The 288,358-nt window shown below is 45.1% G+C and overlaps 1 protein-coding gene across 5 annotated transcripts; it reads left to right on the top strand.

Moving 5' to 3' along the window:
- The first annotated feature begins 89,701 nt into the window (after nucleotides 1-89,701).
- TTC6 (tetratricopeptide repeat domain 6) lies at nucleotides 89,702-286,687 on the top strand. Of its 5 annotated transcripts, none has more exons than XM_073638931.1 (32): nucleotides 89,702-89,842; nucleotides 94,588-95,667; nucleotides 96,978-97,079; nucleotides 103,665-103,853; nucleotides 109,252-109,367; nucleotides 112,879-113,061; nucleotides 118,079-118,259; nucleotides 118,461-118,565; nucleotides 120,852-120,956; nucleotides 121,243-121,311; nucleotides 124,159-124,541; nucleotides 124,646-125,120; nucleotides 127,268-127,397; nucleotides 130,019-130,194; nucleotides 131,592-131,728; nucleotides 134,698-134,867; nucleotides 136,002-136,122; nucleotides 136,320-136,470; nucleotides 136,548-136,630; nucleotides 183,825-183,901; nucleotides 195,791-195,942; nucleotides 196,734-196,853; nucleotides 198,268-198,417; nucleotides 199,401-199,541; nucleotides 205,330-205,443; nucleotides 206,181-206,300; nucleotides 208,763-208,836; nucleotides 210,263-210,473; nucleotides 221,845-221,997; nucleotides 229,621-229,791; nucleotides 276,212-276,437; nucleotides 285,985-286,687. In XM_073638931.1, exons 2-32 carry the CDS (start codon nucleotides 94,603-94,605, stop codon nucleotides 286,122-286,124), a joined length of 5,790 nt encoding a protein of 1,929 aa, XP_073495032.1. In that variant the 5' UTR covers nucleotides 89,702-89,842; nucleotides 94,588-94,602; the 3' UTR covers nucleotides 286,125-286,687. The 5 variants fall into 5 exon arrangements, with proteins under 5 accessions (XP_073495032.1, XP_073495033.1, XP_073495031.1 ...); XM_073638932.1 differs by having other exon boundaries at nucleotides 89,702-89,927; nucleotides 118,100-118,259; XM_073638930.1 differs by having other exon boundaries at nucleotides 89,702-89,927.
- Nucleotides 286,688-288,358: the final 1,671 nt, after the last annotated feature.

Here is a 288,358-nt window from a genome sequence, read left to right as displayed (position 1 = left end):
AATTTGGCTCTTTATCTGCCAGGACAGGCGTACTTCACCTCTTGTCCCTGGCTTGTGGCTCTCCTATTGCCACACGTCCTCTTAGGGTGCAATACAACTGTCCCTCACTGCTCTGGGACACCTCTCAATCCAGAGACGGGTCGTCCAGTTCTCCCTAACCCTGCCCCCAGTTCCAGCTTTTATAAGGGCAGCCTGCTCCCCCTACTGGCCTGAGACAGGAGGTATTGCATGCTAATGTTCCCCTGACCAGAGAACCCCCCCCCCCTTGCTCTCAGACACAGCTTTATTATATTTGTGGCATCCAGGCCAGGGTGACACATATGCCGCAGGTTCTTGTTTCCAGTGCATCCATTAATGAGTTGAAGGTTCACAATCCTGGACATTCCAATACCTTACTACCACCGCCACCATCATGTATAGAAAAGGTCACTCTGTTCCACACAGGAGAGCAAACAAAATGGAGGGGGGCATTAGAATAGAACAGGGTTAAATACTCCAGATAAATGTAGCCAAAAGAAACACAGAATGTAAATAATGGGAAGTAATTGGGGAGGGGGGGCTGGAATGCGAGCAAACCAGTGTCCCCAAGGCTAAAGTAAACTGCAATGCAAAACAATGCAAACAAGCCCCTCAAACAATGCTGACAGTTATCGAACTGCTGGCTCAGAGGTTACAAGATCCTGAGGTTATTTCCCCCCTTCAGCTGTAATATAATTGAAGAACTGTTGACTCTTGACTGCAGGAGAAATCTTTGTGTGAGCATAAAATATCTGCAAAGTCCCAGCGCCTCCTGCTGATCAACATCAATCCAGTATCGTTAGCTATACGGCTCACACAAGTGGTTTTCTTCATGTTACCTTCATATGTGATTTATTTATAGAAACTGTAATGGACGGGATCTATGTGTGAATTTCTTTCTAAAGGACTAAATATAATGTGAAATTAGATTATTTTGCATATTTTTTCTTCCATCAACATCCACTTCAGAACTGGACTCAAAACATGCACAGGATGTGAAGCAGAGTGTAGTGCACAGCTTCACTTACTGTGATGGGCAGCGGCTCTGGTGCATGTGCATACAGTAAGTGATGCCCATTGCATCACTAACAACACACCGGGGACGGTTTATATGCTGCAAATGACATGACAGGTTCTCTTTAAGGGCATTGTACCCAAAAATATCATGCCCTTTTGCTCTTTACCTATATGCTTCTGTAACATGCACAGTCAAGATCTGCTACTCTTTAGCTGCCCCCAGCCATGTAGCATACAGTCAGCCATCATTTAGATGGTACACTTTTACAGTATCCCTGTGCACTCTAGAGTGCACCATATAGTCAGAAAGTTTTGTATGTACAATGAAGCACTCCTAACTCTAGTGCAACACTGAGCATGTGCATGTAATTGTGTTCTGCTTAAAGCAGACATACTGCTCAGCATTGCTGTACTCCCTTGCCCTTCCCAACTAAACAACCACATCTTTCCCATGCTTGGTTATGGACTCTAGACTCCAGAGCAGTGTCAAGTAGAGGGGCAGGCCTCTTAACCCTCAAGGCAAGTCCTTCTTGTACCCTGGAAGGTGGTGATTGTTGCACCTCTTGTCACGAAGATCTGATAAGGAAGCACAAAACACCTAGTCCAGTAGTGATAATCACCTGCTGATAAAACACTGATTTTATTGAAACAGTAACACACAACCTAGTAAGTGACACATCACTTGAGTCAGGACCTTTGCCCTACATCATACTGCTCTCAGATTACATAACAAAAACCTGCTGGTAGATTCCCTTTAAGCAGTCATTTGGGCACTGCTTGTGATCTATTCTCTTCAATAGGAGCTGACCTGTAGTACCCAGCAGGGCTACAAAGCTGTGCACTGTGCAAAGCTGTGGTGCTCCACTACAGTTTATACTACCAGCTATATTACGGGTGCTGGGTGTTGCACCCCCACTGATTTTTAATTTGATGGACAACTTCTTTAAAGCACAACACCTCATAATTCTTTAGCCTAAGCCTTTTATATGGGCACGTAGAAAGTTGAATAAAATGATACCTTGATATCTGCAATCCAATGTTTTGTTCTAGAAAAATCCTTGTCTTATCATATGCAAATGAGATGTTAAGATCTTTGGGCCAAACATACAGTAGCTTGTAAAAGTTTTGTACCCCTGGTCAAAATTGTTATTGTGAGCAGTTAAGCAAGTTGAAGTTGAAATGATCTCTAAAAGGCCTAAAGTTAAAGATGACACATTCCCTTTGTATTTTAGATAAAAAAATAATAATAATAAAATATATATATATATATATATATATATATATATATATATATACACAAACCAGAGAAACCTGACCAGCACCTCCTAGTATGAACTGGTGCCAGCTGCCGTAACTATAAAATATATTAAAAGAATTCAGCAGCACTCCATATGGCCAAGATACGTCTTAACAATGAAAATAATGAAAATATTAGATCTAAACTGTTTTGCTCAGCCACAAGTACTTACAAAAATTGAAGGTTTTTAGCGCATAAATTGGCCAATTCATGTGTGCCCATCAACCACGGCAAGGTAACCCCCCCCTGATGGGTAACTACTCTGCCTGACATGTCACTTTTGGGCTACAAGCCTACAACTAAACGGAGAAACATGTCTTCTTCTGGACTAAAAACACCTGCATTTAAGGGCAAGCAGAGCTGTTTATACAACACCTGCTGGTTAATGGGAGGAGTGTAGAATCAGGCAAGAGGCAGTTACACCCCCTTATAGCTCTGCTTGTCCTTTAAATGTAGGGGTTTTTAACCCAGAAGAAGACAAATTTGTCCGTTTAGTTATAGGCTTGTAGCCCAAAAGTGACATGTTAGGCAGAATAGTTACCCATCAGGGGGAGGTTACCTTGCCGTGGTTGATGGGCACACATGAATTGGCCAATTTATGCGCTAAAAACCTTCATTTTTTGTAAGTACTTGTTGCTGAGCAAAATAGTTTAGATCTAATATTTTCATTATTTTCATTGTTAAGACTAGTATTGAGCGAGCACTAAAATGCTCGGGTGCTCGAAGCTCGGGCCGAGCTCGCCGTGATACTCGGGTGCTCGACCCAAGCAACGAGCCCAATGTTAGTCTATGGGAGACCCGAGCATTTTTGCGGCGGCACCCCCGGCAGTCTGTAGAAAGCCTAAAAAGTGCCCAGAACGATAGTGACAGTGCTCAAAAGACATGGGAACAGCATGGGCATCGCCCCAGGAAGCATTTCTGACCCCCAGGTCACTGCTGTCAACAACATGGTCAGAGGTATTAAGCCACTTTTACGGGCTCACAATAAAACGTTCAAAAACAAAACTGAAACGGTTTCCCTGTGAAATATGTTAAGGAACATCTTTTCCAGGTTAAAGACTTGTTTATAAGGTAAAATAAATAACCAAAAACAAAAATACTCCTCCACACCTTGGGCTATGTTCACAAGTAGCATTTTTTATGCGTTTTTGTACGTCTGTATTGCTTTCAACCGTGACAAATGCATTCACCGGGAAATGTCATTTTAACATTTTACAATCTTATTTGGCCATGTGCTGTGTGACACATGCATACAGTGCTGAAAAGACATGGGAACAGCATGGGGAAGACCCCTGGAAGCATCTCTGACACCCAGGTCACTGCTTAAAAGTGTGCCCATCAGAAGTGATCCTTGCCGCATCAGAAGATGCAGACTTGCAACTATCCCCGTGCAAGTCCTTGTCCCAGGGCAGTGTTCAATTGTACCTCCCCCATTACTTGCAATGCAAGCGCAAGTATGCAGCCTGCCACCCACCCACCCCCAGGCTGCAATACCATACTGCTAGCTTGCACTTGAAATGGGGCCTTTTAGTTTGGAGGAGGCCTAAGCTGGCCACTACCTCATGGCTGCTTTGGCAGCGAGGTATCCATACTCAGTCCCCAGCCGCCCGGTGGCTGGGTGTCCACGCTCGGTCCCCAGCTGCCAGGGGGCGGCCGGGTGTCCATTCTCGGTCCCCAACCGCCCCGTGGCCGGGTGTCCACACACGGTCCCCAGCCGCCCCGCGGCCGGGTGTCCATATACGGTCCCCAGCCGGCCCTATTTCTCCATGGAACATCCCCCCCACACACTTTTCTTAGCCTGGCCTGCTTCAGGGCAGCATTGGACGAGCCCACCAGAGAACCAGACTCCTCCGCTGGGCCCTGGCTTCTCCATCAGGGGAGTTGAGAGTGCCAAGGTGAGGAGCATGATGATGATAGAAGTTAGCATCTGCTTTGTTTTCTTGGAATGCAAGCGTAAGTGTGCAACCTGCCAATCACCCACCCCCAAGGCTGCAATACCATACTGCTAGCTTGCTTGCACTTGAAATTGGGCCTTTTAGGCATGTGGAGGCAGACGCCGGCCACCACGTCATGGCTGCGTCGGCGGCCTGGTATCCATACTCAGTCCCCAGCCGCCCGGCGGCTGGGTGTCCACGCTCGGTAACCAGCCACCAGGGGGCTGCCAGGTGTCCATAAACGGTCCCCAGCCGCCCCTATTTGAAGGACAGCCTAACCACAAACAAGTGTAGAAGAGCAAAGTACAGCCGAAATGAGGAAGTGTATACCCATGTGTGGGTGTGAAGCAGTGCATGGGAATACACCTCCCGAAATAACACAGTGGATTTGACTTTATGTTACTCTGCTGTCATTTGGTGGTGATGAGAAGTCTGGCTCAATTGTCAGCATTGTCAGTTGACAGGCGAGTGCGCTTATCAGTTATAATTCCCCCAGCTGCACTAAAAACACGCTCCGATAACACGCTAGCGGCAGGGCAGGGCAGGACCTCCAAGGCGTACAGAGCGAGTTCATTCCAAGTGTCCAGCTTGGATACCCAATAATTAAAAGGCACAGAGGAATCACGGAGGATGCTGGTACAGTCGGCAAGGTACTCCCTCACCATCTTTTGAAACTTTCCAATCCTTGTGAGAGTACCTCGCGCCTCAGGGCCTGTAAGCTGGGCGGGTCTCAGAAAACTGTCCCAGAATGTTGACAGTGTTCCCCTGCCTCTGCTGGATTGGAGTTGCGTCTCTCTCGCCTGTACGCCTTGGTTGGTCAACGAACTGTGACCTCTGCCGCTAGCGTGTTCAGATGGGAATTTTTTTAAAAGTTCTGCAGCAAGGGCCTTCTGGTACTGCCACATTTTTGTAGACCTCTCCACCTCAGGAATAAGAGAGTGAAAGTTCTCCTTGTAGCGGGGGTCTAAAAGTGTCACCAACCAGTAATGACTGTCACCCAACATTTTGACAACGCGAGGGTCACGGTTAAGGCAGCGTAACATAAAGTCAGCCATGCGTGCCAGACTGGTAACGGGCAAGACTTCCGTGTCCTCACCAAGATGACGACTGACCATGCTCTCCTCCTCCTCCCCCCTGTCCTCAGGCCACCCACGCTGAACCGACTGTATGACAGTTGTACAGGTACTACCGATTACAGCGCATGATGCCAGCTCCTGTTCTTCCTCCTCCTCCTCCTCTCCTCATTGTCCCCCAATGCACGTTGGGATGAGATGAGTCTGGGCTGTGTGTAATCGCCCATTACTGGTTCTTGATCCATCTCATCATACTCTGGCTGCAATGTCTCCTCTTTAATTCTCTGCAGAGAGCGTTGCAAAAGACATACAAGTGGGATGCTGACGCTAATGATGGCGTCATCGCCACTCACCATCTTGGTGAACTCCTCAAAGTTTGTCAGGATGGTACATATGTCAGACATCCAGGTCCACTCCTGAGGTCTTATGTGTGAAGTCTGACCTGAATATCAACGGCCTTGTTGTAGCTGGTACTTCACAACTGCTCTCTTCTGCTCACAAATCCTTTGCAACATGTGGAGGGTAGAGTTCCAACGTGTGGGGACATCACACACCAGTCGGTGTGCCAGAAGCTGCAAACGCTGCTGCAACACAGCAAGGGCGGCGGAAGCTGTAGCCGACTTGCGAAAATGAGCTGACAGGCGGCGTACTTTGACGAGCAGATTTGGCAACTCGGGGTACGATTTAAGAAACCGCTGAACCACGAGGTTAAGCACATGAGCCAGGCATGGTGCGTGTGTGATCTCGCCTCATAGCCGCCACCAGGTTAAGGCCATTGTCACACACGACCATGCCTGGATGTAGGTTCAGCGGTCTCAGCCACAGATCTGCCTGCTCTTTCACAGCTGTCCACAACTCACAAGCAGTGTGAGGTTTATCACCTAAGCTTATGAGTTTCAGCACAGCCTGTTGCCGCTTGGCTGAGGCAGTACTGCAGTGCTTCCAGCTTGTAACTGATGTGGTGATATCTGAGATGGAGGCTGAACATGAGGAGGAGGATGATGCGCAGGAGCTGTATACTGTGGGGGCAACTCTGACTGACATAGGGCCCGCAATCCTCGGTGTGGGGAGGATGTGTTCCGTCCCAAGGTCCGACTGGGTCCCGGCTTCCACTATGTTTACCCAGTGTGCCGTCAGGGAGATGTATCATCCCTGGCCAAAAGCACTTGTCCACGTGCCCATTATCAGGTGGACTCTCCCAGTAACTGCGTTGTTGAGGGCACGGCAGATGTTTTGGGACACGTGCTTGTGTAGTGCGGGGATGGCACACCGGGCAAAATAGTGTTGGCCGGGGACCGAGTACCGAGGGACGGCCACCGCCATAAGGTTGCGGAAGGATTCCGTCTCCACCAGCCTAAAAGGCAGCATTTCCAACGCAAGCAGTTGTGAAATGTGCAAATTTAGGACTGTGGCCTGAGGGGCGTTGGCTGCGAATTTGCGCTTTCGTTCAAAGGTCTGGGATATGGACAATTGAACGCTGCGGTGGGACGTGGACGTGGACGTTGATGCTGTTTCTTGAGAAACTGCCATAACAAGTGAAGACTGAGAGGAGGGGGCATCTTTGCATGCAGTATGGACAGGGGATTGCCTTGCACGCACAACAGGGGTTCTATTACACGCACAACAGCGGAAGAAGCAGTGGTGACACCCGCTGACACTGGTCGTGGACCCTGGGGTTCGCCCCACAAAGTCGGGTGCTTTGCTGCCATGTTCCTGATCATGCTGGTGGTGGTCAGGCTTGTAGTTTTGTCACCCCTGCTGATGCTGGCATGGAAGGTGGTACAAATGGCCTTTTTGGGGTTATCAGCAGAGTCTTTAAAAAAATTCCAGACTCTGGAAGACCTACGGGTTGTACTGGCAACATCCCTCGTGTTTGTGTACGGGGAACTGTTGCCCGCCTTCTGTGTGCTGCCACCACACTGCTTCTTCCTGCCTGTTGGGGTACTCTGCCTCCCTCCCCCTGTGTGCTGCTGGCCTCGCTCTGCGTATCCTCCTGCCACGTTGGGTCAGTTACTAGATCATCCACCACCTCCTCCTCTTCCACTTGCGCACCACGATCCTCCTCCTCACTTCGTGGCAATTGTGTCTCGTCATCGTCCACCTCTTGTGACAAATTGCCAGCGTCGACTTCCTGTGGCCGTGGCTGTTCAAATATTTTGGCATCGCTACATGGGATCTCCTCTTCCACCACTTCAAGCGGAGCAGGCAAGGGGCACAAATATGGAAATGGACCAGTGAACAGCTCTTCAGAGTGTCCAAGTGTGGGATCAGTTGCTGTCTGACGACACTCGGCATGGTGGGAGGAAGGAGCATCAGGGTGAGGAGGAGTATGCGGTCGAGACTCACGGCTACTAAAACTTGACCATGTGGAAGACAGACCGGAGGTGTTGGTGCCGAGGTAACTGGAAGTATTATCTGCTATCCAATTAATAACCTGTTCACACTGATCAGTTCGCAATACTGGTGTTGTAGTGTGCTTCCCTAGTAATTCGGTCAAGAAGTGGGAGCGAGAAAATGTGGCTGTTGGTTGTGGCACATTTTCACCTTGGCCACGGCCCCGTCCTCTACACGCACCATCACCAGAATGTCCAGTTCCACGTCCCTTGCCACGCGCCTTGCCCATTGTAAATTAAGTAAAATAGCTTACACTCGCACTATCAATGGAAAAAGGGTAATAAAAAGGAGATTAGAACCGTGGAAGAGGAAAACCACAGTTCTATTTCTCTGGCTTACACCAGAATCTTTAAACAGATATATTTGTGACTGAACAGACAGGGAGACACTATTATTGTTTTTTTTTTTTAACGTAAAATAGGCCAAAAGCTGGATAATACAGAGATTTGAACAGTGGAACTTCAAAACCACAGTTCTAATTTACTGGCGTACACCAGACTATTTTAAACAGATATATTGGTGTCTGGCCAGTCAGGGAGACACTATTACAGTTTTTTTTTACGGCAAAAAATGCCAAAAACAGGATAATACAGAGATTTGACCCGTGGAACTGCAAAACCACAGTTATATTTTTCTGGCCTACACCAGACTCTTTTAAACAGATATATTGGTGTCTGAACAGTCACAGACACACTAAATTATTATTATTTTTTTTTTTTTTTTGGGGGGGGGGGGATACCAAAAGGTTAATAAGACGCATATTTGTACAGTCTGACTGAGGGAAAAAAAAATACAGGATTTAGATGAAAAAAAAAAAGAATTTTTCCTGGCCCTTGAGACCGGGGAATAAGTCTAGCAATTTGACCAATAGGAGCACACAGGACAGTAATGCAGCGTTTGCTGGTATAACCACTGCGTCTCCTATACAGCCTGCCTGCCTGATATCTGGGATGGATATTAGTCCTGAGAAGGACTGTTTGTTTGATTTGGCAGGCTTTAGAGACCCTGCACTAACTATTTCGGAGTATAAATCTCTTCCTAGCTCAGCAGCGCTATCCCTACACTGGCTGATCCGGAGCGACTGTGTCCAAGCTCCCGCCCGAGTAACCCGGAAATGCTCGGTGCTCGCCGAACATCCCGAGTAGCATGATGCTCGGACAAGTAACGAGCAGTGTCGAGCATACTAGCTCAACACTAGTTAAGACGTATCTTGGCCATATGGGGTGCTGCTGCATTCTTTTGAGATATATATATATATATATATATATATATATATATATATATATATATATATATATATATATATATACTGTATATATATATTCATCTTTTACATTTTAAAAATTACAAAAAGGAAAATGCAAAAGATTGGGCACCCTGCATGGTTAGTACCTAGTAGCACCCCCTTTTGCAAGTATCACAGCTAGTAAACACATTTTGTAACCAGACAAGAGTCTTTCAATTCTTGCTGGAGGGATTTTCTTCCATTCTTCCTTGGAGAATTCTTCCAGTTCTGTGAGATTCCTGGGTCATCTTGCATGCACTGCTATTTTGAGGTCTAGCCATAGATATTCAATGATGTTCAGATAAGGGGACTGTGAGGGCCATTGTAAAACCTTCAGCCTCTGCGTTTTTAGGTTGTGTATTGTGGATTTTGACGTGTTTTTAGGATCATTATCCATTTGTCGAAGCCATACTCTTGAACTTCAGTTTTTTTACAGATGGTGTTATGTTTGCATCGAGAATTTCTTGAAATTTCTTTGAATCCATTCTTCCCTCTACCTGTGAAATGTTACCTGTGCCATTGGCTGCAACACAACCAGAAAGCATGATTGATCCACCCCCATGCTTATTGGTTGGCGAGATGTTCTTTTCCCGAAATTTTGTGCCCTTTTTTCTCCACACATACCATTGATCATTGTGGCCAAAGAGTTCTATTTTAACCTCATCGGTCCACAGGAATTGTTTTCAAAATGCATCAGGCTGGTTTAGATGTTATTTTTCAAACTTCTGAATCTGAATTTTATGGTGAGGACGCAGGAGAGGTTTTCTTGTGATGACTTTTCCATGAAGGCCATATTTTTGCAGGTGCCTCTGAACAGTAGAACAATGTACCAGAACTCCAGAGTCTGCTAAATCTTTCTGAAGGTCATTTGCAGTCAAGCGGAGGTCCTGATTTTACTCTCTAGCAATCCTACAAGCAGCTCTCACTGAAATTTTGCTTGGTCTTCAAGACCTTATCTTGACCTTCACTGTTCCTGTTAACTGCCATTTCTTAATTAAATTTCAAACTGAGGAAAGGGCAACTTGAAAACACTTTGCTATCTTCTTATAGCCTTCTTCTGCTTTGTGGGCCTCCACCATTTTCATTTTCAGAGTGCTAGGTAGCTGCTTAGAAGAACCCATGGCTGCTGTTTTTTGGCACAAGATTAGAGGAGGCTGGGTTTTTATAAAGCTGGGAAATTTGCATCACCTGGCCTTTCCTAATGATGATAGTGAACAAGCCATAACCCTAACAGGATAATTAAAGGGAACCTGTCACCATGTTTGCCGATATGAGATATGGCCACCATCTTTCAGCCCTGATATATAGCATTCTATAGTGCTGTATATAAGCTCCCGATGCGACCTGCAAGAGAAGAAAAACACCTTTTATTATACTCACCTGGGGGCGCAGTTCAGTCCGAGGGGTGTCACTCGTCCTGGTCCGGCGCCTCCCTTCTTCTTTCGATGCCATCCTCCTTCTTGTTTCGTGTGAATGACACGTTCCTACGCACAGACGTACTTCTCTGCCCTGACTAGGGCAGAGCAAAGGCACTTTGACCTTTCCCGGCGTCTGTGCACTGTAGTACTTTGCTCTGCTCCTCAACAGCACACTGTCAGTAATTACATGTCTCACACTGGTAATGCCCCCTTTTATTTAAAATAAGCTCTGCGGCAGATTCTCAGGGAGATCTATGTCTGGTCCATAGATCTTAATAGCTCATTTACATATAGGAAAAATGTGGATTTCTATGGAATAAGACATTGGATCGCAGATATCAGAGTATCATTTTGTTAAACTTTCTAGGATACGCATGTGACTCGCCCCCTGGGCCGTGGGGCACTCGGATCCGGGCAATAGGGGAAAGATGGGAGTAGTAGTGGCAACCCGGTTCCGTGGCTCAGGGTGGTCAGGCCAGTGGTAGTCCGTTATGTGCTGATGATTATGTCCGACTACGCCACCCGTGGATTGCGGTTATTAGGAACCGCCGCTGCATGCAGACCGCTGGGGCTGATGAGGTGTGCAGCTAGGGTATTGTGACTCCCCACGGGAAGAGTGCGGCCCCAGGGCAGTATAATGGATGTTGGGAGTGATGGTAGTGAGAGTCTCAGTGCTGATAGTGCTGGAGGAGCAAGGAGCACGCAGACAACAGGTTGCAGTCCAGGGTCTTTACTAGAACAGGTAAATTGACCCACAAACAGTCCCAGCTAGGAGGGAACCTGGATGTCTGAGAGCAACGGGGAAATTGGCCCTGGTCAGGGTGAGGGTGTAGGCCTACCGTGCTTTCTGTGCTCCTTCTGGCTATCTCCTCGTTATAGGGTTCAGCCCACGTTTCCGAGCTTTCCGTGTATTCTCGCCTGTATGGCCTGCGACGTGGGTTCCTTTCTGCTCCCAGCCTTGTACGACTTTGCTGGTCCCTTCTGTTGTGGCAGGGCCTCCAGGCTTCTTAGGCCAAGGAATATACAGTCCCCTGCGGACTGGTTATCTGCTGGGGGATGTGGAATCCTCCCAGCCTCAGACACCAAAGTCTGGTAAATGAAGTCCGTTATCTGCCAAGACAGGCTCTCTTCGCCACTTGTCTCTGGCTTGTGGCTCTCCTCCTGCCACACTTCTTCTTAGGTGCAATACAACTGTCCCTCTCTGCTCTGGGACCTGAATCCTGAGACAGGTCATCCAGCTCTCCCTAACCCTGCCCCCAGTACCAGCTTTTATAGGGGAAGCCTGCTCCCCCTACTGGCCTGAGACAGGAGGCATTGCATGCTAATGTTCCCCTGACTAGAGAACCTCCCCCTTGCTCTCAGACACAGCTTTAATATACTTGTGGCATCCAGGCCAGGGTGACACATTCCCCCCTAGTAAAATTTAGTACTCCGGGACTAAACAGTAAATAAAGAATAACATGCATAACCATAAAACATTATCAGGAAAGTGACGCACAAATTGAGTTCTTAAGGTCACAGTGTGGCCTGTGACCGGGTGTCCATATCACCAGCACAACGGGGAGCCTTAACCAGGTGGGGGTCTTTCCTACCCCAAGTCCTTTACAGTCTTAGTTCATTCCTGGGTTAGGCTCCGAACGCAGTCCATACAAGGTCCCGGTTATAAAAAGTCCATAACCTTTGAGTCCTTACGGTAGCTGCAAGAAACTGAAACACAGAATTACCAAACAAGCATGTAACTTGGCAAACAATTCAACATTTGGCAACAGGGTCATTTACAATCTTAGAGCGCTCTATATTTTCCAGCGAGCGGGTATCTGTCCCTTTGTGCTCCTGGTTGACCTACGTAGCCCACTGTCTGGTGGTGGACCACTAGCGTTAGGGGTACAGCTACTAGCTGGGTGTACAGGTAGGGCAGGCAGCTGTCTGCGGGTCCTTTGGCTTACCGCAGGCATGGCAGGTTCACTGTCAGCAGAGGGTTGACTCTCCTGGGCTGCTGGTACAGGCTCTTCTGCCTCTGGAACTGCTTGCTCCTCTTCACCTTCCGGCTCTGGTGTTGGTTGTTGCTGTGCCGGTTGCAGGAAATGCAGGACGGGTACCACTATGGCATCATTTATGCGAGTCCAGGACTGAGGGAACTCTCCGAGAACGGTGCTGATCATTTCTTCCTTGTCCTCTGCGGGTTCAAGGTCACTCTGATCCTCTTCTGCACTACGGAGTTGCTCGGGGCATCTTTTGAGGTGGTCTCTGGAGACGGTACTAGTGGTTTCTCCTCCGTCCTTGTTGATCACGCACACCTTCGGGTTGTCGTGATCAGACTGCAGTACTGTGTAGGGTTCCCTTTCCCACTGGTCGTCCAACTTATGTAGCCTTCTTTTTCGCTTTAGGACTTGCTCACCAGGTTCTAGGGGACCAGCAGGGGCGTGTTGGTTGAAGAGTTTTTCTTGCCTCTCTCTCACCTGGGCCAGGCTCTTCTCCACACTCTCCTGTACCTTCTTGTACTGCAGTTGCCTTTCCGTATCCCAGTCCGCATCCGGGGAGGTGTCCTCAGGCGTTAGGACTGCCATCTCCAGGTCTACGGGCAGCTTACCCGGTCTGGCTCGCATCAGGTAAGCCGGGGTGCAGTTGGTAGCATTCACCAGGATATGATTGTATAAGTCTATCAGATCCGGCAGTTTTTCTGGCCACAGGCTCCATTCCTCCAGGGGCAACGTCTTCAGGAGATCAATAACTATATTGTTCATCTTCTCACACATCCCGTTGGTTTGGGGGTGGTAAGGCGTTGTACGAATCTTCTTACAGCCATAGAGGTTGCAGAACTCCTGGAAGATTTCAGCCTCGAACGCTGGACCCTGGTCTGTCAGGACCTGTTCCGGATACCCGTGTGGACGGCAGAAGTATTGCTGGAAGGCTCTGGCCGCTGTTTGGGCTGTCAAGTCCTTTACCGGGACCACCACTAGAAAACGGGAATAGTGGTCCACGATTGTCAGGGCATAGATGTATCCTGACCGGCTGGGAGCCAATTTGACATGGTCCAGAGCTACCAGCTCAAGAGGCTGCGTGGTGACGATGGGCCTCAAGGGTGTCTTCTGGCTGGCACGGTCCTTCCTCCTTAGGTGACAAGGGCCACAGTCTCTGCACCATTTTTCTACAGCTCCTCTCATGCCGACCCAAAAGAACCGTCCTCTTAGCAGGAACTCCAGTCTCTTCCAACCGAAGTGCCCCGCTCTGTCATGGTAAGCCCCCAGGACCATAGCTGCATCTCGCCTTGGGACCACGACTTGCCAGGTCAGCTCGTGCGTCCGGTGGTTGACAATCCTTCTGCACAACTTGCCTTCGTAGAGGAACAGCTTGCTCTTTTCTTTCCATAGCTGCTTGGCTTCCTCTGAGGCATCTGGATCTAAGCAGGCGTCTTCCCGGGTCAGCAGATCTTTCACCAGGCGGATTGCAGGGTCACTATCTTGGGTCTCGGCCCAGCTGTGGTGAGGTAGGGGATTGATCATCACGGTTGTTAGATCCTCCTCCTTCATGCGGTGGGAGTATTGAGTGGCTCCATACCGGTGAAGCGCGGGGAGTTCTACCTCCTCCAGCTCTTCTGGGTCTTCGTCACCTTCAGGTAAGTGAGGCATTCTTGATAGGTCGTCCGCGTTGGCATTGGTTTTGCCTGCCCGGTACTTGATCACGAAGTCATAGTTGGAGAGACGGGCCATCCACCGCTGTTCCAGGGCACCAAGTCTTGCATTGTCTAGGTGTGTTAACGGGTTGTTGTCCGTGTACACCATGAACTTTGCGGAGGCCAGGTAATGCTTGAAGCGTTCCGTCACGGCCCACACCACCGCCAAGAATTCTAGCTTGAAGGAGCTGTAATTCTCCGGGTTCCTCTCGGTGGGTCTCAGCTTCCGGCTGGCGTACGTGATCACCCTTTCTCTGCCCTGTTGGTTTTGGGACAGTACGGCTCCCAGTTCCACATTACTGGCGTCCGTGTGGAGAATAAAAGGCTGGCCATAGTCAGGGTAGGCCAGGATCTCATCCCCCGTGAGGGCCATCTTCAACTGGCGGAAGGACTCCTCTTCCGGTTGATCCCACTTGAAGGGTGGCTTTTGGCTTCTGGACTTAGACTGTCCTATCAGGAGGTCCTGCATAGGAGCTGCCATCTTAGTGAACCCGGGGATGAACCTTCGGTAGTAGCCTACCAACCCGAGGAACTGTCTCACCTCTTTGATGTTCGAGGGGCTTGGCCAGCTCTTGATTGCCGTGACATTGTCAGGGTCGGGGGCCACTCCTTCCGCGCTTACCACGTGCCCTAGGTACTGGACCTTTGGTTTCAGCAGGTGACACTTCGATGGTTTCACCTTCAGGCCATAGCCTGCCAGGGCTTCGAACACCTCGACCAGGTGCTTGAGGTGGTCCTCGTAGGTCTTCGAATAAACGATCACGTCGTCCAGGTAAAGGAGGACCGTCTCGAAGTTTCGGTGCCCTAGACAGCATTCCATCAGCCTCTGGAAGGTCCCTGGTGCGTTGCAGAGCCCGAAAGGCATACAGTTGAATTCGCTCAGTCCCATCGGGGTGGTGAAGGCGGTCTTCTCCTTGTCAGCCTCTGCCACAGGAACCTGCCAGTACCCGCTAGTAAGGTCCAAAGTAGAAAAGAAGTTAGCTGATTTTAGTGCGGCTAAAGACTCCTCTATTCTAGGCAGCGGATATGCGTCTTTGTGGGTGATACATTTGATTTGTCTATAGTCGACGCACATTCTCATGGTGCCGTCTTTCTTTTTCACCAGAACCAAGGGGGCTGCCCAGGGGCTACAGCTGTCTCTAATGACCCCAGCTTCTTTCATTTCTCTTAGCATGCCCTTGGCGTTCTGATAATGTGCAGGGGGTACAGGCCTGTGTCTCTCTTTTATTGGTGGGTGGCTCCCTGTGGGGATGTGGTGTTCTATCCCCTTTACTCTGCCGAAGTCTAGCGGGTGCTTACTAAAGACTCTCTCGTACTCCTGTACCACCCGGTAGACTCCTTGTTATTGGTGCAGGGGAGTGGAGTCAGCACCCACATGGAGTTTCTGGCACCAGTCCTCCTTTTGTTTCTGGGAGCCATTACCCTCCGCCTGAGGAGATGGAGGCAAGTGTTCCACGGCCCTGATAGCTTTGTGTTCGACCACAAACAGCTTGGCGAGTGTAGCGTACCTGGGTAAGTGTACCTCCCTCTCCCCAATGTTGAGGATGCGGACGGGCACCCTCCCATGACGGACATCAACCGCCCCCCGGGCTGTCAAAATGATGGGCCTGCTGTCTGAGTACACGGGTTCTACCATGGCTTGGTAGTCTCTACCTCTCAACCCGATTGCAGTCCGACACCAGATCATCATTTCACTTTTGGGAGGCATGGAAATGGAGAATGGGTCACTCAGTCTTACGCTACCGATCTCACCACCAGACAGTTCTACCTGCTGCCGTCTCATCAGGGCTTTTATCTCCTTGTTGAGGACTCTCTGTTGGCTGGAACTAGCATTCACCGCCACCTGTTGTAGAATTACAATTACCTCTGAAAGACAATTTTCAATTACATTAGTGTCCACAGTTATTTTAGGGTGACTTTCATGACGGTCAATGTCCACAATAATCACTCCCTGTGCCGGCAGTTCAACTTTACCAATTTTAATGGTCATCTCTTTGAACCCCATCTGCGGCACGGGTAAGCCATTACTGCCGATGATGCTCAAGTTACTGTCTGGATACCGTGTGATATCAGCATCAGTCCAATACTGCTTAAAAAGTACATAAGGGATAGTGGTTACTTGTGACCCAGGATCCAGCAAGGTGCTCATGGGGATACCACGGGTAAAACCGGGCGTCCCCCAACGTACTTATTACGCCAATTGTAAGGGCCTGGTGATCTTATGCCTGGGGGTTGGCCCTCTGCCCCAGGTTGGACCCGTTTAAATTACAGTACCTGGAAATGTGTCCGGGCTGGTTGCATCGATGGCAAATGGGCTGTCCATCCTCTGCGTAGCGGTCTGTGGGCCTCCCTCGGAACGACGGGATCCTCCTCTGTCGATGCCACGGGACATCCTCTGGACTTGAAGCCAGCTCGATGGGTCTTGACGGGTCCACTTGCAACGCCTGGACGGTCCTGGTCAACGCCGCGACGCTCCTGGTCAGCTCCTGGACTTGGTGGTGCAGGTCTTTTGACGGGGCTTGGTTCAGGGCCTGTGCATCAGCCCCCACGGGGTCCATAGACGAGGGCACCGCCTCCTGGTGGTAGGTGAGAGCAGGGCGCCGGGGGTTTATAGCGCCACTGGTTGCAGATTCACGGAGCACCCTTATGGCCCTGTCCTTAAATTGGGCAAAGGTCAGGTCGGGGTTCTGAAAGAACATGAGGCGCAGTTGGGCCCTGTGGGCGCTAGACAGCAGACCTTCTATGAATTGTTCTGTTAGCAGCTTATCCGTTTCCTGCACACTGTCAGGGTCAGTTTGTTGAATAGCCCTCAAGGCTTCCTGCAGATTTAGGGCATAGTCTCTGATGCTGTCCTGTGCCCGCTGCTTACATCCATAGAACCTCATTTTAATCTCAGCGGAGGTACGTGTGTCAAAGGTACCCCGCAGCCAGGCCAGAATACCCTTCACAGTCCTTTTCTCCTCAGTGGGCCATGATTTTACCTCCCTTTGGGCTGCGCCAGTTAACTGCCCTGTTAGTATGCTGACCTTCTGTTCCTCTGTCAGGGGGTAGACTTAGAACAAACTGTACAGCCTTTCCTTAAAGTCAGTTAGGGCATGAGGCTCCCCTGAGTACTTGGGCAGCCAGGCCGCTCCAGGGATGTAGGGCAGGGAAAAGGGCATCACCGCTGCTTCAGCTGCGTTGGTGGTAGTGGGCGCCTCTGTGTCATACATCTTCCTCCCCCCTAGTTAAGCGTGGCCTACCTTCCGACGATCCTCTTCTGTAGGCCGCGGCTCCGCTGCTGCTGCTCTGGACGAGGACCTTGCGTCGCGTCCTGATGATGTCAGCGTCGCTCTCTCTCCCTTCCAGGACCTTGCGCAGCGTTGGTGCGTGGGGCGGAGCTTCGGATCTCGCGCGGTTTGGACGTCCACGCCCCTCTTCTTCCCGCGCGGCGTCCTGAAGATGGCGTCCGATGGCGGGAAAGCGGCTGAAGATGGCGGGAACCGATGGAAGATGGCGGGAGACGGCTGGAAATGGTGGGAGATGGCTGGAAATGGCGGGAAACGGCTCCGGATGGCGGGAAACCTCTTTTCAGGTAAGTGCAAAGTCTTTTCTAGGCACGCAATACCCGTTTGTGGCGGGTTGGTTGCAATCCTGCCGACTACGCCAAAGCTGACTCGCCCCCTGGGCCGTGGGGCACTCGGATCCGGGCAATAGGGGAAAGATGGGAGTAGTAGTGGCAACCCGGTTCCGTGGCTCAGGGTGGTCAGGCCAGTGGTAGTCCGTTATGTGCTGATGATTATGTCCGACTACGCCACCCGTGGATTGCGGTTATTAGGAACCGCCGCTGCATGCAGACCGCTGGGGCTGATGAGGTGTGCAGCTATGGTAGTGTGACTCCCCACGGGAAGAGTGCGGCCCCAGGGCAGTATAATGGATGTTGGGAGTGATGGTAGTGAGAGTCCCAGTGCTGATAGTGCTGGAGGAGCAAGGAGCACGCAGACAACAGGTTGCAGTCCAGGGTCTTTACTAGAACAGGTAAATTGACCCACAAACAGTCCCAGCTAGGAGGGGACCTGGATGTCTGAGAGCAACGGGGAAATTGGCCCTGGTCAGGGTGAGGGTGTAGGCCTATCGTGCTTTCTGTGCTCCTTCTGGCTATCTCCTCGTTATAGGGTAACAGCCCACGTTTCCGAGCTTCCGTGCTTTCTCGCCTGTATGGCCTGCGACGTGGGTACCTTTCTGCTCCCAGCCTTGTACGGCTTTGCTGGTCCCTTCTGTTGTGGCAGGGCCTCCAGGCTTCTTAGGCCAAGGAATATACAGTCCCCTGCGGACTGGTTATCTGCTGGGGGATGTGGAATCCTCCCAGCCTCAGACACCAAAGTCTGGTAAATGAAGTCCGTTATCTGCCAAGACAGGCTCTCTTCGCCTCTTGTCTCTGGCTTGTGGCTCTCCTCCTGCCACACTTCCTCTTAGGGTGCAATACAACTGTCCCTCTCTGCTCTGGGACCTGAATCCTGAGACAGGTCGTCCAGCTCTCCCTAACCCTGCCCCCAGTACCAGCTTTTATAGGGGCAGCCTGCTCCCCCTACTGGCCTGAGATAGGAGGCATTGCATGCTAATGTTCCCCTGACTAGAGAACCTCCCCCTTGCTCTCAGACACAGCTTTAATATACTTGTGGCATCCAGGCCAGGGTGACACACATGCCCTTATAGATGGCTTAGGAGCATTGATCCTACTGACGAATTCCCTTTAAGTAACTGCAAAAAGCTAAAATTAAAGAGTGAAACACTGATATTATTTAACTTCTGTCTAAGCACCGTTAGAATGCATCTCCATAAGTAAGATTAGCATGAATTCCGCTTTGCTTATATTTATAATATTTATACAGATAATATTTATACAGATATATGATTTTTTTTATAGTATTTTGTTTGTGACCCTGTGTCTAGTCAATAGCCTAATGACATCCAGAAACAGCATAAATGTTCTTGTATGGCTATACCAGTCTACATCTGCAAAAGTGCACATAGTTACACATGAAAGGCCATTGATTAGTAGCCAGCATGGTAATATTTGCAGTGGCTTACATTGGGCAAGGGGAGCATTCCTTGCAAAGTGTAATTTGGATATGCTTGCAAATACAAAGTCCAGAAGTAAAATTTAAAATTTCAGGGTGAGAATATTCTAATGAAATGATGGATTAAGAAGTAGAATTTATATTGGTATTTATTATTATTATTTTTTTTTAAAGGGCATATAAAGTAACTTTTACCCAAATATGTTAGTAAGGAAATATGTACTGTAAAAGTAGCCAATGCAAATGCAATTGGCCCAAGAAGAAAGTAGTTAGTTTGGGTTTGCCCCAGACTGTTCTGCAATTTGTGGATGGAACTGACACTATGCAGAATTCACATTAGTAAAGGATAAGGGAATCAGACTATTGAGGATACAGTATCCTTCCCCCTTTTATGATATGATACGATGGATCATGTAAATAAATAGACATAGGTACATGGTTTTCAGGGATTTTGTGTACAAAGAAAAGAAATGTAAATCTTTTTCACGGATTTCTAGTTGGATTGTTGCATTTTCTAAGATGTTTTGGGGTGTCCCACAACTGTGACACCCAGCAATCAGCTGTAATCTAAGGGGAATTTAGCAATAAGTGTTTAATTTTCCTGCCGCTCCTCCATAGGAGTGAATAAGGATTGCACTGGTCCCATAGCATCAGTAGAATGTAATTGATAGAAGTGTTGGGTATTCCAGAGAAGGAGATACATTTTGTAGTTGCTCTCTACTTTCACAAATTGATGGAAGGCCCACATGAAAGAGTCATTTTCAATAAATGCCCTAAAATGACCATAAACCAGATGACCCCTTTAACATCTACTGTATATTAACCAAAGATAAATTATTGTGCGCTTTTTATGTCATGCTGTTGCTATAAATGAATCCCAGATCTGACATAACTTCCCCAATGTGCCATGTAAGAAGTGTATTTTCAGGAATGACCAGATGTGAAAAGATTGTAGAGATCAGGTATCTGCCTGAAATTTAGACTCTCATATCTTCAAAATATCCAGAATCTTTCCGAGTTCTTTGGAGGATGTATCAAGGTGGATATAATATCTCACCTGGAGAGGTGAATCCACAAAGCAGTTGAGCAGTTCTTATGCAGCACGGACACATGGTGCTGGTGCTGCAGGGCCATAAAGCTGTAGAACCGTGGTGGCAGAAGTGTAACAATGGCAACTAGAGAATCAGAGTAGATTCAATGATGTGGAACGAATGTGGCAGAGCTCAGTTATAGTGGTGGTTCACTGCAGTAGGGCTAGTAAAGTGATGTAGCATAGTTGACTCAGTGATGAAGAATCAGTATAGAACCAAGTGCATTGTAGTACAACTGGTACAACAATATAGCAGAGTTGAAAAAGTGGTGTAAAAGAGTAGACTAAGCTACTAAGTTCAATGTGGCAGAGCAGCACAGGGATGTAGGAGAGATGAGTTTGTAACAGTGTTCAATGTGGCAGAACAACACAAAGATGCAGCAGTATCAGTACCTGGTACTCTGGGAGAGAGATGTCACAAAAGTGCATTGGGTTGCTGCAGAGGAGCAGGGAGACTAGTCAGCAGAAGATGTAGGATGCAACACCCAGTACTGGATCAAGAAGATGTAACATAGGGTTTATGCATTATATTTGATAGAGTGTCATCAGGGTGCCAACAAGACATGCTATTTAGACAACAGTTCTAGGAAAGCAAACTTAAAGAACAGCTGTTGCTCAAAAAAATGTATTTAAATACCTTGTAAAAATCCCTGAGCTCCCCTTATTCTGCCGCTCTTTTCCATTTTGCTCTGCATTACTCAATTGCAGAGTGTAAGGCAGCGCTAGTCATCATGCCGGGGGACACTCGCTGCACCAGGTCAATTAAAGCACACCAGCCACGTTTTCCAGTATTTCACAATCCAGCAGTTTATTAAACTTCACTACTGCTATTACCGAGTCCAACTCAGTGGCTCGCCGACATACACGTATAATGTCCAGGAGCCTTTCAAGTGGCAGACAGGCCCACTTGGCTGCAGTTACAACCTTCAGCAAAGTCACTTATATCAACATCCATATAATGCAGTGTTTTACCTTTGCCAGGTTGGTTTTAGCTGCTTCAGTCAGATTTATTCTGCCACCACTGTGGCTTTACGGCTTCCCAGATGGGGGTCTCCAGCCCTCGTTCCTTCAAAGGCTACTGGTATGTTTTCTCACCTAACATCCAGCCTCTGCCTTCCAGGACTCTTGCCTTCCAAGCCTCTTGCCCTCCAAGGCCACTGGCATCGCTTACACATAAGGATCCAGCTGCTGCCTTTCAGGCTTCACCAGGCTTCACTAGGCCTCACTAGGCCTCTCCAGGCTAACAGTGTCCCACACGGGAACAGGCCTCACGCCTTACACACCCTGTCTCAAATCTACCAGAGTTTATATATCCTCTAGTGCACACACAGGACCTGTGCTGATGTCACAGTCATGTGATCAGACCTACTGTGTGCACAGGACCTGTGCAATGTCACAGTCATGTGACCAGTCACCTGGGGGAGGTACATGGTCGGCCAAAACACACCCTGGACCATTACAGTAATGCCGCAAGCCGCTGCATTACAAGAGATATTCACATTTATTGCTTTGGAGAGCAGTATGTGACATCTCTGCTTGTAATGTAACTAGGTGTTTCCTAAGAGTCTTTTCTGCAGGCGTGCGCTTTCACCCTTCTCTCCCAGACACTGCCAAGTTTGGCAACCAGGGCGGGGACGAGGGGTAGGCACCTGCCTAGGGCACTACTTCATGCCCACCAGTGGAGGACGGCGCATTTCGGAGAAAAAAACCCCTTAAGGTTGCTGAATACCTGCGGCCGCCCGTCGCCTTCCTCTGGCCGCAGACATTCAGCACAGTGATGGCAGGCACACAGAGGAGCAGTGACAGTCACTGACACCCCTCACCCCTTTCTCTGCCTGCGCCCCAGCCTTTGTTCCTTCCCCACACTCAATTGTATTCACGTCTGTAAGACGCACCTTTGTGCCGTCCAGCGCACACTGCTGCACCAGATGGAAGGGAAGACGGAGCTGCGCTGGACAGGGGGCCTGGATTAGGTGAGTATAAGCTTTTTTTTTATTTTTGTTCTATCATTTTCCTAATGAATGGATGCTATTATACCAAGGGACTGTGGGGACATTCCAAGAGGAGATTGATGTGGGGACATTCCAATAAGGGATGGCTATGGTGACATAAGGGACTGGCTATGGGTACATAAGAGTAGAGATGAGCGTTGTTCTACTCGAACTGTTCGCCAATCTCAAATTCGAGCTGTTTTGGGCGGTGTTCGAGCCGTTCGGCGAACACGAACAATTTGAGAAAAATTCGGCTGTTCGAGGTTATGTTCGATAACTGTTCGTGCACCAAAATCATAACTGGATTTTTTCTCAGTAATGATGAAAATTAATGTTAATACGCAGTTTGAGTGTACAGCGGGGTGGGGGGAGGGGCAGGGGATGGATCTCTGCAGGAACAATGAAGATCTCCATTTTTTTTTTCTCTTTCCCGCATTTACAGTGGGGAGGTGCAATCTGTCAGCCTATCAGCAGCGCACACACGGAGCGAAGTGCTTTTTTTCACACAAGCAAGGGCATGTGTCATTGGCAGTGTATGTCACATGTCCTTGCCCTATAAGACCAAGCCATTTTCCCCGTCGCCACCATTTTCTCACTGCTGCAGCTGCGTGTTAGACGGCACTGCTGTTGCTGTGTGCGCTATACCTTGTTAATTTCAAGCCAATTTTCGCACAAATCTACAGATAGCTTGGGAGTAGGGAATAGTTGTGATTGCAGTCCTTTTAAGGACTAGGTTACAGCATTTCCTACGACTTTTATCAGGCAGGTCTGTGCTCTTAAATAGATAGATTGTGGGAGTAAAGACTAATTGTAATTGGAGTCCTTTTCAGGACTAGGTTACATCAGTTCCTATCAGTTTTTGCCAGGCAGGTCTGTGCCAGTGCTGTGCAAGTTTTTTTCACAGCATTTGGCTGAATCTAGCAAAGCTAATCCTTTTTGGCCTATTGCAGAGTGTGTTAGTCAGTGGAGTAGCCTATCTGTGTTGCAAGATATACCACCTGTGTATAGAATACCAATTTTTTTACTGCACCTAGTGAAGTAAAATCTTTTGGGCATAGCATCATTCTATTAGTCCATCTATACTGACCTCCATCAGGTTGCAAATTGAATATAATTTTTTTCTGCATCTAGCTCTGAAAAAATATTGGGCTTCTAGCTGTGTGTGGGACTTGTTGTATTAGTCCATCTATACTGACCTCCATCAGGTTGCAAACTGCATATATTTTTTTCTTCATCTACCTCTGAAAAAATATTGGGCTTCTAGCTGTGTGTGGGACTTGTTCTATTAATCCATCTATACAGACCTCCATCAGGTTGCAAACTGAATATATTTTTTTCTGCATCTACCTCTGAAAAAATATTGGCCTTCTAGCTGTGTGTGGGACTTGTTGTATTAGTCCATCTATACTGACCTCCATCAGGTTGCAAACTGAATATATTTTTTTCTGCATCTACCTCTGAAAAAATATTGGGCTTCTAGCTGTGTGTGGGACTTGTTGTATTAGTCCATCTATACTGACCTCCATCAGGTAGCAAACTGAATATATTTTTTTCTGCATCTACCTCTGAAAAAATATTGGGCTTCTAGCTGTGTGTGGGACTTGTTGTATTAGTCCATCTATACTGACCTCCATCAGGTTGCAAACTGAATATATTTTTTTCTGCATCTACCTCTGAAAAAATATTGGGCTTCTAGCTGTGTGTGGGACTTGTTGTATTAGTCCATCTATACTGACCTCCATCAGGTTGCAAACTGAATATATTTTTTTCTGCATCTACCTCTGAAAAAATATTGGGCTTCTAGCTGTGTGTGGGACTTGTTCTATTAATCCATCTATACAGACCTCCATCAGGTTGCAAACTGAATATATTTTTTTCTGCATCTAGCTCTGAAAAAATATTTGGCCTTCTAGCAGTGTGTGGGACTTTCTCTATTAGTCCATCTATACTGACCTCCATCAGGTTGCAAATTGAATATAATTTTTTTCTGCATCTAACCCAGCCAATAGTTTTGGCCTAATACCACAGTTTGGCCACTCAGCTCTGCTCGGTTCCCATCCATTGTTTTTTTGTGCAAACAACTCCAGAGTTGTTAATTAGTTAACCACCAAAATGAGTGGAAAAAGGCCTGCTGCTGGTGGAAAGGGGAATAGGCGTGTTGGGAAGGGGAAAAAAGGTTGTGTCCGTGGGGTAGGTGTTAAAGCAACAGTAACATCTGCAGAAGAAAGACCATCTTCCAGCCAAACTAAAATGTCTACTTCTTTTAGCGGACAATGTGATAAGATCCCTTTCTTACGGCCACGCCAATCGCTACAAATTCCAGATGAGGCACAAAAACAGCAGGTGCTTCAACGGATATCAAATGCTCCTTTAAGTGGGCTCTCCTCCACATCAACTTCAACATCACAAATACTCCAGTCCTCAAAGGTGTCACCCCAATCGCACTTGCTTCCTCACAGCTCCCAAATCTCCAGCTGCCCGTCTGAGTATGAGGTAGAACAGATGGTTGAGTCTGCAGAGCTGTTTACTCATACTATAGCCTGGGAATCAGAGGTCGACTCCAGCGCTTCTGTGAATCCAGATGAGGAAATGATCTGCACTGATGCCCAGAATCTTTATGAGTCGGATCCAGGACCAGACGCAGAAGGTTCTGACCATAATGTAGACCCTCATTCCCAAACTGTAACTCCTGTTGGTGGAGACAATGAGGAAGACGATGATAAGACTCAAATACCTGATTGGAGCGACAACTTTAGTTTTTTGTCAGGGCAGGAACAGGTTGGCTCTGAGGACGACGGGTGTGATAACGCACAGGGTGATGATGATGAGGTTGGAGATCCCACTTACTGTCAACCCACAGTCAGCCAAGAGATGAGGTCAGCAGAGGAGGTGGAGGAAGATGCTAGTGACGACGAGGTCAGGTTGCGCCTTCCTGGACAGAGACGTAGTACTGGAAGCACGTCAACAACTGCATCCTCAAACACAACTCTGCCTCTCACCACAAGTCGTGGTGGCTCTTCAGGTCGCATGGGTGCTAAGCCTTGCATAGCCTGGGCATTTTTTCAGATCGATAAAGATGACCCAACTCGTGTTATCTGTAACATTTGTCAGCAAAAGCTAAGTAGAGGCCAAAAAATACATAGTTTGAGTACTTCATGCATGAACCGGCACATGGACATGAAGCATAAGTTGCAGTGGGAAGCTCAGTGTGCTACAATGCGGCCTAGCCGGCCGGGCCAACCACCGTCTGCCATATCTTGTGCATCCGCGGCCTCTTCATCCTCTGTGACTGGGGAGACAGCAGTCACACCTGTTTTGGGGCGCAGACCTGCCACCTCTTTACCCGCAACAGCCAGCGTGATTGGCAGGTCATCATTTTCTTTGGAGGTGGTAACACCAGCTGGTGTTGAGCGCTGTCCGACATCGATAGCACCACCTTTGGATCAAGGCAACCTAACATGTCCGCCTGCATCTTCCTCACAGACCGGCAGTTTGCCGGGGACACCCTTATCAACCCCGTCTAAGCACAATAGCCAGCCCTCGGTCCCTCAGATGTGGACAAGTAAAAGACCATTTCCTCCTAGCCATGAGAAAGCTAAGAGGTTGAATTTCACCATCTGCAAGTTCTTGGCTACAGAAATGCTGCCTTTCCGCCTGGTGGACACAGAGGATTTTCGAGACCTTATGTCCGTCGCAGTGCCCCAGTACCAGATGCCCAGTCGGCACTACTTCTCAAAGAAAGGTGTGCCTGCGCTCCACCAGCATGTCGCACACAACATCACCGCTTCTTTGAGAAACTCTGTGTGTGACAGGGTGCATTTCACCACAGACACTTGGACGAGTAGGCATGGACAGGGGCGTTACATGTCGCTGACTGGGCACTGGGTAACTATGGTGACAGCAGGACAAGGGGCTGCTGTCCAAGTCTTGCCGTCCCCACGAGTTGTGCGTCAATCCTCTTTATGTCAAAGTTCCTCCACTGCTTCTGCCTCCTCAACCTCCTCTCGGTCTTCCACCTGCACCCAAAGCCTGTCTGGTCATGCCACAAGCTTTCTAACTGCGCAGAAGGGATCCTGCACACCTCCTTACTATGCTGGCAGTAGGGCTCAACGTCATCAGGCAGTTTTTACATTGAAATGTCTGGGAAATGTGAGTCACACAGCTGAGGAGTTGTGGTCAGCTCTGGAGAACCAATTTCATGAATGGTTGTCTCCACTGGACCTGAAACCAGGGAAGGCCGTGTGCGACAATGCTGCAAACCTGGGTGCGGCCCTTCGCCGGGGCAATGTCACACACGTGCCTTGTATGGCTCACGTGTGGAACTTGGTTGTCCAGCAATTTTTAGCCCACTATCCCAGACTAGATGGCCTTCTGCAGAGGGCACGGTCGCTGTGTGCTCACTTTCGCCGTTTGCATCCCGCAGCTCAGCGACTTACATCTCTACAGAAGTCGTTGGGCCTGCCACTTCACCGGCTAAAATGCGATGTGCCTACCCGGTGGAATTCAACTCTGCACATGTTGCAGCGACTGTGGCAGCACCGACAAGCCCTGGTGCAATACGTTCTGACGTATAGCCTGGGCCAACGAGATCCAGAGGTGGGGCAAATCACGCTGGAGGAGTGGTCTCAGATCAGGGACCTATGCACCCTTCTGCACAGTTTTGAAATGGCGACGAAGATGTTTAGTGCTGACGATGCCATTATCAGCATGACTATTCCGGTGATTTACATGCTGGAGCACATGTTAAACAGAATTCGGAGTCAGGTGGTGGCACAAGAGGAGGTGGAGGAAGTAGAGGAGGAGGAGTTGTATGCGGAAGGGCTAACATCTGCAAGGTCCAGACGGTCGGCAGCACCAAGGCGGCAGGCATGTGAGGGTGGGGGAGATGGTTTTACCAGGGCGCATGGTAGCAGCCAAACTAGTGAGGAAGGTGCAGGAGCCCAGGAAGAAGTGGAGGACGAACTGATGGAAGACTCATCAGATGAGGGAGACCTTGATCACATTTCTGTTGTGCGAGGTTGGGGGGAGAGGACAGAGGAAGGAAGCATGATTGTTACCTCGCCACCAACACAACAGGGACTTGGTGCTCCTGGATGCGCAACACACATGAGTGCCTTCTTGCTGCACTACCTGCAACATGACCCTCGAATTGTGAGAATTAGAAATAATCCTGACTACTGGGTTGCCACACTGTTAGATCCCCGGTACAAAAGTAAATTTGCAGAAATTATTCCTGCCATAGAAAGGGATGCACGCATGCAGGAGTATCAGCAGAGACTGTTGCAGAATCTTACATGTGCTTTTCCACAAAATACCAGTGGTGCACGTAGTGAATCTCACAGTTCCAACTTGCCAACCGTGGGACCGTCAAGTGTTCAGCACTCAAACCGTAACAGAACCACAGTATCTGCTGGTAACATCAATTTTACGGAATCATTTCACCACTTTTTTAGCCCATCCTTTGCAAGGCCACAGGAGACAAGAAGTCTGACACATAGTCAACGCCTAGAGACGATGGTACAGGAGTATATCCAAGTAAACATTGAAGCCACGACTGTGTCACTGGACCCTTGCTCTTTTTGGGCTTCCAATCTGGATAAATGGCCGGAGCTAGCCACTTACGCCTTGGAGATCTTGTCATGCCCCGCAGCCAGCGTTCTGTCTGAACGTGTGTTCAGCGCTGCTGGTGGTGTGCTGACAGATAAGCGCACGCGGCTCTCCACTGATAATGTAGACAGACTCACGTTCATAAAGATGAACAAATCATGGATCCGAAACGACTTTTCTACCCCTGTGTCATCCTGGGGAGAGTAAAAGCTTGATGATTGGTTAAAATCACCCTACCAACCGTTTTAAGCTTTCAAATTACTAATCATGTTTATCTGTATCTTGGCTGGAAAATAATTTGGGCTTTGTAGCAGTGTGCAGCACTGATTCTATTAGGCCATCTATAATAAGCTCCACCAGATTTAAAATTACTAATCATGTTTATCTGTATCTTGACTGGAAAATAATTTGGGCTTTGTAGCAGTGTGCAGCACTGATCCTATTAGGCCATCTATACTAAAGCTTCACCAGATTTAAAATTAATAATAATTTTTAGCTGCATCTAGCCCGGAAAATAATTTTGGGGCTCCGAGATGCGCAAGACACATAAGTGCCTTCTTGCTGCACTACCTGCAGCATGACCCTCAGATTGTCAGAATTCAAAGTAATCATGACTACTGGGTTGCCACACTCTTAGATCCCCCAAACTTTTCGATCAACCTTTTCATTTTAATAAAGACCAAAAAAATGGTCATTTTTGAAATTATAAGCATTAGCAGGTTGTTAGAAACTGAAATCAAACAGTTTTCAACTCAAAACTTTATTTTAGGTGATGTTACATTTTCACATAGGACCCCTTGTTCGAAACGAGCTTCTGAACTCTCTCGTCCATTGAATTTGTCAGGTTTTGGATGGTTTCTGCTTCAATTGTTTTGCATGAGGACAGAATACCCTCCCAGAGCTGTTGCTTAGATGTGAACTGCCTCCCGCCATCATAGACACTCCTTTTAATGATGCTCCAAAGGTTCTGAATGGGGTAGAGGTCAGGGGAGCATGGGGGTCACACCATAAGTTTGTCCCCTTTTATGCCCATATCAGCCAGAGATGCAGATGTTTTATGTGCAGCATGAGATGGTGCATTATCATGCAGAAAAATGATCTTGCTGTGAAATACACGGTTCTTCTTCTTGAACCATGGCAGGAAGTGCTGTTTGAGAAAATCCACATACATTATGGAGTTCATCTTTAGCGCCTTCAGGGATCCTAAAGGGGCCGACAATAACTCTCCCCATGATTCCAGCCCAAAACATTACTCCACCTCCTCCTTGTTGGCGCTGTAGCCGTGTTTGCGTGGGGTGTCCATCAACCAGCCATCCTCCACTCCATCCATCTGGACCATCGAGCGCTGCACGGCACTCATCCGTGAACAAAACAGTTTTGAAATCAGTCTTCATGTAATGTTTGGCCCACTGGAGCCGTTTCTGCTTGTGTGAAGTGGATAGAGGAGGTCGACAGGATGGCGTATGCACAGCTGCAAACCTCTGAAGGACCCTGCATCTTGTTGTTCGGGGGACGTTGGAGGCACAAGCAGCTTCAAAAACTTGTCTGCTGCTATGACAAGGCTTTTTTGCCGCTGCTCTTTCAACCTGACGTAATTGCCTGTAGGAAAGAGTCCTCAATTTGCCCTTATCAGCACGCACACGTGTGTACTGTGAATCAGCTACATACTTCTTGATTGCCAAGACACTTCATCCTGATCATCGCACAATGTTGATTGTAGTCATGCCTTGACCTAAACACTCCACAATTTGTTGCTTCTCAGCAGCCGACACATCCTTTTTCTTTCCCATTTTGGCAGAAAATGTAGGCTGCTTAATAATGTGAGACAGCCTTCTTAAGTAGTCTTGCCTTTCATTGGACACACCTGCCAAACTAATTAGCACAGGTGTCTGCAATTGCTTACAGTGATATAAAGAGCCCTGACACACATCACCATCAATGAGTTTAACTGACAAACAAACAAATTCTTCCCTTATCACTCCTAAACACTTTTTGCATAATAATTTGGAACACAGTGTACATGTGCTTTTCCACAAAACACCAGTGGTTCACGTAGTGAATCTTACAGTTCTAACTTGCCAACCGTGGTCTATGTATGGAGTTGTTCAATAAAGGGCCCAAAATTAAGATAAGATAGATGGGAGAGGTCTCTATGAATAGGAATTCCTAAGTATTTGATACCCTGTGAGGGCCAGGCAAAGGGAAAGTTGGACTGGATGGAATCCTATATGGATTTGGGGAGGGAGACATCGAGGGCCTCAGACTTCGCTGCATTGATTTTAAAATTTGACCATGTAACAAAGTGATCTATTTCAGCCATAACAGCATGGATGGATATATGTGATTGAGTGATATATACTAGGACATCATCAGCAAATAGAGAGCACTTGTACTCGGTGCCTCCCACCTCAATCCACCTAATATTGGGGTTATGGCGAATTGATGAGAGCAGGTGCTCCGTCACTAGGATGTATAAGAGAGGGGACAGAGAACATCCCTGCCTTGTCAAATTGGTGATTGTGAAAGGTGATGAAAATGTTCTGACGCGCCCCCTGGGCCTTGGGACACCCGGAGCCGGACCCTTTTTGGTGGATGCTGGTGGTTGTAATCTCCGTGGCGGCAACCCGGTTCCGTGGCTCAGGGCGGTCAAACCAGTGGCGGAACTATTTATGTGGTTTTGATGTTTAAATGTCCGACTACGCCACCCGTGGATTGCGGTCAGAGTGAACCGCCGCTCCAGGGCAGACCGCTGAGGCTGGTGTTGTGGGTGCAGCAGAGCGTAGCATAACTCCCCACGGGAGGAGTATAGCCTCAGGGCAGTGTATGCGGAGGATGGGGGTGATGGTGCAGGGCAGCAGCAGTAATGACACGGAGTCAGTGATGCAGCCCAGGGCCTTTACTCACAATACTTATTATCCAGACCACGTCTGCAGGTAACGGCTGCCCACGTCGTACTGTGCTCACCAGGTGAGGGGCTCAGACAACTCCCAGATAACTTTGGAGTGCTTCACAGGACCCCCTTTGTGTGTCCTTTGTCTGGCCTTTCTTACCAACCCTTCTGTCCGGCTGCCTCGGGCCTCCTCTTGGTAAACTTGGCGCCAGTTTCCCTGACCCTATGTGGTGCCTTCCTAGCGGGTGTAGCGAGGGGCTGCGCCACATAAAATGTCACAGCCTCCTGTTTCTAGCTGAGGGTCGTTTCCTGCCTCCACTAGTTTCGGGGACCGGTCTCCCCCTTTGGCCTGACCCCTCCACGCAGGTGGATTCGGGCGTGCGGTGGCGACTCGCCCGTCCGCACCCCTGAGATCCCTTCGTTCCTCGTTCCTGGAGCCTTCTCCGCTCCTCTTCCTTCCTTCTCCCTCTTCCAGGCCTGGGCCTCTGTTACTAGGCCCGCCTCCGGAGCAGAGCTCATGCAGAGCCCCTGCTCCCTGCCACTTCTGCTCAGACTTCTTTGCACTGAACTAAGATGGTGCCCACCTTTTATACTCCCTTCTCAATGCACCCAGGAACTGCTTCCTCCCTGCTCCTGCACTACAGGGTTCCCCTTCCTCAGTGTTCCCTCCCCCCACTCCAGCCAGGGACAGGGACTGTCGTGCCCATCTCAGGGGCATATTGGTCGCCCTGCCCCATGGCAATGTGGTGTAATGCATGCAGGTGTCGGGTCCTGATCCACACTACATCCTTACCTGAGAGTGAGATATCACACCTCTGGGTGAGGTGCAATACCTCTGTAGCAACCGAGCCCTCAGGGTGCTACAGTTCCATTTATCTTCAGCCTAGGTGACGTATTGCGATACAGGGCCGTGATTTTGGCTATAAAAGGGTCCTCTAGACCCCTACCCCAAGCTTTTTAAGAGAATCATATATGGCGTGCCAGGAGACTCTATGGAATGCTTTCTCAGCATCCAACGAGAGTATCTAATTACAAATTTTTAACTGCATCTAGCCCAGGAAATACTTTGTGCCTAGTAGCAGTGTCTGCTAGTCAGCGGATTATCCCGGCTGTTAAGCAAGCTACACCACCTGTAGTTTGGACACTTCATTTTTTCAAAGGAAATGCTTCGGGACCACGGGATACTCAGTGAAGAGCATCAGGAGGCACCCCAAGGCATAGGGGCTCGGACTGGCAGTAGGATGCCTTGCGGTGGACAGCCGAGCTCGATCCTTATAAAAGCTTTTTAACTGCAGCAGCTTTAGTGGACGCTACTGGAGCTGGAATTACGCGGCTGCTGGCATGAGACTTGCCCTCCAATAGATCCTTGTAAATGGATTTAAAGTGTATTTATTCAAATTAGAGAGACAATTTAAATTAAAAAGCTTAGAGCTGCCTCCACCACAGGGGGGCTCGCTCGACCCACCAGCGGACAGGCACCAGTATTGGGAGAGGGGGGCTGGCCGTCAGGGTTCACCGCGGCTCTGGCACAAACCCGGCGACACAGAGGTGGCACAGGCAGGAACGGACTGGCCGTGTCGGCTTCTCACTTTTTGGATTTTAGAAGGGCATGACATGCCTATATCTGTGTCTCCCCCCTCCTTTTACTCCTCCACCTCTTTTCTTTTCGCATGACTATATGTACTTGTCACTTTTCCATGTGTTAGTTGTGTCTTCTGAGCAGTTTGTCAGCTTTTGGACACCTTTGAAGGTGTTTTCTATATGTTTCTATGTGTTTTTGTTTGCCTGCCATTGGTTTTAACGGTGTTCGAAGGTGTTCGACGAACAGTTCGGCGAACACACGGGTGTTCGACGAACCGAACCGAACTCGAACACTACGGGGGTGGCTCAACACTACATAAGAGGGGGTGTTAGGACATCACAAGAGGGGCTGGCTATGGGGACATAAAGGGCTGGCTATGGGGACATTCCAAGAGGGGCTGGCTATGGGGACATAATGGGCTGGCTATGGAGATATAAGAGGGACTGTGGGAACATCACAAGAGGGGCTGGCTATGGAGACTTAAGGGGTTGGGGCTAGTTATGGTGACCTAACAGGCTGGCTATGGGGACATAAGAGGGGCTGGGGGACATCCCAATAGGGGTTGGTTATGGGGACAATAAGGGGCTGGTATGGGGACATAAGAGGGGTTGGTTATGGGGACATAAGGGGCTGGTTATGAGGACATAAGAGGGGCTGTGGGGACTTCACAAGAGGGGCTTGCTCTGGGGACATAAGGGGCTGGTTATGACGACATTAGAAGAAGGGGCTGGCTATGTGGACAAAAGGAGGTGACAATGGGGACATTACAATAGAGGCTGGCTTTGGGGACATAAGGGGCTGGCTATGTGGACATTAGGAGCTGGCTATTGGGACATTACAAGAGGGACTGCTATGAGAAAATAAGGGTCTGGCCATGGGGATATTACAAGAGGGGTTGCCTGTGGGGACATTACAAGAGGAGCTGTGGGGACATAGCAAGAGAGTGACCATAGTGTATTGGGTGCTGTTGGGGACCTTATATTGTGGGCTGTAGTGACCATACTGTATAGGGGGCTGTGTGGGACATTATACTGTATATTGGGTGGATTCGCCTGTCAAGAGGCGAGTTCTGGACCCCCTTGCCCCAAGCCTGAGAGACTACTGCCGACGGTCAAGCCAAGAAGAGCTGAGAGAAGACCGCGACAGGAGAGGTGCGGCAGCAGCAGCAGAGGATCAGCGCAAGTAAGCAGGACCATCACTTCCAACTTTCACCTACAGTACCGGGGACAGTTGGGATTAGGACTTCAGGTTGGGAGGGTGCCGGTTGGTGCGTGGGAGGCTAAAAGTGAACTGATTGACTACATCTGGAAGAGACTTGCGACCTAGTGGGAAGAACCGGTGACCCCCGCTAGGGCCATATACATAGAGAAAGAACTCATGACTGGGTGCATCACATTTCTTTTCAAAGAACTTTACTGTTATTTACTGAAATCATCTCTTATTGTTAAACCCAGTTATTGTTAATTCCATTGTTACTAACCCCTTTGAAATAATTGTTGCATCTATAAAGTGGTTATATCAATCTGACTGCTTCCAGCTCGTGTCTCTGTGCGTTGCATTCTGGCACCTGTGTTACACATGTACCGATAAAGATTTTGGTTTTGTATTTATGCATTGATTATGGTTCTGGTGATGAACACAGCACCAGAACCATCGTCTCTACCTGAATACATCACCAGAGCCGTCAATAGTACATGAATACAGCATCAGAACAACCATCACTACTTGAAGATGTCACCACAACTACCATCAGTGCAGGAATATGAGACCAGAAGCACCATCAGTACATGAATACATCACCAGACACACAATCCATACAGGAATAGGGCACCAGAACCATCATCAGTTTTGTTGCTCACTGCATTTTTTGCATGACGGATATAAAAACCATCATACATATCCCTTTATATTGGGGTTTGTTTAGCTTTCATTGGGGTATCCGCCAAATGCTGCACACCTTGACTGAAACCAAACAGCCTCCATTATAGTTATGTAAAATTAGTTTACATGACTGTCCTTGAGTTTGACATTTAAAATATAGGATGTCAGGGATGAATATTGCTATTTTTGCCTGGTATCTTGTAAATGGTCTGCAATAGATGAATGATTCCGTATCTGACTATGAAAACACATTTCCTGTTGAGCCTCACCTCTAAAGTACAGCACTTTTCTTACTTTTGCTGGTATTTTTTGGTTAAACAAGTAACAATGGAAGTGACCATCAGAGCTTCTTATCTGACCCATCGGAGGGGGGGGGGGTGCGTTAGGGGTCCTGTTACCTAAAGCCCCCATCACTAAGAGAGATCGCTAGCGAGATCGCTGCTGAGTCACAAGTTTTGTGACGCAACAGCGACCTCAGCAGCGATCTCGCTACGTTTGACACTTAGCAGCGACCAGACCCCTGCTGTGAGATCGCTGGTCGTGTCGAAATGGCCTGGACCATTTTTTGATCGTTGAGGTCCTGCTGGGTAGCATGCATCGGTGTGTTTGACACCTTACCAACGACCTCGTTGGCGACTCAGAACTGAGACACATAGACGTGCATTTGTGTTGCATTGTTATACAGGTCGCTACGGGTCGCCGTATCGTTGCTGCGTCGTTGGGAAGATCTGACTGTTTGACATCTTACCAGCGACGCAGCAACGATCCCTGCCAGGTCGCATCGTTGTCAGGATCGCTGTAATGTCGCTAAGTGTGACGGTACCTTTAGTCTCTGTGCCATTCCTTTACATGGGGGCTGAGGGTACATTTGGGGGGAGGGGTGGTGTCATTGGCTTCATCTGCCTAGGGCACCAAAGTACCTTGTCCCGCCCTTGCTGGCAACTTATTTAGCAGTCTCAGAAACTGCAGAGCTGTGTTTGGCAGCGTCTGGAAGGGAGTGGTAAAAGCGCACGCCTCCAAAGAAGACTGAAGAAACGCTCAGTTGCACTACAAGTAGAAATTTCACATACTGCGCTCCAAAAGCAACAAACAAATATCTATCCAATAGGGCAACGTAGCACAAAACAAAAAAGAGCGGCAGAATTAGGGGAGCTTAGGGATTTTTACAAGTTATTTAACTCATTTTTTTTTAGAATGTGACAGGTCCTCTTTATTGACCCAGGTGAAGGAAAACCTCACTATTGGCAGATATTATTGATGTTGATGCTCCAATGTGATTTACTCCATTTAAAGAATGTCAATCTCTCTTTGTGATACACACATTTTCGGCTTCTGTCATTTTGCTAAGTTTTGCATTGAAAAAAAAAAAATTCAATGAAAATTGTTGGCTACTATTATGTTAAATATAAGCCGTCTGTACGAAAAAGGATACATTTCTCACCAGCATTGCAGAGTTTATCCCATAGAGTTGCAAAGTATGCAAAGAGATTCTTAAAAGTATAGAAAAGTAGTCTTTAAATAGTTTAAGAACAAAATACATTAAACCGTAAATTTACTCAGGACAGCTAATTGTATGACCCTAAAGTGCTTACTGTTCTCTGGTTCACCGGAGCAAAAATAAATGGCTAAGCTGGCCTTATTGTAATGTGGGCATAGATTTATTTATGTGCTTGCACTAAGAATCCCCTATTATACTTTTCCGAATACATTGGTGGAGATTACAAGGTTAAAAATCAGAAGAGGCATACATAAAACTTACAATATTTTAGAAAATACTCCTTTTTATTACAAATAAATACATTTTGGTGAAGAAAGCTGCTAGGTCCTACCAGACCCAGATCAGCTGTACCAGTGACTTATGCTATTGTCCTCTGCTATATTGGAGCCCCAGTTAAGAGGCCAAAATAATGAGGTAAAAAAGAGATATTCCCCAGAGATCTTTGATGATTTCTCGAGGAATAAACAATGTAATAAAAATATATGCATAAAAAAACTAATGCAAAAAATAAATAAATTAAAAGTTCCATCACACAATAAAATCTGACAAAATCCGATTTATTTTACATAAAATACACTTTATTACATACACAAAGAAAATCTACACATACTAGGTAATCTTGCATGACGTAGCCTGGAGAATTCATTCAACAGGTGATTTTGTGTGTAACATGAACAGTAAAATATAAAAACATACACACAGTACTTTTTATGTATCCCAAAGCAGTGCTAAAAAATAATACATTTTATTGCGCATAATACAGAGCTATCTTCAGCCACGTCAATGGGAAAAAAAAAAGTTATGACTGCTGAAAAGCAGAAAAGGCAAAAAAAAATTGTCAGGTCAATAAGGCCCTTTCAGGAATGGTCATTGTGGGGTTAAAGGCCACAGATTTTTTAAGTGTTCATTTGTTTCCAAACTGCATAGTTAAGTAACTTTCTAGAATATTGCGGCATGTTGCTTCTGCAGAGTGACTGCATTAAGTCCCATTCAGATGTCCATGCACATCGGTCTGAGATCGGGTCTGGCATCAGGTGGCCCAACCCGAGTGTGACAGCTTCATGTATTTCTATGAAGCAGTCCTGCTCAGGTCGGGTACAGCTGCGGCCAGTGCGTGCATTGCAGTTTGATCTCGGGCTGATTTGCACAGATGTCTGAATGAGCCTTTATTAGGTCACATTCACACGTACAGTATTTGGTCAGTATTTTCCATCAGTATTTGTAAAGCCCCCGTCTCACATAGCGAGATCGCTGCTGAGTCAAGGTTTTGGTGACGCAACAGCAACCTCACCAGCAATGTCGTTATGTGTGACACTTTGCAGCGATCAGGCCCCTGCTGTGAGGTCGCTGATCGCTGCAAAGTGTCCTGGACCATTTTTTGGTCGTTGCCCTCCCGCTGGTCAGCACACATCGCTGTGTGTGACCAGCGGGAGCAGCGATCAGGCTGGTAACCATGATAAACATCGGGTTACTAGGGGCACACGCGCACTTAGTAACCCGCTGTTTATCATGGTTACGAGCCTGCTAAACTGAGCGGTAACCTCTGCTCACCGTAGCAGAGTGGTAACCATGATAAACAACGGGTTACTAGGTGCGCGTGTGCCCCTAGTAACCCGATGTTTACCATGGTTACCAGCCTGCTCCTGCTTCAGCAGGCTGGTAACCAGGAGCAGGACATCGTGGAAAGATTCTTTCCACGATGTCGCTGCTCCCCTGATTGTTGGTGAGCCTGCCTGTTTGACAGCTCACCAGCGACCACATAGCGACGCAGCAACGATCCCTGACAGGTCGTATCGTTGTCAGGATCGTTGCAGTGTCGCTAAGTGTGACGGGGCCTTAAGCCAAAATCAGGACTGGAACAATCAGAGGAAAAGTATAATAGAAACTCATCACCACTTCTGTATTTATCACCCACTCCTGATTATGGCTTGCAAATACTGATGTAAAACACTGAGCAAATACTGAACATGTGAACATGGCCTTTACTCTGCAAAAATGTTGGAAATCTATATGAGCTCCAGCTTTGGGTTCAGACAACTCTCTGCTCTCTCTCCATTCTCTCAGTGTAAGGCCAAGTACAACCACCTTTAATAAAGAACTCATTGATGGGTTCGGCCTCTGCGCAGTACTATTGATTAACGGTGTTCCCTGGGCACTATGAATATTGATAAAGGGGACGCTCTGGGTGATTATTGTTATTATTCATTAATGGGGAAGCTGAGTATTAGTATTATTTATATAATAGTCATTATTAATATTGATTTAGGGGGCACTCTGGCGATCATTATTTATTAAGGGGGCACCCTTGGCATTATATGTTAAGAGGGTATTATTTATTTTTTAAGGGAACACTCAAGAGCCTTTATTATTTAGTAGGGGGCATGGAAAAAACAGTCACAAAATTGGGGTATCGCCATGATGGATAGCTTGCGTAGGTTCGGAATACATGGGGACCATGCTGGAAATTTGAGAAGTGATACGCGTCTGTGTTGCAAATTCTGTAGATGAGTTGTGGATGGAACATGAAATCTTGGTGGTGGTCTGGGTCACATTTAAGAAATGAGAAATGTGAACGACTCCAATCAGAAAGCATGTCACCTATTAGCGGGGCTGCCATCAGGACATTACCATCAGGGGCAGACTGGCCCACCGGAGGATAGGGAAAACCCCCGATGGGCCCTGGGTCCCGATGGCCACACCCCCAAGCCCCACCCCCTATCCCCCCTGGGCCCTGTACAGAGAACAGAGGGCCCCCTGGTTCACTAATCATATCGGCAGCACTGCCGATATGATGTGATGGGCCCTCTGCAGCGGCAAAGCAGGGAGAGCGATCTCCCTGCTCTCCCTGCTGCCGCAGTGCCCCTATGGGCTCCTGTCAGGTATATATTATTGGAGGCAGCAGAATCTATGGGCTCCTGTCAGGTATATATTATTGGAGGCAGCAGAATGTATGGGCTCCTGTCAGGTATATATTATTGGAGGCAGCAGAATGTATGGGCTCCTGTCAGGTATATATTATTGGAGGCAGCAGAATGTATGGGCTCCTGTCAGGTATATATTATTGGAGGCAGCAGAATGTATGGGCTCCTGTCAGGTATATATTATTGGAGGCAGCAGAATGTATGGGCTCCTGTCAGGTATATATTATTGGAGGCAGCAGAATGTATGGGCTCCTGTCAGGTATATATTATTGGAGGCAGCAGAATGTATGGGCTCCTGTCAGGTATATATTATTGGAGGCAGCAGAATGTATGGGCTCCTGTCAGGTATATATTATTGGAGGCAGCAGAATGTATGGGCTCCTGTCAGGTATATATTATTGGAGGCAGCAGAATCTATGGGCTCCTGTCAGGTATATGTTATTGGAGGCAGCAGAATGTATGGGCTCCTGTCAGGTATATATATTATTGGAGGCAGCAGAATGTATGGGCTCCTGTCAGGTATATATTATTGGAGGCAGCAGAATGTATGGGCTCCTGTCAGGTATATATTATTGGAGGCAGCAGAATGTATGGGCTCCTGTCAGGTATATATTATTGGAGGCAGCAGAATGTATGGGCTCCTGTCAGGTATATATTATTGGAGGCAGGAGAATGTATGGGCTCCTGTCAGGTATATATTATTGGAGGCAGCAGAATCTATGGGCTCCTGTCAGGTATATATTATTGGAGGCAGGAGAATGTATGGGCTCCTGTCAGGTATATATTATTGGAGGCAGGAGAATGTATGGGCTCCTGTCAGGTATATATTATTGGAGGCAGCAGAATCTATGGGCTCCTGTCAGGTATATATTATTGGAGGCAGCAGAATCTATGGGCTCCTGTCAGGTATATATTATTGGAGGCAGCAGAATCTATGGGCTCCTGTCAGGTATATATTATTTGATAATCATGCCCATTGCCCAGCTCCCACCATATGTTGATCGCCAGCCAGATAAAACAAGGCAGCTGGGGGCTGGGATTCGCAGCATGGTAAGGCCCAAGCGTTCTTGGCCCCCCACGCTGAAAATCGCAGCCCGCAGCCACCCCTGAAAATGGCTCATTCATCATAGCACCATTTCCAGGTATTTTATCTGGCTCTTCTAGCGGCCCTGATGGTGAGTGGCACCCTGGGTAATAATAGGGTTAGTACCAGGCGAGCTTTGTATTATCAGCTGGTACTAAGCCCGAAATTCATGGTGCCATGCCAAACTAAACATAGCCACCATGAATTTCTAGTAAACAGAAAAAAAAAGACAGAAATTTTCTTTTTATTAAAAATAAAACACATTTAGGGACTCCATCTTTAATAAAGAAAAATCCTCGCTCCGACGTAATCCATGGGTCTTCTGTCTTCAGCTCTGCTACATCTTTGCCATCAGACAAAAATTTCTGCTGACAGCGATGAGCAGGCACAGAATGACGCCGGAGCACTATTACTGTGTAGTGCGGCACTAGGTTTCTTTTTTTATCATTTCATGCAGTGTAGAAATCTTGGGAAAAGTGTGGATTGTGCTCTGGAAGTGATCAGTTATAGCTAACTATGTTATTTTCTGCAGAGATAAGTCCTGCATAGAAGATGTGATATATCGGTCTGCGGCAGATAAAGAACTTCACCTAGAGACATCACTGGTGAGTATGTGTAATACCTATACACACACACTGACACTATATACAGAGCTCCTGTGTGTAATGTCACTGGTGATCACTGTATTACCTATACACACACACTGACACTATATACAGAGCTCCTGTGTGTAATGTCACTGGTGATTACTGTATTACCTATACACACACACTGACACTATATACAGAGCTCCTGTGTGTAATGTCACTGGTGATCACTGTATTACCTATACACACACACTGACACTATATACAGAGCTCCTGTGTGTAATGTCACTGGTGGTCACTGTATTACCTATACACACACACTGACACTATATACAGAGCTCCTGTGTGTAATGTCACTGGTGATCACTGTATTACCTGTACACTGACACTATATACAGAGCTCCTGTGTGTAATGTCACTGGTGAGTATGTGTATTACCTATACACACACATTGACACTATATACAGAGCTCCTATGTGTAATGTCACTGGTGATCACTGTATTACCTATACACACACACTGACACTATATACAGAGCTCCTGTGTGTAATGTCACTGGTGGTCACTGTATTACCTATACACACACACTGACACTATATACAGAGCTCCTGTGTGTAATGTCACTGGTGATCACTGTATTACCTGTACACTGACACTATATACAGAGCTTCTGTGTGTAATGTCACTGGTGAGTATGTGTATTACCTATACACACACATTGACACTATATACAGAGCTCCTGTGTGTAATGTCACTGGTGATCACTGTATTACCTATACACACACACTGACACTATATACAGAGCTCCTGTGTGTAATGTCACTGGTGGTCACTGTATTACCTATAAACACACACTGACACTATACACAGAGCTCCTGTGTGTAATGTCACTGGTGATCACTGTATTACCTGTACACTGACACCATATACAGAGCTCCTGTGTGTAATGTCACTGGTGATCACTGTATTACCTATACACACACACTGACACTGTATACAAAGCTCCTGTGTGTAATGTCACTGGTGATCACTGTATTACCTATACACACACACTGACACTATATACAGAGCTCCTGTGTGTAATGTCACTGGTGGTCACTGTATTACCTATACACACACACTGACACTATATACAGAGCTCCTGTGTGTAATGTCACTGGTGATCACTGTGTTACCTGTACACTGACACTATATACAGAGCTCCTGTGTGTAATGTCACTGGTGAGTATGTGTATTACCTACACACACACACACTGACACTATATACAGAGCTCCTGTGTGTAATGTCACTGGTGATCACTGTATTACCTATACACACACACTGACACTATATACAGAGCTCCTGTGTGTAATGTCACTGGTGGTCACTGTATTACCTATACACACACTGACACTATATACAGAGCTCCTGTGTGTAATGTCACTGGTGATCACTGTATTACCTCTACACTGACACTATACACAGAGCTCCTGTGTATAATGTCACTGATAATCTCTACATTATCTGTACACTGACTCTATATACAGAGCTTTTTTACATTTTCATTATCAGTCACTATCTGGTGCCATTATGTGCCATGGTCATGGTGTGGCGGTATTTGTCCCTTGTATGTGGTATTATTCGGACAGTCACTATGTGGTGGTAATATGTGGTCTTCTCATCGTGTGGCAGTATATACTGTATACCTTGTACTTGGTAGTATTTGATCACTTTGTGGTGGTATGTGTCCTGGTCATGGTGTGGCGGTATTTCTCTCTTCTATATGGTATTATTAGTCTAGGTATAGTGGATTGTTGTCAGTCATTTGTTTTTTTGGATATTAAGAATGGGAACTTTCTTTATTTGCAATACATATTAAATACTTGGATGTTTAACCTCTCCCTGTGTTGTGACTACTACACAGCAGCAGAGATGCACGTCAGCTCAAGACGCAAAAAATAAGCTGTCACACAGCCCCAGATCCAAAAAAATTAGAACACTACGGTGCGCAGAACATGGCGCGAAAAGTGTGATTTTTTTTTTTTCAAACTTGTGAATTTGTTTTCACCACTTAGATATCAGTAAAGGTATACATGTTTGGTATCTACGAACTCGTACTGACCCAAGGCATCACACTGTCATGTCGATTTTACCATGTAGTGAACATGGTGACTAAAAAACCCAATAAACAAACGTGTAATTGCACTTTTGTTGCAATTTTACTGCACTTGGAATTTTTGTTGCCATTTCCCTGTACACTATATGGTAAAATAAATGATTGCATCTGAAAGTACAACTCGTCCTGCAAAACAACTGTCTTTCCTGCTGCTACAGACTTTTATATGACTACAATTTACATTCTGCTGCTTACACAAACATTTTTGCAGTTTACAAGACACTTCTTACACTTGCTTGCACCCAGGTTTCATGTAAAAGAGTGTTCTCAAAGCTGAAAATTGTAAAAAATCGTCTGAGGTCTTCGATTGGACAGGAGCTTTTAGAGTCACTCCTTCTGTTAAACATTGAGCATGACGTTTCAAGGAACTTAGACTATGATGACATTATTAATACGTATGCAATGTCATCTTGTCTTCTGGAAAAAAAAAACTTTTGTAATTTTGCTGCTGAATTACTGTTAGTGTGCGTTTATTTGTTGTTTTGGGCCTTTCACTAACAATTGAATGGTATTGTATTATAGAGGAGAGGAAAACGTGCAATACAAACTTCCAAAATGCTTACAGAATTCTTTAAGTTTTCCCAGTGGGCCAAATTTGGTGCTGCTACAATGATGCTGGCTGCTGGGATGCTAGATAGATGCAGGTTCAATTTGTAGCACTTATACTTTAAGAGAATGTACCTTGAAAGTATTTATTGTTATTGTTCTGTTATTGCACTTTATCACACACTGATGTGAATAAGATAACAGTGTTCCTCTTTTGCCAGGAGTGTTTCTTTAGTTTGTTATTTATTCATTATATTGGTTATTTATTGGTTAATAAAGTTGATTCATTTTGAAAGAGTTTGTGGACTTATGTTATTCCTATATATGGTAACTGCATATTGCTGGTGGGCCCCAAGATTGATTTTTTCTTGGTGGGCCCCAGGTACTCCAGTCCGGCGCTGATTACCACCCTTACTGGTGTATGGGGCCCAGTGAGCAGAAGCAAAGAAGGGGGGCCAGGACTGAGTGAGACACGCTGGCAGAGTGTCTCACCAAGTCCAGGCCCCCCTCTTTTGCTTCTGCTGACTAGGCCCAGGAACAGGGGTGGGTTGGGCAGGTTCAGCATTCAACTGAACGCGTGTCATTCAGTTGAAATACAGGGTGAGCCATTTATATGGATACACCTAAATTAAATGGGAATGGTTGGTGATATCAACTTCCTGTTTGTGGCACATTAGTATATGGGAGGGGGAAAACTTTTCCAGATGGGTGGTGACCATGGCGGCCATTTTGAAGTCGACCATTTTGGATCCAACTTTATTTTTTTCAAAGGGAAGAGGGTCATGTGACACATCAAACTTATTGAGAATTTCATAAGAAAAACAATGGTGTGCTTGGTTTTAATGTAACTTTATTCTTTCATGAGTTATTTACAAGTTTATGACCACTTATAAAATGTGTTCAAAGTGCTTTCAATGCAACCCTCTTCTCCCACTCTTGACACACTGATAGCAACACCGCAGAAGAAATGCTAGCACAGGCTTACAGTATCCGTTGTTTCAGATGCTGCACATCTCGTATCTTCACAGCTTAGACAATTGCCTTCAGATGACCCCAAAGATAAAGTCTAAGGGGGTCAGATCGGGAGACCTTGTGGCCATTCAACTGGCCCATGATGACCAATCCACTTTCCAGGAAACTGTTCATGTAGGAATGCTTGGACCTGACACCCATAATGTGGTGGTGCACCATCTTGTTGGAAAAACTCAGGGAACGTGCCATCTTCAGTGCATAAAGAGGGCAACACAGCAATTTCAGATATCCAGTGGCATTGAGGTTTCCATTGATGAAGAATGGCCCCACTATCTTTGTACCCCATATACCACACCATACCATCAAGATACGAGATGTGCAGCATCTGAAACAACGGATACTGGAAGCCTGTGCTAGCATTTCTTCTGTGGTGTTGCTATCAGTGTGTCAAGAGTGGGAGAAGAGGGTTGCATTGACAATCCAACACAATGGGCAGCACTTTGAACACATTTTATAAGTGGTCATAAACTTGTAAAAAAACTCATGAAAGAATAAAGTTATGTTAAAATGAAGCACACCATTGTTTTTCTTAGTAAAATTCTGAATAAGTCTGATATGTCACATGACCCTCTTTCCATTGAAAAAAATAAAGTTGGATCCAAAATGGCCAACTTCAAAATGGCCACCATGGTCACCACCCATCTAGAAAAGTTTTCCCCCTCCCATATACTAATGTGCCACAAACAGGAAGTTGATATCACCAACCATTTCCATTTAATTTAGGTGTATCCATATAAATGGCCCACCCTGTATATTGGCATCCTGCATGGCAATAGTTAATGGCCGCCAACCAGTAGAGGCCGGCAGCTGATGTCGATACGCACGTCGCCAGCGTATGATGTCACTGCCATGCGCCAGCACCGCATATCAAGGAGGAAGAGGACGCCACTGTACCGCGGCCAGGTAAGAAGAAACTTTTTTTTAAATTTGCTTGCACTGAAAAGCCGCAATATGGGGAACAGATATATGGGGCCAGAAATGAGACACATGGGGGGCAGAAATGAGACACATAGGGGCCAGGAATGAGACACATGGGGGTCAGGAATGAGACACATGGGGGCCAGGATGTGGGACATTATTACAGGAAGGGACCACAATGTGGGACATTATTACTGTAGGGGCTAATTAAGGGATATTATTACTGCTATGATGTATTTTATTTTCAGGATACTATTTTCAAAGGGGGGGAGGGATCCTGTTACTGTGCATGGCGGTACTATGTTTTTTCTTCATCTGGTGTAGTGTAGAAGTTGGGGAAAAATTGGAGAATGTGCTCTGGAAGCAGTGCTCTAGATAACTGTGTGTTATTTTCTGCCGGGACGAGTCCTGGCTGGAAGAAGTGATGGCGGTCCGCGCTAAATGAAGAAGAAAAGCGAAGATGAAGGACTTCAAACTAGAGATGTCACTAGTGGGTCAATATGTTACCTGTACACTGACACTATATACTGTATACTATGTACATAGCTTCTGTGTATAATGGCACTGGTGATCCCAGTATTACCTGTATACTGACACTATACACTCTATACTATGTACAGAGCTCCTGTATATAATGCCACTTATGGTAATAATTAGTATTGTAGTTTTTTTTTTATTAATGATCAGTATTGTAGTATTCAGTCACTATGTGGTGGTAATATGTGGTCTGGTCACGATAGGATAGTACTTCTCCCCTGTATGTGGTATTATTCGGTCACTATGTGGTGGTAATATATGGTACAGCCATGGTGTGATGGTATTTGTTCCTTGTATGTGGTATTATTGGTCATTTAAAAAAAATGTATGTGACACATTCCCTTAAAGAAAAATAAATACAAATATACGTAAAAAGAGTATTGGCTATTTTAAGAAATTATTAATAGGTTAGAGTAGAGTAGGGCCCTGCCAAAAGAGTCTACCTTGTCGTGGTGGCAACTTAAAAAATCTTTTGGAAAAAACAAAAGCAGCTTGCCATGTTATGTGATATGGTGTTGCATGGGAACTGTTAATTTGTGATTGATGAGGACGTGGTGCAGAAGTGGAGTTTTTCCAAGAGTGGGCGGTAGGACTGTGGAAGGTTCGAGGAGTGGAGGCGGAGCTGGGGTGGAGCCTGGGCAAAGTCTCAAGGGGGCCCAACAATTTTGCCTGTTTGGGGCCCTGAAATTCCTGGTGGTAGCCCTGCCTATTAGTTACTATATATAACTGTACTCACTGTAATCACTTGTACAGTCTGAAAAACTGGTATCATTGTATGGTGGTATCGTTGATCTTTGTATAGTTTGCATTATTCAGTAACAGCAAGATAATCTGCTGAGTTTCCCCTATATCCTCTAGGTTCTCCCTATATCCACTAGGATGAGATTGCACCACCGTAGTTTTAAACATTCGCCACCAGGGATGGAGCCCCAGTCAGAAGTGTTCTCTGTCTAACTATGCCTCTGCTCCCAAAGATAGTGTGAACCAAGAGTTTAACACTCTTTGAGTTACACAGAGTTACTCAAAAGGCTTGGACGGAGTTAGAAAAATTGAAAAAGCTGCAGAAGTACAGAAACCGCACAAGGGCAGAAAACATATGAGTGAAGACCATAATGTGCTTCTCCTTTTACTTCCTAAACAAATTTTCTGCTAGAGCTGGCAGCAATAGTGGGGTTGATTATTTGGTAACGCCATCTATCCTATGCCTCTCAGAAGGTACTATACAGTGGTGGCCAAAAGTATTGGCACCCCTGCAATTCTGTCAGATAATACTCAGTTTCTTCCTGAAAATGATTGCAATCACAAATTCTTTCGTATTATTCTCTTCATTTAATTTGCTTGCAAGGAAAAAACACAAAAGAGAATGAAGCAAAAATCAAATCATTGATCATTTCACACAAAACTCCAAAAAAGGGCCGGACAAAAGTATTGGCACCCTCAGCCTAATACTTGGTTGCACAACCTTTAGCCAAAATAACTGCGAACAACCGCTTCCGGTAACCATCAATGAGTTTCTTACAATGCTCTGCTGGAATTGTAGACCATTCTTCTTTGGCAAACTGCTCCAGGTCCCTGATATTTGAAGGGTGCCTTCTCCAAACTGCCATTTTGAGATCTCTCCACAGGTGTTCTATGGGATTCAGGTCTGGACTCATTGCTGGCCACCTTAGAAGTCTCCAGTGCTTTCTCTCAAACCATTTTATAGTGCTTTTGGAAGTGTGTTTTGGGTCATTGTCCTGCTGGAAGACCCATGACCTCTGAGGGAGACCCAGCTTTCTCACACTGGGCCCTACATTATGCTGCAAAATTTGTTGGTAGTCTTCAGACTTCATAATGCCATGCACATGTGACTCGCCCCCTGGGCCGTGGGGCACTCGGATCCGGGCAATTAGGGAAACGATGGGAGTAGTAGTGGCAACCCGGTTCCGTGGCTCAGGGTGGTCAGGCCAGTGGTAGTCCGTTATGTGTTGTTGATTATGTCCGACTACGCCACCCGTGGATTTGCGGTTATTAGGAACCGCCGCTGCATGCAGACCGCTGGGGCTGATGAGGTGTGCAGCTATGGTAGTGTGACTCCCCACGGGAAGAGTGCGGCCCCAGGGCAGTATAATGGATGTTGGGAGTGATGGTAGTGAGAGTCCCGGTGCTGATAGTGCTGGAGGAGCAAGGAGCACACAGACAACAAGTTGCTGTCCAGGGTCTTTACTGAAACAGGCAAACTGACCCATAAACAGTCCCAGCTAGGAGGGGACCTGGATGTCTGAGAGCAACGGGGAAATTGGCCCTGGTCAGGGTGAGGGTGTAGGCCTACCGTGCTTTCTACGCTCCTTCTGGCTATCGCCTCCTGATAGGGTAACAGCCCACGTTTCCGAGCTTCCGTGCTTTCTCGCCTGTATGGCCTGCGACGTGGGTTCCTTTCTGCTCCCATCCTTGTACGGCTTTACTGGTCCCTTCGGTTGTGGCAGGGCCTCCAGGCTTCTTAGGCCAAGGAATGTACAGTCCCTTGCGGACTGGTTTTCTGCTGGGGGATGTGGAATCCTTCCAGCCTCAGACACCAAAGTCTGGTAAAATGAAGTCTTTTCTCTGCCAAGACAGGCTCTCTTCGCCTCTTGTCTCTGGCTGGTGGCTCTCTCCTTCTGCCACACTTCCTCTTAGGTGCAGTGCAACTTTCTGTCCCTGCTCCACTCTGGGACACGTCTCAGAGCTGAGACAGGCAATCCAGTTCTCTCTAACCCTGTCCCCAGTACCAGCTTTTATAGGGGCAGCCTGCTCCCCCTACTGGCCTGAGACAGGAGGCATTGCATGCTAATGTTCCCCCGACCAGAGAACCTCCCCCTTGCTCTCAGACACAGCTTTATTTACACTTGTGGCATCCAGGTAGGGTGACACATTCCCCCCTAGTGAAATTTAGTACTCCGGGACTAAACAGTAAACAAAGACAATATGCACAACAATAAAACATTAATAGACAGACGACGCACAAATTGAGTTCTTAAGGTCACAGTGTGGTCTGTGACCGGGTGTCCATATCACCAAAACAACGGGGAACCTTAACCAGGTGGGGGTCTGTCCTACCCCAAGTCCTTCACAGTCTTAGTTTATTCCTGGGTTAAGCTCCGAACGCAGTCCATACAAGGTCCCGGTTATAAAAAGTCCATAACCTGTGAGTCCTTACGGTAGCTGCAAGAAACTGAAACACTCTATTAATAAACATGCAGGTAACTTTGGCAAACATTTTAACATTTGGCAACAGGGTTATTTACACTTTTAGTACATCCTATATTCTCCAGCGAGCGGGTATCTGTCCCTTTGTGCTCCTGGTTGACCTACGTAGCCCACTGTCTGGTGGTGGACCAACCTGGCTTTCCCCACTAGCGTTAGGGGTACAGCTACCAGCTGGGTGTACAGGTAGGGCAGGCAGCTGTCTGCGGGTCCTTTGGCTTACCGCAGGCATGGCAGGCTCACTGTCAGCAGAGGGTTGACTCTCCTGGGCTGCTGGATCAGGCTCTTCTGCCTCTGGAACCGCTTGCTCCTCTTCACCTTCCGGCTCTGGTGTTGGTTGTTGCTGTGCCGGTTGCAGGAAATGCAGGACGGGTACCACTATAGCATCATTTATGCGAGTCCAGGACTGAGGGAACTCTCCGAGAACGGTGCTGATCATTTCTTCCTTGTCCTCTGCGGGTTCAAGGTCACTCTGATCCTCTTCTGCACTACGGAGTTGCTCGGGGCACCTTTTGAGGTGGTCTCTGGAGACGACACTAGTGGTTTCTCCTCCGTCCTTGGTGATTACGCACACCTTTGGGTTGTCGTGGTCAGACTGCAGTACGGTGTAGGGTTCCCTTTCCCACTGGTCGTCCAACTTATGTAGCCTTCTTTTTCGCTTTAGGACTTGCTCACCAGGTTCTAGGGGACCAGCAGGGGCGTGTTGATTGAAGAGTCTTTCTTGCTTCTCTCTCAACTGGGCCAGGCTCTTCTCCACACTCTCCTGTACCTTCTTGTACTGCAGTTGCCTTTCCGTATCCCAGTCCGCACCCGGGGAGGTGTCCTCAGGTATTAGGACTCCCATCTCCAGGTCTACGGGCAGCTTACCTGGTCTAGCTCGCATCAGGTAAGCCGGGGTGCAGTTTGTAGCGTTCACCGGGATATTGTTGTACATGTCTACCAGGTCCGGCAGTTTTTCTGGCCACAGGCTGCGTTCCTCCAGGGGCAACGTCTTCAGGAGATCAATGACTATATTGTTCATCTTCTCACACATCCCATTGGTTTGGGGGTGGTAAGGCGTTGTCCGAATCTTCTTACAGCCATAGAGGTTGCAGAACTCCTGGAAGATTTCAGCTTCGAACGCTGGACCCTGGTCTGTCAGGACCTGTTCCGGATACCCGTGTGGACGGCAGAAGTATTGCTGGAAGGCACGGGCCGCTGTTTGGGCTGTCAAGTCCTTTACCGGGACCACCACTAGAAAACGGGAATAGTGGTCCACGATTGTCAGGGCATAGATGTATCCGGACCGGCTTGGAGCCAATTTGACGTGGTCCAGAGCTACCAGCTCAAGAGGCTGCGTGGTGACGATGGGCCTCAAGGGTGTCTTCTGGCTGGTGCGGTCCTTCCTCCTCAGGTGACAAGGGCCACAGTCTCTGCACCATTTTTCCACAGCTCCTCTCATGCCTACCCAAAAGAATCTTCCTCTTAGCAGGAACTCCAGTTTCTTCCAACCAAAGTGTCCCGCTCTGTCATGGTAAGCCCCCAGGACCATAGCTGCATCTCGCCTTGGGACCATGACTTGCCAGGTCAGCTCGTGCGTCCGGTGGTTAACAATCCTTCTGCACAACTTGCCTTCGTAGAGGAACAGCTTGCTCTTCTCCTTCCATAGCTGCTTGGCTTCCTCTGGGGCATCTGGATCTAGGCGGGCGTCTTCCCGGGTCAGCAGATCTTTCACCAGGCGGACAGCAGGGTCACTATCTTGGGTTTCGGCCCAGCTGTGGTGAGGTAGGGGATTCATCATTACAGTTGTTAGATCCTCCTCCTTCACGCGGTGAGAGTGTTGAGCGGCTCCATACTGGTGAAATGCGGGGAGTTCTACCTCTTCCAGCTCTTCTGGGTCTTCGTCACCTTCAGGTAAGTGAGGCATTCTTGATAGGGCGTCCGCGTTGGCGTTGGTTTTGCCTGCCTGGTACTTGATCACGAAGTCATAGTTGGAGAGACGGGCCATCCACCGCTGTTCCAGGGCACCCAGTCTTGCATTCTCCAGGTGTGTCAACGGGTTGTTGTCTGTGTACACGGTGAACTTTGCGGAGGCCAGGTAATGCTTGAAGCGTTCTGTCACGGCCCACACCACCGCCAAGAATTCTAGCTTGAAGCAGCTGTAATTCTCCGGGTTCCTCTCAGTGGGCCTCAGCTTCCGACTGGCGTATGCGATCACCCGTTCTCTGCCCTGTTGGTTTTGGGACAGTACGGCTCCCAGTCCCACATTACTGGCATCTGTGTGGAGAATGAAAGGCTGGCCATAATCAGGGTAGGCCAGGATCTCATCCCCAGTGAGGGCCAACTTTAGCTGGCGGAAGGACTCCTCTTCCGGTTTATCCCACTTGAAGGGTGGCTTTTGACTTCTGGACTTAGACTGTCCGATCAGGAGGTCCTGCATAGGAGCTGCCATCTTAGTGAACCCGGGGATGAACCTTCGGTAGTAGCCTACCAACCCGAGAAACTGTCTCACCTCTTTGATGTTCGAGGGGCTTGGCCAGCTCTTGATTGCCGTGACCTTGTCAGGGTCGGGGGCCACTCCTTCCGCACTTACCACGTGCCCTAGGTACTGGACCTTTGGTTTCAGCAGGTGGCACTTCGATGGTTTCACCTTCAGGCCATAGCCTGCCAGGGCTTCGAACACCTCGGCCAGGTGCTTGAGATGGTCCTCGTAGGTCTTCGAATAGACGATCACGTCGTCCAGGTAAAGGAGGACCGTCTCGAAGTTTCGGTGCCCTAGACAGCATTCCATCAGCCGCTGGAAGGTCCCTGGTGCGTTGCAGAGCCCGAAAGGCATGCAGTTGAATTCGCTCAGTCCCATCGGGGTGGTGAAGGCGGTCTTCTCCTTGTCAGCCTCTGCCACAGGAACCTGCCAGTACCCGCTAGTAAGGTCCAAAGTAGAAAAGAAGTTAGCTGATTTTAGTGCGGCTAAAGACTCCTCTATTCTAGGCAGCGGATATGCATCTTTGTGGGTGATACGGTTGATTTGTCTATAGTCCACGCACATTCTCATGGTGCCGTCTTTCTTTTTGACCAGAACCAAAGGGGCTGCCCAGGGGCTACAGCTGTCTCTAATAACCCCAGCTTCTTTCATCTCTCTTAGCATACCCTTGGCGTTCTGATAATGTGCAGGGGGTACAGGTCTGTGCCTCTCTTTTATTGGTGGGTGGCTCCCTGTGGGGATGTGGTGTTCTATCCCTTTTACTCTGCCGAAGTCTAGCGGGTGCTTACTAAAGACTCTCTCGTACTCCTGTACCACCCGGTAGACTCCTTGTTTTTGGTGCAGGGGAGTGGAGTCAGCACCCACGTGGAGTTTCTGGCACCAGTCCTCCTTTTGTTTCTGGGAGCCATTACCCTCCGCCTGTGGAGATGGAGGCAAGGGTTCCACGGCCCTGATAGCTTGGTGTTCGACGACAAACAGTTTGGCGAGTGTAGCGTACCTGGGTAAGTGTACTTCCCTCTCCCCAATGTTGAGGATGCGGACGGGCACCCTCCCATGACGGACATCAACCACCCCCCGGGCTGTCAAAATGGTGGGCCTGCTGTCTGAGTACACGGGTTCTACCATGGCTTGGTAGTCTCTACCTCTCAACCCGATTGCAGTCCGACACCAGATCATCATTTCACTTTTGGGAGGCATGGAAATGGGGAATGGATCACTGAGTCTTACGCTACCGATCTCACCACCAGACAGTTCTACCTGCTGCCGTCTCATCAGGGCTTTTATCTCCTTGTTGAGGACTCTCTGTTGGCTGGAACTAGCATTCACCGCCACCTGTTGTAGAATTACAATTACTTCTGAAAGACAATTTTCAATTATGTTAGTACCCACAGTTATTTTAGGGTGACTTTCATGACGGTCAATGTCCACAATAATCACTCCCTGTGCCGGCAGTTCAACTTTACCAATTTTAATGGTCATCTCCTTGAACCCCATCTGCGGCACGGGTAAGCCATTACTGGCGATGATGCTCAAGTTACTGTCTGGATACCGTGTGATATCAGCATCAGTCCAATACTGCTTAAAAAGTACATAAGGGATAGTGGTTACTTGTGACCCAGTATCCAGCAAGGCGCTCATGGGGATACCGTCCAGCACCACGGGTAAAACCGGGCGCCCCCCAACGTACTTATCACGCCAATTATAAGGGCCTGGTGATCTTATGCCTGGAGGTCGGCCCTCTGCCCCAGGTTGGACCCGTTTAAATTACAGTACCTGGAAATGTGTCCGGGCTGGTTGCATCAACGGCAAATGGGCTGTCCATCCTCTGCGTAGCGGTCTGTGGGCCTCCCTCGGAACGACGGGATCCTCCTCTGTCGACGCCACGGGACATCCTCCGGACTTGAAGCCGGCTCGATGGGTCTTGACGGGTCCACTTGCAACGCCTGGACGGTCCTGGTCAACGCCGCGACGCTCCTGGTCAGCTCCTGGACTTGGTGGTGCAGGTCTTTCGACGGGGCTTGGTTCAGGGCTTGTGCATCAGCCCCCACGGGGTCCATAGAGGAGGGCGTCCCCTCCTGGTGGTAGGTGAGAGCAGGGCGCCGGGGGTTTATAGCGCCACTGGTTGCAGATTCACGGAGCACCCTTATGGCCCTGTCCTTAAATTGGGCAAAGGTCAGGTCGGGGTTCTGAAAGAACATGAGGCGCAGTTGGGCCCTGTGGGCGCTAGACAGCAGACCCTCTATGAATTGTTCTGTTAGCAGTTTATCCGTTTCCTGCACACTGCCAGGGTCAGTTTGTTGAATAGCCCTCAAGGCTTCCTGCAGATTTAGGGCATAGTCTCTGATGCTGTCCTGTGCCCGCTGCCTACATCCATAGAACCTCATTTTAATCTCAGCGGAGGTACGTGTGTCAAAGGTACCCCGCAGCCGGGCCAGAATACCCTTCACAGTCCTTTTCTCCTCAGTGGGCCATGATTTTACCTCCCTTTGGGCAGCGCCAGTTAACTGCCCTGTTAGTATGCTGACCTTCTGTTCCTCTGTCAGGGGGTAAACGTGGAACAAACTGTATAGCCTTTCCTTGAAGTCAGTTAGGGCATGGGGCTCCCCTGAGTATTTGGGCAGCCAGGCCGCTCCAGGGATGTAGGGCAAGGAAAAGGGCATCACCGCTGCTGCAGCTGCGTTGGTGGTAGTGGGGGCCTCTGTGTCCGACATCTTCCTCCCCCCTAGTTAAGCGTGGCCTACCTTCCGACGATCCTCTTCTGTAGGCCGCGGCTCCGCTGCTGCTGCTATGGACGAGGACCTGGCGTCGCGTCCTGATGACGTCAGCGTCGCTCTCTCTCCCTTCCAGGACCTTGCGCAGCGTCGGTGCGTGGGGCGGAGCTTCGGATCTCGCGCGGTTTTGACGTCCACGCCCCTCTTCTTCCCGCGCGGCGTACTGAAGATGGCGTCCGATGACTGGAAACAGCTGCGGATGGCGGGAAGACGGCAGAAGACGGCGGGAAACGGTCCAAGATGGCGTCTGATGGCGGGAATCGACTCCAGATGGCGGGAAACTTCGCCACAGGTAAGTTACAAAAGTCTTTTTCAGGCACGCAGTACCCGGTGGTTGCGGGCACGAAATCCTGCCGACTACGCCAAAGCTGACTCGCCCCCTGGGCCGTGGGTCACTCGGATCCGGGCAATTAGGGAAACGATGGGAGTAGTAGTGGCAACCCGGTTCCGTGGCTCAGGGTGGTCAGGCCAGTGGTAGTCCGTTATGTGTTGTTGATTATGTCCGACTACGCCACCCGTGGATTTGCGGTTATTAGGAACCGCCGCTGCATGCAGACCGCTGGGGCTGATGAGGTGTGCAGCTATGGTAGTGTGACTCCCCACGGGAAGAGTGCGGCCCCAGGGCAGTATAATGGATGTTGGGAGTGATGGTAGTGAGAGTCCCGGTGCTGATAGTGCTGGAGGAGCAAGGAGCACACAGACAACAAGTTGCAGTCCAGGGTCTTTACTGAAACAGGCAAACTGACCCATAAACAGTCCCAGCTAGGAGGGGACCTGGATGTCTGAGAGCAACGGGGAAATTGGCCCTGGTCAGGGTGAGGGTGTAGGCCTACCGTGCTTTCTACGCTCCTTCTGGCTATCTCCTCCTGATAGGGTAACAGCCCACGTTTCCGAGCTTCCGTGCTTTCTCGCCTGTATGGCCTGCGACGTGGGTTCCTTTCTGCTCCCAGCCTTGTACGGCTTTACTGGTCCCTTCGGTTGTGGCAGGGCCTCCAGGCTTCTTAGGCCAAGGAATGTACAGTCCCTTGCGGACTGGTTTTCTGCTGGGGGATGTGGAATCCTTCCAGCCTCAGACACCAAAGTCTGGTAAAATGAAGTCTTTTCTCTGCCAAGACAGGCTCTCTTCGCCTCTTGTCTCTGGCTGGTGGCTCTCTCCTTCTGCCACACTTCCTCTTAGGTGCAGTGCAACTTTCTGTCCCTGCTCCACTCTGGGACACGTCTCAGAGCTGAGACAGGCAATCCAGTTCTCTCTAACCCTGTCCCCAGTACCAGCTTTTATAGGGGCAGCCTGCTCCCCCTACTGGCCTGAGACAGGAGGCATTGCATGCTAATGTTCCCCCGACCAGAGAACCTCCCCGTTGCTCTCAGACACAGCTTTATTTACACTTGTGGCATCCAGGTAGGGTGACACACATGGTCAAGCAGTCCAGTGCCAGAGGCAGCAAAGCAACGCCAAAACATCAGGGAACCTCCGCCATGTTTGACTGTAGGGACCGTGTTCTTTTCTTTGAATGCCTCTTTTTTTTTCCTGTACACTCTATTTTGATGCTTTTTCCCAAAAAGCTCTACTTTTGTCTCATCTGACCAGAGAACATTTTTCCAAAACGTTTTAGGCTTTCTCAGGTAAGTTTTGGCAAACTCCAGCCTGGCTTTTTTATGTCTCGGGGTAAGAAGTGGGGTCTTCCTGGGTATCCTACCATACAGTCCCTTTTCATTCAGACGCCGACGGATAGTACGGGTTGACACTGTTGTACCCTCGGACTGCAGGGCAGCTTGAACTTGTTTGGATGTTAGTCGAGGTTCTTTATCCACCATCCGCAGAATCTTGCGTTGAAATCTCTCGTCAATTTTTCTTTTCCGTCCACATCTAGGGAGGTTAGCCACAGTGCCATAGGCTTTAAACTTCTTGATGACACTGCGCACGGAAGACACAGGAACATTCAGGTCTTTGGAGATGGACTTGTAGCCTTGAGATTGCTCATGCTTCCTCACAATTTGGTTTCTCAGTCCTCAGACAGTTCTTTGGTCTTCTTTCTTTTCTCCATGCTCAATGTGGTACACACAAGGACAAAGGACAGAGGTTGAGTCAACTTTAATCCATGTTAACTGGCTGCAAGTGTGATTTAGTTATTGCCAACACCTGTTAGGTGCCACAGGTAAGTTTCAGGTGCTGTTAATTACACGAATTAGAGAAGCATCACATGATTTTTCAAAGGGTGCCAATACTTTTGTCCACCCCCTTTTTTAGGTTTGGTGTGGAATTATATCCAATTTGACTTTAGGACAATTCTTTTTGTGTTTTTTTTTATTGAAGACAAATTAAATGAAGAGAATAATACCAAAGAATTTGTGATTGCAATCATTTTCAGGAAGAAACGGAGTATTATCTGACAGAATTGCAGGGGTGCCAATACGTTTGGCCAGCACTGTACACTGTGTGCAGAATTATTAGGCAAGTTGTATTTTAGAGGATTATTTTTATTATTGATCAACAACTATGTTCCCAATCAACCCAAAAGACCCATAAATATCCAAGGTTAATATTTTTGGAAGTTGGAGTGTTTTTTTTTTAGATTTGGCTATCTTAGGAGGATATCTGTTTGTGCAGGTAACTATTACTGTCCCGAATTATTAGGCAACTTAATAAAAAACAAATATAATCCCATCTCACTTGTTTATTTTCACCAGGTAAACCAATATCAGTGCACAAAATTTAGAAATAAACATTTCTGACATGCAAAAACAAAAAACAAAAAAATTAGTGATCAATATAGACACCTTTCTTTATGATGACACTCAACAGCCTTCCATCCATAGATTCTGTCAGTTGCTTGATCTGTTTTCAATCAACGTTGCGTGCAGCAGCCACCACAGCCTCCCAGACACTGTTCCGAGAGGTGTACTGTTTTCCCTCCCTGTAGATCTCACATTTTATGATGGAACACAGGTTCTCTATGGGGTTCAGATCAGGCGAACAAGGGGGCCATGTCATTATTTTTTCTTCTTTTAGACCTTTACTGGCCTGCCACGCTGTGGAGTAGTTGGTTGCATGTGATGGAGCATTGTCCTGCATGAAAATCATGTTTTTCTTGAACGATACTGACTTCTTCCTGTACCACTGCTTGAAGAAGTTGTCTTCCAGAAACTGGCAGTAGGTCTGGGAGTTGAGCTTCACTCCATCCTCAACCTGAAAAGGTCCCACAAGTTCACAAGTTCATCTTTGATGATACCAGCCCATACCAGTTCCCCACCTCCACCTTGCTGGCGTCTGAGTCGGAGTGGAGCTCTCTGCCCTTTACAGATCCAGCCTCTGGCCCATCCATCTGGCCCATCAAGAGTCACTCTCATTTCATCAGTCCATAAAACCTTTGAAAAATCAGTCTTAAGATATTTCTTGGCCCATTCGTGACGTTTTATCTTATGTTTCTTGTTCAAAGGTGGTCGTTTTTCAGCCTTCCTTACCTTGGCCATGTCCCTGAGTATCGCACACCTTGTGCTTTTTGATACTCCAGTAACGTTGCAGCTCTGAAATATGGCAAAACTGGTGGCGAATGGCATCTTGGCAGCTTCACGCTTGATTTTCATCAATTCATGGGACAGTTATTTTGCGCCTTTTTTGGCCAACACGCTTCTTGCGACCCTGTTGGTTATTTGCCATGAAACGCTTGATTGTTCGGTGATCACGCTTCAAAAGCTTGGAAATTTCAAGACTGCTGCATCCCTCTGCAAAACATCTCACAATTTTGGACTTTTCAGAGCCCGTCAAATCTCTCTTATGACCCATTTTGCCAAAGGAAAGGAAGTTGCCTAATAATTAGGCACACCTTATATAGGGTGCTGATGTCATTAGTCAACACCCCTCCTCATTACAGAGATGCACATGACCAGATTTACTTAATTGGTAGTTGGCTCTCAAGCCTATGCAGCTTGGAGTAGGACAACATGTATAAAAAGTATCATGTGATCAAAATACTCATTTGCCTAATAATTCTGAACACAGTGTAGAGTTTGCCCATGTGGCTGATATAGGGTCAATGCAGATTTGCTATTTTTGGTTAAAAAGTTTGCAGGATTCTTTCTCCAGAGGAACTACATTAACTAACAATAGTGAACTGATTTAAAGGTAGTGGCAATGGGTTTGGGGGGGGGGGGGGGGCAAACAGATCTTTGTATATCACAGGATGAAGACCCTGCATCATAGTGGGAGGCCCTGGTTCATCTTTCCTGTAGGGCCTCTTCTATTATTTGCACACAACAGACCTCCCAGCCAAGGAAGGTAGCACCACTATAGTAACATCACCTCTAACGACTTAAACGGTCAATACTTTCCTGACTTCCTAGCTACATACCATGAAAAGTTGTGTGAGCTACTCAGGCTTGGACTTGCCCCAAAGGCGTAGCTAGGGTTTTGGTTCAGGGGGGGGCGAAACTTCTGAGTGGGCCCATAACCAGGTAACCCTGATTACAGCTATGGTGGCGCACCCAGATAGTGAATGTAGGAGAACCTCAGCAGATGACTGTGCTATTCCTGAAAATAATCTCTATACAAAGACCAGCACTGATATTACCACCGTATGGTGACCATATATTGATAGATGCCAGTCCTGCAGAACATATAAGAGATCAGTTATATATAGTACCTTACAGCTGACGTTCTTTCTGATTAAATTGTTCACTTTTCCCATCTTTTCCATCTGGCCCAGACCTACATGATGACTTCTCCATCCAGGACTCAGTCTCAGGTCTGCAGAGATCACAACAAAGACTCATTTGACTGCTTACATTTCAGGCACCGACCAAATCTATTCCCAACCTGCACAAACTCCTCATCCTGCTGATAATTCAATACTGAGCTGCTGCTCCCGTGTTCCTATTACTGCACCTGCTGTGTGGTACTATGTGACCTCTAGATGGTAAAACAAACCTCTAGAATATAGTAATGCCGTGTGCAAGTGCCCTAGAAAACATTGCCAACATTTTGCCCCCTAGAAAGTAATAGTGCCCTCTGTGTGCCCCTTTGACAGTCACAATAACCTGAGTTCCCCTATAATCATAAGTGCATATACAGCTCCCCTCTACACATTATCTCCCACACTGTATGATGGCCCCCACACTGTGCAAAGACCCCACATTATGTCCCACTCTGTATGATGGTCCCCACACTGTGCAAAGACCCCACATTATCTCCCACACTGTATGATGGCCCCCACACTGTGGAAAGACCCCACATTATCTCCCACACTGTATGACGCTAACTGTAATCCCCACACTGTACAAATAGCCTAAATATAGTGTAATTCCGCCCCATAGGCAGAGTCTGTAGTATAATGCTCCCCCCCTTCCCATAGGCAGAGTCTGTAGTATAATTATCCCCCCATAGGCAGAGTCTGTAGTATGATTCCCCCCATAGGCAGAGTCTGTAGTATAATGTCCCCCCCCCTCATAGGCAGAGTCTGTAGTATAATGTCCCTCCCCTCATAGGCAGAGTCTGTAATATAATGTCCCCCCCTTAAAGGCAGAGTATGTAGTATAATGCGCCCCCCCCTCATAAGCAGAGTCTGTAGTATAATATCCCCTGTAAGGCAGCGCTAGTCATCATAATGGGGGATACTCGCTGCACCGGGTCAATTAATGCACACCAGCAAGGTCTTTCCGGTATTTCTCAATTCAGCAGTTTATTATTGCACTTCATAAACCGCAGTTCACACATATAAAGTCCACGAGCCTTTCCAGTGGCAGCTATGCCCACTTGGCTCCAGGTAAACTATAACACTTGGCTTCAGCAAACTATAACAATGTCCATATATCACAATGTCCATATAACGTACCGCTTTTACCTTTTGCAGGGTCTTAACGGTTCCAGGTTTAGTTTGCCACCACTTCCGCTTTTAGGCTTTCCAGGTGGGGGTCTCAAGCCCTCGTACCTTCGAAGGCTACTGGTATGTTTTCACTCACATCCAGTCTGCGCCTTTCAGGACGCTTATCCTCCAAAGCCGCTGCCTTCCAAGGCCACTGGCATCTACACAAGATCCAGCCTCGACCTTTCAGACTGCCAGGCTTCACTGTATCACGGTGTCCCACACACACGGGGAACAGGCCTCACGCCAAACACACCGAACACACCTGTCTCCCATCAAGCAGGGTTTATATATCCATCCCGTGCACACACACACACAGACAGGACCTTGCTGATGTCAAAGTCATGTGATCAGACAGACATTCTGTGCTCGCAGGACCTGTGCTATGTCACAGTCATGTGACCAGTCACCTGAGGGGGAAGGTACATGGTCAGGTAAAACACATCCTGGACCATTACCGTAATGCCAGCAAGTCGCTGCATTACATATCCCCCCCTCTCTGTTCAAACTTGTGGGGTTGAACACATAATATACACAATCACTATAACCCCCAGCTCTGTTCAAACTTGTGGGGTTGAACACGTAATATACCCAATGACATTATAACCCCCAGTTCACATAGAGACCATGTACTTTACAATTGTGCTACTCAGCCCCTGGAACATTAGTCAACGACATTAGCCCATACCTTAGGGACCTACCATTTGTCACTGTCACTGACTTAGTCAGGTCACCTTTCCGGGTCGTAACCTTGTCAGAGCTCCCCCGCTCCCAGTGGTCAGTTGTAACCTTGTCAGGTCTCCCCCGCTCCCAGCGGTCAGTCATAACCTTGTCAGGTCTCCCCCGCTCCCAGCAGTCAGTCATACAGCGGTGTGACTCACATGCCCTGGTATCTAGGGTCCGGTTCGACTCCGCACTGTCCCGTCCTCTATGGGGTCGTTTGTATGGGCTGCTCAAACCTGAGTTACTGGAGGTCTCACTACCTCTAAACCCACGCCCACTACTCTCAGGACATCTTGAAAGGTCCCTAACTCCAGCTATAGCTGTTCTGTTATTTAGGGGGCCCTTTCTCTGTCTGGTCTTATAATTTCTAGATGGCTGCCATCTTCTGCTACTCAGATGATGCTGTCTATCCACTCGCAGTCTAGTGAGATTCAACTGTTCTACCTCTCGCAGGTAGGTCACTCGGTACTCCAACAGCATGCGCATATATCCAAGGCTTTCTTCTGTTCCTACAGCGGAGAATGATACCATGCCGTCTTCGTCTGGTATCCAGTCCTGACGATCACGTGGACTGCTTACTTTCACCACACCAGACTTCTTGACCATCATCTGCATGGCTCGACCATTTCTCCCAACGAGCTTCCTCACCCGAACATGAGGCACCCGGATGACCTCTTCACGCATACTGTGAGCTTTCCTCATCAACTCCAGTTGTCTAACGGCTTGTTCCGTCTTCAACCGGAGAAACCGCTTCGTGCGAATACATCGCCAGTGCACGTCACTTAGGATAGCCACCCTCTTCACTGTGACTTCGGTCGTGGACAGGACCACCAGCTGTTTAGCTTCTGAGGCCAAGTACACCTTACAGGCTCCCACGGCCTTCTTAAACTCCTCATGCACGGACTCACTGGTGCATTCTTCCCTCAAATCCTCGGGTACATCTACGAGGCACTTGTACCGAGACGTTTCGGTCTCACCAGTGGTTTCCAGACGATCAACCAGCTCAAGTTTCAGGGACAACAGACCTCCAGCTTCTTCACCCTGTATGCTTCCCCTGAGTTGACTCACAGCTACAAATTCACGAATTTTCGCCTTGACCACTTCCACCTCATATTTATCTGTGGTTAACACTCTCTAAGCTCTCCTCAGGTCCACCTTCTTATGGTATAAGGGAGTGAGTGCAACGTGTTCGCCCTTTTCCTTCTCCAAGAAGGCCTTGTTCACTGAGTGATACTTTGTCAGGCGACTTTTGAGCCTGGAAACTTCTTCCTCTAGCTCTGCCACTCGCCTCTCAGCGGCCCGTCTCTGAAGCTCTTCCTGCTTCCAATGGGTTTGTAGAGACTCCTTGAGCTCCTTGATCTCGGCTCCTGCATCCACCGAATCATCCGAGTTCACATCACTCGAGGAGGTATCTGCTTCATACCTCCCATCACCAGCGCCAGCTCCTGGCCCTGGTCTGTGGCTTCTCCGATAGACTCCATCTGTTTCTGCTCAGCCTCCATCTTGCTGAGCCTTTCCTTAAGGCACGTCTCTGCCCTCTGGAGATTATCACAGAACGTCTGCAGCTCCTTCACCTGAGCTTCCAGACCTAAGGTCTTTCTGCGGAGATCACCATTTTCATTACGGGTGTCCTGCAGAGTGGTCTCAACCACTTGGCGTATGTGCTCTGCATCCACCTTATCATCCTCTAGTTTTCCTTTAACCCTGAGGAGATCCTTATAGTCTCTCTTGAATTGTTGAAGTTCCCTATTGAGTTTTTCACCATATTCCTTCTTGGAGTCACATAGCTCCCGGTTGAACTGTTCGCGCAGTCGTTTTAGGTTTTGGTCACGTCCGGAAACTTCAACCTTCAGCGCCTCTTTTAAGGCAGACAGCTCTCTATCCCTCTGGTGTAGTCCCTCATCCAGCTTTTGCTTCACTTGTATCAGCTCTACGTGTACCAGGGAGAACCTATCTTTCAACTCGCACAGCTCATCTTCAAACTCCGCTTTGTCAAGCTCCAACTGAAAAACCTCCTCTTTATTTTTCTGGAACTTTTCCTTTCAATTGTTGACTTCCTTGCTGTTTTCCTCCAGTTCTCGCTGCAAGTTCCTCACAACCTGGTTTATTTTCTGCCTTTCAGACTCCAGGTTCTGCTGGTCTGAGGACACGATCTCCAGGTTTCCACATAGTTGATGCACATCACTCGGACACTGCTGGCTGATAGGCTCCAGCTCTTGGTCACGACTGGCCGCCTCCTCTTACAGGGCTGTCAGATCCTTCTGACTCGGAACCGTACCGGAGGTTGCTACTGGCAACGTCACCTCCTCTTCTGCCTCGGAAGCAGGATCCACCCTTGAAACAAAGGCACACAGTACTACATTTTCCTTATTTTCACTTTCAGCCAAGTCTACAGGAGCAACCTTTTTGTGGCCCTTGCACCGTCTACGAGATGGGGACTTTCTCACCTCGTCTAGCCCCTCCTGACTGACCTCTCCTTCTACTTTTGTAGTGTCACCGTCAGCTACGGGGTCTGTGTCACTCCCCATGGTGTTGTGGACTAACAGGTCACCTCCCACTTTGACGTCACCCCCTTCTACTGGAGCTACCCCGTTATCAACAGTCACATTGTCATTTTTAGGAGGTACCAACCCACCACCAGTAATTTTTTTTGATTTTCTATCCTCCATGCTGTTTTGAACAACCGCCCCTTTTTTAGACTCCGCCCCCTTTTAAACAACCACACCGGCAGGGGAATTTTTACAAGAAAAATCAACAATAGTCTTAGGACTCAGTTCACAACAGCTCTTACCACCTCCCCGGGCACTCTGGGACAACAAGGGCGCCCCCGGAGAGTTCAAGGAATGGTCCGCTGCCGCCTCTCTGTAACGGGCCAACAGCTCCTGCCCTTCCTGCACCACGACCTCTTGTCGTTTCTCCCATACCTGCTGTTGTTTCTCAAATGCCTGCTGTGAATCCTGTTGTTGTTTCTCCCATACCTGCTGTTGTTTCTCAAATGCCTGCTGCGAGTCCTGTTGTTGTTTCTCCAATGCCTGCTGCTGCGACTCCAACAGGCATTTCAATCGCTCAACAGCTTCAGACTCATCTGCTGCTCCCTTCACAGCCATCATTATCTGCTCCTGCATTTCTTCAGGAAACTCCATTATGCCGAAGAGTGATTGCACATGGTCATCTAACTCCTTCTCCATTCCGTCTGGAGATACTGCACCATTCATGGCCATCACGGTACACACTAGACACTTTACACCGCTCTCCACGAAAATTTTCGCGGCCCCGCCGAGCCACAGCAAAACCGGATTTGAGTGCGACGACAACCTTCGCAACCCCGCCGAGTTGCAGCCAGATGCTTTAAACTTCGTGAGCCCCGCCGAGCCACAGCAAACCAGGTTTGAGTGCGATGACAATCTTAGCAACCCCACCGAGTTGCAGCCAGATGCTTTAATCCACACTCGTCGTCCTGTGCCGTTGCCCCTAGCAACCGGGCAGCAGTGGCCCCTAGCAACCGGGTTGTCGTTGCCACTAGCAACCGAGCTGCAGTTGCCCCTAGCAACCGGGTTGTCGTTGCCGCTAGCAACTGGGCTGCAGTTGCCCCTAGCAACCGGGTTGTCGTTGCCGCTAGCAACCGGGCTGCAGTTGCCCGCATTCTCGAACCATATGTAAGGCAGCGCTAGTCATCATAATGGGGGATACTCGCTGCACCGGGTCAATTAATGCACACCAGCAAGGTCTTTCCGGTATTTCTCAATTCAGCAGTTTATTATTGCACTTCATAAACCGCAGTTCACACATATAAAGTCCACGAGCCTTTCCAGTGGCAGCTATGCCCACTTGGCTCCAGGTAAACTATAACACTTGGCTTCAGCAAACTATAACAATGTCCATATATCACAATGTCCATATAACGTACCGCTTTTACCTTTTGCAGGGTCTTAACGGTTCCAGGTTTAGTTTGCCACCACTTCCGCTTTTAGGCTTTCCAGGTGGGGGTCTCAAGCCCTCGTACCTTCGAAGGCTACTGGTATGTTTTCACTCACATCCAGTCTGCGCCTTTCAGGACGCTTATCCTCCAAAGCCGCTGTCTTCCAAGGCCACTGGCATCTACACAAGATCCAGCCTCGACCTTTCAGGCTGCCAGGCTTCACTGTATCACGGTGTCCCACACACACGGGGAACAGGCCTCACGCCCAACACACCGAACACACCTGTCTCCCATCAAGCAGGGTTTATATATCCATCCCGTGCACACACACACACACACACAGACAGGACCTTGTTGATGTCACAGTCATGTGATCAGACAGGCATTCTGTGCGCGCAGGACCTGTGCTATGTCACAGTTATGTGACCAGTCACCTGAGGGGGAAGGTACATGGTCAGGTAAAACACATCCTGGACCATTACCGTAATGCCAGCAAGTCGCTGCATTGCACCCCCCTCATAGGCAGAGTCTGTAGCATAATGCTCTTCCCCCTCATAGGTAGGGTCTGTAGTATAATGCCCCCCCATCATAGGCAGGGTCTGTAGTATAATACTCTCTCCCCCATAGGCAGAGTCTGTAGTATAATGCCCCCCCATAGGCAGAGTCTGTAGTATAATGCTGCCCCCTTCATAGGCAGGGTTTGTTGTATAATGCCCCCCCTCTCATAGGCAGAGTCTGTAATAAAATGTCTCCCCCCCATAGGCAGAGTCTTAGTCTGTAGTATAATGCCCCCCATAGGTAGAGTATGTAGTATAATGCTCCCCCCTCATAGGCAGAGTCTGTAGTATAATGACCCCCCCTCATAGGCAGAGTATTAAGTATAATGCTCCCCCCCTCATAGGCAGAGTCTGTAGTATAATGTCCTCCCCTCATAGGCAGAGTCTGTAGTATAATGCTCCCCCCATAGGTAGGGTCTGTAGTATAATGCTCTCCCCCCATAGGTAGGGTCTGTAGTATAATGCTCCCCCCTCATAGGCAGGGTCTGTAGTATAATGCTTTCCCCCCATAGGCAGAGCCTGTAGTATAATGCCCTCCCATAGGCAGAGTCTGTAGTATTATTCCCCCCCCTCATAGGCAGGGTTTGTAGTATAATGTCCCCCCCCATAGGCGGAGTCTGTAGTATAATGTCCCCCCCATAGGCAGAGTATGTAGTATAATGTCTCCCCCCCATCAGAGGCAGAGTCTGTAGTATAATGTCCCCCCTCATAGGCAGAGTATGTAGTATAATGTCTCACCCACCTCATAGGCAGAGTCTGTAGTATAATGTCCCCCCCATAGGCAGAGTATGTAGTATAATGTCTCCCCCCATAGGCAGAGTCTGTAGTATAATGTCCCCCCCCATAGGCAGAGTATGTAGTATAATGTCCTCCCCTCATAGGCAGAGTCTGTAGTATAATGCTCCCCCCATAGGTAGGGTCTGTAGTATAATGCTCTCCCCCCATAGGTAGGGTCTGTAGTATAATGCTCCCCCCCTCATAGGCAGGGTCTGTAGTATAATGCTTTCCCCCCATAGGCAGAGCCTGTAGTATAATGCCTCCCCCCACAGGCAGAGTCTGTAGTATTATTCCCCCCCCCTCATAGGCAGGGTTTGTAGTATAATGTCCCCCCCATAGGCGGAGTCTGTAGTATAATGTCCCCCCCATAGGCAGAGCATGTAGTATAATGTCCCCCCCCCTCAGAGGCAGAGTCTGTAGTATAATGTCCCCCCTCATAGGCAGAGTATGTAGTATAATGTCTCACCCACCTCATAGGCAGAGTCTGTAGTATAATGTCCCCCCCATAGGCAGAGTATGTAGTATAATATCTCCCCCCCATAGGCAGAGTCTGTAGTATAATGTCCCCCCCATAGGCAGAGTCTGTAGTATAATGTCCCCCCCATAGGCAGAGTCTGTAGTATAATGTCCCCCCCATAGGCAGAGTATGTAGTATAATGTCTCCCCCCCTCATATGCACAGTCTGTAATATAATGTCTCCCCCCTCTCATAGGCCGAATCTGTAGTATAATGCACCACCCCGCCCCATAAGCAGAGTATGTAGTATAATGTCCCCCCCCCCATGGGCAGGGTCCGTAGTATAATGTCGCCTCCGCCTCGGCAAAAAATGAATAAGCACAATACTCACCTCTCCTCCTCGTTCCCTCGCTGCTCCCAGCCTGCACATCTTCAGCACAGCGGTCCGGGTGCCAAGTGATGACGTCACTGACCTCAGACACAGAGAGCGGACTGATGGGAGAGGGAGCGTCGCGCTCCCTATCTCATCAGTGAACTTGTGGAGATCTGGGCCTGGGGCCAACGCCCCCTCTGTTCCCCCAGTAGCTTCGCTACTGACTGGCCCACATGAGAACAGGAGAATCCTCCGGTGGGCCCCCTCTTATATGAGCAGTACTTGGCACTATATACTTGAATAACTATGTACAGACAAAGGCAGCATCTTATTCATTTAACAATCTACCCAGTTCATCGTTATATAAATTTGTGATTGAGGATAATGTCACATTTGCATGTAGCTTAAAAGTGGGGCCCTGGAGTTGGTTACTGGTGGGCCCCTGGCACCACAGTCCGACACTACTTATAAATCAAAATGGTTCTGTACATGATCTTTAGCACTTGTGTATAAGGTCTTAAATCCTATAGTTTGCCATATGTGTCTTGTGATCCCCATCAAGTTCTAATCTTAAAGTTGTATTTGAGTAGGAAAAAGTTATTCTCTATCTACAAGATAGGTGATAATAACTAATAGATCCTTGGAGGACTCCATTCTCTATGAAACTGCCGGAGATAGCTGAGTATTGATTGCTGTTTACTATGGAAATGCCATAAAAATTATAGAAGTAGTAGCCGACATCGGTGGGGCCCCCAACATTCTAGTGGATATCACCTATTCTGTTGTTCTTACTGGAATAACCCTTTAATTATATAAAATTTACTACTTTTGTACTTCCTATTTTAGAATATAGGATTGTGAAAGAACAAAACAGAATAATTATCATTTTCAGGCATGGTCAAACAATCTTTAAGTGTTCCTTTAGTCATCTATTGACATCATTGACAGATGAAGTAGACCAATAAACATTTTTTTATTTCAGGGCCCTAAAGTTTTCTGAGTAGAAACTTGCTGTGTTCTAAAAATCCCATGTGACCTTACCCTTTGTGAGACTTCAGCCCATATCCTCTCTAATTCTCCCGAAAAGAAACAGATATGAAGATGGAAGAGGTGGAGGGTCTACTTTAGCAATAAGTAAGGGTTGCTATTCTACAAAAGGGTTCATGGCCAGGTCTTCACCAGGTGAGATCAGATAAGACTGAAATGGCTTTTAGTCTCTCTGAACATCTGTTTAATTACTGACAGGAGACACATTTTATTGAGCACATAGATTTACTAGAAACCTGTTCAATGTGTAATAAAGTAACAATCAAGGGAATTTTCATGTTGTTCTCCTTTCGGTCGTTTTATGGGAGATTTGACATAATTGCTGTTTCAAGTGACCTCCTACAATTGAGAATGTGATTGGTATCATTACCATGACATCATTTTGGATAAAATTGAAACTGTATCCGTGCTTCTTGATAAAATTCACAATGCGTGAGTCATTCAACAACCTTTGCTTTCCCGCTTACCATAAAGTCGCCATCACTGTATGTGAAAACATTATATTATTAAAGCTTCCTAGCTTCTGTTAAAAGGCTATTTACTGCATACAGCAAGGTGAGGAGCCTTGATAGCCCTGAAAATGTCCAGCAACCAATGACCCAGTTGTACAATTATCTGGGTGACTTGAGATTCAATCTTCCTGCCTGTAGATATTCTAATTTTGGTTAAAAAGTCAAATCAAATGGACAACCTCCAAAAAAATGAACAATCTAATACATAAATGAGAACAGTCGGCGTTATTACTCAAAAGTTCAACCGGTATGTAGAAGCTTTAGAGTATACGCACATGATGATTTTTTAGGTGGCCAAAAATGTCTGTTTTTCAAGCGGAAGATGCTTCAAGAATCGTTCCTTTTGTCTGGAGTTTTGTAAACCTGAAGCGTCTTTTTTAAGTGTTTTTGGTTGTTCTCCTAGGTTTTTTTTTTCCAACATTTTTGTCTGAAGGAAGGTTTTTTTTTAGCATTTTTCCAGCATTTTTGGGACACTATTTGTACTGACGGTTTAAACTCCATTCAGCAATGAAGAAATTGCTAGTAGTCTTTGAAGCAAAAATGTTGACAACATGCTCAAAAATATGCCCGGGCATCTTTTGAGCCTTCCCATTGATGTGTATTTTCCCATTGACTTGTATTAGAAAGCAAAAAGTGTCATCAGAGTGGAAGCCGCCTGAACAATGGTCAAGTCAGTTCTTTTAAATGCATGGCGTCTTTGGAAACCTGAAGCATTTAATAGATGCTTATGGGCCTGAACATATGAACGACAAGTCGTTTTTACATAGACATGAATATGTTCATTGTTTTGAGCAGTGTGTTAGCGCTTTTTCAGGCAGGATTCAGAACTTTGTCTGCTCCAAACCCACCTGAAAAAAAAAGTGTGAACATATCCTTAACCGCTTCAGGCTTCGAAATACCGTAAAGCGACTAAAAGAAGTTACTGGTTCATCCCTATGGAAGCAGCTGCAAAATCCACATCAAAAACCTCATTGTGAACATCTTTAAGGAGTATTTGAAGCGTTTTTTCATGTGAATTTTGAAGCCGATCCACTTCAAAATCAAAATCAAACTCCATTAGAACATTGCCAAAGTTAAACAAACATCTTAGGGCTAACAGCTCATGTTATACAGACTACTTTTGTAAAAGCTGTGGGCATTGACAAGAGTGTAGCCAGGTGTATTTTTTTTTTATTGGACTTCACTTGAGAAGCGGAATGGCAGAGGCGAGTATGGAGGATATTACTTTGGTCATGGAATGGCAGAACTGAATTTGCAGACAGGCACCTTGGAACAACAGAGCTGAGGATGCGGACAGGTACCTTGGAAAAGCAGAGCTGAGCATGCAGACAAGCACACTGGAACATCAGAGCTGAGTGTTTCGGATTGGCACTTTGGAACAGCAGAGACTGGTATGTTAAAATGCATCTTGGAACAGTATAGCTGATTGGAACAGTACAACTGGATTTGTCAGATGAGTTACTTTTTGGATATATACAGTACATCAGAGCCAAGTGGAACAGTGTTCATCTAGAGACTTGGAATTGGTTGCAGCAGAGTTCAACCAAGCTGAGATTTTCAGGAGGCAAGAAATAGAAAAAGATGGTATTGTTGAGCACTCCTAACTACCTAAATATTCAGGATGCAAATCTCTGCCTGAGCCAGCCAAACAGGTCTATGCGTGTGACATCTCATATTCGCTCTGGGTTACAATGGTAACCCAATGTGCAACACAGCAGAAGGAGATGGAAGAAGCAGTGTCTGACACTGGAGCCAGCACAAGTGAGCAGGACCGCCATCAGGGCATTACTGCCCTTACTGGTGTATGGGGCCCGTTGAGCAGAGGGGCCCGGGCCTGGTCGGGGCCCTGTTCTTCTGCTCACCAGGCCCCCAGCGCAGGATTCTGCCGGTTCAGTTACTGTGAACCTGCGTCCTCGGATGCAGGTTCACTTTAAATCTATTGCCATGCGGTAAGCTTCCCAGACGCCAATAGTTAACAGCTGCCGCCGTCATGCGCCAGTGATCGTGCTTCTGGTGATGAGAGAGCCCGGCGCTGGAGTGCCGCAAGGTAAGAAGAAACTTTTTTTTTCAAAGCCGCACCGTGGGGGCAAGATAGGAAACATGGGGGGGCAGCAGAATGGAGAGACATGGGGGGCCGCAGAATGGAGAGGCATGGGGGGTAGAAGAATGGAGAGACATGGGGGGCAGCAGAATGGAGAGACATGGGGGGGTCGCAGAATGGAGAGACATGGGGGGGGCACAGAATGGAGAGACATTGGGGGGGCAGAAGAATGGAGAGACATGGGGGGCAGCAGAATGGAGAGACATTGGGGGGCAGCAGAATGGAGAGACATTGGGGGGCAGAAGAATGGAGAGACATGGGGGGCAGCAGAATGGAGAGACATGGGGGGCAGCAGAATGGAGAGAAGGGGGCAGCAGAATGGAGACACATGGGGGGCAACAGAATGGAGAGACATGGGGGGCAACAGAATGGAGAGACATTGGGGGGCCACAGAATGGAGAGACATGGGGGGCAAAAGAATGGAGAGACATGGGGGGCAACAGAATGGAGACACATGGGGGGCAACAGAATGGAGAGACATGGGGGGCCACAGAATGGAGAGACATGGGGGGCAGCAGAATGGAGACACGGGGGCAACAGAATGGAGATACATGGGAGGGCAGCAGAATGGAGAGACATTGGAGGGTAGCAGAATGGAGAGACATGGGAGGGCAGCAGAATGGAGAGACATGGGGGGGCCGCAGAGTGAAGAGACATGGGGGGCCGCAGAATGGAGAGACACGGGGGGCCGCAGAATGGAGAGACTTGGGAGGCATCAGAATGGAGAGACATAGGGTTCAGCAGAATGGAGAGACATGGAGCGGCAGCAGAATGGAGAGACATGGAGCGGCAGCAGAATGGAGAGATATGGAGTGACAGAAGAATGGAGAGACATGGAGGGCAGAAGAATGGAGAGACATGGGGGGCAGAAGAATGGAGAGACATGGGGGGCAGAAGAATGGAGAGACATGGGGGGCAGAAGAATGGAGAGACATGGGGGGCAGAATGGAGACATGGGGGCAGAATGGAGACAATGGCGTCAGAATGGAGACAAATGGAGACAATGGGGGGGAAGAATGGAGACAAATGGAGACATTGGGGGCGGAATGGAGACATTGGGGGGAGGATGGAGACATTGGGGGCAGGATGGAGACATTATTACTGTAGGGGCTACTGTTTTAAGTGAAGGGGGGTTCCTGCTACTGTGCAGGGCGACACTGTCACTTTTTTTCCTTCATCTGGTGCACTGTAGAAGTTGGGGAAAATTGAGGAATATGCTCTGTAAGCTGCTCTAGATAACTGTTATTTTATGCAGAGACAAGTCCTGGCTAGAAGAAGTGATGCCGGTCTGTGCTGAATGAAGAGGAAAAGCGAAGATAAAGGACTTCAACTAGAGACATCACCAGTGAGTCAGTGTATTACCCGTACACTGACACTATACACTACATACTATACACAGGGCTCCTCTGTATAATGGCACTTATGGTAATATTAGTATTCTGTTGTTTTTTTTATCAATGTTTTTTATTATAGCATTTGGTCACTATGTGGTGGTAATATGTGGTCTGGTCATGGTGTGATGGTATTTGTCCCTTGTATGTGGTATTATTGGTCATTTTAAAAAATGTATGTGACACATTCTCTTAAATAAAACTATACCTAAAAAGAATATTGGGTGTTATAAGAAATGTTTAATAGGTTAGAGTACAGTAGGGCTCTGCCAGAAGAGTGTACCTTGTTGTGGTGTTGGCTTAAAAAATATTTTGGCCAAAACAAAAGTTGATGGCTATGTATGTGATATAGTGTTAGATGGGGACTGTTAATGTGTGATTGGTGAGGACGCGGTTCAGAAAATAGAGTTTTTCCAAGAGTGGGCGGTGGGACTGTAGAAGGTTCGAGGGGTGGAGGCGGAGCTGGGGTGGAGCCTGGGCAGAGACTCAAGGAGGCCTGAAAATTTTGCAGGTTTGGGGCCCGAAATTCCTGGTGACAGCCCTGCAAGTGAGTAACTGGTACAAGGTATTGACCACTATACTTGGCTATGAAATCAAGCCAAATTAGATGTTAAATAGTGCACCTTGTTTTCTGATTGATTGGTCATAAACATGCATTCACTGGTTAATATGATGGTATGTGATCTATCTGTGTGTTCACCATACAAAAAATATGCAGACAGAAATACAAACTAATATCACTTATATGGATTTTTTGGGCTCCATATAAATTTCTGCAGTCACTCTATGTGACTGCAACTTGCCAAGTCCTAACAGAATGTAACTTGCACACTGTGAGGATTCTGCCCTGTATTCAGCTACAAAGGTAGTCATTGATCACTCAAATGTGAATTGTATACTTGCTGTCACATGCTGAATAGCTTGTCCTACACTTCTCATAATAAAGCATTGAGAAAAGCAGCAAAAGTTGCTAGTTGGCACTTGACTGCAAAGTATGCAGATCGCATTAGAGTGGTTACATGACAACTTCTAATGCTGGCAACAGAGCAGAATCCTGACAGTGTGCAAATTGCATACTGTCAGGTTGTGGCAATCTGCAGTCACAAAGAGTGATTGCCGAAATTTATGTGTTATTCTGGAATTCATTTTAACGAGTAGCCATCAGCACTCCTCAGACTCCTCCTTAGGACTCTGTGTTGTGCTGTTCCTCTGTCATTACTCCCAGAAAGTTATCATTACTTGACAACTTGATATTACCAACTGGGGGCATGTCTATGAAGTGACCGCGGGCAAGGCCGCGCGTTGGTATCTATGATCTGGCCCAGCAAGAACCCCACACACAGACTCTACCTTGATAACCGTATCTTTACTTGTATACATTTTTAACATAGCAGAACACAATAAATGACAACCGTAAATGTTCACAGCAATAACGTGTACTTATAAGCTGACCCTCACTGTCCCTACTCACACGTTACCAGTCCTTTACTCCAGAAGGATGTGTCCCCCGTCGCAGGCCTGTCTGTCTCTGCAGGAAGGCGTCCCAGCCGAAGAAAAAAAAAACAGGAACAACAAATTTCGCTGAAAGGAAGGGATACTTCGGCCTCTCGCCAGAGGTCCCGCTTACAGTCTCTCTGATCCGGATAGAAGCTCTTGTGGATTCCCTTGTGTAGTCCACACTCCAGTAGCGGGGAGTGTAATAGCTGAATCCTTCAGCAGTGCGGAAGCTGGGGAAAGCTCTGAGGAAAAGATGTCAGATAACAGCAGCCACGTTGAGAGTATCCTCTAAGGCACACACGAGGACCTGCACACCGTCCTGGTTCTTTTCACAGACTCTCTCAGACTCTCCGCACGCTTTTTCCTGCTTCTCACTCTGGTCACGTGACTCTCTAGGGCGGGACACAGGAGACTCAGTCTTTTTCTCTTTCATCACACCCTGCGCAGGTGTAACCTCTGGCCACAAGGTGGCTACACCATCCTGCGTTATCATTTCTGTCACAGGCTCTATCTCAATTATCACAGAACAGCCAGAGCCTGCCAGCTCACTACACGCCCCCCCACTCAAAGGTTGGCAGTCCCTGTCAACGACCGGCTCCAGGGCGGCGATGGCTGTGGATGTGACAGGGGGCGGCTGGGAAGAGGGCCACACATATTGGTCTCTGTAGGACTGTCCTGGAGGTACCCCTGCAGTGGTCCTCGTTGTCCGCCTAACGGGTTGGATCCCCTCTCTCCGATCAGTCACCCCACTCTCTTTCCCAGTCAACATGTCAGTAGAGGAGGTAATCGGTTCAAGTGCGTCAGTCGGACGGACAGGGGTAGGCATGCATTCAATCTCTACATCCCCGGGGTCAGTGTCTCCGACAGTATTAGTGATATCCATCTCTCTAGGTATCACAGTAGGGGAGTCAGGCTGGGAACGGCAGGGGCGCAACATATTACGGTGCAAAGTTCGGATGCTGCCGCTGTCTTCGCCCTGCACTCGATAGACGGGGCCACCGGGGTACGGCTGTCCAATTACTCGATAGACTTCGGTCTCCCACTTGGGCCGGAGTTTCCCTTGCGGTTTCTTTATACGGACTAGGACCAGTTGACCTACATTCAGTGAGTCCTCTTGTACCGAAAGTGGGTCAGCGTGCACTTGATCCTGGATTTGTCGGCCTACTAGCCGGTAGACAGTCTCCATTCTCTGGCGGTGTGTTTGTAGCTTGGAAGGATAGGTACCACAGGTATCTTCTTCGGAGCTAGACAGTTGCAACTCATGGATGTCTTTGCCTGGACGGCCAAAGAGAAGGGTGTATGGGGTGTATCCGGTGACGGAATGGACTTGATTATTATAGGCCCACAGCAGTTCTGGGAGGAATCGAGGCCAGTCGGGCTTTTTGTCTTCAGCCAGTGTCCGGATCAGTTGTAAGAGGATCCGGTTAAAGCGTTCACACGCGCCATTCCCTTGTGGATGGTAAGGGGTGGTCCTGGACTTCTTGATTCCATACATCCGTTGGAGTTCTTCAATGACTCGCCGTTCGAAACAAGCCCCCTGATCAGAGTGTAGCCCCTCCGGACACTCGTAGACCCGAACGAATTGCTGACAGATGGCCTGTGCAGCTGATTCGGCAGTCTGATCCCTGGTAGCAACAGCGACGGTGAATTTCGTGAAGTGGTCCACCATCACCAGACAGTACTGGTAGCCACTATTCGCCGTTCCGATCAACAGATAGTCCACCATCAACAGCTCGAGTCGCCTCGACGTCTTAATAGTCTGGACGGGGGCACGCTGGTCCGCGGACTTGTGGAATTCAGAGGTACGGCATTCTTGACAGATGTTTTCAACCAGCTTACGGAGCCCCGGACAAAAAATGAACTGCTGGGTCCACCGGAGGGTCTTGTCTATGCCGAAGTGGCCGTTCCTCCTGTGAGCTTCGCCCACCATCTCATGGGCCAACTGCACCGGGACGACAATCTGCAAACACTCCTCCAGCATATGGGATAAAAGGACCCTGCGATACAGGACTCCATCTTTCACGATCAGCCAATCCCATTGGGCAAGCAGAGCCATGGCTCCGGTCGATAGTCGGGCTCTCACTTCGGAGGGCGGTTTCTCTTGTTTATTCACATACTGTTTCAGTAAGATGTGCTCGGGATCTCGATCTTGAAGCTTGGCCCATTCTTGCTGGGACAGGGGAGATCCCACCATGGCTTTAATCCCTCCTACCGCATACTGGCGGCTATCTTCTATTTGCTTTGCGAGCCGGGCAAAGTCAGGCATCTCATCTTCCTCCAACTCTTCATCCCGGTCCCCCACTGGCGGGGATGATGTCACTCTAGACAGGCTGTCAGCATTCTGATTCTCGTTCCCCGCTCTGTATTTAATTTTGTACTGGAATCTAGAGAGCCTGGCCATCCAGCGCTGTTCCATTGCCCCTAGTTTGGCATTCTCTAGGTGGGCAAGAGGATTGTTGTCCGTCATGACCAGCACCTCCTCTCCTGTCAGATAGCCGGCAAATTTCTCTGTCATAGCCCAAGTCAGAGCCAAGAGTTCCAAGCGGAAGGAGCTGTAGTTGATGGGATTCTTTTCGGCATCACGGAGAGACCTACTGGCATAGGCTATCACGCGTTCTTTATTATCTTGAACTTGAGAGAGGACCGCCCCTAGACCTTGAAGGCTGGCGTCGGTGTGCAACTGAAACAGTAATGTGTAATCTGCATACGCCAGAACAGGGGGTGATGTTAGAGCAGCCTTAAGTGCCTGAAAGGATTTTTCTTGGTCAGGCCCCCAACTGATGCGTCGTCATCTGGGACTGTTCGCTGTCCCTCGGAGAACCTCATGCAGTGGTTCAGCAAGCCGAGCAAAGTCCTTGACAAACCGATGGTAGTAGCCTGCCAGCCCCAGAAAAGCCCGGACTTCTTTGACGGTAGTTGGCTGCGGCCACTCTTGAACGGCTGCTATCTTCTCCGGAGAGGGCTGGACACCTTAGGCCGAGATCCGGTGACCCAAGTAGTCGATTTCCTGCTGGAACAGACGGCACTTGCTGGGCTTCAACTTCAAGCCTTGTCCCCTCAAGCGCTGGAACACTTGGCCAAGCTTGTGAAGATGATCCTCAAAGGTGGCGGAGTATACCACGATGTCGTCAAGGTATATCAGCGTAAACTCAAAGTTGAAGTCTCCCAGACAGCGTTCCATCAGTCTCTGAAAGGTCCCTGGTGCGTTATTCAAGCCGAACGGCATCCGGTCGAACTCATACAGGCCCATGGGAAGGATGAAGGCGGTCTTTTCCCTGTCCTTCTCACTCATTGGAACCTGCCAATATCCTCTGGCCAGGTCTAGGGACGAAAAATATTTGGCCTTCTTCAGGGCGGTCAGTGACTCTTCGATCCGGGGAAGTGGATATGAGTCCCGGATAGTGCAAGCGTTCAGCCTACGGTAGTCTACGCGAAATCTCAGGGAACCATCTTTCTTTTTGACTATCACCACGGGTGCAGCCCACGGGCTCTGACTTTCACGTACCACTCCGGCGTGTAGCATGGATTCTAATAGGCTTTTCACCTCCTGGTATTGTTGAGGTGGTATCTGCCGGTACTTCTCGCGGATAGGGGGGGTATCGCCCGTGGGTATCTCATGCTGGATACTGGTGGTACACCCAAAGTCTGTGTCATGCTTTGCAAAGGAGTCTTGGTGTTCCCGTAGGAGTTCCTCCACTTGAGACACTTCTTGTTTGGCGTATTGAGACGTGTCTAGCTGTACTTTTTCCCGTAGTTTTCGCCCAATGTCTTCATCGTCTACTTGAGCGTTTATCGTTTATGGCTGAGACGGTTACCGTCCAGTTGCCTTCTGTAGACAGGGTGAATTTTAGGGGTCCAATGGGATTCACTTCCGTGGGTAGAGCATATACCCGGGCAAGTTGAGTGCCGGCTTCAAGGGCTAGGCCTACTTCTGCGGTGTTGTTTAGCCTGACAGGGACTCTCCCGTTCCTCACGACGGCCAGAGTGCGAGCAACTAGTGGGTTTAGCTTACCCCCACTTGGGGTCCTCGGCTCGATCAACACTTCAACCCCCTCAAGTTGTCGGTGGGTGTTAAGGGGTAAGGAAATGACTGTCTCTTTTTCAGCGGGCAAAGTAATCCGGGTACGGCGTGGCACCGTAATGGCGGCTAGGGGTAGTTGTTCCTCTGCCATCTGTTGAAGTCCAACGGTCCGGATTACGCGCTGGAACGCCAGACGAGTCGGCTTATGTTTGGTGACTTTCTGCCAGTATTTGGGTCCTTTTCTTGTCAACAGCATAAGATCCAGGTCTTTCAAGACGTTCATTCCAACTATCACTGGGGTCTCGGAGCCGAAACCTTCCTTGACGATGACGATCCCTCGTTTCCCTAAGTCCTGTCCGCAGGCCTTTGTGTCCATCCAAGCAACTCCGGTCACTGGAATGGGTAGATTATTAGCCGCAATAATCTTAATGGCGGTGTCTGGGTCACAAGCAGTTCTTGGTTTGAGGTAATTTTCGTAAAACTGTTCAGAGATCGTGGTCACTTGTGACCCAGTGTCCATCAGTCCCTGTACGGCAATTCCTTCCAGGACAACTTCAAGTGTCGGGCTACTCGAGGCAAGAGCACTCCGCCGTCGGCTCTGTTTTTCCACACCCCTCTCTTTGGCCTCCCCTGCTGCGCGAGCCTCAGCTGCAGGGGTGTCTAGTTTAACGGCGGCCATTGTGGTGAGGCCCGGCGTGGTAGCTCTGCTTGTGGATATGGCTGGGGTTCCATTTGCTGGTCTGATCGAAATTCCCTTCGCTGGGGTGACTGAGGGTTTGTTCGTTGGTGCGACGGAGGTTTTTGCGGAGGGAAGTGTTGAGGACAACGATTTGCCCTATGGCGAGGATCACCGCATGACCAACACTGTCCCACGGGACGGCTAGGCTGTCTTCGCTGGTCTCCCTGTCGGTCTAATGTTAACTGTAATATCTGTTTCTGTAAGTCTGCTACCATCTGTTTCAGGTCTTCCGTGTCACTGTTCGGATTTTTAATGTCAGATATGGATCTGCAAGCAGCACCTGGAATCCCCACATCCATGACGGGTCCCCTTGAACGTTCTATGGCTTCCTGTTTGACTTCAGCAAAAGTAAGAGTCGGCATCATCCGGATCAAGTCCTGTAACGTGCGGTTAAGATACTGGTCTCTCAGTCCTATTACAAATTGGTCTCTCAGTACCAGGTCATGAGGAGCCATACCAGCTAGTTGTTCCCCTTTTCCACAGGCTTGTTCAAGGAGTACCTGAAGGGCGTTCGCATATTGGGGAATATCCTCCCATTCAAGCTGCGTCCGTCTAAAGAACATGTGTCGCAGTGTTCCCTGGTATGTGGTCGGCCCATAGGTGTTCTCCAGCACCCGCACCAAATCATCCACTGTACGCTGGCCCCTGACCGTCTCCAGTCTGACTGTCGTCCATGCCTCCCCCTCTAGCGTCAATACCGCCATTTCTGCCAAGGTCTTAGGGTCAATATTATACATTTCCCCCCGTATCCGGACTTGTTCCGCCCACTCTGGTACAGGGTAGTTTCGTCCGCCAAATTTCCTGACCTGATTCACAATAGACACCGGCGGGGCTTTCTGACTGTACACGTGGCCTGGGTGGGAATCTTGTTGGTCACAGATCCTGCCGACTACGCCAGATGAAGTGACCGCGGGCAAGGCCGCGCGTTGGTATCTATGATCTGGCCCAGCAAGATCCCCACACACAGACTCTACCTTGATAACCGTATCTTTACTTGTATACATTTTTAACACAGCAGAACACAATAAATGACAACCGTAAATGTTCACAGCAATAACGTGTACTTATAAGCTGACCCTCACTGTCCCTACTCACACGTTACCAGTCCTTTACTCCAGAAGGATGTGTCCCCCGTCGCAGGCCTGTCTGTCTCTGCAGGAAGGCGTCCCAGCTGAAGAAAAAAAAAACAGGAACAAATTTCGCTGAAAGGAAGGGATACTTCGGCCTCTCGCCAGAGGTCCCGCTTACAGTCTCTCTGATCCGGATAGAAGCTCTTGTGGATTCCCTTGTGTAGTCCACACTCCAGTAGTGGGGAGTGTAACAGCTGAATCCTTCAGCAGTGCGGAAGCTGGGGAAAGCTCTGAGGAAAAGATGTCAGATAACAGCAGCCACGTTGAGAGTATCCTCTAAGGCACACACGAGGACCTGCACACCGTCCTGGTTCTTTTCACAGACTCTCTCAGACTCTCCGCGCGCTTTTTCCTGCTTCTCACTCTGGTCACGTGACTCTCTAGGGCGGGACACAGGAGACTCAGTCTTTTTCTCTGTCATCACACCCTGCGCAGGTGCAACCTCTGGCCACAAGGTGGCAACACCGTCCTGCGTAATCATTTCTGTCACAGGCTCTATCTCAATTATCACAGAACAGCCAGAGCCTGCCAGCTCACTACATCTATATACTCAGGGGCAGACACAGACTGTAGTGGGCCCCTGTGCAAGAAATTTTTTGCCCCCCTCCCAGCCCTTCATAGGGCAACAAAGTTATGTAAACATAACCCCCCCATGTGCATCTCTCACCCCCCCCCATGTTCAGCTGTGTGACTCACGCTCGCCTTCTGTAAGCCCTACCCTGGGAGATGGGGGACTCGGAGCCGGGTCCTGTGATGTAGATGGGGTGCAGCCGTGGCCTGGACCCGCTCCGTGCCCAGGGCCGTCACACTAAAAAAAGAGATGGTACGGGCTTATCCAGGTTGAGTGGCTGATCTCGACTACGCCACCTGTGGCACCTGGTGAAGGCCACCAGCGCTGCTGCAGTCCGCTGAGGCATGGTGTTATCGCAGCCGTCGTTGTTACTACTCCCCACAGGCGGAGCAGGGCCTCAGGGCAGAGGGACAGGATGGAGGGGGTAGTAGTCTAGGAGGTCTGGTGCTGCGTAGTGCGATGTAGTGCAGAATAAGAGTCCGGAGGCCATAGGGGTTAACTTCCAGGGTTTTTACTCACGATGGAGATGGCAGTAGGAAGGCATCTCCCTGCTCCTCGCGGAGTTCTGCGGTCACCAGAGACGGGGGGGGGGGGGGGGGGTCCGACAACCTCCGAGTAAGTCCAGTGTTCAATCAGGACCCCGCACCAGAGTGTTCCTAGACTTCAGACCGGGTACTTTCCTGTCTGTGTGTGTGTACATAGGCCGGGTCTCCCTCTGAACTTCACTCAGAAAAAGGGTACGGGTGGCAGCTCCGCTCTTTCCGTTATCCGGTGGGATCCTCAGGGCCTACCGGGCTTCCCTGACCAGGACGTGGAGTAGCAAGGTCAGGTATCGGGGGCCGGTACCCCTCTTGCAGCCAGAATCCCTCTGAATATATCAGGTTGGCGAGGACAGGTGACGTATACCGCTCCATCTGCATCTTCCCTGGGATCCATTTGCGGTGGAGCTACACTCCTAAGCTCCGGGCCTTCTTGGTCATGGTCCTTGACCGGGTTGAGACATACATCATCTACAACCTGCCCCTCGACCCAAGGCCAGGGTACGAGGGCTGTGACTCCATCCACTGCAGGTCCACACAGGATCCACGTTCAGGGTGGGAGATCACGATCGAAGAACAGTCAAAGAACCGCGAGCCCAAGATGGCTGTGTATTATATATGAATTATTAAGTGTCACTAAAATGTGAATCCTCCACCCTCACCCTCTAATTGGTTCCCCTATCTCTTGGTTCCCCTCTCTCCCAACTACAGTAGGGGCAGCAGCTGGTGCATAATAGCCCCCTCTGGTGGAAGAAGTGTGGTGTTGGATGTGGAGGTGGGGTCCTGACCATCGCACTGTTCTTACCTCAGAGGAGGAACACTACACTCCATTAGAGAAGTGCAGCATCCCTGTGGCGGGCGAACCCTCAGGGGCGCCACACAGCTCTCATCCCCCCCCGTGCAGCTCTCATCCCCCCCGTGCAACCCTCATCCCCCCATGTGCATCTCATCCCCCCCGTGCAGCTCTCATCCCCCCCATGTGCAGCTCTCATCCCCCCCATGTGCAGCTCTCATCCCCTCCAAGTGCAGCTCTCATCCCCCCATGTGCAGCTCTCATCCCCCCATGTGCAGCTCTCATCCCCCCCGTGCATCTCATCCCCCCCGTGCATCTCACCCCCCGTGCATCTCTTATCCCCCCTATGTGCATCTCATCCCCCTCCCGTGCATCTCTCATCCCCCCATGCATCTCTGATCCCCCCCCCCCACACTCCTAGTTAATTAATTGTATTTAAAAAAAATAAAACTTGTTATACTTACCCCCATGCGATCCCTGCAGAATCCTGGCGCTCGTCCACGTCGCTGCCACCAGGTTCTCCTGACTTCCGGCCATGTGACGGCGCCGGAAGTCAGGAGAATCATGAAGGCGCGCACTGCTACACAGAGGAAAGCATCGCTGAGATGTCCCAGCGCTTAGCGCTCAGCATGGGGCCGGCGGCACAAGGCCGGCTCCAGGTTTTTGTGGGCCCCGGGCGAAAGAGTCTCAGTGGGCCCCTCTAACACATACCACGATTCATGATGCACAGATACCGAAGAGAAATATATATATAGTACAATGCAACGATTTCACTTCTTACATTACATGAGTGATATCTATTGTAAATTCCACAATAGCTCAGAAACCAGCGAATCGCTCCACACAGTATAATGGCCCCCATAAAATGCTCCCTACAGGAGACTGGCCCACCTAAAATGCTCCATACAGAATACTGGCCCCCATAAAATGCTCCATACAGGATACTGGACCCCATATAACGCTCCATACAGGATACTGGCCCTCATATAATGCTCCATACAGAATACTGGCTCCCATATAACGCTCCATACAGGATACTGGCCCCCATATAGTGCTCCATACAGAATACTGGCCCCCATATAATGCTCCATACAGAATACTGGCCCCCATATAATGCTCCATACAGAATACTGGCCCCCATATAACGCTCCATACGGAATACTACTGGCCCCCATATAACACTCCATACAGGATACTGGCCCCCATATAACGCTCCATACGGAATACTGGCCCCCATATAACGCTCCATACAGGATACTGGCCCCCATATAACGCTCCATACAGAATAATGGCCCCCATATAACGCTCCATGCAGGATACTGGCCCCCATATAACGCTCCATGCAGGATATTGGCCCCCATATAACGCTCCATACAGAATACTGGCCCCCATAAAACGCTCCATGCAGGCTGTTCCCCACACATAATGCCCCACGCAGGCTGTTCCCCCCACATATTGCCCCATGCAGGCTGTTCCCCCCCATATAGGATGTCACCCCCCCTTATAATGCCCCATGCAGGATGATACCCCCCACCCTTCCTTATAATGCCCCATGCAGGATGTCACACCCCCCCTCCCTTATAATGCCCCATGCAGGATGTCACCCCCCCCTCCCTTATAATGCCCCGTGCAGGATATGTCACCCCCCCCCTTATAATGCCCCATGCAGGATATGTCACACACCGCCCCTCCCTTATAATGCCCCATGCAGGATGTCACTCTCCCCCCTTATAATGCCCCATGCAGGATGTCACCCCCCCCTTATAATGCCCCATGCAGGATGTCACACACCCCCACCTCACCCCCCTCTCTTATACTGCCACAGGCCTCCATAAAATAAAATAAAAAATCAAATACTCACCTCACGTCTCACCTGCTGCTGCTCTGGACTCCAGCTTCGCCGGCCTCATCCCGCTCTGCGCTGTGACTGCTCAGGAGAGAGCGCTGTGTAAAGACGTCACCGCGCCCTCTGACCTGAGACGTCACAGTGCAGCAGCCGCGGAGGATGCAGGAGCTGCTGCGGAGGCACGTGGAGAGGTAAGTATTGTGTCGGGTGCCGGGGCCCTGAGCAAGCGGGGGGGAGGGGGGGAGCAGGCGCTGACACCTCTCTCCTCCGCTCACGGGTCCCATAGCTTGCTGGGTGCCCGACGGTGAGGGCCCCCACCTGCTCAGGGCCCCAACATTTACCAGGGTGCGCCGGGTGCTGACGCCGGTGGCCCCATAAGGAGACGCACAAGAGGGGGGCCCAACCGGCCGGGCCCCATATTGGAGTCAGGACTGTCATGCCCTGATGGCGGCCCTGCTGGAGGCTGGAGGGGCCCCCTCTCCCTCGGGGCCCCCGTTCAATGAACGGGCTGCACGGGCGGTAGGTCCGCCCCTGTATATACTATCTGAATCTGATGAGTGATGCCAATGTCAGACTGTGTAGAGACAATGCTTGATCTTGGTAATAGTAACGCCCAGATGTCAATTTATTGATACGTTTTTAGAAGGAATAACAGAGGATGGCCATATAAATCGGACTGACTTTGGAACGCAGTGCACGTACTTACCGGCGGCTCTCCCCACCCAAGTGTGGTAGCTTCATATATCTCTTTGCCGCTGTCATGCTCAGGTGGGGAGATCCTCCGGCCAGTCTGTGCACTGGATTCTGATATCAGTCCGATTTGCACGGCTGTCTGACTGCACCCTTAAAAGAAGAGATGATCCAGAATTGTTATTTCATGAATTTGCTAGTCACATCTGGTTTCTAGTGCCTGAGAAGTTCCTAAACTCCCATAAGGCAAAAGAAAACACCAGTAATATTAAAGGGCTTTCCAGTTTTTGTAAAGTGGATCTCAAGCGATTCTGGTCATATAAAATAGCAAAACCAGCTAATATACCCCTTCATAGGCGGATTATAATGAGGGCAATCTGGGCTACCGCCCGGGGCCCCGAACCTCCAGGGGGCCCTTCGCTCCAGGGTGTCTATGGCCAGATTGCCCTCATTATATGTGCGGCAGACAGTGGCGGGGGGGCCCCCGGACCGCTCCCCCAGCAGCGGCGCACGGCCTCTGCTTCTTCTTCGGCCAGGCCAGCACTGCAGCAGTTAACTTCCCTGTGCTGGCCCGGCCGTGTCACTGCTAGGAGACACGGCCCTGTGCGTGGCCGTGTCTCCTAGCTGTGACGTCACGCAGTGCGCGCCCGGCCTGCAGTGCTGCACAGGAAAAGAGCAGGAGGACTGGAGCCGAGCCGGGGGATGGTGAGTGTGTGTGTGTCTGTGTGTGTGTGTATGTATGTGTGTGTGTGTGTGTGTGCAGGCAGATATCATTGTGTGATGTCTGTTTATATGTATTTTTGTGTTTCAAATGTGTTTATGCGTGTATGTATATGTCTGTATATGTTTGTGTGTGTGCGTGACTGCGTGCGGCTTCCTGCTGAGTATAGATGGCGCCGTGCGGCCTCCTGCTGTCTCTGGGGGGGCGCCGTGCGGCCTCCCGCTGTATATAGATGGCGCCGTGCGGCCCCCTGTGGTGTATAGATGGCGTCATGCAGCCTCCCGCTGTGTATAGACGGCATTGTGCGGCCCCCTGCTGTGTATAGATGGCATCGTGCGGCCTCCCGCTGTGTATAGATGGCGCCGTGCGGCCCCCTGCGGTGTATAGATGGCGCTGTGCGGCCTCCCGCTGTGTATAGATGGCATCGTGCGGCCTCCTGCTGTGTATAGATGGCATAGTGCGGCCTCCTGCTGTGTATAGATGGCACCGTGCGGCCCCCTGCTGTGTATAGATGGCGCCGTGCGGCCTCCTGCTGTGTATAGATGGCGGATTGTACATGCGGATTGTACATGCGGATTGTACATGCGTTTTTCCTGCCAGGGACTTGCGGATGTGAAGCGTTCTTCACATGCATTTCCGCATGCGGGTTGACAAGCGCTTTCCAAGCGATTTTAGCATCAATTGGAAAGTGCTTGACAACTTGGTCACACTATATAAATCCATGCAACCGGTATGGATTTATATAGTGTGACCTTAAAAGAATGGTAAAAAATAAATATATAATTACCTTCTGATGGCCTGCCGATGTCAGCGGTCGCGTGACCCGTCACATGACTAAATGACGTCATGGCAGGACCTTTTCAGACCATCGCGAGCTGCAGGCAAGCCAGGATGCATCGGATAAAGACACCGGGGGCCATCAGAAGGTAAGTATAATATTTATTTTTTATTTTATTCTTTTTTTACAGGTTCTATGGTACCCGGGTCCGGAGGAGAGTCTCCTCTTCTCCAAACCCGGGTACCATCCGCACATTGAAACGCATGGATTCTGCATGTACAGATGCAGTGATGCGGATTCCATGCGTTCCAATGCAAGTCAATGGCGGCGAAAGAGTCGCGCTTCCGCAAAATAAATGCTAGTGCTGCAGATTTTTCCGCAATGATAATCCGCAGCGGAAATTTCCGCAGCATGTGCACAGCAGAATTGCCGCTGCGGAAACGCTTAAAAACCGCATAGTGGGCACACAGCCTAAAAAAAATTATTATAATTAATATTGTGCCAAATTAATTTCACGTGAACTATCACATGATCTATCACAGGGGATCATGAGACATGTCACGTGATACATCGCGTGTGTGTGCGCGTGTGTGCGCGTGCGTGTGTGTGTGTGCGCGCGCGCCCGGGGCACTTGCTACTCTTAATCCACCCCTGTACCCCTTCCCCTGCTCCAGCACCAGCTCCCCGCCGCTGCTCCTGTTTCTATGTTTTGGCTGCAGAAGCTGCTGCCCTCAGTGATTGGCTGCAGTGGTGATGTCACCTGTCAACATGATGTCACCGCTGTAGCCAAATCACAAAGACCGGAGCTGATGTTAGAGTGGGGGAGGGTGAGTATGATCATTCTTTGTTATTTTACATTGCTTGAATTGTTTGGGGTTTATATTTTTTGAAAAGTGGAAAACCCCTTTAATAGCACAGGGTAGTCGTGACCCTGATATAGATTTTGCATTAGAGCCCAGGAGCTTGAAATTATCCCTCTGCTACTCTTTTTTTTACAAATGACACGAATATTAACTTCTTTCATTAAGCAAAGGATACATTGTAGCTTCTCCAAAATAAGATATTGATTTAAGTCTGATGATGCCAGCAGCCTGTAGATTTCTGAAAAAATGACAGACTTTTACTTTCTCGGACCTCTCCTTATACTATAAATGGTGCTTCAAGGAGAGGCTCAGTCTGTTTATAATTTTAAATCTTGCTACCCAATTTTAAAAGCCCGGCTTGGCTGAAGTAGTTCTGTTTATTTGCAGCCAGGTGGAAACACTAAACCTGATCCTGTCATTTCATAATGTTTCCCTGTGCCTACTGCCTATAAGAATACAATGATCCTATTCAATATCTACAGAGCCAGAAATTATAAAAATAATATTTCTCATAAGTCTGCAAATTCCTCTTCTACGTAGTGACTCTAATCATCATACAAGTCACACAGGTGGAGAGATCTTCCTAACTCAAACGTCTTATTTTTGTCTGCATCTGTAATACAGGACTTTCTTTAGAGGATTCCTCCAGATGCTCTGATGAAAGCAGAGCCAAATAAAATCTTGAAAACTGAATCTGAACGTCCCCTGAAGAAATAGTCTACTACCGGAACATATTTTTGACTGCGCTTGATTATAGGTTAGTTCTAATGAATTGGGGCCATTAACCATTACTGAACCCGATATCACTTAGAGCCGTCCCAGGGGCCCCACTGAATTCAGTAACAGATTGAAGATTGATTATGCTCAGTTAGCAATGCTCAATCTAAAATTTCTAAAAATATTTTGAACATTTTAAAGATGTTGTCCACAGGATAGATGAAAACTTGTTGACCAGTGGAGGTCCGAGCACTTGAGCCCACACTAATTGGCTGAACATTTTTCCCTTATAAGTCCATATTCATCAGTTTTTTTGTCCAGAAAGAAATTGACGTTTTTACATCCGTGTTTGTTTTCCGTATGTCGGTTTTTCAAATTCATATTGCATCCATATGTCTATGTTTTAATGTTCATGTGCCATTCGTATGTCTGTTTTATAAATGCGTATGGCATACAATTTAACATTAATAATTGAATAAATAATTGAATAAATAATTAAATAAATAAATGGCCCCCCGTCACATAATTCAAGCGGCAACCCGTCCTACTCATGTACCAGGACTGGCTGCAGTTTGAAGAAACACAGCTCCTGAGACCAGTGTCTCATTGACAAAGGAGCTGTGTCGTAAGCACACATATATCCATGAGCCGAGGAGAAGGGCTGGGACAGGAGATGAAATACATTTTCTCGGCTGACTGAGCACAAAAGATTTTTTTCTCCAGCCTTGTGATGTCAGCCGTGAAGAAGATTTATTTCTCCTCCTGTAAAAGCCCTTCTCCGGCAGCTCACTGGTATGTGTGCTTTACTATACAGCCTGTATACAGATACAGGAGCTGTATAGTAAAGATCTATACCGGTGAGCTGCCGGAGAAGGGCTTTTACAGGAGGAGAAATAAATCTTCTCCACGGCTGACATCACAAGGAGGACTAAGGCTGGAGATCTATACAGATCTCGGCTGAGACACTAAGTAAAAAAAAAAAAGGTCTTTTTTTTGTCCTTGACCTGTTTTTCACCTTTAGACCACGTTTACACGTTCAGTATTTGGTCAGTATTTTACATCAGTATTTGTAAGCCAAAACTAGGAGTGGGTGAAAAATACAGAAGTGGTGACGTGTTTCTATTATACTTTTCCTCTCATTGCTCCACTTCTGATTTTGGCTTACAAATACTGATGGAAAATACTGACCGAATACTTTAAAAAAATGTGCGAATTGAAAGAAGAATTAGGCTTAAATGCAAAAAAACACCAAAAGCAAGTGTAAATGCAGTAATGAATTGAGGCCAAGAAACATTTTTTATTTTCTGCAAAATTCATGAACTATGTGCGCTGTTTTGAAGAATTTGGTGGAAAACATTTCAACACGTCACAAGGTTAAAAAAAAGGAAAAAGAAAAGAGATTTGAAAAACAAAAACGCATATGATGAATCAGGCCCTTATTGGCTTCAGGAGAAATGATTTTGGTACATGTTCTTCTGACATGCGCCTGCTGGGAAGTTTTTTTGCAACAATGGCGGGTGTCTGTGTGAACACAAGGTGGTCTATTTGTTTTTCATCAGCTATGGATCCTGGTGTTAGGCCACATTCACACGCTCAGTATTTGGCTTTGGTCAGTATTTTTCATGGCTTATAAATACTGATGTTAAATACTGACCAAATACTGAACATGTGAACATGGCCTTACACCACTTTTTCACCAAACCATGTATTCTACTGTTTTGCTGGACAGAAAGGTTGGACATTAAAAGGCAAAATACGTCAGTCTCCACTATCACAATACGCCATGTTGGACCCTCACACACAACACTGCTCAGTCAGAGAGACGCCCGCCTGGCAGGAATGATATTATAGGCCTCAGCCATTTCTTACACTGCTGAGGTAAAATGAAAGCTGACGGTTGCTATGGGCAACACACAGTGTCACTGTGATGGATGAGGCCTGAAAGCGACCACACAAGGGGCGCAGGGCTGCTCTAGATGGCTCCCCCTTGTACTAAACATTATATGTACCCTAAAGTAGTGCCATTATAATAATAAAACCCTTCCCCCCAAAAATAAGTCCTCATGAGGTCACAGTAACAGAAAAATAAAATGGTTCTGGCTTTAGAAATGCGGTAATGGTTGCCACCAGGGGCATCTCGTATCGATAGTGTGATGGCTGCTGTTAGTAGCTCTCACTTTTGGGCTATGTTCACACAGAGGTTTTTTATGGCTTAAATAGGACCCGTCACCAGGTCAAAAGTGGCCACTTTTTGCTCGTATTTTATTCCTGCTCCAATGAGTATTGTTTTTTTTTCATTTTATTGTTCTTTTTGTTTATGGTTCCAGAGATATGAGTCTTATTTAGTGCTTCTTCTTTTTTGCCAAGAGGGCGTGGTTCACAGAATTCCCTGCCGGAGTGTTTTCAGGCTGATATGCATAATTACACACTGAACCACGCCCCCTTGGAAAAGATTAAAAAAAAAAATTGCAACAAGTAAAAAAGCCCATAACTCGGGAACCGTATGGCGGATTCGAAAACAAAGAAAAATGACAATACTCAGGGGAGCAGCGGGAATAAAATAAGAGCACAAAAATGGCTACTTTTGGAAATGCTGCTTTTTTGGAAGAGATTTTCTTTTCCTTCACAATTTTGGAAGCTTTCTTTGATTGCACAGTGCTCGGTTTGGAGAATTTTCCTTCAGAAACTGCTTCTAAGACCACGGCCCCACTATCAGTATTTGGTCAGTATTCGGTCAGTATTTTTTCTCAGGAGTGGGAGCCAAAACCAGGAGTGGGTGATAAATACAGAAGTGGTGACGTGTTTCTATTATACTTTTCCTCTGATTGTTCCACTCCTGGTTTTGGTTTACAAATACTGATGTAAAATACTGACCAAATACTGATAGTCTGAAGGTGGCCTTATTTTTGCTGCAGTTTATCAGTGGCCAGGAGAGAGGTTAGCCCAGCTTTTGGTTTGCTTGGCTCATAGAGGGCTGATACAGTGTCACAAGCCCAGGATTTGGTTTCCCCCATAGATAACAGCCCGCCCTCAGTCCTCCCCGCAGCACTGCTGTGTGATCGGACAATCCGATTCTCCATGGCTATTCTTCTTGCAGTTCCACAGTCGGCCGCTGGGGAGGAGCAGCGAGCACAGTCAGGATTGTGGGCGGGGCTCTGGAAAGTTACTACTTTGTTGCTATGAGGAGAAGTTTGGGGCCGGAGACCGGGGCGTTGCTAGGTAACGGCTCCGCTTCTCTCAGAGCGGCGTGTGACCAGCGACACCGGAACCGAAGAGAGAGGTGGGTGCATGAGAGGCCTAAACCGCACGTAAACCGTGTCATCAATGTACATTGAGGCGAGCGGTGCAAACTGCAACAGGTGCCGGTAAGCGCCCCCCCCCCCCCCGCCTCCTCTGACCGGAAGTCACCGCGAAATCACGACTTTATTTAATTTATCATAAATGATTGTTTCTTGTTACTTGTTTGTAGACTTTTATGGTGTAGTATCAGATATTGGGGTACATGAAAGATGAGGACACAATGGTGTGATATGGGGGTGGGGGGATGGGGACACCAGGGACAGTAAGGATGGAGACACGAGTGACATTAAGGATGGAGACACCAAGGACACTAAGGATGGAGACACGAGGGACACTAAAGATGGGGACACCAAGGACACTAAGGATGGGGACACCAAGGACATTAAGGATGGGGACACCAAGGACACTAAAGATGGGGACACCAGGGACATTAAGGATGGGGACACCAAGGACACTAAGGATGGAGACACCAAGGACATTAAGGATGGGGACACCAAGGACATTAAGGATGGGGACACCAAGGACACTAAGGATGGAGACAGGAGGGACACTAAAGATGGGGACACCAAGGACATTAAGGATGGGGACACCAAGGACACTAAGGATGGGGACACCAGGGACACTAAGGATGGGGACACCAAGGACACTAAGGATGGAGACACGAGGGACACTAAAGATGGGGACACCAAGGACACTAAGGATGGGAACACCAAGGACATTAAGGATGGGGACACCAAGGACACTAAGGATGGGGACACCAGGGACACTAAAGATGGGGACACCAAGGACACTAAGGATGGAGACACCAGGGACATTAAAGCTGAGGACACCAGGGACACTAAGGATGTGGACACCAGGGACACTAAGGATGGGGACACCAGGGACATTAAGGATGGGGACACCAGGGACACTAAGGATGGAGACACCAGGGACACTAAAGATGGGGACACCAAGGACACTAAGGATGGAGACACCAGGGACATTAAAGCTGAGGACACCAGGGACACTAAGGATGTGGACACCAGGGACACTAAGGATGGGGACATCAGGGACACTAAGGATGGAGACACCAGGGACACTAAAGATGGGGACACCAAGGACACTAAGGATGGAGACACCAGGGACATTAAATCTGAGGACACCAGGGACACTAAGGATGGGGACACCAGGGACACTAAGGATGGGGACACCAGGGACATTAAGAATGTGGACACCAGGGACACTAAGGATGGAGACACCAGGGACACTAAGGATGTGGACACCAGGGACAATAAGGATGGAGACACCAGGGACACTAAAGACGGGGACACCAGGGACACTAAAGACGGGGACACCAGGGACACTAAAGATGGGGACACCAGGGACATTAAAGATGGAGACCCCAGGAACATTAAGGATGAGGACTCCAGGGACACTAAGGATAGGGACACCAGGGACATTACAGATGGGGACACCAGGGACATAAAAGATGAAGACACCAGGGACAATAAAGATGGGGACCCCAAGAACATTAAGGGTGAGGACACCAGGGACACTAAGGATGGGGAGAGCAGGGACATTAAGGATGGGGACTCCAGGGACACTAAGGATGTGAAGACCAGGGACATTAAGGGTGGGAACACCAGGGACACTAAGGATGGGAAAACTAGGGAAACTCAATGCTGTCACTGGTCAAACACTGCATACAATATTTAGGATATGTTCACACGCAGCTTTTTTTCTGCAGCAAAAACCTCTATGGGGAGTAAAAACACTGCATTCAAAACACAGGTTTTGTTGTTTTTTTTGGTGCTGATCACATGTTATTTGTCTACAGTACATGTTTATTAAAATTTGCTTTTTACACCAAAATTAGCGAAAAAAAAAATGCTGCAAAATTGCAGCAAAACCTGTTTGCTGTGGTTTTTTTTGCAGCATTTTTTCTCATTGGTTTCTGTGGGTGATAAAATGCTGCGAAAAGGCTGATAGATTTGACACGCTGCAGTTCTCAAATCCAGTCAGGAAGAAAACTAATTGTGTGCATGAGATTTCAGCTTTTGCTCTTTGTGTAATGCACAGCTTTTTTTTTTTTTTTTTACAGAAAAAAACAGCAAAAACGCTGCGTGTGAACATAGTCTTATATGGATTCCAGTTAGACGAATCTGCTATGTGTGAACACCGCAAAAATTGCAGGTGTCATGACAAGCAAATGTCTGTATATTATTAATTCATTTAGGGTATTATCTATTAGACTGCAGAGAAACCGTGGATTTTTCTGAAATGTGGACAAAACTGAAGAATAATACGTGATTGAATCTTTTCACAGTATCTGCCCCTACTTTACTATCCGAATAAGATATTTGCTACAAAAACTGCCTTTCATGATTTGCACCATATTTAAAGGGAACCTGACATGTAATATAATGCTCTTAACCTGCAGATATGAGGTTAATCTGCAGGTTAGTACGGCCGCCTAACTGAAAGCCCCAATGCCGGGAGGAAATGAATGTTATTACCCCCTGGCAGAGCTCCAGTGATAGAGGTGGTTTCTTCACTGTTCAGTCACCTCTCGGTGTATATGGAGCGGCGGCTGTAACCGCACCCCTGGCACTGATTGATAGCCTGCCCTAATGCTGATCCTGCTGTCAGTCAGTGCCAGGGGCACGGTTATAGCCGCCGCTCTCTGTACACTATGACTGGAAGCCAAACGCTGCAGGGAGGAATAAAGTAAAATTCCTCCTGGCAGTGGGGCCCTCAGTGCGGGCACTGCACAGTGTCAGAATGCTATTAACCTACAGAATAACCCCGTATCTGCAGGTTAATAGCTTTATTTTACATGACAGATTCCCTTTAATATGTTAATATGTCTTTTACGCAGATAAGGGCGTGTGGCCACACTAAGGTTATGTTCACACATCATGTTTTTTTTGGCGTCAATTTTCTGCAGCAAAACCTGATCTCTCAAAGGAGGTTTGTTCAGGATTTTTCTTGCAGTTTTGGTGATTTTTTTCAGCGTTTTTTTCACTGTCCTTCTGTCTTTTTTTATGCATGTACATAAAATTCACTTAAAAAAAAAACCCCATTCTATTTTGGCATCAAAAACGCTGCAAAAAATTTTGGCGTGTTTTTTTCACCACTCATTACTTCCTATGGGTGAAAAAATGCTGAAAGAAGTGACATGCTCTATTTTCCAAAAAATCACGCAAGGCACAAAATCCTGAGCAAAAAAAAAACCATGATGTGTGAACAGAGAATTCTGGAATCTCATAGACTTTGCTGGTACTGCAAAACGCGGCTGAAAATTTGCATAAAAAACGCATCAAAAAACACTGGAAAAAACATAATGTGTGAACATAGCCTAAGAAGGCTTGTTGTTTAGGTTGTGACCTAACATGCAACACCACGCACTAAAAACTGAGCCAAATTTTTTGTTCAACTTCCTAACACAAAGTAAGCTAATTTATAGGAGGTGCAATCTTGGACTGGGCAATGTAATGATACATCAGATTACCGTAATCGAAAAGCATGAACCACTGTGATAAACCTAGCGCTTTTTAAGACTGCCTGGTCGAAGTTTGCACTAAGGATTAGACAATATTGAGAAATATGCGCCAATGTTGCAGGTCGTTGTACAGCTCCAGGCTGGAAGTGCTGAGAAAAAGCTATAACTCTTGTCTGCTCTGATAAAATAGCAAAGTCAGCAGCCGGCCAGAGGCCACCGATTGTCTGCAGCGCTCAAGTGATATAACAATGTCACCCAAGCACCGGGAGACCCACTGAAACAGTACCAGTGCGGGAGTTAAGGGCCGAATATATCCATAAATTGGCACCATACGGAGGCACCATTCAAGGCGACTGGGGTGCCACTGTCTCTGTAGTGTGTGCATGGGGCCGTTATGGTAATTATTGGTTTAGTAATCAGTGTTAGGGCTCGTGCACACAACTGGTTAAATCGGACGAGTGCTATCCGTTGTTTTGACAAATACCACTCTTGCCAATGTTATTCTATGGGGCCGTGCACATAGAATGGTCCGTAGAAAAAAAATCATTGACATGTTTGATTTTGATCCAAGTGTCGGATCAAAATCAGCAATGCAAATCTATGGTTCTGTGGGAACCATCGGACTGCACTTGGATGACATCCGAGTGCGGTTCGATTTTCATAGACTGTCAGAAAGGAGAAGGTGGAGAAACTTTTTTTTTTCAGATCAGAATAATCGGACCATTTTTCTCGGATGGTCGTATTAACCGAGCCTTAGTTAGTGTTTTAGTTTTACCCGCCCTATAATATAGTACATCATTGTGGCGTGTATTGCGTTTTTTTTTTAAGAGGACACTATGCTTTTCTGGGGTTGAAATTCACAATTCTTGGGGCGTTGTGCAGAGAAGAAATGCAGATACACAGCAATGCTCTTTATCCTCGATAAATCATATTTCAAAAGCCCACCCACATAAGGGATAAGGCAGGTAAAATAATTCACAAACAGTGAAATAAGATTGACCTGCTAAATTGAGAAATCTGTGACTGGAATTAATGTGTGATGAATAGGATTATCCCATCAGGGCAAGTTTCTAGGAGATGATCAGCAGTAACTGCAAGGAAAATTAGATTTAACAGTGCATTAAATTGCGTATTTAGGAAGCATCGACCACTAGATTATTTCCAAATACCGAGTCATGCTTCTGAAAATGAAAAGCAGTGCTGGTGGAAAAAAAAGCTAATGCTCTTGTTAATTTATTATACAGGCAACCACAGAAGAGATGTCAGACAGAAGGGGCCATTTGCATTTTAGACTCAATTATGCAGAGGAGCTGCGAATCAAGAAAGAGCTGGAAAGATTGCTTAAGCCCCCTCATAGGGCTATCAGACATGATATGGTGGAACTCAGGCCCAAAAGCAACTCACCCCTATCTCCGACGCAGGACCCTTCTATCCCCCAGTCAAATCAATTTAATTCTTCCTCACGTCCAAGATCTGGGGTTAGAAACAAGTCATCTTCAGCTGCCTGTCAATCTGCACCAACTTCAGCTGTATCAAAAAGAGAGGCTGTTTCACAGCTCGACGATAATAAAGTCTGTATGATATCGAAAGATCCTACTTGTACATCTGGAGATATTACCCGAGAACCAAAAGACCAGACACAGCATGTACGTAAAGACGTCTCGGGGAGTGAACACGATGTGCCGAGGCCTGCTATTGCATCTTTCGTTGGGACTACCAAACCTATTATGGTGTTCACCCGACCAGAACCACCATCAAAGCCTAGATCTTACGTGCCCCAGGAGTCGATCAAGCTCCATATAACTAAGAAGCCTTCAGTAAAAGAGAAGAAGGTGACAAAAAAACAAAAAGTGACCCCAGCATCTTCCTGCAAGATGAAGAAAGTCGTAAGCTCAACTGAAGACAGTGATGGCGATAGCACCTCTTCAAGCTCTGATTCCCAGGAAAGCAGTGAATCAGAGAAACAAATAAAAACTAGTAAGAAGAAAAAGAAATGGCTTTTAAAGAAACGCCAGACCTTGGCTACATCAGACCAAGTTCAAGTTGGTGGTAATGACCCCACAAGGTCTCCATTTCCTATAGCAGATGAGTTACCCCACGTGGTGGAACCATCCTCGATTGACTCAAACGTTGACCCGAACAACACAAAAGGGATCACAGAAAATGCAAATATAAGTGTGTTGCCGCCAAGTAAGACTACAGCAAGGTCGGTAGATGAAATAATAGCCTCACTGCGGTCACCTCAGACGTGTACAGCGTCAGACTTGATGATAAAACAGTTAATGGAGAGCGTGTTAGGACTGGACTATAACGTAGCATGTGCGGTAAGTCTTCCTTTTTAGATCTTCTTGCATCTTTGCAGTTCACGTGATTTCTATGAGTAATCTTGGAACCACACGGTCATTAAAGGGGTTATCTGGGACTTTGTTTGTTTTTGCGATGGGGCTAAGAACTTATCGGCAAGTAGTAGCTAACTACCTGCCTGCTCTGCCCTGCAATGATCTCTTCCAGCTCAGAGCAGTCATGGATGGCTACTGCCAGCGATTCTTCTGCTTCTGGTGACTTCACATTGACAGAGCAGCTCCTTGTCTTCCGCTCTACTCTGTCAACAGGGCGTCATTTCGACTTCATGATGATTTACTACCATCTCTCTTCTGCCTCCCTGTGGGACACCAGCTATCAATCAGCATGATGTTGGCTGTGACATCCCATCAACAGGGCAGACTGGAAGAGAAAGAGCTGCTATGTTGACATGATGTCATATGTAACCAGAGTAATCGCTGCCTGATCCGGGAGAGATCGTCTCAGGGCAGAACAGGCAGATAGTTAGCAATTCCCTGCTGGTAAGTTCTTAGCCCTGTTGCAAAAAAATACATAAACACATAACTTGGAATGCAATAAAACAAAAAAAAATGCATGTTCTAGAATCTTAACATGATTAAGATAACCAAACTGCAGAAAAAAGGCCATGACAAATACATGTAAAACAAGGCTTGTTTTGTGTGTTTAGGAACTTTATGGTTAATTTACACTGCCCGATTTTGGCCATTAATGAGCGCTGATTGACTATGCACAAGGTGACTGGCACTCATTTAATGCCTGTTTAAACAGGTCGACAAATAACTGATGAGAAGAGAACGATCGTAAATATGATCTACCTGTCCCCATAAAGCAACGTTTTATCAGCAGTACGACCCCTGATTACACTGAGTGATGTGCTGCCGTTAACAAAGGTTTTTTTAATGCTGGCATAAACGATCCACTCATTTGACGAACAAGTGTTTTGCTCGTTTGTCGGGTGATCACCGGAATGTTTAAGCGGGCAGATAATCGGGAAAGATTGCACATTCTTATCCACCGATTCTTGACCTATCTAATTGGTGGTTTCTGGGATTAGAATAATGGCTGTTTTGTGTTTTTGGCTCCCAAAAAACAACTGTGCCCTTCAGAGATTGTGATTGCACAAGATTGTAGGTCACAGTTCAGTGTTACTGCACACTAGTGGGCTAATTCATCCCCACAGGTGAACGTGTGGTGTCCACACAGGACAGGGAGTTGTGGGACTCTACTCTCACAGGGTGTTGAGGAAAGCACACAGACCAAGAACAATGTAATCAGTAACTTATTGTTTCAGGAAACTACAGAAGAAAAAACTGATGTACAAGAGAAAGAAACAGAGCAGCCACCTCTGGAAAGTACAGAAAAGTCACTTGTGGAAGTTCAGCATCCAGAGCAGGTAGGGTCTGATATCCATAAAAACGACAGTCTGCATTTAGGAAATACAATTCTTTATCATCCTTTTTATGACATTATTTTGTTATTCCTCCTGGAAATTGACAACCAGGCATTACTATTCCACTTGTCAAAGGCCAATTCCCAAAAGAGTCTGACACTTGTCACATCTTATTGACGTGGAAAGAAAACACCCAGTTGTCATTTTATTCATTCAATGCTTGAAAGTCATTATTGTATGGCGAATACACGTTTTAACAAAAACATGCATTTTTGGTACTCCTGCATAATTTAGATTTGTTAGGTTTACAGATTAGGACTTTAGAAAAGCTAGGTGACATACGCTATTGGATCTGATATAGTAATAATTGTCAAATAGCTTCCCAAAACAGATTTAACCATAAAAGCAGTGTAGGGATTTCACTCTCTCTGGCAGCAGTTGAGGTATACGCACAGGCACAAAGTGTCTTGATCACATAGGAAGGTTTATTAAAAGTCTATAACACTTCCAGTGTCAGAAAATAAACAGCCTTTCTCTAGCACAAAAGGTAAAACAAAAAAAGGGAGCATAGTTCGTTCCAAAGCCACATGTATCAATACAGCATCTCCCAAACTAACTGCAGTCTATACACTTATAGTTTCTGGCTGAGACTCGCCAGCAGTTCAGGCCTTTTCACCTCCTCACACAGGCAGATTCTGAGGCGGCTCAGCTGCCTTTTAAATGACCTGCAAAGCCTGGATTGGAGCCATGGGAACGATCAGTCCCACCCAGCTCTTCTGATCATTCCTAAAACCTGGACCTCAAAATCCGGGTCCATTACAAACCCTCTCAGCAGCTACTTTTCTGTAGCCTTCTCTCCGGGATTCACATCACTGAGGCCATCCATCTTGGTGACACATACCTCCCATCCGGGACCTGTCCAGCTGCATCTTTACAGCAGCCAAAAATAGAAAAAATGAGGGTAAATCGGTAGCTGATGATGTTTTAATGTTTAGATGGAAAACTTCCTTAGCTCCATAATGTATATTAGAGAAAAACTATATATAACACTCACATACTTGATATTAACCTGAAAGAGAAACTATCTTGAGAAATGTATCTATTATTTAAATCAGGTTTTCGTGTTAAATGTTTTTTTTTGTTATTTTTTTTTTCATATAAAGTCCAGAGATAATTAGGTCTTGAGAATCAATAACAGTGAAAAGGAAAAAACACGGACTTGGTATGCGCTACCAGGAAGATAGGATCCAATGGTAAGTATAAAAACCTTTTTATTCAGACAATGTGTTTCGGAGCCAATCTGGCCCTTTTCTCCGGTTCATAATAACAGGATATAGGTCTTGACCTTTTATAGTGGTCATGGATGTTGTAATCAGTTGAATTGTACAATAAGAAATGCATACATACAACACAAAAAATGTCCCCCGATGAAGCAAGACGCGAAACGCGTGTAGGGGTACTGGGCAGTGTGGTATTGTCAATATGGCACATGGTTTGTACTCTATAGATATAGTTATTACTTGTCTTATTGTGGTGCTTTTTAGGCTGTTTAGCCCACCTTTACTGTGTATATCTATGATACGGCTATTGCTTTCTATACTGCAATGTGCATTTATATAATGGTATATATACTTACCTGTTTGTCATAGTACCATCTGTATACCACACTGCCCATCGTTTTTAACTGGGATTTTAAGGGCAAGATTTTAAATTGTCTTTGCTTGTTGTGTTTAATAAAGATTTATATATATTTGGTTACTATATGATTATGTCATACTATGATTCTTCTTGATGTATTGAATGGGAGTTTTCTGAGAATTCTATTAACATAAAAAATGCACAGTATATTTTATCTTTATCATAAAATTCTTTATATATCCAATTTATTATTTGGCTGAACTAAAAATTTCTATCACATATATTATTTACCTAAAATAAAATATAATGAAAAAATATGTTTGACATCCAATCAAAAATGATTAGTCAAGTTAAACTCTGCGATCAACATATATTTAATTGCTGATTGTTAAATGCATTTATTAGGGAAAGGAAGAGAGATTCATGTCCTAATTGTGTGTATTCACATAGGCTTGGGTGAATGGCAAAAGTTAATCCCCGGTGAAAACAGTCCTTGGACTAACCATTTCTTGTTGGAATTGGTTGAAGGTGGTAATAAAACTGTATTTAACGGGGTATTCCCATCTCCAAGATCCTATCCCAATATGTTGTAGGTGTAATAATAATATTAGCAAATCTCTTTAATTAGAAATGTAGTATAGTTCTTCTGATTAGCTATTTTGCTTACCCTATGTGCAGGGCATTGCAGTAGCTTAGGTATCCATGGTTATGACCATATAGTGACAGTTAGTTAGCTGCTAGTGGTCATAACCATGATACCTAAGCTACTGCATTGCCCTGCACATGGGGTAAGAGCGAATCGGAAGAACTAATCTACATTTCTAATTGGAGGTATTTGCAAATATTATTGTTATTACACCTACTACATAATGGGGTAGGATATTGGAAATGGGAATATGGGAATTTCATAACTTTCCCAAATTCTTCTGAAAACATTTACAGCACATCCTGCATGTGCCTAATGTACCCAATTTATTATAGTGGGGAAAATAAGTATTTGAGACACTGTCGATTTTGCAAGTTTTCCCACTTTCTCTTCTACTGTGAGAGACAATGTAAAAAAAAATCACATTGTATTATTTTTACATAATTTCTATTTTATTGCATGAAATAAGTATTTGATACAATAGAAAAAAAAACAGAACTTAATATTTGGTACAGAAACCTTTGTTTGCAATTACAGTTGTCAGACGTTTCCTGTAGTTCTTGACCAAGTTTGTTCACTTTGCAGCAGGGATTTTGGCCCACTCCTCCATACAGATCTTCTCCAGATCTTTCAGGTTTCGGGGCTGTCGCTGGGCAACATTGAATTTCAGCTCCCTCCAAAGATTTTCTATTTCGTTCAGGTCTGGAGACTGGCTAGGCCACACCAGGACCTTGAAATGCTTCCTATGGAGCCACTCCTTAGTTGCCCTGGCTGTGTGTTTTGGGTCATTATCATGCTGGAAGACCCAGCCACAACCCATCTTCAATTATGTTACTGAGGGAAGGAGGTTGTTGGCCAAAATCTCGCGATACATGACCCCCTCCATCCTCCCTTCAGTACGTAGCAGTCGTCATGTCCCCTTTGCAGAAAAGCACCTCCAAAGTATGATGTTTTCCCCACCATGCTTCATGGTTGGGACGGTGTTCTAGGGGTTGTTCTCATCCTTTTTCCTCCAAACACGGCGAGTGGAGATGATGCCAAAAAGTTCTATTTTAGTCTCATTTGACCACATGACCTTCTCCTATGACTCCTCTGGGAGAAGTCTGGTCATTGGCGAACTTCAAAGGGGCCTGGACATGTGCTAGCGTGAGCAAGGTGACCATGTACGCCCTGCAGGATTTTAATCCATGATGGCGTAGTGTGTTACTAATGGTAATGTTTGAGACTGTGGTCCCACTTCAGGTCATTGACCAGGTTCTCCCGTGTAGCTCTGGGCTGATTCCTGACCTCTCTTAGAATCATTCTTACCCCACGAGGTGAGATCTTGCATAGAGACCCAGACCGAGGAAGATTGACAGTCATCTTGTGTTTCTTCCATATTCTAATAATTGTGCCAACAGTTGTTTCCTTCTCACCAAGCTACTTGCCTATTGTCCTGTAACCCATCCCAGCTTTGTGCAGATCTTTGGGCTTGGCCATGGTGGAGAGGTTGGAGTGTGATTGATTGAGTGTGTGGACAGGTGTCTTTTATTCAGGTAACAAGTTCAAACAGGTGCAATTAATACAGGTAATGAGTGCAGAGTAGGAGGGCTTCTTAAAGAAAAACTAACAGGTCTGTGAGAGACAGAATCCTTGCTGGTTGGTAGGTGATCAAATACTTATTTAATGAAATAAAATGCAATTTAATTATTTAAAAATCATGCAATTATATTTTCTGGTTTTATTTTTAGATTCCGTCTCTGACAGTTGAAGTATACGATAAAAGCTACGATAAAAATGACAGACCTCTTGATTCTTTGTAGGTGGGAAAACTTGCAAAATAGGCAGTGTATCAAATACTTATTTTCCCCACTGTATATATTTTAGGAGTCGGAGGCGATCCATTTTATACCGACTCAGTCTTCACCAAAATGGACAACGACTCCAACTCCACAAAAGACATTTTTTAACTGAACACCAGAAAGATCCAAGTGGTTTTGAATTGTTTATTATTGTGCAGATACCTGAAAACGCCCCCAATCGTTATCAAAAACTCATTAACAGAGAAACCTATTGGATCTTTAAATTTTCCATACTAACACTTGATGGCCTAAGTGAGTGTATTGAAAATACAAACTAAGGAAGGGTTAATCCATGGACTGTTTTCACTGAGGATTAGCTTTGGCCATTCACCCAGGCGATTTGCCTATGTCAGAGGTGGGGAATTTGTTTTCTGCCAAGGGCTATTTGGATATTTGGTGGCCGGCAAAATACGGTACAGCTGCCGGCCCAGGCACTACAGTCCCCAGGAATCTGACCGGGGGCCGGATAAAAGGTTCCTCACCCCTGGCCTATGTGAATACACTTGGTTATTAGAATTAGGGCATGATGCTCTCTTTCATTCCCTAATAAATGCATTTAACAATCGGCAATTAAATATACTGTATGTCGGTTGAAAACGAATCAATTTTTATTGGATGTCAAACGGGTTTTTTCATTATATTTTATTTTATTTTATGTAAATAATATGTGATAGGAATTTTTTAGTTCACCCACATAATAATGTGGATATATAAAGGGTTTTATGATATAGATAAAATATAATGTGCATTTTTTATGTTGTGTGTATGTATTTCTTATTGTGAAATCAACTTACCACGTCATCAATGACCACTATGAAAGGTCATGACTAAAATCCTGTTATTATGTACCTGAGGAAGGGGCCAGATCGGCTCCAAAACGCGAAGTCTGAATAAAAAGGTTTTTATACTTACCATTGGATCCTCATCTTCCTGGCAGCGCACGCCATGTTTTTTCCTTTTCACTGCCATTTCCTAGTCCTGGTGGTCCCGGCCCGGGTCCCGGCCCGGACGTAGCTGCAGCCCACGGAGAGAGATTCTTCATGTGATTGTCAGTGTTGTGCCTGTCTTGCACAACACAACCAGGAGAGCGTAACAACTCACAAAGCTTCATTTCTTACCTATGGTAGATTGCACCAGAAGCACTTTTCTCTTTTTTTATCCTTCACATGAGAATCAATACTGGCACTCAGCAGAAGACACTACCATGTACATTTGAATGGTGCTGAGCAATAAAAAGTAGATAGTTTAAAGCATAATTGAAAAAGATGTAATAGGAGAAATAGGAGATGAATTCTGGCACTCACCAGTATGTAAAAATGTAATAAACTTTATTCCAAAAGCATTTAAATATAGCGAGGAGGCATGTGGAATACTGGGAATACTTGCTGAATTTTAATGCTTTTGGAATAAAGTTTGCTGAATTTTTACTTACTGGTGAGTGCCTCAATTCATCACTTGTTACATTTTTTCTACATCACAATCTATTAAAAATAAAAAACTTGCAATTTTTACATGGGCCACTAAGTTTTTTTTCTTCAGATTTTAACTTCCTGTTGTGTCAGGAAACAACACATGTACATAGCCACAATGGACAGAGTCCTACCCTATTTTTTGTATTGAAGTCTCTAATGGGCCTGTGCAAAGGTCATTGTGACGGAAGGGTCAGGGTCAGCTGTGACATCGCTTACTGTGATTTGTGAATCTCGCATTTTCTTCTGACATGTTATCAGTCATTGTAATACTGCTGAAAACGCTTCCTGAAAGGATAGTAAGTATGAGTGTAAAAAAGTTGCAAAATTACTAATTTTTTTTCTTTATAAAGATCATGTTATCAAATGGAAAGAAAAAAATATATAGATTTTTTCAAAATACACATAACACAAAAACCTGATGTAAACATAGGAGATTTGTCACTTTTGTCTACCTTGGTAAATAGTTGTATTTCACCTAGCATAACAATTCTGAATTATTTTTTTTGAGCTCTGTGTTCCTCTGTTATTCCTTATTAAAATGTATGGATAAATTGACAACTGGGTGTTACCAATTGGGGGTGTGTCCCTATGCATTCTGATGCTATATAATCACTAATAACAGTATGTGTAGGGGCACAACCCATTGACAAGGTGATGGGAATAGGATTGGAATTTGGACCGGTATGTATCAGACATTTATAGAATATACTAAGGATATGCCATAAATGTCTAAAATTGGGATAACCTTGAAAAAATAAGTATGTATGTATTCAGAAAAAGGACAAATTGATGAATGAGATTTTGAATTCAGATGCATTAGAGCTTGAAAAATATGGCTGCACTTTGTTTTTATCTATGATCTTACAATTTAGAAAAGTTAATTTCTGCCTTATAAAATTGACAACATGTAGCAATACATATTTAATATATTTTACTTTAAGTCAAGCCTTTCTTGTGATGGCCCATGATGCAATTTCTGTGTTACATTCAGCCTGAGCTCCAGGTTCCTGAGGCAGATGTCACACTGACTGATGACTACTTTTCGACTCCCTCTGTGGGTAGAGATGGTGAAGAACCAAGTCACCAAGGACTCATATCAGCTAGTGAGGAATCCAGAAGATCATTGAAGGTGGAAGAAATGAAAGAAGAGGCCAAAGAAATCCTCAGATCATCTGCTCAGGTACAGGACCACATAGCTCCTCACTCACATGCATTATATCTAAAGACTATGGTCGACATATTAGAGCACTTGTGGGAGCAGTCCAGGAGTCTCCCTAGTAGTGGATGATAGGGGGTGGGAGAAGAATCAGTTAAACTGGATTTCAACATGCCTATCAGGATAAAAGCTGCTGTCAGAGGAGCCTGACTGAGGATTATTCACGTAAACCTTTAAAAATAATGGGTTAGGAATTATTTTGCATTGCACTGCCTACTACCTAAGTAACGTTATTTTTTGGTACTTGCGGTAAAGTGATGTCATGTAGATGCTTTCAGTTTTCAGAAGGTACTTTGGAGATGTTTTTGATTCCCTTAGAGCAGTGATGTCAAACTCAAACACATAGAGGGCCAAAATTAAAAACTTTGACAAAGTCGTGGGCCAACCAGTATACAGTATAATGGGTCCCACAAAGTCCTCCATACAGTATAATGGCCCCACATAGTCCTCCATACAGTATAATGGCCCCACATAGTCCTCCATACAGTATAATGGGTCCCACAAAGTCCTCCATACAGAATAATGGCCCCACATAGTCCTCCATACAGAATAATGGGCCCACATAGCCCTCCATACAGAATAATGGGCCCACATAGTCCTCCATACAGTATAATGGCCCCACATAGTCCTCCATACAGTATAATGGGCCCCACTTAGTCCTCCATACCGAATAATTGTCCCCACATAGTCCTCCATACAGTATAATGGCTCGTCATAGTCCTCCAGACAGAATAATGGCCCCACATAGTCCTCCATACAGTATAATGGGCCCCACATAGTCCTCCATACGGAATAATGGCCCCACATAGTCCTTCATACAGTATAATGGCCCCACATAGTCCTCCATACGGAATAATGGCCCCACATAGTCCTTCATACAGTATAATGGGCCCCTCATAGTCCTCCAGACAGAATAATGGCCCCACATAGGGGTGGTGGTTCTGGTGTCATGGGCCAAATAACACCACGCGGGCCAGATTTGGCTGACGGGACAGAGTTTGACATATATACCTTAGAGGGTTATTAAGTTCTTGAATGGATAAAATTACAAAGTGCTGGTAAAAACAAGCACATTTGCAATTTATCTCTCATTAAAAATCCACTCCATTCTTCAAGAATGGAGGGATTTTCAAATTCTAAATTCTATTGTGAACAGATCGTTGTCTAGGTTACCGGCCACCTCTGCAGTCTAAAAATGGTAGCAGGTCTCCTAGGTAAGGAGCTCAAGGCGTTACAAGCTCTTTATAAGCGTCGCTCTGAAAGCTGTCTGGATGATAGGATCTTGCCAGCTTCAGTGCCCCTACCCTCCTCCAAAGCTGCAGAGGTAAAGCTGCCTTTGCTTGCAGGATCGGAGAGAAAACAGTTATGGCTAGCAGTTCACCCATGATTAAAACTGTCAGTCATTCAGAATTACACCCTTCCAGCAAGCAGGAAGCTGGGATGCAGGGGAGCAGTGCCTTCCTGATGAGAGAACAAGATAAAACCCATTTAATGGTTGTCAGGTTCTCTTTATTCTAAATTTCATTGTTATCATGCTTTAAAGCCTCCATCCAAATAAGAGAACAGTTGTTAGAACCTGCTGATTTCGGCAGGACGACTGACCATCTAATGTGTATAGGGGCTTTCATTGGAAAGAAGGATGGGGCAGAATTAATTTAAACAAATGATCCTTTTCTTATTCTTGAGCTGTTTGGCATGGGCTTGTTCCCCTCTCACCATTCCTAACACAAGCACACTCACCGAGGCAAAGCATGCATGTGTTATCAGACAATTGGGAGAGATAGCTGTATGCCAAATACTTATTAATAGACTGCTATTTGATGTACATGTAAATCTTTAGGATGGAGCCTGGAAATGCTTGAGGGAGGGCTATAGAAGGCATGGTTATGGCACTGAGCTTAGGCAGCCTGGCATAACACAGCGACTACAGGCGTAGCTTCATAAACTGGACAGCCTACCACAAATCTCTAAAACAAGGTGCCCAAATTAAAGGGAAATGTTAAACCATCACTCTGGCATTTGTTTTTTTTAATTTCACCGCCAGAGTGGTATCTCTATTACATGTTCCCTGCTCCTAGTAATATACTTACCAGCTGCCGTCTTCTGCTCTTCCCGACGCAGCTTTGGTCTCGCTCTGCCATCTTGTGACCGCAGCTCCTGACTGACTGAAAATCAGGGGTAACAGACACAAGCTCTCAATATAGGTGTCACATAGTGACAAAGGACTGGGGGCACCTACCCAATCCCTCGAACTAGGGCCGCACTAGTCTATCCTTGTCCCCATGGATTACTCCTGAACGCAGAGACGCCGGGTTCTCGTACATATCTATGCTCCTAACATAACCCTTATCTGATCACTCCCCAACCCAGGTGGGGAGGGGCTGAAGTGTATAGGAAAACACTCACCAGACAGACTGGAGTTAACAGACAGATGGTGTTAAAAGAAAACTACAATCATACAAATACACTCACAAAACAACAGAGTGGGAAACAGAGGAGGTGTAGGAAGGGGAAACCAAATATGAGAGGATAAAGAGAAACACACAAACCAACTCCACGCAGAGATCTCCAGGAAAACTCTCCAACCGCCAACTCAAAACACTGAACTTTCTCCTTCACCACCAAACCAGGAAGTAGAACTATCACTGGCAACACCCAAGTCCCAGTGGTGAGCATATGTACCAGAGGGAAGTGGCCAACACTGAACAGCTGAGACAGTTCAGGATGAATAGCTCCAGGAGATCAACTGAACTGATTAACCCTTGCCATGATAGCAAGGAAACCTGCACTGTTTAACCCCTCTGTTTAACCCCTTTACGGCCTTGTCAGTAATAGTACGTAGCTACGCCCTGGGCGTTATGGACCAGATACGTACTATTACGCGTGATACGATCGTGCTTGCAGATAAGCGGTGCAGGGCGATCGCCGCGGGGTGTCAGCTGATTGTCACAGCTGACACCCGGTGCTCTGTGCCAGGAGAGGTCCTGCTCTGCTGCTGGCACATTAACCCCTGCAATGCTGCGATCGAAGTCGATCACAGCATTGCGGGGGCAAGGGGAGGTAAGCGCCAATACTTACCTCCTCTCCGGCGTCCCGCGGTGTCTGCGGCGGCTCCCGGATGTTGTCATGGTGACCCGATATCGTCATGACAACATCCGGGTCACCAGAGAGCAGGAGGTTACTTTGATCATGCGCAGTGCATGACCAAAGTAACTTCTCCCTGTGCAGCACTGACAGGCTGCATAGCATAGGGAGCTGCTGCTCTCTATGCTATACAGCTGGTCAGGCTGCAAAAAGTGAAAGTCCCATTGTGGGACAAAGTGTTATAGTAAAAAAGTGCCAGAAAGTGAAAAAAAAAAAAAAATTAAAAAAAAAATGAAAATAATAATCCCCAAAAAATAAAAATATATTGTACCCATAATATTTATTTATTATGAAAAAAAAAAAAATAATATTAATCATTGCCCTTAAACTGAATGACTTGGGTCAAACATTTGGGATATCCTTCCACAAGCTTCTCACAATAGTTGGTTGGAATTTGGGCCCATTCGTCCTGACAAAACTGGTGTAACTGATCCAGGGACGAAGGGATTAATCCTAAGAAATAACTTTACTGCTGATGATTTTACACCAGTCTGAGGGACCTTGAAAATTGATGCCTGGAGTGCTGTTACTATTTTGGGGAGTTCTGAATTGTGGATTGACTATATTCAGTTATGTACAAAAAGGACATCTAATGGACACCACTCAAGGCACTGTGTGAATCTCAGATGGACTAGAGATTAAGATAAGTGTATTACTATTTCTTATTTGGTCTGACTAGTACACATTTCTACCTATTTCAGTTGGTTGGGACGAAGGGATTAATTATAACCTTATTTGCGGATGACTTTACACCAGTCTGAGGAATCTTATAATATTGATGTCTGGAATATTGCTATTATAGCTTTGGGAAATTTTGTATTGTGGATTGACTACATTTAGTTATTGTACTAAAGGCCAACTAATTGATATCATTTATGGCATCGCTAGAATCTTAGTTTGATTGGGGATGAAAATATTCTTAATATTTTTTTCGGACTCGCTCTGACTGGTACACATGTCTATCTATTTATATTAGTGGGCTACTGTAAATCAAAAACCTTCTATTTGTGCAACTATATCTATTTTTGCCCACTCCCCACTGATATGGTATTGTTGTAATTTTTTATATTGAGCATGTCAATTATGACATGAATACAATTGGTCCATTTATATGTATGTGTGTGGCATCTTTTGACTGTGTAGGGATACCTAGGGAAAGGAGAGGGACAGCCTCCGAGGAGCGGGGACACCATCTGAACCTTAGGGTGAAGAACACTCCGCTGTTAGGTAGGGAGAGCAATCTTATTAGGTGCTATCCAGGGTAAGTTTGTCTGGATTAATTGCTAATTTCATATTATATTCTCCTTACATGGTATCCTGTTTTTGAGATATATGTGTAGTTTTTTCTCACTTGTACTATAGAGTACACTTTTAAGGATAATTATTAAAAGTTAATTTTTATTGGGTATTTTTTCTGTCTATGGTTCCCAGGTTTGTAGATCGCCTTGCTTGCAACTTAGTACTTTAATTACAAGTGCTTTCTCGCAAGTGGTGCTTTAATTACATATGCCCAGTGTAGGGCAGAAGGCACAGGATTCGGGGATTCCTTCCTTGGTGTTCTTGAGGTGTATTGTCCCACACTCACACTAGACATAACTCTTCATTCTTTGCTGTTGGTTTTATTGGAGGATGCAGAATACATTTCTAACATTTAGTTGGAGACTGATATTGAAATGTATCTGTCTCCACATTTACTACAATATAGAAGTGTCAGCTTTAAGAGAGTGCAGAACACGCCAGTGATAAGAGTGCCCCATGCTGGTCCGCACTCTGCTGTCTGTGTGATTTCTGCAATCTGCCTATAACGTGTCCAATGATCTCATTCATTAGTTATCTGCAGATTTTACATTGTACATCAACGATAGTGTATCTGTTCTCTATGATGCCAGTAATGGTATTGTGATCCACGTGTAATATATGTACCGACCATATACATAGCAATCATGCGTGCCATTTTTGTAGGTCTTATTGTGCTGACTATGAACCTTACCAATTCCATTGTATCCCAGGATAAGTGGAGTATTTGCTGGATCTGAGGGTCTGTTGCTTTTGTGAGCAGTGGCGACTGCCTGGCTGTATTCTGAGGGAGGGACAGCGGTGAGAAATCACTAGGCGATGACAGGACAACTGTTTGTATTTTTGCTGATTGTAAAAAATCTTGTTTTCCCCTTTTTAAAGCCCTGAAATGTTTATCTTGTTTTTTCTTTTTTTTCTTCAGATCTCTTTCTCCGACATCATTCACCTAAAACAAGATGCAGCGCCACCAACGAGACGCGAGACAACAAAGGCTCGCCCTAATGCAGCTCTCCTTGCCACCTGGAAGCCGAGAAAAAAGTAATTTTTATAAGACTATCCCATATGCGCACATTTTCTGTTTGTTCTGTCTGCAAAAGCAACATGGGCACAAAATGTTTTAAGCTTGAGATCTAATTTCTTCTAGTATAAATGCTAAAAGGAGTGAAGAAAATGCTGGACAAATTTTCAATTAATAGATGCATTTCATATACAATTGTTACACCTGGAGCACAATGCGGTAGGAAATGCCACATTCTTTAAAATATTGGTAAGATGGCAGAAGCATTTGATCCCATCCATCTTGTGCATTTGTAGTTTTACTTTCAGAAATTCCTGGCACATGAAACAGTATCTAGAAGTGCAACCTCATGCACCTTACAAAAAGTAACGTTTCTGCCCATTTTTGTGGCCGATTGACTGCAACAAGTCCATCTGCGACCATTTAAAGCCATTTTTCTACAGGCCAATGCAAACTGTCTGTGGATGAAGAAATGTTTTGGTTCCCATGCAGTTTGCCTATTGGAGACTGCACATATTCCTATTTACGTGGAGAGATGCGCTTCTGATAATTATTATTTCTTAGGCAACATAAAAATGCGATCAGACAATGTTTTTGCTTTTTTTCTCTGTCGACATGGGCCAATAATCAGGAGCAGCATGTCCATACAGCATCAGGACTTGTTATATCAGATCAAGGTCTGAACTGCGAAACACCTAATTTATAGAGTTTTAAAGAGTGATCAACCCAACTAATAATATAAAAAGGAAGCAAAACATAATTCTGTAAGGATTAAGCAGTAATTTTGGACATTTTTAAGGGATTTTGCGTTCTAAATGGCAAAGAGAAGCTCTTACCTGGATAGAAGACCCTCTGAATTAGGAGATACCAAATGTACTTATGGTCCAGGATTAGGGCCTTATCCTAATGTTAAATTTAGGTTTTATTCACATGTCAGCATTTGTTGTACATGAGAGGTCTATTTTTTTTCCAGAAACAACACAGGAACAGATTATATTCTGTGTGGCCAATCCACAATGTTTTCTGTGGACACATGGTCCACAGAAACATGTCCATGAGGCACGTCCTGCTCTGGTTATTTTTGCGGACAGATCTAAAAACGGTCAGAAAACGCATGGCATCGGTGTGCTTTCTGTTTTTCATGGATAGGTTGCTAGAAGATCCATTGGAAACCTATTTCCAAAGAACTAGTGACACATGGATTCAACCGGATGAAAAACAGACCATGTATGAAAAGCTATCTTTTTTTTGCAGACACTAAACAGACATACCGTAAATGTTTGCCAGGTGTATAAGAATAATATATTTTTGCATAGTTGATAGAAAATCCAATGAACAAGATCATTGACAATTCCTTAGTAATTTAGATGCCACTTGCAACCGTCATAAATAAAGGCAGCCGGAACAAAAGAAAAGGCAAAACTTATATTCAGATTTTCTGAGCCAGACTGGCCTCATTTTCTTCTGGGATCTCTCACATCATCACCTGCTACTATATCCCAAGTGAAGAAGAAGAATATACCCAAACCGTATGTTGTTGACCTTTATAAATTCATAAAACTACTTTGAGCATTTCATTTCAAGACAGCTTCATAAGAAGAGGCCTGATTTTCTAAAGCAATCACCTTGGCATTTTGGTGACCTCCATACATGCCCTTACTTATCTACAGCTTCTTCACCTAGGCCAGATTATGTATGAGAACGGATAGCAGTAAAAGACAAAGACCTCCTACCCCTTCAATAAATACTGTCAGATTACGGCTCAGAAATGCACTGACGTTTTCTCCCTCTCCAGTCTCACAAAGCAGAAAAATATTTTTTTTTCGCTGTGCATTAGGCTGAAATTGGCCACACACGGAGCTTCAACACTCCTCTGTCTCCCAGCATAAAGAGTGATAAATAGCTGGGCTAAGGAGACGTGAGGCTATAAAAACATGCACCTCTTTACCTGCAACACGCCAAAAACAACTGCTTTCTGCTGATAGACTTCTGGGAATGTTTGCCAACGAGGAAAGTTCCTGGGGCGGCTGTCAGGACGGTCGTGCCAAACATTGGCTTTCTTGAGTATTCATTGAGAGAAAGGGCTGAGGTGACAGGGTGACATCACGCAGAGGTCAGCGACATGTTTTGTAGGGTTGTAAAAACTCTAGACAATAGTAAAATGCTTTAAGGACTGTAGGGTTTTAGTATTCTGTTTATTTTTGTGCAAAGGACCAAGCGTTTTACTGCTCGACTTTCTAGTCAAAGTGGTGGACTAGGAGATAATGAGCTTGTGAAAATCCAGAAAAAAAATTAACATTTCTGTGTCCTAAAGAACACAGCGTAAAAGTTTAGTTTTCTCTATAGCTCCTGTATAAACTGATAGGAAAAAGAAATTGAAGCCATCCTCAATAACCCTCGGGCATCAGTGATTGCTCCCAAGTTATGACTGAACATTACTTTTTTTAAGCATAGTTTGGCTGCAGACACTTGATTTATACATGACAGTAAGTAACATATGTATTATAGCTTGATTTATCAGTAAACTGACCATCACCATGTCTACATGTGTTCACACTGGTGGCATGGAATACAGATTTACAAAATGTATGATGAATATATCTGTCCCAATCCGTTGTGATTTCTGTTTTTTTTTTTTACTGGATGAAATAAATCTAAAAAAGCAATAAAAAAACAATAAAATGCAACATATATTTAAAGGGGTTTGTCCAAGCTTGGGATGAAAGTCTGCACTCACTCTGTGTGGCTACAGACTTCTGAATCCTGACGGCTTGCTATGCACTCACTGTCAGGATTCTCTGGTATTGCTTGTGAGCACTGGCGGTCACGTGATCATAAGTATGTAATATGCATACTTCCGGCCACATTCCGACTAGATGTGCGAGTCTGTGCATGTCTAGTTAGAATGTGGCTGGAAGTATGCATATTACATACTTGCAGTTACATGACTGCCTGCTCTCGTTTGTGGCACCAGAGAATCTTGACAGTGCTCGATGTGGATTTAAAATTCTGCAGTCACGTGCAGTGAATGCAGACTTTCATCATAAACCTGGACAGCCTCTTTAATACTGGCTGTGTTAGGCTCGATCCACATCATGTTATGGAGATACTTTTGGTGCATGCACTGCGGAGATTTCGTGGCATATGTGCTAAATGTAAAGCCTCATCATATGCGACTGCATACTTGCCCATCGAATGCTGAAAATACACATTGCATGTGTTGTGTACAAGTGCACAAATCCGTTGAATTTGCCGCTAAGGTCCGCTTAGGTTGAATATATCCACAGATCTATTCTGTTATGTGGAGCTCAATGGCTCCTGGGTCCTAACACAAAATATCAGATGTCATTTATAACTGTAGTTAATTTTCATGTGCAAAAAAAATTATCCAGCAGAAAAGTAAATGTTATGGGACTTTCTAGTTATCGGGGACATGTTGTAACCAGAATGACCAATCAAGTTATTTCATCTTTACATTCCATGTTAGAACTTGAGAGCAGTCATTTAATTCTATTCCTCTCTACTTTTCAGATTTGGTGAACATCAGACAATCCATCACTTATGCACAATGTCCCCCAGCCATGTTTTACCACGCTACCTACAAGTGTCATCGCGGGTGCATCACACAGTGGACAGAAGAGGCCATCATACTGAGTCCAATATAATTGATGCCAAACATGACTTCTTGCCAAATGGCTCTGAAGAAGACCTGGGGTAATAATGTCTTTAATATCTTAATGTTGGTAATAAATCATCTCTGGTTTTGCCAGTGTTCTTTAAACATCCTCAAGGTCCATTGAAAGGTTAATCCCATCTTCTTTTTTAGGAGCCCATCATTCTCTCGACTTCCTCACTCCCAGGAGATGAGTGCTTCTAATTGATTAGCAGTTCAGGTTATCAGCATCATTGCACCGCTGGCCCAAACCATACGCTCCTGATGCTGCTCCATGAGGCTGCGTCAGAATCGCAATGGCACTAAAGCTAGCTTGGATCAGGAGCTATCAGTACCCTCCAGAGATCCCAGCCAGCCTCAGAGCAATAGCATTAAAGCTGGCTTAGATCAGAAGGTATCAGTGCCCTCTAGAGATCCTGGTTAACCTCAGAACAATGGCACTAAAGCTGTCTTAGATCAGGAGCTATCAGTTCCCTCCAGAGATCCCGGCCAACCTCAGAGCAATGGCACTAAAGCTGTCTTAGATCAGGAGCTATCAGTGCCATCCTGAGGTCCTGGCCAGCCTCAGAGCAATGGCACTAAAGCTGGCTTAGATCGGGAGCTATCAGTGACCTCCAGAGATCTCGGCCAACATCAGAGCAATGGCACTGAAGCTGGCTTAGATCAGGAGCTATCAGTTCCCTCCAGAGATCCCGGCCAACCTCAGAGCAATGGCACTAAAGCTGGCTTAGATGAGAAGCTATCAGTGCCCTCTAGAGATCCCGGCCAGCATCATAGCATTGGCACTAAAGCTGGCTTAGATCAGGAGCTATCAGTGCCCTCCAAAGATCCCAGCCAGCCTCAGAGCAATGGCACTAGTGCTGGCTTAGATCAGGAGCTATCAGTTCCCTCCAGAGATCCCGGCCAATCTCAGAGCAATGGCACTAAAGCTGGCTTAGATCAGGAGCTATCAGTGACCTCCAGAGATCCCGGCCAACATCAGAGTAATGGCACTAAAGCTGTCTTAGATGAGAATCTATCAGTGCCCTCCTGAGATCCCGGCCAGCCTCAGAGCAATGGCACTAAATCTGTCTTAGATCAGGAGCTATCAGTGCCCTCCAGAGATCCCGGCCAACATCAGAGCAATGGCACTGAAGCTGGCTTAGATGAGGAGCTATCAGTGCCTTCCAGAGATCCATGAAACACGATCCAAGTACGGACTGTGGTGTACGTACCTGAACTCCGCAGCCTTGTAGGCGTATATGAAGCTGTTGAGTTTGGGTCAGGAGACCTTTGACTACTCCATACATCACAGTTCATACTGTTTGAATATAGTACATTTTGCACCATGTTCTCAGACAGTATTCTGCACTTTCGCTTGCAGTGTCAGCCTGGATTTACTTTGCTCACCGATTTGGGGTCCCAAAGGAGCGTAGTTTTGTAGGTAATGCTGAAGACAGGTGTAATTGGTTGACAGTCATTATCTTTCCTGTAGGAATGTGGCCTCTCTTAAGAAATCACTTATCCATGACAGTCCCTCCCATTTACACAAAGAGCCCATTACGGGAAGCGTGTGGAGGGGACGCTTGATTCCCAGTGTGTCAAGAACTGCCATCCGTCGTCAGCGACCTGGCCCCACTTGTCGCCCCTCCAGTGAATGATATGTGTTTACTTTCGCCAGTCACTGTGTCCACCTCGGACCCCTCAGGATCTCACACAACAAATTACATGGTTTGAATTAATTTTAGCTCACCTTTTTGTCATCTCAATACTTTCATAGTTATTTTATTGCATTGAAATGCCTGACGTCTGAAGTATAAGGTGAATATTGTCTTTCACCTTTCCCAAATATTATAGGGGTTGTTCCATCTAGGAAATTATTGCAATATCCATGATATATTCCATAAATGTCAGAGAGTTGCAGGTCCAAACCCTGTGAGCCGCATCTATCTAGCAAACAAGGCCCAGTTGCGTGACGCCACCTGCGTAGGGGTGGCCACACAGTGCACACATCTATTGGACATCTATGGCATATCCCTTGAATATATGTAGTCCCCTTTTATTAATGTTCATTACAAATTATTAGGACCCCAAAAATGGAGATATTCTGATTTTGCATGCAATGTCTATTTCACATGCCCGAATTTCATGGTCCATGAACAGACCGGCCATGGGTTTCCTCATCCGAACACAACAACCTCATCTGTGGCTGTTGAGTTCTGTCCACCAGTCCAAAAATTATCCTTACATAGACTATGAAACTCGGACATGTGAAACCGTTCTGATTGACCCCAACCTTCCTACCAAAACGTATTAATTACAGAATTAAGATTTGCACTACATCCTATACCCAGGGAAGATTTGGGAGCGACTGCATTGACAATATCATAAATGCCACAATTATTTGTATAAAATGACTATACTAACATGGACAAACTGCAGAGCTGGAGTATTACACATCTTTCATCTGAGGGTCACAAGATGGCAGAAAGGGCAAGTTTTAATTCCACTTGTGCTTGCAGATCAGCCATAGTGTCTGTGTCCACTGAGCAAACGACTCGAACAATGGTTTCCAGTTTCAATCCCCAGTGATCCTTAACCTCACGGGGTTTATTGGTTTCACTATTCAAATAAGGAGTAATACAAATGACCGACACTTGTTTTCTTATCTATTGGAATTATCCAAACTGCCAGAACAATGGTTTCTAGTTACAGACCTCTATGAGCAATAAAATACCAAAAAAGAAACTTGCAAAAAAAGATGTTTATTATATACCTGCTGTGCCAGATGAGGATCCATGTGTATATCTGAGAGACAGTGATGGTGACCATGGATGTACAGTATGGTAAAATTAGCCTACAGGTTTTGGTCACCATTAACTTGAGTGTTTAGCTGGTCAGAGTACTCGTATTCAGTAAGGCAGAGAGTATCAGGGATTTATCTAGGTTTATTTCAAGAACAACCAAAGGAATAGGCATGAAAAATTCATCTTGATAGACTCCGTTCACACTGAACATGCATTTACACATGGAAAAATCCAGAGCGGATTAGGATATGTTCAAATGCTAAGTATTTTTGCAGCAAATTTTTCTGCTGTAAAAACCAGAGTGTTGTCAGGAAAAACACAGTTCTTTATTTTTTATTAATTTTTACTTGTGTTTTTGATGTATTTTGTTTGCATCTTTTATTTTTTTTTTCACGTGCGTTTTTGGTGCATTTTTTGTGCATTTTTACTTGCGTTTTTGATGTATTTTGTTTGCATTTTTTATGTTTTTTCATGTGCGTATTTGGTACACTTTTCTTCTTGCATATTTTTTTCTCATTCATTTGAATGGGTGAAGAATGCTGCAAAAACACTGAAAGAAGTGACACGGTGCAGAAGTGAAAAATGCCTTCATGGTTCAAATTCACAATGGAAAATTAAGTAGCGTGTGCATGAGATTTCAGAAATCTCTTCACCTTGCATGTATTGTAAAATGCCACTTTTTTCCCACCAGGAAAAAAACGTGGCAAAAATGCAGTGTGTGAACAAGCCCTTACAGTATTTGCAATAAGGATGTGAAAAGATCTCATGCATACCCTGCAAAATAATATCCTGCACAGAAATTGACATGTGATGTACAATTTTAATATCCACAAACTGTCAGTATCTGTTGCAGATTTTTCGCTACAGAATTAATCATTTTTGTTGAAGAGGGATTAAATCTGCAATGAATTCCTCTCCAGATCTGCAGCAAAATCTCCATATGTAAAATGTGGATTTGTGAGGACCCAGTTTTATGTTTTAGCTTCCACTAGCTGGTCTGCCAGGCTCTATGGGTGTTATATATTGCCAACAGAAGGTTCCTTTAAAACTGATGGGATCCACTGGCAAAAATCCATGGGCAGCTACTGGGTTTATGGATAGCATGAAACTATAAGGATCGTTGCTCATGGAACATTTTTTGCAAAACTGACTTGTTTTCTTTCATTTTTGGCCACAATTTTTGCAGAAAAAACCACTATAACCAGATGTTAACTATCAGTCAATAGACAAATATGAAGCTGACTACAAACAGTGCATTTTTTTTCTTGGCTTTTGTTGCTGTTTTTTGCGTCCTTCACATTATTTTCAAAACTAAGGGTATGTGCACACGTTCAGTATTTGCCGCAGAAAAATCTGCTTCAAATACTAATGTGTTGGCAGGAAAAAACCCAGTGTATTTTTGCGTGCGTTTTTGATGTTTTTTTTTTTTCATGCTTTTTTCCCATTCATTAAAGTGTGTGAAAGACGCTGCAAAAACACTGAAAGAACTGACGTGCTTCACATATGAAACGGCTTCAAATCTACGACATCTAAGCCACGTATGCATGAGAAATCTAATTTACTTTGCTGGGACAGTAAAATGCTGCAGTTTTGACTGCAGAAATGGGAAGAAAAACATTGGGAAAGTGCGATGTATGTACATACCCATAGCCCTCATTCAGATGTCCCTTTTTAACATATGTGCCCTATCTGTGATTTTCACAGAACTCGTACTTATTACAGTCTATAATCTACTCATGTCCATGTATTTTTGCAGACTGTGCGTCCGTGCAAAAATCACAAATTCCTGTCCCTTTTTTTACCAGCATGGATGAAAAGTATCAACACAAGAGTATGGGGTCTTTAAAAACTATTTAAAAGTATAGATTCTTTGTATCTTATTTTTCTGTACGTGAAAATCACTTATGAAACTTAGATGGTAAAAACTGATAAAACAGTGATGAAAATTGATCGAAAATACTGATGACCATTTTTTTTTATACGTACATGAACAATCATGGGTGTCTGAATAAGGTCTAAGCATGTTGTCCGTGTGACTTATTCGCTTGTTTTTTTCTTTTTGTCAATTAGTTGGTGGGAAAATGCATGAAAAAAATGACCGTCATTAGATGAGATGTCACAAGGGGTTATTGCAGTCTTCATGATGCCATGTAGCGCCAGTCTAATGCTATCAACCTCTAGAATTAGTATAAATTCTGTTTTTTGCTCCATTTATTTTGTTGTTGTTTTACTGTCACCCCATGTGAACGAGGCTTTAAATATGAATTACTAGGGAGAAGTCGTGTCATTGCAGACTTCTTCAGGATGGTATTCCAGCCTCTACGCTACAGTTTCAGGACCAGAAGGGCGGTGTTGTTACCCTGCCCCCTCGAAGTCCACAGAGTCTACAGCAATGGCAGAAGATTGCTGAATATTATGTGGAAGGACCGCGAATGCAGCTTGTTGGGGAACAGGTAACACGTCTTCTAGAATTTAAAAAAAGCCAAGATACGACCCATTCAAAGATGTGATGGATTTAAAAGAAGTGCAGTGACTTATTATAAGGCCTCAGGTGGCATTCTCCTGGTGCCTTATTATACATATAATATATGGGCTCATCCCAAATGTGTATTTTATATTGTATTTAACCATATATCTCTGTTGTTAATATATAGGCTTTTGTGAACCCAGGCACTCTCAAGATGTTTTGGGCTCCAGCTCCCCCCAAATTCTCAGCTCCTCTATCACTTTTGCAGAAAACCCTGTTCTCCAAGTATGAGGTAATAATGATAACGGCATAAGTATATTCACTGTAAGTGTAGACACATTATATGGCTGTGATAATGCAGACACAACTTGCTTTAAAAGGGTTGTCCAGGCTTGGGACACAAGTCTGCAGTCACTATGTTACTGGAGACTTGTGAATACTCACAGCTCGCACTGTCAGGATTCACTGGCGCCAGGTATGGGCGGTCATGTTACTGCAAGTAGAATTCTCCTGGCGTCGGCGAATCCTAACAGCGCACACACTGCACGCCTCACACACTGCACGCCTCGCACACTGCACGCCTCGCACACTGCATGCCTCGCACACTGCACGCCACGCACACTGCACGCCTCACACACTGCACGCCTCGCACACTGCACGCCACGCACACTGCACGCCTCACACACTGCACGCCTCGCACACTGCACGCCTCACACACTGCACGCCTCACACACTGCACGCCACGCACACTGCACGCCACGCACACTGCACGCCTCGCACACTGCACGCCTCGCACACTGCACGCCTCACACACTGCACGCCTCGCACACTGCACGCCACGCACACTGCACGCCTCACACACTGCACGCCTCGCACACTGCACGCCTCACACACTGCACGCCTCGCACACTGCACGCCAAGCACACTGCACGCCTCACACACTGCACGCCTCACACACTGCACGCCTCACACACTGCACGCCTCGCACACTGCACGCCTCACACACTGCACGCCTCACACAATGCACGCCTCGCACACTGCACGCCACGCACACTGCACGCCACGCACACTGCACGCCTCGCACACTGCACGCCTCACACACTGCACGCTCCTGATTCGCTATGTTGCTCTCCCCATGTGCAGGGCAGCTTAGGTATCCATGGTTACGACCACTAACAACTAACTGTCACTATATGCGTGGTCGTAACCATGGGTACCTAAGCTACTGCAATGATCTGCACATGGGGTAAGCAACATAGCGAATCAGAAGAACTATACTACATTTCTAATTGGAGGTATTTGCTAATATTATTATTATTATTATTATTATTTATTATTATTATTACACCTACTACATATTGGGATAGGATCTTGGAAATGGGAATACCCATTTAACCCTTGCCTGCCTATGTCATCTCAGAATACAGACAGTAACCCATTCCTTGACCATGAGGGATGTAGACAGTACCCTTCACTGCACTATTTACCTGGATGCTATGTGTCCCTCTGCTTTATAGCTGATTAGCAGGGCCGCTTACATAAATGTGATGCATTTCTGTGTTGTCTTTCCTAGAGGTAGCAGAGCTCTGATCACTATCTTCCCAACTTACTAACTACAAAGACACACAGGGAACATTGCATATGGCTCTTGTAATCACATTGCAAAATAAATACAGACCCCTAAACTAATACAAACCCCAAACTAGACCCCCTTAGCAAATAGAGATCAAACCCAGAATATTAATATTTTCCCCATACAGGTCTCCTTAAACAAATACAAACCCTAGTCCCGACCCCCTAAAAGTGTATTTTCAGCAGCATTTAAATATGTAAAATAACTTTCTGGTAGTATTGTAGTTTTGTTGTACTTTTGTTTCTCCTTTCTACACATGCAGTCATTATAGATGCAGTACCACTAATGTCCAGGTGATGGCATGACAACATTAATATTTTGTTTGCTGGAACCTCGACGTGACAGTTTGGAGCTCCATCCGATTGTCCTATACGAGTGCTTTCTGTGGTTGCAGATTCTGTTGGAAATGTCGGATAAATATGCACTGTTTTTTCCCCGCCAGACCCTATCAAAGTCAATGAGGTCCATCAAGTAATGCATCTGTTCCCGGCTTGAGCCAAGCCTATATGTGAACAGGTCCCTATAGATTTATAAATACACACGATATTACAATATATATTGTTATTTTTTTACAGTTCTGCTTAAAGCCGCTCCATCACCAGACTTCACAATACAAACAAACTGAATACATTATTAAATAGATCTCTTAGACCTGATAAGGCTGATAAGCTTACTATGTCAAAACGTCTGAAAACCTTCTTAAAAAGCATTTTCCAGCTCTAGCTCTAATGCTTATTTTCATTTCAGGCCGGAAAACTTTGTAAAAAAGATTATACAGGCTTTCTGACGTCAATTTTCAAAATGAATACATCAGCCCCACCAGGTGCAAGAGATCTATTTAATAATGTATATAGATGACATTGTGAAACCTGGCAGAAGATTGCCCCTTAACGTTATTTGACATGTCTGCAACTATATATCAGAATATATTTCACCATTTTCTAGAGCTGCTTGCCTGAGCAGGATGAAATAGAAGATTTTGCGTCCATGCAGGCAGATAGCGACACATCGGATGAGGAGGACATAGATCCCGAAGACCTGGCGATGCTGGTAAATTCTAGATGTTCAGTGGTGTCATCTCATTTCTGAAGGACATGTATGTTTAAGATGGCGAAAAGATTTTCAGTAGGGGGATAACTATCCTGAAAATATGCAATAATTTATTATTGAAGAAGCACAGAGTATTTCAGAAAATGTCTCTGTTTGTCTATAGGACAATAGTGATCTGTCCACTTATAGAATGTCATATGCTTTTGTTATGATATATAATATCCAAAACTAGGACCCAGGCCTCCATTTTTGGAAGTAACTTTTTTATATTTCTTCGTCTTTATAGGACAGAATTTTATCCCAGAGATACAAGTCATTGCCTGATATCCACATGTCATCTTCTGCATCATTGAAAGTAAGTGATGGCTTATGGTACAGTTCATATTTCTCTCTTTTTATAGGAGAGGCAGCGCTATAAGTCAATATATCACTTTGTGATACTTGTATACATAGCTGACGGGATAGACTGGTCTTAAGATTTTTTTTAATGTGTTGCCAAATTGTATGAACCAATTTACTCAAATTTTTTATCAAATCCAGCATTGTGTAAATCTGCATCGTCATTTTCTATAAAAATGTTATTGCTTGATATAAATAACTATAAGACAGAAAATAATCAAAGGTGTTGTCCACTACAAAGGGGTTGAGCCCAGTAGAAAAGAAAAACAAAGTATATGTATACCCACCTCCCAAACATTCAGGGAGAAAATCCAGTTCCCAGGAACGTCCATTAAGATCAAAAATTAATTTTGTTAAAAAGACATTTTAAAAACATCGCAGCTACAGATCCCAATATAAAAGCAAACGCCTTTCAGACAAAACCGTTCTTAGTCATCGCAATGAAACCCGTTTGCTTTTATATTAGGATGTGTAGCTGCGATATTTTTTAAATGTCTTTTTCTTAATAAAATAAATTTTGGATTTTAATGGACATTCCTGGGAACTGGATTTTCTCCCTGAATCTTTGGCCCCTGTTGCAGCACCAATTGTTCCGTGTCTCCGTATCCTCCAGTGTGTGAACTGACTCTTCTCGACTCTCCCCTCCCAAAGAAGCGCCGTCCTTGCAATGTTGGCTCTGCTACAACCGGCTGGTAACATGACATTGTTGCGTCACGTGACGTCTGCAGCCGATCAGCGACCTCTGTCTGACTGCAGCAGTCACATGACACAACGTCAGAATTAGTGGTGCCGACATCACAAGAATGGCTCTGCTGCAAGAGTTTAGTATACATTGTTTTCATTCTCTACGTAGTCCTGAAGTGACTAAGCAGGGGTTGTCCACTAGTGGACTTCCCCTTTAAGAGAAACACACATACACGTAACAGAAAGCTCACTTTTTATTTATTTTTGCCTTGTGTGTTGCATTATCTATTGCTGGTTTAATGAGTTAACTGAGGGTCCATCAGTGAGATCATGCAGATGCATATCCTTCTTTTTTATTTTCTACACTGGCAGCGCAGAATTAACCCTCATAATCAAATTACCTGTTTTCTTAACCGTTGGGTCTGCAGCAGTATTGTGTGGTTGTGGGTGCAGTACACAACCACACCAGGTGAATACCATTGCCTTTGGACTTCCCTTTGTTACACTGATAAAACCCTATTTGCACTGTATTGTTACTCCAGTTTTTTCCTGATGACAGCAGATTTTCTAACACTCATCTTCCTTTTTCTGAGCTATTCTCATTTGATTTATGACCCTATCAGAACTAAACTTTGTGGTCAGAAATCAGCTGCGAGGAGCTTAGAATAACTCAGAGTTAAAAAACTCACCTGGAAAAACAAGTTCTCTGCTGAGATTTCTGAGCAGAAACTGAACAGAAATTCAAAGTTTTTGAGGAGTTTGGAGATTTGGGGATGGATTTGTGAATTTCTGCTCCAAAAACTACTCAAAAAATCCTGTGTACACATAACGTAACTGAGTCTCAGTTCACTCATTCTGCAGCCATCATTAGACAGCACAACATAGAGGCTGTAAAAAGCGAAGGCGGACATTTTTTTGAATGAATCCCAATTGAAAAAAACGATTTTTTGGCCAAAAATACATTCATTTAAGAAACTAAAATGCACCCAAAGTATTATTAATTGGCTGAGCCCCTAAGAGCAGTGACCCTTGTACTCCCTGATGATGGCCCTGTGTGGGATGATTATGTAGGCATTGGACACATAAGTTACAATGTAATGTTACTGAAATCTGGTGTTTTATTTTTCTAACAATTATATTATATATTTTATTTTTTATTAGTACATTATATTGGTTTATATTATATTAGTAACATAGTAACGTAGGTTGAATAAAGTCCTAGGTCCATTAAGTTCAACCTTCCTCCCCTAATTGTACATTTTTTTTAATTTAACTGTAGCCCACAATGTTATGTGTATTGAGGAAATCATCCAGCCCTTTTTTGAAAGCTGTTCTAGTGCCTGCCATTACTACCTCTTGTGGTCGGCATTCCACAGTCCAACTGCTCTGACTGTAAAGAACCCTTCCCTGTTTAGGTGCCGGAATCGCCTTTCTTCCACCCGTAATGAGTGCCCCCTGGTCCTTAGTGTGGTCTTTGAAAGGAATAAGTCATGTGCTAGTGCTTTGTACTGACCACACATATATTTATACATGTAAATGAGATCCCCTCTGAGGCGTCATTTTCCTAAGCTAAACAGACTCAACTTTTTCAACCTCTCATCATATGAGGCCTCCATCCCTTGTAATATGAGAGGCCTCCATCCCTTGTAATAATCTAGTTGCCCGCCTTTGAACTGACTCTAACTTCTGAGTATCCTTTTTAAAATATGGAGCCCAAAACTGAATCCCATATTCTAGATGTGGCCTCACCAGTGATTTATAAAGGGGTAACAGTACGTTGGGATCGTGGGATTTTATTTCTCTTTTTATACATCCTAAAATCTTGTTTGCTTTTGCGGCTGCTGCTTGACATTGAGTACTGCTGCTCAGCTTACTTGTAACCAGAATACCCAAATCCTTCTGTTCTGTAGTCCTGAGTATATTCCCATTTAATGTATATGCAGCAATAGGATTACTCCATCCTAGGTGCATTACTCTACAGTTATCTGCATTAAATGTCATCTGCCAAGTGTTTGCCCATTCAGTCATCTTATCCAGATCGTTCTGCAATATCGTAGTTTTATGTTATTACATTTTTTTTTAATTGAAGTTGCATATTCTGCGTTTTATTTTTGTCTAGAAATCAACCTCTACTCCCAATCTATCAATCAACATGGACTGTATGTTTCATCTTTCGGCTGATTTTCAGACTAGTATGAAAGAGCTTGAAATATGGAAAGAGCAGAATTATAAGTCAGCTAAACCTCCATCAGTTACTAGTCCTGATCATGAAGAACCAGCAGAGACGGCGGAGCCTCTGCCAGGAGACGCCCTAAAGCCGGCCTTACTCGCAGAGAAGGGCGATGATTTTGTGCACTCTGACGCTGCCATTGTCACCGCTCATGTCGGAAAACGTGTAATTGCCTTTAAGAAGAAATCAAAGAAAAAGAAAAGACTCCTAGATCCATCAAAGTCACAGGAAGTTTTACAGAAGCTGGGACAACCTCCCCGCATCATACAGAGGTAAACCCAAAATATTAAAGGGCTGCTGATGGCTTCACAGCTTATAGCTCGTCATGGTCACTACTATAGTACCTATTATTACATGTACCAATCTCATCTTTTAGATCAATGTCTCTTGTAAGATCACCAGTCAAAGCAAGGTCAGGGAAGCCCCAGCGAAGCATGAGTCTTCCAAGACAACTAGATTTTCCTCACTTCTTGAAGACACACGGTGGCATCCGGACGGGTCAGGACGTTCGTGAGTGGGTGAGAGACATCTGGAATCACTGGTTTGATGAAGTGTTTCCACCAAGTCGGGCATCCATTGAAGATGAGCACAAGTACTTTAATGTGACTGGTATCGTTCTTACTGATGAAGTTGCCAAGGAAGAAGTTTCATGGGCCATAGACCTGGATGCAATACCCCCTCTTCTGGTGGAAGATCCCACTGCATCAGTACAAGATGTAATGGGAGAAATTTCCGCTTTGACTGATCTAATAGAAGAACAGAGGAAACCTTCCATATTTCACTACTGTAGAAGAGGAGCGCTCAGCAGAAAGATTGGGAACCTAACACCGGCACTTCAAGATTTCGACTTGGTAAGAATATCTAAAAAACGGAAGAGGTCTCAGGGTTTGCATCAGTGTAGTACTAGAGGAATATCTTGGCCACAAGCGAGGTGAGACAGAAGGTAAATTAGAAGTTAGTCAATTAGAGGTCCAAAGACAGGACCAGGCTTTTATAAAAAATCATTGCAACTAACACCCACTTCTTAAGAGCGCTCAGAATCGGTTCTTTCGGTGGGCTGAAGGAATGCCAGTCCTACAAGTCTTTATTTTAAATGTTTGAATGACTTATTTTTATTACATTGGTCGTCTCATCTGAGGCATTTATGGCATGTTCACAAGACGTCACTTAGCTGTAGGTCCCATCTCTGGGTACCGGGCCTCCATGGACAATGAGGAATGGAGCTGTAGCCATGCATGGGAGACGCTCACCATTTATTTCTATAGGAGCTGAGAAAACTGCAGAGCAAGCATGGAGTTACCCCAGTGTTAGCTGTTGTCTTACTTTCACTCCTGATTTTGAGTTTTTATTAAGAAGTACTATAGTCCCAGAAGATCCATTTCTTCCCTCCTTCTTCAAATCTTATCGCAGACCGGTCTCTGGCTATAAGGGCTCATTCAGACATCACTTTTTCGCATACAAGTGCTATCTGTTTTTTCGCAAATAGCACTCATTCCTAAAACTGTCACGGGTGTGTCAGAAGTGACAGACAGTCGCCCTGCAGTTGATTTCTGGAGAGCTCTACGTTTGGCATTACCGACATCTTCTTAGAGGCTGTCTCTTGGACCCAGCGGCTACCTTCCTCTGGCTAATTAACACCCTGCCTGGGTGTATAAATACTTACTGTGTTTCAGAGGGAGGTGCTGGCGATATTCATTACTACTTGTGAAGGCTTTAGCAAGAGAAGTACTTCGTCCGCTCTGGAGCTTGAGGACGTGTGCGCATTTATTTGGAGTCGTCTAAAGCTAATCAGTTTCCCCCTGTTTGTGTATCCTTGTTGTCTATAATGTTTAGTAGAGATCGATTAGTGCTCATCTCCTCCCTTCCCTTGCCTTAGCCATATGCCAGGGAAAGACAGGGTGAGACACGCGTGCGGCGATTGGTGAAGAGCCAATACAGGGACGTTAGGGGAGACAGGGTGACGCCAGATCAATCTAGGAGGTCTCCATTTCCCCCCTTTCCCTAGTGTCTGGGCTCCCTTTCACTCTTCCCTTTGTGTTGCACTAAGTCTTTCCCACACCTTGCGTGACAATAACAGTTTATGGGGTTGTTCATATGTCTGTGATTTTTTTGCGGACCGTGTGTTCTGTGCAAAATCACAAAGACCATTGTCCATTATTGATCTGAGTGTCTTATCAAACTCAGCCATGAAGGTCTATTGGGTCCGTGAAAAAATCAGCACTCGGATTCCATCTGTGTGCTGTCTGTTTTTTACAGAATGATAGATAGGAGAAGGTGGAGAAACTTTTTCTTTTGCTTCTCATCAGAGAAAAACTGATGAAATGTGATACAAACTCTTATGAAAATCTGATCAAAAACACTGATGAAAGTGTTCTTGTGTGAGAAATTTTAATATGCAAATTGCCTCTTCAGAGAGGAAGAGTACTAGAACTCTATAGCGCCACCTGTTGTAAGCAGCAAACCTACAAGTCACTATCAACCCTTTAACGAGCATTGAAATATGACTTCGGATAAAAGCCAAATCAGAATTTCAATTTAAAGACACAATGTTTCGGGGTATTACCCCTCACCAGGGCAAAGTATGAGATCTGATTTGGCTAGGTGAGAGGCTCTGGTAGCTCGTCCTCTCTGAAGAGACAATTTGCATATTCATTTTCCCAGAGGAAATGGCATGCCAAGGCCGGTATGTCACTCTCCGCAAGGAGAAACGTTACCCCTTGTATGAGAAAATCACTGACGTGTGCATGAACCTTAAGGCAGCTGTCTGTAGTAGGAGCCCTGCCCCATTACATTGCAGACCCCCTTTCTTTAGTAAGACTCACCCGCTCGTTAATCTTTCCGATAATATGGACAAACTTAACACCTATGTTCTTTGCAAGATTTTTACAAGACTTAGTTTTCAGATCATGCAGAAAATCTGTGTTTTCTAGGTTTGATGCGCCTTTAAATGGAACTTTGCATTGTCTGTTCTATTCGTCTTTTTTACTCTTCTCCACAGGTTATAAAACTTGAACCCCAACTGCTGGATGCGTATTGGCACAGACATTTAATTTACCTACTGCAAGGCAAGACCAGCGAAGCATTGGATGACCTGAACTTTATTATTAAATATAATAAAACTCATGCAGGTAAGAAATAGAAAACCTGATAAAAAAACCCCTAGCCCCACAGGTCAGCGTTTAATACCTTGAGGTTCGGATAAGACTGGATAGCACATGGCTGTGCCACAGTCTGTATTGAACATTGGCAATTTGTAAGCTCTGGGTTTGAGCTTTAGAGTGATACTAAATAGTGTATTTCCTGACATCCCTTAGGTGCTCTGTCTTTATTGTAGATTGAATGGGTTTCTCAAGACTTCACAATTGGTCGTCAATAGCAGATTAGTGGGGGAATGACACTCAGCACCCTCTCTGATCAGCTTTCTGCAGCTCCATTCACTTCAAAATAGGAGTACCCGAGAACAGGCACTACTCAGTGTAACCGCGGAGAACAGCCACAAACTGCGGATCTGTAATGGTGACAGGTGTCGACTGATCTGATATTCACAAGCTATCCTGAGGATGGGTCATCTGTATCTATGTCCTAGAAAACTCCTTTAAAAGGAAGGAATCATCAGAAAAAGACCTATTATTTAAATTACATTTTTGTGATTTTTTTTTTTACATTTTTGGCAATGTAAAAAAAATAGAAATCTTGCAATTTTCTCATTAGCCACAATGGTGAGACCCTGACCCTATGCTCTGTATTGATGTGTCTAATGAGCATGTGAAAAGGTCATTTGTCACAAGTGTATCAGGTTTGACAGACAGTCGCTCTGGATCCGGCTGTAGAAGGTAGCTGCGCTTGACTTTGCAGACACCTTCTTGATCCTTTTCATCTCTGTAGTTTAGTGGTATCCTTCTCTCGCTAGGACCCAGCAGTGACCTCCACCTTCTGCTGCTAATTCACACACCCTTGCTTGATATTTAAAAACCCTCAGTGTCTCCAGAGAGTCGCCAGTGATAGAACTATTTTCCTCTGCTCAGGCCTGGAGCTCTAGAAGACGGCTAGTTTCTTCTTGGAGTTTTTTGGTGAATTGTTGTCGTCTTCTCTCTGGTGTCTTCTCAAAGCTAAGTGTGCCCCCTTGTCTATTTTCCTTGTTTGACTTTAGTTGCAGTAGGGGATGACTAGTGCTCACCCCTTCCCCTACCTACCTAAGGCCTAGCTCTAGGGTCAGTTAGGGATTAGGTATCCTGCTCGGCGATAGGTGCGGAACCTATTTAGGGACGGTAGGGGAGTCAGGTTGTTGTAAGATCTGCCTAGGGGTCTCCACTCTCCCTTTCCCTTGTTGTCACAGGTGTGTCAGAAGTGACAGACAGTCACCCTGCAGTTAGTTGCAGGAGATCTCTTCGTTTGGCATTACAGGCAACTTCTTAGAAGCTGTATCTCTATGACCAAGCGGCTACCTTCTTCTGGCTAATTAACACCCTGGCCTGGGTGTATAATTAGCTGCTGTGTGCAAGAGGGAGGTGCCAACGATATTCATTATTCCTTGTGAAGGCTTAAGCAAGAGCAGTACTTCTTCCTTTTTTGGTGCTAGAGGACGTTGCGCATTTGTCTGGGGTCAACTAAAGCTAAGCGATTTTCCCTTGTTTGCCCCCCCTTGTTGTCTTTAGTGTTCAGTGGGGATCGACTAGCGCTCATCCCCTCCCTTCCCTACCCTGAGCCTAACGCCAGGGAAAGACAGGGCGAGGTACACGTGCGGTGATTGGTGAAGAACCAATATAGGGAAGTTAGTGGAGACAGGGTGACACTAGATCAGCCTAGGAGGTCTCCACTCCCCACTTTCCCTAGTGTCTGGGCTCCCTTTCCCTCTTCCCTTTGTGTTGCACTAAGTCTTTCCCACACCTTGCGTGACACTAGTTGTTGGGCTTTCCCCCTTTTCCCATCTTTGTACACTTGGTCCTCCCCTTACCTAGTGTGACATCATTGTGGGAGCAGGGTCAGCTGTGGCATTGCATTTTGTGATAGGTGAATCCTGAGTTATCAGCTGTGTATAGAGCTGTTACCTGTTAGTGTAATCCTGTCTCTGATGATAAGGAAACTGATGAAAACACTTCCTGGAAGTGTCAGACTAAAAAAGCCCCAGTGGTGAGTGCTAAAATTGCAAGATTACTATTTTTTTTTTTAATAAAGATTGTATTATGACAAAAAAAAATGCAAACATTTAAAAATAAAAAAAATAGTAATACAAAAATTTGATTTAAACAATAGGTTATTTTCTGACGATGGCTTTCCAATTGAGTTGAAATTAGATCCTTGTATCATTATATGTAATGCTCATTGAACTGAGCAGTGGATACTGTGCAATGTTTTCCACTAATGTAGTATAGAGGACAGATCTGGGGGCGATGACTCCTAGGATATTGAAAAAAAATGTAAAGAATGATCAATAACTCTTCTCACCAAGAAAATCAACCTGAATGGTCAGCTTTAGTTTTGAGAAGGTCTTTATTTGGTGTAATATATGAACAACTTTCCATGTAAATATTCTTCTACTAAATTAGAAGAGATTTCCAATCAACCTAATCATTGGGTAAGGTGGCAAAATGAGCCAATAGTCCAGCGCTGGATCTCTTAATAGCTACCTAGCTTAACTAATAGTGGCTTCAGGTCTGGGAAGGGTTAACTTTCTAAAATATACAGATCTGAGATGTGGATGGTTTTATGCAAGTCAATTAAGTTATCTAATGTCTCCTATATAACACAGACGCCTACTTGTCCAAAGCTGAGATCTACAAGCAGAAAAAAGACTATACCATGTCTATTGTGAATTACACACAAGCTCTTAAATGCCGACTTACTGACGATGACATATATTACCGACGAGCGCAGATGTATGAGGCTCAGGATGAACTCATAATAGCCATGGATGACTATGCACAGGTATTTATGCTCACTAAAAGCTAAATTCTAGCTAGCTGTGTTTCATTGAATGGTAATGTGAGGGGTTACTTAGGCAGTGTTCTTCCAGTAAAGAGTAACAGTCGATGATATACAAGTCACTTCACCCTGTTTTAAAAGGGTATTCTCAAGTTCTTAAATTGCTTTAATTAAGCATGAAAATAAGAAAGTTTGCAATTTACTTGCTTTTTCTATCTGCTGTCATTCTTCTGGAGTGAGAGATTTTATCTTTCATAGTGTACAGCTGGTTTCCATGGAGCTCAGCCACCAATGTCTGCCCAGACCATGCCTGAGTGTGCACAGTACCCAAATTCCTGGAGAGGGTTGAACACTTAACATCCTAGTAAGCTCTCTCCAGTCAGTTGATTTTTAGGCAGCAGTTATCTGCTCACCTACCTCCCTCTCAGTTTCTGAAGAGATGCAGTTATAAATCATAGAATCATAGAATCATAGAATGGTAGAGTTGGAAGGGACCTCCTGGGTCATCTGGTCCAACCCCCTGCTCAAAGCAGGATTCACTAGATCATCTCAGACAGATGTCTGTCCAGCCTCTGTTTGAAGACATCCATTGAAGGGGAACTCACCACCTCTCGTGGCAGCCTGTTCCACTCATTAATCACCCTAACTGTCAAAAAGTTTTTTCTAATATCTAATCTGTGTCTCCTGCCATTTAGTTTCATCCCATTGCTTCTAGTCTTTCCTTGTGCAAATGAGAATAAAGATGATCCTTCTACAATGTGACAGCCCTTGACATATTTGTAGACAGCTATTAAGTCTCCTCTCAGTCTTCTTTTTTGCAAGCTAAACATTCCCAAATCCTTCAACCGTTCCTCATAGGACATGGTTTGCAGACCAGTCACCATTCTGGTCGCTCTTCTCTGAACTTGCTCCAGCCCACCACTTTCAGAGCAGGTCTCCTAATCATGGCTCTTTGCTCTTGCTGCCCAGAGCAGTGTGCTTGTTCAATTGCCTTATTCTATGTGTAAATATAGTGATAACGGTGTAGACTCCAGAACAAACCACTGAAGGCTGAATGTGCTACAGCAGAACTTGTGCTGAGCTTTATAGTTCTACTAATGCTATTCACTTGAACTGTCACTCAAAGTGGAGAGCCCGCCCTGCCAGAAAGTGAAAGAGTTTGGAAAGCTGTGTGCTGCTAAAGAGACAACTTGAGAGTACCCCTTTAAGGCCCTTATAAAGGGGCTAGATTCCTAATAGCGAGGGAACAGAACATGCATTTGATCCATACCTTATGTATTAGTTTATTACTTTTTTTATGTTTGGCCTACATACTAAATACCTCATACCGATACTATGTATATGTCATATTTATCTCTGTTATTGATACATAACCCCTGCTTTTCTTTCTACCTTCAAAGTGCTTCCACCATAACCCTGGCCGTACGGATGCTCTCATGAGGCACGGATTGCACTATTTCAAGAACAGTAACTGGAACGTCTCTGTGCAGGATTTCACTGCCATCATCAAACAGGACGTTGACAACACAGAGGCCAGGTCTGCTACAATCACACTGTTACCTTCACCATTATATAGTTAGAACATAGAACAAATTGCTCCATGTTGGGTTAGTCTTTATGTATAAAAGAAATATAGTAGCAGTCAGGAAGCATTAATAAATAGTGTATCCCAATAAATTTGGGCATAAATTCAGGCATACCTTTTCAGCCTTATCATTGGTCTAAACATTTGCCTTCCACTATCTATATTTTATAAATAGACATCTAACATAGAAACATTATTTCCAATCATTTTTGATGGTGCTGCTCCATTTTTTGAGTCAGATTATGCCATCTTGCATGTCCTACAGTGAGTCTCATACACTTTGATTATCATATGGTTGCCCCATAGCTATTAACTGGTAACACGTGGTAAAATACATAAAAGAGAGGAAATACAGGGGGTACGGAAAGTATTCAGACCCCTTTAAATTTTTCACTCTTTGTTTCATTGCCGCAATTTAGTAAATTCTAAAAAGTTCATTTTTTTCTCATTAAAGTACACTCTGCACCCCATCTTGACTGAAAAAAACAGAAATGTAGAAATTTTCGCAAATTTATTAATAAAGAAAAACTGAAATATCACATGGTCATAAGTATTCAGACCCTTTGCTCAGTATTGAGTAGAAGCACCCTAGTACAGACATGAGTTTTTTTGGGAATGATGCAACAAGTTTTTCACACCTGGATTTGGGGATCCTCTGCCATTCTTCCTTGCAGATCCTCTCCAGTTCCGTCAGGTTGGATGGTGAACGTTGGTGGACAGCCATTTTCAGGTCTCTTCAGAGATGCTCAATTGAGTTTAGGACAAGGCTCAGGCTGGGCCAGTCAAGAATGGTCACAGAGTTGTTCTGAAGCCACTCCTTTGTTATTTTAGCTGTGTGCTTAGGGTCATTGTCTTGTTGGAATGTGAACCTTCGGCCAAGTCTGAGGTCCAGAGCACTCTGGAAGAGGTTTTCATCCAGGATATCTCTGTACTTGGCCGCATTCATGTTTCCTTCAATTGCAACCTGTCGTCCTGTCCCTGCAGCTGATAAACACCCCCATAGCATGATGCTGCCACCACCATGTTTCACTGTTGGGATTGTATTGGGCAGGTGATGAGCAGTGCCTGGTTTTCTCCACACATACCACTTAGAATTATCACCAAAAAGTTCTATCTTCGTCTCATCGGACCAGAGAATCTTATTTCTCATAGTCTGGGAGTCATTCATGTGTTTTTGAGCAAAATCTATGCGGGCTTTCATATGTCTAGCACTGAGGAGAGGCTTCTGTCGGCCACTCTGCCATAAAGGCCCGACTGGTGGAGGGCTGCAGTGATAGTTGACTTTGTGGAACTTTCTCCCATCTCCCTACTGCATCTCTGGAGCTCAGTCACAGTGATCTTGGGGTTCTTCTTTACCTCTCTCACCAAGACTCTTCTCCCACGATTGCTCAGTTTGGCTGGATGGCCTAGTCTAGGAAGACTTCTGGTGGTCCCAAACTTCTTCCATTTAAGGATTATGGAGGCCACTGTGCTCTTAGGAACCTTGAGTAATGCAGAAATGATTTTGTAACCTTGGCCAGATCTGTGCCTTGCCACAATTCTGTCTCTGAGCTCCTTGGGCAGTTCCTTTGAGCTCATGATTCTCATTTGGTCTGACATGCACTGTGAGCTGTGAGGTCTTATATAGACAGGTGTGTGCCTTTCCAAAACAAGTCCGATCAGTTTAATTAAACACAGCTGGACTCCAATGAAGGAGTAGAACCATCTCAAGGAGGATCACAAGGAAATGGACAGCATGTGACTTAAACATGAGTGTCTGAGCAAAGGGTCTGAATACTTATGACCATGTGTTATTTCAGTTTTTCTTTTTTAATAAATTTGCTAAAATTTCTACATTTCTGGTTTTTTTTCAGACATGATGGGGTGCAGAGTGTACTTTAATGAGAAAACAAAATGAACTTTTTAGAATTTACCAAATGGCTGCAATGAAACAAAGAGTGAAAAATGTAAAGGGGTCTGAATACTTTCCGTACCCACTGTATATGGCAAAAGTCAAAATAGGCCCCCCATTCCGGTGCTGCTACCTAACACCGGTGGCCTGATGTTTGATCTCTTTCTCATGACATTCACAGGAGTTCTGCTAATTTCCTACACCTTTATTTGCAAAGAAAGCAGGTCTTCTGGAGAAGGGAAGTCCTGTACAGCCTCCCATCACCCAGTAGCAATGGGGTTAGCGATAGAGTTGATGCGAATCAGTTCGCAGGACCCGGTCCATCGACCACATCGGTAATCTGTGACCACTTGACTGGAGCTTCTTGAGCCGCCTCTTACCTGAGAGCATCTGCAAGTCTTATTTTGATTAGCTGGCCTAGCTTGACGTTATGTGCAATAATGACCAGGCGCCAGGCCCGCTAGTCAAAAGCAGAGCTGTGGAGGCCGTCAGATAAGGGGCAGTTCTCAGGGATCCAGTCTAGTGGTCATTAGTAATGAGCGTAAGTGCTCGTTACTCGAGTTTGCCTAGAGTGCTCGAGTATGCGCGAGTTTCGCGGGTGCTCAAGTGACATGTTCAAGTCCTTGCGCCCGCTTGTTTCGCGGCTGTTAGACAGCCACAAAACATGCGAGGATTACCCGTGTATGTCAGGCAATCCCTGCATGTTTTGTGGCTGTCTATGCTTGCGCCCATGCGGGTGTGGCGACTCGGACATGTCACTCGAGCACCAGAGACACTTAGTGCATACCCAAGCACCCTAGGCAAACTTGAGTAACGAGCACTTGCTCTCATCACTAGTGGTCACAGATCATGGCCGATGGGCCGGGTCCTGCGAACCGATTTGCAACCATCTCTAGTTAGGAGCCACTAGTGTGAGAATATCTTTCCCCAAGAACCCTATAGCAACAGAGTAGTCTGCCTCTTTGCGAATACCTTCTGGATAATAAGGAATCTGTATGAATAAGTAACCTGATTACTTGTTGTCTAACAGAATGTACCGGGGAAGAGCTTACACTAAACTTGCCCGCTACAGTGAAGCGGCAGAAGATTTTTCAGCTGTCATTCATTTGGATCCTAGAAACTGGATGGCTTTTTATTATCGAGGATCCCTGCTGCGTAAATGCTATCCAAAACATGCACTCCAAGACTTTAGCATCTCCGGTAAGGTGACAGATTTTTTAAACGTTGCCCTTATTTTAAAGCACTACTCCAGCTTTTTTTTTTATTGCCGGTCTGGAGTGGTGCTACTAACACAGGACCCCTGCACCTAATATTATACTTACCAGCCACCGTCTCCAGCTCTTTGCGGTGCCCTTCCGGTCCTGCGGCACCATCTTGTGAACGCAACTTTTGGCTGACCGGACGTTTGAGGTAACGGTCATGAGCTCTCGAAGCAAGTCTATGAGACCCAGAATGTGGTTCTCATAGACTTGCATTGAAAAGTGACCTCCGGGTCTCCCAGTAAACACTGGAGTGATCCGTCAGGTCTCACCCAGCAAACACTGGAGCGATCCGGCAGGTCTCACCCAGCAAACACTGGAGCGATCCGGCAGGTCTCACCCAGCAAACACTGGAGCGATCCCGCAGGTCTCACCCAGCAAACACTGGAGCGATCCCGCAGGTCTCACCCAGCAAACACTGGAGAGATCCGGCAGGTCTCACCCAGCAAACACTTGAGCGATCCGGCAGGTCTCACCCAGCAAACACTGGAGCGATCCCGCAGGTCTCACCCAGCAAACACTGGAGCGATCCCGCAGGTCTCACCCAGCAAACACTGGAGCGATCCGGCAGGTCTCACCCAGCAAACACTGGAGCGATCCGGCAGATCTCACCCAGCAAACACTGGAGCGATCCGGCAGGTCTCACCCAGCAAACACTGGAGCGATCCGGCAGGTCTCAAACTGCTCGAGACCGACTGGAGTATAAGAGTAGGGACCTTACATTAGCACCACTGCAATAAAAAAAAAGCTGGAATGATGCTTGAATATATTTTTACAACACCATACATCATTTCATGCTATATATAAGTGCATCCATCAAATATTTCTCTTACATTGTGCATTTGATATAATGGCAAGGTGAATAGAGTGCATGTGGTAACTTTTATCTGTTAGGTCTCTAGTCATTAGAGACTTTCACCACTGTCCACCTTGTTTCCATACATCTCCTCTGCCTCCAACCTTGGTTTCTACCCTAGAATAATGGCATTGATTTTTAGTTTTTGCGTACAAATAATATTTTGAGTGTATACAGAATATATTGGTGTGTAATTCCATTCCATTCACTATGTCATAGTGCTTCTTCATGATGGATTTGAGAACCTCAGTGCTTTTCTTCATCGTGGAGTTCTCTACACAGATCTGGGCCTGTGGTCGGAGGCGGCATTTGATTTTGAGCATGTCCTTGCCTTAGATAAGTATGTTTCAAGTGTAACTATAAGACTAACATACTCTAAAAACTTCCAACTTTGCATTTTTGTTGCGTTTTCTACATTTATTCAGCGAGTAAACTGCCATAAAAGGTGGGCATACCCATTGCTTAATATGCCAAGCTCATACTAGTAACCCAATTTAGATTATTTAATTTACAGTATTTTATTGTATATTTCTACAGAGCTGTGCCCGTGGCACATATGAACCTGGGTCTGATTTGCCTACTTCACCGAAGCCAATATTCTCAAGCAGTGCGCTACTTCTCTGCTGCCATAAAAGTCGACCCCCTCTGTACTCGAGCATATTTCTGCAGGGCTCAGGCCCACAGACAGGTATAGAAATGTTAGAAGATGCAATACTTCTAATTACCTTCTGAACTTTGCATTTATTCTCTGCCCACTTCTCACAGATGAAAGATTTGCATAGCGCCTTGAAGGATATAACACGTGCCATTCATCTGCACCCAGACGTTCCTGAGCCCTATATAATCAGGCGAGTAGTTTCTAAATAATTTGAGCAGTTTTCACTTTCTGGAGCTTTTTCTTGTTTCCTTTCAAAGTTGTTCAAAATTCTATTTAAAAGGTTCATAAACCCTAATGACTTCCCAGTCTGTCTTTACAGCGGTTATTAAGAGGCTTTAATCTGGAGCGCCATAAAGAATGATAATGACTGATGATATAGTTGCCCATTATGATATTTTCATGCAATATCATACTATATTTCTCTTGCATTGTTGCTGGATAAAAAAAATGGAAATACCAGTAGGTTAAAGTTATGAGAAAAACATAAAAATTGACAGTAGGTGAAATTAGAATACTTTTCTAAAACATATAGTCATAGCTGAAAGTGTTGGCACCTTTGAAATTGTTCCAGAGAATGAAGCATTACTCCCAGAAAATTATTGCAAGTACACGTGTTTATTTCCTTTGTATGTATCGGAACAACACAAAAAAAAACAGAAAAAAAGGAAAATTGGAAATAATTTCACACAAAATCCCCAAAATGGGCCGGACGGAATTGTTGGCTCATTTCCAAAATTGTGGGTAAACAACTTTCTTTCCAGCATGTGATGCACATTCAAACTCAATTGTGGCAAGTAACAGTTGTGAGCAATAGGAAAATCACACCTGAAACCAGATAAAAAGGGGAGAAGTTGACTCAATCTTTGCATTGTGTGTCTGAGTGTGCCACACTGGGCATGGAGAAAAGAAAGAGGAGACGAGAACTGTCTGAGAACCAAAATTGTTGAACAATATTAACAATCTCAAGGTTGCAAGGTAATCTCCAGAGATCTTGATGTTCTTTTGTCCACAGTGCCCACACTTTCAACCATGACTGTATGTCATTAGAAAATCCAATCATTTTCTTCAGTATTAGAGAGATGCAGGGTTTCCTTTCATTTTACCAAAGTGAGTGCAAAATGTACTGAGATTGTCTACCCTGGGCCATACCAACTGTGCGGGGGAAGCTGATTCTATACATCACTTGAATGGCAAAGTGGAGCCTTGGCAGGATTGGGTTGGTATTACTGTTTTTCCGCTTGCTGGTCCATATAATGAATTCACCTTTTTTCTCATAAAATCACCAGAAGAGAATTACAGATGTGTCACCAATCCATCCCAATGAGCAGTGAGTCTATGAAAAGTAAATCTGTCAAAAATATAACTCCCCTTCCATCAGTAACCTGAACTTCACTACATACAGAACATTATTTTTTATCAGCCAAGTATTAAGATCTCTCTGTGTATTTTACAGCAAATATACAGGAGGTTACACCTGCTTCTAAAGTGATCATCAGTAGGAAGAGGACATAGTTTCTTGTAAGGGACTAATTTGCAAAAGACCCCATCAACTACGTGTAAGAGGTTGATCTGAGTCTCTCACGGCACAATGTTTCCCAGCAGATAGCCACCGCACTCTAAGGAAAAAGGATTTACCTCAATTACTGTTTCTATCCTCCTGCTGTTCTATAATACACAGGAATCTATCTTACATCCCTACTAACATACCGACATCCAGTAGTGACAGCGGAACATGTCACACAGCTGTCAAAATAACGAGACAGCAAAATACCTGACTTCAGTATCTCCTTTTTTTGGCCATGTTCACACAATCAGTATTTGGTCAGTATTTTCCATCAGTATTTGTAAGCCAAAACCAGGAGTGGAACAGTCAGAGGAAAAGTATAATAGAAACACGTCACCACTTCTGTATTCATCACCCACTCCTGGTTTTGGCTTACAAATACTGATGGAAAATACTGACCAAACACTGAATGTGTGACTGTGGCCTTAAAGCTATTATCACTAAATTAGATTGTATTTTTTTTAGTTTTCCTCATTGTATACACACTCCTAAACATTGAAATTGCATCACAAAGAAAGAAGGAAAAGTGGTGGAATTATGGAGATAAGAGACTGGATAGACATGTTTTACGTTATGCAAATGATGAAAAAATGGAAACAAATCTTTCGAAACATCTCGATTTATTCTGTATTGAGTATGAGCGCCACGCTTAAATATTCCCACACCTACACGTCTTGGATGCTCTCAATGAGGATATTAGCCCCTTCATGACCGGACTATTTTCTTTTTCCTCCTCTGATTCCATGAGCCATCATTTTTTTTTATTTTTCTGTCGAAATAGCCATTTGAGGGCTTGATTTTTGCAGGACGAGTTGTACTTTTGAATGACACCATTCATTTTATCATGCGATGTACTGGAAGGCAGCAAAAAAATTCCAAGTGCATCGAAATTACAAAATAATTGATATTTGGGTTTTTTATTTACTATGATCACTAAACAGAAAAAAATGACCTGGCAATATGATTCTTCAGGTCAGTACGATTATGGAGATACCAAACATGTATAGTTTTTTTTATTTAAAGTGGCAAAAAGTGTTTTTCAAATTTGTATAAACAAAAAATTTATTTGCCTGTGTCTCCATTTTCCGAGACTCGGAACGTTTTCAATTTTTGGTCGATGGGGCTTTGTGAGGTCTTATTTTTTGAACGCTGAGATGATGTTTTTAGTGATACCATTTTGGGGTAGATACGATGTTTTGATTGCCACTGCATTTTTTTGCAGTGTTGCTGCTTCTGAAAAAAATGTTATTCTGATATTTTTTCATTACGCTGTTTACCGTTCAGGTTAATTTAGTTTTATATTTTGATAGATTGGACTTTTACAGACTTAATGATACCAAGTATGTGTATTTTTTATTTTATTGGGACAAAAGGGGAGTGATTTGAATTTTTATATATTTTTTTCCAAAACTTTTTTCTTTGTTTTCACTGTACTTGTTGGTCCCCTTAGGGAACTTGAACCTGCGATCATCTGATTGCTTGTGCTATACACAGCAACACCACTGCTGTATATATATATATAAAAAAAAAATCACTGCTTCCTATGAACAACAGTCAAAAGTTGACATTCACAGAAGTACCCTCATGACAGGCACGGGGTCTTCAGCTGACCCCTCATGCCATAACAATTAGTCGACGCCCCACTATCATGTCACAGAGACGCCGATGGGCGCATAGCATGGTGCACCCCTGCTAGCGCAAAGTAAATGATACAGTGTTATTTAACAGGTTAAGAGCCACGGGTGGAGCTCTACTCCATGCGCGGCTGTTAGAGACAGATGATGGCTGAATATCACAGCCATCATCTGATGGGAATAATGCAGGCTCAGTTCCTGAGCCAGAATCAAAGGCATGGGGCTGGCATATGACGAAACTGTACATCCACCATATGTCTTTAAAAGATTAATAATTGTCTGAGGATTGTTCTGCCATCCTGAATACACTTGGGCACACATCATAAAGCCTGTGGCTGGGCTTCGAAGGAGATTGTGACTTCTACTATATGCAGCGATGCTGTGGCATTGCTGAATAAAGCACAAGCGATTGGATGTTAGCATCTTCCAAGTCCCCTAAGGGGGCTAACAATAACAATGAAAAGTAAAAAAAAAAGTTTTTAAAAAATATGAAAAAAATAAAAAAAATAAATAAAAGTTCAACCCCCTTCCTTTTCCCCATTAAAAATAAAGATATAAAAAAATATACATATTTGGTATCACCGGGTTCAGGAAAGTCCGATCTATCAAAATCTAACAACAACCCAATCGATAAACACTGTAAATTAAGAAAAGTAAAGAACGCCAAAATTAGGTTTTTTTTGGTCTCCAGAATTCTACAAAAAATGCTGTAACAAGCGATCAAAGAGTCACATCTATCCCAAAATGGTATTGATAAAAACTTTGTCTCGACCCTTAAAAAATAAGCCATCACACAGCCCCAATCAACTGAAAAATAAAAATTTTACGAGTCTCGGAAAATGGCAACACAACATCCACATTTTTTATTTTTTTTGCAAATTTCGGATTTTGTTTTCACCACTAAAATAATAAAAAAACTGGACATATTGGGTATCAGCGTATTGATGACGAGAATCATATTGCATGGTCACTTTTACCACAAAATGACAAAAACAATTCCCAAAAAACAATGTCAGAATTGCTTTTTTTTCACAATTTCACCGCACTTGGAATTTTTTCCTGTTTTCCAGTACACTATGGGGTAAAATGAATGGTATTATTCAAAAGTACAACTCGTCCCGCAAAAAAAAAAAAAAAAGCTCATGTTTCTGTGGACAGAAAAATAAAAGAGTTATGGCTCTGGGAAGAAGGGGAGGAAAAAAAAAAAACAGAAATTGGCCCTGTCGTGAAGTTTTAAAGGGGTTCACAATCCTCATATTTACCACTTGTAAAATAAGAACACTTAGGCCACGGCTCCACTATCAGTATTTGGTCAGTATTCGGTCAGTATTTTTTCTCAGGAGTGGGAGCCAAAACCAGGTGAGGAACAATCAGAGAAAAGGTATAATAGAAACAAGTCACCAATTCTGCATTTCTCACCCACTCCTGAGAAAAAATACTGACGGAACACTGACTGAATACTGATAGTGGGGCCGTGGCCTTTTAGTCACCTCTGATGTTGGCACTCACTCTTCCTAGTCATGTTAGAAAATAATACTCATCTGCTATGAAGAATCCATGAGAGAGATAGATACATGTCTTTGTTGGCAGAACTTTACATCTGAGCTTAATTTCTAATATTTTATTATTTTTTTGCAAGCAGACTGTTATTTGAATATATGAGGATAAAGTGAAAAGTTTTTCCTGTAGTTTTATCAAAAAGCCACTAGGTGGTGACAAAAAACCATACTTACCACATACAAGTGCTTCTCACAAAATTAGAATATCATCAAAAAGGTAATTTATTTCACTTTTTCAATTCAAAAAGTTAAACTCATATACAGTTAGGTCCATATATATTTGGACAGAGACAACATTTTTCTAATTTAGGTTCTAGACATTACCACAATGAATTTTAAACAAAACAATTCAGATGCAGTTGAAGTTCAGACTTTCAGCTTTCATTTGAGGGTATCCACATTAAAATTGGATGAAGGGTTTAGGAGTTTCAGCTCCTTAACATGTGCCACCTTGTTTTTAAAGGGACCAAAAGTAATTGGACAGATTAAATAATTGTAAATAAAATGTTCATTTCTAGTACTTGGCTGAAAACCCTTTGTTGGCAACGACTGCCTGAAGTCTTCAACTCATGGACATCACCAGACGCTGTGTTTCCTCCTTTTTGATGCTCTGCCAGGCCTTCACTGCGGTGGTTTTCAGTTGCTGTTTGTTTGTGGGCCTTTCTGTCTGAAGTTTAGTCTTTAAGAAGTGAAGTGCATGCTCAATTGGGTTGAGATCCGGTGACTGACTTGGCCATTCAAGAATATTCCACTTCTTTGCTTTAATAAACTCCTGGGTTGCTTTGGCTTTATGTTTTGGGTCATTGTCCATCTGTAGTATGAAACGATGACCAATCAGTTTGGCTGCATTTGTTACATAGTTACATAGTTACATAGTTAGTAAAGCCGAATAAAGACTTGCGTCCATCAAGTTCGACCTGTTAGTTCTGTAATTGCTAAAGTTGATCCAGAGGAGGGCAAAAACCCCAAATGATTTAGCCAATCTTCACCTGAGGAAAAATTCCCTCCCGACTCTGAAACCAGCAGTCAGAATAAATCCCTGTATCAACCTACTATTTTATTCTATTTTTAAGTATATGCAGAAATCTGCCTGGTATCTAGAAAAGCATCCAGTCCCCGCTTGAACTGGTGTAGTGAATCCGACATTACCGTCTCCTCACTCAGTGAATTCCATATTCTCACTGCTCTTACCGTAAAGAACCCCTTCCTATGCTGGTGCTGAAACCTTTTCTCTTCCAGTCTTAGTGAATGCCCTCTTGTTACCGTAATATCCCTCCTTTTGAACAAATCCCGGGCAAGGTCTCTATACTGTCCCCTAACATATTTGTACACATTTATTATGTCCCCCCTCAACCTTCTCTTTTCCAGGCTGAATAGTCCTAGTTTTGCCAACCTCTCTGGGTATTGCAGTCCCTCCATTCCCCTTATTAATTTTGCTGCCCTCCTTTGTACCTTTTCAAGCTCATTTATATCCTTTCTATATATTGGGGCCCATAACTGAGCACAGTATTCCAAGTGTGGTCTGACCAGTGCTTTGTACAGTGGAAGAACAATGTTCTCATCCTTTGCAGCTATACCTCTTCTGATACATCCCATTACCCTGTTTGCCCTTACAGCAGCGGCCTGACTTTGGGCACTCCAATTTAGTTTGCTATCAATCAAGATGCCCAAGTCCTTCTCCATCTCTGAATTCCCCAATGATTTCCCATTTAGTGAGTACTGGTGACTTCCATTTTCCTTCCCATATGTATGACCTTACATTTCACCTCGTTAAACCTCATTTGCCATTTAATGCTCCACCTACCCAGCTTATCCAAATCCCTCTGTAGGTCTTCACTATCCTCTTTTGTATTAATTGTTTTACATAACTTTGTGTCATCTGCAAATATTGATATTTTACTATTTATCCTGTTGACTATGTCGTTAATAAAGATATTAAATAACATTGGGCCTAGTACAGACCCCTGTGGTACCCCACTAGTGACGCTTACCCAATCTGAGTATATTCCATTTATAACCACCCTCTGCCTTCTATCCTTTAGCCAGTTAGCTACCCACTTGCAGACATTTTCGCCCAGCCCCATCATTCTCATTTTGTATACCAACCTATTATGTGGCACGCTATCGAACGCTTTTGAGAAGTCGAGATACACGACATCCACTGGTTCCCCCTGATCTACTCGAGAGCTAACCTCCTCGTAGAAGTCAATCAGGTTTGTTTGGCAGGAGCGATTCCTCATGAATCCATGTTGGTTCGGGGTTAATAGATTATTAGCATCAAGATGCTCCATGATTGCCTCATTAATAAAGCCTTCAAAAATTTTGCCCACAACGGACGTCAGACTCACCGGCCGATAGTTTCCGGTGTTACTTTTCGCTCCCTTTTTGAATATTGGCACTACATTCGCCTGTCGCCAATCAAGTGGTACAGACCCAGTCTCAACAGAGTCCTTAAATATAAGATATAACGGTCTGTCTATCACATTACTTAGTTCCCTTAGTACCCGTGGGTGTATGCCATCAGGTCCTGGTGATTTGTTTATTTTAATGTTACTGAGGCGTTTCTGTACCCCAGCTTGGGTTAGATTTGTCATACTTAGTGGAGGATTAAGCTTGTCACTTCTCATTTCGCCTGTTAGTTCTTTTTCCTTTGTGAAAGTTGACGAAAAAAATTTATTTAATAGATTAGCTTTATCCTCATCTTCCTCTATGATTTTGCCTTCCTCACTTTTTATCGGTCCAATATTATTCGATTTAATCCTTTTACTATTTATATACGTAAAGAACAGTTTGGGATTTGATCTACTTTCCCTAGCAATACGTCTCTCTGTTTCCTCCTTTGCTATTTTTATTTGTTTTATTTGGCTGGATCTGAGCACACAGTATGGCTCTGAATACATCAGAATTCATTCGGCTGCTTCTGTCCTGTGCCACATCATCAATAAACACTAGTGACCCAGTGCCACTGGCAGCCATGCATGCCCAAGCTATCACACTGCCTCCGCCGTGTTTTACAGATGATGTGGTATGCTTTGGATCATGAGCTGTACCACGCCTTCGCCATACTTTTCTCTTTCCATCATTCTGGTAGAGGTTGATCTTGGTTTCATCTGTCCAAAGAATGTTCTTCCAGAACTGTGCTGGCTTTTTTAGATGTTTTTTAGCAAAGTCCAGTCTAGCCTTTTTCTTCTTGATGCTTATGAGTGGCTTGCACCGTGCAGTGAACCCTCTGTATTTACTTTCATGCAGTCTTCTCTTTATGGTAGATTTGGATATTGATATGCCTACCTCCTGGAGAGTGTTGTTCACTTGGTTGACTGTTGTGAAGGGGTTTCTCTTCACCATGGAGATTATTCTGCGATCATCCACCACTGTTGTCTTCCGTGGGCGCCCAGGTCTTTTTGCATTGATGAGTTCACCAGTGCTTTCTTTCTTTTTCAGGATGTACCAAACTGTAGATTTTGCCACTCCTAATATTGTAGCAATTTCTCGGATGGGTTTTTCTTTTTTTGCAGCTTAAGGATGGCTTGATTCACCTGCATGGAGAGCTCCCTTGACCGCATGTTTACTTCACAGCAAAACCTTCCAAATGCAAGCACCACACCTCAAATCAACTCCAGACCTTTTATCTGCTTAATTGAGAATGACATAACGAAGGGATTGCCCACACCTGTCCATGAAATAGCCTTGGAGTCAATTGTCCAATTACTTTTGGTCCCTTTAAAAACAGGGTGGCACATGTTAAGGAGCTGAAACTCCTAAACCCTTCATCCAATTTTAATGTGGATACCCTCAAATGAAAGCTGAAAGTCCGAACTTCAACTGCATCTGAATTGTTTTGTTTAAAATTAATTGTGGTAATGTCTAGAACCAAAATTAGAAAAATGTTGTCTCTGTCCAAATATATATGGACCTAACTGTATTATATAGAGTCATTACAAACAGAGTGATCTATTTCAAGTGTTTATTTCTGTTAATGTTGATGATTATGGCTTACAGCCAATGAGAACACAAAAGTCATTATCTCAGTAAATTTGAATAATTAGCAAAAAACACCTGCAAAGGCTTCCGAAGCGTTTAAAAAGGTCCCTTAATCTGTTTCAGTAGGCTCCACAATCATGGTGAAGACTGCTGACTTGACAGATGTCCAGAAGGCAGTCATTGACACACTCCGCAAGGAGGGTAAGTCACAAAAGGTCATTGCTAAAGAAGCTGACTGTTCACAGAGTATCACAGAGTTCACAGACGTATCCAGGACATGGGTTACAGGCGTCGCATTCCTTGTGTCAAGCCACTCATGACCAATAGACAACGCCAGAAGCGTCTTACCTGGGCCAAGGAGAAAAAGACCTGGACTGTTGCTCAGTGGTCCAAGGTGTTTTCAGATGAAAGTAAATATTGCATTTCATTTGGAAATCAAGCTCCCAGAGTCTGGAGGAAGAGTGGAGAGGCCACAATCCAAGCTGCTGGAGGTCTAGTGTGAAGTTTCCACAATCAGTGATGGTTTGGGGAGCCATGTCATCTGCTGGTGTAGGTCCACTGTGTTTTATCAAGATCAAAGTCAGCGCAGCCGTCTACCAGGAAATTTTAGAGCACTTAATACTTCCCTCTGCCGACAAGCTTTTTGGAGATGGAAATTTCATTCTCCAGCAGGACTTGGCACCTGTCCACACTGCCAAAAGTACCAATACCTGGTTTACAAACCGTATCACTGTGCTTGATTGGCCAGCAAACTCGCCTGACCTTAACCCCATAGAGAATCTATTATAGAGAATCTATGGGGTATTGTCAAGAGGAAGATGAGAGACACCAGACCCAACAATGCAGACGAGCTGAAGGCTGCTATCAAAGCAACCTGGGCTTCCATAACACCTCAGCAGTGCCACAGGCTGATCGCCTCCATGCCACATTGCCGCATTGATGCAGTAATTGATGCAGTACTTGATGCAAAAGGTGATACAACCAAGTACAGAGTGCATTTACATTTCAGTAGGACAACATTTCGGACTTTAAAATCATTTTTCAAGCTGGTGTTATAAAGTATTCTAATTTACTGAGTTAATGACTTTTGTGTTGTCATTGGCTGTAAACCATAATCATCAACATTAACAGAAATAAACACTTGAAATAGATCACTCTGTTTGTAATGACTCTATATAATATATGAGTTTCCCTTTTTGTATTGAAGAACTGAAATAAATTAACTTTTTGATGATATTCTAATTTTGTGAGAAGCACCTGTATATCTGGATGTGTATATATAAATATATATATTTATGTTTTAGAAAACTGACGTGTTTTCTTCCATTAAAATCCCAGTCCCTAAATGTACAATATGTTATTACACTTCAGGATGCTATGTTTGAGCTGTATCGAATATATATATATATATGTAATTACACTTTTGGGGACTGGGATTTTAATGGAAGAAAATAAATCAGTTTTATACCATAAATGTACCGTATATACTCAAGTATAAGCTGACTTTTGCAGCCCGTTTTTTAGGCTGAAAAAGCCCCCCTCGGCTTATACTCGGGTATATACATAATCCTGTGGTGGATAGTAGTGGTAGGGGGATGGGCGGCGGAGGAGCGAGACACACGCAGTAGCCGCTGCTGCAGCTACCACGTGTGCCCTCTGCTAAAGGAAAACGAATATTCACCCTTCTCTACGCCCATGGGAGTGGAGAGGGGTGAATATTAATTTTTTTAATAGCATGCTCACAGTGTCATGGGGGCCATGCATATCAGGATAGGGGATGAGGGGGCCATGCATATCAGGATAGGGGATGAGGGGGCCATGCATATCAGGATAGGGGATGAGGGGGCCATGCATATCAGGATAGGGGATGAGGGGGCCATGTATATCAGGATTGGGGATGAGGGGGCCATGCATATCAGGATAGGGGATGAGGGGGCCATGCATATCAGGATTGGGGATGAGGGGGCCATGCATATCAGGATAGGGGATGAGGGGGCCATGCATATCAGGATTGGGGATGAGGGGGCCATGCATATCAGGATTGGGGATGAGGGGGCCATGCATATCAGGATTGGGGATGAGGGGGCCATGCATATCAGGATTGGGGATGAGGGGGCCATGCATATCAGGATAGGGGATGAGGGGGCCATGCATATCAGGATAGGGGATGAGGGGGCCATGCATATCAGGATAGGGGATGAGGGGGCCATGCATATCAGGATAGGGGATGAGGGGGCCATGCATATCAGGATAGGGGATGAGGGGGCCATGCATATCAGGATAGGGGATGAGGGGGCCATGTATATCAGGATTGGGGATGAGGGGGCCATGCATATCAGGATAGGGGATGAGGGGGCCATGCATATCAGGATTGGGGATGAGGGGGCCATGCATATCAGGATTGGGGATGAGGGGGCCATGCATATCAGGATTGGGGATGAGGGGGCCATGCATATCAGGATTGGGGAAATTTACCAGTAGGTGCTGCATTTCCCACCCTAGGCTTATACTTGAGTCAATAAGTTTTCCCAGTTTTTTTGTGGTACAATTAGGTGCCTCTGCTTATATTCGGGTCGGATTAAACTAGAGTATATACGGTATGTGTGCTGTTTATAGACATAACCTTTTTAGTATTTTTACAAATGCCACTATCCATGCTGCTCATAGAGCTTGAGTTCAGTTATAATCAAGAATATATTTGCGGATTATTGGAGACATGGAATTAGCCATTCCTACACTAAATGTTGGGCAAAACAATGTTCTTAGATACATTACGTTGCTCACATACAGGATCTAAGCATTTATGTATCTCAGTAAGACTCAAAATGTATTCAAACCAATGTGCTACTTTTATATTAATACACCATTTCACCAGGACACACCAGTACAAAATCATAATGTTCTTTAATAATGCACATACAGTATAAACAGTAGTTATTTAAGAGGTTGTCCAGTTTTAAACTACAAGTCTGCAGTTAAGTGACTGCAGACTTGTGAAGCCTCACATTGCGCACACTGTGAGGATTCTCCGGTGCCGTTGCTGGGATTGGGCTGTTATGTGACTCCTGGTATGCGATATTCATACTCCTGGCCACATGTTCAGCTTCACTAAATACACTTCAATTGAGCGACGCCGGGCCCATATAGTGGGAATGTGGCTGGGACTATACATAACTCATACATGCAGTCACATAACTGACACTTCCAGTGCTAAGTGCGCACGATGTCAGGATTCACAAGTCTGCAGTCACATAGAGTGACTGTAGACTTGTAGCTTAAGACGACACAACCCCTATTCATTTATGCCTGTATAACTTATTTTTAAATCTGCCCCATTTTGCACATATCACTAACCTAAAGATGCCCTTTCAGGCTCTATTTAGCCTCCAGTTGGCATTGGATCCCTCATCCTGCCATAGTTACTTTGCTCCCGGTCAGTCATGCACAGTTAGTGCAGTCTCTCAGCCATCTTCCAGCATAGCTCTGCTCTGCCTCCACCACTGACATAGAGTGTTTTCTACATAAAATTCACTCTATTCTTCTGTACACTGTATGGTCCTGAACATTAGTCTTTCAGCCCGATTTTTAACATAGCCGCATGGGTGTTTTTTTTTTTAAACCATTGATCTGTTAGCTGATTTCCAGTAGTGAACAAAAATCCTGCACTCTGTTCTGTCTGCGGATTTGACACAAACAGAATTGAGCTGTGTTTGATGGTTTCTGCTGACAATTGGTGATTGGTGACAATTCACTATTGGTGTGAAGCTGCAAATGCTGCTCTGCTGATGCACATGGCAGAATATAATTCTTTACCATATGCATCATGTCAGAACGACATTTGCAGCTTTGCATCATTAATCTGTCAGCAGCAGGCATCAAACAAAGGTCAGCCCTGCTTGTGCCTAGTTATAACCAGCTTCATTGTGCAGGCTGAGCAGAGTGGAGTGCTGAACTGTTGGTCTATGCTGGAAACCAGCTAACAGATCATTGATGGAAAAACACTTACCTATGTTGATGTAGACAACAGAAGATAAAGCCCTTCTAGCACTGTTGTGTACAGGCCAGATAGAGTACACTTTATTTTTCCGTGCACTAAATGTAGATTAGCTTGATGATGTGCCAAATATCTGCGGTGGATGCAGCTGGCCTGAGCACCATGCAGCAAAGCTGTTCAAGAAGCCTATGCCATTTTACATGTGTATCAGTAAGTCGGCTTCTAGCACAGCTCTGTATCATTAATTCAGTGAGGAAGGGCTAGTCAAGAGCATACAAGACAAGGGATGGGGGATCTGCAGCACTAAGGAGAAGCAGGGTGGTGCTGGGAAATGTACTTTTAGTGTAAGAATAGAACTTCCCATTCAGCTATGTGAAGCTGGATGCACAAAGGTGCGAATCGAGATTAAAAAAAGACCAAAAGATACAAAAATAATCTTTATGTTGGGCTTGTTTTGTATATTAACAGCAAGTATACATTTACTGTACTTTTATGGAAAACAATGCAATTAACGATGAGCTTTTGGTGAGTTTTTGATGTTTCAGATTTTCTGCAGCATTTCAGCACTTAATAAGTGAAAATAGGTTACTTGCAGTTTTTTTACTCTTTTAAATGGGAGCTTCGCTTTTAATAAATATTGCATTGATCAATAGTTCAGGAGAAAATAGAAACTTTATGATATATTATCAGAGAAATTATCCTCCTTCCCCTCTACTTTCCTGCCTCCTGAACTTGTCATACACTCTGAAAAACAGCTCAAATATATCTTCAGGTTCACTGTGCTGCTCTGGGAGGAGAAAAGAAATTGCCTGAGGAGCAAAGAGGATTTATCCTAAGAGCGAAAGAAAATTGTCCTGAAAACAAAAAGAAATTGCCTTGGAACCCGTTGAGCGAAAATAAATTACCCTGGGAGCAAAATGAAATTACTCTGTCGCCTCATTGGGGGACACAGGACCATGGGTGTTATGCTGCTGTCCACTAGGAGGAGACACTATGCTTAATCTGAAAAAGATTAACCGTGGCTCCTCCTCTGCATTATACACCCCTGGACGGCGTCAGCCATCTTCAGTTTTTGCTTAGTGTCGCAAGGAGGCACACCTAAATATTTTTACTCCATTTTTTTCCGACGGAATTACAGATGAAGATAAGTGGGTCTCCGGCGAGACTCCCGGCATGGCTCCTTCCTCTGCCCCCTTTTTAGGGGTGCACAGTTGAGGTTGAGACGTCTCCTTACCATGTCGCTCTTTCCCCAACCCCTCGGGTGTTGGTCCGAAGTCGAGACCCCCCTCCTTCCCCAATTCCTTTTGATCTCTGCGTTGAGGTCGAGGCGAGGATTACAGCCCCCTGATGGTGACAGCAGCACCCTCCCTAATCCCCCTCTGGGGGTATTAGGTTGAGACACCTCAGGTAGGGCCTGTGCAGGCAGCAATCTGCAGCTTCTAGTAGCTGGCACTCTGCACCAACTTCCAGGAATCCCAGCCCTGCTGCAGACTCCTGTTGGGGCCGGGGGACAGTGCAGGCAGACAAGGCATACAGAGACACAGGCCTTCCCAGCTCTGTCTCTCTGCTGGCACCAGCCCTATGGTGCCTCAGGGGGACCCTTTAAGGGCCCCCCCTTACGCTGATACCCCCACCGCCTTCCCTGCCGTTAAAACCGGGGGGTCCGGTTCAGATCTGGCACCCACCCCGGACTACCGCGCCGGCCTGGAGCCCTTTTGGGCATAGGTCATAAATTTACACCGCGGCTCCGGCCTGGCAGAAGCCGCCGCCCATTCTCCGCCCCCCGGCACGCCCCCCAGATGACCAATATGACACTATACAGTGTCATAGAAGGGGTGGAGACGAACTGAAAGGGCGCGCTTTCCAGCATACTGCCGCCCTTTTCAGCTCTCCGCCCACCTTCTTCTCCGCACTCCGGCGGCCATTATCTGATGAAGGATCGTTAACCCTTCAGTTACAGGTCGGCAGCTAGTCTCCGGGGGGCACAGGATCGTGGATCTAAACGGCGCTGGACTTAAGAGGCACACTGGTGGGGTGGGGTAAGATCACAGCTGGAGTCTCTCACTCGGCTGTGAATTCTATAAGCTTCTCTGCATTGCTGGCCCCCTCTGCATAGCCACCCCTGTATATTTTGCCGGGCTCAAAGTCCAAGAGAACCAGGCAGGATTGCTATTATGCACTCTGTACAGCCTGCACAATACTCTCCCCAGTGGCAGCACGTATCCACATTGCCAGGACTGCATGCAGACTGCTGTGCCAGAGCCCCATGAAGCACTTGCCAATACTTCGGTGCCTAATACCACACCGGAATGGGTGACTCAGATGTCGCAATCTATGACGCAGTCTATAGGTAACCTCACATCCACATTGCTTCAGGCTCTGCAGAGCCATGCCTCGGCTATGAACACTACTCAGCAAAGGGAGAGTTCCACTCGGGGACATGATGGCACGAGCACATCCACGTCTAGGTCAGGACGCAAGCGGAGCCACTGGTCATGTTCATCTGCGTCATCCCATACCACACTGTCATCCCCTTCCAGTGAGAGACACCGTACTCCCAGCTCATCTAGACTGTCCCCTGACAGGGACAGACAATGTAGATCCCCACAGCCGTCCCTGACCAGAGAAGGCCTCCGCTCCGGTTCACCCAGCAGGAGACGCCTTAGTGATACACAGGATTCGGAAGACATCTGTGATTCCGACTCAGACAAGGAAACCGAAGGGTCCCTAATCCCTATTCCCCATGGCAATACAGTGCTAGTTGATGATCTAATCTCATCCATCCATCGGGTGCTGGACATCTCCGATCCATCCCTGGAGACACCAGGACATAAGATTTCCTTTGAAGGAGTCCTGAAACCGCCTAAGGTCTTCTTTGACCACCCAAAGTTTAATGCAATCATTAAAAAGCAGTTCTCACAACCTGAGAAAAAGTTTACTAATCGCAAATATCTGGAGGCGCGATACCCCTTTCCACAGGAGGTCACCAAACAGTGGACAGAGCCACCTGAAGTGGATCCCCCAGTCTCCATACTAGCATCACAGACACTCCTTTCACTGCCAGATAGCTCAACCCTCAGGGACACAGCAGACCGGCAGGTGGAATGCATGGCTCGTTCAATTTTCGAGGTCGCAGGGGCCTCCCTGGCTCCCGCGTTCGCCTCAGTTTGGGCTGCCAAATCTTTGCCTGGGCCCAAAATTTACAAACTGGCCTACAAGCATCTACCCCTGAACTGTCGGACCAAGCGGCCCAAATAGCAGTTGTGGCAGATTACATGCTCCATGCAGCTCTGGATTCTGCAAGGGGTGCAGGTGGGATAGCATCAAACGCCGTCACGATTCAGCGTATCCTCTGGCTGCGGGAATAGAAAGCAGATGCAGCTTCAAAGAAGTCCCTCACACACCTCCCGTACCTCAGTGGTCGGCTTTTCGGTGAACAGTTGGACACAATGATATCCAACAACGCCACCGGGGGTAAGAGTACCTCTCTCCCCCAACTGAAGCCCAAACACACTTACAAAAAGCGCAATCAAGCACGATTCCGATCCTTTCGGAACTCTTCCGGCTGGTCCGTCTCGCGACCAGCACAGAATAACAACCATGCTCCACGCAGGGACAATTCGAGGTCGACGCAAAGTCGGACAAGACCTGGCAATCAAGGGCAGGCCAGTCAAAATTCAAAGGAGGAAAATCTCGCATTTCCTCCTTATCATGACTCACGAACTCCGGAAGACACCCCACCTGTAGGCGGCCGTCTTTTGCTCTTTCACCAAGTCTGGCTGCCTATTACAGAGGACAGGTGGGTCAGGGAACTAGTGTCTTCAGGATACAAGATAGAGTTCACTTCCAACCTGCCAAACAGATTCTTTCTGTCTGTTCCCCCAAAACCGCCAGCCAAGGCTCTTGCCTTCCACCACGCGGTCTCCTCGCTTCTTCAAGCAGGAGTCATAGTATCGGTCCTCACGGCCGAGCGCTTCCAAGGGTACTACTCAAATTTATTCGTAGTCCCTAAAAAAGGAGGCAGCGTACGGCCCATATTGGACCTAAAGCAGCTCAACAAATATGTACGGGTACATCATTTTCACATGGAGTCCCTTCGGTCCATCATTGCGTCCATGGAGAAGGGAGAATTTCTCACCTCCATAGACATTCAAGACGCATATCTACATATACCAATTGCGCCCGCTCATCAGAGATTTCTCAGGTTCGCAATCGACCAGGAACACTACCAGTTCGTGGCTCTCCCGTTCGGACTCGCCACAGTTCCCAGAGTGTTTACCAAAGTCATGGCAGTCACCATGGACGTCCTGCACTCCAGAGGCATAATAGTCGTTCCATATCTGGACGATCTCCTCATCAAGGCTCCCACCTTCAAGGACTGCGAAATCAGCGTCTCAATCACAATCGACATTCTGAGTCACCTGGGCTGGTTAGTCAACTTAATAAAGTCATCACCAACCCCGAGTCAGACTCTGACCTTCTTGGGAATGTTATTCAACACCCTCAAGGGTCTAGTACTTTTCCCCAAGGACAAAGCACTGCCTCTCCGTATAGGAGTCTGCACCCTACTTCGCAAACCCCCTCGGTCTCTCCGGTTTGCCATGAGAGTCCTTGGCAGGATGGTGGCGGCAACAGAAGCGGTCCCATTTGCCCAGCTTCACCTCAGGCCTCTCCAACTAGCCATCCTCAAGTCATGGGACAGGAATCCTTTTTCTCTCGACAGGGAGTTTCAGTTGACGTCGTCAACCAGGAGGTCCCTGCACTGGTGGCTCAAGCCAACCTCACTAACAAAGGGAAAATCCTTTCTCACGGATCAATGGAAAGTCCTGACCACCGACGCGAGCCTGACGGGTTGGGGTGCTGTACACCTACACCACAGAGCACAAGGCAAATGGTCCCCATGCCCATCAACATCTTGGAAATTCGTGCCATTCTCCTGGCGTTGAGAGCCTTCCATCACTTACTGGCAGCCTCTCACATCAGAGTACAGCCGGACAATGCCACGGCTGTGGCATATGTAAATCACCAAGGGGCGAACCGCAGTGCCCAGGCGATGCGAGAAGTGACACACATTCTCCACTGGGCGGAAGACACAGGTTCGGTTCTCTCTGTGGTCCACATTCCGGGTGTGGACAACTGGGAAGCAGACTTCCTCAGCCGGCAAGGAATGAACTCGGGAGAGTGGTCTCTCCATCCCGAAATTTTTCACCAGATCTGCCATCGCTGGGGGACTCCGGACATGGACCTAATGGCATCCCACTTCAATGCCAAAGTCTCCAACTTCATGGCCAGAACACACGACCAGCGGTCGCTGGGAGCGGACGCCCTGGTCCAGGAATGGACTCAATTCCAGCTCCTGTACATCTTTCCACCTCTTCCCCTGATATCCAGAGTGGTGAGGAAGATCAAGCAAGAGGGAGTTCCAACCATCCTCATCGCACCAGACTGGCCCAGATGTATTTGGTACGCCGACATCGTGCAGCTTACAGCAGACGTCCCCTGGCGTCTCCCCGACCGCCCAGATGTTCTGTCACAAGGCCCGTTCTACCACCAGAACTCAGGGGCCCTCAATTTGACGGCATGGCCATTGAGACCTGGGTTTTAACCCAGTCAGGGTTCTCGCCTGACGTCATCACAACCTTGATCAGAACACGAAAGGCAAACTCTGCGAAGATTTATTACCATACCTGGAAAGCTTTCTTTACCTGATGCGATTCTCGTGGCCAGACCCCATTCCCTTATTCCTGTTATGTTCTGCTACCAAAGCTAAGGAAAGAGAGGAGATCTGTCCCTACTATAAGACTCAGCTGAATCCCTACGATGTAACAGGGAACCTGATCCTGCGATCAGACCTGCTAAAGTCCTAATCTAGTCTGTACGGAGACCTATAGATGTGAGGAGGGAATCCCTACAAGTACTAAGGACTGGGAGGAATATGGGACACCTCCTAACAGAAATAGTAGCAGACAGACGAACAAACAAAATAGATAGAACATAGAGGTCCGTAGACCAAGCAAACTAACAGAGTTAGATACAGAGCACAGGCTAGCTAGAAAGTAGATATACAATGAAGTCCAGCAAAGCCAGAAGGGCGGAGCAGGATTAAATAGGCCAACAAGGTCATGTGACCAGCAAAGGAAAAAAAACCTAACAGCAAGGTTCTAACAGTACCCCCCCTTCTAAGAGGATCCTCCGGATCCCCTAGGACCAGGCTTATCAGGAAATCTCCTGTGAAACGCTCTGATAAGTCTGGACGCGGAAACATCATCTGACCTCACCCAAGAGTTATCCTCGGGTCCGAAACCTTTCCAGGCCACAAGATACTGCAAACTACCTCTATACCGTCTAGAGTCAAGGATGCGAGAAATTTCATATTCCCCGTCCTCCACCACCGGAGGATAACTCTTGGGTGAGGTCAGATGATGTTTCCGCGTCCAGACTTATCAGAGCGTTTCACAGGAGATTTCCTGATAAGCCTGGTCCTAGGGGATCCGGAGGATCCTCTTAGAAGGGGGGGTACTGTTAGAACCTTGCTGTTAGGTTTTTTTTCTTTCTTCATACGAAGCTCACAGCCTTTAATCAAATGACCAGATTTTCCGCAATAGAAACACAAGCCTTCTGAAAATCGACGGTCTTTTTCTTGAGAGCGAGGTGCCACCGATCCAATCTCCATCGGTTCACCACTGTTAGTACACACATTATCATAACCAGAAACTGACATAGCAGAGGATTTGCTCTCATTAACCCTAGCACGCAGTCTTCTATCCACCCGTATAGCTAATTGCATAGCCTGTTGCAAATCCTCAGGTGTAGGATAAGCAATTAGCAGGTCTTTAACCCTTTCACTGAGCCCAGCAAGAAATAGACTTTTCAGAGCAGAATCGTTCCACCCTGTTTGAGTGGACCAACGACGAAAATGAGTACAATATTTTTCGACATTACCTGATCCTTGTTTTAAACGTCTCAACTCAGTCTCAGCTGACGCTACACGGTCAGGATCATCATATAATAGTCTTAAAGCAGAAAAAAAACTATCCACTGATCTGAAGCATGTATCACTAGGTTGCAAAGAAAAGGCCCACTCCTGAGGCTCTTTGCGCAAAAGTGACATTATGAACCCTACGCGCTGGGATTCATCCCCAGAGGACTTGGGTCTCAAACGAAAATACAATAAGCAAGCATTTTTAAATGAAAAAAATTCTCGATGTTCACCAAAAAATAAATCCGGCAAACATACCTTAGGCTCCAAGAAATATGCTCCAGGACAGTTACTCACGTGCTGACGGAGCTCGGCCACTTCCAGAGAGAGTCCCTGCAGGTGTTTAGCCAAATCCTGAACCGACACCATGATGGAACAAAAAAAAAAAAAAAAAAAAAAATCTTTCCTTAGAGAATTTGCAGGCTGGACTTACTGTTATGTTCTGCTACCAAAGCTAAGGAAAGAGAGGAGATCTGTCCCTACTATAAGACTCAGCTGAATCCCTACGATGTAACAGGGAACCTGATCCTGCGATCAGACCTGCTAAAGTCCTAATCTAGTCTGTACGGAGACCTATAGATGTGAGGAGGGAATCCCTACAAGTACTAAGGACTGGGAGGAATATGGGACACCTCCTAACAGAAATAGTAGCAGACAGACGAACAAACAAAATAGATAGAACATAGAGGTCCGTAGACCAAGCAAACTAACAGAGTTAGATACAGAGCACAGGCTAGCTAGAAAGTAGATATACAATGAAGTCCAGCAAAGCCAGAAGGGCGGAGCAGGATTAAATAGGCCAACAAGGTCATGTGACCAGCAAAGGAAAAAAAACCTAACAGCAAGGTTCTAACAATTCCCTCCCCAGGGTACTTGGGTTTCTCCAATCGGGACTGGAGGCCAAACTGTCTCTGTGCTCTCTTAAGAGCCAGGTGTCAGCTCTCTCTGTGCTTTTTCAGACGCGTATTGCTAACAAGCCGCAAGTAAAGACATTTCTTCAGGGGGTTTCCCGATTGGTTCCCCCTCAACAGACGACCACTAGAAACGTGGGATCTCAACCTGGTGCTGACAGCATTGCAGAAAACACCTTTTGAACCCCTTAGAGAAGTTTCACTCCGCCTTCTATCCCAGAAGGTGGTTTTCCTAGTGGCAATCACCTCGCTACGCAGGGTGTCTGAACTCACAGCACTCTCCTGCAGACAACCCTTCCTGGCTTTTTACCAGGACAAGGTAGTTCTCCGTACGGTTCTATCCTTCCTTCCGAAGGTTGCGTCCAACTTCCACCTCAATGAGGAAATTTCACTGCCATCCCCCTGTCCGGCCCCGGTTCATAGAGTGGAAAAGGCTTTGCATACGCTTGACCTTGTCAGGGCATTACGTATCTATGTGTCTAGGACTGCGCCCTTCCGGAAGTCTGATTCTCTTTTCCTTCTTCTGGAAGGCGGCCGCAAGGATCTACCAGCTTCCAAAGCTACCCTTGCCATGTGGATCAAATCCACCATACAAGAGGCCTACCGCCTCAAAAATTCTCCTCTTCCAGCAGGTATTACGGCACACTCTACACGTGCGGTAGGGGCCTCCTGGGCCATTCGGCACCAGGCCTCAGCGCAACAAGTGTGTAAGGCAGCCACCTGGACTAGCCTACACACGTTTACCAAACACTACAGGGTTCATACCCAATCCTCGGCAGATGCGAGCCTGGGTAGACATATCCTGCAGGCGGCAGTGCCCCAATTATAGGGGCCTGTCTACACAATATTCGTCCATTGCTTCCCACCCAGGGACTGCTTTGGGACGTCCCATGGTCCTGTGTCCCTCAATGAGGCGACAGAGTAAAGGAGATTTTTGTGTACTCACCGTAAAATCTTTCTCTTAGCCTCTAATTGGGGGACACAGCTCCCACACTGTTGCCCGTTCCGGGCTGTTGTTACATTGAGTTCTCATATTGGTTTTTTTCTTGAGCTTGTACATAGTTGCCTTCTTATAGGCATGGTTAAGTTAACCATGTTATGTTCCTCCTACTGCTTTTGCACAAAACTGAAGAAGGCTGACGCCGTCCAGGGGTGTATACTGCAGAGGAGGAGCCACGGTTAATCTTTTTCAGATTATGCATAGTGTCGCCTCCTAGTGGACAGCAGCATAACACCCATGGTCCTGTGTCCCCCAATTAGAGGCTAAGAGAAAGAGATTTTACGGTGAGTACACAAAAATCTCCTTTTCTCAGGGAGCAAAAAGAATTTGCCCTGGGAGCAAAAAGAGTTTGCCCTGGGAGCAAAATTAATTTACCCGGAGCGCAAAACAAAATTGCCCTGGGAGCAAAAAGAATTGTCAATGGAGCAAAATGATTTTACACAGGGAGCAAAAAGAATTTGCCCTCGAAGGAAAATTAAATTGCCCTGGAAGTAAAAAGCAATTGGAAGCATTTTTTTTTGAGAGAGAAGCTGTTGTTTTTCCTTCTTAGTGCTATTTTGCAAAACACATCTGTATGGCTTTGTTCACATGTAATGTAAATGCTGCATTTTTTTGCTGCTTTTTATCTGCATGCTTCAAACAGGTGTCTGCACCAAACTACACAATAACAATCCTCTCTGATTAATGAATCTTGCTGCATTTTTTAAGCTTTTCTTTCTTATTTTATGCATTTTCCATGCAGGTTTCAAGCTGTATTTTTATTGTGTTTTTTTTCATAGCACAGAAAAGCATTGAATCTACACTTAAAAAAGGCAACTGTGTTTTTTACATGCTTTTTTTTTTTTTAACATGCACTTTTTTACTGGCTTCCCATAGGAGACTGTAGAGAAAAAAATCACCAAAACCACACAATGAAACTACTTTTTTAGACGCACAGTGGACCAGAGTTTTTATGAAATCACCTCCACTTTGCTTGGACAATTAAAGGGCTGGTCCGAAGGCAAACTAAAATTCATTCTAAATCCCTTTCTATTTAGTGCCGTAATCTAAGCTATTTTCTAATATACTTGTATTAAAAACTCCCTACCGTTCCCTAACTACACTGTCTATTTGCTATTGTATTTTTTTCCTATGATGAGCTTTTGGTGAGTTTTTGATGATGCAGATTTTCTGCAGCATTTCATCACTTATTACCGTATTTTTCGGACTATAAGACACACCAGACCATAAGACGCACCTAGGTTTTAGAGGAGGAAAAAAAAAAAAAATTAAGCAAAGCATGTGTTCATGGTGCACTTTTAAGTGTGAGGCAGTCTTCTGCTGACACTGGTATAGGGGTAATATCCCCCAATTCTGACAATACCCCCTATCCTGGTATATATGCCCAACCCCCTTCCTTTTATACGTGGTCCCCATCCCCATCCTGGTATGCCTGGTATGCATGGCACCCCTAATGCCTATACTGGTATGCATGGCACCCCTAATCCCTATCCTGGTATGCATGGCACCCCTAATCCCTATCCTGATATGCATGGCACAGCAATCCCCATCCTGCTATGCATGGCACAGCAATCCCCATCCTGCTATGCATGGCACAGCAATCCCCATCCTGGTATGCATGGCACAGTAATCCCCATCCTGGTATGCATGGCACCCCTCATCCCTATCCTGGTATGCATGGCACCCCTCATCCCCTTCCTGGTATGCATGGCACCCCTAATCCCCATCCTTTTATGCATGGCACTCCTAATCCCTATCCTGGTATGTATGGCCCCCTCATCTTTATCCTGTTATGTATGGCCCCCTCATCCTTACCCTGGTATGTATGGCCCCCTCATCCTTACCCTGGTATGTATGGCCCCCTCATCCTCACCCTGGTATGTATGGCCCCCTCATCCTTACCCTAGTATGCATGGTACCCCTAATCCCCATCAGGCTGCACATAAAAAAAAAATAAACACTCATACTCACCTTTCTTCTCTATCCTCCAGCGCTGCGTCCTGTCTGCCCGCACTGATCTCTCCATGTGAGCCACGCATGATGTCACTGCCATGCGCGACTCACATGGAGAGATCAGCTGCCGGAAGTCACTGCTCCCCACGCCGGGTCTGTGTGCGCGGGGAGCAGTGACTTCACTCTCCTTCATAGCCGGCACACAGCTTAGCTGCGCTAAGTTTGTCCCAGTTTGCCCTGGGAGCAAAAAGAGTTTGCCCTGGGAGCAAAAAGAGTTTGCCCTGGGAGCAAAAAGAGTTTGTCCTGGGAGCAAAAAGAGTTTTCCCTGGGAGCAAAAAGAGTTTGTCCTGGGAGCAAAAAGAGTTTGCCCTGGGAGCAAAAAGAGTTTGCCCTGGGAGCAAAAAGAGTTTGCCCTGGGAGCAAAAAGAGTTTGCCCTGGGAGCAAAAAGAGTTTGTCCTGGGAGCAAAAAGAGTTTGTCCTTGGAGCAAAAAGAGTTTGCCCAGGGAGCAAAAAGAGTTTGCCCAGGGAGCAAAAAGAGTTTGCCCAGGGAGCAAAAAGAGTTTGCCCTGGGAGCAAAAAGAGTTTGCCCTGGGAGCAAAAAGAGTTTGCCCTGGGAGCAAAAAGAGTTTGTCCTGGGAGCAAAAAGAGTTTGTCCTGGGAGCAAAAAGAGTTTGTCCTGGGAGCAAAAAGAGTTTGTCCTGGGAGCAAAAAGAGTTAGTCCTGGGAGCAAAAAGAGTTAGTCCTGGGAGCAAAAAGAGTTAGTCCTGGGAGCAAAAAGAGTTTGTCCTGGGAGCCAAAAGAGTTTGTCCTGGGAGCCAAAAGAGTTTGTCCTGGGAGCAAAAAGAGTTTGCCCTGGGAGCAAAAAGAGTTTGCCCTGGGAGCAAAAAGAGTTTGCCCTGGGAGCAAAAAGAGTTTGCCCTTGGAGCAAAAAGAGTTTGCCCTTGGAGCAAAAAGAGTTTGCCCTTGGAGCAAAAAGAGTTTGCCCTGGGAGCAAAAAGAGTTTGCCCTGGGAGCAAAAAGAGTTTGTTCTGGGAGCAAAAAGAATTGTCAATGGAGCAAAATGATTTTACACAGGGAGAAAAAAGAATCTGCCTTGGGCGTAAAATGAAATTGCCCTGGAAGTAAAAAGCAATTGGAAGCATTTTTTTTTTAGAGAGAAACTATTGTTTTTTCTTCTTAGTGTCATTTTGCAAAACACATCTGTATGGCTTTGTTCACATGTAGTTTAAATGCTGCATTTTTTTTCTGCTTTTTATCTGTATGCTTCAAACAGATGCAAAAATTTTTTGTCCTGGGAGCAAAAGGAGTTTGTCCTGGGAGCAAAAAGAGTTTGTCCTGGGAGCAAAAGGAGTTTTTCCTGGGAGCAAAAGGAGTTTGTCCTGGGAGCAAAAGGAGTTTATCCTGGGAGCAAAAGGAGTTTGTCCTGGGAGCAAAAGGAGTTTTTCCTGGGAGCAAAAGGAGTTTGTCCTGGGAGCAAAAGGAGTTTGTCCTGGGAGCAAAAGGAATTTTTCCTGGGAGCAAAAGGAGTTTTTCCTGGGAGCAAAAGGAGTTTGTCCTGGGAGCAAAAAGAGTTTGTCCTGGGAGCAAAAGGAGTTTGTCCTGGGAGCAAAAAGAATTGTAGGTGGAGCGAAATGATTTTACACAGGGAGCAAAAAGAATCTGCCTTGGGCGTAAAATGAAATTGCCCTGGAAGTAAAAAGCAATTGGAAGCATTTTTTTTGAGAGAGAAGCTGTTGTTTTTTCTTCTTAGTGCCATTTTGCAAAACACATCTGTATGGCTTTGTTCACATGTAATGTAAATGCTGCATTTTTTTGCTGCTTTTTATCTGCATGCTTCAAACAGGTGTCTGCACCAAACTACACAATAACAATCCTCTCTGATTAATGAATCTTGCTGCATTTTTTAAGCTTTTCTTTCTTATTTTATGCATTTTCCATGCAGATTTCAAGCTGTGTTTTTAATGTGTTTTTTTCACAGAAAAGCTTTGAATCTACACTTAAAAAAGGCAACTGCGTTTTTTACATGCTTTTTTTAACATGCCCTTTTTTACAGGCTCCCCATAGGGGACTGTAGAGAAAAAAAATTCACCAAAACCACACAATGAAGCTACTTTTTTAGACGCACAGTGGACCAGAGTTTTTATGAAATCACCTCCACTTTGCTTGGACAGTTAAAGGGGGGTCCGAAGGCAAACTAAATTTCATTCGAAATTCCTTTCTATTTAGTGCCGTAATCTAAGCTATTTTCTAATATACTTGTATTAAAAACTCCCTACCATTCCCTAACTACACTGTCTATTTGCTATTGTATTTTTTTCCCTACTTCCTGTGTGATGAAGATTTGTTTAGGAATCACATTGCATGCTGGGATACTAAAACAATTCGTCATCAATGCAGGGGGAAGAGACTGTGGTCACTCTCACAGCCCCTGCCCCCTCCTGTAACGAAGCGTCATCAGTGACACTTTGTCACGCAAGGTGTGGGAAAGACTAAGTGCAACACAAAGGGAAGAGGGGAAGGGAGCCCAGGTTCTAGGGAAAGTGGGAGTGAAGACCTCCTAGGCTGATCTGATATCACTCTATCTCCCCTATTGTCTCTATATTGGTTCCTCACCAATCACTGCACCGGAACCTAAACCCTGTATTTCCGTAGCGCTTGGCCCTGGATAGGGAAGGCAAGAGATGAGCACTAGTCAGTCCCCACTAACAACTAAAGACAGCAAAGGAGACAAACACGGGGAAAAGTAACTTAGATTGAACCGACTTCAGAGAGATTACTCCTAACGTCCTCAAAGCAGCACAGAGGAAGTAAGCAGACTGTAACAGCTCCAAGCCTTCACAAGAGAACAAGTGAATATCACCAGCGCCTACCAGTGGCAAACAGCAAGTATTTAAACACCCAGGCCTGGGTGTCAATTAGCCAGAGGGAGGGTGCTGCTGGGTCCTAGAGTGAGCCAGCTAAGAAGCTGTTTGTAATGCCAAACAAAGAGATCTTCTGCATCCATCTGCAGGGCGACTGTCTGTCACTTCTTACACACCCGTGACAGTTCCCCCCCCTTTTACGAGTGGCCTCCGGACACTCAGGACCAGGTTTCCCACTATGAGAGGTGTGGAATGAGCGAACCAACCTGAGAGCGTTCTCCTCTGATGCTGAAACTCACATCCTCTCCTCTGGACCATAACCCTTCCAGTGCACCAGATATTGTAGAGAAAGACGTTGGAGACGAGAATCTAAAAATCTCGAAATCTGAAACTCCAGATTTCCATCAACCATTATTGGGGGCGACGGTAGGGGTGAGGGCTGAAGAAGTTCCACATATTTCTTGAGTAAGGTCCTATGGAAGACATTGTGCATCTTAAGGGCCTCGGGAAGCTCAATATGAAACGCTGCTGAGTTAATTACGGCGGTTATTTTATAGGGACCAATAAACCTAGATCCCAACTTCCAAGAAGGGATTTTCAATTTGATATTCCTGGTAGACAACCACACAAAGTCATTCACATTCACGTTTGGACCTGGCTAGCGTTTTCTGACAGCCATACTTTTATACTTGTCTCCCATGATCTTTAAATTACTCAGAACCCCCCGCCACACCGAGGATAGCGAGGAAGCAAAACTTTCCTCCTCAGGAACTCCCAAAGCTCCTCCCCCTCTAAAGGTACCAAACTGAGAATGGTAACCGTATGCACCAAAGAACGGTGACCTGCCAGTGGATTCTTGATGATTATTAATGGCAAATTCTACCAACGGTAAGTAGGATGCCCAATCCTCCTGATTTTTGGAGACAAAACATCTGAGGTAGGTCTCCAAATTCTGATTGATGCGCTCAGTCTGTCCATTCGATTGAGGGTGGAAGGTGTTATGGATCCGGGTGGTAGAACCTCTGTGCTGTGAAGCAAGGAGGGACCAGAGGGGCGTGACTAAGTGCCTTTAAGAAAGAAAAAGCCTGGAGGGAAACATCCAACCATTTGGAAAAATCAGACCCCTTCTTAGTCATGTCAGTAAGGGGTTTCACTACAACAGAGTAATTTTGGATGAATTTCCTGTAAAAATTAGTGAAGCTCAGAAAATGTTGTAGGGCCGTCAGGTTCTCGGGACGTTCCCAGTCAAGGATTGCACGGATCTTCTCCGGATCCATCCGAAAACCTGAAGATGACAACAAGTACCCCAAAAACTGCACCTCCTGAACAGCGAAAACATATTTCTCTAGTTTGGCATAGAGTTTGTTATCCCATAATATCTGGAGCACCTGCATAACATGCCCCCGATGGGTCTCGAAATTAGGTGAGTAAACCAAAATATCGTCCAGATAGACCACCACAAACCTCCACACCAAATGATGAAAAATATAATTTCTGAAATGCTGGAATACCGCAGGTGCATTGGTCAAGAAGGCATAACCAGACTCTCGAAATGACCTTCCGGAGTATTGAACGCTGTCTTCCATTCGTCCCCTTCTCTGTTTCTAACCAGATTGTAGGCTCCCTTTAAATCCAACTTGGAGAATACATTTGCTCCCACAACCTGCCTGAACAAATTAGGAATCAGAGGAAGAGTGTAGCATCGGCGTCTCTGCCCCCTGCCAGGCAGAGACGCCGTCCCACTCACCTCCTCGCTCCCCGCGCTCACCGCTCTGCATTCACCAGCGCTCCTCTTCCTGCTGCCGGCGCGCGCAGCTCCCCGGGCACTGTGCTTAAGGCGCGCGCGCTCCCTCCCTCTTAAAGGGGCCGTCCTAAGGAGTCCCCGGCCAATAGCCGAGGGTCCTCCCATATATAAGGCAGCTCCTCCAAAATGGAGGTGCCCGAGCAAAAGTTGTTGCACAGTGTTTCTGACCTCTGCTTCAGTGATTCCATAATTTTTTCCCTCTGCTGGGTCTGAAAAAAATTACCCTTACTGAGTACCACATTTTTTTTCTTCATTTCTTTTAGTGTTTCTTAAAGCCCTAAAGTTGCCATTTGAAATGACTTTAGTTTTGTGCCATGTCTGTGATCTGCTTTTCTTCAACAACATTAAACAACTGAATGAACATCCTCCGAGCCCGGTGATTCCATAATTTTTGCCAGGGGTTGTAGCAAGGGATTATCTCACAATGAACTGAGCCCACCCTAAGTTTTACATTATGTACAATCTGGGTTAGTGCTTTCTGTGAAAGTAGCGCTGAGTCTATGGCAAAAATGGGAATAGGCTTAGCTAATGTACAGCAAACTAGACTATGAGTTTTCACACTCAGCATCAACCATGCTGACTCCAGCTCCACTGTCAAACACAGAAATTTTCTCGGTTTTGCTCTCCAACATCACCTCTGCTGTCAGAACATACCGGGAACTGCAGGTTGGCGATAAATACACCTCTTGATTATCCAACTCCAGACTACCAAGGGTTAATCGAGTCTCCTTTTGCCTAGCAATTGAAGGACAGTTCCCAATAAAATGTCCCTTTTTCCCGCAAAAAAATACGCCTTTTTTCTTGCGAATCTCCGGTAAGATGTATGATGCAGAGGCACCCCCTAATTGCATGGGTTCCTCCACCTCCCCCAGTACTGGTTCACCGCCAGACCGCTCCCCCGGCAGAGGTACACAACCCTAACAGGAAGGTCCCGGAGAAGGTGGTCTCACCCGCCTATCTCGAAGGCGTCTATCAATAGGCATAGCAGCCTCCAGGGACTGAGGGGTTTCATATACTGCCAAAGCATCATTCAACCTCTCAGAAAGGCCCTCACAAAATTGATTTCTGAGGGTTGAGTCATTCCATTTAGAATCCTTTGCCCATCTACGGAATTCAGAGCTGTACGTCTCCACTGACTGATTCCCCTGCTGAAGGTGACGTAGCTTAGACTCAGCCAAGGCGACTCGGTCAGGGTCATCATAGATGAGGACCAGGGCCCCAAAAAAACCCTCCACAGACTGGAGACAAACCGACTTCTGCTGCAAAGAGAAAGCCCAGGATTGCGGATATCACTGCAACAGAGAGATCACAATTCCCACACATTGCTTCTCACTTCCAGAGGAGTAAGGACGAAGTTTAAAATACAGTTTGCAGGCCTCCTAGAACACACAAAAAATTTGTCCCTACCTCCTGAAAACCTGTCGGAGAAGGCAACCTTGGGTTCAGACTGGGCAGGTATACCTGCAGAGACCCTCACATTAGCGACCTGTAGTCGCTGATGCTGTTGCTGAATCGCACAGCGGAGGTCATGCACCTCCAGAGACAAACCGCGCAGCCGTTCTGCGAGCTCTGCAACTGAACCCATACCAAGGGAGAATGGAAAAAAAAACATGCCCGAAAAAAACAAAACACACAATTAATACCCAAGTGTCTTTTTTTTTCTCTAAATGTGCACGGTTGGTGATAATTTCACCCAAGGTGTGGTAAAAACTAAGTGCAACATGAAGGGAATAGGGGAAGGGAGCCCAGACTCTAGGGAAAGGGGGAGTGGAGACCTCCTAGGCTGATCTGATATCACCCTTACTCCCTATCGTCCCTATATTGGTTCCTCACCAATCGCCGCACAGGAACCTAAACCCTGTATTTCCCTAGCGCTTGGCCCTGGATAGGGAAGGAGGAAGATGAGCACTATTCAGTCCCCACTAACAAGACAACAAGGGAGACAAACACGGGGAAAAGTAACTTAGCTTCAGCCGACTTCAGAGAGATTACTCCTAACGTCCTGAAAGCACCAAAGAAGACGTAAGCAGACTGCAATACCTCCAAGCCTTCACAAGAGAACAAGTGAATATCACCGGTTCTTCCCAGTAGCAAACAGCAAGTATTTAAACACCCAGGCCTCCATGTCAATTAGCAGGAGGGAGGTAGCCGCTGGTTCCTAGAGTGAGACAGCTAAGAAGGTGTGTGTAATTACAAACTAAGAGATCTTCTGCATCCAACTGCAGGACGACTGTCACTTCTGACACACCCGTGACACAGTTGTCTCAGGGGCTTGGGCTTGTCCCTGCTGTGTCTCTCCCTGCAAGCTGTTTACTGTGTGATCTGCACAGTGACTTCATCCTTTCTCTTGTTGGCTCTGATCAGTAAGAATCAGCCAACAACATAGTGGTGTCAGAATACCTGACCATGCAGAAGACTAGTGACATCGCTAGCTGGGGCGGCGCTAGTCTCCTGCACGCCGGGTATTCTGCCATTGCTCTGTTGCCGGTTGATTATTACTGATCTGAGCTGACAACAGAACAGATGCAGTCACTGTGCATATCTCACAATCCACAGCTTGCAGGGAGAGACACAGCAGGGACGAGCCCAGACCCTGAAACGGGCGTCATTGATGAAGCTTCGTTACAGGGAGGGGGCAGGGGCTGCGACAGTGACCGCATCCTCTGCCCACTTCTTTTGATGATGCTTCTTTTAAGTATCTCAGCATGCACTGGGATTCTCAAACGAATCGTCATCAGACAGGAAATAGGAAAAAAATACAATAGCTGTTAGATAGCATAGTTAATGAAGGATAGGGAATTTTTAACACAAGTATATTAGAAAATAGCTTAGATTACTGCACTAAATAGATAGGAATTTAGAAAGAAATTTAGGTTGACTTCAGACGATGCAAAAAAAAAATGCAGCAGAAGCAAACGCAGCATTAACGCTACGTGTGAACACAACCTAACTGTCCTAGCAAAAGGAATGGGTTTTCATGGTGTGATTAAAAAGAGGAAGAAAGAGCAGGAACTGGGGATGAGCGAATCGATTTGCGGGAGTCTGGTACAACATCCAGGTCAATGATACCTGTCAGCTAAGCGGGAGACCCGCAGATCTATAATCTTCTGGCGTCCCCAACACTGCTTTTGATTAGCCGGGGGTGGCGCGACATCATCTGTGCGTGATATCACACACATGATATACAACCATGCACACCCAATATTAGAAAAATGAAAAAATCTTTATTACATGATTACAGACTGACAACACAGAAAAATAAAAACAATTAAAAACAGACAAAGCATAGCAATATTCATAGGGGAGGAATAATGTAGTGTTCCAAAGTAATAAATCCCCCTAAAGCCACAGGTATCATTTAATATAATATATTTACCATCTCATAATACAATAAGGCTTATTGACCAAGCTATGTCACCCTAATAAAGGGTGGCACAGTACCACTAGACCAAATATGGATAATAAACCACGTACTCCCAAATAATCGGACCATACATAATAATAGATCAAAGAATAGAGGAATGAGTGGAAGTAGTAGTCTGCTTAAACTAGGGGCCCTTGTAATATCAGCGTATGTCAAAACATATCATCCCACCTGGTATACGATATGGGATCATAAATGAAGGCCCTATATATAACCAAGCAGACACTCTAAAGTGGTCAAAGGAAAAGGTCAAAAATAATAAAGTGACATAGTTACCTGTTGGCACCAGAGACCCTACGCGTTACGCTGCTAGACCGCAGCTTCGTCAGGGGTATGTTGTCAGTGGACACATGTGTATATTAAATAGTCTATCCAATTTAGTGTGATTCCCTTCAGGTGAAAATAAATACCCTCACTAAGTCTCTCCAGTATCGTGGTGGATCGAACAATCATTTCCTGTTTCCACAGCGTGCGGCCCACGTGCTATGGTATGACACAACCGGAATTGAATAAGACGTCATATCCGGTCGGCGAAGCGCCGCCCCTTCCTATCACTCATGCGTTCCACCCAGACGCCATGGTGGAACGCAACCGGAACTAGACAGGAAACATCATATCCGGTTCTAGGAGCCGCCCCCATTGGGATCGCACGGGACATGGTCCCACAGCCACAAAAAAAAAAAAAAAAAAACAAGGCGCAAAAACCATATATATATATGTAAATAAACACCCCCGGAAGTAGCGCGTCCGCTACAAAAAATGCACCGGTACAGAGACAAGAGGGCTAGCCCTAATCAAGAAAAATGCCTGACTAGGCCAAGAACAAGATGAAAGATGTAATTAGAATCAGAAAGTCACCAAATGTGCATAAGAGTGTGACCAATCATGACAATACAAACATAGACATAAGACAAACCAACCACAAATGAACATAAAACAGACAACAATCATATACAGATTGTGGGCCATTACAAGGTGGCTGATAAAGTCTAATGGCAATACATATAATATGCATATAGATGTAAGGGCATGGCATTTGCAATGATGACCAGAGATTAGCTTGTTGTAAAATTAAAATTAAGGAGATGCACAAGCCAGCCACACGAGAGGAGATAACCGGAAAAATGGAGGAGAAAGAGAAAGGAAAAAGGAGGAAACCAGAGGACCCTCAATCCAAAACGGGACTCTAACAGAAAGGATACCATGGGAATTTAAGCCAAGTAACCAGTAAATGAAAAGTCCTCATTTATACCCCTAGGGGCCACTGTATCAAGAACAAAAATCCACCTTGATTCAGATCTCAGTAGATCCTTAGTGTGATCCGGGTTACGTAAATTAGGCCTCATTTTTTGAAGACCCGTAACTCGCATTTTATTAGGGCTACCAGAATGGCATTGGAAAAAGTGCAGGGCCACTGATGAGATGGCTCTGCCCTTTTTCAAATCCTGTTCAGCAAGATGGATGTTAGAGACATGTTGCTGTACCCGTCTACGGAGTTCCTGCGACGTTTGACCTACATAAACCTTCGGACAGGGACAGGTCAATGCATATACAACATTTGTAGACCTGCAATTGATAAAGTCCCTCAAAGGATATTGATGGTTGTCAGTCGGATTAGTGAAAATTTTTCCAGATGAGAAGAATGGACAAGCAGAACAGTCGCCACAAGGGAATGAACCCTTAAATTTACTACCGCCCGAAGTACTACAAGTGGGGCGTGTATAATGACTATGCATAAGTTTATCCCTTAAATTAGGGGCGCGTCTAGCCGTCAACAACGGTCTCTCTGGTACAATGCTAGAAAGACGACTATCCGTTTTAAGTATATTCCAATGTTTCCGAAACAGACTACCCACTTCATTCCATTGATTATTGAACCTAGTAAAAAATCTAATCTGTGTATCCTCCATATTAACACGCGATTGTAGCAACATCTCCCGTGGCTTGACCAAAACCTTCTGATGAGCCTTGGAGATTACCGCTTTAGGATATCCACGTTCCCGAAAGCGTGAAGTTAAATTTCTGGCCTCGGTTTTGTAGTCCTCCTGTGTTGTACAGTTCCTTTTGGCCCTTGAGAACTGTCCCACCGGTATGCTGTCTCTCAAGTTTCTAGGATGAAAACTTTGGTAGTGTAGGAGACTATTAGTAGCAGTAGATTTCCTATGTAATTTCGATACAAGTGAGTTACCCACTTTCCTGATCTCCAAATCCAAGAAGTTAACTGCAGAGGAAGATATACAGTGGGTAAGATGAATGTTAAAATCATTTACGTTCAGCCTATCAATGAATGCAAGTGCCTCAGTTTCCGTGCCCGTCCAGATAATCAGAATGTCATCTATAAAGCGTAACCATTTAAAGACCCCCCGGTTGTATGCCTGTGAGGGGTACACGTGTGTGTCCTCCCACCAACCCAAGAAAAGGTTGGCAAAGGAGGGCGCACAACGCGCCCCCATGGCGGTCCCAGAGATTTGTCGATAGAAGATATGATCAAACACAAAATAATTGTGAGTAAGAATGAAGTTCAAGAGGTCCACAATAAAAGAGTCATGTAGGCGATTACCTCCACTTGTAGCATTCAGGAAATAAAGAACTGCCGCTATGCCATCTTTATGGGCTATATTTGAATATAGCGATTCAACGTCAACAGTGATGAGTAAAAAGTGGTCAGGTAAACAAAGAGAGGTAAGAGTCCGTATCAGATGAGATGAGTCCCTGAGATAAGAGGGTAAACTGGTAACGAGGGGCTGCAAGAAAAAATCTATGTAAATACATGCCTTCTCACAAATACTTCCTATACCTGACACAATAGGTCGACCCGGTGGACATTCCAGATTTTTGTGGACTTTGGGCAAAATATAGAAAGTGGGTATGGAGGGTTTCCTCACTATCATAAATTCCCTCTCTTGTTTATTGATAGTTCCCATAGAAAAAGCCTTCAAGAGTAGTCGTTCAAGCTTAGCCGAGAAGACCTGTGTGGGGTCCGAAGGAAGTCTCAAATAAAATCTGGTGTTATTAAGCTGTCTATGTACTTCAGCAGTGTACATACCACGAGGCCATAAGACGATGTTGCCCCCCTTGTCTGCTTCCTTTATCAGGAATTCCTGTTTTTTCTGCAGACAGAGGAGGGCACGTCTCTCCATAGTGTTTAAATTTTGATGAGATATTTTATTAACAGGTAATCTCCTAATCTCATCTTTCATAACCTCAAAAAATGTAGAAACTGCTGGAACCAAAGACAAAGATGGTAAAATGTTAGATGGTGATCGATGCGGAAACTTTTTCCTACCTTGATAAGACTGATTGTCCTCAAGAAGTTCAAGTAAGTCTCGGAAGACCTGTTTATCAGTGGGGGAGGAGAGGTCTGAGAATAAATCAGATTTAGTATAGATGACCTTAAGAATAATTCTCCTACAAAAAAGATATAAGTCTTTTAGCAAGATAAATTTATCAACCGGTACCATAGGAGAGAAAGAAAGACCCTTCTGTAATACAGACCTTTCAACATAATTTAATGTATAAGAAGAAAGGTTGATAATCTGAAGTTGGTCAGAATTTTGACTTAGAATCTGTTTCTCTTCTTGTATGTCCTGGTGGCCATGGTCCTCACAGAATGTGATCCTGTTTTTTTTGCTGCCGTTGCTTATGTTTCCCCCGTCTCGTCCGCCGTCGGTGTCGCTCGTGTCTGGGCTTAAAAAATGATCACTATGGCCTATACTTGACAAAGAACCTCCTTCCATGTATTTGACAGATGAAAGTTTGTGCAAATTACCCCTATGTTTCCATTTATAGGCTTGATTCCTATCATAGTCGGCTTTATCCCTATTTAACTTGGCTCTTTTCCTCTCCATGGTATCCTTATCAAAACGATCAATGGTGTCCCTCAATTTGGTTTGAAAGGGCACTATAAATTTGTTATAATCATATTTGGACATCTGAGTTTCCAATGATTTAATACGAATTTTCAATGTCTGCAAGAGATCCCTGTCATTTTGGATTAACATATTGACTAGGACATTGGAACACTGTAATAGACCTGATTCCCACGTGGCCTTAAATTCTGGGGTGGGTTCCCAGGCTGGAAATATCTGGACTCTCAGTCCACGTGGATAGATAGAGAGTCTTTGATATTCCTCAAGGCTAGATATATTCCACCAAACTCGTGTGACTGACTTGTGCAGATCCGTCAAATCCCGTGCGAGACGATTGAAATCATTGTCCTCCGCCAATGTGGGGGAAGGAAAGGCAGTGAAGCTCTGTTTGCTCCAAGCCGCTTCCCTGGCCTCAAAATCAAACGCCATTATCCTTAAAAAAAAAAAAAAAAAAAAAGGAAAAGGGAATCACAGTCAATCAGACAATAATAATAAACAACAAAAAATATATATAATAGTATATAATAAATGGCAAAATACCAATATTGTATTTGCGTGCAACCACCCGAGAAACGTCAGAGAACTGACCAAAACTAAATATCCTTAACAAGAAGGTGGGCACTGCTATGAAATAATAAATGTTATGGGGTGCTATAGTAACCTGATATAGTTACATAATATAAGAAAGAAGAGAAAAGACTCAGGATATACAACCATGCACACCCAATATTAGAAAAATGAAAAAATCTTTATTACATGATTACAGACTGACAACACAGAAAAATAAAAACAATTAAAAACAGACAAAGCATAGCAATATTCATAGGGGAGGAATAATGTAGTGTTCCAAAGTAATAAATCCCCCTAAAGCCACAGGTATCATTTAATATAATATATTTACCATCTCATAATACAATAAGGCTTATTGACCAAGCTATGTCACCCTAATAAAGGGTGGCACAGTACCACTAGACCAAATATGGATAATAAACCACGTACTCCCAAATAATCGGACCATACATAATAATAGATCAAAGAATAGAGGAATGAGTGGAAGTAGTAGTCTGCTTAAACTAGGGGCCCTTGTAATATCAGCGTATGTCAAAACATATCATCCCACCTGGTATACGATATGGGATCATAAATGAAGGCCCTATATATAACCAAGCAGACACTCTAAAGTGGTCAAAGGAAAAGGTCAAAAATAATAAAGTGACATAGTTACCTGTTGGCACCAGAGACCCTACGCGTTACGCTGCTAGACCGCAGCTTCGTCAGGGGTATGTTGTCAGTGGACACATGTGTATATTAAATAGTCTATCCAATTTAGTGTGATTCCCTTCAGGTGAAAATAAATACCCTCACTAAGTCTCTCCAGTATCGTGGCGGATCGAACAATCATTTCCTGTTTCCACAGCGTGCGTATGTCAAAACATATCATCCCACCTGGTATACGATATGGGATCATAAATGAAGGCCCTATATATAACCAAGCAGACACTCTAAAGTGGTCAAAGGAAAAGGTCAAAAATAATAAAGTGACATAGTTACCTGTTGGCACCAGAGACCCTACGCGTTACGCTGCTAGACCGCAGCTTCGTCAGGGGTATGTTGTCAGTGGACACATGTGTATATTAAATAGTCTATCCAATTTAGTGTGATTCCCTTCAGGTGAAAATAAATACCCTCACTAAGTCTCTCCAGTATCGTGGCGGATCGAACAATCATTTCCTGTTTCCACAGCGTGCGGCCCACGTGCTATGGTATGACACAACCGGAATTGAATAAGACGTCATATCCGGTCGGCGAAGCGCCGCCCCTTCCTATCACTCATGCGTTCCACCCAGACGCCATGGTGGAACGCAACCGGAACTAGACAGGAAACATCATATCCGGTTCTAGGAGCCGCCCCCATTGGGATCGCACGGGACATGGTCCCACAGCCACAAAAAAAAAAAAAAAAAACAAGGCGCAAAAAACATATATATATGTAAATAAACACCCCCGGAAGTAGCGCGTCCGCTACAAAAAATGCACCGGTACAGAGACAAGAGGGCTAGCCCTAATCAAGAAAAATGCCTGACTAGGCCAAGAACAAGATGAAAGATGTAATTAGAATCAGAAAGTCACCAAATGTGCATAAGAGTGTGACCAATCATGACAATACAAACATAGACATAAGACAAACCAACCACAAATGAACATAAAACAGACAACAATCATATACAGATTGTGGGCCATTACAAGGTGGCTGATAAAGTCTAATGGCAATACATATAATATGCATATAGATGTAAGGGCATGGCATTTGCAATGATGACCAGAGATTAGCTTGTTGTAAAATGAAAATTAAAATTAAGGAGATGCACAAGCCAGCCACACGAGAGGAGATAACCGGAAAAATGGAGGAGAAAGAGAAAGGAAAAAGGAGGAAACCAGAGGACCCTCAATCCAAAACGGGACTCTAACAGAAAGGATACCATGGGAATTTAAGCCAAGTAACCAGTAAATGAAAAGTCCTCATTTATACCCCTAGGGGCCACTGTATCAAGAACAAAAATCCACCTTGATTCAGATCTCAGTAGATCCTTAGTGTGATCCGGGTTACGTAAATTAGGCCTCATTTTTTGAAGACCCGTAACTCGCATTTTATTAGGGCTACCAGAATGGCATTGGAAAAAGTGCAGGGCCACTGATGAGATGGCTCTGCCCTTTTTCAAATCCTGTTCAGCAAGATGGATGTTAGAGACATGTTGCTGTAACCGTCTACGGAGTTCCTGCGACGTTTGACCTACATAAACCTTCGGACAGGGACAGGTCAATGCATATACAACATTTGTAGACCTGCAATTGATAAAGTCCCTCAAAGGATATTGATGGTTGTCAGTCGGATTAGTGAAAATTTTTCCAGATGAGAAGAATGGACAAGCAGAACAGTCGCCACAAGGGAATGAACCCTTAAATTTACTACCGCCCGAAGTACTACAAGTGGGGCGTGTATAATGACTATGCATAAGTTTATCCCTTAAATTAGGGGCGCGTCTAGCCGTCAACAACGGTCTCTCTGGTACAATGCTAGAAAGACGACTATCCGTTTTAAGTATATTCCAATGTTTCCGAAACAGACTACCCACTTCATTCCATTGATTATTGAACCTAGTAAAAAATCTAATCTGTGTATCCTCCATATTAACACGCGATTGTAGCAACATCTCCCGTGGCTTGACCAAAACCTTCTGATGAGCCTTGGAGATTACCGCTTTAGGATATCCACGTTCCCGAAAGCGTGAAGTTAAATTTCTGGCCTCGGTTTTGTAGTCCTCCTGTGTTGTACAGTTCCTTTTGGCCCTTGAGAACTGTCCCACCGGTATGCTGTCTCTCAAGTTTCTAGGATGAAAACTTTGGTAGTGTAGGAGACTATTAGTAGCAGTAGATTTCCTATGTAATTTCGATACAAGTGAGTTACCCACTTTCCTGATCTCCAAATCCAAGAAGTTAACTGCAGAGGAAGATATACAGTGGGTAAGATGAATGTTAAAATCATTTACGTTCAGCCTATCAATGAATGCAAGTGCCTCAGTTTCCGTGCCCGTCCAGATAATCAGAATGTCATCTATAAAGCGTAACCATTTAAAGACCCCCCGGTTGTATGCCTGTGAGGGGTACACGTGTGTGTCCTCCCACCAACCCAAGAAAAGGTTGGCAAAGGAGGGCGCACAACGCGCCCCCATGGCGGTCCCAGAGATTTGTCGATAGAAGATATGATCAAACACAAAATAATTGTGAGTAAGAATGAAGTTCAAGAGGTCCACAATAAAAGAGTCATGTAGGCGATTACCTCCACTTGTAGCATTCAGGAAATAAAGAACTGCCGCTATGCCATCTTTATGGGCTATATTTGAATATAGCGATTCAACGTCAACAGTGATGAGTAAAAAGTGGTCAGGTAAACAAAGAGAGGTAAGAGTCCGTATCAGATGAGATGAGTCCCTGAGATAAGAGGGTAAACTGGTAACGAGGGGCTGCAAGAAAAAATCTATGTAAATACATGCCTTCTCACAAATACTTTCTATACCTGACACAATAGGTCGACCCGGTGGACATTCCAGATTTTTGTGGACTTTGGGCAAAATATAGAAAGTGGGTATGGAGGGTTTCCTCACTATCATAAATTCCCTCTCTTGTTTATTGATAGTTCCCATAGAAAAAGCCTTCAAGAGTAGTCGTTCAAGCTTAGCCGAGAAGACCTGTGTGGGGTCCGAAGGAAGTCTCAAATAAAATCTGGTGTTATTAAGCTGTCTATGTACTTCAGCAGTGTACATACCACGAGGCCATAAGACGATGTTGCCCCCCTTGTCTGCTTCCTTTATCAGGAATTCCTGGTTTTTCTGCAGACAGAGGAGGGCACGTCTCTCCATAGTGTTTAAATTTTGATGAGATATTTTATTAACAGGTAATCTCCTAATCTCATCTTTCATAACCTCAAAAAATGTAGAAACTGCTGGAACCAAAGACAAAGATGGTAAAATGTTAGATGGTGATCGATGCGGAAACTTTTTCCTACCTTGATAAGACTGATTGTCCTCAAGAAGTTCAAGTAAGTCTCGGAAGACCTGTTTATCAGTGGGGGAGGAGAGGTCTGAGAATAAATCAGATTTAGTATAGATGACCTTAAGAATAATTCTCCTACAAAAAAGATATAAGTCTTTTAGCAAGATAAATTTATCAACCGGTACCATGGGAGAGAAAGAAAGACCCTTCTGTAATACAGACCTTTCAACATCATTTAATGTATAAGAAGAAAGGTTGATAATCTGAAGTTGGTCAGAATTTTGACTTAGAATCTGTTTCTCTTCTTGTATGTCCTGGTGGCCATGGTCCTCACAGAATGTGATCCTGTTTTTTTGCTGCCGTTGCTTATGTTTCCCCCGTCTCGTCCGCCGTCGGTGTCGCTCGTGTCTGGGCTTAAAAAATGATCACTATGGCCTATACTTGACAAAGAACCTCCTTCCATGTATTTGACAGATGAAAGTTTGCGCAAATTACCCCTATGTTTCCATTTATAGGCTTGATTCCTATCATAGTCGGCTTTATCCCTATTTAACTTGGCTCTTTTCCTCTCCATGGTATCCTTATCAAAACGATCAATGGTGTCCCTCAATTTGGTTTGAAAGGGCACTATAAATTTGTTATAATCATATTTGGACATCTGAGTTTCCAATGATTTAATACGAATTTTCAATGTCTGAAAGAGATCCCTGTCATGTTGGATTAACATATTGACTAGGACATTGGAACACTGTAATAGACCTGATTCCCACGTGGCCTTAAATTCTGGGGTGGGTTCCCAGGCTGGAAATATCTGGACTCTCAGTCCACGTGGATAGATAGAGAGTCTTTGATATTCCTCAAGGCTAGATATATTCCACCAAACTCGTGTGACTGACTTGTGCAGATCCGTCAAATCCCGTGCGAGACGATTGAAATCATTGTCCTCCGCCAATGTGGGGAAAGGAAAGGCAGTGAAGCTCTGTTTGCTCCAAGCCGCTTCCCTGGCCTCAAAATCAAACGCCATTATCCTTAAAAAAAAAAAAAAAAAAGGAAAAGGGAATCACAGTCAATCAGACAATAATAATAAACAACAAAAAATATATATAATAGTATATAATAAATGGCAAAATACCAATATTGTATTTGCGTGCAACCACCCGAGAAACGTCAGAGAACTGACCAAAACTAAATATCCTTAACAAGAAGGTGGGCACTGCTATGAAATAATAAATGTTATGGGGTGCTATAGTAACCTGATATAGTTACATAATATAAGAAAGAAGAGAAAAGACTCAGGATATACAACCATGCACACCCAATATTAGAAAAATGAAAAAATCTTTATTACATGATTACAGACTGACAACACAGAAAAATAAAAACAATTAAAAACAGACAAAGCATAGCAATATTCATAGGGGAGGAATAATGTAGTGTTCCAAAGTAATAAATCCCCCTAAAGCCACAGGTATCATTTAATATAATATATTTACCATCTCATAATACAATAAGGCTTATTGACCAAGCTATGTCACCCTAATAAAGGGTGGCACAGTACCACTAGACCAAATATGGATAATAAACCACGTACTCCCAAATAATCGGACCATACATAATAATAGATCAAAGAATAGAGGAATGAGTGGAAGTAGTAGTCTGCTTAAACTAGGGGCCCTTGTAATATCAGCGTATGTCAAAACATATCATCCCACCTGGTATACGATATGGGATCATAAATGAAGGCCCTATATATAACCAAGCAGACACTCTAAAGTGGTCAAAGGAAAAGGTCAAAAATAATAAAGTGACATAGTTACCTGTTGGCACCAGAGACCCTACGCGTTACGCTGCTAGACCGCAGCTTCGTCAGGGGTATGTTGTCAGTGGACACATGTGTATATTAAATAGTCTATCCAATTTAGTGTGATTCCCTTCAGGTGAAAATAAATACCCTCACTAAGTCTCTCCAGTATCGTGGCGGATCGAACAATCATTTCCTGTTTCCACAGCGTGCGACCCACGTGCTATGGTATGACACAACCGGAATTGAATAAGACGTCATATCCGGTCGGCGAAGCGCCGCCCCTTCCTATCACTCATGCGTTCCACCCAGACGCCATGGTGGAACGCAACCGGAACTAGACAGGAAACATCATATCCGGTTCTAGGAGCCGCCCCCATTGGGATCGCACGGGACATGGTCCCACAGCCACAAAAAAAAACAAAAAAAACAAGGCGCAAAAAACATATATATATGTAAATAAACACCCCCGGAAGTAGCGCGTCCGCTACAAAAAATGCACCGGTACAGAGACAAGAGGGCTAGCCCTAATCAAGAAAAATGCCTGACTAGGCCAAGAACAAGATGAAAGATGTAATTAGAATCAGAAAGTCACCAAATGTGCATAAGAGTGTGACCAATCATGACAATACAAACATAGACATAAGACAAACCAACCACAAATGAACATAAAACAGACAACAATCATATACAGATTGTGGGCCATTACAAGGTGGCTGATAAAGTCTAATGGCAATACATATAATATGCATATAGATGTAAGGGCATGGCATTTGCAATGATGACCAGAGATTAGCTTGTTGTAAAATTAAAATTAAGGAGATGCACAAGCCAGCCACACGAGAGGAGATAACCGGAAAAATGGAGGAGAAAGAGAAAGGAAAAAGGAGGAAACCAGAGGACCCTCAATCCAAAGCGGGACTCTAACAGAAAGGATACCATGGGAATTTAAGCCAAGTAACCAGTAAATGAAAAGTCCTCATTTATACCCCTAGGGGCCACTGTATCAAGAACAAAAATCCACCTTGATTCAGATCTCAGTAGATCCTTAGTGTGATCCGGGTTACGTAAATTAGGCCTCATTTTTTGAAGACCCGTAACTCGCATTTTATATTTTGCCCAAAGTCCACAAAAATCTGGAATGTCCACCGGGTCGACCTATTGTGTCAGGTATAGGAAGTATTTGTGAGAAGGCATGTATTTACATAGATTTTTTCTTGCAGCCCCTCGTTACCAGTTTACCCTCTTATCTCAGGGACTCATCTCATCTGATACGGACTCTTACCTCTCTTTGTTTACCTGACCACTTTTTACTCATCACTGTTGACGTTGAATCGCTATATTCAAATATAGCCCATAAAGATGGCATAGCGGCAGTTCTTTATTTCCTGAATGCTACAAGTGGAGGTAATCGCCTACATGACTCTTTTATTGTGGACCTCTTGAACTTCATTCTTACTCACAATTATTTTGTGTTTGATCATATCTTCTATCGACAAATCTCTGGGACCGCCATGGGGGCGCGTTGTGCGCCCTCCTTTGCCAACCTTTTCTTGGGTTGGTGGGAGGACACACACGTGTACCCCTCACAGGCATACAACCGGGGGGTCTTTAAATGGTTACGCTTTATAGATGACATTCTGATTATCTGGACGGGCACGGAAACTGAGGCACTTGCATTCATTGATAGGCTGAACGTAAATGATTTTAACATTCATCTTACCCACAGTATATCTTCCTCTGCAGTTAACTTCTTGGATTTGGAGATCAGGAAAGTGGGTAACTCACTTGTATCGAAATTACATAGGAAATCTACTGCTACTAATAGTCTCCTACACTACCAAAGTTTTCATCCTAGAAACTTGAGAGACAGCATACCGGTGGGACAGTTCTCAAGGGCCAAAAGGAACTGTACAACACAGGAGGACTACAAAACCGAGGCCAGAAATTTAACTTCACGCTTTCGGGAACGTGGATATCCTAAAGCGGTAATCTCCAAGGCTCATCAGAAGGTTTTGGTCAAGCCACGGGAGATGTTGCTACAATCGCGTGTTAATATGGAGGATACACAGATTAGATTTTTTACTAGGTTCAATAATCAATGGAATGAAGTGGGTAGTCTGTTTCGGAAACATTGGAATATACTTAAAACGGATAGTCGTCTTTCTAGCATTGTACCAGAGAGACCGTTGTTGACGGCTAGACGCGCCCCTAATTTAAGGGATAAACTTATGCATAGTCATTATACACGCCCCACTTGTAGTACTTCGGGCGGTAGTAAATTTAAGGGTTCATTCCCTTGTGGCGACTGTTCTGCTTGTCCATTCTTCTCATCTGGAAAAATTTTCACTAATCCGACTGACAACCATCAATATCCTTTGAGGGACTTTATCAATTGCAGGTCTACAAATGTTGTATATGCATTGACCTGTCCCTGTCCGAAGGTTTATGTAGGTCAAACGTCGCAGGAACTCCGTAGACGGGTACAGCAACATGTCTCTAACATCCATCTTGCTGAACAGGATTTGAAAAAGGGCAGAGCCATCTCATCAGTGGCCCTGCACTTTTTCCAATGCCATTCTGGTAGCCCTAATAAAATGCGAGTTACGGGTCTTCAAAAAATGAGGCCTAATTTACGTAACCCGGATCACACTAAGGATCTACTGAGATCTGAATCAAGGTGGATTTTTGTTCTTGATACAGTGGCCCCTAGGGGTATAAATGAGGACTTTTCATTTACTGGTTACTTGGCTTAAATTCCCATGGTATCCTTTCTGTTAGAGTCCCGTTTTGGATTGAGGGTCCTCTGGTTTCCTCCTTTTTCCTTTCTCTTTCTCCTCCATTTTTCCGGTTATCTCCTCTCGTGTGGCTGGCTTGTGCATCTCCTTAATTTTAATTTTAATTTTACAACAAGCTAATCTCTGGTCATCATTGCAAATGCCATGCCCTTACATCTATATGCATATTATATGTATTGCCATTAGACTTTATCAGCCACCTTGTAATGGCCCACAATCTGTATATGATTGTTGTCTGTTTTATGTTCATTTGTGGTTGGTTTGTCTTATGTCTATGTTTGTATTGTCATGATTGGTCACACTCTTATGCACATTTGGTGACTTTCTGATTCTAATTACATCTTTCATCTTGTTCTTGGCCTAGTCAGGCATTTTTCTTGATTAGGGCTAGCCCTCTTGTCTCTGTACCGGTGCATTTTTTGTAGCGGACGCGCTACTTCCGGGGGTGTTTATTTACATATATATATGTTTTTTGCGCCTTGTTTTTTTTTTTTTTTTTTGTGGCTGTGGGACCATGTCCCGTGCGATCCCAATGGGGGCGGCTCCTAGAACCGGATATGATGTTTCCTGTCTAGTTCCGGTTGCGTTCCACCATGGCGTCTGGGTGGAACGCATGAGTGATAGGAAGGGGCGGCGCTTCGCCGACCGGATATGACGTCTTATTCAATTCCGGTTGTGTCATACCATAGCACGTGGGCCGCACGCTGTGGAAACAGGAAATGATTGTTCGATCCGCCACGATACTGGAGAGACTTAGTGAGGGTATTTATTTTCACCTGAAGGGAATCACACTAAATTGGATAGACTATTTAATATACACATGTGTCCACTGACAACATACCCCTGACGAAGCTGCGGTCTAGCAGCGTAACGCGTAGGGTCTCTGGTGCCAACAGGTAACTATGTCACTTTATTATTTTTGACCTTTTCCTTTGACCACTTTAGAGTGTCTGCTTGGTTATATATAGGGCCTTCATTTATGATCCCATATCGTATACCAGGTGGGATGATATGTTTTGACATACGCACGCTGTGGAAACAGGAAATGATTGTTCGATCCGCCACGATACTGGAGAGACTTAGTGAGGGTATTTATTTTCACCTGAAGGGAATCACACTAAATTGGATAGACTATTTAATATACACATGTGTCCACTGACAACATACCCCTGACGAAGCTGCGGTCTAGCAGCGTAACGCGTAGGGTCTCTGGTGCCAACAGGTAACTATGTCACTTTATTATTTTTGACCTTTTCCTTTGACCACTTTAGAGTGTCTGCTTGGTTATATATAGGGCCTTCATTTATGATCCCATATCGTATACCAGGTGGGATGATATGTTTTGACATACGCTGATATTACAAGGGCCCCTAGTTTAAGCAGACTACTACTTCCACTCATTCCTCTATTCTTTGATCTATTTATTATTATGTATGGTCCGATTATTTGGTAGTACGTGGTTTATTATCCATATTTGGTCTAGTGGTACTGTGCCACCCTTTATTAGGGTGACATAGCTTGGTCAATAAGCCTTATTGTATTATGAGATGGTAAATATATTATATTAAATGATACCTGTGGCTTTAGGGGGATTTATTACTTTGGAACACTACATTATTCCTCCCCTATGAATATTGCTATGCTTTGTCTGTTTTTAATTGTTTTTATTTTTCTGTGTTGTCAGTCTGTAATCATGTAATAAAGATTTTTTCATTTTTCTAATATTGGGTGTGCATGGTTGTATATCCTGAGTCTTTTCTCTTCTTTCTTATATTATGTAACTATATCAGGTTACTATAGCACCCCATAACATTTATTATTTCATAGCAGTGCCCACCTTCTTGTTAAGGATATCACACACATGATATCGCGTTAGCTCTGACTATTCAAATGTCGCACCAGGGACACTGGAAGGTAAGAGATATGCGGGTCTCCCGTCTAGCTGACAGGTACCACTGACCTGGACCTGTCTGGTATTGATCTGCTCATCTCTAGGAGGATCCCATCACTGGGCGCTGTGCTTTCTGTGGCAGAGATGGCTAGTCTCCTTCCACCAGCTCAGAGTGGATTGCAAATTAGTGGTAGCGTCTGCAGAGGGAAAAACGAGTGAAAATGGCAGGTAAAAGTCATATAATGGCCAGAAATAGTGTCATTCCTCATGTACACACGCAGTTTATTATGTAATGTTAATCGAAAGTACAGCTAAATATCAGCAGCAGGGAGGTTAATTGAAAGTATTATTCTTCCCTGGCAGTTACTACACCTTTTACCACCTGACTGCCAGGCTAGCTTGAATGCAAAAGGGGTCATCCTGATGAGACAAGCCATCCAACCCATTAATATATCAATCTACCCAGTGAATGAAGCACTGGATGATGTCAGTGATATCACTGGTCCTTCTATGTAATGGGCGAGTGTGCTGGGGCCCCCGAGACTCTGTCCAGTCTCTATATCTTGATGTGCTCTTTAATATTGGTTCAAGATTGAGATATTCTGATGGTTATTGCTACACGTAAGTACTAATATAGCACAAATATGCTGCAGTGTCTGATGTAAAATATAATAATAGGCTGATTCATACATTTATTTCCTTTTAATGAGAACCACAGGGTTCTTAATGGTCGCACTTCATAATGACTCGTCGCTTCCGGATAAAGGTCATGTTGGTCATTAGTGATTTACTTTGTCTGTCTTCTGCAGGGGACAGTATCTGTATGAGATGAAGAGGTACGACCTTGCCAGCTTCTGTATTCATCATACAGCCGAGATGACTCAAGGTAAGGACCGTTCTGCCCTGAGTAGCCAAGGCTGGTACAGCCGCAAACCTCTATAACTTCAGGGCTCCAAAAGTAAAAGTCACAGAATTTCTTAGAATTAGTTTAATGTCAACGCATCTCTCCTTCTTCACTTGAAGTGCCTCTGTTCTCTTATAAGAAGCCTGGATGGGCGCAGGTGTGCTTGCAACCTTTGCAGTCCACATTGCCATTACTTTGAAATGACAGCTATTGTCACAAAAGCTCAAAAAATCCTCAATGAACCCACAGTTCATAGTTATATTTTTTATTTTTGTTTAAACTTAGAATTGGCGATGTTGTATTGAATATTGGGTGACCTAGTGGGGTCTTTGGGACTGCAACCTTACAGCATCCTGGTGCTGACAATGAGAATATCTGCCTTTAGTTTGTCACGCACATGGATCGTGGACCCACTGCACCACTGTTGAGACTTACTTTTGGAGGGTTGTGGCTAAGCGGCCACCTGGTTTTCGCTAAAGCTCCTGATGGTGGAGTTAGGCTTGAGCTGCAGTTAGCCGCCAGGCACCACTCCAAGGGCAGTACTGCGACAACTGACTCCGAGGGTTAGAATCGCAGACACAGACTCGGAGTCCAAGGCAGGACGGGATACTGATGCTGGTTCAGACAGTGCAGATCCTTGAACACTTGACAGGACGAACACTGGTGCAGGTTCTGACAGAGCAGGTCGTGGAACACTTGACCAGACTTGCACTGGTACTGGTTCAGGTACTGCTGGAGTGGTTTCAGGTTCAGGTATCGACGGAGCGGCTTCAGGCTCAGGTGCCACCGGAGCGGTTTCAGGATCAGGTACCACCGGAGAGGCTTCATGCTCAGGTACTGCCAGAATGGTTTCAGGTTCAGATACTGCCAGAGCGGCTTCAGGCTCAGGTGCCGCTGGAGTGGTTTCAGGCTCAGGTAACATGGATAACAGGGAAAAGGTTTGGATTCAGACTAGTCGGATATAGCAACAGGTTCAGATTCAAACAGAATAGGTTCAGGAACAGGTTCAGTGATAGGTTCAGGGACCTGACAACTAACTAGCAGGGGCAAACTCAAGCTAACACTAAAGAGGGCATTGTACAGGCACAGATGCCTCCCAGCTATTGGCTGGGGGCAGATTCAAAATGTGTGTGCTACACCTTTAATAGATGGGAAGCGCACATGCACCAAGTGCACCGCTGGAAGACCTGCGCTCCATCTGCGGGCCCAGGAGACCAGAAAGCTGCTATGCAGGGAACGGAGACACCGCCGAGCGGCCGTGACAGTGAATATGTCGGCATCCCTGTTTGCTATTATCTTGCTAGAATCCTGTAGCAATAATCATTTTGCATAATTCTGTCACGGGTGTGTCAGATTTGACAGACAGTCGCCCTGTGGGTTTATTGTGTGGCCGGCTGCTGATAGTCCTGTGAAGTTTCAGCAACACCAGTCCTTCGGTGTTTCTCTCTGGCATCAGCCACACACAGCCTGGAAACTTCAATCTCCAGACTACACACTCCACACAGGAAGACAAACTGACTGAACATTTAAACCCTGTTCAGTCACACCCTGAGGAGGAGGTATGGGGAATGACTTCCCTCCCTCTCTACGTCATTCCCATAAAACCACACCCTTTAAAAAAAAAGGTAACCCCAGCATATAACATGCTGGCAGAAATTCCGTAGGTCTTAGTTCACATAGGACAGGATCCCGAGTGACACATACCTCCCCTTGCATATAAAACCAGCGACTCTGTCACAACATATACACTTTTATCGTACAAGTCGGCAGTGGGAAAAATGTTTTGTTATAAAGTATTCAAAATATTAATTTTTCTGATATTTTAATAAAATAAAACTCAATTCTTGTTATCCATGCTTTCTCCATACACTGAAGCCCCTCAGTGATATGGTGTTCATGACTATAATTACTTTTAATAATAATGCGAGCTAGAATTGTAATACAAATCCTACCATTCTGCTAGGATATAAAAAAGTATCATTACAAGGTTCTATATTGGTCATGATTAATAAAGAACAATTACTTAAAGTAATTTGCTCTAATTTCTTTGCATATTTGTCACTCTTGGGCTAAGTTCACGCAACCGTACAAAAATTATCCGAAAAGACGATTATTTTTTTCTCATTTGTCTTAAATCCCTTTTTCATACAGCAGCAGATATAAACAATTACAAGACCAAATGCAATGTGTCTGTAAAAATCAGATGTTATATAGTGGCTCCATATGAGCTACAATTATTTTTGCGCACTTTGACAAAGTCACTGGTAGTGTGTCAGAAGGGAGGTATGTGTCGCTGAGACTCTTAAACTCAGTGATGTGAAAACATGCAAGTTTCTCCTGCACATTCGGTGCAGAGAGAGTTAATAGGTTTACATTTACAAGGGAATGTTTTTAGTGGATAATGAAAGTGCTGGGTGGGACGTTATCCACCCTATCTCCCAATCAGGGGAGTGTCTGGGCTTTAAATAGCCAGCCCTGACACTCAGGTGTGTTCAGTACCTGTGGAAACTTTGCTCCAGGAAGGAGAAAGCACGGGGTGTGCTGAACCTGTGTGTGGCTAACTTGTGAGTGGCCAGACCTTGGCTGAGATACGGACTGTGCTGCAAGTTTTGTATTTTGTTTTGTCTCTTTTGCCGTATAAGGCTGTGTTTTCTTTATGGACTACCGGGTAGTTTATGCCTACTAAATAAACTAACCCAAAAATTTAAAGAGACAGTATCCCGTGTTTTACCTCCGCATACAGCCGAGCTTGTTGCTATACCACAAGTGGTGTTAGAATTACGGGCAAAACTCCCAGCCAACACGTGTGACTATCACAGGAAGGCCTGCATGTCCTGGGTGAAGTCGGCTGTGAGCCAGCAAGTGACTCCCGACAAAATGGAGGACCTCCTTAAGCATCTGTTGCAGGCTCAACAAGCGCAGCACCAGCAGCAGCAAGCGCAACCCCAGCAGATGCTACAGCAACAGCAGATGGCACAACAGCAGACCACCAAACTGCTTATGCAGCAGCTCCAGCTCCAGCAGCAGGCCCAACAGGACCAGTTCCGACAACAGCAGCAGCAGATCGATTGGCTTGCAGAGGCAATCCGTGGCTCGGCAACAGATCCTACGAGAAGGTCAGTGGACGACTTTGCGATCCGAAAGGCGGTAAGGGGAGTGCCTCAGAAAATGACTCCGGGTGATGACGTGCAGGCTTTTCTAACGGTATTCGAGAGGGTCGCTGAGAGGGAGAGGCTTCCGCCAGAGCAATGGGCAGAGGTGTTGGTGCCATATCTGACGAGGGAACCCCAGAAGGTTTATTATGACTTGGCCTTACAGGACGCCAAGGAGTATGCCAAGTTAAAGACTGAAATTTTGGCACGCTTGGGGGTAACAATGACTGTCAGGGCGCAGCGCGTCCACCGCTGGGTGTATCACCTCGAGAAACCACCGCGCTCCCAAATGTTTGATTTGTTGCACCTGGTGCAAAAATGGCTGCAACCAGAATCTTCTACCCCGGCACAGATCATAGAGCGAGTCGTGATGGATCGGTTCGTGCACTCCTTACCAAGGTCAGTATAGACTTGGGTTGCCCTGGTCGGACTGGTTGAGAGGTACCAGGGGGTCGAGAGTTCTGTGGGAAAACAGACCACTCCGTACTAGGGGTTCCAGTTGGGTGCGGACGCCCAAAAGAGGGTGGCGCGTCCAAGGTCCAAAGGGGCGGGGGAGGTGGTGCCCAAGGTCCCCTTGGGAGAGATTATTTGTTGGCAGTGTCACGGCCCAGTCCATGTAGCTGCCCTCTGAACTGGTGGACTGTAGCCTGGGATGTCGCTGCTCCTACTATGCCTACCCCTCCTGCAGTGTGGACTATCAGCCCGGTGAAGGGCCACAGTCGTGTCCAGTGACTGTTAATGGGGTACTGGTCGCAGGACTCCTGGACTCAGGGAGCTTGGTGACTCTCATGAGGGCCACGCTCCCACACCAGTTGACCCCCGGGAGAAACGTGGGTGTGCGGTGCATACACGGGGACTCAAAGGATTACCCTATTGCCAGAGTGACAATACGCACTGACTGTGTCGCTGAGTCCCATGAGGTGGGGGTGGTTAGTGATCTTCTCCACCCAGTGATAATAGGGCGGGACTGCAGTCTGTTCTGGGACTTGTGACGGAAAGCGGGGGTGCCAAGTGTCTCAACCGGGAGCAGGTTACACCATGAGGCATCACCCTCGCAGTCAGAGGCAGATGACTTCCTCCTGTGTGTCCTGGCGGGGGACAAAAACGAGGTGGTAACCCCAGAAGAAGAGGTTCCAGACTTGGGGGGTGTCTGGGGAGAACTTTAGTACTGCGCAGATGCAGGATCTCACTCTTGAGTATGCATTTGACAATGTGTCTGTGATCAATGGGGTTGCTCAGGAGCCGGAGGCTGACACCAGGTTCCCATATTTTGCACTTAATGGGGAGCTTCTTTACAGGGTCACTAACCCAAAAGGGGAATTAATAGAGAGCTGGTAGTGCCAGGACCCTATAGGCGTAGAGTGTTAGGCCTGGCCCATTCTCACATCTTGGGCGGGCATCTAGGGGTAGATAAGACTCGGGAGCGGGTCCTACAGAGGTTCTACTGGCCTTGATGTCACCGGAAGATTGTGAACTACTGACGGTCTTATCCCACCTGTCAGCTAACGGCCCCTGTTTCCCATTTCCGGAGCCCCATAGTCTAGCTACCTATCATAGAGGTCCCATTTGACCCGATCGCCATGGACCTTGTTGGGTCCCTGGTAAAGTCCGCCTGGGGCCACTAATACATTCTGGTTGTGTTGGATTATGCGACACTATATCCGGAAGCGGTGCCATTTAGAAATTCCTCTGCCAGAAGTATCGCCAGAGAGCTTGTACATATTTTCTCCCGGACAGGTCTGCCTAAGGAGATCCTGATGGACTAGGGAACTCCTTTTATGTCAAAGGTGATGAGAGAATTGTGTAAGGCCCTCCAAATTACTCAACTTCAAACGTCTGTGTACCACCCGCAGACAGACGGACTGGTAGAACGTTTGAACAAGACCTTAAAGTCGATGTTAAGGAAAGTTGTGGAGAAGGATGGGCGAGACTGGGATTTCCTGCTGCCGTACCTACTGTTTTCCATTAGGGAAGTTCCTCAGAGCTCTACAGGGTTCTCGCCATTTGAACTGCTATACGGACGACACCCTCGGGGACTTCTGGACATAGCAAAGGAGACCTTGGAAGCAGAGGTTATGCCCCACCGGAATGTCATCGAGCATGTGGCCCAATGCAGGACCGGATCAAAAGGGTAATGGCAATTGTAAAGGAGAGCCTTCTACAGGCACAAGAAGCCCAGGCGAGGGTCTACTATCGGACCGCAAGGCTGAGACAATTCAAACCTGGAGATCGGGTGTTGGTGCTGGTACCCATAAGTTCCTGGCTAAGTGGCAAGGACTGTACGAAGTGGTTGAGAAACTGAGTGAAGTCAACTACAAGGTCCACCAGCCGGGTAGAAGGAAGCCGTACCAGATCTACCACATCAACCTACTGAAGCAGTGGCGAGACAGTGAACTGGTGGGAGCTCCGTCTCTAGGGGCAAATCCTGAAGTCAGGGTCGATGACGTTACCGTGGCAGAGACACTGTCACCGGCCCAGAAACAACAGTACCGAGAACTCTTGCAGAGAAACCGAAATCTGTTCTCAGATGTACACAAGTCGTGGAACACGAGATCCTGACGGAACCGCACGTACGGGTGAACCAAAGGCCGTATCAAATTCCCGAAGCCCACCTCTAGGTGATCTCCAAGGAGGTGAGGAGAATATTGAGCCTGGGCGTTATCGAGAAATCTAAGAGCGGCTGGTTCAGCTCGATTGTTCTTGTGCCTAAGCCGGACGGACGATGGCGGTTCTGCAACGATTACAGGAAGCTACACGACGTGTCCAAGTTTGATGCCTACCCGTTGTCCCGGGTCGATGATCTTATTGAGAGGCTGGGGCCTGCCAGGTACATCACTACTCTGGACCTAACAAAAGGGTACTGGCAGATTTGCCTGGCTCCAGGGGCCAAGAAGAAAACTGCCTTCTCTACACCCGACGGGTGTTTTCAATACACTAGGATGCTGTTTGGACTACAGGGAGCCCCAGCTACCTTCCAGAGGGCCATGGACCGGATTCTGGGCTCACATAAAAAATATGCTGCTGCTTACTTGGACGACATCGTGGTTTTCAGCCCAGATTGGGGAACCCACCTGCAGAAGGTCCAGGCAGTACTGGATGCATTGAGAAATGTTGGGTTTACCATAAACTCAAGAAAATGCACCATAGGAAAGGAAGAGGCGAAATACTTGGGCTACGTGGTTGGAAGGGGCGAAATAAAACCGCAAATGAACAACGTGGAGGCCATCCAGATTTGCTTGCAGCTGGCCTCTAAGAAACAGGTACGGGCCTTTCTGGATATCGTGGGGTATTATCGGCGGTTTATCCTGAATTTGCGCCACAATAGTGGCACCCCTAACCGATCTACTTCGAGGTACGAAGATGACGATGGCAAAGTGCCCTCTGAGGCAGAGATAGCGTTCCAGGAGCTGAAATGTGCTCTATGTAACCAGCCGGTCCTGATAGCACCTGATTTCCGTAAAAAGTTTATGCTCCAGACGGACGCCTCAGACGTCGGCATAGGAGCCGTCGTATCGCAGGAGGTAAATGGGAAGAAACACCCCATTTTGTATCTGAGCAGAAAACTCTCGGCCTGCGAAAAGAACTATGCAATCATGGAAAAGGAGTGCCTGGCTGTCAAGTGGGCGGTTTATGCCCTTAAGTACTACCTATTAGGCCGCAAATTCAGACTGGTCTCAGACCAAGTCCCTCTGAGATGGATGAGGGAACGGATGGGGAAAAATGCCCGGGTGACCAGGTGGTTCCTGGCCCTCCAGGACTTTAGTTTTTTGGTAGAGCACAGGCCCGGGGAAACTGCATGCTAATGCCGATGCCCTGTCCAGACTTCCCTGTCTAGTGAGTGAAGGTGCCAAAACCCCCTGCTCTGGGCAGAGGGGGGAAATATTTGACAAAGTCACTGGTAGTGTGTCAGAAGGGAGGTATGTGTCGCTCAGACACTTAAACTCAGTGATGTTAAAACATGCAAGTTTCTCCTGTACATTCGGTGCAGAGAGAGTTAATAGGTTTACATTTACAAGGGAATGTTTTTAGTGGATAATGAAAGTGCTGGGTGGGACGTTATCCTCCCTATCTCCCAATCAGGGGAGTGTCTGGGCTTTAAATAGCCAGCCCTGACACTCAGGTGTGTTCAGTACCTGGGGAAACTTTGCTCCAGGAAGGAGAAAGCACGGGGTGTGCTGAACCTGTGTGTGGCTAACTTGTGAGTGGCCAGACCTTGGCCGAGATATGGACTGTGCTGCAAGTTTTGTATTTTGTTTTGTCTCTTTTGCCGAAGAAGGCTGTGTTTTCTTTATGGACTACCTGGTAGTTTATGCCTACTAAATAAACTAACCCGAAAATTTAAAGTGACAGTATCCCGTGTTTTACCTCCGCATACAGCCGAGCTTGTCACTATACCACAGCACCCAAAGACTTGAATGGGCGAGTCTCCTCCGACACATGGAAGAAACCAGCGCAGGCTGTTATTTTTTTCACATTCGGTCCGTGAAAAAAACGCTTATCTGCGCTGCCTGATTGATTAACATTGGTCTGAGTGCTGTCAGTGTGCTGTCCATTTTTCTCATGGAGAAATATGGTGATGACTACCCGAACAGTTACACCTTGTTAGTATTCGGCAAGCTGCACTGCTTGTCAAAAGTTTGCCCTGGGGTGGAAATCCCTTAATATGTGAGTTGGGGGAAATTCATTTATGTTACTGCCCCCATTTAATTATGATCAGTATCAACAATTGCAATCAAGCATTTATCCGATTACTAACCATTAGTGTTTTACATCGCTATGTAGGACTTTCATTAAATTCTCCCTTGGTGGAGGGCTTTCAAGCATGAATTGACCATTTACGATCCTACCATAGCATCCCTGTCTTATATAATTAGAGATGAGTGGATCTTCTGAAAGTCAAATTAATCGAATTTGAAAGAGAGAGAGAGAAAGAGAGGACCCTGCTGACCATAAGAGCTTACACTAAAGGAGAGAGAGAAGAACCAGCTGACCATAAGAGCTTACACTCTACAGGAGAGAGAGAGAGGACTGTACTGACCATAAGAGCTTACACTCTACAGGAGAGAGAGATGACCCTGCTGACCATAAGAGCTTACACTCTGCAGGAGAGAGAGAGAGGACTGCACTGACCATAAGAGCTTACACTCTACAGGAGAGATAGATGACCCTGATGACCATAAGAGCTTACACTCTGCAGGAGAGAGAGAGAGGACCCTGCTGACCATGAGAGCTTACACTCTACAGGAGAGAGAGATGACCCTGCTGACCATAAGAGCTTACATTCTGCAGGAGAGAGAAATAGAGAGAGGACCCTGCTGACCATAAGAGCTTACACTCTACAGGAGAGAGAGAAAGAGGACCCTGCTGACCATAAGAGCTTACACTCTACAGGAGAGAGAGGACCCTGCTGACCATAAGAGCTTACACTCTACAGGAGAGAGAGATGACCCTGCTGACCATAAGAGCTTACACTCTACAGGAGAGAGAGATGACCCTGCTGACCATAAGAGCACACACTCTACAGGAGAGAGAGAAAGGACCCTTCTGACCATAAGAGCTTATACTCTACAGAAGAGAGAGACTTACCCAATGACTCTGAAGATGGAAAACGACTCTGTTGTACAAATCTATACTCCACTGTAAACCACTGATCTGTGATGACCCCGGTACTGACACCACTGTACAAGGTATGACAATCTGTAAGATGTCATATCCGGTATTATTGGAGAATCATTACAATAATACAAAAAATATTGTTATTTTTTATGATAGCATGAAAATGATAACATTTTATTATAACAGTAAATAAGTTGCAAAAACAGAAGGAGGAAGGAAGGGCACCAGCACAGCATCTATGGACTGCGATTTATCTGCATATTTCCAGCAAAAATTAAGAATGAAACCAACATGTTTGCCTGGCATTTTACAATTGACTTCTAATAAACAATATCTGCTAAATAGTATTTCCCACAAAGCCCGTGATTGGCACATTTGGCGTCCTCTATGTCAGCGATTCAGATGAGAATAGTTTAGAGAATAAACTATAATTAAGCTAAAGAGAACTGGGGCCGCATTCAGCTTAGCTGAGTCATTAAGTAGTCAGCATCTCCATAAATACAGCAACGTGAATCTCTGAAGCGTGCACTCGCTGCGTTTGTATCCACAGCGTCCTTCTACCTAATTTATCATCGTAGTGATTCTGCTGAACGTTTCTTGTGTTTCGACACAGCTCACGCAGGGCGATACAATTAGAGCTGACGGATGATGTATGACCCCAATTGATCTTCTCTTTGCTGGATCACAAGGAAAACTTTTTATACAATGTGCAACGTGTGCTACATTTATACAATATTATTAGCTCTTATAAATTGTAGCATCAATGAAATGTCACAAAACTAATGGGATTAGTAGGATAAAAGTAAATAGAAAACCAGATATAAACCAGCATCTTCAGCTGATTGGGTGCAATGTGAGAAAGTCATGGCTAAAAAATATTATATACTTTAACTGTAATTGACAGAAAGAGGCAAAACATGGTTTGGGGTTATGTGCTCTTAAATAGAAATTTTATAAGAACAGGGCCCATGGGTTAATCTTTGGTGGAGACCCCCTGTCTAGCAACAGTGTCATATGATGTGTGGTTTTGTGGTAAAAACTGGAAGGACGAAAAGCACAACAGCGTCTTATCCCGATAAAGGATGGGAAAAAAAATGAGCAGTCGTGCTCACCTGGTCAGGTTATGTGCTACCAACCACTGAAAAAACTTAGGCTGCTGCAGACCCACGGAGAAGGAAACATAGAGAGCTGGAAAGAAATGGGTTAAACCTGCACTGCCGTCAGAAGGATGATGAGAAGACAGAGATCCACAGTATGCGGTTTATTAGTCAACGCGTTTCGAGGTTTGAAACGTCTTCATCAGGACAAACCACGGTGATACACACAGCCAACACATGCAGGTATATATAGACATAAAATTCAAAAAAAGCGCATAAAAACGGATCTGATCGGAATGTGACATATAACCCAAAAGAATATTGTATGTTAAACATTGGAACATTTTGTATAACACACTATTAACAAACATATAATAGAAATACATGTAGAAAAAAAACACATTTTGCAAGAAAAATATCAAAAAATGTAAATGTATAAAACGTGAAACAATGAAAAATAGATAAAAATGGAATCGATCTGGTCTCTTAAGTGTTCATGATTGATTGATTGATTTTCTACATCAATAGTGAACACTTTATTTTTTATTGTTTCATGTTTTCTACATTTCCGTTTTTTGTTATTTTTCTTGAAAAATGTGTGTTTTTCTGTATGTATTTTTTATTATATGTTTGCTAATAGTGTGTTATACAAAATGTTCCAATGTTTTACATACAATATACTTCTTTTGGGTTATATATATGTCGCTTCCGGTCATATGACCTCATAGGTCCGTTTTTACGCGCCTTTATTTGAATTTTACGTCTATATATACCTGCATGTGTTGGCTGTGTGTATTACTGTGGTTTGTCCTGATGAAGAAGTTTGAAACTTCGAAACGCGTTGACTAATAAACTGCATACTCTGGATCTCGGTCTTCTCATCATCCTTCTGACGGCAGCGCAGGTTTAACCCATTTGTTTCCAGCTCTCCATAATGTGTGGCCAAACACATTAGATAATTGTCAACCAGTGTCTGTATGGTCTGCCAATAATCCAATGCATATGGGGCAGCCTAAGAGTCGCTAAATGTCTGATTTGTGGGACGATTGGGCATGTTTGTTTTAGCATGCCCAATTTTTCCCAGAGGTAAGCAGAGCTGAAGATGTCATTTTGTCCATAACCAACTGACATGGAAATCTGTACCATTAGCAAAGATCCAGTCTTTCCAGGTGATTTTCATAAAAAGGAAATGTATTAAGAATAAAAATTACATTTAAAAACAATTATAAAGGATATATAAAGATAGTTGATTAAGTAAATATGTGCATGGAGACCTTAGTGATAATGGTCTAGATTGCCCCACAAAGGGTGCAGAATTTATGTAAAAATTGTGACCCTCAGCCATGGAGTTTCTGCACATGCCCAAACCAAAGAATGTCGCAACCCAGTAATAATTACACAATGCACAAGCAAAATATAGATAATTATTAATTTTCAAGGATCACTGTGTCTGAAAAGACTTTGAGACGTTTGGTTTCTGTGAATAGATCTTATCCAGAGAAGATTTTCTTACAGAACATTCCAACAATATCTGCAAGTTCAGCCTTGGCTTCTTTTAGCATTAGCAAAACATGATTTTATAAAGCTGGAATATAACGAGTAATAACATATTGGCAATTGATGGATTATAATATGTGGGTTGATTATTTTCCTTATCGCCGTGAACACAAACCAGATTTTAGTTAGAATTGCAGAAATATGGGGCAACAATGTTCTGAAAAAAGAGCAAAGATCTTCGACCGTTAGAAATTATTAATAAAAGCTGCGTAATGAATTGTCCTGCAACATATTAAAACTTATTAAAAAATTTCAGTTTTGTACCTCTTTCTGCAGGGAGAGTCTTGGAACTATTTCCTGAAATTAGGAGTGGGGGAAGCCCCTGAGCAATCGCCACTTTTGTCCTCCCTGTAATCTGACCCTGTAGAAGAGTAAAATATGATTGAACTAAGTGCCAGCTCATGCTAGGTGATACAGCTCCTTTCCTAATGGCTTCTAATTATCTCCAGGTTCTTCTCCAGTGCAGCAAGCCCTTGTCCAGTCTTTCCTCCATCAAAACAGCAGTGCCATTAACTGCTTGGTCACTGCCATAAAAGAAAAGCCAATGCCTGCTCTGTTAATACTTTTAGGAAAAATTCAGATGAAAGCCAAGAAAAACAAGGTATCGGGCGCTACATTAGATCTAAATTTTCGAATGTTCAGAAAAGTATGAAAAATCCATCATGTTTTGGATACATGCAATGGTGTGCCAAAATTTTGGAAAGAAAATGTAAAAAAATTAAACGTGAGTCAAGTCAGTTATTATATTGTTGCTTTCTTTTACTGGTTTGACACATTGACATTAAATGGAACCTGTAATGTCTCTAAATGCTATTACCAGCGCAAATAATGGGAGAAAATGAACTTTATTCCTCCCTGGAGCTGCCAGCTTTCAGTCTTAAAGGCGTTCCCAGAGCGATTACAGTCAGTACACAGTGAGCGTCGGCTGTAAGCACTCCCGGGAACTTTAATTGACAGTTGACTGCAGTGGATCTGTGTAGAGCGAGCTGTCACATTGTTGTGAGTGCTGATTGTAGCCGCTGTGGGCATGCCTTTATGACTAAAAGCCGGTGGCTCCCAGGAGAAATAAAGTTAATTTTCTCCCACTAGACGTGCTTTCAGTAGGGCAGACTACACAGGGTTGCAGTCTGAATTTTGGAAACACTGTATAGAAGCTGCTAACGTAAAACTGAAGGACATTTTTTTTTACACCATTTGCAGAGTTACTTTAATTTTCATGTAGAGTCGTATTATGGTTTTCTTTTTTATTATGGATGGATACGTTACAGACAATGACAGTGAATCTAAAGTTCTGCACCTTGTTGTAGAAAGTCAGAATCTCAGCCGGTAAAAGATAAGAAGTGAACAGTTATTCCTATTTTATAATAACATTGTATTTGCACAATTTAATAGGATGCAAGTGAAAGCTTCAGACAGGCACTCGACCTACTGAACCAATTGCCCCCCTCTGATAAGTCCGAAGTTTTCTACCTGCTCGGCCTGTGTTACATGGAGCAGTTTAAATTTCTCAAGGTGAGTGGGTGATAAAAAAACAACAACTTTCTATGTGTATCTTATTTGTATAAAGCACATGCATACACCTAGTATGGCATAGAGGAGGTGTCAATGGCCTTCAGTGACCAGGTATCCAACGATGCTCACTTTCTGCTCCATCACTGACTATTCTGGCCATGCAGTTGGATAGTACATGTAGTAATATTACTGTCAATCTTAATTAGTGCTATCATTGTGGCAATACTGAGTATCAGGAGTGGCACACGTCTGTTAGAATTACTTTGGGGCATTGCATTATTTGGGATTATGGGCAGTGGCATTTTGAACAGTACTATATATTTGACTATTAATATATTAATTTATTAATTGTATTTTCTACAGTCCACCACAACTGATTGGGGGCCATGTTATGCTATGTGGTGCATAATAGTTGATCATCATGTTATAATTTTAATTCAGCACCATGGACAGAATGTTCTTAATTCCTTTCAAAGGGAATGCATCATTTGAGATTTAGTTTTTCTAATAAGGTTTGTTCTTTTAAAGTATACATAAAAATAAAAGTTTACACAGGGCCACTTGAGCACGCTCAGTAGGCTGATGCTTCACATTTTTGGTAGTCAACTCTTCAGCTTTGCTATGCAGCCAAGAAAAGGAAGAAAAAACAGAAATGCAAAAACAGAAATTGGCTGCGGCGTGAAGGAGTTAAATAAAGCAAAAAGTGAAAAAAAAAAGTTTTAAAAAATATGAAAAAACTAAAAAAAAACACAAGTTCAAATCACCTCTTTTTGCCCCATTGAAAATAAAAAATAAAAAAAATACACATATTTGGTATCACTGTGTTCAGAAATGCCCGATCTATCAAAATATAAAATAAATTACTCAGATCGGTAAATGGCGTAGCAAGAACAAAATCGACGTTCCACTTTCATTAAACATTGCTCAGTGCTGGAATGTTTCTAGACTCTTTTTGTTCTTTAAAAAAATAATTATTCCTCTAATATGTCAATACTGTTAAAAGGGTTGTCTAGCCGACTTTATGTGACAGCAGACTTGTGACCACATTCCAACTAGACGTGTCCGGCCTCACTCAATACGCTTGCATTGAGCGAGGCTATGCCCATCTAGTTGGCAGGTGACCACATGTATGCAAATCACATACCTGAGCTCACATGCCCGGCGATCCGAGCACTGACCCTGGAGAATCTTCACAACGCATGCATTGTGAGGATTCTCAAGTCTGCAGTCACTATGTGACTGCAGGCTTGTAGCCTAAGGCCGGACAACCCTTTAAGTGGGTGCATCTGCCAGCTTATCTTTTCATATTATCACTTATCTGTATTGGTTTATTGATGCTGAATGTTCATAGTATGTAAAGCTGTCTTATACAGATCCATTATATCTGCTGCAATGAAAACTGTATATTTTCCAGGCTCTTGAGGCTTTGACCAGTGCAGTGAAGAATCGCTCTGGTTATTGCGATGCCCATTATCAACGAGGACTCTGCCGAATGCGTCTCCAACAAGCAAACTGTGTACAGGATTTCAATAAAACCCTTGAGATAAACCCAGAACATTTTCAGGTACAAAATTATATTGATTCAAGCTAAAGATATAATATATTTTCCATAGAATACATAGCGGAAGGGGGAGTTGTTAAAGGGGTAGTTCACTACTAGGACAACCCCTTCTTGAACTAAATGTTTGGCCCTGATAAAGTAAAAAAAACTATACTCCCCTCCCGTGCCAGCGCCATTCCAGCAGTGTCAGCACTAGCAGTCCCGGAGCTCTGGTGCAGTGGAATGACACGTGGTGCCCGGCATCCCATCAGCGCCGGCGTCACTGTCCCCGCCTACTTACGGATTGAACATGAAGAGGAAGTCAAAGATCAGCTGCAGCCCGGACTTCCTTTTGATATTCAATTCATACGTAGGCAGGAACAGTGACGCCAGCAATGATTGGGTGCCGGGTACCACGTGTCACAACTACCGCACCAGAGCCCTGGGACCTCGAGTGCTGACACCGCTGGAACGGCACCAACACGGAAGGTGAGTATAGGTTTTTCTATTTTATCGGGGCCAAACATTTAGTTCAAGAATGGATTGTCCTAGTAGTGGACAACTCCTTTAAATTCATTTGAGGGTATGAATTGATCATGTTGTTAGTGGGAGTGGTCTGCAGGAGTGTAACTATAGGGGGTGCTTAGGTTGCAGTGATATCTGGGCCTAGAAGTTTGAAGGGGTACAAAAGGTCTCTGTCCCATATAATGAGACTAGTAGCATAAAGTAAATGTAGAGATGAGGATGTTAAAGATTTTGCAATTGTGCTCAGGAGCCTCAAGAAGTATTCATTCATGAAGAGCTGGATTTACTATCTAGTAATGTGAATGGAGCACATCCTTTGGTATCGAGCATGTTGTATTTCTTTTGTATCCGTATGTTGCAAGTGTGTTTGTACCGTGACTTATGTATGTGGGTACAGTATGTTCATCTGCTATTAAGTGTGGGGCACAGCTGTTCATATTCACCCTGCACTTACTACCATAATAATTTGCTTTTTAATGCAGGCCTATTTGTGCCGAGCAGCATTCTATGGATTTAAAAGGAGATATTCCAAAGCCATCATGAATTGCAATTCTGCAATCAAAGTACAGCCACGCAGCGTAAGAGCTTATCTCTACAGAGGAGCGTTAAAGTACTACATAAAGGTGAGATGCTCTATCTCTGGAACAGCCTTTTAACTACTCTAAAAGGCCTGAAGCTTGTCTCTGTAAGTAATTGTCACTCAAGGGGGGTTTATTTCATCTCTGCAGTTTGTACTACAGGCTTTGTTCTTGGAGAAAATTCGAGCTTTGTTGATCACTGTCAATCAATAGGCTCTTAAAATTTACATAATTTCAGTAGTGATATATGAGTATCTCTGGCTGTAAATGCAAAACCAGAAACCATGTAATCAAAATATATTTTAAAAACAAATGTCCCTTAAGTGAACTGATACCAAATATGCACAATCAAAAATTATCCCTGGCACAGACATTTTGTGATTATCGTTTTTTTATACCATTCAATAAAGCCAAGGCTACAGTTACTATTCAGAAATTATCAAACTATAGCCTGTCAATCCTAATCTAAGCACTAATGCGACTTGGTCACCATTTGGCTGAGGCTCGGTTCACACTGGCATTCTGTGTTCCATTTTCCTGTTCGGTTGTAAAAACAGAAAGTCAGTAACTAATGGTGGAAACACATGGTGTCACACAATGACACAAATGGAGCATACCGCCAATATACCATGTGGCATCATCAAAATTTAAGGGGTTATCCATGACTTAGTTTTTTTTTGTTGCTATGGGACTAAACTTACCGGCAGGTAGTTGCTAACTTCCTGTACTGCCCTCCAACGATTTGTCACAGACTACTTCTGCTAAGGATTCTCTTCTTTCCGATGACGTCACATCAACACAGCAGATCCTTCTATTCCAGTCTGCCCAGTCGTCGGGGCATCCCTGCCGATGTCACGCTCATTGACAACCAGCTCCCTACTCCCTAATTGCGGGGAGCCAGCTGTCGATCAGAATGATATCAGTAGTAACGCCCACTCCAGAGCAGAATGAAAGAGAATGTCAAACATATACTCCTTGAGGCTATGGAGACCGATGGCATGGGTCAGAGTGAAAACAAACACAGTATATCACGTCTCAATAAGTATATTGTAGCAATCAGGATTTGGTAATAATTGATAAGCAAATACAGTCTCTAGAAACAGATCTGATGTCTTGTACGAACCGATAAGTATTCAAGGTCCAGAAATGCAAAGTCCAAAGATCCTAAACCCGGACTGGGCTCCTTGCAGGGAGCAAGCCGCAATCGAGATAGATGCAGGGCAGATCAGAACGAGTTGAATCTTCAGACGAACGGTAGATAAGTAGCAGACGGGTAACCCCAATGATGAGAAGAGGCAAGTACAATACAAGTCCTCCAAGCTTGGTAACAGGTGAAGCACGAGATATACAAGCAAAGGTATAGTGGACGGAGTCCCTTTATATATCCAGCAAACAGGAAGCAGGAAATGTCAGACAGGAAACAAGATGGCCCCCGTGAAGCTGTCAACTCCATCTTGGATAAGTGCAAAACCAGGCTGAACAGGTATATGGTTCAGATCCTTACAGAGAAAGAGCTGCTCTGTTGTGGTGAGGTCAAAGGAAGCAGGAGAATCACTGCCTGAGCTGAAACAAATCATTGCAGGGCAGAACAGGCACATAGTTAGCAACTACCTACTGGTAAGTTCTTAGCCCAATGGGAAAAAAACAACCACAAAGTCAAGGCTAACTCCTTTTAAGTGTATACTTTACAACAACCAACCAAAAGTGAAGCGAATAATATTGATTATCTTGTGTAGTTGGTAGGTTATAATAGACAGCAAATAAACATTTGTTTCTTGAAGATGTTTAGTTGTTCACTTTTCATCACTTGCAATGGGTTTGTGAGCATCAAAACTTCACTATGGACAGTGGAAGGTGGCATGGTCTGAAGAATTCAGTTTTCTTTGACATCAAGTAGGCGGCTGGAATTGTGAGCTTGGCTTGCCTTTGGAAAAGATGGCACCAGGATACATTAATGAAAAAAGGCAGAGAAAGCGTATGCTCTGGGTAACGTTCTTTTGGGAAACCTTAGATCTAGGCATTATTATGGAAGTTATATTGACTTATGCCACCTACCAAAACATTATTGCCGACCAAGCTTCTGCGGTATCTAAAGGGGTTGAAAAGGAGACTGTAACTCCTACCACTGCCCCAACTATGACATTGAAGGACGCCAATGGGTTGGCATGGCATTCAGAGGCATAATTATTAGGTTTGAGCGAGTATGTTCTGTCCGAGTATGCTCGGGCTGAGCTCCGAGTGTTTACAGCTGCTCGGTGATATGGTTGAATCACTCCCGTGTGCATGATTTGCAACTATTTGACAGTTTTATTACATGTGAGGAATGTGTAAGAAATAGACATTCCTCACATGTAATAAAACTGTCAAACAGTCGCAAATCATGCACACGGGAGTGATTCAACCATATCACCGAGCAGCTGTAAATACTTGGAGCTCGGCCCGAGCATACTCGGCGAAAGGGTTAATAGAACATACTCACTCAACACTGATAATTATATTTTCCAAGGTCACCCAGCATTGCCGAAATGTGGCCAAAAGTTTTCACAAAGTTTACAGCTTCATTGTTTTTAGATTGTAGTCGGATGTGTCTATGGTTACTGAAGTGGAATTTTAAACATTTCTTAAATTTATAAACTTTTACTGACAAACACATCAAGATTATGCAAAGACTAAATATTTACAGAGTTGCCATTATTTTTCCAGACCATATTCTGACTGATAAACCGCCCATTCTAGTCTATAACCATTACTGAGACTTTATCACAATTCTTGTTTTCTTGTTATTTACCATGTTCATTTTATGGTAGAAGTAACCTGCCAATACGATTCCCCAGGTCAGTAATAGTACGCAGATACCAAACATGTATGTTTACTTTTTATCTTAGTGGTGAAAAAAAATTCAGACATTGGTATGAAAGAAGTCTTTGCGTTTGTCGCAATTTTCTGAAATGCATAGCGTTTCCATTTTTTGGGATCTGGGGCTGGGTGATGGCTTATATTTTGTGCCCTGAGCTGATGTTTTTATTGATACCATTTTGAGGTATATATGATGTTTTGATCGCCTCTTATTGCATTTTATTGCAGTGTTGTTTTATTTTCAATGGGGCAAAAGGGTGGCGATTTGAACTTTTGTGTTTGTTTTATTTTCATATTTTTAAAAGTTTTTTTTCACTTTTTACTTTATTTAATAGTCCTCTCAGGAGACTTGAAGCTGCGATCATCCGATTGCCTGTGCTATGTAGAGCAGAAATGACGATCTGCTATGAACACCGTCCACGAGCCCAACTGATTAAAGCGGCAGTGTCATGTTGGGGCTGCTGCACTGATTAATATGATACCTGAGGTGAAGAAATCTATCTTGTGATTTTTGTGTAATCAGTGTTTGCAGTTTTGAGGTAATGATATGCCCATGCTCTGGGGCGGGACTGTAGGCAGGGTCTTATCCTGGTGCTCTAGGCCAGATCAGCAAGATAAGACCTGACCACAGGCCCGTTCCACAGCACAAGTAAGCACATCATACAGACAGAGAGACAGATAGGGACGGGCCTGTGGGCATGTCTTATTTTGCTGATCTGGCCTGGAGCACTAAGGAAAGACCCTGCCTACAGGTCCGCCCCAAAGCATATTATTAACTGCAAACACTGATTACACAAGAACCACAAGACAGATTTCTTCACCTCAGGTATCATATTAATCAGTGCAGCAGCCCCAAGATGACACTGTGTGTAGTTTACTTAGCAAATTCCTTCTGACAGGTTCGCTTTAAAACAGTTGTCATGTGCGGGGAAAGATGTGGGCTCAGCGTCAAAGCCTGCATTAAAGTAAGGGACATTCCATATGTCGTATATATGCGCCATATGTCATGAAGGGGTTAAATCAAACTATAGATGTTCAGAAATTAAGTTGTGTGTAATAATGAAAAATGACACAGGGAAAAAGTACTGAACACACTTACTGAAATGTATTTAATGCCTCATATAAAAGCCTTTATTGGTGATGACAGCATCAAGACGTCTCCTGTATGGAGAAACTAGTTGCCGGCATTGATCAGGTGTGATTTTGGCCCATTTTTCCACACAAACATTTTTCACATCCTGGAGCTTCCATGGGCTCCTACTATGAACTCTGAGCTTTAGTTCCTTCCATAAATATTCTATTGGATTCAGGTCAGGTGATTGGCTCGGCCATTCTAGCAGTTTATTTTCTTTCTCTGAAACCAATTGAGAGTTTCCTTGGCTGTGTGTTTAGGATCATTGACCTGCTGAAATTTCCACCCTTGTTTCATCTTCATCATCCTGGTAGATGTCAGCAGATTTTTTATCAAGAATGTCTTGGTAGATTTGTCCATTCATCATCTTCCTTCAATATGCGAAGTTTGCCAGTGACTTATCCTGAAAAACAGCCCCACACCATGATGTTCCGGTCTCCAAACTTCACTGTTAGTGTGGTGTTTTTGGGGTGATATGCAGTGCTTTTTGGCCTCCGAACGTGGTGTGTATTATGGCATCCAAAGAGTTCAATTTTGGTCTCATCTGACTAGACTATATTCTCCCAGTATTTCACAGGCTTATCTTCTTTCCACTTCCGGATTATGGCCCCAACAGTGCTCCCTGGAACCTTCAGTGGTTTAGAAATTCTTCTGTAACCAATGCCACCAGTATGTTTTGCAGCAATAAGGTTGCAAATGTCCTGAGACAGCTCACTTGTTTTACCCATCATGAGTTGTTTCTTGCTTGGCACTTTGGTAATGAAACACCTTTTTATAGGCCATCAGTTGAACTAGCTGATATTATTTTTCACTAAGTGGCAGGATTGCTTTCTAATTACTGATAGATTTCAGCTGTTGTCATGACTTTCCATTGATTTTGGCAATTCTCTTTCTTCATGTGTTCAATACTTTTTCCCTGGGTCATTTATCATTATTGCACATAACTTAATTTATGGGCATCTAAGATTTGATTTCTTTTCCTATGTGGATTGGATGGGTTGTTACCGACATCTCGTGAGAATTTCATGTCAATAGCACCTTTAGAAATGTATTTACTTAGAAAATTGTTGACGTGTTCAATACTCATTCATTTCACCCGCTGTGTGTGTGTGTGTGTGTATATATATATATATATATATTGTAAGGCAGCGCTAGTCATCATACTGGGGGATACTCGCTGCATCGGGTCAATTAAAGCACACCAGCCATGTTTTTCAGTTTTCACACTTCAGCAGTTTATTGCACTTCATAACTGCTTATCGCGCAGTCCATCTTAGTGGCTCACCGGCATATTACACACATAACATTCGGGAGCCTTTCCAGCGACAGACACGTCCACTTGGCTCCAGTTACAGCCCTCAGCTAGGCAACAATATAAATGTCCATATAACGCAGTGTTTTTACCTTTGGCGGGTTTTAGCTGCTTCAGGTTTATTCTGCCACCACTGTGGCTTTACGGCTTCCCAGATGGGGGTCTCCAGCCCTCGTACCATCCAAGGCTACTGGTATGCTTACACAGCCAACATCCAGCCTCTGCCTTTCAGGCTCTTGCCTTCCAAGCCTCTGCCTTTCAGGCTTCACCAGGCTTCAATAGGCCTCACTAGGCCTCACACTCTAGCAGTGTCCCACACAGGAACAGGCCTCACGCCTTACACACCCTGTCTGAAGACTACCGGGGTTTATATATCCTGTAGTACACACCCACAGGACCTGTGCTGATGTCACAGTCATGTGATCAGACATTCTGTGTGCACAGGACCTGTACTATGCCATATGTCACAAGAGGGTTTTGTCGCGGACAGCACACAATTACACAAGACATAATCAATATTTTGTCCATTCCAGGCATATAAATTGGCAATTCAAGACTTAACAAAAGCGGCAGAGTTGGATCCATTTTGCTCTCTTGTGTATTACAACAGAGGAGTTTGCTTTCATCAGATCAAGATGTATGAAGAGGTAAGATGACGAGAGCCAGGATTAGAGAACCTTTTAAGCAAGGCACATGTGTCTATTGGTAGAAAGCAGCAGAGCAGCCTCGCGGACTTGGTATATGGTAAAAATAGATGTTTGAGCAGAGGCTGCAGGAACAAAAAACAGATGTTACTACTAATGTGGGAGATCCAATGAAAGTATGAGAAGGAGATATAAACCTTCACATGATATAACTTTAGATTATCAAGTTATCTTAGCAAATGGTCCACTGCGGTGGCCTGCAAATAGAGATAGCACTCGTACGAGAAAACCTGACATCTGAATGAACCCTTATATTGAGATTGCAAGTAGTGCCATTTGTTTTCTTACCAATCACTTCATTAGTGAATTTTCCTCTTTATTGCAGCCTTTTTTTCTGCCACATGACCCGCGACCAAAGCATCATAAGGATGCATCACTAATCTGAATTCTGCCGCATAATGAAGACACTACAGGATTCTAGGAGTCAGAGTGCAGGTCATGTGGGACAAACAAAAAGGCCGGAACAGAGTGGATAATGATTTATCTGATTTATTTATCAATATGTATATTACTATGAAAGGATAGGGCAACATTTTTTTCTGGGGGTGCCAATTTAAGATTTAACAGATGACGTTGTACCCTAAATCGTTAAAAACAATGTACTCAGTCAAAATGAGCTCACTTTATGATGTTGGTACAGTATGCTGTGAAATATTGTGGTGGCTGTTTCATCTTTCCAGGCACTGAAGGATTACAGTATTGTTCTTCTCCTTGGAGGGTGGAAGGAAGTGGATGTGAAGGTTCTTGTGAATCGTGGATTACTGTACCTTGAACTACATGACTATGCCAATGCACTAGAGGTATCAAATCATACATCATTCATGAAACGTACAAGAAACTCATTGGTGTACCTAGTGCATCTAGTTTAGTGACATTTATTGGGATTTTTGGATCAGATGTTCATTGATCCATATCTACTCATTATAACTCACCAAGAGTCTTTTGTTCTGGACAGCTTATGCAAAACTTGCAGACAACCTACCTTTTTTATGGTCAAAATAGAAAACGATAATGAACGATAAATATCACAGATAATACATGTCTATAGCTCAGTATACTTATATGTACTCATTATCAGCAGATATCTGCTGGCTGTAAAATGCTGACAAATATATAGTCAATGACCTCCTCAACTCCCACCAGCCTCCATAAAATCTCAGACACATCTACCTTTTTTGTCAGTCAGTGAATGGTTGGCAACCCTGTTACAAGTAAAGAATAATATAATAATGATATAAAAAATTGAAGACTAAGGGGTCGATTCAACAAATTCCTTTTTCCCAGAAAAATTACATAAAAATGTCAAAAATGAAGTCGCAGAAAAAAAGGTTTTGGAACGGTTACACCACCTCCTCTAACTTCTTGAAATGTGACAGAGCTTAGAAGAAGAGGGCTTGTTCTAGCGCTGCCAAACAGATTAACTGTAATTCACACCAGAAATTATATAAGAAATGTACTATTTCTTACTGTAATGCATGAGCAGCTGAAAGACACGCAAAATTCATTAATGGAAAATTGTCATCAGAAAATGACCTAGTGTTTAAATCTAGTTTTTGTGTTATATGTATTTTTAAAACATTTTTTGCAATATTTTTTTTTTTTCATATAACGATCTTTATTAAAAAAAAAACAAATCTTGCAATTTTTACGCTGGCCACTGGGGATTTTTTAGACTCATACTTCCTTTTTTTGTCAGTAAAAGTTTTCAGTATGCTCCTTATGTAACGCTGCACCTCTGGCTGAGCTTACCCTGGAGGGGCGTGACTAAGTGTCTAGCGGGTATTCACTAGAGCCTCTGATGGTGAGGATAGGCTGGGCCACCGGTAGACACCAGGTACCAAACCAGGGCAGTCCCTGGGACTGTAGCAGCTGACCGAAGGGTCATAGACTCTGGTACGGGGTACAGGTGGGTGAGACAAAAGCAAAGTCAGACGGCCCGAGGCCAGGGCAGGCAGCACAGGTTCAAAATTCGTAGCCGAGGTCAGGAGCGGAGAGAACAGGATAAACGAGAAGTCAAGCTGGGTCAATAACAGGTGAGACAAAACAGGAATACGCCAATTCAGAGAACTAGAGACAGAGCTACTAAGAACCTAACCTCAGGCGAGGAATGGAGGGGTGAGTCGCCTGATACAGTGTATCACTTGCTGACAGGTAATAGACCGGGGGAAGTAAATCTCTGCAGGACAGAATGGATACAAATTCCTGCAGAGTTCGGCCCCCTATGACTCAAAAACAGCATAACTGGAAGATAGCACAAGGCAGCTCAGAGTGATGGTCGGGTACTAGGTGGAGCAGAGCGAAACGCACGGAGAGTAGGGCGGCTCTTAGAAGGCATGCGAGTGGCCAGCGTAACACCTTATCATCAGAGGCAGGATTATAATGACAGGTATTGCCTCTAGACACAGCTGATAACGCAGGATCCACCAATCACAATAGGCCACGGCTCAGCTGACCCTGCCCCCCTCCTTCACAATGACCTTTGCACCTGCTCATTAGACACTTCAATACAAAAGATAGGGTCAGAGTCTAACCATTGTGGCTATCTACATGTGTTGTTTCCTGATACAACAAGAACTTAGAGTAAAGCCACAGTGGCCAGTGGTTAAATTGCTACATATCTATTTTTTTTCTTTTTAATACAGATTGTGATAGGGAAAAAATACATTGCCAAAAATATTTAAAAATTAATTTAAGACAAAAGCCTGATTTATACAATAGGTCTTTTTCTGGTTTTAGATTCCCTTTATGAGGCATACGCCTCTTAATGAATTTTGCTCATTTTACTCCAGCGGACCTGGATGAAGACTGGCATAAAAAGTGTTGTTCTTGATGAATATTTAAATCTCGTTATATCCCAAAATGATGTATTTTTCCAATACATCTTATTAGTCATATCACCACCGAGCTGGTCTTGTGTTCTTTGTGCTCAGTGCCCTATTCTTCCGATGTTGCACATGTCTTTCTTTCCTCCAATGTATGAGTTGCATTATGTGCCATCACTTACGTGGGCTGTCTACCTGGTTCAAGCAGCATGCATCATGTGCATGAGGACCAAGCATCAGATGACCTGGAGAGAGAAGAGTGGATCCATGAGGATATGATAAAAGGCTATATTACAAATATACACAATTTCAAACACACAGTCACTAAAACATTAGGAAATAGTGATTGAAAAATACTACTTTACAAACAAATGACAACCCTATTTTAATAATCATTTTAGACACATACCCTAATAACGTCTATTTTTCTATTGTAACAGGATTTTAAAGCTGTGGCTATGAAGACGCCTGCTGATCAGAAGATCCATCAGGTTCTAGGGAACTGTCACCACAGGTGTTTAATCAAGCCAAAATTCAGAAGATGAGGCGTAGAGACGTTCTTATGTCAAATTGTTTTATATGGCTACTCTCCTTTGTTTCATTTGACTTATTTATATATGCAGCTACAGTTGCATGTTGCTGCCTGCATAGCAAAATACACCCTGGTCCTCAACGCACCCCTGAGAATTTTGCTAAGACATTGATCTTTGTTAGAGCGGGGTCTGTAACATTGGGATCAGGGTCTAGAATATTGTTCGGTGCTGACATGATAGGGCCGTATTGTATTCTTAAGGGAGTTTCTCGTGGGACGAACTGAACTTCTTGACGTAATTGATGGTAGAAATGTATAATCTACAGTGCACTAGAAACCAGTTGATTGATGGCGTACACAAGGGTCATGTGATTTATGTGATACGGATCCGGACATGGCAAATTCCACCTCAACTCCTATCACCACCATTTGATACATTGCTGTATTATGGGCACAGATCAATTAATGCCATGAGCCTTTTAGATGGCAGCAAGACAAATCTTTCATCTGTTCAGTCCCTTAAATAGGACCTGTCATTAAAGCAAGTGAGCCTTTGCCAAGCTCTTGAGCCAAAACGTTGCCACCTGTTCACATGGGCCAATATAGACACCATTTTATTTTGCATAGAATTTTCTTTTAAGTGCTGCCGACTTATTTATTTTTTTTTTACACTTATTTATTTTTATTTTTGCTTTTTTATGTACTTGAGGATGGTGGTACTTACAGACTGTGGTCTGGCACCTGTATCTGCACTTTTCTTTGTGCAGTTTAATCGTCTTGTTGTTCTACCATACGTTCCAGAGATATGTGCCTTTTTATTTAGTACTCATTTTTACGGTAGGGGCGTGGCTTACAGGATCCTCGGGGGCGTGTCTTTAGGTTGCTCTGCATTATTACATTATTACCTTGTGAGTCACACCCCTTTGATAAAGACCATAAAAATAAGCACTAAATAAGAAGGCCTCCATCTTTGGAACCGTATGGCGGATTTAAAACAAAAAACTAATACTCAGGGGAGGAGCCAGGAATAAAATAAGAATAAAAAGTGGCCACTTTTGACAGATTTTCTTTAAAGAGTAAGCCTGCAAAAAGGTCATGTGTAAAAGGTTAAACAAAGGGAAGCATCGCTGCTGATTAAAGCGGTCTGCTTTTTAAGGTTAGAATGCAGAATTGTGTTTTTTTATTGATTGACTTGAGGAACACTGTTATTTCTTTTTTTACTTTTCTTTTATTTTTTTATAAAAAAAAAAAAATTGCACAGATTTTTATATAGTAAATTATTTAGGCGTATTATATGGTGTTACACTGGCACATAAATGAAAAGACGGCACCTTAGAGGGTATCTTATTACCATGTAAGAAAGGATTCTTTACAGCTAGAGTGAAACCCTACACTTCCCCTCTACCAGGTTACGGCAGTATGAAGAAGCTGTGCAAGCATTTTGTCAAGTGTTACAAATAAACCCTCTGACTTCTGAGGGCTACATAGGCCGTGGAAATGCGTACATGGAGTATGGACATAAAAAGGGCATTAAGCGGGCTCAGGCGGACTTTGTGAAGGCCCTACACCTGAAACCCACATGTATTGCAGCAAGGATCTGTCTGGGATATAATTTGCAGGTGAGAGCTACATTTATATGTATTAAGGTCCATCATGGATTTCAATAGTTAAGGTCCACCAGCATCTACATGTGATAGATAAATTCATAATTTAGCTCTAAACACTTAATATTTGTTTATATAAATGTAATTTTTGCAGAATTGTTGATCTACCATATATATATATGTATATGTATATATAGTGGCAACCAAAAGTTTTGCATTTGCAGAAGTGTGATTACTTCTGTCTGGTTGTTGTGATGCCATTTTCCTGGTGATTTTAGTAAACCGGAAGCAAATGGTTGTCAGCTATAAGGACGAAAATTGTGTTTGACATTGTTTTATCCCTTTATGTGTTAGTTTTCAACATTTGCTGGGCCAAATGTTTTGCATATTTTGTCATGGGTAGTTGAATTTTGCCTAAAATTTTATTTTATTTTTTCTGTGTGTGTTTTTAGGTTAAAACATTGCAAAGACGAAGCCAAATTTATCACCAGATGTCAGGAAGCTTATTATTCTGAGAGTGAAGTCAGGGAAAAGCCAAAAAGAGGTAGTTATGGAATTCAACTGTTCTCAGAGTCAAGTGTCACATATATTAAAGAAAGAAAAAGAAGGTTATGGAACAGCTGACAAACGACCACGGAAAGCTTCCTCCAGAGTTGATCACATTATTAAGAAAAAGTCAGTATCTGATGTCCACAAAATTGCTGTACAGATTTCACAAAAAATGAACGAAGAATATGGGGTCAAAGTGAGTTGTCAAACTGTGGTGCGACGGCTAAGAGCAGTAGAGTTGAATGCACAAGTTCTAGTCAAGAAGCCTTTCATCTCTGTGAGGAACCGGAAGGTCCGCCTTGAGTTTGCCAAAGAGCACAGCCAATGGAAAGAGACAGATTGGTCTAAGGTGTTGTGGTCGGATGAATCCAAGTTCAATCTGTTTGGTAGTGATGGCAAGCACTATATATACTGTCCAATTGGAAAACGTAATGATGTAAGGTACCAAACACCTACAGTGAAAAATGGTGGTGGCAATGTCATGGTTTGGGGCTGCTTTTCTGCATCTGCCATTGGCCCTCTACATAGAATTGATGGAAATATGAATGCTGCCATATGCAAGGATATACTGGAGAATTTAATGCCGCCAAATGGTAAAACCAAAGTAGGCAGGGGATGGAAATTCCAGCAAGACAACGATCCTAAGCACACATCCAATTTAGTAAAAAATTGGTTCGCAAAGAAAAATGTTCACCTGTTGCAATGGCCAAGCCAATCACCTGATGTAAACCCTATAGAGCACCTTTGGGATGAGTTAGGGCGACGAGTTGGGGCTTGTACCCATAGCAATAAAGATGAATTGTTTGCAGATTTGCAAATAGAATGGAGCAAGATCCCTCAAGATGTCTTGAATACCCGAGTGGCTTCAATGCCCCGTCGGTGTGGTGCAGTAATTACAGCAAGAGGTTATACTACAAAATACTAAGTTATGGCATTGTAAACAATTAATTACTCTCATTTGTTGTGATCAATAAATAGTATATGCAAAACTTTTGGTAGTCAGTTTTCTTTAATTAAATGACCATACCTATATTCATTTAAGGTTTAAATTAAGGTCTTGCCTGATGACAACTTCATGCACTTTCAATTCATCACCAGGGAAATGGCATCACAACAACCAAACAGAAGTTTTTTTCCATGAATAGGTATAGGGGAAATCTATCAAGACTGGCTAATGCCTCTTAATGAATTTGTCACACCTTTTGGGCTGTCATTGCATTAGAAAATGAAATCGTTCCAAACTAGCTGTTTACACTAGTTTTCTGGTGTATGTTATAGTAAATTTATTATGCTTCAATTGGCCATGCTGATTTGATAAGCTCGTTCCACTTTTTAGAAAAGTGCCGGCACAGAATGCAGAGTCTCCAAATGTTCTGCAAATAAGTTCTGTGTTGATTTAACATCAGCTCCTGTTTAAAAAAATTGTTGTTAATTTAGACATACATTAATTTCAGCATGATAAATGGATGCGGGATAGTGATCAAGCAAAGACCTTTAGGTGAGTTGTGTAAAATGACATTTAAGTTTTTTTTAATTTTTTTACTTTTCTTTTTTGTTAATATAGTCTATTCCCCACTGGTTGTGTATATATATTTTAAACTATATTTTTTCCCTCACCTGTAGCAATTACCAGGATAAATCATTCACTATTAGCCTAGTGCATGAAACACAACAATCTAGCAGCACAGCAGTTTCTTCAGTAGGAGCATTATCATCAGGGTGTAAGATGGCCGCCGGACAAGTCCTTGAGGGGAGATATGTATCAGCGAGGTTGATAACTTTGGTGATGTAAGCCTGGGAAAGGAGGCTCCAGCACGTATACTGCTGAGGGTGTATAAGGGCCAGGTTAACAAGCAGTTAAAGAGATGGGTGGGACTGGCCGCTCACATATCCCACCCCGGGAGCGTGGTATGGCAGATAAATAGTAGATCAATTGTCTCATTCAGTGTCTGTGTCAGGAGGTGTGTAGACCTTCAGTATTGCTTGTGTTTGCTAAAGGACTAAAGAACTGGACACTTAACCTGAGCGGGCACTACTGTATGGATATTTACTTTTTGTTTTTAAGGCTAAGTGCCCACGAACCAGAAATGCTCTGGATTTTTGTTGCATCTCCCTGGCAGGAAAAACGCATGTGGATTTTACATGCGTTTTTTCCTGCCAGGTAGAAGCGTTTGTCAAGCGTTTTTGCATGCATTTCCGCATGCGGGTTGTAAAGCGCTTTCCAAGCGATTTTAGCATCACTTTGAAAAATGCTTGACAACTTGGTCACACTATATAAATCCATGCAACCGGCATGGATTTATGTTGTGTGACCAAGTTACGATGCTGCAAATGCAGCATCAATAGTAAAAAAAAAAAGAATAAAATGGTGAAAAATAAAACATTATACTCACCTTCCGATGGCCCCCGGTCTCCTTCTCCGGTGTCTTCGACGGCTCGCGGTGGTGTGAAAGGACCTTCCATGACGTCATTTAGTCATGTGACAGGTCACGCGACCCCTGACGTCAGGAGACCGGGGGCCATCAGAAGGTGAGTATAATGTTTTTTTTTATTTTAATTCTTTTTTAACTATAGGTACTATGGTACCCAGGTCTGGAGGAGAGTCTCCTCTTCTCCAGACCCGGGTACCATCCGCACATTGAACCGCTTAATATCCGCATGTGTACATGTACTCATGCGGATATTATGCGATTCAATGCAACTCAATGGCGGCAATTACGCCACGTTTCCGCAAAATTAATGTACGTGCTGCGGATTTTTCCGCAATGATAATCCGCAGCGGAAATTTCCGCAGCATGTGCACAGCACATGCGGATTATCATTGGGGACCATGGGGCACGTATTACCAAGCATTTCTTAAGCTTTTTCACTGCGAAAATTCCGCGGCGAAAACGCTTGAAAAACGCATTGTGGGCACGCAGCCTTACCTTGTGCCGGAAAAAGCTGTCTTTTTGTTTTGGTTATGCTGAACGGTTTATGAAGTTTTAAGAAACCAGCCTGTACATTTTACTGAAACTGCTTCCTGTGCCTACCTCAACCGCAAGTGAGTGAGTAGAAACCCTACTAGGGTCATTCCAATGTTGTCAGGCACCCATAATGTCAGGCTTTTGCCCATAAGTCCCTCAATGATCCAGAAAAATAACACGACCACAGCACTCAAGATTAAAAAGCAAGGTTTTGCTTTATTCTAACAAACACATACAATGTTTTGGACCAACAAAATACCTTTTCAAGCAATCAGTAGTGGCATTTAATGTGATTTAAGAAAATAACATCATGTGATCAATTAAAAGGGAACTGTACTTTCAGCAAACTTTGCATAAAGCAATAGTACAGACAAATATAAGAAACTTTGTAACATATCTTGTGCAAGAATTCTGCTTTTTTCTGCACTAATGAGACACTTTTGCCTCCCAATCTTGTCATCTACTCTGAAAAAAAAAGTTCAACTCCGTCTTGCTCAAGTCAAGATGAACTGCTAGCAGTGAGGTGTCAGGTTACATACACAGCCGAGGTGGATAGCATGAGCTGCTGAGCTCAGTGATTGGCTGCAGCGGTGATGTGAGCTGTCATCACCACTGCTGCTAAAACACTGAAACTGGAGCAGCAGTAGAGAGCCAGGCTGGGCCCAAGGAGGTATCATGCGTCAGTATGCACTGGGGTGTGCAGCCATGGTGCACATGGACTAAATATGGAAGAACAAGGACGTCTCAGTAATACAAGGACTGATTAATGCAATTTTGTTCCCAATTCCAACATTTGGCTATGAGACACGGACACTCACAAAAGGAGACAGAAGAAAAATTGGTGGCTTTAAACTGTTGGTGCTGGAGAAGACTTTTACAAATCCTATGGACTGCTAGGTTCACCAACAAAGATGGGATTGATCATACAAACCCACAGTTGTCCCTGGAAGGCAAGATCATCAGACAGAACCTGACCTGTTTTGGATATGCAATGAGGACAAATTCATTAGAAATGGAGGTGCTAATTGTAATGGTCAGTGGTAAAAAGAAACGGGAGACCAAAGGCCTGTTGGCTGGATACCATCAAGAAAGACACTTTCAAAACAGCTGTAAAAAATGCAGGGCGCCAGGTAGAGAAGTACTATATTACCAGTGATATAAAAGGACCAAATAAGTGGAGTGTCTCGCCTTGTGTGATTGTGAAAGTCACAACGACTAATGGCTTGGTGTATAGAGATGACTAAGTAGCTGGTGTCCTTTTTGGGAGTCGCCTGAGACCAAAAAACCTCGGGTGGTTTAGAGTGGGGCAAAAAAAACAATATAGTTATAAAAATAACCAAAATAGAAAAAAAAATCCCAGGCTTCTGTGCCTAAAGGGGTGGCCTAAAGGTCAAATAAATTTTATTCTAAATCTCTATCTATTTAGTGCCATAATCTAAACTAATTTCTAATATGCTTGCATTGAAAATTCCCTACCATTCCCTAATTACACTGTCTAACAGCTTTTGTATTTTTTTCCCTTCTTTCTGTGTGATGACTCTTCATTTGATTATCCCAGTGTATCCTGGGATACTCAAACGAAGCCTCACCAGGGGGCAGAGGATAGTCACTGTCACAGCCTCTGCCCCCCCCTGAAACATCATCAGTGACACTTGTTTCAGGGGCAGTGCTAGTTCCTGCACGCTGTGCACAGTGCACAGCGTGCTCTGTCTGTTGCCGGCTCAGATCAGTAGTAACGAGCCAGCAGCACAGATGAGAGCTCACTGTCAAAGTGTGGTGTCAGAATACCCGGTGGTGTGCAGAGAACAGTGCCGCCTCCACAAGTGATGTCACTTGCAGGGGCGATACTGGTCTCTGAATGCTAGGTAGCCTGACAATGCGCACTAACGGCTCACACTGCTCTGTTGCCTTGCTCGATACTATTGATCTGATCCAGCAACAGACAGTGTGCTCCGTGTACTGTGAAAATTGCTCAGTTCGCAGGGACTCGCATCGCCTCTGAAACGAGTATAACTAATGGTGGTTCATTTCAGGGAGAGGGCAGAGACTGTGACAGTGACTGCAGCCTCTGCCCCCTGATGACACTTCGTTTTAGGGAGGGGTTAGGGGCTGTGACAGTGACTGCAGCCTCTGCCCCCTGAAAACACTTCGTAGTAGGCAGGGGCCAGGGGCTGTGACAGTGACTGCAGCCTCTGCCCCCTGATGAAACATCGTTTTAGGGAGGGGTTAGGGGCTGTGACAGTGACTGCAGTCTCTGCCCCCTGATGACACTTCATTTTAGGGAGGGGGTAGGGGCTGTGACAGTGACTACAGCCTCTGCCCCCTGATGACTCGTCATTTGAGCATCCCAGCATGTAATTTTGTCATTTTTATTTATATTACACACATATTCTAAACACAGTCATTACAAGAGGATTCCCCATACTGTTCTTCGTAGCCGAACCGAGTGGGAATAATGTAAATGTTATCTAAAAATGTTACTCACTAATTTTGCTTTTATTTTCCTTTATATTTTCTTCCTACATCAGTATAATTCCATACGTGGAGGTAAATACGTTGGATTCCTTATAAGTCTTTGTACAAACGTATAATTTAAACCTCTGTATGAAGAATAGTACCATGCAGACTCCTTCATTTTCGGTGTGAATAGCTCCAGGGTATTATTCCCTTAAAAGGTTTATATTTCCACATCATATAAACCTGACTTTGCTGCACAGATTTCATTACACTACATAGCAGTTGTTGTCAAGCTTTTGATAGAATCCATGAAGGACTGTGGATAAGGGCCATTTGTCGCCTTCTCTGCTTAGTATACAGTATTACACATGGTAATGTTTCATAAATTGACTATGAATTCTTGTAAAAAGCAATTCTCTGGCAGAGTAATATATTTCCTATCATTACATGTATAGCATCGCATTAAAAAAAAAATCTCATTTTACTTCATTACAATCCATTTTATACTGATGCTAATGGACAATACTCTGGGTTTTTGTCAGTAACCCAAGTGAAGAAGACTTAACGCAATCTTCTTTTCATCCTGGAATGGCTGACAGTAGGGAACAGTAGATTATATTCCAATGTAAGGTAAATGTAAAAAAAACCTTTCCGACCATTAAATCAATATAACATGGAAAGCTAGCGGTCTGTTTATGCCATTTGTGGAGGGATATTATAGGTGTTATGATCTGCTACAAGCACTAAGGAAAGACAGGAAATCTGTCCCTACAGTAGAACTAAACTGGATCCCTACGATGTAATGGGGAACCTGATCCTGCGATCAGACCCGCTAAAGTCCTCAGCTAGTCTGTACGAAGACCTATAGATGCAAGGGAGGGATCCCTACAAGAACTAGGGACTGGGATAAAGTTGGACACCTCCTAGCAGAAATTATAGCAGTAAAAGACAAACACACAACATAGAACATAGAGGTCAGAAGACCTAGCAAAACTAACAGAGAAAGGTAACAGAGCACCAAGCTAGCTCAAGAGTAGTAATTACAATGAAGTCCAGCAAGGCCAGGAGGGCGGAGCCGGATTAAATAGGCAAAAAAGGTCATGTGACCAGCAAACAAGAAAAAAACCAACAGGAGAGTTCTAACAGTACCCCCTCTTCTAAGATGATCCTCCTGATCCCCTAGGCCCGGGCTTATCAGGAAACCTCCTGTGAAACGCTCTGACAAGTCTGGAAGCAGAAACATCATCCGCCCTCACCCATGAGTTATCCTCGGGTCCGAAACCCTTCCAAGCGACGAGATACTGCAAACTCCCTCTATACCGTCTAGAATTTAGGATGTGGGAAATTTGATATTCCCCGTCCTCCACCACCGGAGGAACAGTGGCAGAGGCGTCACCAACCGACACATCAGCTCTTTCCAACAGAGAAACATGAAACACCGGATTAATCTTCCAGGAGGTAGGAACCTCCAACCTAACAGCAAATTGGTTAACTATCTGAAGCACCTTAAAGGGCCCTACAAACTTGGGACCCAATTTTTTAGAAGGAATCCTCAATTGCAGATTCTTAGAGGACAACCAAACCATGTCACCAATAGCAAACGAAACCTCTTGCCATTTCCTATCAAAGTACCTCTTAGATTTTTTGTTAGCCTCCTGAAGATTATCAATCACATCCGTCCAAACTCTCTCCAAATCACCGGAAAAACTCTCCTCCTCAGGCACAGCTGATACCAATTTGGAGAATGACTCAAAAGACGGATGTCTCCCAGAACAACAAAAAAAGGCGAACACCCAGCAGAAGAGGATGTATGGTTGTTAAGAGCAAATTCAGCAAGAGGCAGAAACTCAGACCACCCCTCTTGATTGTCTGCCACAAAGCAACGCAAGAACTGCTCAACATCCTGGTTCTTTCTTTCTGTCTGGCCATTAGACTCAGGATGATATCCGGATGAAAACGACAAATGAACTCCCAACCTGTCACAAAAGGCACGCCAAAAAGGAGCCACGAACTGAGGTCCCCTATCAGAAACAATGTCAGTAGGAACGCCATGTAGTCTGACAATTTCCTTGACAAAGGCCTTAGCGAGTGTCTTAGCGCAAGGCAGTTTGATGAAGGGAACCAAGTGACACATCTTGCTAAAACGGTCCACGACCACCCAGATGACCGTGAAACCTTCAGAGGGGGGAAGGTCAGTAATAAAGTCCATAGCCAGATGTGTCCAAGGTGCACTAGGAACCTCCAGAGGGCAAAGCAACCCCGCTGCAGGAGTATGTGAAGACTTAGATCTAGCACACACAGTACATTGACGCACCCACTTAATGACTTCCTTCTGCCATCCAGGCCACCAAAAACTGCGACCCACAAGTCTCTTGGTCTCAGAAATTCCTGGATGACCTGCCAACCGAGACTCATGACACTCAACAAACAAATCTCTCCTAAAGGTACTAGGCACAAACAACCTCCCATGGGGAGTGCTAGATGGGGCATTCTCCTGAGCTTTAAGAATCTCATCCTCCAAAACGGAGTCCAAAGCAGCAATCACAACACCTTCTTGTAAAATGCTCTCCTCCTCCTCCTCAGCACTGACCATGGGAGAAAAGCTGCGAGACAAAGCATCCGCTTTAACATTCTTGGTACCCGGGATGTAAGTAACGGAAAAATTAAACTGCGAGAAAAAAAGTGCCCACCTAGCCTGACGGGCATTCAAGCGCTTGGCAGCATCAAGATAGATCAGATTTTTATGATCAGTGAAAACCTGAATGGGAAATTCAGCACCTTCCAAGAGATGACGCCAGTGTTCAAATGCGAGTTTAATAGCCAGCTATTCCCGATTACCAATATCGTAATTAAGTTCAGTCTCAGAAATTTTTTTTGAAAAAAAGGCACAGGGATGTACTCCATCCTTGCTTTCCTGAGACAACACCACACCGACCCCCACAGAAGAAGCATCAACCTCAACCAAAAACGGCTTAGTCACATCAGGCTGCATAAGGATGGGGGCAGAGCTGAACCTCTCCTTTAGAAACACAAAAGCTTCAATGGCCTCAGAAGTCCACTGAACCGCATTAGCACCTTTCCTGGTGAGATCGGTCAGCGGTTTGACAATAATAGAATTTTTTTTTATGAATTTTCTGTAATAATTGGCGAAACCCAAAAACCTCTGTATCGATTTCAAACCAATAGGCCTAGGCCATTCCTGCACAGCTTGAACTTTAACCGGGTCCATCTCAAAACCTTCACTGGAGATAATGTAACCCAAAAAACTAATTCTCTGTACAGCGAACTCACATTTCTCTAGCTTAGCAAAAAGCGAATTGTCCATTAATAACAGTAAAACCTCACGTACGCTCCGCCAATGAGACTCCAGATCAGGCGAATAAATCAGAATGTCATCCAAATACACAACCACATTTTTGCCGATCAAAGGTCTAAGGATGTCATTAATAAGATTCTGAAAAAATGCTGGAGCATTGGTAAGACCAAAAGGCATAACCAGATTCTCAAAATGACCCACAGGAGTGTTAAAAGCAGTCTTCCATTCATCACCCTCCTTCATGCGCAACAAATTGTATGCCCCCCGGAGATCAATTTTAGAGAACCACTTGGCCCCCACTGGTTAAACAAATCAGGAATCAATGGCAGTGGGTAAGGATTGCGTACAGTAATTTTATTAATCTCACGAAAGTCCAGACAAGGACGTAAACCGCTATCTTTTTTTTTTTACAAAAAAAAATCCAACAGCCACAGGAGACTTGGAAGGCCTAATGTGACCGGCGGTCAAGCTTGTCTGTATGTATTCCTCCAAAGCGTTTCTCTCAGGAATAGTAAGATTAAATAAACGACTTTTAGGAAGAGTCGCTCCAGGGACAAATTCAATGGTACAATCATAGTCTCTATGGGGAGGCAAAATTTGTGACTCCTCAGAAAAAACTCTCCAAAAATCCTGAATAGGTACAGGTAATTCCCCTTTTTCCACCGCAGCAATACGTCCGTTACAACACTTGTCATAACATTTAGGGCTCCAGGACTTCATTTCATTGGTAGACCAATCCAGTACAGGATTGTGCAATTTTAACCAGGGCAACCCCAAAATTACTGGAGAAGGCAAATTATTTAATACTACCAAATCCAAATTCTCTTGATGAATACCATTAATAGTGAGGGGAAATTCACAGACCTTGTGAGTAACACTCTTCAAGGGAGAGCCATCAACAGAAACCACAGCAATAGGGGATGACAAAGGTTTAGGTTTTAATTTAAGTTTTTCCAAGAATCCCCCATCAATCACATTCAGAGTAGAACCACAATCCACAAATACCCGAAATTCAATTAATTCTTCCTGAGCAGCGGTAGTAACAGATAGGAATACTCCCTTAGTATTTAAACAGGCTATACGTGCATGACTGACCTTTTTTTTTTTTTTGTTCATATGAAGCGCACAGTTCTTAATGAAATGACCAGAATTTCCGCAATAGAAGCACAAACCTCCAGAAAGCCTGCGGTCTTTTTCCTGAGAGCGGGGTGCCATCGCCCCAATCTCCATCGGCTCTCCTTTGTCAGCACAGACCCTCTCAAGACTCGGAGCTGACATGGCAGAGGATTTACTCTCATTAACCCTTGCACGCAGGAAGTCAAGAGGCAGAGGAGTATTGCATTCCTGCTGCAGAGGACCATGCAACCCTTTTAAGTCCTGTTAGTGTGTGTACTTTGGAAACATCATACGAAGAGAGCAATCACTGGAGAAGGACATCATGGTCGGAAGAATAGAAGGAACAGGGCGAAGAGGAAGACCAGCAACCCAATGTCTTGATACAATTAAGATAACAGTGGAGAAGACCCTAGTGGACCATCTAGGTTTGCACAAGATCAATTTTCCTACAGAGCATTCATCCATCAAGTTGCCAGGCCTCGAGATTGAGCTGAAGGCCATTAATAATATTAATAATAGTTGTCAGGTGTGCCCTCAATTGATTGAACTTCTTTTTGCAGCACCTCACACAGATACAAGATTGGATTGAGATCTAGGAAATTTGAATGTCAAACTAACATGGGGTGCATAATCCTGCTGATGAAGAGGCCAATGCCATTAAAGAATGCCGCCACCATAAAGGGGTGCACTTGCAGATACTTGTCAAAGTGTGGATGTACTTTGTTCTGAAGTACTGCTTCTGTGGCACTGAACTTGCATGCTTCCCATGCTAAGCCCGATACCAATTCATCAGTCCATCACTTTAGGTAGACGCTACTGTTTTGGATCCAGTAATTTTGTCATCACAGTTTTTCTTTTGACAATGATCCTCAGATCATCACACTTGCTAACTGTTTGCCTTTCAATGTACCATCACCATTTATGTGCCTATGTATATGTGTAAATATGTAATATATTTAGAAGCTCTTTCTGTGTTCTTCAGGCCCAGGGACTTCTTCAGAGAGCTTGGAACCAGTTTACAGTGGCCCTGGATATTGATGCAAGAAGTATTCTGGGATTTGAGGGCCGATCTATTGTAAATTTGCAAATAGGGGACACGTTTGCTGCTCTGCAGGACATGAATGCTGCATTAAAGGTTATCTTGTTAATGATATATCACAATTCTGATACTGTATAATATTAGCATACATTTATATGTATGATGGGGTTATCCACTTACATAACTTCTACCACCCTATATTCTCCTAAATGAGATGTCAGGAGATACATAGTAATCTAAGGGGTAAGGTTTCTCCTTGTGGAAAATGACAAGCCAGGTCTGGCGTGCCAGTATGACGAGACTTAAATGCCTTGCATGCTTCTCTGGGAAATTAAATATGCAAATTGTCTCTTCAGAGAGGAAGAGGACTTGAACTCTAGTGCCACGAATTAGAAGTAGCAATCCTACAAGTCAATATCGGCCCTTTAACGAAACTTGCAATATGACTTAGGATAAAAGCCAAATCAGAATCCCAATTTGCAGACACGGTGTTTCATTGTATTGCCCCTCGTCAGTGCAAAGTATGAGATCTGATTTGGCTGGGTGAGAGGCTAAGACTGGGATCTAAGGGGTAAGGTTTGTCCTTGTGGAGAGTGACAAGGCAGGTGAGTTCCTCTCTGAAGAGACAATTTGCTAATTTCAATTCCCAGAGGAGCATGCAAGGCGTTTATGTCTCCTCATACTAGCATGTCAGACCTGGCTTGTCACGCTCCACAAGGAGAAACCTTTCCCGAAGCCGCCTGAAGAATAATCATGCTGCTTCTTTTATCAGCTTCATGGTTTCCGAACCCTGAAGCTGTTAAAAGAAGTGACATTAGATGTAACGTGTGCACAGCAATGTCGTTTTTCCATTGCTGTGCATCATGTTATTTATTGGCCGTGCTTTTTCAGGCTGGATTCAGGCAGAATCCGCTTGAAAAAGACATCATGTGCACATACCCTAGAAAGAATTTTTTCCACTGGCAAATTAAACATGGGTGGTTTTCCTCTATGGATTTATAGTTTTTTGTACGCATTATTAATTAATTTTTGCCTTCCAGCTATTAAAATAAAAATAGATTAACAGAAAAGGAGAACTTTTGTAGTTTTTATACTGGTGTTTTTTATAATGGAGGAAAACGCTCTAGAAAGAAGACAAATGCCATGATGAAGTCTATGTCTACCAAACTACTTAATCTGATTTTGGTCTGTAAAGTATGGCTTCTTTAGGCAACCCATCACATACAAAGCTGTGTCATCCATGTGGTCTAAAATATTAATCACAAGTTCATCAGGAAGTTAGAAGTCTTAGCAATAAGAAGTTGTTTATTGTTTCAGGGATTGAGGTGGTGGAAAAATTGTAGAAATGTAAAATATTAAGGAGCTATATCATGGATTTACTGTATACTGTATAGTGTTTTGTGGCACTCAGTGTGAGATTCATCTTGCACACATGGTAAGTGCTGGCAAACCATTCTCTTTATTTTACTTGGGACATACCTGCCATTATCTGCATCAGCACAATATGGAGGATTGCAGTAAGAACTGAGATATACAAAACTGAGAGGTCAAACAGTGCAGATTATGATGGAAATCCATGCACATAAACAAACTGTAAAAGTTAAAGAAGAACTCCTATATATATTTTTTCTAAAAGTGTGTATACAGTGGAGAAAATAAGTATTTGATACACTGCCGATTTTGCAAGTTTTTAAATAATTAAATTACATTTTATTGCATGAAATAATTATTTGATCACCTACCAACCCACAAGAATTCTGTCTCTCCCAGACCTGTTAGTTTTTCTTTAAGAAGCACTCCTCCTCTGTACTCATTACCTGCATTAATTGCACCTGTTTGAACTCGTTACCTGTATAAAAAAAACCTGTCCACACACTCAATCACACTCCAACCTCGCCACCATGGCCAAGACCAAAGAGTTGTCTAAGGACACCAGGGACAAAATTGTAGACCTGCACAAGACTGGGATGGGCTACAGGACAATAGACAAACAGCTTGTTGAGAAGGCAACAACTGTTGGGCGCAATTATTAGAAAATGGAAGAAACACAAGATGACTGTCGGTCTTCCTTGGTCTGGGGCTTTATGCAAGTTCTTGCCTCGTGAGGTAAGGATGATTCTGAGAAAGGTCAGGAATCAGCCCAGAACTACACAGGATGACCTGGTCAATGACCTGAAGAAAGGTGAGACCGCAGTCTCAAACATTACCGTTCGTAACACACTACGCCATCATGTATTAACATCCTGCAGGGCATGCAAAGTCCCCCTGCTCACGCCAGCACATGTCAAGGCCGGTTTGAAGTTCGCCAATAACCATCTGGATGATCCAGAGGAGGCATGCGAGAAGGTCATGTGGTCAGATGAGACCAAAATAGAACTTTTTGGTATCAACTCCAGTCGCGTTTGGAGGATGAGTACAACCCCAAGAACACCGTCCCAACCGTAAAACATGGTGGGGGAAACATCATACTTTGGGGGTGCTTTTCTGCAAAGGGGACAGGGCAAATGCACCATATTGAAGGAATGGTGGAGGGGGTCATGTATTGCAGATTTTGGCCAACAACCTCCTTTCCTCCATATGAGCATTAAAGATGGGTCGTGGCTGGGTCTTCCAGCATGACAATGACCCGAAACATATAGCCAGGGCAACTAAGGAGTGGCTCCGTAAGAAGCATTTCAAGGTCCTGGAGAGGCCTAGCCAGTCTCCAGACCTGAATCCAATAGAAAATCTTTGAAAGGAGCTGAAACTTAATGTTGCCCAGTGGCAGTCCTGAAAACTGAAAGATCTTGAGAAGATCTGTATGGAGGAGTGGGCCAAAATCCCTGCTGCAGTGTGTGCAAACATGGTCAAGAACTACAGGAAACGTCTGACAACTGTAATTGCAAACAGAGGTTTCTGTACCAAATATTAAGTTGTTTTTTTATAGTATCAAATACATATTTCCTGCAGTAAAATGTAAATTAATTATGTAAAAACCATACAATGTTGTTTTCTGGTTTTTAATTTTAGATTTTCTCTCTCACAGTTGAAGTGTACCTACGATAAAAATTACAGACCTCTCCATTCTTTGTAGGTGGGAAAACTTGCAAAATTGGTAGTGTTTCAAATACTTATTTTCCCCACTGTATATGCATGCACTGTAGCGTGAGTGTATTAATATATTCACCTACTGCCTTTCTGGTGTTCAGCACTGTTCTTCTCCTCTTCTCAGTGACTCTACCTGTGACAAAACAGCTTCTAATCTTAATCAGCCAGACGTCTAGATTTTTTAAGCCAAGATAAATGCATTATTGTGTTTATGTTGACTTTAGAACTGGTGTGTGTTTATTTGTATAACCCTGAATGTTGTCTTCTCTTGGTTCTGAAACACTGATGTTTTTTACTATACTAATTGCATATTATATGAAGCTAGCTAGTTTATTTACAAGAGCCCCTTGCTATACCAACTATGTAAATTGATTAAATGTACAAACAATGAAACCTGAGCCCTGTGGAAGAATATTATCCCTAACCCTTGACCTGTGGATGTCCAGCGGAAGGGTGAGACTGTGTAATGTTGTACCATCTTGGGTATATGCTGGGACTGTTCTGTTTATTGTCCGCTTTGTGGTTCAATAAAGTATTGTCACACTGTGTTGTCTGAGTAGTATTTTGCCCACGGAAGACCACGTGTCTTCACACCACCCCTCTGCAGATTTTCTGGGTCATGCTGCGATCTACGTGACCCAGAAGTGGCTTTACAGTGTAAGTTTATGGAGCGTCAGAGCAAAGCTCCATAGACTTTCATTGTTAAAGAGATTTCCCTCTCACGCATAGAGCGCAGTGAGCCTGCTAGTCGCAATTGCAGTGACATCACTGAGAAGCGGAGCGGAGCTATACACCAGAAAGAGCAGCGGTGGGTGAGTATATTAATATACTCACACTTCATTACATGCATCTACACACACATTTAATTAAAAAAATATAGATGGAAGTGCTTCTTTAAAACAGTGCCATTTGTTTTTCTGCTTAGCACAGTCTCCCCTGCAACTATTGGATACTCCCAACACCTCTTCTCAATAGTTAAAGCCCAGCCTCTTCATCAACCTCGACCATCTCTTTGTGCAGTAATTGACTTTGCTAATAATACTCACAGTACTCAGATAGTACAGTAATTCCATACGTTTTCTGCCCTTCAAGATCAATCAGAAAATTCAACTTCACATCAATATGCCTGGCACTTGTGTGAAGACTTTCCAACAGTGTGAGTGCAGGACATCGTTGGTTCTCGTGAATGGATTTCATTCCTTTTTTTGCAGCCTTTAGTGACTTACTGTCACGGGCGTGTCAGATGTGACAAACAGTCGCCCTGCAGTTGGTTGCAGGAGATCTCTTCGTTTGGCATTACAAACACCTTAGAAGCTGTCTCACTTTAGGAACCAGCGGCCACCTCCCTCCTGCTCTAATTAACACACTGGCCTGAGTGTTTAAATACTTTCAGTCTGCTTTAAGGCGGCGCCGGTGATATTCACATGTTTTTTTGTGAAAGCTTGGAGCAAGTGCAGTTATTACTTCCTCTCTGGTGTGAAGAGGACGTGTATGCTATCTTTCTGAAGTCGGCTCTAGCTAAGTTACTTTCCCCCGTGTCTGTCTACCTTGTTGTCTTTAGTTGTTAGAGGGGACTGACTAGCGCTCACCCCCCTCCCTTCCCTAGCCAGGGCCTAGCTTTAGGGAAATACAGGATTTTAGGTTCCTGTGTGGCGATTGGTGAGGAACCAATATAGGGACGATAGGGGAGACAGGGTGATGATATCAGACCAGCCTAGGAAGTCTCCACTTCCCCCTTTCCCTAGTGTCTGGGCTCCCTTCCCCTTTTCCCTTTGTGTTGCACTTAGTCTTTCCCACACCTTGCGTGACACTTCCCCTTGTGAGTGCTGAGATTTGTCTTACCAAGATGTGGGTACATTGACAGTGCTTGCATCATTATGAGAGACGTGCAGGTGGCTTACCTTCATTTTTCTTGCTGAACGCCTTGGTTCTGTATCTTGGTTCAGTTGTATCTGCTCGCTTGTAGTGTTTGAGAAGCTCTGGAGAGGGACAGAAGCGCACACAAAATAGGGCAATACCGTCTGTGTTGGATAGGTAAAATCAATAGTAGCACTCACCTAAAGGTGTTATGTACAGGCACAACACCTATAAAGGCATGGAAAGTCGTTGCTGCTGCCCAGTGACTGTAGGAAAGGTTCTTCCAGAGGTAAATTGACAAAAATGGAAGCTGGCACATTTAGGCGGGCTACACTGCGGGAAGGAAGATCCTTGGGATTCCAAAACGTTTTTTTATTAATATCAATGCGTTTCTGCTCTGGACCGGCGCCTGTCTCGAGGTATGAAAACCAAGTGGGCTATATGCCTGGCACGTGTGTGAAGACTTTCCAACAGTGTGAGTGCAGTACATCTTTGGTTCTCATGAATGGATTTCATTCATTCTTTTGCAGTCTTTAGTGACTTCCCTTGTGCGTGCTGAGATTTGTCTTCCCAAGATGTCGGTACGTTGACAGTGCTCGCATCATTATGAGAGACAGGTGGCTTACCTTCATTTTTCTTGCTGAACGCATTGGTTCTGTATCTGGATTCAGTTGTATCTGCTCACTTGTAGTGTTTGGGCTTGTGCTGTCGTCGACTATTTGTTCAAAAGCAGTCTGATCATTCTTAGTTTTCTCTTCTATCTTCTATTTTTTGTGATGACATTGCAATATCTTTTAGATCCTTTGTCATATCCATTTTTTGCAGTTTCTTAATGCTTTCTTGATGTCTGTGACCCAGATATCTATGCCATTAGTGGACATAGTCATCGTGTCCATGTTTGCAGGGTCTCACCTGTTCTTTTACCAGGTTGAGACAATATAAATACATATCCCTTTTGGCAATGGCTATCTGCTTTCCATCCAGGATAACACCTTGGAATTGTATAGTGATGTTGACGTGAACTCACCACTGCCGCCAAACAACCGAGATCGGGGCATAGGCAGAGACACAGTTTATTTATTTACAAGAAACTATGCAAATAGGTAAAAGTTCTCCGAAAGGCGACAACCCCTTTACTGCTTTTATTCTTGTATGCCATAAAACTACTGTATCCTGTATGTTGAACTCTCAAACATCCTTTATTATGTCCTATATCTTTAAAATAATGTCATTTATTTTACACTGCTATATCTCCAGCTTCTCCTCCCCAAGCGTGTACCCTATAAAGAGTATTCACCTTTCAATCTGACGCCTTTGCAGGGAAACGTGTGACGATCGTGTTATGGGCTTGAATTGTAATACCCTCTTGGTAATGTAATTTGTAAGTGGAAATATTTTCATTCAAGGAGAACTGCCTGGGGGAGAGCCAAGAGGCGCATGAATGAAAAAATAATAATCCTCTAAACCCAGTTTAAGATTTATACAGAACAAACTGTAAGGAAAATTATTTTTCCTATCACATAAACTGTAGAATCGTCAAGCTGCATAAATTACCATTTTTGCTGAATATAGGCTGCAAGGGTCAAATATGCAGTGTCTTTACTAAATTCACTTATTAGAATTGCTAAATTCACTCAAGTGAAATGAATGTAGTGTAAAATATATTTTACCATCACAGTATATTAATAATGTAGAACAAATATGGGTTTTAAAGGGAGCCTGTCAGTAGGATCAACCCTTCTTAGCCATCTGTATGGACATGCAGTTCTTAGGAAGTTAATAAAATGATACCTTGATATCTGCGATTCTTAATATGTAAACAAACTGTTAAGCTCTATGGACAGGAGATAGATCTCCCTGAGAATCTGCCTCCAGAGCTTATTATAAATGAATGGGGGAGTTACCAGTGTGAGACATGTCGTGACTGACAATCTGCTCTCCTGATCTACATGTCTCACACTGGTAACTCCTCCTTCCATGTACAATAAGCTCTGGAAGCAGATTCTCTGGGAGATCTATGTCTGGCCAATAGATCTTAACAGCTAATTTACATATTAAGAAAATAATGGATTTCCCTGGAATAAGACTTCAGATCACAGATATCAAGTTATTATTTCATTCAGCTTCATATGACCTGCATGCCCATATAGACTACTTATGAGGGTTTATCCTACTGATCCCCTTTAAGTTATTGTACATGAATAGAAAAACATGGCTGCCCATGGGTTTTGCTTGATCCTAAAGCTCAGCTCATTTTAAGCTAATGGCGCTGAGCTGCAATACAACCCCTAATCTTTGAACAGGTGTGGTGCTGTTTTTGGGTGGAAAGCAGCCATGTTTTTCTAATCCCGTAAAACCCCTTTAGTAGAACTGTCATATGTTGGTATGGTAAAAAGGTATTACCTTCACTGTGATGAGATATGAAGAGGGCAGGGTCCTCTTCCCTCTGTACCAGTCCATCATTTTTAGTTCATTTAATGTAAATGATATCTGTATTTGGTATCTAACCCCTTCTAATGTACAGCACAATGGAATCAATGGTGCTATATAAATAAATAATAATAATAATAGTATATTTGTAGGCTACCCGATCACTTACTGATCTGCATGTATACAACCGATGGTACCGGCATCTGTCTTGCAGAGGGCATTTTTATGTGGATAGGTAACTCTCTACTGTTAAACTTTGACTGACTAGTATGTTTTTTTTTAAATGTCAATGCTACTGTCTCTTTCCAATTTTTTTATGCCACTGTCCCTTTCTTATCTCTACAGCTTGGTGTGACAGCTCAGCTGATGACAAATCGAGGAGTCATCCACCAGTTCATGGGGAAGTTACCAAATGCAATGCGGGATTACCAGTCAGCGATTGCAGCTGACCCCCAATATTCATTGGCTTACTTCAATGCAGCAAACCTGTTTCTCCATAACCGGCAATTCTCACAAGTAAATCACTTCTTCTGTATTTGACCTTTTTAGTTTTATTTTTTGTTTTAGAACACATAAGAAAACAGACTAATACAAATAAAGAGATCAATAATATCAGTCAAGGAAATAAAAGGGGGAATAATTAGGGAGGGAAGGAGGATGAAGGGAAGGAAAAAGGAGATATGTGGATGTAAGGGAGAGGGGAAGGAGAAATAGAAAGGAGGTCCTGCTTCTGTAATAGTCTTACTTTATTTTAAAATTATATACAGTACAGACCAAAAGTTTGGACACACCTCATTTAAAGATTTTTCTGTATTTTCATGACTATGAAAATTGTACATTCACACTGAAGGCATCAAAACTATGAATTAACACATGTGGAATTATATACTTAACAAAAAAGTGTGAAACAACTGAAAATATGTCTTATATTCTAGGTTCTTCAAAGTAGCCACCCTTTGCTTTGATGACTGCTTTGCACACTCTTGGCATTCTCTTGATGAGCTTCAAGAGGTAGTCACCAGAAATGGTTCTCCAACAATCTTGAAGGAGTTCCCAGAGATGCTTAGCACTTGTTGGCCCTTTTGCCTTCACTCTGCAGTCCAGCTCACCCCAAACCATCTCGATTGGGTTCAAGTCTGGTGACTGTGGAGGCCAGGTCATTTGGCGTAGCACCCCATCACTCTCCTTCTTGGTCAAATAGCCGTTACACAGCCTGTAGGTGTGTTTTGGGTCATTGTCCTGTTGAAAAATAAATGATGGTCCAACTAAACGCAAACCGGATGGAATAGCATGCCGCTGCAAGATGCTGTGGTAGCCATGCTGGTTCAGTATGCCTTCAATTTTGAATAAATCCCCAACAGTGTCACCAGCAAAGCACCCCCACACAGGCATGTAGAGTCCATCCGTTCACCTTTTCTGCGTCGCACAAAGACACGGTGGTTGGAACCAAAGATCTCAAATTTGGACTCATCAGACCAAAGCACAGATTTCCACTGGTCTAATGTCCATTCCTTGTGTTCTTTAGCCCAAACAAGTCTCTTCTGCTTGTTGCCTGTCCTTAGCAGTGGTTTCCTAGCAGCTATTTTACCATGAAGGCCTGCTGCACAAGGTCTCCTCTTAACAGTTGTTGTAGAGATGTGTCTGCTGCTAGAACTCTGTGTGACATTGACCTGGTCTCTAATCTGAGCTGCTGTTAACCTGCGATTTCTGAGGCTGGTGACTCGGATAAACTTATCCTCAGAAGCAGAGGTGACTCTTGGTCTTCCTTTCCTGGGTCGGTCCTCTTGTGAGCCAGTTTCTTTGTGGCGCTTGATGGTTTTTGCAACTGCACTTGGGGACACTTTCAAAGTTTTCCCAATTTTTCGCATTGACTGACCTTCATTTCTTAAAGTAATGATGGCCACTCGTTTTTCTTTACTTAGCTGCTTTTTTCTTGCCATAATACAAATTCTAACAGTCTATTTAGTAGGACTATCAACTGTGTATCCACCAGACTTCTGCACAACACAACTGATGGTCCCAACCCCATTTATAAGGCAAGATATCCCACTTATTAAACCTGACAGGGCACACCTGTGAAGTGAAAACCATTTCCGGTGACTACCTCTTGAAGCTCATCAAGAGAATGCCAAGAGTGTGCAAAGCAGTCATCAAAGCAAAAGGTGGCTACTTTGAAGAACCTAGAATATAAGACATATTTTCAGTTGTTTCACACTTTTTTGTTAAGTATATAATTCCACATGTGTTAATTCTTAGTTTTGATGCCTTCAGTGTGAATGTACAATTTTCATAGTCAAGAAAATACAGAAAAATCTTTAAATGAGGTGTGTCCAAACTTTTGGTCTGTACCGTATATCTACTAAATTAGAGGGTTTGAACATGCATAGGCATAAGTACTTTTCCCAAAGAAAAGAAAGATTAAAGTGGTTGAAAGGATCATGTTTGGAATTGTTGTAGTCATGACCAACTTGTAATGTAGATTCAAAACTTTGGAATTTGTTTCATTGTTCAAGAAGTTTAACATTTTTCTGATAAAAGGTATAACTGCTCAGCATAAGACTAAAGGGCGGCCAAAGTTATGTGTCTGGAAGCCTCCCAACTCTCCTCTGACATAATCTGTGAGGAGGATGGGGCACATTCAATTTTAACTCTTTATTATTTTGTTCTCAAGAAAGATGTCTAGCAAAGGAGAACTCCCTGCTCCCGATTACAAACACATGCGTGCTAGGCCCAAAGGGTCGTTCTACTGACAGCTGTTCATCTTCAGAATTGTATAGGCACAAAATGTGAAGAAACAAAGTCCAGTTCACCAGTAATGCCTGAATCCAGTCCTGTCTAGAGCAGGGATAGTGCTAGTGCCAAAACACTCAAAACTAGAGGTAAAGAGGAATGATACAGTTATATGGACATAAAAATATTCTTTATTGGTACATGCTAAAATTCCAAATAACATCCATATTGGCTTAGTGCAATAAAAAATACTAGCACATTTCTGGTGCCTCAAGCACCTATAGTCAAGGTCAAATGGTCCATGACTAAAGGTACTTGACCCACCAGAAATGCGCCTGTGTTTATTATTGCTGTAAACCAATATGTATGTTATTTGGAGATTTAACATGTACCAATAAAGAAGATTTTTATGTCCGTGAAGCTTGATCTCTCCTCTTTGTAGACACATAATGCAGTGTGTTTTAAGATATTCACTGGATCCCAACTAAACAAACTTTTCTTATGGAAAATAATCTGCAAAGTTAACCAAAACTAAAAGTTGTATTATCGGTCCTCAATCTGTATGTTAATAATCTACAAATAATACAATGCTACCTTGCATGTATATTTGTGGTACGTACATAGAAGCTACTGGACCCATCCCATTAGTTGAATCCATGATCCTAAGGACACTTCCCAGCTCTTCACATTATTCTAGGTTATGTCCCCTGGAAATTTGAGTTACGAGAAATGTATGTTGAAAACCCAGGAGCACCATCTTTTTTATCAAATGTTTTTTATTGATTTTTATAAAGATTTTCGCAAAGGTAAAAATAAAAAAATAAACCAACAACCAGACAAACATTGGAGAAACACAGTTCTCCACCCCCCAACCTTAAGAAGCATTAAACACAAATTATTTATACATCCTGGCCATGCAAAACCAACATAATTAGATTAGCAAATATTTGAGCATAGTAACAATAGTCAATCCAATTACATATAACTTGTGGAAGTGCTAATAACATTTTTATTAATTTTCAAAGAAGTTTAATTTGAAGCATCATATAAACGTAACTCAAAGCAAGCCGAGGCGAAATCTCCTTAGTTTCCTAGATGTCAAACCAGAGCCATCAAGCCATAGACCCCATATCTTGTCAAATTTAGAGATAGCATCTCTTTTTAGGTATATGCCTTTTTCCAAATTTACTAGCCAGTTAACTTTATCAATAAATTCTGATATCATAGGCTCCTGATCTACTATCCATTTTTGGGCTATCAATTTTCTGGCCATATACAATATACGTGCCGCCGCAATTTTGCCGTACTCATCAATAGTCAGATCTTCAACATATCTCAATATACATACTAATGGTGAAAGCTCTACATCAATTGAATAAACCCTGTTAATCATTGCTACAACACTCTTCGAAAAGGACACCAGGTTAGGACAGTTCCACATCATATGAAGCATATCTGTTGTGTCAGTTTTGCATTTAGAACAGTAGGGACTTGAACGAAATCCTATGTTAAATAAGAATTGAGGTGTCATGTATACCTGGTGTATCACATACAGTGCCTACAAGTAGTATTCAACCCCCTGCAGATTTAGCTGGTTGACACATGCGGAATTAACTTATCATTGTGACATTTGTACTGTAGATCAGCCTGGAAGTGGGAAATGCACTGCAGCAATTTTTTTTTTAAACGTAAAAAGTTAATTCAGAGTGTCATTTATTATTCAACCCCTCAAACCACAAGAATTCTGTTTGGTCCCCCTAAAGTATTAAGAAGTAGTTCAGGCACCAAGAATAATGAGCTTCACATGTGTGGATTAAAGATCTCTTTTGCCAGCCTTTTCTGACTATTTAAGACCCTCCCCAAACTTGTGAACAGCACTCAGACATGGTCAACATGGGAAAGACAAAGGAGCATTCCAAGGCCATCAGAGACAAGATCGTGGAGGGTCACAAGGCTGGAAAGGGGTACAAAACCCTTTCCAAGGAGTTGGGCCTACCTGTCTCCACTGTTGGGAGCATCATCCGTAAGTGGAAGGCTTATGGAACTACTGTTAGCCTTCCACGGCCAGGACAGCCTTTGAAAGTGTCCTCCCGTGCCGAGGCCAGGCTTGTCCGAAGAGTCAAGGCTAACCCAAGGACAACAAGGAAGGAGCTCCGGGAAGATCTCATGGCAGTGGGGACATTGGTTCCAGTCAATACCATAAGTAACGTACTCCACCGCAATGGTCTCCGTTCCAGACGAGCCCGTAAGGTACCTTTACTTTCAAAACGTCATGTTAAGGCTCGTCTACAGTTTGCTCATGATCACTTGGAGGACTCTGAGACAGACTGGTTCAAGGTTCTATGGTCTGATGAGACCAAGATCGAGATCTTTGGTGCCAACCACACACGTGACGTTTGGAGACTGGATGGCACTGCATACGACCCCAAGAATACCATCCCTACAGTCAAGCATGGTGGTGGCAGCATCATGCTGTGGGGCTGTTTCTCTGCCAAGGGGCCTGGCCATCTGGTCCGCATCCATGGGAAGATGGATAGCACGGCCTACCTGGAGATTTTGGCCAAGAACCTCCGCTCCTCCATCAAGGATCTTAAGATGGGTCGTAATTTCATCTTCCAACAAGACAACGACCCAAAGCACACAGCCAAGAAAACCAAGGCCTGGTTCAATAGGGAAAAAGTCAAGGTGTTGGAGTGGCCTAGTCAGTCTCCTGACCTTAACCCAATTGAAAACTTGTGGAAGGAGCTCAAGAATAAAGTCCACATGAGACACCCAAAGAACCTAGATAACTTGGAGAAGATCTGCATGGAGGAGTGGGCCAAGATAACTCCACAGACCTGTGCCGTCCTGATCAGGTCTTATAAAAGACGATTATTAGCTGTAATTGCAAACAAGGGTTATTCCACAAAATATTAAACATAGGGGTTGTATAATAATTGACCCACACTTTTATGTTTAAAATTTAATAAAATTCAACTGAGCAACATAACTTTTTGGTTTGTAAGATTTATGCTTCTGTTCATAAAACCTACTCTCGTTTGCAGTTTGAAGGCTCTAACTTATTTGCATCTTATCAAACCAGCTAAATCTGCAGGGGGTTGAATACTACTTGTAGGCACTGTATATATGGGACAGTCTATGGGATTCACTTAAAGACAGTTGTGGAACTCTTTACAGTATATCTGACCAGTGATTTTCCTCTATGGGTCCCATTACACTCTCCCATTTCTCTTTTGCTCGTATAGGCTGGTTTGTCAATATAATGTCTAAGAGAATGTTATAGAGTAATGAGATCAGTCCACGAGAACTGTGTAGATTAGCTATTCTCTGTATTATTCAGTTTCGGGGTACCCTGCCTTCCAGAACAATGCTTTCTCCCGATATGCGTGACTAAATTGTAAATATTTGTAGAATTCAGAGTGAGGTAACCCATATTCGTTTTGCAGCTGTGAAAATTCCTTAATCACATCACCTATCAGCACTTGATTAAAGCCCCCGTCTCACATAGCGAGATCGCTAGCGAGATCGCTGCTGAGTCACGGTTTTGATGACGCAACAGCGACCTCACCAGCGATGTCGTTATGTGTAACACTTTGCAGCGATCAGGCCCCTGCTGTGAGGTCGCTGATCACTACAAAGTGTCTTGGACCATTTTTTGGTCGTTGCTCTCCCGCTGGTCAGCACACATCGCTGTGTGTGACCAGCAGGAGCAGCGATCAGGCTGGTAACCATGATAAACATTGGGTTACTAGGGGCACACGCGCTCCTAGTAACCCGTTGTTTATCATGGTTACGAGCCTGCTAAAGTGAGCGGTAACCTCCCGCTCACTGTAGCAGAGTGGTAACCATGATAAACAATGGGTTACTAGGTGCGCGTGTGCCCCTAGTAACCCGATGTTTATCATGGTTACGAGCCTGCTAAAGTGAGCGGTAACCTCCCGCTCACTGTAGCAGAGTGGTAACCATGATAAACAACGGGTTACTAGGGGCGCGTGTGCCCCTAGTAACCCGATGTTTACCATGGTTACCAGCCTGCTCCTACTTCAGCAGCAGGCTGGTAACCAGGAGCGGGACATCGTGGAAAGATTCTTTCCACGATGTCGCTGCTCCCCTGATTGTTGGTGAGCCTGCCTGTTTGACAGCTCACCAGCGACCACATAGCGACGCAGCAACGATCCCTGACAGGTCGTATCGTTGTCGGGATCGTTGCAGCGTCGCTAAGTGTGACGGGGCCTTAAGTCTGTTTAAACTCTTGGCGCTCCAGGAGTTAAATCCCACCAGTTGGTATACATTTGGAAGCCATGGAGTGTTCCATAATGAAGTAAATTGCGAAACAACTTCTATTCCTTGTAAATTTTTCACCGTCCCCCAAAGTTTGAGACATAAGAGCGCCTTCAATACCTCATAGAGTTTATCTGATTGGAAATAATGCTGTAGCAACATACGCTGAGCTCCCCCTCCCCCAGGGTCGTCCCATTCCCGAATATGTTGAAGCTGAGATGCCACATAATATACCTATGGGTTAGGAACCGCATGCCCTCCCATTGTTTTGTTTCTTTGCATTGTTTCCAGTTTAATTCTTGGAGTCTGTTTGCCCCGTATTAATTTTCTAAACTCCTGACTTACTTTAAAGAAAAACCTCTGATTTATCCATATTGGGGAGTTGTGTAGAACATACAGCAATTGTGGCATCCAGATCATTTTGACCAGGTTAGCATGGCCCAAAATTGTCAACGGTAACTTAGACCAGGCGCCTAGTTTACGTCTAAATTTAATTAAGACTGGGTCAAGATTCAACTTCTCATAATCATTTATTTTTGCCAATACATTGTTGCCTAAATATTTAAATTCCGATACCACTTGTGAACCTGAATTAATGTAGTGGGAAGCATTCTCATCTGTATTATCCAATGGAAGTATGACTGATTTGCTCCAGTTTATTTTCAGACCAGAGTATTTTCCAAATGTTTCTATTGTTTCCATTGCTATAGGAAGGGACTCAGAAGTTTTAGCCAGAAATAATAAAGTATCGTCAGCGTATAAAGCGACCTTCTCTTCACTATTCCCTCTACGAAACCCAACTATTCCTGGATGCTCCCTGATAACTGATGCCAGGGGTTCAATGGCCAGTGCACAGAGCAGGGGGGACAATGGGCACCCCTGCCGCGTACCTCTACTCAGTCCAAATCTCGGGGAGAGATGTCCATTTACCCGTATTCTGGCTACTGGCCTACCATACAGCAATTTAACCCATGAAATAAAACTAGGTCCTATACCAAACTTTTCCCACACCACCCATTAATATTCCCACTCAACAGAATTGAACGCCTTAGTGGCGTTCAGAGAACGTACTGCTCTATCCCCATCACCATCCACCAGCAATTGAAGATTAAGAACAATCTCTGGATATTAACAGCTGTGGATCTAGCAGGCATGATGCCTGACTGGTCAGTATGGATAACTGTAGAAATTACTGTATTTAATCTAGACGCCAGAACTTTTGCAATAATTTTAACATCAGTTAACAATAAAGATATGGACAAAAAAACAAAAGACTCTGTTCTGGAGAAAGAAATTGCAATACGGGAGAGAGGAGAAACCTTTACTCCCGAAATGAATGATAATAAAATCTATAAGTAAGTATTCGCCAAACAGACACATATAAGGGAAATTGAAAAAATTATTCTTTATTGAAGAAAATGTATGAATATCATATAAATTACAATCAAATTAAGTAATAAAATACAAGATGAGGACAAAAGGGGAGGGGGAGAGAGGATAGCTAGAGAGTAGTATAATGAGATGACTGGTATAGCAAAGAGACTAACACCCCAAAAAAAGCATTCAGAATATGACAGATGTAAGTATACTGCCTATGAATGAAAAATCCAACCACTGACCATATCAGATAGTAATGATTACAAATACTCTAGAAAAAGCTGAAAGCATGTCTAGCATAGAGTCAAAGAGTCCTGCATGTAGAATACATGCAGGTAAATATCAAAATGGTTATATGCTATCAAATAGTTTGTATCCATGATAATTGCACAAGGAGATATGCATGTCAGTGAATAATAGGACCAGATATGGAACTTCCATTACCTTGGGTCATGTCTATGAAGTCCTAGGCAGCGTGGGAGGGAATGCTGGGAGTGCAAGGCAGCCTCGACGCGCGTTTCGCCCGGAAGTGGCTTCGTCAACAATAAAGATATGGGCCTGTATGAGTCAGGGATTAAAGGGTCTTTACCTGGCTTAGGTATGACTACTATCACCCCCTCTTGCATTGAATGGGGTAGGGTTCCCCTCTCACCGCTTCCTCGAAGGTAGCCAGTAAGTGGGGAAGTAGAATATTTCCAAATTTCTTATATATTTCTGTGGGAAGCCCGTCAAGTCCTGACGATTTGTTATTAGCCATAGAGGCTACAGCCGTTTGTAACTCCTCCAGCTGTAGTGGTCTATTTAATAATTCTTGATCTTTACTGCTGATTGTCGGTAGTTTGATTTCCCTCAAGTAGGATAAGATCTGTTCTCTATTAAATCAGGAGCACCATCTTTAAGGCTGTGTCCTCATCTGGCATGGTGCCAGTTACTGAAGTAAGATTCTGTATATAGGACGCATGCTGGTATATCTGAGGCAGATGGTAGTGTTATTACCTCCCCAGAGCGTATTCTAAAGGCCTTTGCCGCTTACTATCAGGACCTCTACAGCTCACATACACGTATGACATATCAGGAGTCACGTCACAATCTCTCTTCTATTATGTTACCTTTTCTAACAGCAGAATAACAGACCTTTTTAGACAAGCGATTAGGAGATGATGAGATCTCCTAAGCCATCTTATCCCTTTAAAATGGAAAGGTGTCAGGCCACAATAGGTCACCTGACAAATTTTATAAAAAGTTTTGAAACATCCTTACCCCTCCTTTAAAGGAAATTTTCATTACAGAAAGATGTAGGCAATCGAGTCACCCTTAATGCCACCAAAGCGTTTGATTTAGTCGATTGGCCCTACTCTGGAGGCTTTTGGGTTTGGCCATAACTTTATATCTTGGGTACAACTTCCTTACCTTCCCTGTGTATCAAAAGTTAGAGGATAGCTGTCAGACCCTTTTCCGTTATACAGAGGTACAAGGCTGGGGTGTCTCCTCTCTTCCATTTTGTATGCTTTGTTTGTGGAGCCTCTGGCTGTCCGTAATCACACAGATCCTTTTATTATTGCAGATATGATATGATTAGTGATGAGCGAGCATGCTCGCTACTGCTCGGTGCTCACCCGAGCATCTCACTGCTCAAGATGCTTGGTGCTCACCAAGTATTTCCGGGTTGCTCGGGCAGGAACTCGGGTCCCCTCCCTGCATGTTTGGCGCTCTTTAGAGAGCCAATGAACATGCAGGGATGCCTGCCATGCACTGTAATGCCGTAGCCATGTTGGTTGTGGCATTACAGTGATTGGCTGGCCGCACAGTGTCATCAGGTCTATATCAAACCTGGCACCACCATGCTCATCACAGTCACTCTGGATCAGACCGTGTAGGGAGAGGTGCTGCTGTGTCAGGCAGAGATTTGATCGTGTATTAGGTAGTATAGGGAGAAAAACCGTACATTACACATATCCATCTTAACAAACAGTCCTTCTGAGGACTAATCCATCTGCAGAGATATCAGGCAGGCAGGGTGTTTAGGCAGGCGGTGTATATAGCAGACTGCAGTGCATATAGCACAAGAGGCTCCATTCCAATTCTGCCTTCTGCTGCTGTTAGATATTGCTATACAAAGGCCCAGGTAACAGGGGCCAGGAATACTTTTCTTTGGATCTTAATCCTCATTGTTATGCACACGCCCGGACTGACTGGCGTGTGCAGGAGAAGTGGTTCCACTGGACCATGAACCGGAGAGTGCCTGGAGGGGCGTGACTAAGTATCTGGCCGATCCGACCAAGATGGCACGACGGCATACGACGCCAGTGCACCAGGGAGAAACCGGGCAGAGGGACCAGGTGCTACTCCAGGTCAAACTCCGGACACGGGGGTTGACCCACACAGGGATTACTGGAACAGGCAGGTTAGGCTGGCACAGACTGGTGGATATAAGCGAACACGGCAGGTATGCAGACGGGTGGATACAGGCGAATATGCAGGCAGGGAGGTACTGGCCGAAAGGACGGGCTGGAGCACAGAGAGGACAAGACCCAGTACAGACTGGGTCACAGAAACAGAACCGCAGAAGCGGTAGCCAAACATAGCAGAGAGGGAACGCCCGAAGCGGTGGGCAAGAGCAGAGCAGGACGGGACTGCCGGGGCAGCGAGCACAAGCAGAGCAGGACAGGACTGCCGGAGCAGCGAGCAGATGCAGAGCAGGACGGGGCTGCCGGAGCAGCGAGCAGAAGCAGAGCAGGACAGGACTGCCGGAGCAGCGAGCAGATGCAGAGCAGAAACCGCAGGAACGGCAAGCAAGGCAAGAGCAGAGTGGAAACCGCAAGAGCGGTAAACAAGGCAGGAGCAGAGCGGAAACCGCAGAGCGGCTAAGAAGGCCGCAGCAGAGCGGAAACCGCAGAGCAGCAAACAAGGCAGGAGCAGAGCGGAAACCGCAGAGCGGTAAACAAGGCAGGAGCAGAGCGGAAACCGCAGAGCGGCTAAGAAGGCCGCAGCAGAGCGGAAACCGCAGAGCGGCAAACAAGGCAGGAGCAGAGCGGAAACCACAGAGCGGTAAACAAGGCAGGAGCAGAGCGGAAACCACAGAGCGGTAAACAAGGCAGGAGCAGAGCGGAAACCGCAGAGCGTCTAAGAAGGCAGGAGCAGAGCGGAAACCGCAGAGCGGCAAACAAGGCAGGAGCAGAGCAGAAACCGCAAGAGCGGCAAACAAGGCAGGAGCAGAGCAGAAACCGCAAGAGCAGCAAGCTAAGCAGGAGCAGAGCGGAAACCGCAGAGCGGTAAACAAGGCAGGAGCAGAGCGGAAACCGCAGAGCGGTAAACAAGGCAGGAGCAGAGCGGAAACCACAGAGCGGTAGGCGAGGCAGAAGCAGAGCGGAAACTGCAGAGCGGTAGGCGAGGCAGAAGCAGAGCGGAAACCGCAGAGCGGCTAGAACCGCCGGAGCGGCGAACGAGACAAGGCAAGGGGATAGGACTCTGTTCACAAAGAACAGACGGAGAAGGAAAGGCAGAACCAGAAGCACACAAAGTACTTACAAAGAAGTAGCGAGCGTACACTAAATTCACAACAGAGGTACAGAGACGACGAGAAGGAATTTAGGAGCAAGTTCAGACTCTGCAGAAAGACGCAGAAAACAGACATAGAGGAAAAAGGGAGAAAAGGCTAAAGTAGAAACGAGGCACAGACAACTTGGAACAGAGGAACGGGAACAAATACAGCAAGGCTGGAACACAAACAGGACACTGTTCAGACAGGAACAGATACCGCAAGGCACAGACAGGCAGATCTAGGAATACGGCCCCTAGAAGGCGAAAGAACAGGCTGGAAGCGTGTTCACAAGAACAGACCACAGTTCAGACACAGAACTGGAAAACAGGCAGGAAAACAGGATAGGACCTGGCACGTCAGAGACAAAAAGCCAACTGACAGGACACAATGCTCAGGCGCCATCTTGAGGAAGAAGGTGGAATAAATACCCAAAGATGGACAGCAATAGGCTGAAGACGCAACAGGGGCGTGTCCGCAGCAGCTACAAGAAACAGGAAGTTCAGCGGGCGTCGCCCTATGCAGCCAAAGTAGAGCAGAGCACAAGGAAAGAAGCCAGACCAGGAAGCTGGGCGTGAGATGAAGTTTGCGATCTTGCATGATGAGAGATGGAACACCATGCAAGAACGCCGCCAGGTATGCTACAGTACCCCCCCCCTTACGCCCCCTCTTCTTCAGGCCTGCAAGGATCTTCCGCAGGGAATTTGGGGGCCAATCCCTCTCTTCAAGGAGATTACTTCTATTGTCCACAGGAGGAGACAAAACTGGTCTCATAATCTGGATGGCTAGGATGCGACTTCCCATCCAGCCATCTTCAGCAACAGATGAAACGGGTGAAGTACCAGAAACAGCGCACAAAAAAGTCTTTCTACATTTATTTTTAGGCAGCACCCCAAAAAGTTCAGGAGACAACTGGAGGTCCTCCGCCGGGTTGGAGGGGTGCAGAGACTCGGGGGTAGCCTCTGCTTCGGGGTACATCTTGTCAAGCTCACAGGATGAAATGGGCAAAGTATCAGGTACAAGGTGTAGAGAAGCCACTGCCTCTTTGTTATGTGGTGGTACCCCGGAGGATTCAGGAAACAACTGGGGGTCCTCCGCCAGGTTGGAGGGGTACAGAGACTCGAGGGTAACCTCTGCTTCGGAGTACACTAGGTCAGACTCACTGGAAGAAGCGGGCGAGGTATCAGGTACCGAGTAAAGGAGAGTCTCTGTCCATTCGTTATCAGGTAGCACCCCGAAGGGTTCAGGAGACGACTGGAGGTCCTCCGCCTGGTCAGAGGGGTGTAGAGACTCGGGGGTAACCTCTGCTTCGGAGTACACTAGGTCGGACTCACTGGAAGAAGCGGGCGAGGTATCAGGTACCGAGAAAAGGAGAGTCTCTGTCCATTCGCTATCAGGTAGCACCCCGAAGGGTTCTGGAGACGACTGGAGGTCCTCCGCCTGGTCGGAGGGGTGTAGAGACTCGGGGGTAACATCTGCTTCGGAGTACACTAAGTTGGACTCACTGGACGAAGCGAGCGAGGTATCAGGTACAGAGAATAGGAGAGTCTCTGTCATTTCGCTACCAGGTAGCACCCCGAAGGGTTCTGGAGACAACTGGAGGTCCTCCGCCTGGTCAGAGGGGTGTAGAGACTCGGGAGTAACTACCACTTTGAGGCACCCATTGTCAGGCCCACAGGACTGAGCAGACGAAGTATCGGGTACCGGGTGTAGGGAAGTCTCTCTCCAATTGTCATCGAGTGGTATCCCGGAGGATTCAGGAGGCAACAGGGGGTCCTCCGCCAGGTAGTAGAGGTGTACAGACTCGGAGGTAATCACAGCTTCGGAGCATCCTTGGACATGCACACTGGTTAAAGTGGGTGTAGTATCTGATGCCAGGTGCAGGAAGCTCTCCTGTGTGGACTCTGGATGGGTAGCAGTCTCTTCTGGCAGGAGAACTGATGCACCACCCACGCACATCACCCGCTGGGGCTTCTCCGGGATACAGGGAGATGAAGCTTCAGTAGGGACTTCAAGGTAGGGGTCAGGAGGTCTCTGGGAGGACAGACTCTGGCGTGACGGCTTGCCTCTACGTCTAGCACGTCTGGACTGCCTCTTGAGGCTGGGAGAAGTATTCCGGAGAGTGTAATCATCCTGAGTGGATTCTGGGCAAGCAACAGTCTTTTCGGGCAGAAGAACTTGTGCGCTACCTATGCACATTACCCGTCGGGGCTGCTCCGGGATACAGGGAAGTGAAGCTTCAGCAGGGGCTTCAGGGTTAGGATCATCGAAAGCCAAAAGGAAGGCCACCAGGAAGGCCTGTAGGTCAAGAACGATAGGATCCTGTGCTTCCCATAGGGGGTTGATCCATTCCAAGGCATCACCCACTAGGTTGGACATTATAAATCCCACCTTAACCCGATCGGAAGAATAAGCATTGGCATAGAACCGGAACTGCAGCAAGCATTGCCACACAAACGCACGGCATTGTTTTGGATCCCCGTAGTACCGTGGTGGATCCGCGGGAGCAGGTGCAGCTTCAGCAGGGACTCCAGGATTGGGGTCATCGAAGACCATTAGGAAAGCCACCAGGAAGGCCTGCAGGTCAAGGACGATAGGATCCCAAGCTTCCCATAAGGGGGTGACCCACTTCAAGGCATCACCCGCTAGGTAGTCAATTATAAATGCCACTTTAGACCAATCAGAAGGAAAAGAAAGAGGGTAGAACTTGAAGTGTAGCATGCATTGCTCCACAAATGTACGACTTAGTTTTGGATCCCCATAGTACTGGGGCGGATCCGCAGGAACGGGTGCAGAAAGCTCCATCTGGACGGGTGCGTAATTCGCCTGGAACTCAGCTAGAGAAAAAAAAAAATTATTTATTTTTAATGCACGTATTTAGCTGGAAAACGCCTCAGAGAGCGAAGGCCGTGGGGCTCAACGGGAACCATGGCCTGAGCATGCTGTTATGCACACGCCCGGACTGACTGGCGTGTGCGGGAGAAGTGGTTCCACTGGACCATGAACCGGAGAGTGCCTGGAGGGGCGTGACGGTAAGTATCTGGCCGATCCGACCAAGATGGCACGACGGCATACGACGCCAGTGCACCAGGGAGAAACCGGGCAGAGGGACCAGGTGCTACTCCAGGTCAAACTCCGGACACGGGGGTTGACCCACACAGGGATTACTGGAACAGGCAGGTTAGGCTGGCACAGACTGGTGGATATAAGCGAACATGGCAGGTATGCAGACGGGTGGATACAGGCGAATATGCAGGCAGGGAGGTACTGGCCGAAAGGACGGGCTGGAGCACAGAGAGGACAAGACCCAGTACAGACTGGGTCACAGAAACAGAACCGCAGAAGCGGTAGCCAAACACAGCAGAGAGGGAACGCCCGAAGCGGTGGGCAAGAGCAGAGCAGGACGGGACTGCCGGGGCAGCGAGCACAAGCAGAGCAGGACAGGACTGCCGAAGCAGCGAGCAGATGCAGAGCAGGACGGGTCTGCCGGAGCAGCGAGCAGAAGCAGAGCAGGACAGGACTGCCGGAGCAGCGAGCAGATGCAGAGCAGAAACCGCAGGAGCGGCAAGCAAGGCAAGAGCAGAGTGGAAACCGCAAGAGCGGTAAACAAGGCAGGAGCAGAGCGGAAACCGCAGAGCGGCTAAGAAGGCCGCAGCAGAGCGGAAACCGCAGAGCGGCAAACAAGGCAGGAGCAGAGCGGAAACCGCAGAGCGGTAAACAAGGCAGGAGCAGAGCGGAAACCGCAGAGCGGCTAAGAAGGCCGCAGCAGAGCGGAAACCGCAGAGCGGCAAACAAGGCAGGAGCAGAGCGGAAACCGCAGAGCGGTAAACAAGGCAGGAGCAGAGCGGAAACCACAGAGCGGTAAACAAGGCAGGAGCAGAGCGGAAACCGCAGAGCGGCTAAGAAGGCAGGAGCAGAGCGGAAACCGCAGAGCGGCAAACAAGGCAGGAGCAGAGCAGAAACCGCAAGAGCGGCAAACAAGGCAGGAGCAGAGCAGAAACCGCAAGAGCGGCAAGCTAAGCAGGAGCAGAGCGGAAACCGCAGAGCGGTAAACAAGGCAGGAGCAGAGCGGAAACCGCAGAGCGGTAAACAAGGCAGGAGCAGAGCGGAAACCGCAGAGCGGTAGGCGAGGCAGAAGCAGAGCGGAAACCGCAGAGCGGTAGGCGAGGCAGAAGCAGAGCGGAAACCGCAGAGCGGCTAGAACCGCCGGAGCGGCGAACGAGACAAGGCAAGGGGATAGGACTCTGTTCACAAAGAACAGACGGAGAAGGAAAGGCAGAACCAGAAGCACACAAAGTACTTACAAAGAAGTAGCGAGCGTACACTAAATTCACAACAGAGGTACAGAGACGACGAGAAGGAATTTAGGAGCAAGTTCAGACTCTGCAGAAAGACGCAGAAAACAGACAGAGGGAAAAGGGAGAAAAGGCTAAAGTAGAAACGAGGCACAGACAACTGGGAACAGAGGAACGGGAACAAATACAGCAAGGCTGGAACACAAACAGGACACTGTTCAGACAGGAACAGATACCGCAAGGCACAGACAGGCAGATCTAGGAATACGGCCCCTAGAAGGCGAAAGAACAGTCTGGAAGCGTGTTCACAAGAACAGACCACAGTTCAGACACAGAACTGGAAAACAGGCAGGAAAACAGGATAGGACCTGGCACGTCAGAGACAAAAAGCCAACTGACAGGACACAATGCTCAGGCGCCATCTTGAGGAAGAAGGTGGAATAAATACCCAAAGATGGACAGCAATAGGCTGAAGATGCAACAGGGGCGTGTCCGCAGCAGCTACAAGAAACAGGAAGTTCAGAGGCCGTCACCCTATGCAGCCAAAGTAGAGCAGAGCAGAGCACAAGGAAAGAAGCCAGACCAGGAAGCTGGGCGGGAGATGAAGTTTGCGATCTTGCATGATGAGAGATGGAACACCATGCAAGAACGCCGCCAGGTATGCTACACTCATTATTTGCTTAAAAAGCAATCCAGAGAACACAGTTTTTCTGCGCCATTTGCTTGTTTTGGGAGAGGTGCTGCTGCGTCAGGGACAGATTTGCTTGTGTATTAGGTAGTGTATGGAGAAAAAACGTACATTACACATATCCATCTTAACAAACAGTCCTTCTGAGGACTAATCTATCCGCAGAGATATCAGGCAGGCAGGGTGTATAGGCAGGCAGGGTATATAGCAGACTGCATTGCATATAGCACAAGAGGCTCCATTCCAATTCTGCCTTCTGCTGCTGTTAGATATTTCTATACAAAGGCCAGGTCTCAGGGGCCATGAATACTTTTCTTTGGACCTTAATCCTCATTATTTGCTTAAAAAGCAATCCAGAGAACATTTTTTCTGCACCATTTGCTTGTTGGCACTGCAGAATACAGCCAGGTCCTTTCCATATTAGAGCGCTAGAAATCCAGGTATTTAAAACTGTGTTTCCTCCGTCAAACGGATTACATATACGTTGTCAGAAAATACTGCCATTTCTGGCTTCCTTTAAAAATTTCCTTTAGTGTGTAATTGAAGCAATTCACAGCAGTTTGCTGTTCAAACTAGTTACCTACAGGCCAGGTATTTAAAACTCCGTTTTCTCCGTCACACGAATCACTTATACGTTGTCAGAAAATACTGCCATTTCTGGCCTCCATTAAAAATTTCCTTTAGTGTGTCATTGAAGCAATTCACCACAGTTTGCTGTTCAAACTACTTACCTACAGGCCAGGTATTTAAAACTCTGTTTTCTCTATCACACGGATCACATATAAGTTTGCTCTTAAACTCAGTCATTTGTAGTGAGCGTGGAAGATACTGTCCCCCATTTAAAATGGGTAAGGCACGTGGCAAGGGACAGGGAACTGGACGTGATGGTAATGGTGCGTGCAGAGGCAGAGGACAAGGCCGTGGGCAAGCCGAAATTGTGCCACAACAAACACCCACATCTTTTCGCCTGACCTTCCTGTCCCAATTTCCAGGGGACCGCGGCACACCACTATTGAACCCAGAGCAGTGTCAAAAGGTTGTTGGTTGGATAGCGGATAATGCTTCCAGTCACTTAGCCACCACCACCACCACCCTGTATTCCACACGGTCAAGTCTCAGTAGCCGTGAGTCTGGACCGCATATTCCTCACCCTGATCCTCCTTCCTCCCACCATGCCGAGTACCCAGAGACAACTGATCCCACACTTGGATGCTCTGAAGAGCTGTTCACTTTTCCATTTATAGATTCGGGCCCCTCGCCCGGTCCACTTGAAGCGGGGCAAAAGGAGATCGCGTGTAGCGATGCCCAAATATTTGAGCAGCCATGGTCACACGAAGGCGACTGTGGGAAAGTGTCACAAGAGGTGGACGATGATGAGACACAATTGCCAGAAAGTCAGGAGGAGGACCAGGGTGCGGAAGTGGAAGACGAGGTGGTGGATGATATAGTAACTGACCCAACCTGGCAGGAGGACATGCAGAACGAGTACAGCAGCACACAGGGGGAGGGAGGCAGAGCACCCCAACAGGCAGGAAGAAGCAGTGTGGTGGCCGCAGACAGAAGGCAGGCAACCGTTCCCCGTAACACCAACACGAAGGAAGTTGCCAGTACAACTGTTAGGTCTTCCCGAGTCTGGTTGTTTTTTAAAGACTCTGCCGATAACCCCAAAAAGGCCATTTTCACCACCTGCCAGGCCAGCATCAGCAGGGGTGGCAAAACGACCAGCCTGACCACCACCCGCATGATAAGGCACATGGCAGCAAAGCACCCGATTTTGTGGGCCGAACCCCAGTGTCCAGATACAGTGTCTGCGGTGGCACCATTGCTTCTTCCGCTGTTGTGCATGCAAGCCAATCACCTGTCAATGCTGCATGCGGAGACGCCTCCTGCCCTGCACCTGTCGTTGCACACTCTCAAGTAGCAGCATCAAGAAGCACATACGTGTCCTTGTCCCAGTGCAGCGTTCAGTTGTCCATACCCCAGTCCTTGGAACGCAAGCGCAAATATGCAGCCAACGCCCCACAGGCCACACTACTAAATTCTCACATTGAAATGTTGCCTTTAAGGCTCGTGGAGACGGAAGCATTCCGCAACCTGATGGCGGCGGCCGTCCCTCAGTACTCGGTCCCCAGCCGCCACTATTTCTCCCAGTGTGCCGTCCCCGCATTACACAAGCACGTGTCCCAAAACATTAGCTGTGCTCTCAACGCAGTTACCGGTAAGGTCCACCTAACCACGGAGACGTGGACAAGTGCTTGTGGGCAGGGACGGTACATCTCCCTGGCGGCACACTGGGTTAACATAGTGGAAGCCGGGACCCAGTCGGACCTTGGGACGGAACACGTCCTCCCGACTCCAAGGATTGCGGGCCCTAGGTCAATCAGGGTTACCCCCACGATCTACAGCTCCTGCACCCCATCCTCCTCAGCCTCCTCCTCCTCTTCAGCCTCGATCTCCAAAATGACCACATCAGTCACAAGCTGGAAGCACTGCAGCACTGCCTCGGCCAAGCGGCAACAGGCTGTGCAGAAGCTAATATGCTTAGCTGAAATACCGCACAATGCTGAAGAGTTGTGGACAGCTCTGAAAGAGCAGGCAGATCTGTGGCTCACACCGCTGAACCTACAGCAAGGCATGGTCGTGTGTGACAATGGCCGGAACCTGGTGGCGGCTCTGAGGCGAGGCGAGATCACACACGTACCATGCCTGGCCCATGTGCTTAACCTCGTGATTAAGCGGTTTCTCAAATCCTTCCCGGAGCTGCCGGATCTGCTTGTTAAAGTACGCCGACTGTGTGCCCATTTTAGAAAGTCAGCTACAGCTTCCGCCGCCCTTGCATTGTTTCAGCAGCGTTTGCAGCTTCCGGCTCACAGACTGGTGTGTGATGTCCCCACGCGTTGGAACTCTACACTGCAGATGTTGGGAAGGATTTGTGAGCAGAAGAGGGCAGTTGTTGAGTACCAGCATCAACAAGGCCGTCGGTATTCAGTTGAGACTCCACACATAAGACCTCAGGAGTGGACATGGATGTCAGACATATGTACCATCCTCCAAAACTTTGAGGACTCCACCAAGATGGTGAGCGGCGATAATTACCATCACCATCCCGCTTCTCTGTCTTCTGAAACGCTCTCTGCTCACAATCAAAGAGGATGCATTGCAGGCGGAGCACAATGAGATGGAGCAAGGAACCATACAGGGTGTTTACACACAGCCAAGCCTCATCTCATCCCAACGTGGATTGGGTGACAATGAGGAAGAGGAGGAGGAGGAAGGACAGGAGCTAGTTTCATGCAATATAGACGGTACTACCTGCACAGCTGTCATACCGTCTGTTCAGCGTGTATGGCCAGAGGACAGAGAGGAGGAGGAGGAGAGCATGGTCAGTCATCCTCTTGGTGAGGACACGGAACGCTGCCTTTCCCATGACCCTCGCGTTCTCAACATTTTGGGTGACAGTCATTACTGATTAGTAACACTTCTAGACCCACGTTACAAGGAGAACTTTATATCTCTTATTCCTGAGGCGGACAGGTCTACAAAAATGGGGCAGTGCCAAAAGGCCCTTGTTGCGGAACTGTTAAAAAAAATTCCCATCTGAAAACGCTGGCGGCAGAGGGCACACTTCGTTGGACAACCAAGGAGTACAGGCGAGACAGACATAACTTCAAACCAGCAGAGGCAGGGGAACACTGTCAAAGTTCTGGGAGAGTTTTCTCAGACCCTCCCATCGCACAGGCCCTGAGGCGTGGGGTACTCTCACAAGGAGTGCAAAGAAGATGGAAGATGCTGAGGGAGTACCTTGCCGACCGTACCAACGTCCTCCGTGATTCCTCTGTGCCTTATAATTATTGGGTATCCAAGCTGCATACGTGGAATGAACTGGCTCTCTATGCCTTGGAGGTCCTGGCCTGCCCTGCCGCCAGAGTTTTATCAGAGCGGGTTTTTAGTGCCGCTGGTGGAATTATAACTGATAAGCGCATCCGCCTGTCAAATGAAAATGCTGACAGGCTGACTCTTATAAAAATGAACAAGGGCTGGATTGGGCCAGACTTCTCAACACCACCGAATGATAGCAGCGTAACAAACTCAAATTCAGTGTCTTTTTTTGGGAGGTGTATTCCCATGCACCTTTTCACACCCACACATGGGTTTACCCTTCCTGATTGTGTCTATTTGCTCTTGTCCTCCTCCTTCTCCTCATCCTCCACCACCATATCACCAGGGTGACTGTGGTCCGTGATGCAACACCCACATAATTTTTTTAAAGGGTATTTATGATGCCCGTAAAAAAAATTCTTTTATACAGTATGTTCATGTATACCCCCCAGGGGTAAATGTTTGTCAGCCCATACACTGAGTGCATGGGCATTACAAGTATAGGAGGCCCCCTCCTTTCTAATGGTAACATTTTTTTATGAGGCCCTCCTCCACGTCTCTTCCAAGGGGCATTGAAGTGCCTCCAAATTTTTGGCAGCCCTTGCATTCACTGCATAGGCCAACACTATGGGAGACTCTCCTTTCTCATGGGAATTTGTTGTTACTGTGGCCCTGCTCTGTGTGTCTTTAAATTCTTAGTGGGGTTTTTCCTAAAATTGGTCAGCCGTCGGACTCACTGCATACCCTATAACTGTATAGCAGACCCTCTCCTTTCTAATGGGAACATGTCGTACCTTGTTACTGTGGCCCTGCTCTATGTGTCTTTAAATTCTTAGTGGGGATTTTCCTAAAATTGGTCAGCCGCTGGACTCACTGTATACCCTATAACTGTATAGCAGACCCACTCCTTTCTTTTTTTTTATAACTGTAATTTTTATTACAATTTTTCACATATTTTTAGGAAACATAGAACACAGAGAAGTCATTCACATTTTCATATCAGAGAAAACACTTAGGCCTCCAACAGGCCGGCCCATTAGAGATCACTTTAAAGCTTTCAAATTCAAATATCTGATATGACATCCATTTTAAATAACAGTCCATGAAACACAGAGAAAGTTTTTTCTTTTTCTTTTTTTTTCTAAGACAACACAGAGAGAAGGAAGGGAAAGGAAGAATGATATAGACAAAAGATCAAGAAACAGTTGGTCATTCACTACGCTGCGCCCAATAGTAGTCCCATGGGGCCCATACTGTCTCGAACAGGTCCATCTTTGCATTAAGACTTGCGGTCAAGGACTCCATCCGCCTCACATCACAGACCCTAGTGTAGTACTCTTGTCTGGAGGGTGGTGAGTCCCTTTTCCAGCAAAGAGCAATCATGCATCTCGCTGCTGTCAACAAGTGGAGGAGCAATTTGGAAGAATGTTTACCCATTCCCCCAGGGGTCACATTGAAAAGGAAAACAGAGGGCTCCAGAGAAATCTCTGTAAATAGCACCTCCTGAACCAGTTTTCTTATTGTTTCCCAAAAAGGAACTATTTTGCTGCAGGTCCAGAAAACATGTGTCAGAGTGCCGACAGATGATCCACATCTCCAGCATATACTCGGGACCTGCGGGTTCATTTTATTCAGGATATCCGGCTTATGGTATCAGTGCATTAAAATTTTATATTGGTTCTCCTTGTATAGGATGTAGATTGATGTCTTAGCTGCTTTAGACCATATTGTCTGCCATGTCTGAGGGGAAAGCCTCCTTCCCAAGAATCCCTCCCACTTAGACATATAGGGGTGCTGGAAGATGGGTCCACCCACCGGTGAATAGATTATTTTATATATATATCCGAGATCAACCCCTTGGTAGAGGGACCTCTCCTGCACAGCCTCTCAAACTCCGTGGGGATGGACACGTTATATGAGCCAAACAGGGATCTTGCAAAATACTGAATCTGTATGTACTGATAGAATTCCCGATTAGTGATATTAAAACGTTCTTTTAAATAATCAAACTGATGTATTACTAAGGTGTTTCTGTCCACTATATCCGCAAATCTAAATAATCCCGCATTGATCCAGGGGTGAACCATCGATGATTCTTGGCTCTGAGGGAGCAAAGGCTGAAAGACAAACGATATCATCGGGGAGTGTTTAGAAGAAAGAGGAAATCTCCTCCTACAGGTGTCCCATATGTCTCTAGTGAATTGCATAGGGCCCAATAAAGTGGTTTGGAGTTTAACAGATTTCTCAGACCACAGTAGTGAATTCGGATGAACTGGGGCTATCCATAATTTTTCAATTTCTGTCCACTTATTATAGGTCCAAAGGGATGACCACGAAGGAATCCTTCTCAAGTGAGCCGCCCAATGTTATTTTACCACATCCGGGACCAATAACCCCCCCTGCTCCCTCCCCGAGATCAATACCTGCTTGGAGATTCTATGCCTCCCATTATTCCATATAAACTTCATTATACAGGATTGGAGAGCCCTCAACTCCCCCATAGGAACCCCAACTGGTAGAGTTTCAAAATAGTAGTTGAGTTTAGGAATAAGGGACATTTTCACCGCCGATATACGCCCCAAAAATGAGATATGAAGATTGGCCCACTTGACCATAAGACCCTTCAATTCTTTAAAAACAGGGTCCCATAGTCTGACGTTTTGTTAATCCCCAGATATTTGATACTCTCTGACTTCCACCGGAATTTGTAATTCAGCTTAAGATGATCTAATTCTTCATGGGGAAGGTTTAGTGGAAGTGCCTCTGTTTTTTTTAGAATTAATCTTATATCCTGAGATCATGCCATATTCCCAAAGTGTCACTTTAAGATTAGGGAGGGTGATATGCAGATTCGTAAGGGTCAGTAGCACATCGTCTGCAAATAGGGAAATTTTAAAAACTTTACTCCTTACCTCCACCCCCGATATGTCAGGATTAACTCTTATTGCTGCCGCTAGAGACTCGATACACATGGCAAACAAGAGCAGGGATAAAGGACAGCCTTGCCTTGACCCCCTCCTTTCTAATGGGAACATGTAGTACCTTGTTACTGTGGCCCTGCTCTATGTGTCTTTAAATTCTTAGTGGGGTTTTTCCCAAATTGTGGCAGCCCTTGCAGTCACAGCATGGGCATTATCACTATAGGAGACCCGCTTCTTTATAATGAGAACATTTTTTTTACTGAGACCCTCCTCTATGTCTCTTCAAAGGGGTATTGGGTTGCGTCCAAATTTTTGGCAGCCTTTGCAGTCACTGGACACGCAATAACAGTATAGGAGACCCACTTGTTAATAATGGGAACAACAAAGCATAGCCGGCTGATGGCTCTCTAACAATAGCTACGGCCGACTGCTGGCCTTTTAAGAATAGTAAGGGCCGTCTGATGTCCCTGTAAAAATAGACTTTATGACTTTCAGAGTCCCTCCATCATAAATAAAAAAGGATGTGTCTGATGATGTGTCACACACCACATTGCCAGATAAGGTTGTAAAATGTTAAAATGACATTTCCCGGTGAATGCATTTGTCTTAAAAAATAACGTAAAAAAAACAAAACAATAGGATCTTTCTTTAGTATAAAAAACAGCGTCACCAATTTAACCTCAATGTAATCACTTTGTTCAGCTCATGCACCTCCTCCTCCATCTCCGAAATGATCACTTCAGTCACAAGTTGACAGCACTGCAGCACTGCCTTGGCCAAGCGGCAACAGGCTGTGCTGAAGATAACATGCTTAATGCTTAATTGACAAACCGCCCAGCGCTGCAGAGTTGTTGAAAGCTGTAACACAGCAGCCTGATCTGTGGCTCTCACCACTGAACATACAGCCAGGCATGGTCGTGTGTGACAATGGGCGGAACCTGGTGACGGAGAAATGACTGCCGGGGTAGATACAGTTTCCCTCTATGCCTTGCCCTTTCACCGAGCTAAAGAATATGGCTGTGGTGAAATACAACTCCCACTGAGAAGCTGTTTCAGATTGAAAAACATTGTGCCCACCAGAGGATTTGATTCTGAGGGCTAACCTTTCTCACCCGCTCAAGAGCCCCATAGCAGCTGCAAAGTTAGCGCTATCATGAACTCTCCTGAGGTAGAAGCCAAGGCACACCAGAGGATTCTCTGGTGGGACCGTCCAACCCTGCTGAGAACCAGTCCTGGCTAAGAAATGTGTGTGGAAAGGTTCCCGGACACTCTCTATGGCTGCTCTTTTACTGAGGAGGAAATACGCAAACACGGGGAGAACATACAAAGTCCTTGCTGATGTTGTCCTTGCTGGGATTTGAACCCAGGATCCCAGCGCTGCAAGGCTTCAGTGCTAACCACTGATCCAATGTGCTGCCGTTCACCCTCTAATATCTAACAGGCTGGAGAAACTTGCACCTACTGCCACTCTATCTTCAGCTCCTTTGTGAGAAAATGTATTTGGGCAGCCACTCAGTCTACCAAATAAAATTCCTGAGAAAGAAATTGGGGATGGCTTCGCTACTGGTACTGGGGGCAGTGCTAATACCATGGCATCGTACCATAGTTTGCTGGAAATATTCCAGGCTGGTAGGAGGCAAGCAAATTCCCACAGAAAAGTACCAGCAGTAATGTTCAGGCCACATTTCAAGTGCAAGCCGCTTTAGAGGACTTCCTGGGAGAAATGACACGCAGGGTACATACAATTTCCCTCTATTCCAGTCCTTTCAACGAGCTAAATACAACTCTTAGCAAAAAAAGTTGTGGACAGGCTCCGTACCGTCCCTGGCCACATTCACCTGTCCACGTGTTTGTGGTTAGGCGGTCCTTCCCAGTAAGTGCACTGGGGAGGGCACGGGTAATGTTGTGGGTGCCGTGCTTGTGGAAGGCGGAGGCGATACCGGGAAATATAGTGGCGGCTGGGCACCGAATATAGACACCTCCACAAGCCTAAAAAGCCACATTTCAAGTGCAAACAGCTGTCAAAAATTTTGCAGTATAGTATTGCAGCCTGTGGGTGGGTGGGTGGCTGCCTGCATACTTGCGCTTGCATTCCAAGGAATGGTGTAGGGACAACTGAATGCTGCAGTGGGACAAGGACGTGGACGGTGATTGTTGCAAGTCTGCAACTACAGGTGCATGGCGGGAGGCATCTTCGTATGCGCCAAGGATCATTTATGATGGGCACACTTTTAGGCGGTGACCTGGGAGCTAGAGATGCTTCCAGAGGTCTTCCCCATGCTGTTCCCATGTCTTTTCAGCACTATATGCATGTGTCTGATGATGTGTCACACACCACATGGCCAGATAAGGTTGTAAAATGTTAAAATGACATTTCCTGGTGAATGCATTTGTCTTGGTTGAAAGCAATTCAAAAGTGCAAAAACGCATCAAAAACGCTACGTGTGAACATAGCCCAATTTGTGGAGGAGTATTTTTGTTTTTGGTTATTTATTTTGCCTTATATACAAGTCATTACCCTGGAAAGGATGTTCCTTAACATATTTCACAGGAAAATCCATTTTGGTTTCGTTTTTGTATGTTTTATTGTGAGTCCGTAAAAGTGGTGTAATACTCTGACCACGTTGCTGACCGCAGTGATCTGGGAGTCAGAGCTGCTTCCAGGGGTCTTCCCCATGCTGTTCCCATGTCATTTGAGCATGGTTCCCATCGATTTGGGCAATTTTTAGGCCCTCTGCAGACTGCCGGGGGGAGCCGCCTGAAAAATGCTCGAGTTTCCCATAGGCTTACATTGGGCTCGTTGCTCGGGTCGAGCACCCGAGTATTCCAATTTGCTCGACCCGAGCAACGAGTACCCGAGCATTTTAATACTCGCTCATCACTAGATATGATTTTATGTCTGGCGAACCCCGGGCTATCATAAATTATGACCCTACCACTCATTCAGGAATTTGGTACATATTCAGGCCTTAAAATAAATCCCTCTAAGTCTCATGTTTTGCCCTTTGATATTTTCTCCCTGACCCAAAAACAATCAGATACCTCGTTGCAGTGGTGCAATCGGGTTGCAGTGGTGCAATCGGGAATTATTCCAGATCATTACACCCTTAGCTTGGTATCCCTCATTGCTCATATTTGTGCAAAGTACACAACTTGGGCTTGGCTGGCACTATCTATGCTGGGTCGAATAGGTCTTTTTAAGATGATATTACTGTCGCAGAGTGCATCTTCTTACAGTCACCACTGTACTTATGAGAGCTTCAATCAGCAAGATATCTTGAGTAAACAGTATTTACTTCATACTGGTTAAACATGAGATACAATTCAGTTTCACACAGTCCGTGTGCTGCTGACATAACACATTCAGGAAAAAAAGAAAAACAGGAAGTAAGAACAACCAACAATTGAGAGCTTTCCTCCCACACATTACAGCAAGCATATAACTTTACACACTATCGCCATCTGCTGTCTGGTTAGTATAAAGTCCTCCTTTCACTTATAATAAGTTCTAATCTGTTGCATATGCCAACACCCTTTCTCAACAGTAAGGACTTATTCAATCAAACCCAACTTTTTTATTAGTCTCTGGTGTTTATCAGCATTCAACGCCTTCGTGAAGATGTCTGCTGTCATTTCTTCAGTAGGACAATACTGTAACTTCAAGACTCCTTGTTCCTGATGATCTCTCAAGAAATTATATTTCACATCAATATGCTTGGTTCTTTGATTGACTCTTTCCATCTGAGCAAGAACAAGACATACTTGATTGTCCTCTTTCAGTTTTGTTGGTTCCAACTGTGGTTGTCCTAATTCTGTCAACAATTGTTTTAACCACAGTACTTCTTGACTCGCATGTGCTGCGGCAACATATTCTGCTTCTGTTGAAGACTGTGTCACAATTGACTGTTTCTTACTTGTCCAACTTATTGGTCCACCTGAGAGAAAAAAAATATGTCCACTGGTAGATCTTCTGTCAGTTGGATCTCCAGCCTAATCTGCATCAACATATCCTGTTAAAATGCAATTATCACTTGTGGGTAATTTCAGCTTAACATTGCTAGTTCCTTTCAAATAACGCATTACTCTCTTCACGGCATTCCAATCAGCTTTATTTGGTTTTGATACCTTTCTTCTCAGGATTCCTACTGCTGCTGCGATGTCTGGTCTTGTAACGGTCGCTAGATACAGTAGTTTTCCTATTGCTGTTTTGTATTCTTCATTATTTGGTAGAATATTTTTTTCACTGTTCATCTCTTTGAGATAATTAGTTTCCATTGGAGACTTTACTGTTTTTGCATCCTTTAATCCAAATTTTTCTGTAGAATCATAGAATGGTAGAGTTGGAAGGGACCTCCTGGGTCATCTGGTCCAACCCCCTGCTCAAAGCAGGATTCACTAGATCATCTCAGACAGATGTCTGTCCAGCCTCTGTTTGAAGACGTCTATTGAAGGGGAACTCACCACCTCTCGTGGCAGCCTGTTCCACTCATTAATCACCCTAACTGTCAAAAAGTTTTTTCTAATATCTAATCTGTGTCTCCTCCCATTTAGTTTCATCCCATTGCTTCTAGTCTTTCCTTGTGCAAATGAGAATAAAGATGATCCTTCTACAACGTGACAGCCCTTGACATATTTGTAGACAGCTATTAAGTCTCCTCTCAGTCTTCTTTTTTGCAAGCTAAACATTCCCAAATCCTGCAACCGTTCCTCATAGGACATGGTTTGCAGACCAGTCACCATTCTGGTCGCTCTTCTCTGAACTTGCTCCAGTTTGTTTATGTCTTTTTTAAAATGTGGTGCCCAAAACTGTACACAGTATTCCAGATGAGGTCTGACGAAAGAGGAATAAAGACCGATAATGACTTCACGTGATCTAGACTGTATGCTTCTGTTAATATATCCCAGAATTGTATTTGCCTTTTTTGCTGCTGCATCACACTGTTGACTCATGTTCAGTCTATGATCTATTAGTATACCTAAGTCTTTTTCACATGTACTGTTGCTTAGCTCTATTCCTCCCATTCTGTATATGCTTTTTTCATTTTTATTGCCCAGATGTAGTACTTTGCATTTTTCCCTGTTAAAAACCATTCTGTTGGTTGCTGCCCACTGCTCCAGTTTATTTAGGTCTTTTTGAATCCTCTCTCTCTCTTCTCTAGTATTAGCTATCCCTCCTAGCTTTGTGTCATCAGCAAATTTAATCAGTTTACCCTCAATTCCTTCATCTAAATCATTGATAAAGATGTTGAACAATACAGGTCCCAGGACGGAGCCCTGTGGTACCCCACTTGAGACATTCATCCAGCTGGATGTGAAGCCATTTACAACCACCCTTTGAGTCCGATCACTAAGCCAGTTATGAATCCACCTAACAGTTGCCTGGTCCATTGCATACTTGGTCATTTTTTCAATAAGGATGGTGTGAGATACTTTGTCAAATGCTTTGCTGAAGTCAAGATATACTATATCTACAGCATTTCCATGATCCACCCAGTCAGTGATTCGGTCATAGAAGGAAATTAAGTTAGTCTGACATGACTTGTTAGTTACAAACCCATGCTGACTCTGGTTAATCACTTCATTCTTATCCATGTACTTACATACATGTTGTTTAATAATTTGTTCAAAGATCTTTCCTGGTATAGAAGTCAGACTCACCGGCCTATAGTTCCCTGGGTCCACCTTCTTCCCCTTTTTGAAGATAGGAACAACATTTGCTCTTCTCCAGTCTTCTGGGACTTCTCCTGTTCTCCAAGAATTTTCAAAGATTATGGAGAGTGGTTCTAAAATTTCTTCTACGATCTCCTTCAGTACTCTGGGGTGTAATTCATCTGGACCTGGAGACTTGAACTCATTTATGTTAGCTAAATATTCCCTCACAATCTTTCTGTTTACAGATAACTTGGATTCCTCTATTCCTTTAAAAGGACAGTGAAGATCAGTTGATGTTACATTTTCTTTCTGAGAGAAAACAGATGCAAAATAGGAATTAAAAAGTTCGGCCTTCTCAACATCCTCTCTTACCATTTCTCCATTTTCATCCTGTAAAAATCCTATAGCATCTTTGACTTTTCTTTTACTTTTGACATACCCCCAAAATCCTTTTTTATTGCTTTTGACATCTCTTGCAAGCCTTAATTCATTGTCAACTTTAGCTAACCTAATACGTGCCCTGCAGGATCTGCAGACTGCATTATAATCTTCTTTAGATATGCCTCCCTCTTTCCATTTAATAAACATTTCTTTCTTTCTTTTTAGCATGTGTTTAAGTTCTGTGTTCATCCATCCTGGTTTCCTTAAATGCTTCCCATTCTTCCTACTTTTCAGGATTGTTAACGATTGTGCTTTGAGAATCTCATTTTTAAAAATTTCCCATCCTTCCTGGACATTTTTGTCCTTAAGGACATCCAGCCATTGGATCCCTCCTATTCTCTTTCTGAGTCTCTTAAAATCTGCCTTTCTAAAATCTAACCTTGAAGTTTGAGTCTTCACATGTCTTCCTCCTCTAGTTATCCAAAATTCTATAATAGCATGATCGCTGCCTCCTAGGGTCCCAGCCACCTTTACCTCCTCAACCATTTCCTCCCTGTTTATAAAGATTAGATCCAAAGTAGCAGATCCCCTTGTTTTCTCCCCTACCTTTTGGAAGATAAAGTTGTCAGCAAGAGAGGATAAGAATTTGCTTGACCTGTTAGTTTTACTTGAGAGAGATTCCCAACAAATGTCTGGATAGTTGAAATCTCCCATGACCACTACGTCATATTTTTTGGAGAACTTGGTCATTTGATACATAAAGAGTTCATCCATATCTTCAGCTTGCCCAGGTGGCCTGTAGTAAATGCCTACAATGGTGTCCTTTCCGTTGTTCTCTCCTTGTATTCTTACCCAAACAGTTTCCACAGAACTCCCAGTCTCTGAAGCTTCAATCTCTGTGCAGATATACACTTTTCTAACATACAATGCAACACCTCCTCCTCGTTTATCAAGTCTGTTTCTTACAAATAAGTTGTATCCTTTTAGCCTTTTATTCCAATCATGTGTATCGTCCCACCAAGTTTCAGTCCTTCCAAAGACATCATATTCCTTTTCCTGCATTAGTAGTTCCAATTCTCCTTGTTTGTTGCCCATGCTTTGTGCATTTGTATAAAAACATTTTAGTTTGTGATTGGTTTCTCTTCCTCCCATATTTTTATTATTTAAATTGTTTTGTCTTTGTTCTTCTTTTCCACTTCCAGTAGCAGAGATCTCAATAGTATTTGTCAGCTGTATGGCTTTTTCTGGCCTTTTGCTTCCCTTCCCACATTGTTCTAGTTTAAAGCTCTTCTGATGAGTGTAGCAAGGCGACTTCCAAATACATGTTTTCCAGTCTTCGTAAGGTGCACCCCATCTCTAGCAAGTAGTCCATCGTATAGGTAATTCATTCCGTGATCCAGAAATCCAAATCCTTGTTGACGGCACCATCGACGTAGCCAGTTGTTCACCTGTAGAATCTTATTCCACCTCATTGTTCCATGGCCATCCACTGGGAGGATGGATGAGAAGACCACCTGCGCTCCCAATTCTTTCACTTTCTTGCCTAAGTCTTCAAAGTCACTGCAGATGGTTTCCAGGTCCTTTCTTGCGGTGTCATTTGTCCCCACATGTATTAGCAGGAATGGGTAGTGATCTGTAGGTCTGAAGAGTCTTGATATCCTGTCAGACACATCTTTAATTTTTGCTCCTGGAAGACAGCACATTTCTCTTGAGGTTATGTCTGGTCTGCAGATAGTGGCCTCTGTTCCTCTTAACAGGGAATCCCCCATGACCACCACTCTCCGTTTTTTCTTCACAACATTCTTCTTTCTCCATCCAGGAGGATTCTGAGGGCTTACAAGGTTATTCATTGCTGGCAAAGTCTTATTTTGCTGTATTTCTTCATGGTTCTCCTGCGTGAGAGCCTGGTACTGGTTCCTGAGCAGTATGGGTGCTGACTGCCTCTCGATCCTCCTGCTTCTGTGGGTCACATGCTTCCATTCCTCTGTTTCGTCAGGTGCAGTTCGAATTTCTTCTCTTTCTGAATCATGAAGAGATAATTCTGCTCTGTCTAAGAACTCTTCACCTTCCTTAATGATTTTCAAGGTAGTTAACCTCTCTTCTAGATTTCGCAACTTTTCCTCCAACAGGGACACAAGCTTGCATTTCTGGCATGTGAAGTTTGGCTTTTCCACTGGCAAGTCTGTGAACATGTAGCAGGATATGCAGCTCACCAAATGGCTCCTGGACTCTTCCATGTTCTTATTGTTAATGTTCTGAAAACAGTGAAAAAGGCTTAAAAAAATTGTCCTCTTCAAGCTTCAATCCCTGGTTTGGCGATGCTTTCCAAGCAGCTGGTCCCGGCTGTACCCAACGATCTTCTAGCTGAAGGAGACTCTTCGCTTTTCCCAGAAGGCACCTGGAATATGCAAATTGTCCTCTTCAAGCTTCAATCCCTGTTATGTCTTGAATCATGTGATTTTGATTCAGTAGGAAACTCCCGTCTTCTTTTCTTTCTACCTGTATTCCTAGGTACTGTTTTACATTTCCCAAGTCTTTGATTTCGAAATGTTGCTTCAGGATTTTTAGAATGTTTTTTTTTATCCCTTTCTTGTTTAAAATAAATCAAAATGTCGTCTACATATATAAGTACATAAATCCATCTATTAATCAGCCTTTTTGTGTATAAGCATGGATCAGCTTTGCTTCTTTGAAATTTTTCATTTGTAAGTACTTCCGTGATTTTGTCATTCCACGCTTTAGCTGCTTGCTTTAAACCATATATGCTTTTCTGTAGTTTGCAAACTTTGTTTGGATTTCTTTCATCTTTGAATCCTGGAGATTGTTCCATGTAAATGTCTTCTGTTAAATCTCCATTCAAAAAAGCTGTCTTTACATCCAGATGTCTCAATTCCATCTGTTTCATTGCTGCAACTGTAAGTAAAGTTCTTATTGTAGTGTGTTTGACAACTGGAGCAAATGTCTCATCATAGTCTTCTCCATATTTTTGAGAATACCCTTTAGCTACGAGTCTTTCTCGGTATCTTTTAGCTGTGCCATCTGTTTGGTATTTTACTTTAAAAATCCATTTACATCCTATGGCTTTTCTTCCTTCTGGCAAATCTGTTAGTGTCCATGTATTTGAATCATGCATGGATTTAATTTCTGTTTCTGTTGTTTCTATCCATTTATTAGCTTCTTCTTCAGGAAGTTTAGATATGTCTTCCCAAGAGGTAGGCTCATAGATTTTTCTTATGCTTGTCTTGTTTGAGAGACTTTTTGGTGGTTTTCCTTTGTTCTCTCTCATTGATCGTCTTGGTTCTTTGTCTGTTTGTAGTTGTGATTCTTCACTTTCAGTATTTTGTTCTTCATTAATTTCTACTTCTTTCTCATCAGATATTTCTTCAGTTATGTCACTATTGTTTTTCTCATTTTTTGTTTCAACTGAAATCATAATGTCTTCATTTAAATCTTCAATGACTGTCACACTGTTACTCACCGTAACTCTGTCTGTTTTGGGATCTAGGATTCTATATCCTTTGCAATTTTCACTATATCCAACGAATATTCCTTCTATGGATCTGTTTTGAAGTTTGGAACGTTTTTCTGTTGGAATGAATATAAAAACTTTACATCCAAAAACTTTTAAATGATTGACACTTGGTTTCATACCTTGCCATAGTTCATATGGAGTTTTCGTCAGTTTTCTGGAAAAAAGTCGGTTCTGTAGACATGTAGCTGTCATTGCTGCCTCACCCCAATATTTCTCTGGTAGTTTGGAATCCGTCAGCATACATCTTATCATTTCTGTTAGAGTTCTGTGTTTCCTTTCTGCTACTCCATTTTGTTCAGGTGTGTATGGAACAGTTTTCTGGTGTTCTATTCCATTTTGTCTTAAGTAGTCTTCTATTCTGTGACCTGTAAATTCACCTCCATCATCACTTCTGATGACAATTGGCTTCCTTTGAAATTTGTTACTTGATCTTGTTACATAGTCTACAAGTTTATCAAAAACTTCACTTTTGTTCTTAATTAAGTATGTGACTGTGTATCTTGAGTAGTCGTCTATAAAAGTCAACATGTATCTATTACCTCCTGATGTAGTCACTTTCATGGGTCCACATACATCAGTATGCACCAAATCAAGTGGTCTTTCGCTTTTCATCTCACTTTCTTTTGGAATAGATATCCTTGTGGCTTTGGATTTTATACAACATTCACATCTTACGGTAATTGAGCAATCTGATATCTTTAAATCTTTTGTCAATTCTTTTCTCTGTAGTTCCCTTATACTGTCTGGGTGTCTATGTCCTAGACGTCTATGCCACATGTGAATACAGTTTTTGTGATCATGTGTACATACCTTCATCTGTTCATTTGTTGTGTCAAAATGATATAATTGTTCATCTGCCTTGACTTTGGTGATCACCTTGTTTCCTGCAATAATTGCACACTCATTGTCTTTGAATTTTACTGTAAGTCCTTTTGCTGTTAAATGTTTCACAGATAATAATCCGCCTTCCAATTTTGGAACATACAACACATCCTGTACAAGTGTCTTTGAATCTTGTCCGAACTTGTTTGAACAATTTAGCATACCTTGTCCGATACCTTCTGCGGTTATTTTGCCTCCATCTGCAAGATAAATGGCTTCTTTCTTATCTAAATCAAGATCAGTAAAGAAATTCTTGTCACTTGTCATATGACTTGTTGCTCCTGAATCAATAAACCAACCAAGTGATGATTTCTTGTCTGTTACTTTAAATGTGCCATTCCAATTATTCTCACATGAATCGGAAATTGTGTTTTTTACTTTCTGTGTATGCTTTTTATGTTGTAATTTTTGTTGTTCTGCTTTCCATATGGTACAGTCTTTCTTTAAATGACCCTTTTTCTTACATCTGTAGCATTCTCTTAGTCTCTTTATTATGGGTTTTTTTAAATTTTGTAGCTTTAAGAGCTTTTTCACTGGTCCTTTTCAGTAGAAAAATCATTTCTTTGTTCTTTTCTTCTCTGATATTCATCTATTAGTCTTGTTTTCACAAAATCTAATGTAATGTCAGTTTCTGGTCTCGTCTCAAGGGCATTTATCAAGGCTGTATATGAATCTGGTAAACTGCACAATAATATACAGTGCTGGCCAAAAGTATTGGCACCCCTGCAATTCTGTCAGATAATACTCAGTTTCTTCCTGAAAATGACTGCAATCACAAATTCTTTGGTTTTATTCTCTTCATTTAATTTGTCTTCAATGAAAAAAACACAAAAAGAATTGTCCTAAAGCCAAATTGTATACAATTCCACACCAAACCTAAAAAAGGGGGTGGACAAAAGTATTGGCACCCTTTGAAAAATCATGTAATGCTTCTCTAATTCGTGTAGTTAACAGCACCTGTAACTTACCTGTGGCACCTAACAGGTGTTGGCAATAAGTAAATCACACTTGCAGCCAGTTGACATGGATTAAAGTTAACTCAACCTCTGTCCTGTGTCCTTGTGTGTACCACATTGAGCATGGAGAAAAGAAAGAAGACCAAAGAACTGTCTGAGGACTTGAGAAACCAAATTGTGAGGAAGCATGAGCAATCTCAAGGCTACAAGTCTATCTCTAAAGACCTGAATGTTCCTGTGTCTTCCGTGCGCAGTGTCATCAAGAAGTTTAAAGCCCATAGCACTGTGGCTAACCTCCCTAGATGTGGACGGAAAAGAAAAATTGACGAGAGATTTCAACGCAAGATTGTGCGGATGGTGGATAAAGAAACTCGACTAACATCCGAACAAGTTCAAGCTGCCCTGCAGTCCGAGGGTACAACAGTGTCAACCCGTACTATCCGTCGGCGCCTGAATGAAAAGGGACTGTATGGTAGGATACCCAGGAAGACCCCACTTCTTACCCCGAGACATAAAAAAGCCAGGCTGTAGTTTGCCAAAACTTACCTGAGAAAGCCTAAAACGTTTTGGAAGAATGTTCTCTGGTCAGATGAGACAAAAGTAGAGCTTTTTGGGAAAAAGCATCAACATAGAGTGGTACAGGAAAAAAAAGAGGCATTCAAAGAAAAGAACACGGTCCCTACAGTCAAACATGGCGGAGGTTCCCTGATGTTTTGGGGTTGCTTTGCTGCCTCTGGCACTGGACTGCTTGACCGTGTGCATGGCATTATGAAGTCTGAAGACTACCAACAAATTTTGCAGCATAATGTAGGGCCCAGTGTGAGAAAGCTGGGTCTCCCTCAGAGGTCATGGGTCTTTCAGCAGGACAATGACCCAAAACACACTTCCAAAAGCACTATAAAATGGTTTTAGAGAAAGCACTGGAGACTTCTAAGGTGGCCAGCAATGAGTCCAGACCTGAATCCCATAGAACACCTGTGGAGAGATCTCAAAATGGCAGTTTGGAGAAGGCACCCTTCAAATATCAGGGACCTGGAGCAGTTTGCCAAAGAAGAATGGTCTACAATTCCAGCAGAGCATTGTAAGAAACTCATTGATGGTTACCGGAAGCGGTTGTTCGCAGTTATTTTGGCTAAAGGTTGTGCAACAAAGTATTAGGCTGAGGGTGCCAATACTTTTGTCTAGCCCATTTTTGGAGTTTTGTGTGAAATGATCAATGATTTGATTTTTGCTTCATTCTCTTTTGTGTTTTTTCCTTGCAAGCTAATTAAATGAAGATAATAATACCAAAGAATTTGTGATTGCAATCAATTTCAGGAAGAAACTGAGTATTATGTGACAGAATTGCAGGGGTGCCAATACTTTTGGCCAGCACTGTAGCTGCTACATACCTTTCTTTAATGTCTTCACCAATAGATCTTAGCTGTGATATCACTTCCATCATTGAGAATATGTGCTTCTGCATGTCATCATTTGCACTCAATCTCATACTGTAAAGCTTTCTTAATAAAAATAACTTGTGATTCAAGCTAGGTCTTTCATACAGTTTTCTTAATTCTTCCCACATTCCTTTAGCTGTTTCTTCATTTCTTATATGTATTAATTGAGCATCATCCACTAATAAGCTAATGGTGGCTCTCGCTTGTCTATTCTTCTTATCCCATGTCTGATTATCTTGATCTGGTTTTTCTGTAACAATTACTTCCCATAAATCATCCTTAGATAACAACATCTCTACTTTGAAGTTCCATAACTGATAATTTTCACTATTCAGTTTAGCTACTGTTAATTTCAGTTCTGTGTTACTCATCATCTTTATATAGTCTTACTTGTTTAGAGAGTTGTACTGAAGATGTTCTCCTGTTTTTTTTCTTGCTGATAGTTCCTGTACGTCCTGCCTGTGTTGAATTCTCTGTAATTATATCCAGCTCCTGGGATCATGAATTCCTCTGTCACTCTGTATCTGGATTTATTTCCTTCTGTTTACATAGCTTATCTGTGTGCTCCATTATCTGGGGTTATAAACAAGGATCCTCTTGTAGTGCGGGCCTGTGGTGTCTGGGTTCCGGCCTGGGCCCATAACCTGTTGCAGAGTGCATCTTCTTACAGTCACCACTGTACTTACAAGAGCTTCAATCAGCAAGATATCTTGAGTAAACAGTATTTACTTCATACTGGTTAAACATAAGATACAATTCAGTGTCACACAGTCCGTGTGCTGCTGACATAACACTTTCAGTAAAAAAAGAAAAACAGGAAGTAAGAGCAACCAACAATTGAGAGCTTTCCTCCCACACATTACAGCAAGCATATAACTTTACACACTATCGCCATCTGCTGTCTGGTTAGTATAAAGTCATCCTTTCACTTATAATAAGTTCTAATCTGTTGCATATGCCAACAATTACTACCTAAAGTATTATATGTTATACTACAGTCACCTATATACTTAGCTATACTCATATTTGAAAAAAAAAGTTAGATTCTGTAATCATATGGGTAAATCCAAGTTAGCATGGAAGATGGTGCACAATTCATGCGACTATGGAGGAGTAGGAGTTTCCAATCCGCACATTTTTTATGTAGAAGCCAAAGTGAATGACCTAAATCATTGAGGTGGATTGGAGCATGAACGTACGCTTGCCTTGGTTACGGGAAGTGATAACCCAGTGTAACATACCTGGCGGCGTCCTTGCATAGTGGTCCATCTCCCACTGTGCAAGAGCGCGCACTTGATCTCCAGTCCAGTTTGCTAGCCTGGCTTCCCTCCATGCTGTCTGTTTGCCTCTGTGTCTGCTGCTTAAGGGCGGCGCCCGATCACTTCCTGCTTTTTGTACCTGCTGCAGACACACCCCTTGTGCGTCCTCAGCCTATTGCTGTCTGCCATCTGGTATTTAACCCAGCTGCTCCAATGAATCCCTGCCTGAGCATTGTGTTCTGTCAGTTGGCCTTTGGTCACTGATATGCCAGGTCCCGTTTATGTTTCCTGCCTTCGGTATCAGTTCCCGTGTCTGAACTGTGTCCTGTCTGTATTATCTTCTAGCCTGTTGTCTTCTGCCTATCCTGGAGGCTGTATTTCCAGGCCTGTGTGAACCCGCTCCTGTATCTTGCTGCTGTGTCTGTTCTTGTCTGAATACTCTCCTAGCCTGTTTTGTTTTTCTCTATGTCCGTACTTTCCCTTTTTCTGCAGAGTCTGAACTCGTACCTAACTCCTGCTCATTGTCACTGTACTTCCGTTAGTGAGTTTGTGGTCCACTCGCTACTTCTCTGCAAGTACCCTGTGGGTATCTGGTTCTGCCTTTCCCTTCTAGTCTGTTCCGTGTGTACAGAGCCCTGTCCCCACCGCGTCTGTGGTTTTCGCTTTGCTCAGCTCTGTCTACCGTGTCTGCGGTTTTCGCTTTGCTCAGCTCTGTCCACTGCGTCTGCGGTTTTCGCTTTGCTCAGCTCTGTCCACCTCGTCTGCGGTTTTCGCTTTGCTCAGCTCTGTCCACCGCGTATGCGGTTTTCGCTTTGCTCAGCTCTGTCCACCGCGTCTGCGGTTTTCGCTTTGCTCAGCTCTGTCCACCGCGTCTGCGGTTTTCGCTTTGCTCAGCTCTGTCCACCGCGTCTGCAGTTTTCGCTTTGCCCAGCTCTGTCCACCGTGTCTGCGGTTTTCGCTTTGCCCAGCTCTGTCCACCGCGTCTGCGGTTTTCGCTTTGCTCAGCTCTGTCCACCGCGTCTGCGGTTTTCGCTTTGCTCAGCTCTGTCCACCGCGTCTGCGGTTTTCGCTTTGCTCAGCTCTGTCCACCGCGTCTGCGGTTTTCGCTTTGCTCAGCTCTGTCCACCGCGTCTGCGGTTTTCGCTTTGCTCAGCTCTGTCCACCGCGTCTGCGGTTTTCGCTTTGCTCATCTCTGTCCACCGCGTCTGCGGTTTTCGCTTTGCTCAGCTCTGTCCACCGCGTCTGCGGTTTTCGCTTTGCTCAGCTCTGTCCTCCCGCGTCTGCGGTTTTCGCTTTGCTCAGCTCTGTCCACCGCGTCTGCGGTTTTCGCTTTGCTCCGCTCTGTCCACCGCGTCTGCGGTTTTTGCTTTGCTCAGCTCTGTCCACCGCGTCTGCGGTTTTCGCTTTGCTCAGCTCTGTCCACCGCGTCTGCGGTTTTCGCTTTGCTCAGCTCTGTCCACCGCGTCTGCGGTTTTCGCTTTGCTCAGCTCTGTCCACCGCATCTGCGGTTTTCGCTTTGCTCAGCTCTGTCCACCGCGTCTGCGGTTTTCGCTTTGCTCAGCTCTGTCCACCGCGTCTGCGGTTTTCGCTTTGCTCAGCCCTGTCCACCGCGTCTGCGGTTTTCGCTTTGCTCTGCCCTGTCCCCCGCGGCTGCGGTTTTCGCTTTGCTCTGCCCTGTCCACCGCGGCTGCGGTTTCGAATTTGTCTCCCAGTCTGTACTGGACCCTACCCAGCCTGCGCTCTAGTCTGCCTGTTCCTGTATTCCCCGGTGTGGGTCAACAGCCGTGTCCGGAGTCTGACCTGGAGTAGACCCTGGTTCCTCTGCTTGGTTCCTCCCTGGTGCACTGGCATCGTATGGCGTCGTGCGACCTTGGTCAGATCGGGCAGATACTTAGTTACGCCCCTCCAGGCACTCTCCGGTTCATTGCACAGTGGAATCACTACATAAACACGCACACGCCAGTCAGTCCGGGCGTGTGCATTACAGCATGCTCAGGCCATGGTTCCCGTTGACCCCCACGGCCTTCGCTCTCTGAGACGTTTTCCAGCGAATACGTGCATTAACCCCTTACTTACCGGGGACGTATTAGTACGCATATCTGCGTACCGCCGGTTCAGTGAGGGCTCCGGCGCTGAGCCCTCACTGAACCGAGCACATGTCAGCTGATTCTTACAGCTGACATGTGCCCGCAACAGCCGCGGGTGGAATCGCGATCCACCCGCGACTGTTAACCAGTTAAATGCTGCTGTCAATCTCCGACGGCAGCATTTAACGCGCGCTTCCGGGTAGCGCGTCATAAGCCCCGCCCACCGGCGACCCCGTCACGTGATCGCGGGTCGCCGATGGGCGTGCATGACAACCCAGGGTCTGCAGCAGACGCCTGTGGTTGTCATGATCTTGTCGCTATGAGCGCCACCTAGTGGTCGGCGCTCATAGCACAGGACCATTTCTGCTGCATGCAGGGGATCTGCTGGTCCCCTGTATGTAGCAGAGGCGATCGGACAGTTGCTGCTTCTAGTCTCCTATGGAGACTATAGAAGCATGCAAAAAGTAAAAAAAAAAAGTTTTTAAAAATATAAAAAAAAATAAAAAAATATAAAAGTTTAAATCACCCTCCTTTCGCCCCATTCAAAATAAAATATATAAAAAAAAAACCCACATACACATATTTGGTATCGCCGCGTTCAGAATCGCCCGATCTATCAAAATAAAAAAAGAATTATTCCGATCGGTAAACGGCGTAGCGAGAAAAAAATTCTAAACGCCAGAATTACGTTTTTTGGTCGCCGCAAAATTGCAATAAAATGCAATAACGGGCGATCAAAACATCGGATCTACCCCAAATGTTATCAATATAAACGTCAGCCTGGCACGCAAAAAATAAGCCATCAACCAGCCCCAGATCACGAAAAATGGAGACGCTACGGGTCTTAGAAAATGGCGCTATTTTTTTATTTTTTTTTTTACCAAATTTTGGAATTTTTTTTCACCACTTAAATATAAAAGAACCTATACATGTTTGGTGTCTATGAACTCGTAATGACCTGTAGAATAAGAAGGGCAGGTCAGTTTTAGCATTCAGTGAACATGGTAAAAAAAATAAATAAAAAACAACTGGGGTATTGCACTTTTTTTGCAATTTTACCGCACTTGGAATTTTTTTCCTGTTTTCCCGTACAGGATATGATAAAACTAGTAATGGCGTTGAAAAGTACAACTCGTCCCGCAAAAAATAAGCCCTCACATGGCCATATTGACCAAAAAATAAAAACGCTATGGCTCTGGGAACAAGGGGAGCAAAAACGAAAATGCAAAAACTAAAAATGCTCCGGGGCTTAAGGGGTTAAAAATAAATAAATAATTTTATTTTATTTTTTTCCTTAGCTGAGTTCCAGGCGAATTACGCACCCGTCCAGATGGATCTTTCTGCACTCTTTCCTGCGGATCCGCCACGTTACTATGGGGACCCAAGACAGAGTCGTGCATTTGTGGAGCAATGCATGCTACACTTCAAGTTCTACCCTCTATGTTTTCCCACAGATCGGACTAAGGTGGGATTCATGATGTCTTACCTAGCGGGTGATGCCTTGAATTGGATCACCCCCCTATGGGACGCACAGGATCCTATCGTCCTGGACATAATGGCCTTCCTGTTGGCCTTTCTAATGGTCTTCGATGATCCTAACCCGGAGGCTCCTGTTGAAGCTTCACTTCCCAATATCCCGGAGCAGCCCCGATGGGTAATGTGTGTGGGTAGCGCAATAGTCCTCCAGCCCAATGAGACTACTGCCCACCCAGAATCCTCACAGGGTGACTACACTCTCCGGAATACTTCTCCCAACGTCAAGAGGCAGTCCAGACGTGCTAGACGTAGAGGCAAGCCGTCACGCCAAGGCCTGTCCTCCCTGAGACCTCCTGACCCTAACCTTGAAGTCCCTACTGAAGCTTCATCTCCCTGTATCCCGGAGAAGCCCCAACGGGTAATATGCGTGGGTAGTGCACCAGTTCTCCTGCCCGAAGAGACTGCTGCCCACCCAGAATCCACACCGGAGGACCCCCTGTTGCCTCCTGAATCCCCCGGGATACCACTTGATGACTATTGGAGAGAGACTTCCCTATACTCTGCACCTGTTACCTCGCCCGCTTCGTCCAGTGAGTCCGACCTAGTGTTCTCCGAAGCAGAGGTTACCCCCGAGTCTCTACACCCCTCCGATCAGGCGGAGGATCTCCAGTTGTCTCTTGAACCCTTCGGGGTGCTACCTGGTAGCGAATGGACAGAGACTTTCCTATACTCGGTACCTGACACCTTGGCTGCTTCATCCAGTGAGTCCGACCTAGTGTACTCCGAAGCAGAGGTTACCCATGAGTCTCTTCACTCCTCCGACCTGGCAGAGGACCTCCAGTTGTCTCCTGAGCCCTTCGGGGTGCTACCTGGTAGCGAAAGGACAGAGACTCTCCTATACTCTGTACCTGATACCTTGCTCGCTTCGTCCAGTGAGTCCAACCTAGTGTACTCCGAAGCAGAGGTTACTCCCGAGTCTCTGCACTCTTCCGACCCGGCGGAGGACCCCCAGTTGTTTCCTGAATCCTCCGGGGTACCACCTGATAACAAAGAGACAGTGACTTTTCTACACCTTGTACCTGATACCTCGCCCATTTCATCCTGTGAGCTTGACAAGATGTACCCCGAAGCAGAGGTTACCCTCGAGTCTCTGCACCCCTCCAACCCGTCGGAGGGCTTTCAGTTGTCTCCTGAACCCTCTGGGGTGCTACCTGATAATAAGTGGAGAGAGACTTCCTTGTGTGCTATTCCTGGTACTCCACCCGTTTCGTCTGTTGCTGAGGATGGCTGGATAGGAGGTAGCATCCTAGCTAACCAGAGGAGACCAGTTTTTCCGGTGGACAGTGGAAGTGATCTCCTTGAAGTAAAGGATTGGCCCTCGAATTCCCTGCGGAACATTCTGGCAGGCCTGAAGAAGAGGGGGCGTAAGGGGGGGGGTACTGTAACATACCTGGCGGCGTCCTTTCATAGTGGTCCATCTCCCACTGTGCAAGAGCGTGCACTTGATCTCCAGTCCAGTTTGCTAGCCTGGCTTCCCTCCATGCTGTTTGTTTGCCTCTGTGTCTGCTGCTTAAGGGCGGCGCCCGATCACTTCCTGCTTTTTGTACCTGCTGCAGACACACCCCTTGTGCGTCCTCAGCCTATTGCTGTCTGCCATCTGGTATTTAACCCAGCTGCTCCAATGAATCCCTGCCTGAGCATTGTGTTCTGTCAGTTGGCCTTTGGTCACTGATATGCCAGGTCCCGTTTATGTTTCCTGCCTTCGGTATCAGTTCCCGTGTCTGAACTGTGTCCTGTCTGTATTATCTTCTAGCCTGTTGTCTTCTGCCTATCCTGGAGGCTGTATTTCCAGGCCTGTGTGAACCCGCTCCTGTATCTTGCTGCTGTGTCTGTTCTTGTCTGAATACTCTCCTAGCCTGTTTTGTTTTTCTCTATGTCCGTACTTTCCCTTTTTCTGCAGAGTCTGAACTCGTACCTAACTCCTGCTCATTGTCACTGTACTTCCGTTAGTGAGTTTGTGGTCCACTCGCTACTTCTCTGCAAGTACCCTGTGGGTATCTGGTTCTGCCTTTCCCTTCTAGTCTGTTCCGTGTGTACAGAGCCCTGTCCCCACCGCGTCTGTGGTTTTCGCTTTGCTCAGCTCTGTCCACCGCGTCTGCGGTTTTCGCTTTGCTCAGCTCTGTACACCGCGTCTGCGGTTTTCGCTTTGCTCAGCTCTGTCCACCGCGTCTGCGGTTTTCGCTTTGCTCAGCTCTGTCCACCGCGTCTGCGGTTTTCGCTTTGCTCAGCTCTGTCCACCGCGTCTGCGGTTTTCGCTTTGCTCAGCTCTGTCCACCGCGTCTGCGGTTTTCGCTTTGCTCAGCTCTGTCCACCGCGTCTGCGGTTTTCGCTTTGCTCAGCTCTGTCCACCGCGTCTGCGGTTTTCGCTTTGCTCAGCTCTGTCCACCGCGTCTGCGGTTTTCGCTTTGCTCAGCTCTGTCCACCGCGTCTGCGGTTTTCGCTTTGCTCAGCTCTGTCCACCGCGTCTGCGGTTTTCGCTTTGCTCAGCTCTGTCCACCGCGTCTGCGGTTTTCGCTTTGCTCAGCTCTGTCCACCGCGTCTGCGGTTTTCGCTTTGCTCAGCTCTGTCCACCGCGTCTGCGGTTTTCGCTTTACTCAGCTCTGTCCACCGCGTCTGCGGTTTTCGCTTTGCTCAGCTCTGTCCACCGCGTCTGCGGTTTTCGCTTTGCTCAGCTCTGTCCACCGCGTCTGCGGTTTTCGCTTTGCTCAGCTTTGTCCACCGCGTCTGCGGTTTTCGCTTTGCTCAGCTCTGTCCACCGCGTCTGCGGTTTTCGCTTTGCCCAGCTCTGTCCACCGCGTCTGCGGTTTTCGCTTTGCTCAGCTCTGTCCACCGCGTCTGCGGTTTTCGCTTTGCTCAGCTCTGTCCACCACGTCTGCGGTTTTCGCTTTGCTCAGCTCTGTCCACCGCGTCTGCGGTTTTCGCTTTGCTCAGCTCTGTCCACCGCGTCTGCGGTTTTCGCTTTGCTCAGCTCTGTCCACCGCGTCTGCGGTTTTCGCTTTGCTCAGCTCTGTCCACCGCGTCTGCGGTTTTCGCTTTGCTCAGCTCTGTCCACCGCGTCTGCGGTTTTCGCTTTGCTCAGCCCTGTCCACCGCGGCTGCTGTTTTCGCTTTGCTCAGCCCTGTCCACCGCGGCTGCGGTTTTCGCTTTGCTCTGCCCTGTCCACCGCGGCTGCGATTTCGAATTTGTCTCCCAGTCTGTACTGGACCCTACCCAGCCTGCGCTCTAGTCTGCCTGTTCCTTTATTCCCCGGTGTGGGTTAACAGCCGTGTCCGGAGTCTGACCTGGAGTAGACCCTGGTTCCTCTGCTCGGTTCCTCCCTGGTGCACTGGCGTCGTATGCCGTCGTGCGACCTTGGTCGGATCGGGCTGATACTTAGTTACGCCCCTCCAGGCACTCTCCGGTTCATTGCACAGTGGAATCACTATATAAACACGCACACGCCAGTCAGTCCGGGCGTGTGCATTACACCCAGATCCCATGCATATGATATTTCTCTAAACTATACATCATGTATCTCCAGTTTAGCCAAATTATATTCTACACCAAGCTAGACAGTTATGATGCTCTACAATGCGTCTTTATGAAACACCCAATGTTTACAAATTCACACCTCTATGGTTTAGTACTAGCCTCCCTGAATTTCTCAGTCTCCCGGATCAGTCATTTTGGATAAGCGAGGGGATAATCTACCTAGAAAATATCTATTCACAGTCTGGGCATAAGACATTCCTGACTCTAATGGAGGAGTTTAATCTTCCTAACTGAATGCTATTTCCATATATACATGCCTGTAACACGCAGTTCAGTCAGGATTCTCTGGAAGTTGCTGACTTCTCAGTTTCTTCTATACTGATGAAGGGTAACCTCAAAGGAATGATATGAACGTTTTAGAGCTGTTTAATTGTCAAAAGTCAATTTTACGTAGTAGCCCATTGTAAGTCCAACTGGGAGCAGGACCTGGGAAATATACAGTAGATGAAGAAGACTTGGAGGACATTCTTAATGTACCAGAGCGTGTGAACTATTTATTATATATAGAGCATACTTCACAACAAGGAGACTAGCCTGTATTTCTACTACTTATCTAGACATCTGTCCAAAATGTGGTCAAACATTGGGTACCTTTTTTCACTTGCTGTGGAAACTTGCTGTGGAACTGGCTACAAATACAGACCTTCTGGGCTCAAGTTATTCAGTTTCTAAAGGACCTCATGGGTAATCCAGTGTTACTGGATCCTAGATGCTACTTTCAGGCTCTTTTTGACCTACCTCACTTATCAGCAGCTAATTCCACCTTTTTACATGAGATCATGTTCCAGGCTAAAGAAAATAATGTACCATCTCTTGCTCACTGGATATCCTGCATAAATACATGTTTATAATTTAAGAAATTAAAGAAGTTATCCACTACTCTGACAACTCCTTTTCTAATACTATATTCCCCTATGTAAACTAAAAATCAGCTTGTACTGACTTCCAGCTCCGTCTCCCAGGGCTTGCTTGACGTTATGTCACATGAGCCCTGCAGCCAATCAACGGCTGCTTCACTTTCACTTTCTTCAGAAGAAACTAATATCTGGAAGAAGTAAGAACTGCGAGTGCTCTCTGACTTTCTCCGAATGTCAGTTACATCCAAAAGAAGTGAGAGGAAAGCGGCCACTGACTGGCTTACTTGGCATAACAACATTACATGAGCTCCGGGAGACCTGGCGCCAGAGGTGAGTACAAGCTGATTTTTTTTTTTTTTACATGGGGGAATATAGTAATTCAGAAGATGTTGTCCGATTAGTGGACATCTTCTTTAATATATTTTCATAGAGGAATTTCAGACAGGTATTGTGCAGTGTGTGAGCCTTGGGTCAATTCTCCTCACACTGTACCATAGAATTATAGGGAAATAATATATGTAGCAAACGAGTGACATAGTAACAATTTTAGTTTTCGAAGATATTAACATGCGCTAGTGTGGGCCATAGGGCTGGAGGTAGACCTGGTTTTACACATTATCAGATACTGGCTGTAAACAAAGACTCTTTGCTTATTTGCAGAGGGTGTCCTAATATAAGATGTGTCAATATATTTCTCAGGCTTTTATACCTTTGACCCTGAAATGAAATAACTACCTGCACTGTTTTTTTCTGAGTTTTATGTTTCTAGTCTGATTTTTATGCCAATTTGCTTTGTAGGTTTTTGACCATTTGTAATGGTACCTTAAACAAATATATACAGGACATATTACACCATTGTTTAGAAGAGACATTACTTCCTGTATAAAGTCATTGATTTCCATCTGCTCTGGTCAGACCTATCATCCTTACAATATACCTCTGTTGTTACATTACATTAGCAGGCACTTTCTTATTTTACCATACATTTCAGATGTAATTGTGACTTTGCCCACATACATCTGTTCCCTTCAACTTCATTGAGTGATTTGAATAATTTTGTTGTTTCACTTGAAGTTGCTCATTGTTAATCGTACATTCCTTTGTATACATCGCAGGCTAAAGAATACTATTCTCAAGCTATTGAATTGGACCCTGATAATGAATCTGCTGTTCTGAACCGTGGGATCACAAATATGCTCTTAAATGATGAACGAGAAGCACTGGAGGATTTCCATACGGTCATAGACCTGTGTCCTGTATCTTCTGTGGCATACTTCAATCGTGCTACTCTACATAACACTTTACATCAATACCAGCAAGCTGAAAGTGACATAACTCAAGGTACCACATTCATATCGTCTACCCTTGTTAACAAAGCACATTTTACAAGGTTTCAGATAGTGGCTTGATTTCTGAGAAGGTCATCATGAGATAAGGAGCTTATTTTGAGACCATACATTATGTGATAATGGTTTGATAGTCCTACGTATAGTCCTATAGTATTGACTCCTATGCTTCTGGCTTAAACTAAAATAGAGATTTACTTTTCATTGACTTAAATAAAAAAGAAAGCGAGAACAATTCAACCATCTTTCTCTCCTCTATAGTGGGAATTATTCCTGTTATAGGCTGGGACATTAGAAAAAGAAGCAGCTTGGAATTACGTATTCCCTATATCCTCACTGTCAGCCGGCATAGGACATTTTCTAAATCCTGCTATTTTCTACTCCATACAAATAATACATGATGCTCTAGGTAATCAGATAGGTAGTTCGTTGTGGACTTCCTTCACTTTAAGACTGCAAAACTACATTGAAACTGCAACACCAAGAAGGAGGAGCCATGAAATTATGAAAATCCTAGGATTTATAGACATGATAATGATATGCAAATAATGAAAAAAATCTAAACTATATTTTCAAAACATCTCAGTTTATTCAGTATCGCGTATGAGTGCTATGTGCATAAATATCTGCAGTTACACGCCTTGGCATGCTGGCAATAATAGCACATTTAGGCCACGCAGGCCATTTATAGGAGTACGAGCCACATGCGGCCTGGGACTCTTTGGAGAAATGGCCGTACCATTGATGACATGACCGAATTAATGTAACACCGAGCTGTTAGTGTACCTGGAATGAAGACTTGAGGGGTTCACCTACCGTACATTGTACCACCCCAAACCATAATCTCAGGGACGAGCTACCTTGGCCTGCAGCGTCTGTGGACTTGTCTCCCATTGAGCACATCTGTGACATCTTTGGCCGGCTATAACAATGGGAGCTGCCAGCAGCAGATCTTGATTTGCCCAAGTGCATTCAGCGCGGCAGAACATTCACCAGACAACCATTAATAACCTCACTAATAGCAGCCAAGGTTGGTGTAAGAGCGGGGATTTCTGCACTTGGCGCTGAAATACTGAATATTGAATAAAGCGAGAGGTTTTGAAAATTTTGCTTCCATTTGTTCATCGTCTCAATACCATTAACATGTCTATCCATACTGTGATTCCAATTACTTTTTCTTGGTGTTTCAATTTCCAATGTTGAGTGTATTATAAAAATGATACACAAATGTCGTGCTAGTTTTTACAGCATGATTGTGACTACGGTTCTGTTTATACAAGCATTCTGCACAGATGGGGCTTAAGCTTACGCATGTATAGTATCTCTCTATGCACCGGGGTACCTAGGGGTTTTGGTTCGTTGGAGGGTGGGGGGGTGTAGAAACTGCTGATTGGGTCCTTAACCAGGTAACCCTGATTACAACTATGGTGGCGCACCCTAATAGTGGATGTAGGAGAACCTCAGCAGATGACCCAGCTGTTACTAAAAATAATCTATATACAAAGACCAGCTCTGATATTACCACCGTATGGTGACCATATAGTGGTAGATACCAGTCCTGCAGAAAATCTAAGATTTTACAGTACAGTTATACACAGTACCTTACAGGTGATGTTCTTTCTGATGGAGTCCTTCACTTTTCCCTTCTTTTCCATCTGGCCCAGACTGACATGACAACTTCTTCCAGTCAGGACTCATCTACAGAGATTACAACAAAGACACATTTGACTTCTCACATTTCCAGCACCGTCTCCATCTATTCCCAACCTGCACAAACTCCTCAGCCTGCTGATATCCCAATACTGAGCCGCTGCTGCCATGTCCCTATTGCTGCACCTGCTGTGTGGTACTGTGTGGGGGGTGCGTCTTATGGTCCGAACGCAACTTACTGGTGGTGATGGAGCGGGATCGCAGGGCGGCGGCGGAAGAAGAGGTGAGACAAGCCAGTATCTGGCTGGGGGCCGGGCCTGGCCAGGTACCGGTGCCGGTGTATTGCTGTGAGCGGAGTTTGCAGAGCAGAGTGAGCAGCTTCTGGTGGCCACGGCCATGTTCCTGAAGCTGTGCTCTACAGGAAAATGGCCACCGGAGCCGGTGCATGCGCTCTGCCGAGTCGGCGGCCATTTTCCTGTAGAGCACAGCTTCAGGAACATGGCCGCGGCCACCGGAAGCCGCTCACTCTGCTCTGCAAACTCCGCTCACAGCAATACACCGGCCCTGGTAACCGGCCAGGCCCAGCCCCCAGCCAGATACCATCCCGCCTCACCTCTTGTTCCGCCACCGCCCTGCGATCCTGCTCCACCACCACAGCAATACACCGGCACCAGGCCCCCAGCACCCCAGGCCAGGCCACCAGCACCAGGCCCCCAGCACCCCAGGCCCCCAGCCACCAGGTACCAGCATGCCTCCACTTCCGCCGGTTTTACTGAAGGACCCTGCCTCCTGTGACCCCAGCTCCACCACCGCCCCCCGCCCCCCCCCAGGTAAGATACCTATTCAGACTATAAAATTTTCTTATAAAAAATATTTTTTTTCCTATTTTCCACCCTAAAATTTGGGGTGCGTCTACAGTATAATGCTCCCACACTGTATAATACCCCCCACACAGTATACTGACACCTTAGTAGCCCCCAAACTGATGGCCCCAACACTGTATAATGGCCGCCACACTGTACAAATACCCCACATTAGCTCCCACACTATATGATGGCCTCCTCACTATAATAACCACACTGTATGATGGCCCCTAAATAGCCTTCATATAGTATAATGCACTCCCCATAGGCCTCCATACAGTAAAATGCACTCCCCATAGTCCTTCATATAGTATAATGCACTCCCCATAAGCCTCTATATAGTATAATGCACTCCCCATAGGCCTCAATGTTACGGGTCCGGGTGGTGGAACCTCTGTGCCGAGGTGCAAGGAGGGACCCAGAGGGGCGTGACTAAGTATCCACCCGAACCGACCCTGGTCGTACGGCAGCTAACGACACCGTGACCAGGGAGGATCTGGGCTGAGGGACCAGGTGCTACTCTGGGGATGACCTTGTAAGAGAACAGGTGGCTCCCACGGGTCAGATGGCTGGGACTGACCGGTATGGCGGATGGACACGGCAAGCAGGCGGAAGTCTCTGGTAGCAGACAGGGGGTCACAGTTCGAGAAAGCAGGGCAAGTAGCAGTCTTTAGGTTTACCAGGAAGGTGGTCACAGCAAGTGACGGCAGGGTCTCCAGGCAGGCTGGCAGGAAACAGGCAGGTGCTCCCAGGTGAGTGGGCAGACAGACGAGGCGGGTAACTGGCAGGTAACTGGTGGGCGCTCCCAGGTGAGCCGGCAAACAGACGAGGCAGGTAACTTTCAGGAAACAGGTGAGCGCTCCCAGGTGAACGGGCAGACAGACGAGGCAGGTATCAGGCGGGTGCTCCCAGGTGAGCGGGCTGACAGACGAGGCAGGTAACTGGCAGGTAACTGGTGGGCGCTCCCAGGTGAGCGGTCTGACAGGCCAGGCAGGCGGATGCTCCCAGGTGAGTGGACAGATATCCAAGGCAGGTAACAGGCAGGTAACAGGTGAGCGCTCCAGGTGAGCAGGCTCGGCAGGTAACGGGCAGATAACAGGCTGGCAGGCAGGACGAGAAGTCAGGCTAGCAGCGGGACCTGAGGGCTGAAGCACAGAACAGACACAGTGCAAACAACTTTGCTCGGGCACCTCCATTTTGGAGGAGGTGCCTTATATATGGGTGGTCCTCCGGCAATTGGCCGGGGACTCCTTAGGACGGCGCGCGCGGTCCCTTTAAGAGAGGGGGAGCACGCGCGCCCTAAGCACACAGCCGGGGAAGGAGCGCGTGCCGGAAGCAGCGGGGAGAGAAGCGCTAGAGGACGCCGCGCCAGGAGCGGGGAGGTGAGAGGGACGGCGTCTCTGCCTAGCAAGGGGCAGAGACGCCGATGCTACAGTACCCCCCCCCCTTTAGGCCCCCTCTTTTTTAGGCCAGAAAGACATTTTTCAAGGAAAAGCGGGGTGTTGATGTTCTCCCTGGGTTCCCAAGTTCTCTCCTCAGGACCAAACCCCTTCCAATCTACCAGAAAAAAAGGTCTTTCCTCTTACCCTCTTGGTAGCCAGAATACTCTCTACCTCAAAGACGTCTTCAGCGGAAACCGGAGCAGGGGGAGTACCTGGATTGTTGGAAAAAGAGTTAAAGACAACGGGTTTGAGGAGAGATACGTGGAAGGAGTTGGGAATCCGTAAGGTGGCCGGGAGTTTTAATTTGTAGGCCACTGGATTAATTTGCCTGAGGATTTCGAAAGGGCCGATGAAGCGAGGACCTAACTTGTAGGAGGGTATCTTGAGCCGTACATGTTTGGAGGAGAGCCAAACCTTGTCTCCCGGACGGAATTGAGGCAGATCCAGACGTCTCTTATCAGCATATCTCTTCATCCGCTCGGAGGACTGAAGAAGTGCGGACCTAGTACTCTCCCAAATGGTAGAAAACTCGCTGACAAGAGACTGTGCGGCAGGGTTGTCCACTGAGGCGGAGACGGGAAACGGAATCCGGGGGTGCTGGCCATAGACAATAAAGAACGGGGACTTGGAAGAGGATTAGCTCTCGTGGTTATTATAAGAGAATTCGGCCCAAGGAAGGAGGTCCACCCAATCAGAATGGTGGGCATTAACAAAGTGCCGGAGATAGCTGGTAAGGATCTGATTGATCCGCTCCACTTGACCATTGGACTGAGGGTGGTAAGCGGAGAAGAAATCCAGGGTGACGTCCAGCAGTTTACATGTGGCTCTCCAGAAGCGTGAGGTGAACTGAACCCCTCGATCCGACACGATGTGGAGGGGTAGGCCATGGAGACGGAAGATATGGCGGATAAAGTCCTTAACCAGCTCAGGTGCAGACGGGAGACCAGGCAGGGGAATGAAGTGGGCCATTTTAGAAAAGCGGTCCGCGACCACCCAAATGACAGTACACCCGGCAGAAACAGGGAGATCGGTAATGAAGTCCATAGCAATGTGTTGCCACGGGTCAACAGGTATGGGAAGCGGCAGGAGATAACCAGCTGGTAAGTGTCTGGGAACTTTGTTGCGGCCACAAGATGAACAGGCAGAGACGAAGTCTACCACATCCTTACGCAGGGTAGACCACCAGTAATGCCGGGAAATGAGTAGGAAGGTCTTCTTTTGACCGGCATGGCCAGCTAGTTTAGAAGAATGACCCCAGCGAAGAACCTTCTCACGGTCAGGAGCTGCCACGAATTTCTTGCCGGGTGGAAGACGAGTCAAATCCAAGGGGGACACATTCATCACCTTGGAGGGGTCGATAATGTGCATAGGCTCCTCCTCTTGGTTGGAGGACAGGAAGGATCGGGACAAGGCATCAGCTTTGACATTCTTGTCCGCCGGGCGAAAATGAAGGATGAAATCGAAGCGGGCAAAAAACAAAAACCACAGGGCCTGACGTCGATTAAGTCTCTGGGCATTTTGGAGATATGCCAGGTTTTTGTGATCCGTGTAGATGATCACCGGGTATAGAGCCCCTTCAAGCTGATAGCGCCACTCTTCCAGTGCCAATTTGATGGCCAGCAGTTCTCGGTCTCCTATGCAGTAATTGTGCTCAGAGGAGGAGAAGATTTTGGAGAAAAAGCCGCAGGTTACCATTCTCCCGGATGAAGACTTTTGGGTGAGCACCGCTCCGGCTCCAGAGGAGGAAGCATCAACCTCCAGGTAGAACTGTTTGTTGCAATCCGGACGGTGCAGCACAGGGGCAGAGGAGAAGGCTTGCTTCAGGGAAAGGAAGGCCTCCTCAGCTTCGGGTGGCCATACCTTGGGATTTGCTCCCTTACGGGTGAGCGCAGATATGGGAGCAGTCCGAGACGAGAATTGAGGAATGAAGAGACGATAGTAATTAGCGAAGCCCAGGAATCGCTGTATCGCCTTCAAGCCATCCGGACGGGGCCACTTTAGGACAGCAGAGAGCTTCTCGGGATCCATTCGCAAGCCTGTCTGGGAGATAACATAGCCCAGGAATGGAAGAGAGGTCTGCTCAAAAAGGCACTTCTCGTATTTAGCATAGAGGTGGTTCTGCCTGAGCCTAAGCAGGACCTGACGAACATCCCTCCGGTGTGTGGGAAGATCCGGAGAGAAGACCAAGATGTTGTCCAGGTATGCCACCACGCAGGAGTAAAGAAGGTCACGGAAGATGTCATTGACCAGTTCTTGGAAGACGGCGGGAGCATTGCAGAGGCCGAAGGGCATCACACGGTACTCATAGTGTCCGTCCCGGGTATTAAATGCCGTTTTCCACTCGTCTCCTTGACGGATACGGACCAGGCTATACTCTCCACGTAGATCCAGCTTGGAAAAGATCCTGGCGCCTTTAAGGCGATCAAATAACTCAGAGATGAGCGGAAGGGGGTATTTATTTTTAACTGTGATCTGATTGAGACCTCTATAGTCAATACAGGGTCGTAGCGAGCCATCCTTTTTCTTGACAAAGAAGAATCCGGCTCCAGCCGGGGAAGTAGACTTCCGGATGAATCCCCTGGCCATATTCTCCTCTATGTACTCAGACATGGCCCGGGTTTCAGCCGCAGACAACGGATAAATACGCCCACGAGGTGGAGTGGCGCCAGGTACCAGGTCGATCGGGCAATCATATGGCCTATGAGGTGGCAATGTCTCTGCTTCCTTTTTACCGAAGATGTCAGCATAAGTCCAGTAAGGAGCCGGATGACCGGGTAAATTAGCTGGTGTAGGTGGAGGGCGAACAGGACGAACCGGAACCAAGCAGGTCTTATGGCAGAGCGGGCCCCACCGGAGTACTTTACCGGAATGCCAGTTCAACACGGGTTCATGTGTCTGGAGCCAAGGTAGACCTAGCAATAGGGAGTGGGAGAGTCCGGGCAACACATGGAAGGAGATTACCTCAGAGTGCAGCATTCCCACCTGCAGGGTTATGAGTTCCGTGACGAGCCGGATGGTCACCGGAAGGAGTCTTCCATCCACGGAGGCGACTGACAAAGGTTCAGCCAGAGACTTGGTGGGAATATGGTATTTCTCAACCAGGGATTGGGAGATGAGGTTTCCAGCGGATCCAGAATCCAGGTGGGTGAGTTCAAAGTGACAGTTCTTTCCCCAGGAGATAGATACAGACAAAGTCAGGGTTGGAGAGGACTTACTTTTGTCTAGGGCGACCTCTCCGAGCAGTCTTAGACACTGGAGTTTACCGGCCTCTCCGGGCAGGAACGGATCAGGTGCTCCTTACTGCCACAATAGAAACAGCTCCCCTCGGCTCGGCGTGACTCTTGGCGAGATTTGACCATCTTGGTCTGGTCGATCTGCATGGGCTCGGGTGAGTGCCCGGGGAGTGACAGAAGAGGAGACAGGTCTCTGGAAAGTAGGAGCTAGGCGGGGAAACCTTCTCTCACGGGTGGTCTCTTTGGTGCGTTCTTGAAACCGGATGTCAATCCGGTTAGCCAGCGACACCTGGTCATCCAGGGTGGTAGGAATGTCCCGACCGGCGAGCTCATCTTTAATCCGACCGGAAAGACCCTCCCAGAAGACGAACACCAGGGCCTCGTTATCCCAGGCAAGCTCAGAAGCGAGGGTGCGGAACCGAATGGCATATTGGCCCACGGTGAGACTCCCTTGGCGGAGACATAGCAGACAGGAGGCAGATGAGGTCTTTCGTCCCTTTTCATCGAAGACTCTCCGGAAAGCAGTGAGGAAAGACGACAGGTCGGACACCAGGGGGTCCTCTCTCTCCCACAGGGGGTTAAGCCATGCTTGTGCCTCCCCAGTGAGATGGGACTTGATGAATGCCACTTTGGCCCGGTCGGAGATAAACTGGTGAGCCAAGAGTTCAAAGTGCAGGGTGCACTGGTTTATAAAGCTCCGAGCTTGAGCGGAGTCGCCTCCGAAACGAGGAGGTGCAGTAAGCCGGGGTCCGGGGCAGGATGCCATGGTATTGGTGGGCAGCGGCGCTGCCGGAGTGCGAGTCGTGCGACTAGCGGTGGTTGCTGGTGGGGCAGTCAGTGTGTCCAGGCGGGAGTTGACATTCCGCAGGTGGTTCAGGATGGACTCCTGCTGGGATCTCTGACGGGAGACTTCAGAGAGCGAGGGAGCTTGGGTGCCACCGGGTTCCATGGCCCGAGCAAACTGTTACGGGTCCGGATGGTGGAACCTCTGTGCCGAGGTGCAAGGAGGGACCCAGAGGGGCGTGACTAAGTATCCACCCGAACCGACCCTGGTCGTACGGCAGCTAACGACACCGTGACCAGGGAGGATCCGGGCTGAGGGACCAGGTGCTACTCTGGGGACGACCTTGTAAGAGAGCAGGTGGCTCCCACGGGTCAGATGGCTGGGACTGACCGGTATGGCGGATGGACAAGCAGGCGGAAGTCTCTTGTAGCAGACAGGTGGTCACAGTTCGAGAAAGCAGGGCAAGTAGCAGTCTTTAGGTTTACCAGGAAGGTGGTCACAGCAAGTGACGGCAGGGTCTCCAGGCAGGCTGGCAGGAAACAGGCAGGTGCTCCCAGGTGAGCGGGCAGACAGACGAGGCGGGTAACTGGCAGGTAACTGGTGGGCGCTCCCAGGTGAGCCGGCAAACAGACGAGGCAGGTAACTGTCAGGAAACAGGTGGGTGCTCCCAGGTGAACGGGCAGACAGATGAGGCAGGTATCAGGCGGGTGCTCCCAGGTGAGCGGGCTGACAGACGAGGCAGGTAACTGGTGGGCGCTCCCAGGTGAGCGGTCTGACAGGCTAGGCAGGCGGATGCTCCCAGGTGAGCGGACAGATAGCCAAGGCAGGTAACAGGCAGGTAACAGGTGAGCGCTCCAGGTGAGCAGGCTCGGCAGGTAACGGGCAGATAACAGGCTGGCAGGCAGGACGAGAAGTCAGGCTAGCAGCGGGACCTAAGGGCTGAAGCACAGAACAGACACAGTGCAAACAACTTTGCTCGGGCACCTCCATTTTGGAGGAGGTGCCTTATATATGGGAGGTCCTCTGGCAATTGGCCGGGGACTCCTTATGACGGCTCGCGCGGTCCCTTTAAGAGAGGGGGAGCATACGCGCCCTAAGCACACAGCCGGGGAAGGAGCGCGTGCTGGAAGCAGCGGGGAGAGAAGCGCTAGAGGACGCCGCGCCAGGAACGGGGAGGTGAGAGGGACGGCATCTCTGCCTAGAAAGGGGCAGAGACGCCGATGCTACACTCAATATAGTATTATTAACCTCATAGTCCTTCATATAGTATAATGCACTCCCCATAGTGCTCCATGTAGTATAATTCACTGGACAGTTTAACTGTAGCGTCGCACTGCTCTTGCCAATACAGTTAAATGTAGCGTGGCTCCGGGTGGGCACCTCAGAGCACGGGGCCCTGGCCATCTTCTGGTAGCTCCGCTACTGTCTCCATGTTATGTATTTGTGTCGTACATTTCTTTGTACATGCCTATGGAATGAGACTATTCTTTATAATTGCTTTTGACATTTTTAAAGTGACTCTTTAACAATGTAATCCTAAGGATCTCACCACACACCATGTTTTTTACAGCTTTGATTCTTCAACCTGGAGATCCCTTGATGTACAAGTTAAGAGCGGATATAAGAGGAAAAATGGGATTGGCTAAGGAAGCCATTGAGGATTATGAGCAAGCTATCACAATTCTGCAAGAGTCTTCCCAGAGTCAGTGATTCATCAAAGTGGGAAGGCAATAGTGACATGATTGACTTATTGTTATTGGGGGCTTTATGTCAGGGCACAGGTCTGGAACTTTACACTTTGGCAATAGGTTTAATTACAGATTAATATTTAAGATTTTTGGGAAACTGCATGTGACCCTTTTTTTCTATTGGTCCCTTAGGTTTGGAGGCCAGCTGTGACATTGAATCCATAGGGGTAGCACACCATGAATGATGTGTCCATCCATTGGCTGTGGCAGGACTTAAAGGGGTATTCCCATTTCCAAGATCCTATCCCAATGTGTAGTAGGTGTAATACTAATAATAATAATAATAATTGTAGCAAATACTTCCAATTAGAAATGTAGTATAGTTCTTCTGATTCGCTATGTCGCTTACCCCATGTGCAGGTATTGCAGTAGCTCAGGTATCCATGGTTACGACCACTACCAACTAACTAACAGTCACTATGGGAGTGGTCGTACCCATGGATAACTAAGCCACTGCAATGCCCTGCACATTTCTAATTTAAGGTATTTGCTAATTAGTTTTTATTATTATTATTATTATTATTATTATTACTACACCTACTACATATTGGGAAAGGATATTGGAGATGGGGATACCCCATTAATGATACTATGTTCAAAATATCACTATGGCCTTGACTCTTTGGCCCCTGAAGTCATACCTCATGGTATCACTATGGACACAGCCTGGCCAATGCACTGGTATGGGGGGGCGGAGGCTGAAGAAGAATTTTGTGTTTTTTTTTCCTTTATTGGAGGTTTCTGTTCTTTTTTTAAAAAAAAAACTTGGTAAGTCACAGAAACTTTATTTAAAGCCTTTTTTTATCAAAAGCTAATAAAATGTATTTATTACCATTTATATGCCTATATTCTTTAGTCTTTTAATCACTTAGTGTCCACTGGATTTACAGAATTTGTATATAATATCCTTTTTGTTGTTTTCTATAATATTGTAGACATACAGCAAGGTGAAGTACAGACTTATGTCCAAACTTACTGAATGTTACTGAAAAATATAATTTTCTTGATTATTTCTGATGGAAAGTTTTTCATATCTAAAATACAAGGCACTGAATATTGCTTTGCAGTCTTTTTTTCTGTAATTTGAGAAGCCACATTTAGGGTACGGAAATCCACCGTGTTTTATAAAACCATCATTACGTTGTCTTAATGTTTATTGCGGATATCACACTGTTCATTTAGTGCGGCATTTCTGCCCCAGTGGAAATTCCTGGGAAAATTATTGCCACTGACTCACCTGGTAGACTATTCCCTTTTATTTCCCTTGTGATGGCACCGTAGGGGAAGTGAACACTAGCTGCCTGATTACAGCTGATTGCTGGGGATCCCAGAACACCTTATGTCAGGGACTTCAACAGGGACGACACCAGGGAGATCACGCAATATCTCACCGTGCCGTCACTGTGTCACTGGTTTCGTTCCGGAATCGCGAGCACACGATCCAGACTACTCACTTCTTAGGTAGCGGCAAGTGACCAGTAAGCATATGGCGTCACACCTCTGGATTCCAATGCATGGAATATGTGTTTATGCCGTCCGTACGGTCACTGTCAGATTCACGATAGCCAAATTATTAATATTCTCTGCCACCACTGTCCAGATTTGAAATATAATACTGGCCTGGGCGGGCGCCTGCGTTCTGGTAGCATATGGCTTCAGGGAGGGCACGATTACAGAACAGAAGAAACAGAACTATTACATGTTATATTTAATCGAGAACGGAGGCAGTGTTTAAGAAAGATATACAAGATTTTACAAAGGAGGCATTACAATACAAAATATACAGTTATACAAATTAATAAGGATTAAAGAAGAAACTTACTCTTTAAAGATCGCTGCGACGATTCAGTATAGCCGGAGGGGAGCTCTCCTTATTACCGGTCAGCAGAACGTAACCCCTTGCTTATGATACTTATGCTTCCTGCAGTGAGTACTGCTCCAACATCATCAAACTATTTTATGCTTAAGGGAGAGACCTGTCCACACCCCCTTGTGCCTACATCACAGGGGCTGGGGCTCCACCCTTCATGTTTGTATTAAAAGTTTGTTTTTTTGGATAACTTATCGCTGGTTGATCCCAGAAGCCAAAAAGTGGTACCATATTTTCTATTATGATTTTACCTTAATTTAGAGACCACACATCGTGCCGTTGCGTTCTGCTATTCTGGTGCTTTTGCACTACAGCTCCCTAGATTG

The sequence above is a fragment of the Phyllobates terribilis genome, unplaced genomic scaffold, assembly GCF_046119375.1.
Source record: "Phyllobates terribilis strain yellow unplaced genomic scaffold, ASM4611937v1 Scaffold_7__3_contigs__length_470593459, whole genome shotgun sequence".
Lineage (NCBI taxonomy): Eukaryota > Metazoa > Chordata > Amphibia > Anura > Dendrobatidae > Phyllobates > Phyllobates terribilis.
Note: the sequence above shows the minus strand (reverse complement) of the source record. Positions and strands in the feature narration are given on the sequence as shown.

Coding starts and splice junctions, on each gene's coding strand:
- TTC6 (XM_073638931.1), top strand. CDS start 94,603: ATGTCAGACAGAAGGGGCCATTTGCATTTTAGACTCAATTATGCAGAG. Junction 113,062..118,078: donor GGCTCTGAAGAAGACCTGGG/GTAATAATGTCT, acceptor ATGAATTACTAG/GGAGAAGTCGTGTCATTGCA. Junction 196,854..198,267: donor AGCAGTTTAAATTTCTCAAG/GTGAGTGGGTGA, acceptor TATATTTTCCAG/GCTCTTGAGGCTTTGACCAG.